Source organism: Pan paniscus, chromosome 10 (genome assembly GCF_029289425.2).
Source record: "Pan paniscus chromosome 10, NHGRI_mPanPan1-v2.0_pri, whole genome shotgun sequence".
Classification (NCBI taxonomy): domain Eukaryota; kingdom Metazoa; phylum Chordata; class Mammalia; order Primates; family Hominidae; genus Pan; species Pan paniscus.
Window position 1 is genome coordinate 28,868,840 of NC_073259.2, and position 244,133 is coordinate 29,112,972.

Below are 244,133 nucleotides of genomic sequence, written 5' to 3' on the forward strand. Positions count from 1 at the left end.
AAGGGAGGGGCAACAGAAGAAAAGGGGTGATGAGGAAGGAGAAAACAAGGATTCAAACAGATTAATAATGAAACCACAAAACACCTTTTTAAAATTAATTAATTAAATTGACAAATTATAATTGTATATATTTATGGGGTATAATGTGATGTTTTGATATATATAAAATTGTAGAAAGACTAAATCAAAACTATTGAACATATCTATCACCATGACACTTTATCATTTTCTTGTGGTGAGAACATTTAACATCTATTACCGATTTTGAAATATATAATTATTATAAACATGGTCACCATGCTGTACAGTAGATCTCTCTAAAACTTATTCTTCCTGTCTATCTGAAACTTTGTACCCTCTGACCAGCCTCTCCCCTTTTCCCATACCTCCTCAACCCAGAGCCTCTATGAACCACCATTCTACAGTCTGTCTCTGTGAGATCAACTCTTTTAAATTCTACATATAAGTGAAATCATACAGTATTTGTCTTTCTGTGCAGAGATTACTTCATTTAGCATAATGCCCTCCAGGTTCATCCATGTTGTAAATGGCAGGATTTCCTTCTTTTTAAAGGTTGTATAATATTCCATTGTGTATATATTCCACATTTTCTTCTTTTATTCATCCATTAATGAACACTCGGGTTGCTTCCATATCTTGGCTATTTTGAATAATGTTGAAATAAACACGGAAGTGCAGATATCTCTTCAACATATTGATTTCAATTCCTTTGGGTATGTACCCACACAAAGCACTTCATTTTAATCCATTTTCTTCTATTGTGAAGTTTTTCCTGTTGCCACTAAAACATCCTTTTACAAAGAAAGACCCATGATTTAGAGAGAAAAAAATGAGTAGTAATTTACAATTCAAGGATAATTGAAGGAACATTGATTTGATACCTGCCAGACAGCCATTCAATGCCACAGTGGCAAAAGATAAGACATCTGGTAAGACCCAAAGCTCTTCATTGGTTGCATGGACCCTAAGTGAAAGAGAGCTGTGGTCAGACCTGCCACTAACTTTTTGCAGGCCCTGAAGAAAGATAGAGGCACTTATACCTTATAAATAAATATTTTAAAGTTTTAAATCAAGCTCACAGACTCTTACATAAAATATTTTTTCTGTTTCACAAATTTATTTCCATAACATTTGACAAATATTGCTTCATAAGAACAAAATTTTAAAATATGGGTAAATATATTTTTTTATGATGAAAAGTCAGTACAATAGCAAAAGAGTAAATTTTTTTGTTATTGGTCAGGTATGGGTATTCTATTGGTGGCCAGTGATTTTAAGGTGCATAATAAAATGAAAACATACATAATTCATAATTTATTATGTATGAATTTCATAAAATTGATGGTCTTTACCTTTAAGTAAAATCTGTGTTCAATTGATAGTAATGATATGAAGGATTAAAATATAAGTAAAATCATGTTCAACATCTAGAAAATTTGGACTTTTTCATCAAAATGTATATTAAAGTAAATGTTAAATATAATTCAAATTATCTTTAATTTATAAATTCAAAAGTCACCATTAACATCCAATATTATCTCTTACATTTAAAAAGCAAAATATAAATTATAATTGATAATAAAGTTTTAAATCATACTTATTTGAGAAAAGCTGAGTTTTTATCTAACTTTTTGAAAATCTTTTTAAAAGCAATTTTCTTAAGCCAGGTGCAGTGGCACACACCTGTAATCCCAGCTACTTGTGAGACTGAGTCAGGAGGATCACATAAGCCCAGGAGTTGAGGGCTGCAGTACATTATGATTGTGCTTGTATACAGCCACTGCACTCCAGCCTGGGTAACATAGTGAGATTCCATCTCTAAAAAAAACAAAAATTAAAAAACAACCCACTTTATTGAGGTATAAATGATATACAAAACTGCACATATGTAATATATACAGTTGGATGAGCTCAGACATATGCACATGCCCAGGAAATCATCACCATAATCAAGGCAATAAACATATTCATCACCTTTAAAAGTTTCCTTGTGCCCTTTTATTCATTTTTTATTTTGCTTGTTTTTTGTTTTTGTGGTAAGAACACTTCATGTGAGGTCTACATTCTTAACATATTTTAAGAACACAGTACAGTATTGTTAACTGTGGGCACTATGCTTACAGCAGATCTTTAGAACTCATTTATCTTGTATAAAGGAAACTTTATACCCATTAAACAACTCCCCATTCCCCACCTCCACTCCCTACCCCTGGCAATCACCATTCTATTGTCTGCTTCTATGAACTTGATTGTTTTAGATACCTCATATAAGTGGGATCATGCAGTATTTGTCCTTTTGTGACTGGCTTATTTTACTTAGCATAATGCCCTCCAGTTCATGCATGTTGTTGCACATGGCAGGATTTCCCTTTGAATGATATTCTATTGTATGTATATACCACACTTTGTTTATCCATTCATTCACTGATAGAGATTTAGGCTGCTTCTATGTCTTTGCTACTGTGAATAATGCTGCATAAACATGGGAGTTCAGATCGTTATTTCAATTAGTTTAGATATATACCCAGAAGAGGGATTGCTGGACAATATGGTAGTTCTATGTTTAATTTTTTTAGAAACCCCCGTAGTGTTTTCCATAGGGGCTATATCATTTTACATTCCACCAACAGCGCACAAGGGTTCCAATTTCTCCACATCCTCTTCAACACTTGTTATCTGTTGTTTTGTCTTGTTTGATCATGGCCATGCTGAGAGGTGCGAGGTGATCTCTTATTGTGGTTTTGATTGGCAATTATCTGAGGGTGGGTGATGTTGAGTAACTTTTTGAAAATCTTAAACCTTATTCAACACTTTTCTAAAAGTAAAATTAATTTTATTAGTTTTATTAGCTAAAACCAATTTTAGCTAATATAGTGTCAATTAATTGCCAATGTAAATAATTAGAGTTTTGTTTTGTGCATTTCAAGTCAAGACATAATACATACAAATTCAACAGAAATATGCATTGTTTAATGGCATAAAATATTCCTCAGCCACCATGTGTAACTGTTGTGAATACACAAAAACTTATAAGCACTTGTGGAAACACCTTTTAGGACACAAAATGAGGCAAGTAAATGGACCCTCAGGGCTATGAAAATGACTTTTCATTAGTCGTAATCAATAGATTATAAATGCATAATCTATTGCACTCATGCCAAGAAAGAAGGATTTGAAAAGTTAGTGAAAATTGTGTTCTCCCTAACCTGGGTGCCACTGCCTCACTCCTTCCTTCATTCAGATGCAGTGTCACCTTCAATCTCAGAAGTAGAAGGAAACACAGACCTTCACAGCATTTGAACCATCAATCATTGGTCACAACGAAGGGCAAAAAATATAGAGAATCCATTTCCTGGGTCCTGAACAGATCATGAGAACAGAATTTGTTTGGGGTGGCAGGTCGTATTGTCAAATACTCAGCATCAGATTCCAAGAGACCAAAGTGCACAGTTATTTGTGATATGTTGGGGCTTCCAAAACCCAGAGCAGGACCATCTTGCCTGGGTATAAGGAAGGTATCAGTTGTGGTTCAACCTCAAGGCAAAACAAAGGAAATTTAGGTTGGATTGTAAAATTGCATATGCTCTATCTATTCTTTTATAGTTCTTTAGACTTCGTTTTTACCTATATATTTTTCCCTACATAATTCTTGCAGTGAATAGTTAATACATGAAATTATGACCACCCAGCATGGAACCTTGGGCCAGTCACTTTTTCTTCTGTTTTCCCATCTGTAAATGGAGACAGATGAACTAACTATATAATTTCTGTCTTAACATTACTAGCTTTTGAGTTGCTATCTTCTTGCTTAATAAGAAGGAAGTTTTAGTGGCGGAAAAGCAAGGGGCTGTAAAGTCAATGAGACCTCATTAGCTCTGTGATTTGCAGCAAGTTATCTCATCTTTCTGGACCTCAGATTTCATAAAATAGAGAAATTTATGACTGCCTTAGAGGATAGTGTTCAGGACTAAATGAAGTAATATGTACTAAGTGCCAAGCAGAGTGCTGTATGCACCAGCAATGTATAGCAAAGCTCACATTTGGAAGAGAAAGCAAGGAGAAATGTGTGCATGTGTTTATGTATGTGTGCACGGTATGCGCATGCCTGCACATACACATTTATTGGAAACACTGAGGACATACAGCATGGGATCTGGGGTGGGAGTGGTGGGGAGTGGGTTGGAACTCATGGAGCTAAATAAGAATTTGCTGATTTCAGAACCTCATTTTGTATTTGGAGAAAATCTCTCTAGAAATTATGGGAGGAGCATCTATGTTTCTGAGTAAACTTTTTTTATTGAAATGTAACATGCACGCAGAGAAGTTAACAATTCATAAGCATAAGCATGTAGTTCAAAACATTTTCACTGAGTGAGCACACCTGTCTCAGTTCATTTTGTGCTGCTATAAGAGAATACCACAGACTGGGTAATTCAGAATGAATAGAAATTTATTGGCTCACAGTTCTGGAGGCCAGGAAATCCAAGATTGAGGGGCAGCATCTGGTGAGGTCCTTCTTGCTACACCATCCAAACATGCAATGACAAAGAGGGTAGGGAGAGAGAAAGGGATTTAACTCACTTTTTTTTTTTTTAATTTGAGACACAGTCGCACTCTGTTGCCCAGGTTAGAGTGAAATGATGCAATGATGAATCACTGCAACCTCTGCCCCTGGGCTCAAGGGCTCCTTCTGCCTCAGCCTCCCAAGTATCTGGGACTACAGGTGCATGCCATGATGCCCAGATAATTTTTGTATTTTTTTGTAGAGATGGGGTTTTTTTATGTTGCCCAGAGCTCAAGCAATCCACCCACCTTGGCCTCCCAAAGTGCTGGGATTACAGGCATGAGCCATGGTGCAGAGCCACTCCTTTTAATAACAAAACATGCCCTAAACAACAGGATTAATTCATTCATGAGGGTGGAACCCTCGTGTCCTAAATCACTTTTCATTTGGCCACACCTTCCAACACTATTGCATTGTGGGTGACGTTTCTAATGAACACTTTTGGGGCAACATTTAAACCATAGCAACACCCATGCAACCAGCATCTAATAAAAAAAAGAACATTTTCAGCACTTACACAAGCTCCCCTTGTGACCCCTCCTACCTAGTCACCTACCACTGCAACAGCCCATGTCAAAGCTAACCTCTGATCTGATTTCTGTCTCAAAGATTAGCCTATTTTTGAACCTTATATAAGGGAATTGTATAGTATGCACTCTTTTGTGCTTGGCCTGTTTCTCTGAATATTATGTTTCTGAGGTTTATCCATGTTGTTGCGTACAGTTGTAGTTTTTTCATGCTCAGTGTTATATAGTATTTCAGTGTATGAATATCTCTCTATTATATTTATATATAATAATATATAATATACAAATATATAATATAGAGATATATAATAGAGAGATATTCACACACTGAAATATATATATCCCTATATCTCATTCCTCTCTTGTGACTAGAAACATTTTAGTATATATCTTTTGGTGAACGTGCTTGGGGTACACACCTAACAGTGTAGTTGAGTTATAGGGTATGCATGTATTCAACTACTACATATACTGCTGAACAGTTTTCCAAAGTGGCTACCAATTTACACTCCCACCAGCAGCATGGGGAAGTTCAAGGACCTAATTTTAAGATTCTAACTGAGAAAAGGACACCTTTGCTTCTTGTGCTGTTGGTTTTGGTGTTGAATTATAGGTGACTTTTCTTTCATTTCTCCATTTGGCTCTCTATGCCATGTGAAAACACACAAAGCCCTCCCTACAAACCTTCCCACATCCTCTGTTGCAGTGTTTGCCATTGAGTGTGTTTGTGGCAGTGGGCAGGGGAGAGGGGTCCCTCTCCACTTTCCTAAAGTTGAAAGTCCTCTTTGGTGACTGTATTAGTCCATTTTCATGCTGTATTAGTCTGGTGGCCTGTATTAGTCCATTTTCATGCTGCTGATAAAGACATACCTGAGAATGGGTAATTTATAAAGAAAAAGAGGTTTAATGGACTCACAGTTCCACACAGCTGGGAAGGCCTCACAGTCATGGCAGAAGGCAAAAGGAACATCTTTTTCAGATAAACAAACAAACAAACAGAGGATTTACCTTCAAAAGACATTGACCAAAGAAACTTCTAAAGAATGAATGAACTTCAGGCGTAAGAAAATGATCTCAAAAGAAAGACTGGAGAAACAGGAGAGAATTGTGAGCAAAGAAATTAGCAAACATGTAGGCAAGTTGTCATTATCTTTATGTGTAGTTAGTATAATAGTGTTTATTTTGTGAGGGGGAAAAAGTAACGGAACTAAAAGTGTATTACAAAAATATCCAACTTGGGAGGAGGATGCTCAATGCTAAAGTACACCAAGTTTGTTGAGTTGCTCCAGATATTGAAAAACCCAGATATTGTTAAGTTCATTACACGTAATAAATTCCAATGGCAACATTTTAAAAAGAGAGGTTATGGCTTTCTAACTAGTAGGACACAATAAGTGAAAAAGCAAAGAAAATCGATTTTTCCAAAAGCATAGCAAAAGCAGAAAAATATAAAGCACAAAGTAAGATAGTTTAAATGAATTTAAATATACCAATAGTCCTAATATTTATACATATATTAACTCAAAAGAGATTCTTAAAATTGATTTAAAAAAAGAACAGTCCCCCTACCTACTATTTAAAAGAGACTTACTAAAATATAAACTAATGGCAAGATTCAATGTAAAAGGTATGTTGAAAAAAAAATATGCCAACCTCTATCCATGTTCATGGGTTGGAAGAATTAATATTGTTAAAATGTCCATGCCACCCGATATCGTTTGGCTCTGTGTCCCCACCAAAATCTCACATTGAATTATGATCTTCAGTGTTGGAGGAGGGGTCTGCTGGGAGGTGATTGGAATATGGGGGTGGATATCCCCCTTGCTGTTGCATGATAGTGAGTGAGTTCTCATGAGGTCTGGTTGTTTAAAAGTGTAGTGCTTCCCCCCTTCACTCTCTCTCTCTCTCCTACTCTGCCATGTGAAGATGTGCCTGCTTCCCCTTCACCCTCTGCCATGATTATAAGTTCCCTGAGATCTTCCAGGCATGCCTCCTGTACAGCCTGCAGAACTGTGAGTCAATTAAACCTCTTTTCTTCATAAATTACCCAGTCTCAAGTAGTTCTTTATAACATTGTGAGAATGGACTAATACAGAAAATTGGTACCAGAGGTGGGGTATTGCTATAAAGATACCTGAAAATGTGGAAGCAGCTTTGCAACTGGGTAGTAGGTAGAAGTTAGAATGGTTTGGAGGGCTTAGAAGAAGACAGGAAGATGTGGGAAAGTTGAGAAATTCTTAGACACTTATTGAATGGTTTTGACCAAAATGCTGATAGTGATATGGACAATGAAGTCCAGGCTGAGGTGGTCTCAGATGGAGATGAGGAACTTATTGAGAACTAAAGGAAAGGTCACTTTTGGTTATGCTTTAGCAAAGAAACTGGTGGCATTGTGCCCTTGCTCTAGAGATCCCTGGAACTTTGAACTTGAGAGAGATTATTTATGGTATCTGGTGGGAGAAATTTCTAAGCAGAAAAGTGGTCACGATGGGCCTGGCTGCTTCTAAAAGCCTATGCTCATTTGCATAAGCAAAAAATTAAAAATGACCTGAAACTAGAACTTGTATTTTTTTTTTTTTTGAGACAGAGTCTTAATTTTTGCCTAGGCCAGAGTGCAGTGGCGTGATCTTGGCTCACTGCAAGCTCTGCCTTCTGTGTTCATGCCATTCTCCTGCCTCAGCCTCCTGAGTAGCTGGGATTACAGGCACCTGCCACTGCGCCCGGCTAATTTTTTGTATTTTTAGTAGAGACGAGGTTTCACCGTGTTAACCAGGAAGGTCTCGATCTCCTGACCTCGTGATCCACCCGCCTCAGCCTCCCAAAGTGCTGGGATTACAGGCGTTAGCCACCGCACCTGGCCTAGAACTTGTATTTAAAAGGTAAACAGAGCATAGAAGTTTGGAAAATTTGCAGCCCAACCATGCAATGGAAAAGGAAAACCCATTTTCTGGGGAGGAATTCAAGGCTGCAGAAATTTGCATAAGTAAAGAAGAGCTGAATGTTATTAGCCAAGACAATGGGGGAAACGCCTCTGTGGTATTTCCAAGATCTTCACGGCAGCCCCTCCCATCACAGGCCTGGAGGCCCAGGAGGGAAAAATGGTTTCCTGGGCCAGGTGCAGGACCCTGATGTTCTATGCAGCCTTGGGACATGGTGCCCTTTGTCCCAGCTGCTACAGCTCCAGCTGTAGTTAAAAGGGGCCAAAGTACAGCTCAGGTTGTTGCTTCAGAGGGTGCAAGCCCCAAGCCTTGGTGGCTTCCACATGGTGTTGGGTCTGTGAATGTGCAGAAGGCAAGAGTTGAGGCTTGGGAGCCTCCACCTAGATTTCAGAGGATGTATGGAAACATCTGGATGTCCAAGCAGAAGTCTGCTGCAGGGTTGGAGCCCTCATGGAAAACCTCTACTAGGGCACTGCACAGGGGAAATGTGGGGTTGAAACCCCAATGCAGAATCTCCATTGGGCCACTGTCTAGTGGGTCTGTGAGAAGAGAGCCACCATCCTGAGACCCCAGAATTGTAGATCCACTGACAGCTTGCACCATGCACCTGGAAAAGTCACAGGCACTCAATGCCAGCCTGTGAAAGCAGCTGTGAGGGCTGTAACCTGTAGAGCCACAGGGGCAGAGCTGCCCAAGGCCTTGGGAGCCCACCCTTGCATCAGTGTCTCCTGAATGTGAGACACTGAGTCAAAGGAGATTATTTTGGAGCATTAAGATTTAATGACTGCCCCACTGGGTTTTAGACTTGCATAGGGCCACTAGCCCCTTTGTTTTGGCCAATTCACCCCTTTTAGAATGAGAGCATTTACCCAATGCTTGTACCCCCATTGTATTTTGGAAGTAACTAACTTGTTTTTGATTTTACAGGCTCAGAGACAGAAGGGACTTGCCTTGTCTCAGATGAGACTTTGGACTTGGACTTTTGAGTTAATTCTGGAATGAGTTAAGACTTTGGGAAGGCATGATTGTGTTTTGAGATGTGAGAAGGACATGAGATTTGGGAGAAGCCAGGAGCACAATGATATGGTTTGGCTCTATATGTCCCCTCCCAAATCTCATGTTGAATTATGATCTTCAATGTTGGAGGAGGGGCCTGCTGGGAGGTGATTGGATCGTGGAGGCAGATTTCCCCCTTGTTATTCTCATGATAGTGAGTGAATTCTCATGAGATCTGGTTGTTCAAAAGTGTGTAGCACTTCCCCTTCACTCTCTGTCTCCTGCTCCACCATGTAAAGGTTGTGCCTGCTTCCTCTTCACCTTCTGCTATGATTATAATTTTTCTGAGGCCTCCCAGGCTGTATTAGTCCATTTTCACACTGCTATAAAGAAATACCTGAGACTGGGTAATTTATAAAGGCCAGTACCAGTCTGTGGCCTGGAAGGTGGGGACCCGTATACTAGAAGATATGTAAAAGAAAAGAAAGTTTTATATAAGGTTGTATGTTGCAACGAAAAAATGGAAACAATCCAAATGTCCATTGACAGAAAAATAAATTTAAAAATTGTGGTTGGTGGGGCACAGTAGCTCATGCCTGTAATGCTGGCATTTTGGAAGGCCAAGGTAGAAGGATTACTTCTTGAATGCCAGGCATTCAAGACCAACCTGGCAAACATAGTGAGACTCCATCTCTAAAAAGCAAATTGTGGCACAGTAGCCACACAAAGAAATAGCACACAGTAGTAAAATGAATGAAATATGGTTGGAAACAAGAAGATAAATGAAACAGAAAATATTGAGTGAAAAATAACAAGTCACAGACAACACAGCATGATACCATTTTTATAAAGCACAAAATTAAACAAAGCTACATAATATATTGCTTATGGTTACTTATATATGTGATACAACCATTTACTATTTTTAGAAAATAAAATAAGATGGCAAAAAATACAAAATTCAGACTTGGAGTTACCAGTTGGAGCAGGAAAATGAAGGCAGAGGAGAAGAGTCCATACATAAAATTCATAAGTATTAGTATTGCTGTAATTCTTAAATTGGGTGATGGGTTAAAATGCTCATCTTAATATTATGCTCCAAAACTTATGTATGTATTACATTATTTGTATTAAATATTACCTTATAAATTATACTAATCCTGTATAAAGAAAAGTGAGATTCCTGAGTCCTCCTCCCTGCCTGCTGTAATCGAGTGACTTGCCCACCTCCAGCCTCACCAATGTAGGTGAAAGCAGCAGTTGTACCAGGGAAACTCTAGACTCAGGGACAGCAAGAGATTGAAGAAAAACTACATCACCACAGAGGAAAACAATAACAAACTGTTTCCCAAAATAGTTGTACCAGTTTATACTCCTGTCAAAGTAAAAACAATCAAACATGTGGAGTCACACAAAAAAGAAAAAAAAAGGAGGAGGAAGAGAAAGAGAAGAGGAAGGAGGACCGCTTCTACCATGAAACCCATGGGTCAGCAAACTTCCATCAGACATAATTGACAGTTTGATGTTTCCCTGTTACTGGAACTGGACAGCCAAGGACCAGTAGGATCTTGGGGAAAATCTCCTCATAGAAGACGTGGGCCTATGCAAATTGAAAAGGCACTCAAAGAAACACAATGCAGAGTGGAGAAATAAAACATTTTTAAATTATCATGAATTTTCTTAGAAAAATGAGAAAATAACATTCATTTTCTTTTTTTTTTTTTTTATTTGACAGAGTCTCGCTCTGTCACCCAGGCTGGAGTGCATTGGTGTGATCTCGGCTCACTGCAACCTCCGCCTCCTGGGTTCAAGCGATTCTCCTGCCTCAGCCTCCTGAGTAGCTGGGACTACAGGCACATGCTACCATGCCTGGCTAATTTTTGTATTTTCTTGTAGAGACAGGGTTTCATCATGTTGGCCATCTACAAACCCTGTCTTGTAGAGACAGGGTTTCATCAGTTGGTCTTGAACTCCTGGCCTCAAGTAACCCATTTACCTCAGCGTCCCAAAGTGCTGGGATTACAGGCGTGAGCCAAACAAAAATATCATTTTCTTAATAAGAAAAGGATGTAAAAATGGAGCAATGAGGGAACAAGAGCTCTTGGAAATGAGGGGAGAATATATGAAAGATATATATATATTACATATGTATATGAATGATAGGTGTAAAAAATTTTAAGTAAAATGGTTGTAAAATAATGAGCGAGAATTTCCTAGAAAGGAAATAAAAAGAATGATGTGATGGAAATACAATGAAAATTAAAAAATTAAACCAATCCTGGAAATATAACATCTGACTAATAGAAATTACAACAATAAAGAACAGAGAAAACAAAGGATAATGACAAAAACATAATATGGGAACATTTCTCAGAATGGAAGGACACATATCTCTGATTGAAAATCCTACCAAGTGCTTGGCAAAATGAACGGGAAAAAGCCTTCACTGGTCATATCATCTTTTCCAAACTCTTACAAAGGATCAGACTCTCCAGTGGATATCTCAACAGTAACCCTGGAAAATACAAGTCAGTAGAGCAATGCCTCAAAATTTGAAGGGAAAAATGATTTCCATTTTGGAACTCTATACTCTGTGGAAATACTAATAAAGTGTGAGAGCAGGATAGACTTATTTTCAAACATACCAAATTACAAAACTTTTAACCCTGGATGTGCCTTTTCATAGGAAACCAGAGAGGATGTACTGCACTGAAAAGAAGGCATAAATGAAGGCATTTGGTAACAAAGGACCCAGCACAGGAGAAAGGTGAAAAGAATGCTTAGGACAATGGCAAAACAAGGATCCAGGGCATCAGCTATACAGAGGATCTAGGAAGCAACCAGTACAAACCAGAGCACAGAACTGTGAAGAGTGTGTGTGTGTGTGTGTTTGTGTGTGTGAGAGAGATCTCAGGATGGGTATTTCTTGGAATAAAATGTAACTAGTATATTTTCTGACATATCTGGGAAAGTAGAAAAGTGTTTTAGAAGTTATTTTACAAAGCTATCTGCTATGATTTGAATGCTCGCATTCCCTCCAAAAGTTATGTTGAAACTTAATCCCCAAGGCAACAGTGGTAAGAGCTAGGGCCTTAAGGAGGGTGATTAAGTCATGAGGGCTCTACCTTCATAGATAAGATTAGTGCCTTATAAAAGGGTTGGAGGGAACTAGGTAGGCCCCTTTTTGCCCTTCTGCTCTTCTACTATATACGAACACACTATTCAACCCAGCTAAAGGACACAGCAACAAGGCACCATCTTGGAAGCAACGATTGGGTCCTCAACACAAGTGAGAACTGCTGGTGCCTTGATCTTGTACTTCCAGCTTCTAGAACTGTGAGAAATAAATTTCTGTTCTTTATAACTTACCCAGTCTCAAGTATTTTGTTAAAGCAATACAAACAACTAAGACAATGTCAGAAGATGTAGAAAAGCTTAACTAGAGAATCAATGAAAGAAGTAGTTTCATTGTTTACCTATGAAGAGAGAGTGACATGGGAACCAAGGCTCAGTAGTGGGAGTAAGGATGTTATCCAACAGGCCTTGCCTAAATTCCCACAGTACTTGTGTATTTAGGGGCACTATTAAAATGCAAATTATATCTTGGAGATATTATGATCACCTCTGTTGTTAAGCTCAATAAGTTCATGTTAGAAGCCCAGAATAGCACAAATACACATGACATTGTATCGGGAGGTAGGGAAAACTTTAAAACTAATTATAATAACTTTTATCTAAAATAAGAAAAATTAAATAAAATATGCTTTGCCAGTATAGGTAGTCATCACTTTGCATGATTCCATTATGCACAAATTTTAGTTACAGCTTTATTAAATAACACTAGTCTACTAGAAACACAGCTCAAATTTCAATTACCACAGTAGATTAACTGTGAGCAACCTCGTAAGGTATTAACAAATAGGAAAATGCAGCAAAGAAATGAAAAGTAATAATGCTGGAAATGAAATAGAATCCAACATAAATGGCATTATAGAAGAAACAGGGGACCATGGATGTCCACACTGCCACCCTTTGAGACACTCTAGGTTTGCAGCCAGAGAATGTAGTGAAGGCAAACTTATTGACATAAATGAGGAAAGTGGAGGTGATGAAAAGGATAAAAATGCCTCAGAAGAAGTGACACTGGCAAAAGAAAATAAAAAGTCTCCTTAGAGCACCTCTTGGAGATACTTCACAACATTGAAAGGTAAAGTGTTGGAAGTGGACCAAAAGTAGAAAGGATATGACCATTCACCCAGGCATAGAAAAGATGGTCTCTCTGCAACTGCTTTTCCTGCCCCAGGGACAGTAACTACCATAATCTGAAAAGAAGACAGTGTCAATATCAAATAAAAATGGATGGATGCAATCCCAAGCAAAAGGTGTTATCTGTGAATATTCAAAGAATAGAATTGCAAGTCAGGGCACATTCAACAGACTGGGGTGGCCCCTGGTGGGTCCAAAGAACAAAGGAGAAGGTTGGGCTTTTGTCAGGAGAGAGAAAAACTACATAAATTGTCTTGAAAGAAAGTTTGTTAACACTTGTGGCTATGCCTGAGCTGGGGAGCTCTGGTTGGCCAGTGGTGGCAGTTACTACCACAGTAAAACTAGTCTTGGTCTGGTGTGGTGGCTCATGCCTGTAATCCCAGCACTTTGGGAGGCTGAGGTAGTAGAATCTCTTGAAGCCAGGAGTTCAAGACCAGCTTGGGCAGCACAGTGAGACACCGTCTCTTAAAAAAAAATTAAAGAATTAAAAAATTAGCTGGGAATGATGGCATGTGCCTGAAGTCCCAGCTACAGGTGAGGCTGAGGTGAGAGGATCACTTCAGCTTGGCAGGTTAAGGCTGCAGTGAGCAGTGATCATGCCACTGCACTTAGCCTGGGCAACAGAGAGAGTCCCTGTGAAAAAAAAAAAGAAGAAAAAGAAAGAAGAAAGAAAGAAGGAAAGAAAGAAAGAAAGAAGAAAGAAAGAAAGAAAGAAAAAGAAAGAAAGAAAGAAAGAAAGAAAGAAAGAAAGAAAGAAAGAAAGAGAAAGAAAAAACTAGTCTTGAAGTCACAACAGGTTGTTTCAATTGAAGTGGTCCCCTTGTAACCTGCATGTTTTTTTCAAGGCCTCTTGACTCTATTTTAGTTGGATGTGACAGTAATGCCTCCACTTTGTATAATAAATTTTCACAATGATCACAAACTAAAATGTATTTACTGAAAGTAAATGCAATTGGAAGATGCAGACACAGCATGGTGAAGATGTGAAGAAGCAAGTATTCCAACAAATTATATAGTGCAGAAATTTCCTTTACAGTTGCATTAAGAGTAGATGTTTCTAGCACATCTTGGCTTATGGTATTTGCTGCATTTGTTTCAATAATGCATAACTTTTTTGTGTGAGCCAATAAAGAAAAGATGGAAATAATCAATTTAATAAACATAATGCTTTATGGCAAACTCTGTTAGGTGTGGCCACCAGTGAGGGGGCTGCCTTGGCTGGAGTGTTGGGGAAAAGAATGTTCCATGAGATTCCAGATTCCACAAGATTCCAGAATCCATTCTTTCCAGATTCCATGAGAAGGTTCTGGAAAGGGTGCTGCATGTGAAAATCATCCAGTGCTTTATTTATTTGTAGACAAATGCTCAGCTGAGGGATTGAAGCCAGAAGTGCTACTGTGTATGGTTAATTTTAGAAATATAGGTCATGGAAATACAGTCAAATCTTTATAATACCTTGCAGTGAGATAAATAATAGCTATGAAAATATTTTATACTTTCCAGCTATTTCATGGAAGGGTTATCATTCATCAAGATGAGTTCTTTCTAAGAGTTCCAAGAAAATATTTTATACTTACTGGGCCTATTTCATGAAAGGGCTAACAATCATAAAAATGAGTTCCAAGTTAAAATTTAAAATTTAAATTTAAAAAGTTTAAAAGTTGCAAGTTTTCCAACATTTTCTGTGATGACAAGCATCTGCCAGTAGTGTGCTATTTAAAAATTATCTTTGAAAAATACATTCAATCCATTCCTTTCAGGTAAAAATGCCATCTCAACAATGAATAATTGCTGCTGCTTTTTTTTTTTTTTAAAGAAAATCAGATCTGGAGAAAATATTTTGAACATGAATGTTTGGAACTGTTTCCATTGTGTGATTTTTTATTGAAGAAAAAGATGTTTGTGTCTTACCTTAAAGAATCTCATGTTTGGGCCTTACCTTAAAGAATCTTATGTTTGCATCTTACCTTAAAGAATCTTTCATAGCTGCATGCTCAAAAAACTTGAGATCAGAATTTTAAAACCTGTTTTTAATGGTGTTCAATGGCATTTGAAAATTTTTCAAGTATTTAAAAAATACCTTTGAATAATTGTCAGTCATACTTATTGACATCTGAGAATATGAAGATCTGCTAGCCAAAATTCCACATACACCATTGTACGCCAGCATTTGAGATTAAAAAATGAATATCATGATCTGTAAGCAAGCCTGTCATGCACCTTTCCATGTGGGACATTGTTGTAGAATGCAGTTTTCAGTTATGTCAGCCACTTCAGCAAATATTAAGATAAATCAAATTTAGATTCAGACCTTTAAACACTGTTTCACAAATTCTTAAACCCAGGTTTTAAAAAATAATAATGTACTCAAATCACACTGCTGTCATTAAAGATATTATTAACATCTTTTTATTTTAGTAAAGGTAAACATCTTTATGCCATCTTAAATAACATTAAAATTACTTTAAAATTCATGTTTTAAAATTTTTTTCTCATCTTTTAAAATTGTTCACTTTTGCATGTATTTTAGAATTGAATACTATATTACTTTAGTGGTGAACATACATAATTTAAAAGTGAATGTACATATTAGCTGGACATGCTAACATTTTTTATTTATATAGAGGTGTAGGATCAAAAAGTTTGGAGACCTCCATTTAAGAGTATAGGCGTTATAGTCAAATGTCTTTGCCGGATGCTTTCTAGATACATAATTATGGTGAAGTTATTTGCTTCCCTGTGCCTCTATTTCCTCATCAGCAAAATAGGGATAATAATATTACCTACCACAGGGGTTACAAACCAAATGTCTACAGGAGATAGGTAGGTTTTTTTAAAAAAAGTTCTGTGGCCTTCATACTGTATATTTATTTTTCCATTTTGGTAGAAGCAGGGATACAAAATATTTGCATATTTTAAGAAACAATGAAACAGTGCAGATATAAAGACAAATGGGAGCCCATGGGAAATGGCAAGGCTTGTGGCAAAATGGAAATGTCATCCTCACCTCAAGTGTGCAGCTGCCACTTGGCACTACCTGGCAGCTGCCCGGAACTGCCAGATTCTCTCTGTATTCCAAATAATCAAAAAAGTGGGGTTTTGATGTGAGATCTCCTGGTTTTTAAATATTGGCAAAAAGATGTACTAACAGAAAGTCAAATATCACATGCTCTCACTTGTAAGTGGGAGCTAAACAATGTGTACACGTGAACATAGAGAATGGAGTAATAGATGCTGCAGACTCAGGCATGTGGGAGGGTGAGAGGCAGGTGAGGGATGAGAAATTACCTGTGGGGCACGATGGACACTATAGATGACGTTTACACTAAAAACCCAGACTTTGCCACTATGCAATATATCCAAGTAACAAAACTACCCTTGTACCCTTTAAATCTATTTTTAAACATATGTTTTTAAGAAGATTCAGGCAAAGAAAGCTTGCATTAAACCTCTGGTCTGTGACTTCTGTGTTGCCCAGAAGACTAAATGAGATCATGAATGTTAGTATGGGTTTAGCCTTTAATAAATGCTGGGGGTAGGTGGTAGCTATTTTCTAGCAGATTAAGCTTCTAGTTCTCTGCGCATTGCTCAGAGAACAGATCTACATGGGGTATTACAAGAAAGGATAGGATAAGGCAAAGAAAATGAGAGAAAAGAGGAGTGAAAATGAATTTCACCAGCTATTTTGCTTAGAATGGATTCTAATTACCTTTTGTTCCAGATATTGATTTATTCAAAGTGTTTTTCCTCAACAGGAGCTCCAAATCTGGTGAGGGAGACAATTATTCAAAGTGATGAACTCTAGAATTAAGACCTGAACAAGTGAGAGTGGGAATACAGTCACTTAATGATGATACATTCTGAGAAATGTGTTAGGTGATTTTGTTGTTGTGCAAACATGATAGAATATACTCAACAAACCTAGATGGTATAGCCTACTGCACACCTAGGCTATTTAGTATAACTCATTGCTCCTAGGCTACAAGCCTGTTCAGCATGTTACTGTACTGAATACTGCAGGCAATTGTGACACAGTGGTATTTTTGTATCACAACATACCTAAACAGAAAAGTAACGTGCTGTGCTATAACTACTACAACATCAATAGGCAATGGGAATTTTTCAGCTCCATTATAATCTTAAGGGACTATGGTCATATATGAGGTCCGTCATTGACTGAAATGTTATTGTGCATCACGTGACTGTACATTTATGCCAGAGGAGGAAAGGAAATTGGCAATATACGTCATGAAACAGATGCTATTGGAGTCTGGATTTGAGGGATCCTTGAAGCCTCAAAAAATCAAAAAAGGCAAAAGGACATTTCAGGCAGAAAGCATTATACAAAAGGATGTGCCGCCTTCTGTGCGTAGTAAGAGTCTTCAGTGAGGAAGAAGTGGTGAGAGAGGAGCCAGGACAGACAGGTTGTAGCCAGACTGTGAAGGGCCTCTGTAGACTCAACTACAGTTTGTCTGCACCACGTCCTACAGTGGATGCCAGATGCCCAGATTTATAATTTCAAAAGGTCACTGGCTTCATTGTGGAGGCTGGGAGGAGGGGAGAGAGCACAGAGACAGGAAGCCAGTTTGGCAATGCTGCAGAGGTCCAGATAAGCTCATGATAGTCTGCCCTGAGAAGAGGCAGTAGAACAGAGGTATAAGCAGGTACGAAGGACCTTACAGAGTCTGCTTTCTTCTTAGATGTGGGATGCAAAAATGCAAGAAATGGCACGGAAGCCTCTCCCTAAGCTCCTCCTCCTCCTCCTTTTCCTTTGGTTGTCTCTCTCTGTATATATACATACAAGGTATGCCTGTATGTATGTATGTATGTATGTGTGTGTATATATGTATAGGTGTCCATAGACAAACACACATACATATATATACACATACATGTATGTATACACACACATACATACATACAGGCATACCTTGAAGATATGCTATGTGTTCAGTTACAGATCATGGCAAGGAAGTAAATATTTCAGTAAAGCAAGTCACACAAATTTTTTGGCTTCCCAGTACATATAAAAGTTATTTTTATACTATTGTGTAGTCTAGTAAGCCTACAGTAGCATTATGTCTAAACATTGTACAAATCTTACTTAAAAATACTTTATTGCTAAAAAATGCTAATGATCATCTGAGCCTTCAATGAGTCATAACTTTTTTTGCTGGTGGAGGGTCTTACCTCAATGTTGATGGCTGCTGACTGACCGGGATGGTTGTAGCTAAAGGTGGGAGTAGCCATGGCAATTTCTGAAAATAAGACAGTGGTGAAGTTTGCTGCATTGATTGACTCCTCCTTTCATGAACAATTTCTCTGTAGCATGCGATGCTGTTTGATAGCATTTTACTCATAGTACAACTTCTTTCAAAATTGGAGTTAGTACTCTCAAATCCCACTGCTGCTTTATCAACTAAGTTTATATAATATTCTTTTGTTGTTGGTGTCATTTTAGTATTTTTAATTTTTGCTCTTTTTCCTATCTATGTAATTCCTTGTAAAAATTTATGTAATGTTCTAAATCCTATATTGTAATTTCAATAATGTTCACAGCCTCATCCCTGGGAGTAGATGCCATCTCAAGAAACCACTTTTCAGGCTGGATGCAGTAGATCAGGCCTGTAATCCCAGCCCTTTGGGAGGCAAGATGGGAGGGTAGCTTGAGCCCAGAAGTTTGAGACCAACCTAGGCAACATAGCAAGAGCCTGTCTCAAAAAACAAACAAACAAACAACAACAACAAAAAATCACTTTCTTTGCTCATTTGTAAGAAGCAACTCCTCCTCTGTTCAAGCTTTATCATGAGATTGTAGCAATTCAGTCACATCTTCAGACTTCACTTCTACTTCTAGTTCTCTTGCTATTTCCACCACCACCGTAATCTGCAGTTACTTCCTCCACTAAAGTCTTGAACCTCTTAAAATCATCCATGAAGGTTGAAATGAACTTCTTTCAAATTCTTGTTAATGTTGACATTTTAACTTTCTCTCATGAGTCATGAATATTCTTAATGGCATCTCAAATGGTGAATCCTTTCCAGAAGGTTTTCAATTTACTTTGCCCAGATCCACCAGAGGACTCACCGTCTATGTCAGCTATAGCCCTACAAAATGTATTTCTTAAATAAAAAGGCTTAAAAAATTACTCTTTGATCCACGGGCTTCAGAGTGGATGTTGTATTAGCAGGCATGAAAACAACATTCATCTCCTTGTATATCTCCATCAGAGCTCTTGGGTAACCAGGTACATTGTCAGTAAGCAGAACTATTTTGAAAGGATCATTTTTCTGAGTGGTAGATTTCAACTGCAGGCTTAAAATACTCCGTAAACCATGATGTAAAGAGATATGCTGTTATCCAGGCTTTGTTGTTTCATTTATGGAAAACAGGCAGAGTAGTTTCAGCATAATTCTTCAGGGTCCTAGGATTTTCAGAATGATAAATAAGCATTGGCTTCAACTTAAAGCCACCGGCTACAGTAGACCCTAACAAGAAAGTCAGCCTGTCCTTTGAAGCTTTGAAGCCAGGCATTCACTTCTCCTCTCTAGTGATGAAAGTCCTAGGTAGCATCATCTTCCAATAGAAGGCTGTTTCATTTACACTGAAATTCTTTTTTGGTGTAGCCACTTTCATTAATTCCCTTGGCTGGATCATCTGGATAACTTGCAGCTTCCCCATCAGCACTTGCAGCTTCACCTTGCATTTTTACATTATAGCACTATTATATTACACCTGGCACTCAAACCTTATAAACTACCCTTTGCTAGCTTCGAACTTTTCTTTTGTGGCTTCTTCACCTCTTTCAGCCTTAATATAATTGAAGAGAGTCAGGGTCTTGCTCTGGATTAGGCTTTGGCTTAAAGAAATGTTGTGGCTGGTTTGATCTTCTATCTAGATGACTCAAACTTTCTCTGTATCAGCAATAAAGCTGTTTTGCTTTCTTATCATTCATGCATTCCCTGGAGTAGCACTTTTAATTTCCTACAAGAACTTTTTCTTTGCATTCACAACTTGGTTAACTGTTTGGTGCAAGTGAACTAGCTTTAAGCCTGTCTTGGCTTTCGACCTGCCTTCCTCACTAAACTTAATCATTTCTAGCTTTTGATTTAAAGTGAGAGACATGTGACTCTTCCTTTCACTTGGACACCTAGAGGGCATTGTAGGGTTATTCATTGGCCTAATTTCAATATTGTTGTGTCTCAAGAAATAGGGAGGCACAAGGAGAGGGAGAGGGATAGAGAAATGACTTGTTATTGGAGCAGTCAGAAAACGTACAACATTTATTAAGTTTGCCATTTATATAGACTCAGTTGGTGGTGCCCCAAAACAATTATGAGAGTAAGATCAAAGATTACTAAATCACAGATTGCCATAACAGATGTAATAATAATCACTAAAAAGTTTGAAATATAGCAAGAATCACCAAAATGTGACACAGAGACACGAAGTGAGCACATGCTGCTGGAAAAATGGCACCAAAAACTTGCTTAATGCAGGGTGGCCGTAAACCTTTAATTTGTAAAAAATGCACTATATGTGGATCACAATAAAGTGAAGCACAGTAAGATGAAGTGTGCCTGGATATATATACATATATGTTTTAAGACATATATATATATGTCTTAAAAAGGAGAGGGGGGAAGCAAATGGAAAAAAGCATCTTATGAGATGATCTTAGACAACAACTACTTATCAAAATAATCAGAAATGTGTTTGAAAAAGTTACAGATCACACCCCAATTGTTTCTCTGAACCACCTTGTTTTCGTCTCTCCTATGTGAAAGACTACGTAGTTTTCAAGACCCAGCTGCACTTTCATCTCTAAGTGAAGTTCCTTGACTGCCACTCTCCCTGCTTCATCCCTTTTCTAGGGGAGGATAATTCATCCTTCTCCCAGTTGAGTTTTCATTACATTTTATTCACACTTCTGCATAACCCTATGCAACATGCCAGTATTATGCATAATTAGCTGCAGGTCTGTTTTTCCAGCTACTTGCATGACACAGGGAGTCTTATTCAGTTTGGGGTTTCCTGTGCCAAGCATGGTACCTGGTACCCTAGTACATGCTCAATAAATCATGCTGAATGGATGAACTCCATATACTAGAGGGATAGGCTGGAAACAGAGATGGTAGTTGGCTTTGTTTGTAATTTTTATTGTTGTTGTTCTTTGTTTTGTTTTGATGCTGTTGGTTAGTAAGGTAAAGTTTGTGATAGTACCTAGCAGGGTAAAGATTTAGCATTTGTAAAATTTTGACATGATCTGCAATCCATATTAGAATTCTGGGATTTGGTAGTGAGGAAAAAACACTGAGGAGATTTGAAGAGATCTCTGTTTCTTCCCTAAAGTTTCCCTGTCTTTTCCCTAAGGGCATAAATAGAAGCCTTGGGCATAAAGAATCAGGAACCCCACTGGCCATGTGTGGGGGAAAGGCCCCTCCTATGTAATTGGATGTAAAAAAAAGAAAATCTCTTTTAGACAGGCACAGGGTTTTGGCTGAAGTTCAGCGACATACCTATTCTAAGCTGAATTCGGGTATAGCCCTAATAATTACAGTTACTCTTTAGAGAAAGAGCCCAAGAGGTTTACCTGGAGATTTTTTCCAGATGTAAGCAGGTATGCGAGAAGCGCAGTAATAAAGATGTAAACCGGATGAGGCCATTTTGTGCCCCATAGTCTTTCCTCCAATCGTTCGAATGCTAGGAGATGTTCCCCAGCAATCATAAGGATGATGCAACGCAGCCGTCTAACAAACACCAGATGCCTGAGTAGCCTTATAAGCTCTGGTGTTAAAGAGAAGGGGGGTAAAACCTGAAGTTCGAATGCCTCTGCAGTTATCAATCTGTCATGAATTGTAATCAAACAGAAACAAACCTCTTTATTCCATCAGTTCCTGGGATAGGTCCATCATGTGTCCTGCAGACATGCTCTGAGTGTGGTGAGAGCCCTCACGAACCTGTCCTCCTTCTTCACCCTCCCATGGTAGACTCTGACTTAGTGACATTGGTAAAGGCACCCCACCCCCACCACCTGGGCTTTATATCTTTTTGGATGAGAAAGGATGAGCTGGATCAGCTATGCCAGAAACTGAATATTTTGGTTAAATGCATCTTTAGTATCACCTCTATTCTTTCTTTTTTCCATATGAATCCAGAATAGGACTTTTTTTGCTGTGGTAGTTAAAATTCTTAGGAGTGTTACTTGGGTGATGGATGCACTAAAATCTGAGAATTTGCCACCATAGAATTCATCCGTGTTAGCAAAAACCACTGGTACCCCAAAAGCTATTGAAGTAAAAAAATTGTTTTAATTAAAAAAAAAGAATTATTAGGAGTGTTAAAGTTAGCCCTTTGAAAAAAAATATGAAACTTTCTGTCACCAAAGTGTAAGAAAATCAAGACGTACGAAGGCTTAATTAGGCCTCTCTGAAATAACACAGTCACAATGCAGAATGTGTTTCGGAAGTGTGAATTGCAGTTAACTTGAAACAAATAAGAAATGCTATATACATTTTTCCCCCAGGTTCAAACCCACCACAGCTGAACACTATCCAAGTAGCCAGTGTCCTACATGGGAGGCAGCCCAGAGTGGAGCTAGGGGCTCAGTGTTTGAAGTCACAGGAACTTGGATTTCAATTTTAGCTTGGCCATGGACTAGCTATGTAATTTGTCTTAATGTTTTGAGCTATTAGCACTATCATCTGTAAAATGAGGATAAGACTACCTACCTTACAGTAGAAATAATGGATCAAGTGCCTGACTTATTGACAGAGGTTATTCAATCCACAGTATCATTAAGGTAAAAAGAAATCCTGTGGTGGGATTGAAGGCCATGGGAATAAAGTTCAGGCAACTGCAACGTAACAATTATGACTCTCTCCTGGGCTGTATTTATACATAAAACCTCTTTTACTTTGCTTTCTAGTTATTTACGCTTTATACCTTGCCCATGTCGGGGCTGTGCACTTATTAATTTCTGACTGACTTGCCCTTCTGCTTATTCCAGAAAATTTGTCTGGTTCCATGATAATAAGGGTGAGTGAGTATATGCTTACTGGGAATAGCAGGGTAGACACTGCAGGGAGGAGAGTTGAAAATCTTGAAATAAGAATGAGGCTCCTTGGCTGGGCATGGTGGCTCACACCTGTAATCTTAGCACTGTGGGAGGGTGAGGTGAATAGATTACATGAGGTCAGGGGTTCAAGACCAGCCTGGCCAAGATGGTGAAACCCCATCTCTACTAAAAATACAAAAATTAGCCAGGTATGGTGGTGCCCACCTGTAATCCCAGCTACTCAGGAGGCTGAGGTGGGAGGATCGCTTCAACCTGGGAGGCAGAGGTTGCAGTGAGCTGAGATCATGCCACTGCACTCCAGCCTGGGCAACAGAGCAGTGAGACTCCAAAAAAAAAAAAAAAAATAGAGAAAGAAAGAAAGAAACTAACTCCCTGGCATTCTTAATCTGACAAGTTGGTATGGTTTTGTAATCAACTAAAAATTAGGAAAATCTCATGTGGGCTAGGAATCTGATTTGGCTACCAAATTTCAGGTCACCATGGTTTTATTTCATGATGGTTCCATAAAAGCTCTTTACACCCACAGGACAGCCTTTCAGGTGTTTTGGGCAAGGGGTGTCAGAGCTGCCTCATTCAGAGCTTACAGTCATTTTTGGGCCAATTCCTCCTAGACTGGCCCACAAGACTGACCTCTTGGGAGTAAGTGTATGGGAAGCATTCTTGCCAGAATATTCTTCTATGGCAGAGGGCTTTTTCAGGTAAAAAAATCATCAAAATATGGTGAAATTTCAATCTGCTGTGTAAAGCACCATGAACTCTGGTTTGAAACCTGTATGGGGTGCTAGTAAGCTTGTCCCAAACATAGTTTTTAAATTCAACCTTTTTCGAATGTATCTTCCAAAAGTCGTTTTGTTGTTAAGATCTAGGTAACAGCAGTTTTCTGACAAAAAGAAAGAGTTGAAGATTTGGGTACATGGCACCTTTGAAGAAATATCTTAAATGGTTAAAAAAAATGATGATAATTTTGAAAGGAAGTATAAGAAAATAGAAGAGATGAGAAAGGTGATATGTAAATTTATACACTGAAGTCTGCTCTCTAATTCTTGGAATTACTGTGATGAACCCTGCCATGGACATCCTGTGGTCTAGAAAGGCACTGGGAAGCACCACTGGGCAGCCCAGGCTCAGTCCAGAAATGCTAATAGGAATTAAGGTGGTGCTAGTGAATGAGGACAGACTAGTCCTCCTGGACAAGACAAATGGGCAGTGAGGGACGAGAAGAGCTACAAGGCATGACATTTTGGAAAAACTATCCACCCACCCCTATAGAAAGAAAAGGACTGATGAAAAAAAAAGTCGTTTTCGAGGGTCAGATATAAATGCTTTTAAAATTAATACTAATTGAAGTTTTCTCACTAAAAGTTCCAAGGCAGTGGTTAAGCACAAGAATCACATGGAGGGCTTTCTAAAATGCAGATTGCTAAGGCCCCAGCCCAGAACTTTTGATTAACTTGTATTTCTGGCAAGTTCCCAGGTGATGCTGATACCTCAGTGTCTGAGGACTACACTATGAAAAGCAGTGCTCTAAGGTATACTACATAAAGTTGCTGGCCTGTTAATTTTAAGATACCAGGAGTATGACTTAAAGAATTGGCTGAAGAACAAAAGTCTTCATCACCCCACTTCTGCCTCCTAAAGTAAATAAATCAACAATACAAAACTCAACATTTCAACAACAAATAATACAATACCAAAACTTATCTGTAGAGATGGCTTTTATCAGTGAAATCATCTGTAAGCAGTGGAAAGCTCCTAATATACTTCCATAGAGAACAACCCTCAATGATAGTGTAAGTTTCCTGTCAAATTTTTTAACAGAAGCCAAGGCATCAGCGTGGTATCATTCCTGCATTTTTACCCACAGAGTTTTATGGTGGAACTCCCAAATCCATATTTTAAGCAAGAAGCATACACAAGCTGCTGAAGATTTTGCCGAGGTGAGGTGAAGGTTGAGTAATTCTGCAAATGTTTCCCTTTCCTCCAGTCTTTCAGATCCCTGGAGGCCTCTCCCAGGGCCTGTGGTATGGAGAGTTGGACTTGACCCTACTGTAAGAGACCCAACTTCCAAAGACTGCATCAGATGAAAGGCTCTCCATATAGACTACAGACTTGTCAGCTGGTTAAGGAGGCAAACAGAACAGTCTGCTACAAACTCCAGTCCATGTATCTGTGCTGAAAATAAAAGGAGTCTTCAGGAATCAAAGAAGAAAATATTTTTATAAAGAAATTTTATTGCATAATTCTTGTATACAATAAACATAGGAAAAGGGTTTTTAATGAAAATTCATGTCATTTTTCAAAAGTGTTGAACTGTCTGGAGAAAAATTATTACAAAGCTATCTAAGGCAAAAATAATATTTAACCATCTAAATGAAAGATAATCCCCTTTACCATTTGTTTTGTATTTAAAGCAAGACATTTTAAACACAAGTAATAAGGAGAAGTTTTCAAATTGCTACGTCATTTGCATTAAGAATTTAAATGTATCTAAGAAGTGAAGAGTTTAAACACATGGGAATGTTCTCTAGTAACAGATATTGCTGCTTTCTTCAGATCCATTCTGCTTGAATGTAAGGCTATACTTTTTGCACACCAACAGAATTCTGCATCTTCTAATGGTACAGTAAGAGCTGGAGTGCAGAGAGGGAAAGTCCCATGCACTTCCTATGTTAAATGGCATAACTCCCACAGATCACATACACCTTGCCATATTGACTCAGTTCATTGCACTCCATATCCTGCAAAAATAAATCTAGTGCTTGACAGCTGACATTATTGCTCACTGACGTTTTAGTAATATATTTCTTTCACATAAGACAGAAATATACTGAAATTTGATACCACTTAAACCCAAAAGCAATCTGGAATTAAACCACATGCATACACCCCACTTTTTTTCAATAGATGTTGCATTTTTCTTAAAGTCGATCCTGGAAAATGTGGTAGAAGAAAAACTGGCTTTCCTTGAAACAAAGACTAAGGATTAGAAAAAGAGGGGCTTTTTTTTGAGTGAAATGTTAAGCCCTACGATATAAATGAAGGAACAATGACAATCCAGTCTCTGTGGAGAGGGAAGAGGCCTCTGACTGATCCTCCTTGTCTACCTCAACACTGTGGCCCGCGTCCCACGGACCCCAGGGGAGGCTATCCCACAGAGCTGGAGCAGCCGAGAGGTGCTGTGTGTGCCTCTGAAGGATGGGCTGGAGGCTGTGGCAAAGCCCTGAGAGACCTATTTCTTTGGCCACCCCAACGTGGAATCCTGGGGTCACTGGAAATACTAGGGCTTTCTCTGTGAGATTGGGAAAGACTTCTAGGATGGTCTGGACGCTGATGGCTGAGGTCTGGTCTTAAATTTTACACGTCATTTCTAGAGAGACGTGAAGCCTACTAATTCCAGAGTGAACCCAGGGCCTGGGGTGAAATGTCTTGGAACCTGAGGGAACATCTGGATGCTCAGATAGAAACCTCTTATCTGAGCATCCAGATAAGACCAGAGCTCATCTGGAATCAAGTGTACATGACTATAAAGAGTCCACTGGGATGGCAGACTTCTTAGAGAGGTGCTTGTAGAGAGAGACATGTAGGAATGTGGACATGGCCACACTGACGCTGTTTGTCACAGATTTTCATTCTAATTTCTTGTTGTTTCTTTAAAATTGTCAAATGTCCCTCTTTCTTTTTTTCTCTTAGTGCTTACAAGGAAAGCTGTCAGTCTTCATAAACTTTCAAAGAGTTACAAAAATACGTATTTTTTAAACTACAATTCAAGATTAGCATCCAAACCTACAAACATGATGTACATTCATCACACACCATACAACCTTCACACCTGGCTACAGCAATGTTGACTTACATCACCATTGTTTATACTTGTGAAAACTTTATTGTGCACAGTGACATCCATTCCGCCAGACCTAATGTTATAAAGCAGCTGAGCAGAGCTTCTCAAAGTAAAACTAGCCGTGTTGCTACAAAGGGAAATTCTGGCTCTTGGCCCAACTGTTTCCATACCAATCAGCTAAGTCAGCCTCCTCTCTGCTTCTTTCCATTTCAAATGCCTGGGCTTTGGCCTTTGAGGCAATTAGAACCAGATCAGTTTAATTTTACAACACTGATCTCAATTGTATAGCAATATAGTGAATTTGCCCTGAGAGTATCAATACATTTTACAAATATTATGAGTCCCAGTTTATGCATGAAGAAATAGGCACAGAGAGGCTACATGGCTTGTCCTTTGTCACACAGAAGATTATGTTGAGTATGAAACTTGAGCTCCCGTTTTAGCTTTCCATGTGAATGCCCATGTCTCTCCAGAGGTCACTTGGAGCTCTGTGCACAAGGGCCACCCCACTTGGATTCTGTTTGTTACTTGTACTGCCCTGTCAGTTTTTCTGCCCAGCACTGAATTTTTCAGTACCCAAGACTTCATCCTTGATCTTCTCTGCTCTCTCTCATTCCTGCTGCCTTGATGAAGTGTGTTGCCCCTAATATTTTATTTTACACAGTGGAATTTATGCCCTTCCAGCTGCAGCTGCTTTTAGGTGTGGAGAGAAGGACTTATAAAAAGGCGATGGACAGGCATTCTTCTTTTTGAATTTTAGACCAAGTGGGGCTCAATATTTTACAGTTGTCTTACATTTGAATGCTGCTTTCTTTTTCTTTTCTTTTTTGACAGGATCTCACTCTGTTGCCCAGGCTGGAGTGCAGTGGTATGAGCTCAGCTCACTGCAACCTCCGCCTCCCAAGTTCAAGCGATTCTCCTGACTGAGCCTCAGGAGTAGCTGGGACTACATGCATGCGCCACCATGCCCAGCTAGTTTTTGTATTGTTATTATTATTATTTTTTGAGATGGAGTGTCACATTGTCATGTAGGCTGGAGTGCAGTGGCACGATCTCGGCTAACTGCAAGCTCCGCCTTCCGGGTTCACGCCATTCTCCTGCCTCAGCCTCCTGAGTAGCTGGGACTACAGGTGCCCACCACCACGCCTGGCTAATTTTTCGTATTTTTAGTAGAGACGGGGTTTCACCATGTTAGCCAGGATGGTCTCCATCTCCTGACCTCGTGATCCACCCGCCTTGGCCTCCCAAAGTGCTGGGATAACAGGCGTGAGCCATTGCACTGGGCCTCCAATGCTTTCTATGGAAAATAAAATAAAATAAAGGCCTAACAGTGTGGTAATGTTTACTTCTCTGCCACAACACTCAGTATGCCCCTTTGGATCTGGCAACAATTTAACATAAGGAAAGACTTTAGACCTTCACACCCTTTCAGTGAGAAAAAAAAAAAATGACCTTAGCTCAAACTTTCCACAAAGCTGAACAGTCTCATTAAAACATCACTCCATCCTTATCTTAGGTGGGTCTGTGCAAAGGCCTCAAGGCCATGTGTCTTGCAGGTCTCCATGCCCTGCACTGCCCAGCTCTGGTCTCTACACTGCAGAGGAGATCTCTATTTTCATGTTTGAAGACCATGAACCCTCTGCTTCTGAATCAAAGGGGGAAAAACTGCAAAAGAAGCCATGTGCTCAAAGAAAAGAATGCCAAAGGGTGTAAGTGGCTTGTGAAGAAGTTTCACAAAGCTGTCTCCATTTGCTAAAGCTATAAACAGTTCTTGATCTAGTCAATTGCAAAATACATGGATGGCCAGGGCTTCTGTTTAAGCAAAAGAAGAAAAAATATCAATAGCACAAAACTGCCCTTATAGTTTTTGAAAAAATATATCTATTAAGGTAACAATTTTGATTTTTTTAATAAGCTGTGCATTAAGTACACTTTGTTTCCATCACTCTCCATTACTCTAGAGCTCCGCTTTGTCTGCCTGGGCCGGGCTGGCGACCCCACTGCCTCCCTCGGCGGTGCCACTGCTATCCGCAGGTGTAAAAGACAAGGCAGCCGAATTTATGCAGTATCTTTTCCCAGTTGGACGAGGCCCATCATCAAAAATGTGCCCAAGGTGAGCACCACACTGAAAGAGAAGAACAAAACGTCAGGGAAAAGCATGTACAAAGCAGGCTTTGAGAGGAATTCACATTAAGCAGTTTAAATGGATGACCAGCCTGTAGAGAAATGAAGGAAACCATCGTGGATGATTTCTAATCCGCCTGTCAATAGCCGCAAAGATGGTTTCTGGCAGGCTTTGCGCCACATGCTGAGAACAAAAAACACTAGAATTGTGCATATCAGAAATCATTTAGGAGCCACGTATTTTTTGATCTGTGAAGTCTCTCAGCCAGCTGAAAAATGACCGCAGTAATTTTATGAATCAAGTTGACCCTTGATCTTCCCTTGTAAGAAACATGGCAGCATAAAATCTTTCCCCCGGCATTACTTTTGGCTTTGGATGGGTGGGTTTCAGATATGCAGAAGTCCACTGAAAAGATACTGTTTAACTGGCCATGACAGAGGTGATGTTTGCTTTCATGGGCAGTAAAACTTAACATCAGACAAGCATTGGATGTTCTTGGAACCCAGCGAAGCAATGGCAAGGCTCAATAGATTTATGTCACAGTCACCAGGGCTGCAAATGCAGCAAAAGGAAACATCTCTAGCACACACAATTGTTTTTTTCCTGGCTTCCAACAAGTAGTGTCATGCTGGCTTCTTTATCCAAATGAACTCTAATATAAAGAAAAGCAATAAGCTGTTTAGCTAAAATCAATTTTACTGACTATTCAAAAAGCTGGGGAAGAAGAGACCTAAGGTCTAGACAGAGGCAGAAGGAACATCATGTTGGTGTTTGAGAGAAATCCAGCCCAGAGAAAGTTTCTCCAAAAAGGCTGGCTCAGTGAACACCCCTACACTAACTGCGTTGATGCTGGGTACAGCTCCAGGAGATGAAGGTACATGTCACACTTAGATATCTACTGCCCTTTTCCATCAGGGATGGGGCAAACGAGATGGAGACACTGGTGCACCATATTCAAGCAGGCTGTGAAAATCCATCATTTATCATGGAACAAAGAAACCAAACCCTGGGGTAAATGACTTCCATTCATTCGTTTATTAATGGAGTGCCTGCTATATGCCAGGCACTGTTTTAGACTCTGGAGTACAGGCAACAATCCCTGGCCTCATAGAGCTTACATTCTAGTGGGAGAGACAGACACTTAAGAGAAAATGTCTTTATAGTTCACAAGAAAACAAGTGAACTATAAAGCATGGAAGGTAGAAAGCAATGCTAAGGGAGCAAAAAAGGAAGGTGATATGAAATGTTAGATAGGGTGGTCAGAAGAGGCCTACCTGGGGTGACTTTGGAATAAGGACCTGGAAGAAGTATATCTCTAGGGGAGGGCATTTCGAGGAGAGGGAAGAGTCAAGATTTAGGTAAGAGTATGAGAGAAAAAGCATATCAATGATTTGTTAATTCTCACTGTGCTGATTTGGTGTATAAAACACTTATAAGTTTCAAGGAAAGAGTATGAATTCACAAGGGACTGGGGCTGAGATACCAAATGGAGATGAAGAGAGAAAAATGAGAGAAAGTGCTCATTACAATGAAAAGCACTAGAATCTTAGTTTCCCTGTTGAACATGCTAAGCTCAATTCTCAAGTATTCCCTAGTTATTAATAAATAGCAGAAATAGCAACTTTGACTGTATGGCACTTCCATGTTAAAAGTGCATTCTCATTTCACTGCCAGCAAACTCTGTCAGTTTATTAAAGAGCTAAAAATGAACCCTGAACTGATTTGATCTATTGCCTAGAAAATATGAAACAGGCCTAAAAAACAAATCTTGTATTATTTTACCACATTCGATGCAGGTTTAGGTAATATCAAGGCTGACAGGTCAGATTGCTTTTCCTTTCTATAAACAATTGATGCCAAATTTTTAGGCATCCACAGCTAAGATGAACCAGTAAAAATACATATGCTTGCCCAACGGACACAGGAAACACCCATTTCTGCCTACCAAAATAGTCAAGGTGCTGTCCAACAGGAACCAGTGCTCTCGGTCACCAGTGTGTGTGCACAATTACTGATCTCAGATGCAGCTCCAGCCCTTGGATCACTTGGCATTTAAGAGATGAAGTTTTCATATACCTAAAAGCCTTAGGGGTGTGTGTGTGTGTGTTTAATGAGAGAATGCAGCTATCTGGGAAAAATAAATGATATTGCCTTTGCTAATAATCTCTTGAGCATCTTTAGAAAATATTTCTATTTATTCTACACCAAAAATAAAGCATAGTGAGGATATATTTGAAGGTGTTTAAGAATGAGTTATATGGTCTTAATTTCCCAAATCATATTTTAAAAATCCAAATTACAGTAATTGAATCTGTTGAACTGGGTGAGTTTTCAACCTGTAGTTTCATTTGCTAATCTGGTACTAGTATTCTGGTTAAATAGAAAGGAAAACACTGATTCTAGGTGTGTCCCTAATCCAAGGCAAAAAAAAAAAAAAGTGAGGAAGAGAAATTATAGTTAGAAAAAGACTATGAAAACTATTTGCTAACAAATATATGGGTTGAGGATGGGGGTAGAAAAATCCTCAGAAACGGTTTGAGTCCCCTGAAAATGATAGTTATGGCTTCATTATACTTGCCACAGGGTGTTCTGGAAGAGTCATAGCAGCCTTAGATTACTAAGGGAAGAGCATCATCTCAAAACATAGAAAGGTGTTCATCTGTATCTGTGGCACCACATACATCCCCGCCCCACTGCCGGCAAAGCCATTTGTCTGAGGGAAGCCTAACCACGCAGTGCCATTCGAGCCTCCTCCCAGGTAAACCTAGTCTCCCAGAAAGGACTGTTACCTGGTTTCTTTGAAAAGCGCACAAGCCTTGAAGGCTCCTCCCTGAGAGTATGCGCATGGAGCCCACTCTTTGCAGCTTCTAGCCTTGGGAAAGCTGGGAGGATAAATGGAAGTTGCCAGAGGAGCATTGTTTCTTTAGCTGCCTGCAAGCTCTGCCTCCCAGGCCCCAGCCAACTGGCAATGTGTTGGGGTTTCTCAGTACACCTGGTTGTAACTGAAACAAACTGGTTGCTCGATGAAGAAATCTCTGAGACCTGCTGTTAATGATTTATTTCAGGATAGAATCTTTAGTGTGCATTTTGAATGTTGTTTTTAATGGTTATGTGTTTCTTTATTTCACAGGTAAATGTACCTGAATATACTGGTCTTCATTCTGAAGAGCATCAGATGATTGTTCAAAAGAAAAAGTTTGAATTCTCACAAGAATCCTTTATTACCTAAGCCTCCCACTCAGAAAAGCTAGCAGCTAAAGAACCTGCAGAGAACCAAGGGAAAGGACCCCCTAAAATAAGTGTTTGGGCATCAAATTTAACATAATTCCTTAAAATCTGACTGCAGTTCTCAATTGTATACATAAGAAACACAAATAGTGTATTCAACACAGTTACATTTTTCTGCACTGATGTATTTCCCACTGTCTTAGAGGTTTTTCTCCTAGCTATTCCTAGGATGTTTGGGCTTTATTATTGTCATTTTCTCTTAAGTGTTTGATCTATGAAATGAAGCATTTTCAAAGCAGGGCTTTTACACTTGGACACATGGGGCAGGATGGGAAAAGTTTTAAGAAGAAAAGCAATTTACTTTGCCAGTAGTATTCTGTTTTCTCCCACTGTTATTGAAGACACTTGTGTGTAAGTGGGGGCTTTTTTTCCTCTGTGCTTGTGATATTAATCTTTTGCCAAGGAAATGACTGTGAAGTCACCAGTTTAGCATTATGATTTTACTGAAAGATCAAGAAAAAGAGAGATGGGCTGTGAGTCTGAAGCCCTATTGTAACACATGTGTATCTTTAATCATCAGCAATATGTGAGTTGTCATCTGTAGAAGATTAATAAGGTTTGGGGTTTTTACCAAAAACTGCTTAACTTTTGAAAAATACTTTCTATTGGTGCATATTTACCTTTCTGTTGATTTGGCTGACTTAGAACAAATTAATAATGATCTTAAACAAACTTAAGGGACTATACCATAGACTCAAGCAGTAATAGCAGCACTCATAAATAGACTCCAACGTGGGTAAATTCAGAGATCTGATGGTTTCCTTAAAAAATATTACAAAAAGTTAAGTGATTTATTAGTCTCCCATTTGCTCCAGCTGGAGGATTTTGATCTGAAGAAGGAAGAATTCCCCAAGTATTCTAGAAGGAACTTACTTCACTGAACTGCAGGTTAAACTGTGGAAATCTTACCTCTTTGCACTGAATTTAAACTCCTGACAAAGCGTTGCTTAACAGGCTGGGGTTGGAGGATTAGGGAGAGGCTGTCGAATAATTATTCATAGTAGTCAGTGAAACTGGAATAGAAGCAATGTATTTTATCACTAGTTGAAAATATAAATTAAATCAAGGAAAATTCTTTATAGCTGAAAATTGTTACAAGATGGCTGCAGCTGGAGGGAAAATACATGTGCCCACCAAAGCGAGTAAATTTAAGATGAAGATCCTCTTTGGAAGAGATAACTGAAATGTAATTCCTCAATTCAGTAGGTGGAATAGCAAAAGAGAACAAATAAAATTGCAACAGAAATCAGAATATAACAGGGTACCCATAAGCAACAATTATAATGAAGACAGTGAAGAATCTCTCCGACCCTTGCTTGTTTTCAGTGCTGTCAATGCAAAGATTAGGCAGTGTGCTGTTTCCTACACAACAATTCTTTTAGAAGAACCTCACTGCAAGACTTCTAGAAAAAGTGGTGATAGGACTGAACCAATCTGAACTCTCTCAGTAAATCTTTACTAAAAACATTATCTGAGAAGTCACTGGACACATGGACAAACCTCTTTACAATGTACTGTAAAGAGGTGGTAGGCTATTGGCTCCCAACGAGTCTACAATTCCTATGCAAATATGAGGCCTAATTCACTGCATGCATGGTGTCATCCCTACCACAATTTTTTTTAAAAAAGGATCCTAAGCACTGAAGTGAGAATTAGGTAGGAACCAAAAGAACAATGAAATATTGCCATATTGCCAAACTGCTGATCAGGCTGAGTTGATTCAGGTTTTGTCCATGAAGGCTCAGTTCATTTGTAGAAGTTGGCAGTTAAAGGTTCTTCGTATTTAGATATTCCATCTTTACCAAAAGGAAAGAAATACACCACATAACACATCCGACTGAAAATGTCTACAACACACTAAAAGCATCTAATAGATTTTTTATAACACAAACCATATTGAGGCAATTCAGTCCAGAGAAAAGACAAGCCACGTAAATTAAGAATACAACAAGAATTTTAGAAAGAGAGCAAACCAGAGTAGTTTCCCACATTATCTCACCAGCAAAATAATAATAATAATAATAAAATAAAACTCTTAAAAAATGGGAGAAGTTGGCTGCATAAATGTCTTCTTTTGAGAAGTGTCTGTTCATATCCTTCACCCACTTTTTGATGGGTTTGTTTTTTTTTTCTTGTAAATTTGTTTAATTTCTTTGTAGATTCTGGATATTAGCCATTTGTCAGATGGATAGATTGCAAAAATTTTCTCTCATTCTGTAGGTTGCCTGTTTAGTCTGATGATAGTTTCTTTTGTTGTGCAAAAGCTCTTTAGTTTAATTAGATTCCATTTGTCAATTACACCATGGAATACTATGCAGCCATAAAAAAGGATGAGTTCATGTCCTTTGCAGGGACATGGATGAAGCTGGAAACCATCATTCTCAGCAAACTAACACAGGAACAGAAAACCAAACACCACATTCTCACTCATAAGTGGGAGTTGAACAATGAGAACACATGGACACAGGGAGGGGAACATCACACACCAGGGCCTATCAGGGGATTGGGGGCTAGGGGAGGGATAGCATTAGGAGAAATACCTAATGCAGATGATGGGTTGATGGGTGCAGCAAACCACCATGGCACGTGTATACCTATGTAACAAACCTGCACGTTCTGCACATGTATCCCAGAACTTAAAGCATAATAAAAAATAATAAAATAAAATAAAATAAACGGGAGAAGTTCTGAGCAGAAGAAGAGACTACATGAACTGAAAAACTGTAAGGTAAAAGAAGATAAACAGATAATGAAAAAATAGTGCTAAAAATGAGAAACTAGGAAGTAAAATACAAGTGACTGCTCTAGCATGGGAACTACTAAATCTTTTATTTTATCAAGTCAAGGTAAAAAAAGATGCCTGAGAAAAAGGAAAATTTTAAAAAAAGAAAGAAAATTATAAAACAAAAGGAAAATAAATGTGAATGGAACACACAAATAAAAGACAGAGAAATTGAAATGAAAGATACCCAGTCCACTTGAATTCAGTACGCTGTTTTTGTGCTTAGGTGGCAGACACCCCCTCCTCCATCCACAAGGGCAAGGGTGTGGCACACATACCATTCGTTAGTGCTGGAACCTCATTCTCTCCTGCATAGAACTTACTTTACTCCAAAGCGTGTATTTTCATACATGCCTTAGCGGAACAAATTCCTCTCCCTCTTTTCTTTAAGTTTAAGAGTTCTATTTAAGAAAGAGTCAAACACTTTCTAAATATGAGAAGTGAAGGCTGTGGAAAAAGAAGCCAAAAGGGAGCAGGTCAGTGTTGGTTCATCACACAACTGTTAGGAAAGAACAGGAACAGTCACCTTGGGCTTTAACTGAGGGGCCAACAGCTATGCTTGGTTTAGCCTGACTTCTTTTAGGAATGTTGCCTAATTTTGGCATTGTTTGTGGGTTTCATTTCTCTTTGGTCACTGTAGGACATCTTCATAATGATCTTTCCTAGACTACTACTGATGTTATCTATGTGACTGGCACAGAGAAAGAAAGAAGCTTATTCCAACAGTGAATTATAAGAATTTGTCACAAAGAGGTTAGAAAGTAGGGCCATAAGGAAAGTTAATATCTTAAGGAATGTTAATATCTTATGCTTCACCTTTCTGTGCCTTTTAAATTTAGTTTTCATAAGATTCAATGTTTGAAAATGGGTTCTGAGTGAAAATGAGTTAAAACGATCATGTAACAGCATTTGTAGCTTGAAAAAGAAAATAAAAGAAACAACGATTAGTCTTAAAAGAGGTTTACTAAATACTGTGTACCTAAGTTACAAATTAATGTAAGCCATCCTACTTATAGTTTACCTTTTTGTGACAGTTATAAAATCATCAATCAAATTTAATTGAATTTAAAACTAAATTGCAGGCTGGGCACGGTGGCTCATGCCTGTAATCCCAGCACTTTAGGAGGCTGAGGCAGGTGGATCACTTGAGCTCGGGAGTTCAAGACCAGTGGGGCAACATGGTGAAACCCCATCTCTACCAAAAATACAAAAAATTATCTGGATGTGGTGGTGTGTACCTATGGTCCCAGCTACTTGGGAGGTTGAGGTGAGAGGATTGCTTGAGCTCGGCGGGTGGAGGTTGCCGTGAGCCAAGATCATGCCACCGCACTCCAGCCTTGGCGACAGAGTAAGAGCCCATTTCAAAAACAAAAAAAAACCCAAACTATATCGCATTAAGCCAACTGCTGGAAAATCATGAGATTTTTAAATTTTAATGACTCTTTTCAACCTGTCTATCTATCTGGGCACCATAAAGAGCTCTGGAGAGTACCCCAATTCAAGTCTCAGCTCTGCCACTTAAATCCACATAAGCTGACCCAAGTTTAATTGCTCTCTTTGTGCCTCAGTTTCCTCAACTGTAAAATAACAGAGAAAAAAAAGGACCTACCTCAGAAGGTTATTGTGAGCACTAACCAGAGGAGCTTTTAAAAATGCTGCTCCCCACACTAAACCTGTCCAATTACATTAGACCCTCTGTGGGTGAAACCCAGCACCAGAAAGTTCCACTATCACCATCAGAGACTCCACTCTGAGAAACAAGAGTGAGCTGAAAATGTGATTCAGATAAAATATGAAGTCTAATTTTCAAGAGAGAGAGTAGTCCTCACACTTGAAGGACAGGAGACTTGCCAGTCTTTTTTTTTTTTTTTTTTAATAAAAACAAAAATTCATCAGATGGTTAGGTTCAAACTAACCTCCCTCCCTACTTGGTAGTAAATATGCCACCTACTCCCTAAACATTTTGTGCCTGGTGGAGGGGGTTAAAGAAAAATGGATAAAGGGCAGGTAAAGAATGCTGAGGGAGGCCCACATGGCAATCACTTTGCTATTACAGCTGCCTGATCATGCTCCTGTACCTCTGATATGTCCAACAGATTCCCCAACAAAATACCCTGTGGTGTCAATAACTTTCAATGCCACAATATTGCAGACTTTACATTTCACTTATTTAAAGCAGGTTGAAAGAACAAGATTGCCTTCCATAGAATATGCAGCTGCTCTTATTCCATGTAGATGGAGATTCTATGTCTCTGTGTTTAAGCACAAAATACCCACAAGTTCAAGTCTCTCGATTGTGGGTGTCAGATTAACCATTTTTGCCTCCTCCTCAACACATGCTCATTTGCTTTCTTAGAGCCAGCATTAATTTGGTTAAAGCAGATGGACAGAACTAATTAGGAAATTCTTGGAAATGAGGATGTCTGTATATCAGGAGAAGCAGAAAAGGAATTACCTTATCTCATGTAGCCAACCTACCACTGAACTTTCACTTCCTACAGCCTCTCTTCAACCACCTTCCTCACACCCACCTAAGAAAAGCCATTTCTGAGGTCTTCCTTGATTGTGTTTGGATCACTGCCATTAGAGGCATTCTGACTGAACAGTGGGTACACAGAACTGCAAGGAGAGGGAGATTATCAAAATATCAGGTTATTCAAAGCCAAATAATGAAATCTTCATATGCCCCAAGAACAGCCCACTCTTCAATTTACTGAGCCAATTGAAGATGATATTTTTCCTACCAATGATTTTGTTTAATAGTGGTGAAGCCAATAACTGACATTTTATTTATTCATTTATTTATTTATTTATTTATTTATTTATTTATTTATTTATTTATGAGACAGGGTCTTGCTATGTCGCCCAGGCTAGAGTACAGTGGCATGATCACAGCTCACTGCAGCCTCGACCTCCTGGGCTCCAGTGATTCTCCTGCTTCAGCCCCCTGAGTAGCTAGAACTACAGGCATATGCTACCATGCCCTGCTAAGTTTTAAAATATTTTCTGTAGAGACAAGGTCTCACTAGGTTGCCCGGACTCGTCTTGAACTCCTGGCCTCAAGTGATCCTCCCCACTTGGCCCTCTTGAAGTATGGGATTACAGGCTTGAGCTATCATGCAGACCTTAACATTCCACTAGACTTGTTAAACACCTGAACATAGGCATCCATCGGACTTCATATAAACTTCGTCATGCTTGTCTGTCCTTCTTGTGACCAGTCGCTTGGCCTTAGTTGCTATATTTAGCACAACCAGGAGTCCTGAAAGCAATGTATTGGGTTTTCAGAAAGGATGAACTCACCTGAAAGCAGCTTGTTTCCACCCTGTGCATCCCGTAGGAAAAGTCATCTGTGAATGTGATTGCCTCAGAATTGATCACATCGTGGAATGAAGGCCAACCTGGGGCACAGCAGGCACAAGAATCAAAGCAGAGAGGAGAGATACACAGCCTTGGGTTAGAATGCATTTTAAAGAAATACTAAGCAAATAATGAAAATCCTTAGTGTATGTTTAACTTTTCAACCTGAAAAAAGAAAGGTCAAAAGCTGAAGGAAAATATATTTTGCAAGAGTACAGTTATTTTTTAACCCTTTCCTCATATTCAGATTACAGTTGCATTAGGGTTTGGTGCTTCATGAGACATTCTTAGACCATCCAATAGTTTTCTAGAGTATCCTTGAACTTAGAAGGCTCTCTCTCACCACTCTTTCTCTTGTCTTCAGAGTCACTCAGCATGGCCCTGAAGCACTATGAATCTTCCATTACGATGTTTTCCAAAACACAATCAATTGGTCTGGCTGCTAACTTTTCAACTATTCCATGCCTCCTTAGAAAGCAAGATTTTTCAGTACCTAGTTTGGATAGTTAAAATTTTGTTTAAAAAAACGACTATCCTGTTGTCACCATCCTCATCTAATTTCCTGGAAAAAGGGTTATCTGGAAATCATAGCATCTGTCTATTTTTATGGGCAAGAAGCTTGTTCACTTCATAGGAGACTCATAGAGCATCAGTCCTCAGACATCTCTGGGCAGCACCTTATCTCAAAGAGCATCTAGTTCCAATTTTTATTTATTCTAGTGATTTTAAAAATATATGCACAGTTTAAGAAACTTGATGGTAAATGGATCATAGGATTGTACAAATGTTTTGAGTGTACAGTCAGGTTTTATGTTCAGTACTTATGGGCATGTTTTTATGTTTCCCCAAAATATGTCTGGAGTTACTGAGCTGAAGCCTGAATCCCCAAAATGATGAAAGAGGGGCGATGTTGCTGAAGTGCTGGTGCAATTTTTTTTTCTTTTTCACAAGTCACATTTACTTCTGCAGAAAGGAAGAAGCCAGTTAAGAACCTGGTGCTTTGTGTTAATACACCTATTGAAAGAAAACAGAATGCAAACTTCAACAACATGATTTTTAGTTTCAAACAAAACAGATTAGGCCAAATCCCCCAAGCTCCCTCATCCTCCACAATGCAAGAGTATAGTATTGATAGTCAGTGCTAGATTTAACACCAAGAGTGTTAACACTTTCTAATTCCTTGATTTGAGCTCAAAATTGCTACAAAGCACCAGGAAAACCTTAAACTTCCAGACTATAACCTTTCACAAAAATTAATTATGCTGAGACATACTAGCATTCTTAAGAAAATGAATTTCTTCCCATTTTCTAAATTCTAAAGAGAATTTGAATATATTCTAGGCTATAATATTTGGTGTACAATGGTTACTTGACACATTTAGGGGTTCTTCTTTGTTAATAATAGAAGTGCCAATTGCTAGTGAAAACAGGTTTAATGGTGATATTTGAGGACATTGAAAAATAAAGTCATTTATCTATGAAAAGAAAGAAAACATTCTGTATTTTCCTTTTTAACCTTCAAGGGCATAACTCATTTAATTGCAATTTAAGGCAACTGATATTGTGGGAGGGACACACTTGATTTAGTAGTAAAAAGGTTTAGGAGTTTCGTTGTTGTATTAAATTTACCATAAAGCTACCTTACCCCAGCACCACATAGTCCTATTTCTAGAATTCAAAATAGGTATGGAGAAATAGATATACACATGTATATATTTTTCCTTTATGCTACATTGCATCTTATATTTATTTATCTTGTTCTAGGCATCACCCTGGATTTGTAATTTATTTTCATGCTTTCCTCCCTTACTAGTTAGTGAACACCTTGAAGGCAGAGTCTAAATTCATTGACCTGAGTATTCTCATTGCCTAACACAGTGTTCAGTACAAAGGCACAACTCAAATGTTTCTTAAACTGATTTCCAGTTAGCCTTAAATAAGCAAATGAGATAAACAATTACAGCACATCAGAGAGTTCCACAAGAAACAGAGAGAATAAAATCATACTCCTTACAGACTAATTTAGGAAATATCAATGCTAGTTTCTCACTGCACTGTCCAACATGGCTCAATCACTGTGATTACGCCTCTTTATGTGGGGGAAAGGTTTACTTCTTTGTATTTAGGAGAGGAGAAACATGAAGTTCATAGAGTTCACTCATTTTACAGGGTTTTGGGGGTGGGAGGGAACAGAAGGATAAGTTACTTGCCAAGGTTACACAGGCAGTAAGTAGCAAAGCCAAAACTAGGATATGAATATTCTGACTTTAGGACTCTCTTCTTATGTTCCACTTTCTTCCTCAATTTTTTTCTACCTGAATTAGATATGCACAGGATTTTCCAGAAAACTATATTGAAGAATAGACCAGGATGAGGGAGGTTGAAACAGAGTGCAGGTCTCAAAAGATTTCAGTGTTTCTGGGAAACTGTTGATGCTTGAATAGTTTGTTGTTTACCATGGCATTATTTAAACATTAGAAGAGACAGTCAAAAATAAAAATAAAAATAAATAAAGATATTTCAAAACTCACAATGTCCCTTTGCTCTGTAGAAGAGATGGCAGTTTTCAAAATGGAATATTCAATATGTCAACCCAAATCCTGATTAGTGGAGATGGACACGAAAAACCACGCTGGAGACTGTAACTCACTGTGGTGGAACGCATTTCAAAAGAGAATCATGGCTAACTTTGGCCAATAAGGTTAACAAAGGAGAATGCTGAGTTGCTTTGCTAGAATTCTCAGAAAAAGTGACATTCTATACAAAGAGTGCATCAGAAAGGTAAGTACTTAATGACAATCAAACTAAGAAGGACCTTCCCCCAGTAATAAACTGCCTTATGGCAGAGAAGCCACAGTGATGACAGCACTTTGAAAGCGGAATTCCCTCATCATGTGAAAGTATTTAAAGAAGGAACTCTTCACTGCTGTAAAAATCCTCAAAGGAAACCTTGCCCCAACTCCTAATAATAAGGAAAGTGCTTCAAAGGGTGATAGGCAGAGACTGAAGCAATCTGCGTCTTGTTGAGAAAATTATCTTGAGTAAAAGGGTGGGGGAAGGAGAGTGTGTTTATGTCAGTTTTGACATTAAAGAAAGATCATCCATCCTCCTTTCTCTAGGATTTTCCTTTTGGTCTTCTAACAAAACATTATTTGTTTTGGATGCATTCCATGCACTTTTTAAAAGAAAAGTCATGTGAAAACCTGTAAAAACAGAGTCGGTTCACCCCACTCCCAATACATCCCTTAGTTTCTATTTGATGAGATTGGATTAGGCCTATTATCATTTCATTTCAAAGAATATAAACTGTACTTTTTAGATATTAGCCTATTATTATCAAGGATGCCTTATTTTCAATAAATAGTTTCACCCTTCAAAGAATTCCCATCTCCAGATAGCAAATAAATATATGTAGTACAACTGAAGCAGGCAAGTTGAAATATGGCAGTTCTGCCTCAATTTTATTCACCCATCAGGCCACATTCATCTGCAGATATAACGTCATACTACTCATGTCATGTGAAGCAACTCCAGAATATGCTCATTTTCATCTCAAATATAAGAGAAAGTGATCCAGATTAGTTGTTGTAGCGTCTTTGGTGCTTGCTATATCATCTACACTAGAATGGATTTTTTTTTTAGATTGCAGCATAAATAATCATTCCCCCTCCAACCCATAATGTAGCTTAATAAATCTGTTTCAAGTCTACTTGAGCCCATAATTGAATAATGGCATAGCTCTCCACAAGTAGTATTCTGTTGACAAATTCTAAATGTTTCATGCCAACTGCCTCATACGTAAAACTTTCTTAGCTCTCCATCCCAATCAATTCCACCTTCTTTAAAAAAATCTGTGAAACATGTTGTTAAAGTTAGCAACAGAGTGTAAACAAGTTGAAGCCAATTATATCTGTACCATATCTAGAAAATGTGGCCCTCATTGTCCTATTCTTAATTTAACAAGAATTGCTATACAGCTTCCACTTCCCCTAATCCTTCCCCACCCTAGAATAAAAATTAGAAACCTTGCTAGTCAGCTACATGACTCATCAACAGAACCCAGCAGAAACTACTCATGAATGAGAACTTATTGAATTGAAAGGTAATTTCACGTTTTGTTATTTTCAAATGTAAAGTAAGTTTGAACGCAATGAATCCCACTGGGTTTGGGTGATGGGTCAATAATGATGATACATATTTTAGCACAGTTTTGGTGAGACAAGCTGGAGGTACAGGTCTTTATTTGTGTGTGTATCAGTCCTCACAGCTCTCTAATTCCAAGGCCATATTTCAAAATTTGTAGTATTCAGATTATTTGTAGCTGGAATCTGCTAACCTCACTGACCATAATTTACCTTATTACCTAATTCAAAATAAATAATCCAACTCTCTATGTAGTCCCCCTGCTAACAAGAATTGTTTGAAACTTAGAGTCCTGACTCTTGCCAAATTATTTAATATTCACTCTGGGGGGATGGATCATGAGGTCAGGAGATCAAGACCATCCTGGCTAATACAATGAAACCCCGCCTCTACAAAAAAAAAAAAATACAAAAAAATTAGCCAGGCGTGGTGGGGGCTGCCTGTAGTCCCAGCTACTCGGGAGGCTGAGGCAGGAGAATGGCATGAACCCAGGAAGTGGAGCTTGCAGTGAGCCGAGATCGCACCACTGCACTCCAGCCTGGGCGACAGAGCAAGACTCCGTCTCAAAAAATAAAATAAAATATTCACTTAACTGATGCTTCAGGTATAAAGTCTATCTCATTTAAAAAATGATTCTTTAATCCCCTTCAAAGACCCATTTGGTTGCAATATAGTCTTCCAAAAATTTAAGTGGCAATCAACCAAACATGGGCATGTGGTAGAAAATCAAACAAGATGGCTCATAATGAGACATTCCCTGTCAATTCTTCCATACCCACAGGAAACCATGATAAATAGATTTTCTGTTTCTTTAAAAATGTGCTTATGCTGCTGTCTCTTGATTATTTCATTTTAAACCTGTGCTGTCCAATACAGTAGTTATCAATCATGTCATTGTTTAAATTTGAATTAATTAAAATTAAATAAAATTACAGTTTCTCAGTCACACTAGCCACATTTCAAGTTCTCAGCAGTTACAAGTAGCTAATGGCGACCATATTAGACAGCACAGATATACATATAGAACATTTCCACCAAGATTTCCACAGACATAGAACATTTCCATCCTTGCACAGTGCTGTTTTAGACATTATAAATTCATTTCTTCTTATGAAAGATTAAGATTTAGTACTCATACCTACATAATCTCCCCTCCATTCCCCTTTCCAATCTTTTAATACTCAGGTTATTTTTAATTTCTTTAAAACCTCATTGGGTAATGTCTGCCTCTTGAACTAGAATGTAAGTAAAAATAAAAGCAGGGAGTTTGTTTCATTTACCACTGTACTGGCAACAAACTAAAAAAGTGCCTGCTACATAAAAGGTGTTCCAAAAAAACTATCTCATAAATGAAAAATCGAATGCATGAATATCTAGCTTAAGTAGATATTTAGTAGCTTAAGATAATACCATTCAGCTCCCCACTCTGTAAGACAGCCTTAGCACCCTCATCTTCCCTCCACCTATCCTTTGCCCCACTCCAATGACCAACCATAATTAAGTCTTCTGTGCTTTTCTATAGATTCTAAGAGCTGAAAACTAATAAACATTATTTGTGTTATTCTGCCAAATCCTTACTGCAACAAGTAATCCTAGGAGACCGAAAATCAAATTGATTTTCCATTTTTTATACAGCAACACTTGTTAAAAGGCATGCCACACTTCTTTTTATTTTTGTTTGGATTATGACTTTATTACACAACTGTACAAACTTCTGTATTCAAAATTTTACTTTTTGAGTTTTTAATGACAAACATTTCAAGCATATGCAAAAGTATACAAATAATGGACTAGGTATCCACAATTTAACAGATGTTCAGTGCCCAGGTTTCACAGATACTACCTTGTTTTCTATATTGGCTTCAGGTTTCTTTCTCCCCCTCTTTCTCTAACGATTACAGCAGATCTGCCTCTAACCTTGTTCCCTACTCTTACGCCTCCTAGTACTCCAAAGACAATTACTCACCTACCATTCCGACAGTTATTTTGATTAATCTTATACACATGTCTATATCCAGAAACAAAATATACCATTTTAAATGTTCAGAATTTTATATAAATGACATTGCATTGTAGGTATTTTTTTGGCAACTTATTTTTTCACATTATTCTTACCTCTGGCTTTCTTGGTAACAGTATCATCTTATTTTATAAACAAAGTATCTTTTCAAGTATTTCTGAAAATATTAACTAGAGAGTTGTTTTATTTTAGTTTTTCTATGATTCCCTAAAATATCTCTGCTCCTTCTGGGAAATTGTTCTCCTTATCTTGATTTTTAAATTTCAAGCTCTTAGTTTCCTTCATCTGTCTTTGGGGATCTTTGATCAACAGTTCCTATTTAAACATGGAGGCCAAGGTCAGTTATCCTACACATCTGATGGAGGTTTTCTCTGCCATTAGATGTAGTATGGGTTTGTATCCTTAGCAAGCCTTTCCTCTGAATATAAAAGCTGCCTGGGAACTCCAGGACTGCTGTCATCAGTTGCTGATGGACAAGGCTTCATCCTGGCGTTCCCTGAATACCTCAATGGGGGAATGGTTTACTCTGGAATATCAACACCTCAATAGCAACCCCAATTATCCCAGACAGGCTGTTTAATATCTTAAGAGAGCAGTCTTCCAGGCTTGTTTTCTTGTGGGTAACTAATGATCTGTCATTCTAAATATGAAGATAAGGAAAATGTAAAACTAGTCTAGTTGTTATTTAGACTTTCAGTTAAGCACCTCGTTGTCAGGTCCCCATTTTGCTCTTGTCAATTCTGAGTTCTGAGCCTTTTTGTAATTCTGCTGGGCATCGGCAACAACTCTTGTACATATTTTGGGCTGCAACTTTCTTTAATTGGTCACACCCATTAATGCATTTCCACCCATTTTTTTTTCTTGGGAAAACTTTGAGCTTCCTTTTCTAAAGGCTCCCTACCCCACTCCAATTCTCTTTGCAATGGATTTCTTCTACTTTTACTCCTCCTACTCTTCCTCTTCTTTTTCTTACTCTCATTTTAAAGATATCTCTTGGGAGAGAGGGGAAACAAACATGTATGCTCAGTTTATCATCTTGAATAAGAAGGCAAGATTTTTTTTTAATAAACTGCAGACTTTAGTCTCTTCATCTAATATTTCATTTGAAGAAGCAACAAATTTGACGCATCATAATTTTTCTACTAACTGCAATTACATTTTAAAAATCTTGATTAAAAATATCAAAATCAGTGTAAGTTTTAGCCGCTTTAACTGGCTCAGATTTAACTCTGTGGCTAAAAATGGATTATGGGTTAGCTGTATGAGATTAACACAAACTTTTATGACATCTGCAATGGCATCTGAGTTAGAATTGGTAGGTCAGAATGGTCTCTTCATTGCCTACTTAAGTGGAAAGGAATTTCTTAGACCACTTTTCAAGTTTATATTTGCTTTGTATTGTTTGAGAATTTCTGTATTTCTTCCCTCCTGCCATTGCAAATATAAGGATGTGTCCCCCATATGCTGATGACATGATTTCATTACTTCAAACCAACAATAGTCTCAAGAAGCAAACTAGTTCAGTCCAGACAAAGAGTAAACATGACAAAAAGAAAATCATTAGTTTTGGCAAACATTCTCCCATGCTTCATTCAGCTTTATTAAGAGGTACCTGAAATAAAAATGATATTTAAAATATTTATCTTGGCTGGGCATGGTGGCTCACACCTCTAATCCCAGCACTTTGGGAGGCTGAGGCGGGTGGATCACCTAAGGTCAGGAGTTCGAGACCAGCCTGGGCAACATGGTGAAACCCATCTTTACTAAAAATACAGAAATTAGCCGGGCATGGTGGTGCATGCCTCTAGTCCCAGCTACCCTGGAGGCTGAGGTGGGAGAATCACTTGAACCTTGGAGGTGGCAGTTGCAGTGAGCCAAGATTGTGTCACTGCATTCCAGCCTGGGCGACAGAGTGAGACTCTGTCTCAAAAAAAAAAAAAAATTATATATATGTGTCTTGAAAAGTAGGGAATTTACAATATACATGAAATTAGCATAAACCTATAGACTCTAAAAATTCATGCAGATAAAAATGCAAATAAAATTTAAATACAATATACTATTCAAAAATTAACTTTATTTTGGTTACCAGTTATCCTGCTTTCTCATCTAGCTGTCCAGGAACCCAGTAGTTGTAAATGGTGGTGGCACTGCTGCCAGGGGCATTCTAGATAAAATGATGATTGGGGGCCACCTGAAGGCTTTTAAGCAGCCTAGTAACATGATCAAATTTGTATTTTAGAAAAATGGTTCTGAAAGCAGACTGGAGGGATTCGGGATAAGAGGGAACATGGAAACGTATATATCAGATGAGAGACTGTACTGGAACAGAAATAATGAAGCTTTAATGGGACTGGGAAGCAGGGGAGAGTTTATAGAGCAATCAAGAGAGCAAAGTTTACTGATTTTGGTGACTGCGTTACATGCAGGGCAGTGAAGAAGGGCAGGATCACATTATTACTAGGTTTCCAGCTTGTGTGACTAGCCGAATCATGCTAGAGATACATTTTTACAGAGAAAATAACAAAATCAGTTTCTTGTGGATCTAGGAGACAAAGGAATATGTGGGCTCAGAAATGAGAGCCAAGCTCAAGATGCAGATTGGAAAGTCATCACAACATAAAAGACAGTAAGGTCCTGGATAAGGATATGTAGGAGGGATGAATATAAACGGAGAGGAGAACCAGGCAGGTATTTAAATGTTAAGCAAAAGAATAAGACTCAGTAGAGGAAAAGAAAAGAGCATTTCCAGAAATAGGAAGAGGACAAGGGAATCAGGACAGAGTCTGAAAAAGGAGAAAATTGCTTAAGGATGGAGGACAGACAGCAGTCACATAATCTACAGAAAGGACAAGTTAAGTAAGACCTGAGAGACACTGCAGATTTCAACAATGAGTATTAGATTGGAAAGCATAGTGAAGAAGACAGTGAACAGAGACTACTCTTTTACAGCCTGCAGGGAAGGAAGGCTACAGGAAGAACACAATGAGGTTTATTTTAAGATATTTGGAATCAAGGTCCCTATCACTCATCCCATCTTTCTCTGTTTTCTGAAGTGTTCAAATGTTACAATATTACTTTCCTAATGGAATTTTTGCAATAAAATTAGTGATATAAAAATATTTAGACATGTTAAAAAAACTTAAGCATTACTCAAATGCTCCAAAGGATACTGAACAGAAGCCATATTTGAAGAAAGACTACAAGAATCTTTTTGATTTTTATTTTATTTTTAATTTGTTTGTTGTTGTTCCTAATTATCTTGTGGTCCACCAAACTGAGAGTCAATGGCTGTAATGTCTTAAATGACCATTGTAATCTGTTTTGCTTTTTGACACAAAGTAGGTGCTCAATCAATATGGCTGGAGCTTTAATTCTAGGTCAGGTTCCCAGGTCAAACATGTTTGCAGCACCCAGTAGTACTTTCTTTCTAAGCCATGTATCATGGTTTGCAATTATTTATTTATATGGGTAATTTTTGATTAATGTTTGCTTCTTTCACTAAGTACTATGAGACCATGATTACTTTATTAACTACTACAACTTCAACACCAAGCTCATGGAAATATTTCTTAAATGAATTATAAAGAAAATATCACATATTTCATTATTTACATTATATTTACAATATATGACTGAATTAAAAGGTAATAACTTCCACTTAGAGCAGTCAAAATTACAGAGACAGAAAGTAGAATGATAGTTGCCAGGGGATGGTGGGAAGATGGAAAGGAGCATTATTATTTAGGGGTCCAGAGTTTCCTTTTTACAGGATGAAAAGAGTTCTGAAGTTGGATGGTGGTGATGGTTGCACAACAATGTGAATGTATTTCATACCACTGAACTGTACACTGAAAAACAGTTAACATGCTAATTTTCTTATGTGTATTTCACCACAATAAAAAATCAGAAAAAAAATGATGATGACTGCCTATAAGCCAGGATAGAGAACCCTCCCCAGGAACTGAATCAGTGAGCTCCTTGATCTTGGACTTCCCAGCCTCCAGAACTCAGTGAAGTAAATTTATTTTGTTTAAGCATGCACACACAAAAAGATAATCACTTAGCCTGAATATGGCTATCACTAGGTCAAGTGAAAAAACATTTTTAAAAATAGGCAAAGAATTTCTACTGTTTTGCTTTAGACATTTTTTTTACAAATATCAAATTTATCATGTTTACTTTTCCTGCCTATCAAAAATAGTGCATTTCTTCAAAAAATTATTAACAAGTTCAGATGTACAAACGGTGTAGCCTTATCACCCATAATCATTTCAGGCATTTGAATCTGTTTGAGGACAATATGACTAAGGCTGTCAAGAACACTGAGGTGTCCTTGGGCACTGTGAACATCTGGTATCTATTCTCTTTGGAGATTAATAATGTAGCTGTACTGCAGCAAGCTTTACTAATTCCTTTGAGCCCTGCACAACATTTTTAAATGGTTCCAAACACACAGGATCTCTAATTGGTATGGATTTCATCCACAGTTTTCTTGCAATCTCAAAATGTCTCGGCAACTCCTAAGCAGGAATTGACAGGGGCCAGCTTCCCTATTTCCCTTTGTGAAGGCAGCTATTAATAATATTTTTTCAGGTTCAATAAAATTACTGAACTCAAACCATTTCAACCAAAAACCTGGAGAGGGAGACTTTATTTTCCCTGGCCTGAACACTGTCTCTTGCTACTTTAAATCACAGTTAATGTTTTTAAAAATACATCTTACACAGAAGTCAGTTGTAGACCTTTAGCATCAAAGGACCTGAGCTACATCACATGTAACAGCCTGATCTTTAGCCATAATTTCTAAGTGCCATTAAAAAATGTCTCTCAAAATGGTTTTAAATTTAGTGTTGACCTAGTAACCTTGATCCAAAAACATTCAACTTTAGATGATTATTTTATTTTGCTTCCAAAAGCTCTTCAGTCCAGTGAGGCATCCATTAGGAAGCTTCACAAGGAGTTTGAAGTTTGCTTAGAATTTATTAGCTACATCAGACAGGAAGATGGTGATGTGGGTTGCTTGCTGAGCAAAGATTATTTACTGTGCTTAACTGACCTTAAAAATACCAAGTGAGATATAGGATGGGGAAATTCAAAGAAATACAGATTCTACTCCCAGCAACATGCAATTCAGACTAAAAATGAAATAATGATCCATTCAACTGCAGTTCTCAATTAGGGCTATTCACTACAAAGCATTATTTGGGACTCTAAGACAAACTATTACTTACATTTTTTGGTTGGGTACTTATCAAAAATGTCAGAGTAATTCCTCTCATAAATATATGTACCTGATGAAAATGTAAGATTACTTCTGAGGGGCAATTAAGTCTCAACATTCTTTCCCTTATCTAAATTTTCTCCTGACATTTTTCTCTAACTGAAACCTCTCCAACTTCTGAATAGGCTTTAGATCTTTATTCTATTATATATATTTTAAGTACTAAACCTAAATTTCCCTGTTTTCATAAATCTTCTATGATCATTCACTGATCTACAACACCTTTTTATGATATGTCAAAACTTAGTCCACCTACTAAAATTTAAATTCTGAAAACCATTCTTGAAAATACAGTTTTCAACTATCTTTAGAAACAGAACACATTGCTCAGAAAAGCTATTAAGAACAAACATTTTAGGACAAAATAATTACTTAGAATTGTTTATATGACAAATGGTGTTTTGCCTTTGTGGCAGGCAGATACATGGCAAAATTGAAGCAATTTAGCAAATACTGTACATTCCCTAATATATTAAATTTGTTTAATAGATTACATCGAAAAGGCATGAAGGAACCTTCATCGAACCAAAGCATACTCTATTACCACCCCTTCTTTTTAAAATCCTTTAGGGAAATCTTTGCCAACCCCCAATGCTCTATTTTGTCACATATGTATCACTTTCTAATATATCATAACTGTTTATTATGCTTTTTGTCTCCTGTCTTTATTTTCTCAGCTAGAATGTAAGCTCCAGGAAGGGAAAGATAATTGTTTTGTTCCCAGTGTATTCCAAACTCCTCAAATACATTTTGGTTGAATGAATTTTCTATATACGTTCCTGTTACTCTGGAAATCTGGAATTTAAAGACAATAGTAGCTTTGGTTTTAAAATACACAGATACAAGTCTTTGTAGCCGATTTAGTTATAGAGTCTCCAGGTAACTTATTAATATTTGTTGAAGAGTTTGGCACCCGATGACAGTCTTCTCTAAATCCCAAACAACTGCCTACATTCCAGGAAACTTCATTGAAGGTAACCTACTTACCACTCTTCATATTGACAGCTCTAGGAGCACCTCAGAGAACTACAACTAAGTTCATAGAGCCGGGGTCCTGCATCAAGACCTGTAGGTACAAGGAGCCCTTGCAATTTGATGGTTTCAATGGCTTTAAAACTGACCACTGACAAGCTTCAAATGCATTAAAATTAGATGTCATCACATGAAGAGTGTTGAATCTCAGACGGATAAATTTGGCAAAGACACTATGGTATTGTAGTCATATTTAATGTGTCCACCAGACCTCTGTTACCAAAAAAAAATGAAATTCAATAAAGGTCCAAGCATACCCATAATATAATCCATGACCTACACTTTGACATATTATTTTGTCAGTTGGGCAGTAATATTTAAGTCTTACTCCACTAAATGGTAAATGATTAACAGGCAAAAGATATAGCTCCTTAGTACTGAGTAGGCACTAAATAGATAACTTGTTAAATAAGTGAGCCAACCTGGGACTGAAGAAAATATTAACAAAAATTGTGAAAATGATATTACAATCAATCAATGTATATATCTCAGATATTTGTAATAAACATCACCTCTCAAGTATTTATTACTACTTATGTCACTAGACCAGAGTAATCCATAGGTTACTATTTCTTGGTAGTATACTGTGGGCACCTATGAAATCTCTGATCTTATCTAGTTGGGTGGCACAAAAGTTTGGAAGCCTTAGTCAGCATCCACAAACATAAAGCACTGTAGCACTATTATAGCATTATATAGTCTTTTGATATTTGGCTTCCTTTTAGTGTTTAAAAAATTACAAAAGTCTCAGGAAGGTATTATTAAACTTTTATGCATTGTTATTTGTAATGGCTGTTTCACACAATTAAGAAGAAATTGTTTTCTTCTTGATTTTCTTAATTGATAACAGTTTTCTTCTTAATTGATAACAGTTCTTTGTAAATTACAGATATTAATTACTAACATCTGCATTATAATTATTCTTCTATATCTATTGTTACTGTATTTGACTTTGCTTTTGATTATTTTATTCAAATATGCCTGTCCCTTTCTTTTGCGGTTTCTGGGCACCAGACTTAGTTAAAAAGAGTTCCTCCCCTTGAATTATACATACAGTATCCTATATTTTCATATAGGATGTTTGTTTTGCATTCAGATCTTAATCAGGAATTTCACTAAGTATATGCTATAGTATTATAATTTTATTTTCTTCTAAACAGAATACCAATCGGGCTACCAATAAGTTTTAAACTGTTCATTTTTAATTGAGTTGAAATACCATGTTTATAAACTGTCGTTTACACTGTTATCTACGAGTCTGCTCTACTAATCTATTTGTCTATCCCTATGCCAATGTAAGTTTATTATGGTGGCTTCACAGACTGGTCTTATATCAGGAAAGGCAAGTATCTACCACTGTATTTCTTTTTCGTAAATATCATAAATATTTCTGCTCTAGGTTTTTTTCTTTAACCAGGTTTATTATGAGTTAATCTATTTTTTTGATCTTTCAAAAAACCATCTTTGGATTCACTTATTCTTTCTACTCCTGTTTGATGTTTTCTGTTTCATTAGTTTTAGCTTTTATCTTTATTCCCATCTTCCTAGCATTTTTATTGTTCTTTTTATAAAGTTTCTTTATTTTTCATCTTTTTTCTATAATAATGAAGGTATTCAAGATTACAACATTTCCTTTAAGTTTAATGTTTATTGTACCCCATAGAGTTAGATATTTATCTCTAGTTTCATTGGATTATTATAAAAATATGGGCTATACGAAATCTCTACTTTCTAAAATTTAAGATTTTCCTTGTAGCCACATACATGATATATCATCTTCTAATGTTTCATGAGAATACAAAACTATATTTCTTATTTGAAAGATGTTTTTTATTTGAAAGATACTTCATCTATTAAAAAAAGTTGATTGTACTATTGGGTTATCCTCTATCCTTATTTAGTTTGACTACACATATGTCTCAATCTGAGAGAGAAATCAAAGTTATCCACTGTAACTATGTATTTTTAAATCAAGTTTTCTTTCATTTCTAAGATTCTTATTCATATATTTATTATTTATGTTAATTTATTCCTGTAGGTTTATGATTGCTTTGTACTCTTCGTGAATAGTACCTTTTTATTATCACATAATTCCCCTTTATCCTCTGTACTTTTTAGCTTAATTTTCACTCCGTCTGATATTAATATTGCCATTTCTGCTTTCTGTTTCGTTTGCCTTGGCCTAGTATGTTTTAACCATAAAGCTTTCTTTATACTTTGTTTGCTTCTTGTAAGTAGCAAATAACTAGAACTTAACTCAATCTCTGATAATCTGTCTTGTAATGGGAGAATTCAGTTCATTCATATTTGACTTAACAAGAGACATACCTATTTTCCTTTCATTTTTTCTTATATTTGTCCATTTTATGTTGTGCTTGTCCCCCTTTTTCTGCTATTCAGATGAAATTCCTATTCATTCCATTCTTGCCCATTATTACATGATTTTCCTTTGTGTGTGTGTGTGCTCACAAACAAAGAATTATCTACTGTTATTGGAAAATCAGATACCATTTCCTCCATAAAGACCCATTGTCTTCCATATCAAGATGCTATATCCTCCCTTTTCTGCTTCCCTTTCCTCCCACCCAAGTAAAATAAAGCCTTTGGAAAACTCTCATTTTCCTCCACTCTGCCTTCCTCTCCTGTAGATGTTATCTGTAGATGTTATCCTGCTGTCTTTCTATTTTCCAGGATTGCAGATGAGAAACTGAATGCTAACCTAACACTTCTATTGTAAATTTGGAAGCTTATAAGATTTTGTGTTTATCCTTAAAGTTCGGGAGTATCATCTTGCTAGGCTTTACCTTCCTCATTAATCCTATGTAGAATTTAGTGAGCCTATTCAGTCTGTAGACTTGAGTTGCTCTATAGGTCCCCCAAAAAGTTTGATTATTTGCATGTTAAGCCTCCTGGATCTATCTTCCAAGTCTCTTAATTTTTCTTTCAAGATTTATACCTCTTTGTGTTTTTGCTCTGTGCTTTGAGATATTCTTCCATTTGATCTTCTAGGCAACAAATTTTGGTCTCAGCAGTGGCTTCCTTCAACTCACCTACTGAATTGTTTAGGTGGGAAATCACGATCTTTTCAAATCTCCAAAACACTTTTTGGGGACTAGACATGAATTCCCTTAATTGTATCAGAAAGAATTTTTCAGCTGCAAGAAATAAATAACACAAATAAAAGTGCCTTACACAATAAAGGAATTATTGTTTCACATAACAAGGAATCTATATTTAAGTGGTTCCATGTTGGTCAAGTCAGTGGCATAATTATCTCATCAGGGACAATGTCTGCCCTCCTCACAATGTCAGTGATATCCCCCTCATGGTCACACAACGGCTACAGTAATTCCAGACACCACAGGCAGACAAAACAACATCTAGTGAAAAAGGGAGCACTTCAGCCAGTGTGTCTCATTTTGTTAGTTAGCAAAACTTCTAGCAAAAATCTCTCAGATCCAACTGATCAGGAATGGAGCATCTGTCCAACTGAAATCAACCACTGACAAGGGAAATGGAATTTTATGATTGGCTTAGATCAATTATTATTCACCTGGGGAATATTCACTTCTGCCCTGGCAAAAGGGATGAGTATAACTGGATTAGGCAAACAGTGTCATGACAGCTGGCTTTTTTTTTTCTTGGTTTAGTTGTCATCTGTCTACTGTAGGCATTCTGTTTTATCAGATATGTGTCTATTTGTTCAGACTGATCCTGTCTCACTGCAGGACTCCCTTAGATATGTTGTTATTTTTCTTTTTTGTCTCACTTGGGTTCAGGCCTGGTTATTAATATAATCCAAAAGCTGGTAGTCCTACAGGTAGTGAAAATCCAGACACAGATGAACTACCAGATCTTGCTGAGAGAATAAGAGGATAAAGAATAAGAAAAAGCCTCCTGTACCCAAAATTCCTGTCACGAACAGTGATGCAGCTCAGATGTTTAGCTGCTTCTTAGTCTCCGGGAGCAAGAAGCCACTTAGAAGTGGCTATGCCGATCTCTACTCTTGAAGTCCATAAATCTCCTTAAGTCAAACTCCTTCCTTGATCTGTCACATTCAAAATCCTGCCATCATGCTTTTTGACGCTGCTCTCTGGCCCCTTAGTCCACGGGGCAAAAACTTTACTCAAGTTGTCCATACCAAAATTACTGTCACTATTTAGCTCAAGAGGTTCAGAAAAACTGGAATAGAAAGTATAAGGCCACACACAGGACCATCTCCAATGAGTATTATTGTTATTATTTGTGATGTTATGCTAAGTGCTTTACATTTATTGTCGTATATATTGTGTACACATCCTATTTATTCCCATTTTACAGGTAAAGAAACTGGGGTTTAGAGATTATTATGTACCTTTCACAAGGCCACTTTACTGTGCACCGTTAAGTGAAGTTGGTATGTAAATCCAAGATTGTCTCCAAAATTCTTTCTTCTAAATCCTACACCAAACAATCTCTGTGGCAGCTCAGAGAGTTGACAAGTTGAGACAGTCTATTACAGAATATAACCAGTGATGAACAGAAATAAAATAGTAAGAAGCTAGAAACATTTCTGAAAGCTAGAAAAGTTCACATTCTACCAGATGATTAATGATTTTTGTAAATTTTCTTCTCAATAAACAACATTATGTAATGAAATCCTGAATTGCTTAATGTTCAGTGAATTAAAAAACTCTAGAAATGATGAAATGATGCTATAACACCCAAATCAGGGTTTCTTGAATTTTTATTGTTGTTCCAGACCCTTTGGAAGTCTGGCAAAGCCTACAGGAAAATGTTTCTAAATGCATGAGAACAAATATATGGGATTACAATGGAAAAATGATCTTTAAATACTGCTATCAAAATACTGAAAAAAAACAAATGCATTATATAGTAAAAATGTGCTTCTTTATTAACACATTACATAACAAGCTTTAATGGTGGATCTACTAATTATCATAATTTGGAAGTAGTAATTAGTGTAAATGTTATTTTGAGATATCTGTGATGACTGTATTATGATATGAAAACATCTGTGGTTTCTATTGGTGACAAACTTATAGGTACTTCTGTGGGTTATCTGTAACATATATCATAATTAAAGGAAATTGTGATTAGTGAAAATAAAATACGGATTTTTTTCCCATCGAAATTAATGGACCTTCTAAGTTTAATTCAAGGACCCCAGGTTAAGAACTCCTTATCTAAAGCCTATGCCTGAATATTCCAGGGACACTATATTGAAACTTCTCATTCCTACCTGGGCTGTACTATCATGACTTTTCCTAGAATATAATCATTTTTCACTATGTAACTTTTCTAAGTAGGATGTATTAAATGGAAAAAGCATGGAAGATAGAGTTTAATTGTATGCCACATCTATTATTGAAAAAATGGACAAAATATCTGGACTCTCCCTAGAAAAAATTAATCCAAATACATATACCAAGCTTCAGGGTTCACAGACCTTGGGTTACTAACTCCAGCCTTATCTTTTATTGCTACTTTGATAAATTCCTTTCTTATGAGAAACGAATGTCAAGACCTTTACCTTTCAGAGTAGAAGAAATGTTGCCTCCAAGTCTATCAAATCTTTCCTAGAAATCTCCACAAAATGTTATCAAAATCTTTCAAAGTGCTTTACAGAAAATATAACCCGAATCTGGGTCATCAGTGTAGTGTAACATTATACTGCTGTGAACAAACAGGTGTACAAATTTTAAGAAACCTGATGTACTACTCTTTGTTCAAAATCAATATTGCTCAGACTATAGCTCTGACAAAATATTATGACCAAATCTGAATTTAACATCAGAGAGATACGTGGAGAAGCTGGCAAAGATTCAGAAAACAATCACAAATATAATAAAAGCATTAAAAACATCCCTATAGAAATGGCTAAATAAACTAGCAACTAGGATTACATAGCCTGGCAGAGAAAATACTAAAGAGTAAACTCAAAACAGTCTTGAAACATATGAAAAACATTTTAAAATATAGATTTGATCTTGGCCAAAAGATGGAAAAGCAACAAAAAATTTTAAACAAGGTGCAATGAGTCAGAAAGAGATCTTTACCACCTCTTATACAACAAAAGAAATGGGCTTCAAATTACAAATCAGGGACTTGACTTACATATATTTTCCTGTCTCTTAATTATGGCATCACAACTCTTTTAGTTACCAATATTCAAAGCACACATGTGGTACTCCTATATCCACTTAGTCATTAAGTGCTATGGAGTCTACCTCTAATTTCCATCCCTTCCTCTCCATTCCACAGCCACCATCAAAACTTGGAGCCTCACCATTTTCTGTCTAGATAACATCTAACTGGTCTCCCAGACACAAGATTCTCACTGCCTAAATCGATCCCGGCTCTACTATGCATGAGCAATGAAATTTCTGGCAAGATACTTAGGATGTGATTTACTCTTCTGTGATTTTACAAAGCTGTTACAAAGACCAAATGATATAATTATATCAGTGCATTTAAAATAGCTAATCACTACACAAATGTAAGGAATTTACATGATAGTAACCTCCAGATGGAAACGATCTTCAAGAGCCTCCTATTTACTATCTCATTAATGGAAGGAAAATAGAGTATTTTGAGGAAATCTTCATTGTTGCATCAATATGCCAAGCTCCTTCCCACCTTCTTCCTTCATTCATGTTCCTTCACTGGACTGGAATTTTTACAACTCCAAGTCCCAACGTTTATTAATATCTTTTTCAAGTCCCATCTGTTCACTGAAGCTTTCCATAAATATTCTTCACTATTTCTGAATGGCTATGACACCTATCAACACCTATTATACAATAAAACTTACTTGCTGATAGTTCATATTATTGTCTGTTGTCTTACCATGTTGGACTTATCTTCTCAACTAGATATTAAACTGCCTGCACCCTGGGTGGACAAAGTGATCTAAAGGATATTCTAGAACAGAGGTAGAAGGGCAGATCTCAGCCAAATCCTATAGGAGACAGACACCAGAGTTGGGGCAGAAGGATCAAAGGAGGAATGCCAATTCCAAAGGAGCTGGACTGAAATTAGGGGGTTGAGTCAAGAGCTTGAAATGAAATGTAGACATAGATGTGTAGGTCTAGCTCCTAGGTGTGGATACAAAGCAGACAGTAAGATTCTACTTGTCTAATTTTCAAAAAAAGAAAAAATGGAGAAAGGACGGACCCCATACACTAAATGAGGAGCCCTTAAGCCAAAAGATTCCAGAAAAGACTGCTGCAAGGGTAATTTGTTCACACTTAGAAAAGTAAGCACCTCAAAGTGCAAAGACTCTCCACCACTGAGGATTTCAAAAGAATATGCCAAGATCTTTGAAAATAAAGGAAGCGATCAAGTACTCCCTGCAGATCAGGTGGTTCAGAAAACCTGAACTGCCACATCTAGTGAGGCACCAGAGATATACAAGTGGAATGGGTCATCTCTTATTGGGCTGCAGGATAGGAAGCTAAGAGAGAATCTTGGAGACATGCAAAATATAAACCCAAATAGCAACCCTGGGGAAGGGAGCAGTGTAGAGACTTAAAGATTTCCCTAAGCAGAAACTAAATGAAACAAAATGAATTTTTGAAAAGACAAATATTTTCTCAGTCCTGAAAGCTAGGAAAGCTGTCAATATCATACAACAACCTTGGAGAAAGGCCATCACAGTGAAGCAGGAGGGTGATGAAATTCAGAAAGGCCAGAGTGATAATTCCCAGGTCTGTGGGCCATGGTGTAAAGTATCTCCCTCACACCATTCTGTGCATGATGGTGTGAGGTACTGCAGAAGACTGAGACCAGAAGAACTACTGAAATTTGACATTAGAAAATTGTGGTTGCACTGAATACCATGGACAATTAAAAAAAATTTTTTTTTAATTCTAAGAGGAACTTGGAGAAAAAAGATGAAGTTTTTTTCTGGAAGTTTTATCCCAGAAAACAGAAAAGAAATCAAACCACAAATACTTCACACTCTAAAGAAAATTTTAACAGAATATGACTCCATAAGAAATTTTAAAGAAAGATAAATTTGTAACAGAAGAAACTAAAATGAAAAGAGTCAAGGAAAAAAATACCTTTTGGCTACTATGAATAATGCTGCTATAAACACTGGAGGAAAAATACTTGTTTGAGTCTCTGCTTTCAATTCTTTTGGATATATAACTACAAGTGGAATTGCTGGATTATATGGTAATTCTATGTTTAATTTTTTGAGGAACTGACATATTGTTTTCACATTGAGTGTACCATTTTACATTCCCACTAGTAATGTATAAGATTCCAATTTTTCTACATCCTCTCCAACACTTATTATTTTGTTGTTTTTTAATAATAGCTATCCTAAGAGACTCAGAATATATTTTTAATGAGTCACTGACAAATTCACAAATCCCTTTATCTCAGATTTACTCATAAAAGGATTAGAGGTACAATATTTGTCTGGAGAAAGACCTTTTCCACTGCATAAAAACGCTCACATTGGCTATCTAACATGTGGCCCTAGCATCATTAGCAACATACTCAAAGCAATTAAGCCAACAGGCTTGAACCACTGCTTCTCTGACTGGTACAGATCTGTCTCTAACTGCTTTAAGAACTAACTATTCTAACTGATGGAAAAAAACATCTGTAAAAAAAAAAAGCTACAAATGGGGATGGCGGGGGATGGGGAGACAGGCTGTAATGCCAGATATCTTTGTTCCTATCTTCATCTGCTAAAAAGGTGAGTCAATCCATTTACCTTAGTCAGGATTAGAAGAGCTAGGAGGGGATATAGATAAAGAAGGAAATTAATTGCTTTAATTGTCAGCTTGTGTTAACATATATATCTCTAAATCCCCATTTCAACTCTCTTATTTTTTGTGGAACCATCAAGCTTTTTCCCCCTTTTAAAATTTTGGAATCCATTCATCTTTCCTTGCCACAAAACAGTCCTGTGCCAGAATCTGGTTCTTTTCTCAAGGGTATAACATTTCAGCTTGTTATAAACAGCATATGGATATAGATTATGTAATGATAATGTGTGCTACATTCCAAGGACTTACATTTTCTGCATATATGTGAATAGCAAGTAATTTTGCATTGATTTTTTTCTACTCTCAAAATAATATACTAATCAACTAAAACATTAACTTGGTGTATTCCTTTGTGTTTTATAGACAGAATCCCTTCTTTTATTGATTTAAAAGTTTAAAAAAGTTATGTGTTGAAGGAGCCATAATACAAATAATATATAACTACCTAGTTTTGGGGTAAAATTTTAGATTTGTTCTTAAAGAAACCAAAGATACTGAAGTCTAGTGAAAGATTTCCTAATAACCAACTTCCGAATAATTTGTTAGTGTTAATATTCTACTAGCCTTACATTTTGTGTTTGTCCCATGCTGTTTGAATGTAGCCAAATAGCACATCCAGACTTAGACTTCAGTCTCTTCTGTGCATACTCAGCTACTGCCATTTATAAACAGAAGAGTTAGGCATTATCTTTTAAAACACACAAAGACTTGTGCATGCAGATGAAGCTCTGCACATAAGTGGAGTGTGTATTATAATAATCACTAAGAATTTCTGAAACTCGCATGTCAAAAAGTATCATGTTCACTTCCCAGGATTTTTCAAATAGGAACACACAATGGTTCTGGCTTTCCACTATAACCTGACTTTCACCTCCTTCAAAAAGAACTTTAAAAAAAGAAGAAGAAGAAAAAAGTAAAAGGATATCTGAAGACATTTCTCATCGATAGCTACATGGTCCAGTATATTTGTAATTCTATCCCCTTTTCCTTTATACCAAGCGAGTGATGAAAACCTGACAGGAAAGGCAAGAAACATACTAACATTAAATCGCTGGGATGTATTCACAGAAATAGACAGAAACGGGCCTAAGTAGGCACAAAAAAATTAATGCTGGAAACTGTATAGGCAGCAAGTGAAAACCTCTCTGTCATGACAGGAGGAGGTTAAAAAGTTTAAGAAAATTTCTGAATAAAATTACTAAGACTAAAGCAATGAAAGAGATTGATTTTTCAATTTTCTTGAAAAACAGGAGTCAACCTGTGACCCGGCTCCCCAGGTATTACATGCAGGCCTCAGGAATACAGTCATTTAGGAAGTAACTGCTTCAAAGAGTCCAGCTAAAACTACAAAGACGTGAAATTCCAATCAGACACCGGAAATTCTTTGGGGAATAAAAGAATTTTATGACTCATAAGATGAAAATCTCCTGAATACTCACTAAAGTAATCTAATGAAGTATTGTCACTAGGAAAGGAGTTTGATGAATTTATGTGTTATGTAGGCAAATTTTAAGCAAAACAAGAAATTGAGCAAACTTGAACTTGTATTCATTTCTAAGTTTTCCTCTCAGGGTAAAACTAACTTTAAGGGCACCAGACTTTCCTGTATGAAGTGGCATTCTGTAGGATGTCACATTTTTAACTTCTAGGATTCTAAGCAAAATTTCACATCCATTTTTAAAAACTGGAACAGGTCAGCTTAGGAGTAGGTCCAGGATTCAAATGTGAGTCATTTTGAAGGTTCTTAGTCTTCAAATTTAATACAATTTGAAAGAAGCTATAAGAATTGAAGGCAAAGGCTTAAGACAGATGCCAACGTAATAAGAAAGAAGGAGGTCAAGTTTTTCCTGAGGAAATTAACAAACAACAAAAACTAGAGACGCGATCATTTTCTTGACTTTCAGATAATGCTTAAGCATAGGAGAAAATCAACACCAAGGAGGCTACCCTGACCTTACTACTTTTTCCATTTATTTTTAACTTAATTCCAATTCAAAATTTTGCCTGTTCTATATGAAATTCTTTTCTAGTAACAGGCTGTAAAAATACAGCAAGCAATGAAAGCCCTCTGTTTAATCTTTCCCAGGGACAAACAGAGTATAATGTACAATATGTATTATAACTATGTGTTAGATTGCAAATTACTCTTATTTAATTTAGTCTAGTGCTTAGCTTCACCTCTGAAATATCAGTCTGCATCCTTCTATTTTGGTTTGATTCTATAGTCCACTTAAAACAGTAAATGTTTACATTAAAAGGACAAGAGAATGTGTGATGTATTTTAACTGTCAGAAGTGTTGTGAACAGCAGCAGCTGGAAGAAGAATGTGTCGTCCACTTCACTGTTACCCTGAAGCCTTTTAGATTCTTCAAACCAGCACTTACATCCTTCAGTGCTCAGGAAAGAAGGAAGGAAGGAACAAAGAAAGAAGGAAGGAAGGAAAGCAGGCAATTCAATTGTCATCTCTGAAAAAAAAAATGTAGTAAAATTTCTAGAATTTACATGTGATCTTTGCATTGGATTCTACACTAACTTTCTGCTAGTGCAGGGACTGAACTGGTCACTGGAAATGGAGCTCTTCTTTCATTATTTTAGGTTGCTGGATCATACTGAGATAAAAACCAGAAGCAAATGAAACAAGCTCTAAGCTTTACTTAGAGGTCTGTATGAACTGTGCATATCCAGTTCCTCTGCAATCATCATTCACATCATCCTGAATTCATTATGATATAGCTGTTGTTAAAGGCCTACTCATAAGACCAAACACTGAAAACAATTTCCTTCCTTTAATATTTCCAGATCTGGTAAAATCCCACTAATAAAACAGGAGAGAAATGTATGACACTCTTACTCTTATTGCAGTGGGCCCAGTGGGAACATGGCTGGACAGAAATGAAGCCTAAGGCTGTGCTGGAGGATAAGGACAAAATATGCAGAATTTGATTTCAGGCTTGACACATTCAGTTCAAGAAATATTTGAAGGTGGACAAAAACCTGCATGATCCAACTCCTGCCCACCTCTCCAAACACATCTCAAACCACTCTTCCCCTTGTGCTTCAACCACACTGGTCTTCTCTTGGTTCCCGTAACATATCAAATACTTGCTTTCTCTTCTGCTTTGAACACTCCCCCAAGCTCTTTGTGTGGTTGTATTCTCATACTTTCGACCTTGGCTCAGATATCACCTCCTCAGTAGGCTTTCCCTGAAATGCCTATTTAAATGAGCGTCTCCCTCCACCTACCACCATCATTCCCTATCATGGGATCAACGATATCAAAGGGTTAAATAGATCCTTTCTATTTCCTGCATAGCTCCTATCAAATATCATCCCATTTATTTGTTTCCTTGTTTAGTAACTCCTTAATAGCAGGAGCCCTGTCTGTTTGCCACTGTATCTCCTGTCCCTAAGGCAGTAGATATTGACTTAATGGATGTGTTTAAAACTATACTAGAGGCCAAGGGTAAAACAAGAGGCAACCATACAGTCCCACCCTCAAAAAAATTATAAAGAAAATAGAGACTGGTAAGTAATCATAAGACAGCTGTTTTACAAGGGGCATATAATTCTAGTAGAAAGAAACCCCATGTCTATCTTATGGGGAAAAAAAGGATATTCCAAGGGAGGACACCCCATATGTAGGGGCACGAAACAACAATAACAGCACAATGCATTCTGGGGAATTAGTTTAGCATTTTCTAAAATACCAATTGCTAAAGATGGGGGTGGGAAGTAGAGAAATTGAACATAGACAGAGAAAGGTCTAGGTCATGAAAGCCTTTGATTGCATGCAAAGGGAGTGATATTTCATCCCATAGTCAATTAGAAGCCCTTGGAAAAACTCTGGGCAGAGGGGTTACATGATTAGATTTGCTAGTGCCAATAATGTCATACTCCTGTTTGTAAACTTATTTTAAAAACTCACTTAATTAAGGAAGGGCCTGAGTCTATGCTGTACCATATATACTCAGTGCCCAGTCCATTAGAGCAAGTGTTGAATTGGTGTTTAAAAGAATAAATGAATAATAGGGATGTAACCACAATGGCAGAGTAGGAGATATCAGCTTTCTCCCTTTAGCACCCCCAAAATAAACATAGACAGCTATCTCCAAACAAAATAACCCCAGAGAGTCCCCAAGATCCTATTTAAGATTTTGCAACAATACAGTGGAGCAAAAAAAAAAATATACACACAGAAAATAAATAACTGGTAAGATCAGTATACCTGAGATGCCAGGATATTGCCCAGAACAAAGAAGAATAGCAGAGGCTGTCTGAATCAGCCATGTGGTGAAAACCACCATGGTCCTCAGCAGCCTGCTCTGCAGATGACAACAATATCTTTTGCCACTGAAATAACAAACCATTATTCTTCACAGGGAACCCCAGAGAGGAAGACACAGCTACACACACCTCACCAACCCAAGAAGTGGCCACTGTTGAGCTGCTTTGGGAAAGAAGCCACCAACTCTTCAAATCCCCTATGTGCCTCAACTCTGGACACCTCTTGAGTCCTCACACTCTAGACCTGGGTCCTGTGGCTGCACTGGGTTTGTCCACATTTCAGACACTGGAGCATTTCAGACACTGGAGCTTACTAGCAAGCTAATTTGTACTCCAGAACCTAGAGTTAAGCTCTTGCTGTGCATGGCTGCACTCCAGGCACCAGCTCAGCCACCACAGTGAGCTAGGCCCTGCTCTGACTCCAAAACCACTGTAACTACACACATTTGTGCTCTAGTTTTTGACTCCCCAGCTACTTTACAAGAATCTGAGCTTTACATACTGTTACCAGTGTGGCAGTGAGAGTGCCTGCACACTGGACACTAGTGCCATTACACCCCAGAGCCCAGAGCCATATTCCTTCCTTTTGTGCCTGTGCTTCAGGCCTCAGCTCCATGGCTGCTCCATGGGCACCACTCATCAGACACTAGTGCCACACCAAACTGCGAGTGGGCCTGCAAGCCAAATCCAGTGCCAATAGAAATCCCCTCAGCCACAACTTCCTCAGTGAAAGAAAAAGAAATCAGGAGGCCCTTAGCTGCCATTATCATAGAAAACTCAGAAACCCTCACTGCCACTGTGGACAATCCTCACTGCCACTGCCACTATGGACACAGAAAACCCAGAAAGCCTCACTGCCACTGTGGTATCAGCTGCTGAGTATCACCACAATCTCCATCAACAATGGCCTCAGCTGACAGAGCTGCAGAGACATACACAGCTGCACCTTCACTGGTGCTAGAATTGCTACATCCCCCACCCAGCAAGTTCCCTGGAAGCCCCCAATAAAAGAAGGACTTTCCACAGCAAAGCTAGCCCATAAAATCTAGAAGAGGTGACTGTTCCACCAAATGTGCAAAGATTAACATAAGGCAACAAGAAACATAAAAAATCAGGGAGACATACCACTACCAAGAGAACACAATAATTTCCCAGTAGGTGACCCTAAAGAAATGGAGATATGCAAACTGCCTGACAAAGAATTCAAAACAATTGTTTTAGGGAAGCTCAGCAAACTTCAATACAATATAGAGAAATAATTCCAAAAGATTAGGAAAACACTGTAAGACCAAAACAAGAACTTTAACAAAGATTAAAATTATATTTAAAAAAGAAATTAGGGAGCCAAAAAATACAAGGAATGAAATTTAAAACCCATAGAGAAGTAAAAAGAACTGATTAAGCAGAAGAAAGAATCTATGAACTCAAAGACAAGTTATCTTTAAAAATACAGTCAGAGAGAATAAAAGAAAAAGAATGAAAAGGAATAAAAGCTTAAGGTATTTATCAGATAGCATCAGAAGAGCAAATATTCATGCTATAGGATTTGGGGGAGAATAAAGAGACAAAGAGCCAGAAAGCTTATTTAAAGAAATAATAGCAGAAATCTTTCCAAATCTAGGGAAAGATACAAATATCCAGGTATAGGAAGGTAATAAATATCATCAATCAGATTCAATCCAAGTAAGACTACAGCAAGACATACTATAATCAAACTGTCAAAAATTAAAGACAGAGAGGATTCTGAAAACAGCCAGAGGAAAGAAGCAATCACATTTAAGGGAGTTCAAATAAGGCTAGCAGTATACTTCTCAGCAGGAACCTTACAGGCCAGGAAAGAGTGGGGTGATATAAGTGCAAGGGGAGGACGGGACTGCCAACCAAGAATGCCCAGGAAATCTGTCCATCAGAAGTAAAGAAGAGATAAACACTTTCCTAGATAAGCAAAAGCTAAGTGAGTTCAACATCACCAGACCCTCTTAAAAGAAATGTTAAAGGAAATACTTTAAACTTAAAAAACAGACAAAAAATAGTAACATAAAAACACTAGAGGCTGGGCGCAGTGGCTCACACCTGTAATCCCAACACTTTGGGAGGCTGAGGCGGGCGGGCAGATTGCTTGTGTTCAGGAGTTCAAGACCAGCTTGGCCAACATGGTGAAACCCCCTCTCTACTAAAAATAGAAAAAATTAGCCAGGCATGGTGGCACACGCCTGTGGTCCCAGCTACTCAGGAGGCTGAGGCAGAAGAATTGCTTGAACCTGGGAGGTGGAGGTTTCAGTGAGCCAAGATCACACCACTGCACTCCAGCCTGGGCAACAGAGCAAGACTCCATCTCAAAAAACTAAAACAAAAATTACAGTATGAAACTCACAGATAAAAGTAATTACATCCTCAAATTCAGGATACTTTTATAATGTAATGATGGTGTAGAAATCCTTTAAATTTTTAGTATGAAAGTTAAAAGACAAAACTATTAAAAATAATAGCTACAATAATTTGCTGAGGGATATACAAAAAAAAGATGTAAACTGTAACAGCAAAAGTATAAAATGTGAGAGAGATGGGTGAGGCAAAAGTGTAGGATTTTGTAATACAATCAAAGTTAACTTGTTATCAGCCTTAAAAAAGCCTATTATGACTATGTTTTATATAAGTCTCATAGTAGTCATAAAACAAAAAGCTACAGTAGATATACAAAAGATAGAGAGTGAGAAATCAAAAATACCACTAGAGAAAATGATCCACTTACAAAGGAAAGTCATAAAAGAGAAAGGAAAAAATGAATCTACAAAACAACCAGAAAATAATTTTTAATGCCACTAATGAGGCCAAACCTATCAATAATTACCTTGAATGTAAATGAACCAACTTCTCCAATCAAAAGACAGATTGGCTAAATGAATAAAAACACAAGACCCAACTATATTCTGCCTACAAGAGACTTACTTCACCTATAAGGACACATACAAATTAAGAATAAAAGGATGGAAAAAGATATTCCATGCAAATAGAAACCAAGAGAGTATGTGTAGCTATATTTATATCAGATAAAATGGATTAAAAGTCAAAAACTGTAAAATGAGACAAAGAAGGCCATTATATAACGATAAAGCAGTCAATTCTTCAAGAGCATATAACTACTGTAAATATATACAATATATATATAAAACCAAAACCAGAGGACCTAAATATATATATATATATATAACCAAAACCAGAGGACCTAAATAGATATATAATTATATATTTATATATTTATATTTATATAAATATATAATTATATATATATTTATATTTACATAAATATATAATTATATATATATTTATATATTTATATTTATATAAATATATATAATTTTATATATATTTATATATTTATATTTATATAAATATATATATAATATATATATTTACAGTAGTTATATGCTCTTGAAGAATTGACTGCTTTATCATTATATAATGGCCTTCTTTGTCTCATTTTACAGTTTTTGACTTTTAATCCATTTTATCTGATATAAATATAGCTAAATATATATATTTATATATATATTTATATATATATGACCAAAACCAGAGGACCTAAATATATATATATAGCAAATATTGAGATATATATATATATATATAAAGCAAATATTGATACAAATGAAGGGAGAGATAGACTATAATAGAATAATAACAAAGAGTTTCAATATTTTCACTTTCAATAGTGGACAGATAATCCAGACAGAAAGTCAATAAGGAAACACCGGACTTGAACTACACTTCATACCAAACAGACCTAACAGATATGTACAAAACATTCTATCCAACAGCAGCAGAATACATATTCTCTTCAAGCACAAGTGGAACATTCTCCAGGACAGATCATATGTTAGGCTACAAAACACAACTTAACAAATTTAAGAAAACTGAAATTGTATCAGGCATCTTTTCCAACCACTATAATATGAAACCAAAAATCAATAATAGGAGGAACTTCAGAAAATTCACACATGTGAAGAAGTTAAACACATGCTCTTAAACAACCAAAAGGTCAAAGAATAAATTAAGGAAAATTTAAAAATATCTCGAAATAGATGAAAATAGAAACGCAACATCCTGACACTTATCGGATGCAGCAAAATCACTTCTAAAAGGAAAGTTCTTAGCAATAACTGCCTCCATCAAAAAAGAAGAAAGATCTCAAATAAACAGCCTAACGTTACATCTCAAGGAACTAGAAAACAAACAAACTAGGCAAAAAGATAGCAGGAAGAAGAAAATAATAAAAATCAGAGCAGAAATAAATAGAGACTAGACAAAAAAGAAAAGTTCAATGAAACCAAGTTGGTTTTTTAAAAAGGTAAAACAAGATCAACAAACCCTTAGGTAGATCGGGGGGAAAAAAAAGACAACAAAATCAGAAATGAAAAAGGAGGTATTACACAAATAGCACTCAAATACAAATGATCATGAGTCTACTATGAACAGTTATATGCCAAAAAATTGGATGACCTAGAAGAAATGAATAAATTCCTAGACACATACATCATACTAAGACTCAGTCATGAGGTAAAAGAAAATGTGAAGAGACCAATCACAAGGAAGGACATTGAATAAGTAATAAAATGTCTCCCATCAAATAAAATCCCAGGATCTAATTGCTTCACTACTGAATTCTACCAAACTTTTAAAGAAGTACTAATACCAATCCTTCTCAAACTCTTCCAAAAAATTGAAAAGATGGGAATACATTTAAACATATTTATGAGGCCAGCATTACTCTGATACCAAAGCCAGACAAGACATTACAAGAAAAGAAACTATAGGCCAATATCCCTGATGAATATAGATATACAAATTCTAAACAAAATATTAGAAAACTAAATTCAACAACACATTAAAAGAATGATTCATCATGACCAAGTGAGATTTTGAGGTGCGAGGATGGTTCAGCATAACCAAAACAATAATATGATATACCACATTAACAGAATGAAGGACAAGAACCATATGATCATCTCAACAGAAGTAGAAAAGGCATGGAACAAAATTCAACATCCTTTCATGATAAAAGCTCTCAACAAATTAGGTATAGTAGGAATGTGCCTCAACACAATAAAGGCCGTATATGACAAGCTTACAGCTAAAATCAAACTCAAAAGTAAAAAGTTCTCTCTAAGATCTGAAACAAGACAAGGGTGCCTACTCTCACTACTTCTATTCAATATTGTACTAAAAGTCCCAGTCAGAGCAATTAGGCAAAAAGATGAAAAATAAAATACACCCAAATCGGAAAGGCAGAAGTTTAACTGTCCCTGTTTGCAGATGAAATAATCCTATATATAGAAGACCCACCAGGCACTGTGGCTCATGCCTGTAATCCCAGCACTTTGGGAGGCCGAGGCAGGCAGATCACCTGAGGTCAGGAGTTTGAGACAAGCCTGGTCAACATGGTGAAACCCCATCTCTACTAAAAATACAAAATTAGTCAGGCATGGTGGCACACACCTGTAATCCCAGCTACTCAGGAAGCCAAGGCAAGAGAATCACTTGAACCCAGGTGGCAGAGGTTGCAGTGAGCCAAGATTGCACCATTGCACTCCAGCCTGGGCAACAAGAGTGAGACTCTGTCTCAAAAAAAAAAAAAAAAAAAACCCTAAAGATGCCACCAAAAACCTGTTAGAACTAATAAATTCAGTAAAGTGGGTGGATACAAAATCAACATACGAAACTCAGTTACATTTCTATACACTAATAATGAACCACTCAAAAAAGAAAGCAAGAAAACTATTCCATTTACAATAACAAATAAAATAAAATACTTAGAAATAAATTTAACAATGGAGGTGAAAGATCTGTACCCTGAAAACTATAAAACATTGATTTAAAATATTGAAGAAACAAATAAACAGAAAGATATCCTATGTTCACGGATTAAAAGAATTAATATTGTTCAAATATTCATACTACCCACAGCCATCTACAGACAATGCAATCACCATCAAAATTTCAATAATAATTTAATTATACATTTAAAAATACCTAAAAGGGTATAATTGGATTGTTTCTAACACAAAGGATAAATGCATGAGGTGATGGATACCCCATTTACCCTGATGTGATTATCACACATTGTATGCCTATATAAAAATATCCCATATACCCCATAAATATACATATATATACTATGTACTCCCAAACATTAAAAATTAAACATTTTCAGGTCCTAAATATCTTTTTTAATTTTCTACCTCGATTATCTGTCTAATACTGGCAATGAAGTGCTGAAGTCTTACCCTACTATTGTGTGGGAGTCTAAGTCTCTTTGTAGGTCTCTAAGGACTTGCTTTATGAATCTGGGTGCTCCTGGGTTGGGTGCATATATATTTGGAATAGTTAGGTCTTATTGAATTGAGCCCTTTGCCATTATGTAATGCCCTTCTTTGTCTTTTTTGATCTTTGTTGGTTTAAAGTTTGTTTTGTCTAAAAATAGGATTGCAACCCCTGCTTTTTTCCGATTTCCATTTGCTTGGTAGGTTTTCCTCCATCCCTTTATTTTGAGCCTATGCATGTCGTTGCATGTGAGATGGGTCTCTTGAAGAAAGCATACCATTGGGTCTTGTTACTTTATCCAGCTTGCCATTCTGTGCCTTTTAAATGGGAAATTTAGCCTGTTTACATTCAAGGTTAGTGTTGACATGTGTGGATTTGATCCTGTCATTGTGTTGTTAACTGCTTATTATGCCAACTTGTTTGTGTGGTTGCCCTGTAGTGTCACTAGTCTGTGTACTTAAATGTGTTTTTGCATCAGCTGGTAATGGTCTTTCCTTTCCATATTTAGTGCTCCTTTCAGGATCTCTTATAAGGCAGGTCTGGAGGTAAAAAAACTCCCTCAGCATTTGCTTCTCTGAAAAAGATCTTATTTCTTCTTCACTGAAGAAGCTTAGTTTGGCTGGATATAAAATTAAGTGTAAAACCCAAAACTATAAAAACCCTGCAAGACAACGTAGGCAATACCATTCTGGACATAGAAACTGCCAAAAATTTCATGATGAAGATGCCAAATGCAATCACAACAAAAGCAAAAACTGACAAATGAGATCTAATTAAACTTAAGAGCTTCTGCACAGCAAAAGAAACTATCAACAGAGTAAACAGATAACCTACAGAGTGGGAGAAAATATTTGCAAACTATGCATCTGACAAAGGCCCAATAGCCAGCACCTGTAAGAAACTTAAACAAATGTACAAGAAAAAAACAAACAACCACATTAAAAAGTGGGCAAAGGATATGAACAGACGCTTTTCAAAAGAAGACATGTATGTGGTCAACAAGCATGAAAAAAAGGTCAATAGTGCTGATCATTAGAGAAATGCAAATCAAAACCACAATGAGATACCACCTCACATGAGTCAGAAAGGACATTATTTAAAAGTTAAAATATAACATGCTGGCAAGGTTGCAGAAAAAAAGGAATGCTTATACACTGTTGGTGAGAGTGTAAAAGAGTTTAACCATTGTGGAAAGCAGTGTGGCAATGCCTTAAAGAGCTAAAAGTGGAACTACCATTACACCCAGCAGTTTCACTACTGATATACCAAAGGAATACAAATCATTCCACCATAAAGACACATGCACACTAATGTTCACTGCAGCACTATTCACAATAGCAAAGACACTGAATCAGCCTAAATGCCCATCATTGGTAGATTGGATAAAGAAAATGTGGCACATATATTCCATGGAATACTATGAAGCCATAAGAAAACAAGACCATGTCATATGCAGAAACATGGATGGAGCTGGAGGCCATTATCCTTAGCACACAAGAACAGAAAACCAAATACTGCACGTTCTCACTTATAAGTGGGAGCTAAATGATGAGAACACAAGAACACAAAGAGAGAAACAACAGACACTGGGGCCTACTTGAGGGAGCAGGGCAGGAGGAGGGAAAGGATCAGGAAAAATCACTATTGGGCACTAGGCTTAGTACCTGGGTGACAAAATACTCTGTACAGCAAGCTCCTGTGACATGAGTTTACCTATATAACAAACCTTCACGTGTACCCCCAAACTTAAAATAAAAGTTTTTTTAATTAAAAATTTAAAAAAATAAAGATTTTTAACAATTCCAGTGACATATTAAACAGAAATAGAAAAAAAAATTCTTAAAACTTGCATGAAACCACAAGTGACTCCCATATAGCCAGACCAATCATAAGGAAAAAAAAAAAATAGCTGAAGGCATCACATTACCAGATTTTAAAATCTGCTACAAAGCAAGAGTAAACAAAACAGCATGGTACTGGCATAAAAACACACACATAGACCAATGGAATAAAATAGAGAGTCCAAGTTTATGCTCAATTTATTTTTGAAAAAGATGCCAAGAACTCACAATGAGGAAAGGATATTCTCTTCAGTGGTGCTGAGAAAACTAGATATCCACATTCAGAAGAATAAAATTAGAGCCTCATCTCACACCATACAAAACTCAAGGTTATCAGCAAAGCCTGAGTCCTCTCTTCCCGCTCTCTTCCCCAGACAGCATGAGCTTCACCACTCGCTCCACCTTGTCCACCAACTACCTACCCATCCCTGGGCTCCATCCAGGTGCCCAGCTATGGCACCTGGCCGGTCAGCAGCACAACCAACGTCTATGCAGGCACTGGGGGCTCTGGTTCCCGGATCTCCATGTCCTGCTCCACCAGCTTCTGGGGCTGCTTGGGGTCCAGGGACCTGGCCGGAGGGATGGCTAGGGGTCTGGCAGGAATGGGAGGCATCCAGAATGAGGAGGAGACCATGCAAAGCCTGAAGACCGCCTGGCCTCCTACCTGGACAGAGTGAGGAGCCCAGAGACCAAGAACTGGAAGGTGGAGAGTAAAATCTGGGAGCACCTGGAGAAGACAGGACCCCAGGTCAGAGACTGGGTCCATTATTTCAAGACCATCGAGGACCTGAGGGCTCATATCTTCACAAATACTGTGGACAATGTCCACATTGTTCTGCAGATCAACAATGCCCATCTTGCTGCTGATGCCTTTAGAGTCAAGTATGACACAGAGCTGGCCATGCGCCAGTCTGTGGAGAGCGACATCTATGGGCTCTGCAAGGTCATTGATGACACCAATGTCACTCGGCTGCAGCTGAAGACAGAGATCGAGACTCTCAAGGAGGAGCTGCTCTTAATGAAGAAGAACCATGAAGAGGAAGTAAAAGGCCTACAAGCCCAGATTGTCAGCTCTGGTTTGATCGTGGAGGTAGATGCCCCCAAATCTCAGGACCTTGCCAAGATCATGGCAGACATCTGGGCCCAATATGATGAGCTGGCTCAGAAGAACTGAGAAGGGCTGGACAAATACTGGTCTCAGCAGATTAAGGAGAGCACCACAGTGGTCACCATGCAGTTGGCCAAGGTTGGAGCTGTTGAGATGATGCTCTCAACAGATGAGCTGTAACACACAGTCCAGTCCTTGGAGACTGACCTGGACTCCATGAGAAATCTGAAGGAGAGCTTGGAGAACAGCCTGAGGGAGGTGGAGGACTGGTACACCCTGCAGATGGAGCAACTCAACGGGATCCTGCTGCACCTGGAGTTGGAGTTGACACAGACCCGGGCAGAGGGGCAGCACCAGGCCCAGGAGTAGGAGGCCCTGCTGAACATCAAGGTCAAGCTGGAGGCTGAGATTGCCATATATCACTGCCTGCCAGAAGACATCAAGGACTTCAGTCTTGGTGATGCCTTGGACAGCAGTAACTCCATGCAAACCATCCAAAAGACCACCACCCGCCAGACAGTGGATGGCAAAGTGGTGTCTGAGATCAATGACACCAAAGTTCTGAGTCATTAAGCCAGCAGAAGCAGGGTACTCTCTGGGGAGCTGGAGGCCAATAAAAAGTTCAGAGGTTAAAAAAAAAAACTCGAAATGGATTAGAGATGTAAAAATAAGATCTGAAACTGTAAAACTACGAGAACAAAACAGGGAAAAGCTCCATGACATTGATCTGGGCAATAATTTTTTTGGATATAACTCCAAAAACACAAGCAACAAAGGCAAAAATAGATAGCATTATATCAACTAAAAAGTTTCTGCACAGCAAAGGAAACAACAAAGAGACAACCTATAGGATAGAAGAAAATCTTTGCAAACCTCACATCTGATAAGAGTGTAACATACGAAACATAACATAAGGAACTCCAACAAGTCAATAATAAGAAAACAAATAACCCAATTTAAAAACGGGCAAAGGACTTGATAGATAACTTCCCAAAACCCTGTTTCTACTAAAAATACAAAAATTAGCTGGGTGTGGTGACTTGCTCCTGTAATCCCAGCTACTTGGGAGGCTGAGGGAGGAGAATCACTTGAACCTGGGAGGCAGAGGCTGCAGTGAGCCAGGATCGTGCCATTGCACTCCAGCCTGGGTGACAAGAGCAAAACTCCGTCCCAAGATCCACTGAAGACGTGGAGAAAAGGGAACCTTTGTACACTGTTGGTGAGAATGTAAATTAGCACAGCCATTATGATAAAAAATTGAAAACAGATCTACCATATGATCCAGCAACCCACTACTGAGTACATATCCAAAGGAAATGAAATCAGTCTGTTGAGATATCTGCACTCCCATGTTTATTGCAGCACTATTCACAATAACTAAGATGTGGGAATCAACCTAAATGTCCATCAGTAGATAAATGGATAGAGAATGTGGTATATAATCACACAAGGAAATGCTATTCATCCTTTATAAAGAAGAAAATCCTGTCATTTGAACAACCTAGAAGAACCTGAAGGATGTTATGTTAATTGAAACAAGCCAGGCACAGAAAGACAAATACCACATGATCTAACTTATATATGGAATCTAATAAATTTCAACTCATAAAAACAGTAGAATGGTGGTTACCAAGGGGAAGGGGAAGGAGTTTGGGGAGACGTTGGTCAAAGACACAAAATTTCAGTTAGGAGAAGTAAGTTCAAGAGACCTATTGTACATCATGGTGACTACAGTAAATAACAACCTATGGTATGCTTGAGAATTGCTAAGAGAGTAGATTTTAAGTATTTTCACCAAAAATAATAAATATGTGAGGTAATGCATATGTTAAAAATAGCTTGATTTAGCCATTCCACAACATATACCTATATCAGAACACCATGTTGTACACCATAATTATATACAATTTTTACTTGTCAGTTAAAAAAGGAAATTAACAAAATAAAATAAGCTATTTTAATCTATTATCTTCTTATTAACACAGTAAAGGTTAGAGATAGAGTTCTCAAGGACTATTCCTCATTTTCCTACCTGCTAATGTCATTAATTCCCTTAATGAGGGGCAAACACCAATTAGACTAAGTATTATAGGACAAATATCTGAGGCAGAGGTAAAATACTGATTACAATTCATAATAAAAATAAATAAACCATGATCTTATAGTTGAACAAATGTGTCTTGATTTGGAAAGTAGTAAAGAGGGTCTTCTAGAATCAGAAAGTAAACTAGAATCTATTAAAAAGGACACAGTACTTTTTCATTTTATTAAAGAAAGAGGTGCATTGTGTCTGTAGTGCTTGTGTTGTCTGAGCAGGGGATAAAATAGATCATATATGTGACTTCACCAATACAAACCAAGATGTACTGAAACCCAAGCAGGGCCAAAATAGAAAGAGAATCCAAGGCTACACACTATCGAGTTGGCAATAGAAGGGCAACTGTAGGCCTTCACGTTTCCCCACCAGTACATATTCCTATCATAATTGTCACAAAGGATTACATGCTAAGTAACAACAGTTAGGTCAACTATGGACTGCATATATGATGGTGGTACCATAATATTATAATGGATCTGAAAAATTCCTACACCTAGTGACATCTTAGCTATTGTAACGTCTTAGTGCAATGCATTACCTTGTCTATGTTTAGATCTGTTCAGATACATAAAGACTTACCAGTTACAACTGCCTACAGTGTTCAGTACGGTAACATGTTGTGGAGGTTAGTAGCCTAAAAGCAATAGGCTATACCACAGAGCCCAGGTGTGTAGTAGGCTATCCCATCTAGGTTTGTATATGCTCTCCAATGTTCACACAATGACAAAATCACCTAATGACAGACTTCTTCAGACGTACTCCCACCATTAAGCAACACATCTATACATTGTTACGTGGGGTCACAAAGATTCCTGCAGTACCTAATGGATAGGTGTTTTTCAAATTCCAGGACTCTGTTTAGAACGAGGAGATAGAATCACAACCAGGGTAAGTCTTCCTGTGTTCTGAGCAGTGGAGAAGAGATGTATGTACACAGGCAAGAATGATATGGAGCTAGCAATTAATGGGGAACGTTTCCCCAGGTGTTGATTTAGAAATGGGAAAAAACAAAGGCAAAGTTGTACCAAAGGATTGGCTTCCTTTAAGTTGTATCCAAGTTGACTAAGACAACAAGCAAACCATTTGTAAGATGCCTCTGGGCTGCTTCATGCCTTATCCTCTGTAACTGTTGACTCACTTTGTATATATAGTGAACTTTGTCCACCTCCCTGGAGATCCCACCTTACCCAAGCACACACACAAATAGTGCTAGATTTTGACTTGGCATTGCTCTCTGGACTTTGATCTGGTGGCCAGGGATGCAATCCTTAGGTGTTGGTCTTAGAGTTTGCAAACCACAACTTGGCACTATAAGCCTGCCAGGGGCAGAAGTGAGGGTTAAATCCATCAGTCTTTTAAGGTCATGCAGGGCAGTTGATCTAGGATGGGGCTGGTAAACCCTTCCAGGGACTATTCAGTCTACCTTTTTCTCAGTCTAATTTTTGGACCAGAAAACAGAAGAGAATCACACCCTTGACACAATGGTAGAAGCATATTGAGTATACAACCTTATATTTTACCAGTTCAACAAACGCTTATTCCAATTTCCCTAAATTCTCTTGTAAGACCAGCAGAAACTTCAATCTTGTGCCTCAGGACCTACACAGTCTGAAACAGTGTTGATCAGGACCCTAACCCAGGTGCTATCTATGGGATATATGAATCTGTCCCTCCTGTAGGTTGCTAGCTACAAACTTCAAGAGTCTATGGCCTTCTATCAAACATCTCTCAAAACTCCAGACAGCCATCTGAGGCTGCTGTCAGAACAGGTGGAGAGACTCTAAATCAGCTTTCTCATAGCTCATGGAAAGAAATTCCTCTCCTGAGAAACCAGGAAATTCAGTAAAATTGCAATGACCTCACTTGGAAGCAGAGGGGTTTGGTCAAATTATAAAGCATCCTAACGAGTATGAGCTTACCACTCTTGCTTGGAAGATACTGTTGTCTTCTTGAATTTCCTCCTATCTCACAGCTACTCCCTCCCTGTATCCTTTGCTGGTTCCTCCTCTTTCCCCAACTTCTAAATATTGCAATGCCCCCAGGCTGACTCTGATCCTGATCTCTAACAAAAGCCTTTCCCCAGTGGTTATCTTAGTCACTCTCAGGGCTTTATATATCACCTGTATATCTTATGACTCTCAAATTTTTATCTCTAATTTTCTCTTCTAAACTCCAACATTTATATAACATTTCCATGGGGATGACTCATAAGCACCTCTAAATTAATATGTTCAAAACTGAATTACTGATTTCCCTCACCACTCCCCCAGGCCCCATCTGAACTTATTCTACCTGAAATCTTCCTCATTTTAATTGCTGCAACTTCATATTTCTGGTTGCTGAGGCCAGAAACCTTGAGGTTTTCCTTGACTCCTTTCTCACACAACTCATTTCCTATTGGGAAATACTATTGGCTCCATGTTTAAATTACAGTCACATGTTGCTTACGGATGGGGATGTGTTCTGAGAAACGTGCTGTTAGCCTATTTTGTTGTTATATAAATGTCACAGAGTAAATTTACATAAACATAGACGGTATACCTGCTACACACCTCGACTACATGCCCATTGCTCCTAGGCTACAAACCTGCACAGCATGTTGCTGTACTGAATACGGTAGGTGATTGTAGCACAATCGTAAGTATTTGTGTATCTAAACATATCTAAACATAGAAAAAGTAAAGCAAAAATATGATATTATAATCTTATGGGACCACCATTGTTATATGTGGTCCAGTCATTGACTGAAATGTGATTATGAGATGCATGACTGTGTATCTGGAAATCTACCATACCTCATTCCTATAGCTGCTACCATCTGATGTGAGCCACCATTCTCCCCAGGCCGTATTACTGTAACAGCCTTCTAATTATTCTCTCTGCTTTCATATGTGGCTCTCTATAGCCTATTCTGTATATAACAGCCAAAGTGAGCTTTTAAAGATAGAAGTCATACCATGTCACTCCTCTATTCAAAACCATCTGGTGGTTTCCTGTTTTACTCAGAGTAAAATCCAATGTGTTCACAGTGGCCTAAAATGCCCTACAGGACCTGACCTTCATTTCCTCTATGACCTCCTGCTACCCTCCTCCACCTTCCTCAACTACAGCAATACTGGCCTGCTTCTCTGTTCTTCTTAAAAACCAGGTATGCATTTATCATAAGGCCTTTGTACCATTTTCCCCCAGGATATCTACATTGTCAGCTTCCCTTTCTTCTGCATATGTTTGCTTAGATGTCTTCTTCTCCCTGAGACCTACTCTGACCTATTGAAACTGTGACTGTACCCCTGTCTTCCCTAGCATTCCCAATCCCCCTTACTCTGCTGGGGTTTTTTAATAGCAGTTACCTCCTAATATGTTATAAAATGTAGATATTTAGTATGCATTTCTTTAATTGTCTGCCTGTCTCCTGCCCCCAACTAGAATTTAAGATCCACAAGTGAGGAGATTTTTGTCTGTTTTGTTTACTAACGTACATCAAGCACCAATAACAGTGATTGTCACATAGTAAAGCACTGAAAAAATATTTAGGATTACTGAATGAGGGATGAAATTAATCTATGAAGAAAGACTAGAGTTCATGGAGCAAAAGAAGAGAATAAGCTAAAACAGGAACGAGAACATCTCAGAGCCAAAGAACAGTACTAAAAAGTTATCCGAAGTTATACCCTTTACTGAGGGCTGTCAAGCAACAACTAATCAGGCATTTGTTTTTATCATAGGAGGCCAGGCAACCAAGCAAAGAAGGATGCTGACCTCAAGAGTATTTATGACAAAGCACCTACTATCTGCTAGATATTCATGGAGTTAGCATAAAGATGATGGAAGCAAATATCTTGGCCTTTCCACATGAGAGATATATGCCACTAAACACTGGTAGCTTAAGCCTGCCTTTTCTCTCAGTCAGGAGATGGGTTCATCTTAATACCTTATGTACATTCTGACCTTTTAGCAATTTGAAGAGACACTGTTGACATAGGGTAAGCACTAATTACCAAGAGGTGAGTGTAGGATTTCTTAAGAACAACTGATATGGTTTGGCTCTGTGTCTGCATCCAAATCTCATCGTGAATTGTAATCGCCATCGTCCCCACGTGTCAAGGGAGGGACCAGATGGAGTTAACTGAATCGTGGGGGCAGTTTCGCCCATGCTGTTCTCATGATAGCAAGTGAGTTCTCAGAGATCTGATGGTTTTATAAAGTGCTCTTCCCCCTCACTCGGCACTTCTCCTTCCTGCCACCTTGCAAAGAAAGTGCCTTGCTTCCCCTTTACCTTCCGCCATGATTGAAGGTTCCTGAGGCCTCCCCAGCCATGCTAAACTGTGAGCCAATTAAACCTCTTTCCTTTATAAATTACCCAGTTTTGGACAGTTCTTTATAGCAGCATGAGAATGGACTAATAGAACAACTTACCATAGAGACTGCCAAACCATACACCTCTCAAAGAGTGGGAAAGAAAATTACTAGGTTGGTGCTAAAGTAATTGCGTTTTTGCCATTCTTTCAATGGCAAAAACCACAACTACTTTTGCACCAACCTAATAGTATTATCCAGGGGGTACAATGACCAATGTAATTACACAGAGCTAGCTGTATTTTTAATATGTTGTTTAATAAGAAAGATGCAGCTATTAAAACATCATTTTCAATCTTAACTATTGAGCCCAACTTAATTATGATGGTCTTGAGTTCCTTTGAATACAGCACACAATTTGAAAGTCCACAACAGGCATGTGGCAGGACACCTCCTGAAGGGGATAGGTGAAGGAGAAATAAAGTAACTACTTATTCTTCTATTAGGGCCATAAGATGGGAATATACGTAACACTGCAAGTACCAGGGTGGTTGTTTTTGCACATTTTCAGTGAAAGCAACCTTAATTTTTTTAATAGCTTCAGTGTCTAATAAGATGGCTCTTGTTTAAAGGAAATCTGTCAAGTTATTGAATAGGAAAATCTTGAACTGGCTTAACCATGTAAAGAAATAACTGTGAAATTAAAAATAAAGTTAAAATAAAAAGGGCTTGAAATTGAGTGAAAACATGACTATAGTCATAGGAAGTGCGGTCTCATGAACACAGCCCTGGATTCTTCAATAGGTTCTCCCACATGAGATCTTGAGTAAGCTATATGCTGCCTGTCTAAGCTTATTATTTGTAAAATGAGAGTGTTGTACTATATGATCTTTTATGTTCCCTTTTCAAGCACTAGCATTCTGTTCCTGTAAAAACAAATAATGAAAAATCACATCCTATGTTTTTTATATACATATAAATCTATATATTAAATAAATCTATATAAAAAACATAAGTATATAGTATAAATTTATAGTCATATTACACATATTACATTTTAGTATATATTAAATATAAATATACTGTATATATTATAAATCTAGCTTAATTCTGCATTAATAGACTGAGTAGCAATACAACAGTGATTCTATCTTACTTCTATTTCATCAATAACCAATGTTTTTTTGCCTTCCATAAGGCATGAATGATTGAATGCCTGAAAACTACAAACAGCTTATAAAGAGAATTTCATGAGGATTTAACCGTTTGCTAATCTAACGATCATAAAGATATGGTGATTATTGCAAGTTTTTCAAAGGTAAAAGAGTACAAATTTTACATTCCTTTCTACATGTGAGGTTTTAAAAAGGAGATCTGAGTATAATGGGTAGCATATGTACAAAAGTTGCACTGGTGGTCATAGGAAGGACATATTTTATTCAACCACAGAATAGACAGATATGTAAAACATATAAAAAGTAACAACACAAGTAAGACTTCCCCATGGAAGGCTCACATTCCCATTCCTCTAAACTTTTGGAAGAGAAAAATGTCACTAATCAAAAAAATAAGTAAGGTCTTCATGGCATATTCAGAGCTGGAAACACCCGTTTATTCACTTGATGTATGTCCCACTTCAATAATTGCCACTGTTATATAAGTAGGAAAAGAAACTTAGTTAAAGTATACACTGAATCTGAAAACAGGCCTCTATTTACTGAGCTTTATTTACATATTTGAAAAGTATACCTAAATGAAAACCTACACAAAGAGTATTCAACACATTCCCAAGACATTAAACAAAATGAGAATAAGATTATATATCAAATATGCTACCCCATAAAAGGGTGGGGGTGGGGTAGTTTCACAGAGGGAAAGGTACATGTGAAAAGGCCAGAGAGGGCAGCAAATATAACTTATATATTCATTAATTTCACATCATTCCCTTTATTTCTGCTTTGGTCACTGTTTAAAAATATACAAACAGTAACAGCCAGAAATGATTGAGTGTTTACTAAATTATGACAGATATTATGCTAAACCTTTTAAGTAATCTCTCTCAACAACCCCATGAAGTTGGCACTATTGTTTTATATCAGTTTTAGCAAGAGCTAAAAGTTATTAAGCAATTTCCCAAGATTACACAATGAGCAAGTTGCTGAGCTGGGGTTTCTTTTTTGAGACAGAGTCTCACTCTGTCACCCAGGCTGGAGTGTAGTGGCGCGATTTTAGCTCACTGCAGCCTCAACCTCCTAGGCTCCAGCAAGCCTCCCACCTCAGCCCCCCAAGTAGCTGTGACTATAGGTGCATGCCATGACACTCAGCTAATTTTTTGTATTTTTTTGTAGAGACAGGGTTTCACTCTGTTGTCCAGGCTGGCCTCAAGTGATCCGCCTGCCTCGGCCTCCCAAAGTGCTGGAATTATAGGCATGAGCCACCACACCTGGCCTGTGCTAGAGTTTGAATACAAAGTCCATGCTCCTAACCATTTCCCTAACAAAATGCCAACAAGCATTGATCTGGTGCCAAACAGAAAACAACATAAATAAATCTAAAAACATATCAACCAGATAAAATAAGATGATCTAATATCCTTAATATATAAAGCAATCTTACAAAGCAATAAAGTACATAAATACCCCAATAGAAAAATACACAAATGACATAAACTGGCAATACATGAAATAAAAAAAGTTGAATAATTACATTATAAAATTTAAACTCAATAATTAAATAATGCAATTAAAACATAAATGACAAACTAGGTTTCAAATACAACACGCCAGATATCATAAAGAATGAAAATATTCAATATTGAAAAAAGAGGGAATGGAAAAATTGAAACACCCATAAAATCCAGATGGAAGTTAAATCAGCACAAATTTTCTGGAAAACAATTTGGCAACAATTACCAAAAGTGTTTATAACAAGACATGGAAGTACTCATTACCACTCCTGTTCTGATTCTAAGCATTCTGTTTCTTAAAAATCAGAATATAAAGCTCAAGTAGATGACTTACTAAGGAACAGCTATGATAAATAAAACTCATAAAAGTTATTTTATACTAAATCTAGATAACTCTTGATAATATGGCTTTGAAGTATAATGTAACACATAAAAAGGATTGTATAGATGGATGAGGTATTTTGTTAAGAAAAAAATTACTAATAATCTGGAAGCAAATTCTCAATTATTTTAAAGAACCTGAAAAGGCAAAAGAGAGGAAAAGGTAAAATTATACAGTCATAATGCCACATAATGACATTTCAGTCAACAACTGGAACCACATATACAACAGTGGTCCCCTAAGATTATAATGCTATATTTTGACTATACTTTATCTATCTAAGTGTATCTTGTGTATCTATATAAGTATAGATACACAAATACTTAACACTGTGCTACAATTGCCTACAGTATTCAATACAGTAATATGGTATACAGATTTGTAGCCTAGGAGCAATAGACTATATTACATAGCCTAGGTGTGTAGTAGGCTACACAATCTAGGTTTAAGTACACTCTACGATGTTTGCACAATGACAAAATTGCCTAACAACGTGTTTCTCAGAATGTATTCTGATGATTAAATTATTCATGACAGTGTGTATGCGTATGTGTGTGTGTGTATATACACACACAAACACACACACACGTATATAGATATATAGGTATAATATGTATTTTGTGTATATATATATATAATATATTACTGTAATTAACAGATTGCTGGGGGTTCAGTGTGAGCAAGTTTAAGAGTTTAAAACTCCAGAGAGGCCCATTTTTGGAAGGAAGGGACACACTTTCATATGTTTTACCTCTAGAAGCCCTACCAGGTTGTCACAGTGAAGATCACAGAAAAGTCCGCTTGTGATTCCAGCAGGGGGAAGGGGAAAGTAGCCATTTTTAAATACACCCAGATGATTGTGTTATTTTTAACAAGGCCTGCCCTCATGAGAAAGTATTTTACCAGAGCCTAATCAATTTGTCATTTATTAGAGCCTAATCAATCTCAGAGAAAGAAAATACCCAACTCCAGCCCACTCCAGCCTTCTCTGTTGGGGAAGGGAAATAACCAATTCTGGCCCTTTCTAGCTTTGTTGTCTCATCAAATGGGGAAGAGTGAGACTGAGAAGTCACAGCCCAAGGGCGCAGGCTCACTGAAAGTCGGAGACCTAATTATGGGTCTATAGAATGCACTCCCCGTCCCCATATCTTACCACAAGATCAGAAGGGCTCCTGTATAATAACAAAAGATTACAACCGAAAGAACTACACATCTCAAACCATATTTAAGAAGTCTCTAGCCACAGAAAATAGTAAATGCAGTCTACCTCCTAGTCAGATAAACATGAAACTTCACACTAAAGGCCTACTACCTCAGTTCCTTTTATCCAGTATATCAAATTCAGCTTTCAACAACAAAAAAGATAAGGCCGGTGGCTCACGCCTGTAATCCCAGCACTTTGGGAGGCTGAGGTGGGTGGATCACGAGGTCAGGAGTTCGAGACCAGCCTGGCCAATATGGTGAAATCCCATCTCGACTAAAAGTACAAAAATTAGCTGGGCATAGTGGCAGGCATCTGTAATCCCAGCTACTTGGGAGGCTGAGTCAGGAGAATTGCTTCAACTGGGGAGGTGGAGGTTGCAGTGAGCTGAGATCGCACCATTGCACTCCAGCCTGGGTGACAGAGTAAGACACCATCTTAAAAAAACAAAAAGCCAATTTCATCCATGTCCCTACAAAGGACATGAACTCATCATTTTTTATGGCTGCATAGTATTCCATGGTGTATATGTGCCATATTTTCTTAATCCAGTCTATCATTGTTGGACATTTGGGTTGGTTCCAAGTCTTTGCTATTGTGAATAATGCCGCAATAAACATACGTGTGCATGTGTCTTTATAGCAGCATGATTTATAGTCATTTGGGTATATACCCAGTAATGGGATGGCTGGGTCAAAAAACCAAACACCGCATATTCTCACTCATAGGTGGGAATTGAACAATGAGATCACATGGACACAGGAAGGGGAATATCACACTCTGGGGACTGTGGTGGGGAGTGGGGAGGGGGGAGGGATAGCATTGGGAGATATACCTAATGCTAGATGACGAGTTAGTGGGTGCAGCGCACCAGCATGGCACATGTATACATATGTAACTAACCTGCACAATGTGCACATGTACCCTAAAACTTAAAGTATAATTAAAAAAAAAAAGAAATTCAATATGTGAACTAAAAACAATCAAAAAAAAAAAAAAAGCCATACTAGAAGACAAAAGCACATTTTGAAGAGATAGAGCAAGCATCAGAACCAGACTCAGATAGGGCAGAGATTTTCTAATAATCAGACCAGGAATTTAAAACAACTATAGTTAACATGCTCTAATGGAAAAAAACAAGCAACGTTGCAAGAACAGATGATAATGTAAGCAAAGCAATGGAAACTCTAAGAAAGAATCAAAGAAAAATGCCAGAAGTCAAAAGCACTATGGCAAAAATGAAGAGTCCTTTTTATGCGCTCATCAACAGACTAGACACAACTGAGGAAAGAATCTGGGAGTTTAAAGAAAGGTCAATAGAAACCTCCAAAACAATAAATGCAAAGGGAAAAAAGTGAAAAAGACAGAACAGAATATCTAAGAACTGTGGGATAATTTTAAAGGGGTGTCACATTTATTTAATAGGAATAGCAGAAGGAGAAGACAAAAAGGAACAGAGAAAATGTTTAAAGTAATAATGGCTGAGGATTTTCCAAAATTAATGACAGACACCAAACCATATATCCAGGAAGCTCAGAGAATACCAAGAAGGATAAATACCAAAAAAATCTATGTCTGGCAATATCGTATTCACATTGCAGAAATCCAAGACAGAGAAATTTTTGAAAGAAGCTAGAAGGGAAAAAACACTTTACCTACAGCTGGAACAAGGATAAGAATTACGTCAGACTTCTCCTCAAAAACCATACAATGAAGAGAGCAGAGTGAAATATTTAAAGTGTTAAAAGAAAAAAAAAACATACCAGGACAGAATACTGTACCCTGAAAGATTTTAAATTGAGAAAAAATGTGAGAAAGTAATAAAGACTTTCTTGGACCAAAAAAAAAAAAAAAAAAAAATTGCGGTTTTTCAAAACCATTTATTGAAAAGACTGTCCTTTCCCATTGTGTGTTTTTGGCATCTATGTCAAAAGTCAATAGACTATAAGTGCACAGATTTAGTTCTGGACTCTCTACACTGCTCCATTGGCCTATGTGTCTGTTTTTATGCTAGTACTATGATGTTTTGATTAGTATAGTGTCTTAGCCCATTCCCACTGCTATAACAAAATATCTTAGACCAGATAATTTCATAAAGAACAGAAATTAATTTCTCACAGTTCTGGAGGCTGGGAAGTCCAAGATCAAGGCACTGGCAGATTCAATTTCTAATGACGGCTGGCTCTCTCTGCTTCCAAGATAGTGCCTCGGGTGCCAGGTCCTCACACAGTGTAACACAAAAAGGCAAAACGGGCCTAGCTAGTTCCCTCTAATTCTTGTATAAGGCATTAATCCTACACTTGAAGGCAGAGCTTCCTAAATGACCCCAGCTCTTAACATTATGGCATTGGAGATAAAGTTTCAACATAAATATTGGGGAGGACACAAACATTCAAACCATAGCATAGATTTGTAGTAAATTTTGAAACCAGGTGGTGTGATGCTGCAATCTTTGTTCCTTTTGCTCAAGATTGCTTTGGTTATTCAGGGTCTCTTGTGCTTCCATATAAATTTTAAGGTTATTTTTTCTATTTCTGTGAAAAATGTTATTTGGATTTTGAAAGACATTGCATTGACTCTGTAGATAGTTTTGGGTATACGGACATTTTAACAGTATTAATTCTTCCAACCCATGAACACAGGATATTTTTCTATCTAATTCTATCTTCAATTCCTTTCATGAACGTTTTATAGTTTTCAGTGCACAGACCTTTCACTTCTTTAGTTAAATTTATTCCTAAGTATTTTAGCTTTTTAGTTGCTATGGCAAATGGGATAGTTTTCTTGATTTCTTTTTGGATAGTTTGTTGTTAGATTATAGCCATGTGGCAGAATGAAACTGGACTCATCTCACACCATATGCAAAAACTAACTCAGACTGGATTAAAGACTTAAATGTAAAACTTGAAACTGTAAAACTACTTGAACAAAACACAGAGAGAAAGCTCGATGACACTTATCTGGACAGTGTGTTTTGGATATGACTCCAAAAACACAGGCAACAAAAGAAAAATAAACAAATGGGATCACATCAAACTAAAAAGCTCCTGCACAGAAAAGAAAGCAATCAACAGAGTGAAGAGACAACCTATAGAACAAGAGAAAATATTACAAATTTTATATCTGATAAGAAGTTAATATCCAAAATATATAAAAAACTCAAACAATAAGAAAATAAATAACCCAATTTAAAAATGAGCAAAAGACATGAATAGATATTTCTCAAATGTAGACATACAAATGGCCAACAAATATATGAAAAAAATGCTCAACATCACTAATCATCAGGAAAATGCAAACCCAAACCACAAAGAGATATCATCTCATACCTGCTAGGATGGCTATTATCAAGAAGGTGAAAGATAAAAGTGTTGGTAAGAATGTGGAGAGAAGGGAACACGGTACACTGTTGGTGGGAATTAGTATAGACCTTACAGAAAACAGTATTGAGGTTCCCCTAAAAATAAAAAACAACTACCATATGATCCAGAAATCCCACTACTGGGGTATGTATCCAAAAAACATGAAGTCAGTATGTTGAAGAGATAGTTGCACCTCTAGGTACACTACAGCATTACTCATAATAGCCAAGATATGGAATGGAATTATATTGTTCTCTTTCAATGAATGACTGGATAAGGAATATGTGATATATATATATATATATGATAGAATACTATTCGGCCTTAAAAAAGAAAGAAACTCTGTCATTAGGGACAACAACATAGACGAACCTAGAGGACATTAGGTAAACTTAAGCCAGGAACGGAAAGACAAATACTGCATGATCTCACTTATATGTGGAATCTTAAAAAGTTGAGTTTATAGAAGTTAAGTAAGCCAGGCATGGTGGCTCATGCCTGTAATCCCTGTACTTTGGGAGGCTGAGGCAGGCAGATCACTTGAGGTCATGAGTTCAAGACTAGCCTGGTCAACATGGTGAAACCCGTCTCTACGAAAAATACAAAAAAATTAGCCAGGCATGGTGGTGCACACCTGTAATCCCAGCGACTTGGGAGGCTGAAGCAGGAGAATTGCTTGAACCCAGGAGGCTTTCAGTGAGCCAAGACTGCACCACTGCACTCCAGCCTGGGCAACAGACTGAGACTCTGTCTAAAAAAAAAAAAAAAAAGTTGAGTAGAAGGTTAGTTATCAGGGGCTGGTAGTCAGGGGTTGGGAGGAATTGGGGAAATGTTGGGCAAAGTATACAAAATTTCAGTTATACAGAAATAACAAGTTCTAGAGCTCTATTGTGCAACATGAAGACAATAATTAATAACAATGTATTGTATACTTGAGAAAATTGCAAAGAGAGTAGATTTTAAGTGTTCTCACCACAAAGAAGTGGTATGTATATATTAATTAGCTTGACTTAGTCATTCCACAATGTATACATATTTCAAAACATCATGCTATACACCACATAGAAAAAAAATTTTTTAATTGAAGTAATTTGTTGCCAGTAACCTGACTTGCAAGAAATGTTAAAAGACATTCTTCAGAGAAAAGGAAAATGATATAAATCAGAAACTCAGATCTATGTAAACAAAGAGCATTAGGAGGAATAAATGTAGGTAAGAAATGTTTTTCTTTTCTTTATCTAATGGATAGCAGTTTGTTCATAATAATAATAGTAAATACAAGTAAATCACTTGCATTCAGTGTTTATAACTTACTGACGAGTGAAATGAATGACAGCAATGACAAAAGGGATGAGAGGAAATATTTGAGAATATTCTGCAATAAGGCATTTTGTTACCCACAAAGTGGTATGGTGTTATTTGAAAGTGGGTTTGGATTAGTTGTAAATGTGTATTGCAAACTCCAGGGCAACCACTAAAAAAGTTAACCAGAGCTGGGCACAGTGGCACACCTATAGTCCCAGCTATTTGAAAAGGTGAAGCAAGAAAATAACTTGAGCACAGGAATTTGAGATTGTAGTGCACTATGATTGTACTTGTGAATAGCACCTGCCCTCAGTCTGGGCAACATGGTGAAACTCTATCTCTAAAAAAGAAAAAGAGGTGGCTGGCAAGATGATCAAATAGGAACAGCTCTGGTCTGCAGCTTCCAGCGAGATCAATGCAGAAGGCAGGTGATTTCTGCATTTCCAACTGAGGTACCTGGCTCATCTCATTGGGACTGGTTAGACAGTGGGTGCAGCCCATGGAGGGGGAGCCGAAGCAGGGTGGGGTGTCACTTGACCCAGGAAGCAGAAGGGGTCAGGGAACTCCCTCCCCTAGCCAAGGGAAGCCATGAGGGACTGTGCCATGAGGAACACTGCACTCTGGTACAGATACTGCACGTTTTCCACAGTCTTCACAACCCACAGACCAGGAGATTCCCTCAGGTGCCTACACCACCAGAGCCCTGAGATTCAAGCACAAAACTGGGTGGCCATTTGGGCAGACACCAAGCTGCTGCAGGAGTTTTTTTTCATACCCCAGTGGCACCCAGAACACGAATGAGACAGAACTGTTCTGTCCCCTGGAAAGTGGGCTGAAGCCAGGAAGCCAAGTGGTCTAGCTCAGTGGATCTCACCCCAGTGGAGCCCAGCAAGTTAAGATCCACTGGCTCAAAATTCTCGCTGCCAGCACAGCAGTCCGAAGTTGAACTGGGAAGCTTGAGCTTGGTGGGGGGAGGGGCGTCCACCATTACTGAGGCTTGAGTAGGCAGTTTTCCCCTCACAGTGTAAACAAAGCCGCCAGAAATTTCAAACTTGGCAGAGCCCACCGCAACTTGGCAAAGCCACTGTAGCCAAGACTGCCTGTCTAGATTCCTCCTCTCTCGGTAGGGAATCTCTGAAAGAAAGGCAGCAGCCCCAGTCATGGGCTTACAGATAAAACTCCCATCTCCCTGGGACAGAGCACCTGGGGGAAGGAGCTGCTGTGGGCACAGCTTCAGCAGACTTAAACGTTCCTGCCTGCCAGCTCTGAAGAGAGCAGCAGATCTCCTGGAACAGTGCTTGAGCTCTGTAAGGGACAGACTGCCTCCTCAAGTGAGTCCCTGAACTCTGTGCCTCCTGACTGGGAGACACTTCTTAGCAGAGGTCGACAGACACCTCATACAGGAGAGCTCTGGCTGGCATCTGGCGAGTGCCCCTCTGGGATGAAGCTTCCAGAGGAACGAACAGGCAGCAATCTTTGCTGTTCTGCAGCCTCTGCTAGTGATACCCAAGCAAACAGGGTCTGGAGTGGACCTCCAGCAAACTCCAGCAGACTTGCAGCAGAGGAGCCTGAATGTTAGAAGAAAAACTAACAGGGAGGAATAGCATCAACATCAACAAAAAGGATGTCCACACCAAAACCCCATCCAAAGGTCACCAACATCAAAGACCAAAGGTAGATAAATCCACGAAGACGGGGAAAAACCAGCGCAAAAAGGCTGAAAATTCCAAAAACCAGAATGCCTCTTCTCCTCCAAAGGATCACAACTTTTTGCCAGCAAGAAAACAAACTGGATGGAGAATGAGTTTGATGAATTGACAGAAGTAGGCTTCAGAAGGTGGGTAATAATAAACTCCTCGAGCTAAAGAAGCATGTTCTAACTCAATGTAAGGAAGCTAAGAACCTTGAAAAAAGGTTACAGGAACTGCTAACTAGAATAACCAGTTTAGAGAAGAACATAAGTGACCCCGACGGACCTGAAAAACACAGCGCAAGAACTTCGTGAAGCATACAAAAGTGTCAATAGCCAAATCGATCAAGTAGAAGAAAAGATATCAGTGATTGAAGATCAACTTAATGAAATAAAGCATGAAGACAAGATTAGAGACAAAAGAGTGAAAAGGAATGATCAAAGCCTCCAAGAAATATGGGACTATATGAAAAGACCCAACCTACGTTTGACTGGTGTACCCGAAAGTGATGGGGAGAATGGAACTAAGTTGGAAAACACTCTTCAGGAAAATATCCAGGAGAACATCCCCAAACTAGCAAGCCAGGCCAACATTCAAATTCAGGAAATACAGAGAACACCACAACATACTCCTTGAGAAGAGCAACCCCAAGACACATAATCGCCAGATTCACCAAGGTTGAAATGAAGGAAAAAATGTTAAGGGCAGCCAGAGAGAAAGGTCAGGTTACTCACAAAGGGAAGCCCATCAGACTAACAGTTTCTGCAGAAACTCTACAAGCCAGAAGAGAGTGGGGGTCAATATTCAACATTCTTAAAGAAAAGAATTTTAAACTGAGAATTTCATATCCAGCCAAACTAAGCTTCATAAGCAAAAGAGAAATAAAATCCTCTACAGACAAGCAAATTCTGAGAGATTTTTGTCATCACCAGGCTTGCCTTATAAGAGCTCCTAAAGGAAGTACTAAATATGGAAAGGAACAACCAGTACCAGCCACTGCAAAAACATACCAAATTGTAAAGACCATCAACACTATTAAGAAACTGCATCAACTAATGGACAAAATAATCAGCTAGCATCATAATGACAGGATCAAATACACACATAACAATATTAACTTTACATGTAAATGGGTTAAATGCCCCAATTAAAAGACACAGACTAGCAAATTGGATAAAGAGTTAAGACCCATCAGTGTGCTGTATTCAGGATACCCATCTCACGTGCAAAGACACACATAAGCTCAAAATAAAAGGATGGAGGAAGATTTACCAAGCAAATGGAAAGCAAAAAAAGCTGGGGTTGTAATGCTAGTCTCTGATAAAACAGACTTTAAACCAACAAAGATCGAAAGATACATAGAAGGGCATTACATAATCGTAAAGGAATCAATGCAACAAGAAGAGCTAAGTATCCTAAATATATATGCACCCAATACAGGAGCACCCAGATTCATAAAGCAAGTTCTTAGAGACCTACAAAGAGATTTAGACTCCCATACAATAATAGTGGGAGACATTAACACCCCACTGCCAATATTAGACAGATCCACAAGACAGAAAATTGACAAGGATATTTGGGACTTGAACTCAGCTCTGGACCAAGTGGACCTAATAGACATCCACAGAACTCTCCACCCCAAATCAACAGAATATACATTCTTCTCAGCACCTCATCACACTTATTCTGAAACTGACCACATAATTGGAAGTAAAACACTCCTCAGCAAATGCAAAAGAACAGAAATCATAACAAACAGTCTCTCAGACCACAGTGTAATCCAATCAGAACTCAGGTTAAGAAACTCACTCACAACTGTACAACTACATGGAAACTGAACAACCTGCTCCTGAATGGCTACTGGGTAAATAATGACATTCAGGCAGAAATAAAGAAGTTCTTTGAAACCAATGAGAACAAAGACACAGTGTACCAGAATCTCTGGGACACAGCTAAAGCAGTGTTTAGATGGAAATTTATAGCACTAAATGCCCACAGGAGAAAGCAGGAAAGATCTAAAACTGACACCCTAACATCACAATTAAAAGAACCAGAGAAGCAAGAGCAAACAAATTCAAAAGCTAGCAGAAGACAAGAAATAACTAAGATCCAAGCAGAACTGAAGGCGATAAAGACACAAAAAACCCTTCAAAAAAATCAATGAATCCAGGAGCTGGTTTTTTGAAAAGAATAACAAAATAGATAGACCACTAGCCTGATTAATAAAGAAGAAAAGGGAGAAGAATCAAATAGACACAATAAAAAATGATAAAGGGGATATCACCACTGATCCCACAGAAATACAAACTACCATCAGAGAATACTACAAACACTGCTACAAAAATAAGCTAGAAAATCTAGAAGAAATGGATAAATTCCTGGACATATACACCCTCCCAAGACTAAACCAGGAAGAAGTTGAATCTCTGAATAGACCAATAACAGGTTCTGAAATTGGGGCAATAATTAATAGCCTACCAACCAAAAAAAAAAGCCCAGGACCAGATGGATTCACTGATGAATTCTACCAGAGGTACAAACAGGAGCTGGTACCATTCCTTCTGAAACTATTCCAAACAATAGAAAAAGAGGGACTCCTCCCTAACTCACTTTATGAGGCCAGCATCATCCTCATACCAAAACCTGGCAGAGACACAACAAAAAAAGAAAATTTCAGGCCAATATCCCTGATGAACATCAATGTGAAAATCCTCAATAATATACTGGCAAACCAAATCCAGCAATACATCAAAAAGCTTCCCCACCATGATCAAGTCGGCTTCATCCCTGGGATGCAAGGCTGGTTCGACATGTGCAAATCAATAAACATAATCCATCACATAGAGAGAACCAATGACAAAAAACACATGATTATCTCAATAGATGCAGAAAGGGCCTTTGATAAAATTCAACACCCCTTCATGCTAAAAACTCTCAATAAACTAGGTATTCACAGAATGTATCCCAAAATAATAAGAGCTATTTATGACAAACCCACAGTCAATATCATACTGAATGGGCAAAAGCTGGAAGCATTCCCTTTGACAACCAGCACAAGACAAGGATGCCCTCTCTCACCACTCCTATTCAACATAGTATTGGAAGTTCTGGCCTGGGCAATCAGGCAAGAGAAGGAAATAAAGGTATTCAAATAGGAAGACAGAAAGTCAAATTGTCTCTGTTTGCAGATGACATGATTGTATATTTAGAAAACCTCATCATCTCACCCCAAAATCTCCTTAAGCTGATAAGCAACTTCAGCAAAGTCTCAGGATACAAAATCAACGTGCAAAAATCACAAGCATTCCTATACAACAAAAATAGACAAACAGCCAAATCATGAGTGAACTCCCATTCACAATAGGTACAAAGAGAATAAAATACCTAGGAAAACAACTTACAATGGTTGTGAAGGACCCTGTCAAGGAGAACTACAAACCACTGCTCAAGGAAATAAGAGAGGACACAAACAAAGGGAAAAACATTCCATGCTCATGGATAGGAAGAATCAATATCATGAAAATGGCCATACGGCTCAAAGTAATTTATGGATTCAATGCTATCTCCATCAAGCTACCACTGACCTTCTTCACAAAATTAGAAACAACTACTTTAAATTTCATATGGAACCAAAAAACAGCCCTATAGCCAAGACAATCCTAAGCAAAAAGAACAAAGCTGGAGGCATCACACTACCTGACTTCAAACTATACTATAAGGCTACAGTAACCAAAACAGCATGGTACTGGTACCAAAATTGATATATAGACCAAGAGAACAGAACAGAGGCCTCAGAAATAATGCCACACACCTACAACCCTCTGATCTTTGACAAACCTGACAAAAACAAGCAATGGGGAACAGACTCCCTATTTAATAGATGGTGTTGGGAAAACTGGGTAGCCATATGGAGAAAACTGAAACTGAACCCTTCCTTACACCTTATACAAAAATTAACTCAAGATGAATTAGAGGCTTAAATGTAAGCACCTAAAACCATAAAAACACTAGAAGGAAATCTAGGCAATACCATTCAGACATACTCATGGGCAAAGACTTCATGACTAAAACACCAAAAGCAATGGCAACAAAAGCCAAAATTGACAAATGGGATCTAATTAAACTAAAGAGCTTGTGCACAGTAAAAGAAACCATCATCAGAGTGAACAGGCAACCTACAGAATGGGAGAAAATTTTTGCCATCTATCCATCTGACAAATGGCTAATATCCAGAATCCACAAGGAGCTTAAACAAATTTACAAGAAAAAAACAAACCCCATCAAAAAGTGGGCAAAGGATATGAACAGACATTTCACAAAAGAAGACATTTATGCGGCCAACAAACATATGAAAAAAAGCTCATCATCACTGATCATTAGAGAAATGCAAATCAAAACCACAATGAGATACCATCTCACACCAGTTAGAATGGTGATCATCAAAAAGTTAGGAAACAACAGATGCTGGAGAGGATGTAGAGAAATAGGAATGCTTTTACACTGTTGGTGGGAGTGTAAATTAGTTCAACCATTGTGGAAGACAGTGTGGCAATTCCTCAAGGATCTAGAACCAGAAATACCATTTGGCCCAGCAATCCCATTACTGGGTATATACTCAAAGGATTATAAATCATTCTACTATAAAGACATATGCACACGTATGTTTATTGCAGCACTGTTCACAATAGCAAAGACTTGGAACCCACCCAAATGCCCATCAATGATAGACTGAACGAAGAAAATGTGGCACATATACATCATGGAATACTATGTAGCCATAAAAAAGGATGAGTTTATGTCTTTTGCAGGGACATGGATGAATCTGGAAACCATCATTCTCAGCAAACTAACACAGGAACAGAAAACCAAACACTGCATGTTCTCACTCATAAGTGGGAGTTGAACAATGAGAACACATGGATATAGGGAGGGCAACATCACACACTGGGGCCTGTCAGGGTGTTGGGGGCTAGGGGAGAGATAGCATCAGGAGAAATACCTAATGTAGATAATGGGTTGATGCGTGCAGCAAACCACCATGGCACGTGTATACCTATGTAACAAACCTGCACGTTCTGCACATGTATCCCAGAACTTAGAGTATAATAATTAAAAAAAGAAAAAGAAGTATAATTGTACTTTGCCAAATGATTATGGTAAGAGTATAGAGAAAATGGAATCATACAAAATGCTCAATTGAAACCAAGATTGGCAGGAAAATAATGGAAAACAAAAGAAAAAACCAATGGCAATAAACAAAATACAATGACAGATGTAGTAGATATTAATCCAACTACAGTGGATTACAGGTAGCAATGCAAGTTTGCTATTACTAAAGTGATTATATCAATAATCACTTTAAATGTCAATGGTCTAAAGATGCCACTTAAAAAGCAGAGATTGTCAGAATGGTTCAAAAAACAAGACCCAAATATATGCTGTTTACAAGAAATCCACTTTTAATATAACAAGAGATACAGATAAAAATGAAAGGAATGAAGATACACATATCATGCTGACACCAATCAAAAGATAGCTGAAGTAGTTGTATTAATTTTTGACAGAGTGAACTTCAGCTCAAAGAAAATTATCAGGGATAAGAGGGGAACTATACAATCATAAAGGGGTCAATGCTCCAAGAGGACATAACAATCCTTAATGTGTGTGCACCTAACAACAGCGCATCAAAATACACGAGGCAAAAACTGATAGAACTTCAAAGAGAAACAGACAAATCCATTATTATAGTTAGAGACTTCAACACCCCTCTATTAGAAACGGACAGACCCAGCAGGTAGAAAATTAGTAAGGAAATAGTTGAACTTAACAACACCATCAATCAACTGGATATAATGAACATCTGTAGACTACTTTATCCAACGACAGCAGACTACACAGTCTTCTTAAGATGAAATATTTACCAAGATAGACCACATCTAGACCATAAAACATATCTTTGCTGGGTCTTTCTTTCTTTCTTTCTTTCTTTCTTTCTTTCTTTCTTTCTTTCTTTCTTTCTTTCTTTCTTTATTTTTTGAGATGGAGTTTCACTCTTGTCACCCAGGCTGGAGTGTAATGGCATGATCTCAGCTCACTGCAGCCTCTGCTTCCCGGGTTCAAGTGATTCTCCTGCCTCAGCCTCCTGAGTAGCTGGGATTACAGGCATGCACTGCCACACCCAGCAAATTTTTGTATTTTTAGTAAAGACAGGGTTTCACCATGTTGACCAGGCTGGTCTTGAACTCCTGACCTCAGGTGATTCACCCACCTCAGCCTCCCAAAGTGCTGGGATTATTGGCGTGAGCCACTGCGACCAGCCCATAAAACACATCTTAACTAATTTTTAAAAATAGAAATAATACAATGTCTGCTCTCAAGCAACAGCATAATTATAGAAATCAATAATGGAAAGATAGCTAGGATATCAGAAAATGCTTGGAGATTAAACAACATACTTCTAAATGGCACATGGATCAAAGAAGAAAATGCAAGAGAAGTTTAAAAATATTTTGAACTAAATGAGAATGAAAATACAACTTATCAAAATATGTGGGATGCAGTGTAAGCTGTGCTTATAGGAAAATTATAGCATTGAATACATTTATGAGAAAAGAAGAAAGGTCTATAATCAATCATTTAAGCTTCCATCTTAGGGAACTAAAGAAGGAACGGCAAACAATCTACAGTAAGCAAAAGAAAAGAAAAAAAATTAGAGCAGAAAGCAATGAAATTAGAAATAGGAAATCAATAGAGAAAATCAGTAAAACCAAAAGCGGGTTATTTGAAAAGATCAACAATATTGATAAGCCTCTTGCTAGGTTAACTAAGATAAAAAGTGAGAAGGAGAAATTAGTAAAACCAGAAATGAAAAAGAGGTCATCACTATTGATCCCATGGACATTAACAGGATAAGAGAATATTATGAACAATTCTATACCCACAAATTTGATAATCTAGATAAAATGAACAAACTCCTTAACAGATACAATCTATCCAACTCACACAAGAAGAAATAGATAATCAGAACAGGTTTATATCTATTAAAGAAACTGAATCAATAATTAGTAACCTTACAAAACAGAAAGCACTAGCCCTATATGGGTTCACTGGTGAATTTTACCACAAATTTAAGAAATTAATGATACATATTTTCTACAATCTCTTCCAGAAATACAATTGATTTTGTATATTGATCTTTTATTCTGCAACCCTGATGGACTTGTTATTATTTTTACTGGATTCCTTAGGATTTTTTTTTTTTTTAGATGGAGTCTCACTCTGTCACCCAGGCTGGAGTGCAGTGGTGCAATTTTGACTCACTGCAACCTCCGCCTCCCAGGTTCAAGTGATTCTTCTGCCTCGGCCTCCTGAGTAACTGGGATTACAGGTGCTCACCACTATGCCCGGCTAATTTTGTATTTTTAGTAGTGACAGGGTTTCACCATGTTGGTCAGGCTGGTCACAAACTCCTGACCTCAAGTAATCCATCCGCCTTAGCCTCTCAAAGTACAGGGATTACAGGTGTGAGCCACCATGCCCAGCCAGGATTTTCTATATACAAGATCATATCATCTGCAAATAGAGATAGTTTTACTCACTCCTTTCCAATCTGAGTTCCTTTTCTTTCTTTTATTTTTTTTCCATTTTCTGTTCTTTTCTTTTTTCTTTTTTGGCCTAATTGGCTAGAACCATCAGCATAATGCTGAACAGAAATGGTGAAAACTGACATCTTTGTTTTGGGGAAAGCATTCTGCCTTTTCACCATTAAATATGGCATTAGCTGTCGGTTTTCATGTGTCCTTTATTGAGTTAGGAAGTTTTCTTCTATTCCTAGTTTGTTGAGTGTGTTTATCGTGAAAGATTGTCAGGTTTTGTCAAATACTTTTTCTGTGTCTACTGATACAATCACCTTTATTCTTTTGGTGTAGCATATTATATTAATAGACTGTTCAATGTCAAACCAACCTTGCATTCCTAAGATAAATCACACTTGGTTATGTTTTATATGTTGCTGTATTTGGTTTGCTAGTATTTTGTTAAGGATTTTGTGTATGTATTCATAAAAGACATTGATCTACAGTTTTCTTTCCTTGTGATCATTGTCTGGATTTGCCATCAGGGTCATAGTGACCCTGTAGAATGAGTTGGGACATGTTTCCTCCTCTTCTATTTTTTGGAAGAGTTGTGAATAATTGGCATTAATTCTTCTTTAAATATTTCACAGAATTTATCAGTGAAGTGATACTGGCTGGGAGTTGTTTTGTGGGTAGTTTTTTAAGCACCAATTTAATCTCTTTACTTGTCTATTCAGTTACAAGTATATCCTATTTCTCAAGTCAATTTCAGTAGTTTCTGTCTTTCTAAGAATTTGTTCATTTTATCTAAGCTATCTAATGTGTTGGCATTTGCTTGAATATTTTAAATGAATGTGTTAGTTTTATTTTTTATTATGTAAGTAAAACATAATTATATCCTCTTGAAATTTTGCTTGAAGTTCTAAAATATCAAGCAAAAATGTTTTGAATAAAATAAAATTAAAATTCAAGCATAAAGAAGTCTTTGATAAATATACGCAAGCATATAGAAGCATCTAATTCATATATATGCATACATACAAACATGTTTTATATAAATGGTTTCATATTCCATATATAATTCAGTAACTAGATAATCTTTCCACCAGTCTACATATTCCTACTTAGAGTATAGAGTAATTTACCTTACTTATTTATAAATACCTTGTATTAAAATGTATTTTAAAACCATAAAGGGATATTATGGATAAATATTTAGTGGCATAAATATTTAGCAGGTTACAAAGCAATATACTCAAGATAAATTCATTTTTATTTAAAAAATTTTTTAAAGAATCTAGAAGTACCCACATCCATACCCACACATCAACAATAACACTGAGTCATAGGATTACAGGAGATTTTCTGTATTTTATAATATTTGTATTATATGTATATGTGTGTGTATGTATGTCCTTTGTAAACAGGTAAATACACACACACATATATATATACAAAACAAGAACAACAAACACAAACCATAAAATAAGATGGTAGGCATTTTTTTTTTTTTTTTTTTTTTTGAGACAGAGTCTCACTCTGTTGCCCAGGCTGGAGTGCAGTGGCGTGATCTCGGCTCACCACAAGCTCCGCCTCCCAGGTTCACGCCATTCTCGTGCCTCAGCCTCCCGTAGCTGGGATTACAGGCGCCCACCACCATGCCTGGCTAATTTTTTGTATTTTTAGTAGAGACGGGGTTTCACCGTGTTAGCCAGGATGGTCTTGATCCCCTGACCTCGTGATTCGCCCACCTCGGCCTCCCAAAGTGCTGGGATTACAGGCGTGAGCCACTGTACCCGGCCAGCATTTTTTAAAGTGTCTCCCTTATAATAAAACGAAAAGTTGAAATTCTTCAATTTGAAAATAAATATTCTCATAATGGATAAAAAATAAAAATCAAAATTCAGCTACATTATATTTCTAAGAGGCATGCATAAATTTAAGTGACAAATATGGTCAAATATAAGACAATAGCAAAGGTAAATGCATACAACATAAAGAAAGTAGGGATAATACTATCAAGCAAAAAAAATGAATTCCAACAACAGTGACAAAAATAAAAAGGAATATTTTTAATAGAAAGTAATAATTCACAAGACATAACACTAAAGAATTTTTATTTACTATAGAGCAGTAAATCATATAAAACAAAAACTATTAGAAATACTAAGAAACTTTGTAATCCTCAAATATTGTGGGAGCTGTTAAAGTACATCTTTCAATACAAAAAATAAAGGTAAAAAATGAGGAAGAAAATATAAATAATATAATTAACAAGCCTTACTGAATAATAGAACTCTTTCTGTGCATTTACAACTACAATTCGTTCCAGAGCAACAAGTCAACAAGAGGGAGCATGAAATGGAAGAAACAGAACACACTCTTGAGGAATCTTGGAGAAAGTAGTACTGAAGAAGTCAAAACGTCAGCCAAATTTACAGGCTCGCAACTACTTGGCTGAGATTCAGGGGCAACATTCTGGATCTTAGAAAGTGAGTCTGACGAGAGGATCGCATTTCTTGGCAGGTTCCTGACAACAATGACTGAGAAACAGTAACCAAACAAGAAGGACTGAATTGGGGTACCAAAGGTATTACTTGGGAATCAGACAAAAGACCAGTTGTACAAATTGAGACACAGTCAGTAAAGGACTAGCCATAAATTGTGCCCTAATGCTGAACTGTAATATATGGGATTAGAGCTAGTTAAATCCACTCATTCCTCAGTCCTTGATTCACTCTTTTATTCAAGCAAATATTCATTGAATTTCCATTAATAATCAAGAAGTATGCTAGATGGAGAGGTAAAATGGTAGAAAAAATAGACATCCACTATTTCTACCCCTGTGTAATTTATTACTACTTCTAAGGCTGACCAGCAGTTCACCCCTCCTTCTACATGTGCATTAGAATAATCTAGGGAGCTTTTAAAACAATGCCAGTGCCTGGGCTCCAACTGCAGAGACTTTGAGTTAATTGATCTAGGATGGGCCCAGGCACCTCTGTTTTCAAAAAATTCCTCACATAATTTTTATGTGTGGCTAAGATTCAGAAAAACTGTTCTAAATGCAATTTGACCTGATAACCAAAGTTAGGGTTTGGCTTAAAGTGAGTGTAAATACTAACAATTCCAGGTGCACGTAACAGTACTACTGTAGCAGGAAAATCAGGCAGGCCCTTGAGAGTTTTATCATTCAAGGAACTCCACTTTGGAAGTCTTCAATTATCCTCTTCTCCTCTCCATCTGTGGATTCCTGGGACACTCTCCCATTTTCTTTTAGCACTTGGCTCAAATTTTCTCTTTCTAATCCAACTTTTCATGATCCTCTATGACTTCAACAATTATATTGATAACTCTTCCAGCACTCTGGCTTCTTCTTTAAGTACATTATAAGTTAAAAATATTTAGTGAACTAGCCTTAAAATCTAATTTTTCTGTTATGTTGTTTCTATAGTAAAATGTACTCTAAGTTCAAAACAACCAACTTACAAATGAACTTTTGAAAAACAAGCTATTCACCTTTTTTGAGAACATTCTGTTTATCACTTACTGGCCATTATTTGTTATGACAGTATTACTTGTATGAATATAAATTACAAACAAAAAACAGAGCCAGGGGACCCACATAATAAGTTTCAGTCTACATCTGTAAAGTCAGAAATTAAAAGTCTACAACCAGAAGCACATATCCTGGATATCTCTATTTAACCAACAGCAGCAGCTTCTTGCCTCTGAAGAGAAATACTCTCCTGTCACTAATCACTTTCTCACATTTTCTGGGGAAGGAGCCAACTCATCTTTACTTTTAACTAAAGGCTGTTTGACTGTTAGTCTTATATTCAGTGAAAATATTATGAGACAATCTACCCATTATTGATGTGAACCTACCTCCTCTTAGCTTGAGATGATTGGTTCCCTTGTTTCAGGTTGGTTCTCTTCCTTCTCCTTTAATGCTTCCACCCATCATTCACTGAAGAGTTCCTCTTTTCCCTCCTCTAACACTTTGTGCAGGTCAACATGTTCCTATCGTTCAAATACTTGATGGAAAACCCTGTGCAAATCACATTCCCTGTCCTTTTCATCATGAACATCAATACTACATAAAAGAAAATTTAAAAACAACTGGAACATACTGAAAGCTTATGGACATACAAACACTGTTTCACAAAAATTCCTACTCCATTCTTTTGCCAAAGACAAAGACAGTGGGGGTAGAAGGATTAGGAATTAATATATATACCTTTTATATTTCTGAATACATGTTCTTGTAAATTAAACTAGAAAATTATAGAAAACTATAAGAAAGATAATAAATAAATTGCAATCTTACCACAATGAAATAACTACCATTAAAATCCAACAGGGATTTGGATTTTTTCCATGTAGAGAGTATGGTACCTTGCCTGCCTCTGTTATTGGACATTTAGGCTGTTAAGGGTTTTTTTGCCACAATAAATAATGTTCTATGAACATTCTTTCACTTTTATCTCTGAATATTTTCTTCATGAAGTCTCCCAAAGTGGAATTACTGGGTTAAACAATTACCAAATTGCTTTTCAGAAAGATTGCATCAATTTATATTCCCACTAGTAATATTCGAGAGTAAACATCTCCCTATACTCTTAAATCCTTAATTTTTGAGTAAATATTCTTATAGTTGATGCAATTTGCATTTCTATGAGTAATAGTGAGGCTAAACTTTTGCAAATGCTTATTGGCCTTTAGTAATTCTTCAGTTTTCCTTTGATTTTTTTTATTAGGTTATTCCTATGAATAAAAGAAAATACAAACAGCATAGTGTACTGAGAACCTTAATTCCAGTGGAAAGAGGAGATAAGAGTTAGAAGAGGACAAAGCTGAAGGAGTTGCGTTTGGGGTTTTGTTTGATTTTCTTTTTAAGACAGTATGACTTGAGTTTATCTTCAGGCTGTAGGGAAGAAGTAAGCAGAATTAAAGAGCTTCGGGAATTAGAGTAAATGACTGATGGAGTAACATCCCAAAGGAGAGAGTTGAGATGACTACTTTGAGCTAGAAAAGAGGACATCTCTTCCTCCAAGCATATAGAAAGGAGGTTCAGTGTAGATATAAACGTTTGTTAGTTTCAGGAAAGAAAAGCTCAAGCTTCATAGTGTTAAATTGCTCTATGAAATAGAAGGCAAGATGATTGTTCGAAAAGAAAATGGTGGTAGAAAAGGGGATTTGAGAAAAGTGATAAAGACACAGAAGGACTGCAGAATAGTGCCAAGGGGCAACCTGAAATTGAAGACCATAAATCTTTAGTGGCAATTATCCCATAATTATACTCTTTCCTCCAGCAGGGCCATGCAGCCTGTGTGAAGGAGCTACAACTGAAAGCAGATGGTTGAGGATTTTTCCGGGGAATTTAGCATAAGGAAAACAAATCCAGGACCCAGAGAGCACTGGCAAAGGTGAAAAATGGTCACCATAGAGTCTAGGATGGATGGGCAGGGAAGTAAAATGATGAAGTACATAACAGACTGGGAAGAAAGGGAAGGGATCGGGACATGGAGGTTGAAGACACTCAGTTGTTGATTGGACGGTCCACATGGTCACTGAAATCGCACGTGAGGATAGCAAGAATTAGAGTGGAAAACTAAAATCCTCAATAAATGAAGGGCATTACCAGGGAGCTAATAAATCACAGCAATGATGAAAGTTAATAAGTGGCTGTATAAGGAGTTCTTACATGAGAAAGGAAAAGTGAGGTTCTGAAGGAGGTAATGAAGAGTTATTGCTTCTACTCTTGCAGCTGCAAGAGGGACCTTGGGAGAGAAACAAGTCTCAATTTAAAAAAAAATGAAGAAAACATTTTGTGAAGAGATTTGAGGATAAAAAAGAATGTATTTACAATGGAATCACAGCTCCAAAGAGCACAGTAGAAATGACTGTGAGGATAGTAAGAAAGAATCATGCATAGGAAGCTATGGGGTAATATAAGGGCAGGAGAGAGGAACACCACAGGATGGTTATGTACAGTTGAAGGGTGAGACTTCTGCAGAGCACATTTTGCTGGATACTCCACACAATGCTGATCAATTTACCCATAACAATGAAGACATGAAAAAGGGCATGGCCCCAGATATGTCATTAACATCATTATTTACGAGGAGGAAGAAGCCATCCCTTAAGAGCTCATGGATTAATAAACAAGGTAGAAGAAGAGGGAGGCATATTTGTACCAGTGCTCTCTTGCTTTTTGCTCACAATATTCAAATTAAAAAGCTTTTCTTTTCTCTTCTCTTCTTTTCTTTTGACAGGGTCTCACTCTGTCACCCAGGCTAGAGTGCAACGAACGATCATGGCACACTGCCGCCTTGACCTCCCTGGGCTCAGGTGATCCTCCCACCTCAGCCTTCTGAGTAACTGGGACTACAGGCACCCACCACCATGTCTGGCTAATTTTTGTATGTTCTTGGAGAGACGGGGTCTCACTATGTTGCCCAGGCTGGTCTTGAACTCCTGGGCTCAAGCCATCCGCCACCTCAGGCCCCCAAAGTGCTAGGATTACAGGCATGAGCCACTGCGCTTGGCTTCTTTTCTTTTATAAAAGTACCTGGATAAAAAGCTGCTCAATTTAGTTGAATTACACAAGTGGATTTAGATAAAATAATCATTAATTTCTCAAACTATTTCAAGAACCATTTTGAGATAACACTGAAACACAGTCCCATCTGATAAAGTGGTGCACTCTGGGCAGTGCACAAGGAACCTGGTGGAAGGAACAAGTGGGAGCTGAACTCCGGCTCCTGTTCCCCTCACTGCCAGGGCTGTGTACCTGCCTTGACCCACAGGAGTCATTTAGCTGCAGTGTGGGCAGGGGTGTGGGGGTGGGAAGGAGAGGACCCTTTTTCTCATTCATTGGCCCAAACACAACGTCATTTTCTGGTGGACACAAAAGCACTGTAGAGAATAACAGAGACCCTTCCTAAATATACAAATAATCTAGGGGAATGTATTGTCAGTCTTAAAATATTTTTTTTAAACTTGTTAAATATGTGAACTAATGTTTCTGGATTTCTTCAACAACAGTGAATGCTAATATTTTCCTAAAGAAATAGAAAGATTACAAATTATTAGTTTCTTTCTTAGTCTGTGTAACTAAATTTGATGATTCCATTTAGAACTCAGTCACATTCAAAAACACTTTCATCATATTTTTATACTCTTTTTTGTGAAGAACAATTTTCTTAGTATAAACCCTAAGTAAATACCATAAAAGAAAGAAAAGACTGACATACACTAATTACAATTATTTTTTATTTTTGTAGGAAAAAAAAATCAAGCAACCAACTGGGAAAATATTTCCAGCTTTATGTCTTATCAGCAGCAGCATCATTAATGTATACCAAGCACTTTGCTAAGTGATTTCACTCTATGTTATTTTATTTAATTCTCATAACATTGAGGTAGGCATTATAATTATAAATATTGTTTTACAAATGAGGAAATTGAAGCTCAGAGAGTTTATATTATATGCCCCAAGTTACACAGTGCTTAAAAGACAGAGCCAGGATTCAAATGATGGTCTGTCTGACTCAAGCCCTGCTCTTATTTCCAGCCTCACCAAAGAAAAATAAGTTAATAAGCAATTCACAAAGGAATTATAAACAGTCAATGTACATAAGAATAAAAATATTCAACCTCCCTAGTCATCAAAAATGCAAGTTAAAATAATGAGATTCTACTTTTTACCTATCAGATAGGCAAAGAAAATACAGATAGAAATATTCAGAGCTGGAAAGAAAAAAGATAATAGTAACACTCAGCGACTGTCAGTGTGTCCAAGGGGGAAAAAAAAATACTACACACAGTGTGAAAGGAGAAATTGGCACAATTTTTCTGGAAGGCTATTTCACAGTAAAAGTTAAAAGTCATAAAAATGTGTAGACTCTTTAGCCATTATTTTCATTGATTTTATATTTATTTATTCATGTTGCTAATTTTTTAATTTCCCCTTGTTCATTGCCTTTCATTCTCAAACTATATTCTTTGCTGTGTCAAACTTACTCCCTGAGTGTTTTTAAAATGAGATACTGCTGTTGTACTGTAATCCTGTCACCCATTAACTCTACAATAGCCTTACATAAATAAACTCAGAATTGAAATAATGAGATAAGACCAAGAAATATCAGGATATATAGTCTATATTAAAGGTGCATGTATCTGTGTAACCAATAATTCTACTCTTTCACTTATGACAAAACTGACATGAAAGGTCTTTGCTACATTAGTCTTTGTAAACTACAAAAACAAAGTAAAATCCTGTGATCCTTTGAATTGCTCTAACATGTTGTTAACTAAGTATCCAAACATGGTAATAACATTTAAAAATTGATGCAATGTGTATTCTGATTTAATCAAAGATGATACTATTTCTTTAAAATTTAATTTGTATTATTTAATTTAAAAATACTACTCTTAAAGAAAAAAAAAGAACCAGCAAGCTCAAATTTAAGCTACAACATGAAAAGATGCATATCTTAATACGCTAAACCAGGTATCTATTTAATATGTTCCTTCTCAATACTGGATATTTATTGCATGGAAAAGATGCCTATGAAGTATTTGTTTAAGTGTATTTTTAACCATATGATACCTAACAAATTCCTTCTTTTCTCCAAGAGAAAAATTTTAGAAAATGAGTTATAAACTAAATTTAAAGCATACCTATAAAAAAGTTTATCATTCAAAAGAAAAAAGAGTCCACCCTTAATGGAAGCAACATAAAGATCCCAGAATCATGTAAGTTCTCTTTACCAATAACTACTCTTAAAGAATACATGTGTAATGGTGTGTCTTCTGCCTCTAATCCTTTCTGATATCATGAGAGTTGTAAATAAACAATCTGCATATAAAATAACCCAGATATTTGCTATCTAGAACCATTTCTGAAAGAATAGCCAAAGAAGAACTACAGCACAATGAAAAATAAGTCTAAAAAAGGTAAAGACAGGATACAAGAAACAGTAATGAGTAAATAAATAGGTAAAATTAAATAGTTAAGTTTAAACAGGAGTTAACAATGATGCTGCAATGCTTAATAGAATTCTTAAAAAATGATTTTTAAGTAAGTAGAGGCATAATGGGAAACATGCAGGGGTCAGAGACAAAAGTGTACTAAAGTTCTCATGCTGAAATGAAGGAAGTTATAGATATTAATTAATTCCCAATATTAACAGAAAAAATATAAGGTCAAATATGTTTGTTAGAATTAGATGGTAGACAGAATAAACAGAAATAGTATATTTAACATACAACTAGAAGTTTTCTTAAAAGGGCAAAACTTTAATCCAACTAAAGGAAAGAAAAAGACCACAAGGAGGCATAATAAAGAGGAAACAAGATGGTAGAAGTAACACCAAATATATTAGTTTTCACAATAAATATAAGTAAGCAAATGTAAGCAATTAAAAATTAATTCATTTTAATTTTTTTAGTGCTGGGGATAAAAGTAACAGATAAATTTAACGGGCCTCTGTCCCAAAAGAATTCACAGCGTAGCAAATTAAAGGAAGCTATTTTATTTAATTTTGTGGGAGTTTAAATTTAGAAATAATGAAAATTAAAAGCAGATATAATTAAGAGAAGGCAATACATTCTTTTTCCCATACTGGAATTATAAATTCATATATATGGCTTTCCAGAAAATGGTGCTATAAGATATCTAATTAAAGATTAGCTTCAGATTTCTGTCAGAAATCAATACAAGTTTTCCTAACTATGAAAATAGGAATGAATAAATATGCAAATAATAATTAAAATTAAGAGGTGCTGTAACAATGTCGGGTGGCATTGAAGTGATTCCCCTAAGCAGAAACAATCAGAAAAATGTAACCAATTTTTAAAGGGATTTAATACCAGTTCATATAATTTGCCACATATTTTTGCTTTGGTCTTATCCATCCTCCTCCTTCTCCCACCAAATAAAACCCATATCACTATCCTTTCGGAGACAGGCTGATGTATTTGTTTAAGATGAATGGTATCTTTAGACAAAACAGACTTCCTTCCATTTGCTGTTTTATGTAGTATTTACACATAACCTCAGTGAAGGAGAAAAATGAGGGATTAAAAAGACTTCCTCTAGGTAAATATGACAGAGATTGAATACACATCATTATCTTTGGATAAAAAAGACAGAGCCACTAGAATCAATGGGCAAAACTCCAACATTAATACTTATACATGCCACCTATTTATGCACTTAGAAAACATTTAGAGTTAAACTTTCTAAAATGGCCTCTTTCCAAATGATGAAGATCTGCCTAGCTGTAAGAATAAATTTTAAAAAATTACACACTGACTGAAGTGTTACCCTAATTGAAAACATAATCTTAGATCTTTTATGTTAAACCTAGTAAATATTAACACTTTAATGAATGTATTTAAGAATATCACAAAAGCTATATTTCAGTTAAAATTTGTTTTACATTTATGCTATTTTTGGCTAAAAAGAAGGCACAATTTGATAAGGTAAAACATGACTTCAAGAGGATTATGAATGATATATTTTTCCTATAATATTTTACTAGTTGTAAATTTTAGGGTAGAAACTTAAGATAGAGGTCATTAAAAACAGAATGTGAAAATATTTTAATCTTCTTCAGTCATTAATCATGTCATTTTTACCAGATTGCCCTGCTAAGTTATTTGAAACAGATTAAAACATTTTCTAAACCACAGCTTTCCTGTTTCTGATCATCCTATATAAAGCCATCCTGTTGACTCTTAGTAACAAATGTAGATAACAGATAAATATAGAAGCTTTCATCTTTTTGTTACATAGACTCATTACTTGTATGGTGACACATAATAGATATCAAAATTCATATGAATTGGGAAATATCTTTCAAAAAAATCATGCCAAAAGAGGAAAATTATTAAATCTACCAGTAAGAAGAATAAAATAGAAAAGGAAGTTCCTACCAATCTTTTTATAAAAGATATAATGTCCTTTGAATTTCTACAAAATAAATTAAAGTACTTTGAAAATGCATAAAATATTATTTCTTTAAAACTGGTTACAAAATAGGGATTACATTTAATCACATTTAAGAATTTAATCTGTCTTTAAACATTTCCCTCAAAATATACAGCCATGTATAGTAAATAATAAAGCTGATTGTTATCGAGCAGCATATCTCTACATTTAAAATAATTCAGCCGGGGGCAGTGGCTCACGCCTGTAATCCCAACACTTTGGGAGGCCGAGGCGGGTGGGTCACCTGAGTTCAGGAGTTCGAGACCAGCCTGGCCAACATGGCGAAACCCCGTCTCTACAAAAATACAAAAATTAGCCGGGTGTGGGGGCACATGCCTATAATCCCAGCTACTTGGGAGCTGAGGCAGGAGAATCACTTGAACCAGGGAGGCGGAGGTTGGAGTGAGCCGAGATCATGCCACTGCACTCTAGCCCAGGTGACAGAGTGAGACTCCATCTCAAAAAAAAAAAATTCTACTAACAATGCATCTCTTTGTTCATTTATGTGATTTCCTACTTTAGATAAAAACATCCATTTATTGTTACCCATACCACCAAGAAATTTACAAATACTAAAATACTGTGAACAGTAAATAGCTGTTGAATCAACACTTAAATTAATGGCATAATTAAAGTGACACTGGGATCTGTGATTACTTTTTCCTTAGGTATGTGTAGGCACGCAAGCAAAAAATAATCAAAAGTCTCCCCTGGCCTTGTTAACTACAAAATAAACAGGCTTCAGAAAGAGGCAATCTTCTTTCATACTTATCACAATCATGAAAGACTACCCTACCATTAGTATATTTCTACGCCAAGAATTATTTCTGCTAGGCACTAAACTATTTTACAGATTTTACAGCTAGCTTGTTCAAGGCAATGCACAAAGCTCAATCAGAGTGTGTGATCAACAAACATTTGTGAAATTGAGCACGGGTAAATTAAAATTACAAATTGATGAAATCACATTCATTTTGACGTTAAAATTTCCTTTTTGATTTGTACATTTGGTCATAAAAATTTATATCATTTTAATAAAAAATCATAATGTACATATAGTTCTATGAAGTTGCTTCCATATTTGACATAACTATATTTGCTAGTTATAAAATTCTTAAATTGCATAAAATGCATACTAATTTTGCAAAGAAAACTTTTGGAAAAAAATCATATTTCATCATAAATAAATTTAACCTGATTTTAAAACGTTTGGGAGGAAATTTTTATTCACATATATATCCATATATACACACATATATGCATGTATATATATACACGTGTGTGATGGGGGTGTGTGTATAACATATATGCTGGAAACTATAGGCAATTCTAAGTTCTAGATATGTAGTATTCTTCTACAACCCTGAAAAAATAAAACCATATAGCTAGAAAAAATAAATATATTAGTACATTACTTAAAACAACAAAAAAAGCCCCAACAAATCTAATAAATCAGTAAAAGCCACATATCATCACAATATTTCAAGGGATACTGCTAACTAAACAGGTGGTCGTGATGAAATAAAATTGAATAAATTCCTAAGTAGTATAATTGAAATAGCAAATATGTAGATAAAAAGTGATATCAAACAAGCCACAAAATACAAGAAATTTAAACAAATTCCTAAAAAGATAATTCTACTGTATAAATTTAAATGAATTTTAATGCCACTTTCATTCACACTGTAAAAATGTATTTTACTATTAGTATATAACAACACAGGGGAAAATAATTTTAATAGACTATTCTAACATAGAAATAAATTTAAATCTAAGTTAGAATAAAACTCCAAAGTCTATTTTTGATTGACTGGGGAGGACCTGAGGGTTACTATTTTTGGTAGAAAAACCACTGTTAGGCCATAAAACTTGAATCTTTACATTGTTGTTTTGTGTTCCTATGTTCTGCCACAAAATAGTTTTGTTGTCATTAAATTTTCTTGTCTCTTTTATCTCTCACCATCTACATATAGCCTTCCATCCACAATGTGAATCATTTAGATGCAAGGTAATATGGTAATATATAGACACATTTTGTGAAGAAAAGGATGATATTTGTTAGCGTCAAATATTTCACATTGGTTGGAAATGGCAAAACATTATTCTATATGTCATTCATTCACTTATGACTTATTCAATAAACATTATTACATGCTATTGTGTGAAAATATAATGTCAATTATACATCTTAAATGTATATCAATTAAGTATGTCTTTAATATTAACAAAAACAAAAGTACAAGTAGAATAGAAGTTTACTAATTTGCAACATCGAATACAATATAGGCCATATGGCTATTTAAGTTCTTAATTAAGGAATAATACTTGAATATCTAAAACATAGATATTCAAAATTCACTAAGACTAGCAATCATTAAGCAAAAATTTACTTTAAATGTGTTAATTTTTTACTCCTATCCTGGGAAATTAATGAAAAATCAAAAGAACCTCTTATAAAATGTTCTTAGAATAGTTCTATAACACAAAAGACTCGAAGAAAAATTTATCAAGACATAAGAACTAAAAAGTCATTATCATTTTAAAGGATTTTTACTAGAATATTTTGATACTATAAGCAAATAACTGATAGTTTTGCTACATTTGTACACGTTCCTTAATAAATAAAATACTTTCATACTGGAGCAAGATGTTAAAAATCTTAAGCCTGCAACCAAGTAATGTGCTATAGCAAAATTTTCTACACATTGCAGTTGAATGTAGCTTATTTCTGCCCAGGAATGAGCAAGATATCTCAATTATAATGAATAGCCAAACAATCCTTGTTCTGCTGCCCAAAGAAGGTGGCCATGATCATCGATTCATTCCAATTTATAAATATCTATCAATACAAGGTAAGTACTTTCACCTCCTGTCAAAACCATAGTAAACTGTATTAATTGTATTATGTTAATTTTGATCTATGTTAAAAATAAAGCCTTAGTCTAAAACAAATTATTATAAATTCTCTAGAACCAGTTAACTCTTCCTTATCATTTCTTTGCAACAAATCCTTCATGAATATCTTTCTCAGCAGGAAATTTAATGCTGGGGGAATAAATGCATGTTATTTTAATTAAAATTCTTACAGTACCTTCAAAATCCATTTCTCAACAGACTACTGAATCCGAGTAACTATTTGGAGGGGGAGAAAATTTCTGCAACTACATGTGACTGTGTGAGCAAGTATGTCATGTGGGAATAGGGTGTATGACTAAAAAAGCATAAAACATTGTTTTCATCCCATCAACTCATATTATAGGTTTTTATACTGCATATTGGTTAAGACTCTCGAATTGGACTACTTAGGATCAAATCCCAGTTCTGTCACTTACTAGCTATGTGACCTTGGGCAAATATCTAAACTTCCTGTGCTTTGGTCTATTTATTTATAAGATGGGAATAATAATGTATGGTCTATGCAAATTAGATGAGTTAATAAATATTAAACACTTAGTACAGAGCATATTACATATTAGGCAGAAAATCAATTTTGTAATTGTTTTGCTGTCATTGTCGTTATTATTATTGGCCACAGAGTTAAGTACCAATTCTTTTTCTTTTTGAGACAAGGTCTCACTCTGTCACCTAGGCTGGAGTACAGTGGTGCGACCTTGGCTCACTGCAGCCTCCACCTCCCGGGTTCAAGCAATTCTCCACCTCAGCTTCCCAAGTAGCTGGGATTACAGGGGTGCACCACCACACCTGGTTAATTTTTGCATTTTTAGTAGAGATGGGTTTTCACCATGTTGGCCAGGCTGTTTCGAACTCCTGTACCTCAAGTGATCCACCTGCCTTGGCCAAGCCTGTGGTTTCTAATAGACTCCCAACTATATCAGGACCCCCCAACAAAAATACTCCAGTTCTGGCAAGTTGGTTTACTTACTGTTCCTCAAATACATTTAGCAATTACGTCTCTGTGCCTGACCTTAAGGGGCCCTCTATTTAAAATTATCTTCCTCTTTATTTATATCTATCCATATTCTACCCTTGATTATTTCAGTTCTGCCTCCACCGTGCAACTGCCCCAATCAATCACCATACTCTAAAGTAATTCATGTCTTCTAAATTCTTTTAGGAGTCCATTGCTGAAACCATTCAAATTACCCTGAACCTACAGATATCTTCATATGTATATATCTCATCTCTTTAATTAGATTATAAGCTCCACAAATGTAGAAACTGTCTCATACTCATATGTCCTTCGCCATGTCTTAAATAGAGTAAGTGCTCTACATGCACATGCAAATTGACTGACTGATCATGACTGATCACTGAGTCAAAGTAAAAATGCCTACACGCTGGTTCAATATATTAATAGCAGTCTTCTGGGCCTGAGAATATTAGAAACCAAGACTGCTCAGTAAACACAACTGCATCAATGGTAGCCAAACTTGGAGCAAAATATACTTCCCAATTTATACTACTCAGCTATAACTATTGATAACGTACAAATAACATGAATAAATCTCAAAAACATGATATGGAGCAAAAGCCACCATATAAAAAAGAGTATATACCATATAATTATATTTTATATGAAATTCAAGAACAGGGAACTTTAATCTGTGGTGACTGAAGTCAGAAGAGTGGTTACCTCTGATGAGCGGGGACTGACTGAAGAAAGTTACAAGGGAACGTAATAGGTGGAAATGTTCTATATTTTGATCTATATACTGACCTTGTTCTACACGTTAATTTAAGTATACTGACATGATTTGTTAAACCACTAAAATTTTAATATTTATTTCAATAAGGTAGGAAACATTTAAACTGTAAATTGTCAGCTCTACAATCGCTTCCAAGGTCTGCTCTGTGAATTTGGAAACAAGGTCTTAGGCAATGAATTTGCAGTATATTGTCCAGGTCCAACAGCAAGGCTATCTTTTATATAGATGGATGGGTAGATGGTGGATGGGTAGATGGATGGATGGATGGATGGATGGAAGGATGGTTGAATGAAGTTGTGGCCAATTAAATTTAAGTCATAAGAGGTCTCACTAGCCAGGACCATCCCTATTTGGAGATAGATAATTGTTAACTTGAACTCATAAAACTAAACATTCAATTTGTTTTCTTTGTTCTTAGTCTGTACTCAACAGCAATCCTCCATTTTGATTCAACTTCTCAAAGATATCTAGCTTTAGGCTGATATATGTTACAGTAAGGAAATTTCAGTCATTAATGATTTATGTTGGTAAACTGATCAAGTGAATTTTTCTTGTGATTTTGTGTCTCATATAGCTGGATTACTTACAAAAAAAGAAGACACTGATCATGCAGATGTAAGTATTCTCACTCATGTGAAAATTACATTTCTCATTATAAAGAATACATAGCATTCTGGCTTCATCCATCAGTCTTCTGGGTTTGTCCATGTGAGCCCATCCCTGAGAGATAGTGAAACATCTAGGTTTCTGAGCCTGAAAGTTAATAGCCAGATACTAGACACAAAAAATTCACCAAGGCCATTAATGGTACTTTTTGTGTGTGGCCAGCAACCTTTTTAATGGCCTACTAATGGCCACATCGCAACCATATACAAACCTGTACTACATTTTATATTTTCAAGGTGTTTTATAATCATATCATTATGTGCTTGCATAGTTGGGCTTGCCCTCTTATCTTCTACCATCATTGACAAGTGTGGAATAGACCTGGACCCAACCTGCAACTAGCATGTGCCAGCCAACACCCAACCAACCCATAGACATGTAAGCATGAATAAATGATTATTGTTTCAAATCACCACTTTTTGAGGTGACCTATTATACTGCATTATTGTGATAATATGTAGCTGATAGGCTTGATGACTATATAGAACATAGTATTCTATTTTTGTATGATCCTTGGTTTAAAGGATCATCTTCAGATTAGATAATGTAATTCCTGGCCACTCATTCAATCATTTATCCAAAAACTATCCAGGGATATTTGCCACTAGATAATAATTACAGGCAAATAACTTTTTGCCAAGGACTAGTCTAAGCACTGGGCTAGTCAACGTAAGTAACACTAGCTGCTATAATAAGTGATAGAAAAATCTTAGTGGCTTATCATAAAAAAATTATTTCATAATATATGAAGTCCAATGAAGATATTCTAGGATGAATGGCTCTCCTGCGTGGATCTCCTCCAAGTATGATGTATGGATCCAAACTCCTTCCACACTGTGATGGCATCATGTTCAACATGTAACTATGAGTTAACCTCAGAAGAGGAAAAGTGATATAAGGAAAGCATATTGGCTACTTAATCCCCTTAACCTAAAAATGACATACATTCTACTGCAAAAATTAGTTACATGTCTCCACATAGATGCAAAGGGCCTGGAAATTGTCAACTCTGGCCCTGTAGCCACTTACCAGCAGCAACTCAACGCTATAAAAGGGGAGAATAAATCTTCCATCATTAGTTATGTATTTCTATTACTATTAAAGAACAAAAATTTCCAACTTCATGGAACTTTTATTTATTGAGTAATTATCTCATGTAAGACATCAAGACTATAGACCAGGCGCTGTGGCTTATGCCTGTAATCCCAGCACTTTGGGAGGCCGAGGCGGATGGATACCTTGAGATAAAGAGTTTGAGACCAGCCTGGCCAAAATGGTGAAACCCCATCTCTACTGAAAATACAAAAATTAGCCAGGCATGGTTGCAGAAGGGCGGGGGATGGAGGAGGGGGCAGGGCACCTGTAATCCCAGCTATTGGGGAGGCTGAGGCAGGAGAATCGCTTGATCCCAGGAGGCAGGGAGCCAAGATTGTGCCACTGTACTCCAGCCTGGGCAACAGAGCAAGACTCTGTCTCAAAAAAATAAAAAATGATATCAAGGCTATAAAGGAAAATGAGACATGGTTCTTGCCTTTAAGAAATTCACAGACTTGGAGAGAGAGAAAAGATCCACACAAATAACTACTGCAGATGATAAGTGCTACAAGAGCCAGCGTTTGCACAAAGAAACAGATGGCTGACTGCTGGGAAGGTGTCAAGGAAGGCTACATTTAATTGATATAGTAATGTTTGAGGTGAGCATTAAAAGGTAAATAGAACCTTGCCAACCAGACGGAGTAGTCGGGGGAAGATCTTAAGTGGAGAAAACAAACATTTGAATCATATAAAGTCTCAGAGCCTCTTTCCTTATAAAGCTATGAGATATGAGGGAGGAGGAGAGCACTTGTATTTACAGGCGGTAATTGCAGCAACTTCTTGCTTCACATATGAGTTTGGAATAACATGTTTCCTCTTTACAGCAGCCTTCATTTCTTTCTTTCTTTTATATATACTTTAAGTTCTTGGATAAATGTGCAGAACATGCAGGTTTGTTACATAGGTATACACGTGCTATGGTGATTTGCTGCACCTATCAACCCGTCATCTACATTAGGTATTTCTCCTAATGCTATCCCTCCCCTATCCCCCCACCCCCTGACGGGCCCCTGTGTGTGATGTTCCCCTCCCTGTGTCCATGTGTTCTCATTGTTCACCTCCCACTTATGAGTGAGAACATGCAGTGTTTGGTTTTCTGTTCCTGTGTTAGTTTAGCAGCCTTCATTTCTATGAGCATTGCTTTGCAGTAATGTTCTCTACAAGGAGACAAGTGTAACGCATGTCCCAAGTAAATTGGCTGCCACCAGACTTATGGAGTATGTGGAGCTGACAACACAGGGATGGTGATATCTAAAGAAGCAGAATTCAGGTAAAATAAAAAATGACAATCCCAGCACTTTGGGAGGCCGAGGCGGGCGGATCACGAGGTCAGGAGATAGAGGCCATCCTGGCTAACACAGTGAAACCCCGTCTCTACTAAAAATACAAAAAATTAGCCGGGCGCAGTGGTGGGCACCTGTAGTCCCAGCTACTCGGGAGGCTGAGGCAGGAGAATGGCGTGAACCCGGGAGGCGGAGCTTGCAGTGAGCCGAGACAGCGCCACTGCACTCTGGCCTGGGCGAAAGAGCAAGACTCCGTCTCAAAAAAAAAAAAAAAAAAAAAGATTACAAACTCATTCCTTTAACTGTCCTTGTCAGATAAAATAAAAACCAAATAAATAATGATACAAAGGATTAATTATCATGAATCAGGTTGTCTAATAAATGTCCACTGAAGCCTTTACATTGCAGAGAATATAGTTTTCCAACAAAAAAGCCACAAAAATTAAATACATGGGAGGCCAAAAAAAAAAAAAAACTTTAATAAGTACTGAATAATAGACTTTCTAAAAAGTAGTAAGGCCAAATTCTTTGACTACCAAACAATAAAACTGAAAAACATTAATAAAAGTAGAAGGTAGAAAATTTGGAAATTAAAAAAAAAAAGCTTCCTAAGTAACTATCATGTCCAAAAGAAAATCAAAACTGCATTTATTTAAAATACAATATTGGGCTGGGCACAGTGGCTCATGCCTAATTCTAGTGCTGTGGAAGACTGAGGCAGGAGGATTGCTTGAAGCCAGGAGTTTGAGACTAGCCTGGGCAACATGGCAAGATCCAGTCTCTACAAAAATGTTTTTTAAATTGACCCGGCATGGTGGTGTGCACCTGTATTCCCTGCTATTTGGGAGACTGAGGCAGGAGGTCACTTGAGCCCAGGAGTTCAAGGTTATGGTGAGCTATGATCGTGCCACAGCACTCCAGCCTGGGCAATAGAGACCCTGCCTCTAAAAAAATAATAAAAATAAATAAAATATTAAAACTCTAGGACTCAACTAAAGCTCCAATGAAGGAAATTCATAGCTTTTAAATGCTCCAGTTCTAAGAAAAAATACAAAATGTAAGTATGTGACATAAGGGTACATATGAAATCTGAGAAAATCAATAGAAAATTATTAGAAAGAGAGACTTACATCTATCTGACCCAAACCTCAGCACTTAGCCACTATGCCTTGCTGTTTCCTGGTCAAGTTAGTTTAGAAAACGGGATGAAGAGCCATGTCCCCTCTATTTGATTCTATTCAATCAAGAAAGATTGATATAGGCCGGGCGCGGTGGCTCACGCCTGTAATCCCAGCACTTTGGGAGGCCGAGGCGGGCTGATCACGAGGTCAGGAGATCTGACTAACACGGTGAAACCCCGTCTCTACTAAAAATACAAAAAAAAAAAAAAAAAAAAAAAAAAAGCCAGGCGTGGTGGCGGGTGCCTGTAGTCCCGGCTACTCGAGAGGCTGAAGCAGGAGAATGGCGTAAACCCGGGAGGCGGAGCTTGCAGTGAGCCGAGATCGCGCCACTGCACTCCAGCCTGGGCGACAGAGCAAGACTCCGTCTCAAAAAAGAAAAAAAGAAAGATTGCTATAGAGAAGGTTGCCTGATTTTTCAGGCTAATCTTGAATAGGATCCTGTAAAAGAAATAAACAAAAACAAAGAATAGAACGGTATTCACAAATATTTGTCAGTGTGTTCTCATCTAAGTCGATTTTTTAAAGATGATAATCAAATGGAAAATGTCACTCCTTATTGAAAACGCTAGAAAAATTACACCCTAACCATTAGCATTATTAGGCTGTTCTCTTAAAAGTCTGTGGAAAACAGCATGATATCGCTTGAATACAGTAAAGAAAGGTGAATTTGTCTAAATCTAAAATAAATTGGCTTATGTTTAAATATCAAGAGGTCTTTGACTCACCATTTAGATTTAAGTTTTAGTCTTGTTAGGCCTCCTCAGTTAAGTATGCAGGTAAGTTCATGTGAATTTGTATAATGGACCATGGACCAACCAACCAGCATTAAGATTCCATGACAGAAGGAATTGTATCCACCCTGTTCACAGCTATAACCTCAACATCTGGCATATGGTATGCCCAGTAAATATACGATGAATGAATGAATAGATGAATAGTCAATATTTTTCTTATTTCTGCTGATAAATGATGCCCAAATGCAGATTTCAATATTCTTATATAAATATTTATATTTTATTTCCTTGTTCTTCAATGTTATGAGTTTAAAATAAGAAATTTAAAATGAAGAAATTAAACTGTACGGCTAAAAAGTATTGTCAACATATTCTCATGCTAACAAGAACTGAAAATATTTTCCTTATTAATAGTTCTTGAGGAAAGTTTACTATGTTAGGCAAATTCTCTCATTTGTTAATAAGCTTTCAAAACTCTATTTCTACTACATTCAAATTCCTCATTTCCCTTCATCTTAGTGACTACCTTAACAGCCCCACTCTATTTTTCCCTGCCCTTATGTTTTTGCCTCAAGCTTTAACTGATTGTGTTCTTTGATTTCCTTACCCTGGTGTAGATTCCTTTTTAACTACAGATCCTAAAAGCGACACTAGCTGCTTTTTGTTCCTTGGATTCCGCCCTCCCTCCTTCAGCATAATTATATTCTGTTGTGCCTTTTATAATCATGTCTTTTAGGATCTCCTAACCTTCTACACTCTCGGCTTTATTTAATAGTGAGCTCCCTCCTCAACTCCACACACTAAACCATGCTCATTAGGTTTCTTAATCCTCCATAATTCGCTTTCATGAAATCTTATACCTTTGAGTTGCTGTGTTCTATGAGCCCATTTCCTTAGTATAGCTATTCCAAGCAGCCCAGAATCAACAAGCACTAAACATAAGCTTATTCACTTTCTCAGCCAACATGACTCTATAGAAAAAAAAAAATCTTTGTTTTGAATGTTTACGGACCATGAATCTATACCATTTAACTTGGTACTTCATTTTCTCACCCAAACATTGCCTGATAAGGTTGGGACCACAGAATTATGGTACAAGCTGTCCTTAACATCCAGTTATTAACTTATAAATAAGTTAATAAGTTAAGGTTAACTTATAAATAAGATTCTTCTTGGTCAGAAAGCTATTCTACTTTATTGGAACAGAAATAACAATATCCTGATGTTATATTAGTGACTAGTAAATTCCACCTATATCCTTATACCCAGAATTCAGAAGAGAAAAACATCTTTTTTCAGTTATTTTGCAAGAGCTCTGCTTTTCCAAATGGCTTGTGTTTGAGAGACGTGCATGTTCTTGAAATTTGGCGACAGAGCCAACTCTTGGTCTTTTCACCCTCATCCTTCACTTTTTCTTCCATCCTACTCATTACTAGTCCATTACTCTTTGCCAATGGGTATGTACAGAGGGCCAAGAGAACAAATATTTTGGATTTTTTAAAAACTTCCCAGGGACTTTGGTTTTTGAAAGTATATGTTAGCAGTGGATTGAAAGAGTTAATGAAATTTCCAAAGGTGCCTAGCTTATTTAAGCAAAGTTTACACTTCAATCCTGTGCATGTTAACTTGTGATCCTCCCCATCCAGATGATAGAAAGCAAAGCCAGTAAGTTCTTTTATTTAATTGGTTTGCATCCACACACTGACCTCCAGGGCTCTGTTTATATAGCCTATCATGCAATATGCTCCACAGTTCTCTGCCTCTTTCAAAAGCATGTTTCTCCTGAGATTTGATATATGGCTTTCATGTTTAATCACTACATTAAACTCAATGCTCTGCTTCCTCCAGCATCAACTAACTTCCCTTCTTGGGAGGTGGGGAGAAGAGTATAGCTGCTTGCTACTTCTGAACATAAAAGGAAGTCTGTTTTACTCTATTAGTAAAATCACCAACTCCACACAATCCTAGGCAAGCCAACATTAGTACATCAACTAGGAAAAGGTATAAAATGGAAACCTTAAAACTCCTTTTAAAAAGAAGGTAAGCTGACTGTTCTCAATTGGCAAAGCCAAAAACTTTAGGTGATTGAGTTATAAATCAACAGAAAAGGTTTTTAGTCAGTATATTACTCAGTACACAGAGACCACAGCTTGGCAGCTGACATTTTAACTAATTTTGAGAATAGAAAATTTATGGAGTTCTCAGGTCAGAATTAATTCAGGGCCTCTGCCTTCTGGTTGAAGGTTTTCTTAACTATACAATTCACCACAAATAGGACTTTCAAAGAGTTTTCAACTGGATGTGGACATGAAAATGCCACGATCCTTTACACAATAATGTGTATGTCACTCAAATTTCTAAATAGATGAAAACCTCAAAACTTTAACGCCTTTTAATAAGTCAAGACCATCTATAATTTCTGGATTGTAAAAATCACATGAAATGTATGTATTTTGCTTTAAAATATTTCAAGCAAAAAAAGGTAAAACAAATTCGGCAAATAATTAACAAAAGTAACATTTAGAGGATGACTATATGGGTGCTAATCACACTATACTTTCTACTTTTATACATGGTTGAAATTTTTTGATTATAAAAAATTGTTAATTTAAAAAGCACAGGAGGTTGAGGATTTGCTTTTGTAAAAAAAAAAAGAAAGATGCAATTCTGATCAGAAAAAATTTAAATCAATTTCTAGGATAATCATTTGGTACACATTCAACAAATGAAACTTTTTACCATGCGCTGGCAATGAAAACTTTCCTTCCTTTCTCATGAATCTCACTCCACAGCCTAAAACTCATTTACATAAACTAAAAATGTTGTGTGGTAAGCTCTGCATAAAGTTGGGTACTTTCTTTGATATACTTTGTGTGTGTGTGGTGGGGGTGTGGGTGTGTGAGTACACACACACACACACACACACACACACACATAAAATTTAACTTTGAAATCCTTTCCGTTATGGCTGGTCACCGACCATAGTATTTATTTTTTATCGTTTTTTTTTTTTCCTAGTAAGATTGGCATATTCCTTCATTTAAAAATCTTGCTTTGTCACAGCTGTATACAACATTAGACAGACCTAGTTTACTTTCTGTATTTGATGCACAATAGAGAATCTGAACCTATTTAATTGTTCCAATATGCTACCTTATTTCCTTTTTTTTTTTTTTTTTTTTTTGAGATGGAGTCTCGCTCTTGTCGCCCAGGCTGGAGTGCAGTGGCAGGATTTCGGCTCACTGCAACCTCTGCCTCCTGGATTCAAGTGATTCTCCTGCCTCAGCCTCCTGAGTAGTTGGGACTACAGGCACGTGCCACCACGCCCAGCTAATTATTTTGTATTTTTAGTAGAGATGGGGTTTCACCATGTTAGTCAGGATGGTCTCGATCTCCTGACCTTGCGATCTGCCTGCCTCTGCCTCCCAAAGTGCTGGGATTACAGGCATGGGCCACTGTGCCCGGCCCTATGCTACCTTATTTCTAACCAAAATTTTCATGATATAGGATGCCAAAGAATACATTTCTAGCTTCCTTTGTCATGATTCTTTCAGTCATAAGCTAAAAGGAGCTTATAAGAAAAAATAATTCCCTGTTTCTTAATTTGAAAACATCTGAATTCTTTCCACAACATATTTAAGTTTAATATTAAAAGAACAAATAAACTTTTAATCAGCATTCCCCTTTAAGACTTTTCAGAGTACAGAACTTTGTAGTTTTCAAAGACATGCAGATGTTGTCCATGACAGATTTTTTTTAAATAAGAACTTGAAAAAAAATAAGTCATGCATAAAATCTTTGGTCACAAGAGTGAAAGATGTGTGCCTGTACAGCTGTTATAACTATTTTCATGATAAATACTTACCTTCAGTACAGGAATTTAGCAGCACACTTTAATTTGGATTTGAAAAGTTAACATAAATTGTCTGACTTTGACAATAGCTGCCTAATATTTCAGTTTTGTAAACTACTTCCAGGTTCTACCTTCAATTCTACCTTCAAGATGAACCTAGTGGACGTATTCATTTTTAAAAGCTATATTCCAGACCCTGTACCCTAAAACCAGTTTCTGACTTGATGTTTAGGGAATTACATCAGATCATAATGAAGTGGGCTCTTAATAAATATTTGGTGACTGGCAGGGAAAAAAGAGACATGTAATTTTTAGGTAAAATTACACTCTCCATCAACTTTATTCATTTATTTTTAAATTATACTTAAAGATTTTAACTTAAAAAATGAAAAAGATTTTTCGTCTTATTTTGAGCCATTTGTGAATCGAGGAGTCAAACAGTTGACACAATGCCATCCCACCTTTAGTCTCTATATAGTCAGCGTTTTCAACCAAAAATGTTTATCTTATACTACCATTCATACATCTGATTCAGAGGCTGCAGAAGACACAGGATACAAAGATTTCTGGAGTTATCAAACTAGGTAAATTTGTTAACTCAAATGTACAGACTTCATAGTTAATGAGTCTCACCAAATTCACAAAACCATACAATAAAAGAAAGAAAAGTCTTATAAAGAAGAAAAAGTGTGTTGTCTCCTTAACAATACTATCAAAAGGAATATATAGCACTTGTTCCTTTGTGAATATAATAAGTAAAAACATTTTTAAAGTTACAATATAGTGAAACTTGAACCAGAGTAAAAATGTTACTTGTAAATTCAACAAGTTATATATTTTTCTGTAAATAATTTTCTCCTGGAATTCAAAAATTAATGTTTATTTATCTGTTAACAGTCTACCAAAGGGCATACGTAATTCCTTTGTATGAAATATGAGGCAATTTTTGTGCTTTAATTATAAATGCCATCAGAAACTTTGAAGCACATAAATCTCAGCAAGTGACATAATGACATATTCAAACCTGAGAATTATATAGCTACATTTCATGCTTAATGAAAAGAAAATGTCTAAAGAGGCTGATATGCCACTGCTTGTGAGAATGTAAATTTTGTCTTAATAGATTCAAAATAATGGCTTAAGGTGACCTTCATTTTCTATCACCCATCTAGCAATAAAACTTTTTTTAAGAGAAAACAAGCTAATAAACCATAGACAAATTTCTATTTCTATTGGCTTGAACTCTCTATAGTTTGCTGAATTAAATGCATCCATCTCCCACATTTGGTGACAACCTAAAGAGAATTTTCAAATCACTCAGGATGCTTTGTCCACTGAGAAAATAATAATCTACTTTGAGCAATTAGTATGTATAACCCCCACTTCTGCTTTTAAAATGAAACTGCAGATATAGGTCATGTAATGCTTATTATAGAGCTATGAAGACTCCAAAGTGAACACCTCAAATTATGATTTGATGCAGTCAATAGCCCTGCTTTGAGGTGGGACTCACGTTTTGGAAAGAGACCGCCTAGTCTGTTTAAAATCAAAATGGTTCTTGATCTGATGAATTACTCCTCAGAGAATAATGTAAATAAAATATATTCAGAAGAGCATTATTAATGTAAACATACCTGAACCGGAGTCAAATTTGGTTTCTGACCTGCAAAGAGAAAGAAAGTTTTTACAATATAAAAACTGTTTGTAAAAGAACAATTATTTCATGGCGGGGGTGGGGTGTGGTTGGGAGGGGAGGTAATAGTTACATTTTTCAGTGTATATTTCTAAAATGTTAATATATATGTATTGTAATCATTTTATATGCATGCATTACCCTAGGCCCTCTAAATATGCAAATATCAATACAGATAGCACAATATGGAAAAGACATTAACTTTTTAAATTTGTTTTTGGGTGAAACAGGATACAATACGGTTTTTTAAAAGGCACCTGATCTTTACAGATTAACTTGTTTCAGTAAGATAATAAAGCAATACAAAACCAAATTCATAATTATTCTCTTTATTATTCAAGGTTTGAAATTATTCAACACGAAGTAACTTTTCACTAAGTTCTTAGCACACAGCAAATGAACCTAGTAACCCCATACATTTAATAAGAAGGAGAAAAAATTCTGAGCTCTTGTGGGAACATTATGTTTCAGATATTGGTTAATACTGGTTGTAAATTCAGAAGCCTTTGAAGTTCTCAGTTCGGCTGTGGGAAAACTTCTGTTAGGTAATTACTCTCAAGATGCTGCTGATGTGCTGTCAAGCAGAATTAACCCTATGACTAGGCCTATCTACACAAGCTACTATAAAACAGCATTGTCTATATCTAGCTCTCAAACCAATTAGTGGGCATGCTCTAGTCGGATTTATATCACACATTAACAATCAATAGTATATATGTTCACAGCTGCCACAGCAAGATACAAGAACCAACCAGCGGGAGTCCTGTTAAAGGATGTTACATTGACAGACAAGACTTTTTTTTCCTGGAGAAATGTAGTTAACTAAGTGGGAAAGGAGATTTCTTTGAAATTATGCCAGGGTACCAAAGCACTTTTGGAAGCGGTGGCTTTCTGTACCTAAATTAGCCTCAAGAAAAGTCATCAAAGGAGGAAAGGGAAGGATAAGCAAGAAGCTTCCTTGGTCATAAACATTCATTTTCTGAAGTCCTCCCAAACAAAGTTTCAGCTGATGCTTATAATTGTATGATTGTGTGTATGTGTGTGTGTGTGTATATGTATATGTAAAATATATACACATATATGTGTAATATGTAATACACACATATACATGTACACGTAAAATTGCATCCATGGTTACCAATCACCACTGCCGTAATCCTGGTGCACATTTTCCCTAAGTCCTGGCCCTACCATAGTCCTCATCTCAACCTTTGTCTTCCATGTCCCTGCCTTCTATTTCAGGTACAAACCCATTTTCACATTTTGCCCTCTCTCCAATTCTGCAAAGCCTTGTCTCATGCCCTCCCCTGTGTTTCCACCATCTCTTAGCACAACTCTAACAACACTTGCCACATGTTATCTTGCTGGTTTCCTTGTCTATCTCCCCCACTGAACTATAGCCATGCCTTATTAACCTCTGTAGCCACAACACCTAAATTGTGACTAGAGTTTGTGTTCAAATGTCTGTTAAGAGAATTTTTTGCATCTATGCATGCCCTTTCTCCTTCTTAACTGTATAGAAGCCAGAGGTGTTCTTCCTTCTGCTTAAGCTTCCCTCCTCCTGGGTCCTAAAATGCATCTCTCATCTCCCTTGAAACAAGGCTATATCAATTACTCCTTTTCTCTGCCATATATTCAGTATCTGGTTCTCCACAGGTTCCTCTTCCCTTCATCATATAAGTGCTCCAGAATTGTTTTTAAAGGCCTCCTTCAAATCTGTGCCTTGCTTTGTTATCCCTCTTTCATCTGGCTTTACAATCAAATTATAATGTAAAAAAGATGTATAGACTATATCCTATATCATCTATCTCCCTTTCCTAATCTCCCAACATATTCGGTCCTTGAATCAGTGCAATCTGCCTTTGCTAAGGTTTATCAGAAGCTTCCCAATGTTAAATGCACAAGCCGTGTCACCGTCCTTACTTTACTAAACCTCTCTCTTTCATTGGACATACTGCCCACTTCTTTCCAGTGTCTGTCTGTCACTTCCCCTCCTCCTCCTGTCCCTTAAGTATTGGTGAGCACCAGAGTTCAGCCCTCAGGCCACCTGAAACACTGTTCCCACTCTCTAGGGTACCCATGTGTCTCAAAATCACCGCAGGAGTTTGCTCACCTGCAGACTCCCAGGACTTCTCCTGGTGATTCTGATTCAGTAAGTGGGGCCTAGAAATTCTCATCTTAACAAACTATCCAAATGAAAACACTTCTTTGACCATATCTTGACCCATATTTCCAAATAATAAACAAAATACTACCTGAATGTCACACTGTGGCCTTAAATGGCACTCATCAAAAATGATGGCATTATTCTAGATTTCTTCTGCACCCCCAATATCTAATTAGTCATCAAGACCTGCGGATTCTACATCCCTCCCCTCCTCTCTATCTTCACTTTCACCATCTTTAGGCCTTTCCTTGGCTGAATAACCTCATAACCAATGTTCTCCTTCCCTTCAGATCCACCAATGATGAGCAAGAAGCTTTTGCTCTGGCCTTCCTCTGCCTGTGCTGTTTTCCACCAGCCAGGAAGTTCTCTTTTCCACCTGAATCTCTGACTACCAGCGTCACCATCATTCTCTACCCAAATGGCTTTAAGTTGCTACTCTGACCTACATGGGCCCCTTCTTCAGGTCAGGTAGTACTACTAGCATGTGTGTACCTCCAGTCCAAGGAGTGGCCAAAAGTTGTCAGCTGAATGAAAGAGCCTGGACCTGAGGGCTGGAGGGACCCCTTGGCCCTAAAAGATGGGAAAAAGGTGTGGCATAGAAAGCAGGGGCCCCCTGTCTCAATACTTCTTCACATTCCTGCTCAGAGAACTCTTAATGCAAACCCTCCTGTGAGGGTGAGTGGCTGAGAGCACCTGGGGGCCAGAGGTTGCCCTTGGACTGGATTGTCATGGACTAGATCACTTTGGAACTCGATGCCTGGCTGTTGGGTATAGAAGGAGCAATGGGTGGGGGCCCAGAGCCTCTGGCAGAAATGAAAGCACCCCTCCCCCAAAAAAGAGCAAGAGAAAGGAGGTATTTATCTACAGATTCCATGGCCATTGGAAGAGAAGGCTGAGTGAGCCTTTCCCTCCTCTCCTCCAGCTTGGCCCAGTTACCACTGTCCTGGCATTTCCTCAGGGTAAATTCATAGTCTTTTGGTGGAAGACAAAATTAATTTTAAATTTGCATTACTCTCAGTTATTTGGTATCATTTTTCATTATAAGGTGTATGTGTCAAGATAGGTTGGTATATCCTTTTCTAACAGTTTTTTGCCTTGAGTTTTAATTATTTAGCTATACTGTATGTATCTATGCTACCATTTGTCCTCTTGCCCAGGCCCTGCAAATGTTAGGTCCAGGCCTAGTAATAAGTCACCATGTAAAAACATATGCATTACTATGGGTTGTGGACAAAAAGGTTTGAAAGCCACTGACCTGGCGACATTAAGTGCCCACTCCTCTGCATGGCGTATAAAGGGTCCTCCATGATCCAGCTCTCCAATCCATCTCTAACTCACACTTTGTATGTATCACTCCCATCAAATGGAACTATTGCCACATTATTTCTCAACAATCAAGGCTCACGTGAATCATGTCAGCATCCCGCCTGCCCCCATTGCCTCACAAGCTCCTTTCTTCCCCCTCAGTTACCCCACAGTAGGGGCCTGGCACAACACTCCCCACATGGTGTGGCATTGACACGAAGCTGAGTGAGGTGCACACTGGGTCTCATGCATCCTCATGCTCCCAACACTGAATGCAGCACCTGAGACTTAAGAATTATTAAAAAGGTGTAGTATAAATTAACACACGAACAAATGAATCTGTATATTAACAGAAGGCCAAAAACAAGATAAATGATCAAAATGTCTATAGAATACCTAATTCTGAGATACAAAAAAAAAATCATGTCAGAACACTTTTATTCCCCAGATTATCTTATCTTCTCCAGGGATAGCTGATCAATACATAAAATATACACGTAAGGTGCAGAGAAAACATCTTCACAAACCAATTAATGGCCTTGGGTATCAATTTAAAAAAATCTGCAGAATTCTCAGACACAGTACTGAACACTCAAAAGAATACAGCTACTCTATTGATAATTAAAACCTGATAATAGAAGTTAAAACTGTCAATTTGGGGATAGGGAAAACTGGTCCTTTGTTGTTTTAAGTTAATTCAGATTCCTATTAGATTTTACATACAGACTTAAACACACAGAGATACAAGGTACTCCTCTAACATACTACGAACTATGATCACCTCAACTCTTAAATCCCCTTTGAGAAGGGAAGTGAAATATGGATAAGGATGAATATACGGCAAATGTAAAAAAAGAATACATATCTAATAAGGATTGCACAAGAAAAGAAAAGAAGGATGGTCATTCATTCCAAACATATTTTTACGTGTTTATTTTTAGTAGTATACTATGCTAGATGGTAGGGATACAAAATTGCATAAAATAGGGTATAATATGCATAAATATAATTGTGTCTCCACAGACACCCATTTTACCCCAAATTATATACTCACATCTAAGTTCAAAACTATTCAACCGCTTCTTTTGGCAACTGCCAGAAGATGGTGATTATAGCACAGAATGTTACTGCCTTCCAATATTCATCCTCCCCCTTTTAATTTTAGAAAATCTCTGAGTTTTAAGTGGGCACACAGACATATTTCCACATTATTTCCCAACTGCCTTGTTGCTAGTTGTACCCATATGACTAAGTTCTTGCCAAAAGGATACAAGCAAAAGTGAGGTGATAACATCTGAGTTATTCCCTTATAGGGAAGGAATGTACCCTTCCCTTCTTTCTGTTTCTTGCCACTGGCTGGAATGTGAATGTAATTCCAGGAGCTGAAGTAGCCATTCCTAGATCATGAGGGGAAAACTGATATTAGAATAGTAAATCAATAAGATAGAAGGCACCTATGCAACTGCCATATGAATCTCCAACTGTTATTTTGTTTTTTGTGTTTGTTTGTGTGTGTGTTTTTAAGACAGAATCTCACTCTGTTGCCCAGGAACACGTTATGAGCTCAATGCAACCTCCACCTCCCGGGTTCAAGCAATTCTCCTGCCTCAGCCTCCCAAGTAGCTGGGATTACAGACATGTGCCATCACACCCAGCTAATTTTTCTATTTTTAGTAGAGACGGGGTTTCACCATGTTGGCCAGGCTGGTCTTGAACTCCTGACCTCAAGTGATCCGCCTGTCTCATCCTCCCAAAGTGCTAGGATTACAGGCGTGAGCCACCACGCCCGGCCCCAAGCTGTTATTTTTTTTTAAGCCACTATTATTTTGGAGTCTTGTCAGAACAGTTGAGCCTGTATCCTATCCACCATAGCAACATTGCCACATTTTACAAGATTTAAATAAAAACTTCCAAATTTTTAAACATGAAAATGAAATTTTCATGAATTGTAAGCCACAAAGGGTAGACACTAGGAGAATTCGAGTATCATGAATACTTTTTAAATAATTAAATTATGTAATATATGCATTCTTTTGATAATAGAGTTGCAAATTTTCAAAAGAGGTCACTTTTAGTCATTGGTTACAGCTGTATACTCCTGGACAAATTTATAAAACTACCATTTTATCCTTGCAGAGAATAGCCCAGTGTCCACAAAAATTCTATGTGTATTGGAGCCAAAAGATATTTTATTTTATTGTCTCTCTGGGGAAACCCACAAAATCTCAGAGAACATTGTTTTTCATTTAATGTTCAACTGTATCAAAAATTTTTAAATGGGAATCATGTAAGTATCAAGTACAGAAATTAGCATTGCAGAAGGTGTCAGAGAAGTGAGGGTGCTGTTCTTAATGTTTTTAACTGATATCAACTAAAGATTCTAGCTGCAGGCAACTGTTAGAAGGAGCAGGGGTGACGGCCTGATTTTTGTCTGTAAGCGCATTATATATGGCAACTCTACAGCAAGAATTTTGTAAAACAATCCAAGTCAAATAATCTGCTCTGTTGTCCCTTCAACACATGGAAATTTTTCAGAAATTCCAGTATTTCAGCGTCCTACTTGTAGACCTACAAGGTCTACCAATTTCTTCTACCCCTAGAAGTAACTCAAAGGCCTTCACCGACCAGTGACTAGTGAGAACAGCAGTGAATATTTATGTGCCCTTTCAATTTACATAAACACAATATGCTTCCTCTGCGTGGAATGCTTCCTCCTCCCTCCCCCACTCTACTATACCTTAACCCCTTTGCCTACCTAACTTCTGAAACTTTCTCCACATCTTAGCCTAATTATCAGTTATTTGAAGAAGAGTGGGCAGGCTCGATTAAATCCCTTTCATTTCATAGCACCAGTCATTCCTTTGCACTCATCAGAGTTGTAATTGTACATTTGTGCATAATAGCTATTTGATCATACTAAAGGAGTTCAGTAATAGTGGCAGACACTATTAATTGCCTACCTAACAGCCTGTCTTAAAAACAGAATTCCCATTTTGAAGAGTGCTAAAAAAATGTGCACTCCCCAGGGATGAATCACGATTGGACTAAGCCAATCATGGCAACCCTATTTGTTGTCAGTGACTGGCATAAGGAGAAGCACTTAATCCAGTCCTGAGCAGTGAGAGGAAAGGTAAAGTCTGCTGGTGATGCTTCTCAGAAAGGATTTTTCTGCATGAAAATGAGAGAGATGATTTAGGGAGAAGGCCCTTTTTCTATCTTTCCCTCTTTCCTGCCTTTGAAAATACCACATAGGTATATGCCACTTAGAACTGCTATAGCAATTTTGCAGCCCTGAGAGGGACACCAAGAGAATCACAGAAATCCCAGCCCACAACTCTGATATCATTTCTATTCCAAATCTGCCTTTCTCTAGAGTCCTCACTGAGTTAGATAGTAGGGTCTGGCATTGCCAGTCCACTTTTACTTGGGTATTTCTATCCTTTTAACCCAACATATTAACTAAGCAGCAGTAGGTTATGAGTTAGCTACTCACTGTGTTTAAAACTTAGGCCTCTATGTTACATTTCGATAATAATGATTTAAATAAAAGGTGCCCATTAATTTTATGGTTAATTTTTTAAAAAACTGAAAAAAATAGAATTTTAAAACCCAGAAATTTAGAAATCAGGATAATCATGAGCAAAAGAACAGCAAGAATTCAGTCAAGCCACTTTGAAAACATGATACAATTACAACTATTATGACAAATCATGTGGTTTAACAAAATATAGTATTATACGTCTTTTAACTTTAATGTGAAAATGAGATTTATGGTTGTTTGGTTAAGATATATCACTAAATTAAATCACGCCAAAGTCTTAAGATTTGCCAATATCAAGAAGGAATAAATTATGTTCCAAGAAGAAGTCTAAATTCATTACAAAACATTATTATCTGGGAGAACAAATTGAGACATAAAAATGACTCAAAGAAACTAAAAGAGCAAAAGGTATATAAAAATATATTTAGAAGCTGTGAGCCACATTCATTTTCCCACAAATTGACCTCTGAGGAAGCAGGCTCTGTGTAGGCATCAGAGGTACACATCGTAAGCAAATAGGTCTATTTCTTGTCCATATTCATGTAACAGTTGTGGGAAAGGAGCCAACAGAGACAAACAGAACAAGCTAAGTCCCAGCTCTCCCACTTTCCACCCTATGCAACTTTAGAGAAGTCAATGACCATTTTGAGTCTTACCATCTATAAAACAGGTAACATATTCACCTTTAAAAACGTTTGTGTAGATTAAACGAGATGATACCATAAAGTACCTAGGTGGTCCTGACACATTAGAAGTTGAGTAAAAGGTAGCTTTCATCGAAACAATGATGCTAAGTGAAGTTTACCTATGGCCACAAGTACAATTAGTAATATCATACTTGTGGTACAAGTACTAGTAAAGCTAAGTTTAAAAAAAATAGCACTACATTATAAAAGAAAGAATTATTACTTTGGTTAAGATCTTATGTGAGGCAAAACTTTAATATGGATGCCAAAATTATGTAGGAAAAAAATAAGAGAATAGTAATAAAAATAGCTGAAGAAATTGGAAATGTTTAAGAGGGAAGGCTAATGGAAAATAATACAAATGACCTAATTATGCAATATGGAAAAGCAATCTTATTTGTTCTTAAAACACAAATAAAACATTCTCCCACTAAAATAGTGGCACAATGCACTTGAGTGCATAGTGCAGTAAGAATCAGAAGACCTGGATTCTAGGTCAGAAACCTGGACAAATCATTTAACTTGTGAACCCCATTCTTCTCATTAGTGAAATTAAGTTACTGAAGTGAGGCAATGTTGCCCCACACAAGCTATCCCATTAAAAAGGTAAATTACCTACTTTTTTTCCCTGCATTCCCAGGAATAAAGAAAGAGGAAAACAGAGAGAAGGGAACAGAGGAAAAAGTAAGTGTGAGGGGACGAAAAGGGGCATCTGTAGAACTCAAACCTACAGATAGAGAATGCTGAAAAAATAAATAATTTGTAAGGCCATTTTTGGCTCCCAGCTTCTACAATTCTTCCCTAGGCCTTGTTGATATTCACCTTCTCTGAATTCCTGTCTATGTGATTTATGTTTCCTCTAAAATAATGTAATTGTTTCTTGTGTATATTTATATCTCCACAGAGAATGAGGCTTTTTAAAGTCAAGGCCTTTTATCTACTGAGAATAAATTCACAATGCTAAGAAAATAACACTAAAGAGAACAGAGTATACCTTCATGTTATTGGATGAATTATGTTCCCCCAAAATTCGTATGTTGATGTTTTAACCCCTAATATCTCAGAATGTGACTGTATTTGGAAAAAACATTTTTAAAGAGTTAATCAAGTTAAAATGTCATTCAGGGGGACCCTAATCCAATGTGACTAGTGACCTTATAAAAAGAGGAAATTAAGACAGACACACACAGAGACAAGGCCAGGGGAAGACACAGGGAGAAGATAAACATCTACAAGCCAACGAGAGACCTCAGAAGACATCAGACCTGGTGACATCTTGATCTTGGACTTCAACCCTCCAAAACTGTGAGACAATAAAATTCTGTCAAGTCTCCCAGTGTGTGATACTTTGTTATGGCAGTCCTGGCAAACTCATACATTTCACTTCTTCTACAGTCAGCCACTTAGCAACCCCAAACCTCCAATAAAAGCCAAAAACCTAGAAGTTAGCCAAATCAAACAAAACGTATACAGTTCTTCCACACTTTAACTCATTTTACAAAATGTGTTTTACTTCCCTACTCCTCATCACTATTTTCAAACATATTCTGCCAAAGTGCTTAACCTGAATTTTGGCCATTGGGCAGCTGCTTCTGCAAATTACTGGAGACCACCAGTAGCATATCAGAAGATTCTAATCAATGGGATCTTTGTCTCTTCATATCACTTTGTGACAATTTCCAATGCATTTATTTGCTTATGCGTTTGTTTCTTGGTCTTGTCTTTCAAGATTGGTGTTGTGTACACACTTGCCATGTGTTCTCTGGGGGATGAAGTAGATTAGGGGTTAGTAAAATTTACTCTACCAGTTTTATACATAATATTTATTTTCTTATATTCCCTGGAAATTTTCATTTCTGCCTTAGGTTGTAATCAGGAATAGAATAATAGAAGTTATGGCTAGCGGGCTAGTTCTAGACACAATTACTGACAGACTCTAAAAGTTTAGAGCTGTAAAAATCTCAGACAAGAGCAATACAGAGTTGACTAGCACTTTGGACACTTCAATAGCCTCTGAGGACATAAATGTGGATGAGAAGATAAAGGAGGAGCATGCTTTTCACTTTACAGAACTCTCTAGAATTATTTAGAAGGCAAAGAGAGTCCTATGTAGCTCATTAGGGCCTAAATGCACCATTGTTATATAACTTATTATATATAATGGTAACTATAAGTTATAAAATTGATCATTACATTATTCCTTTTAGTAAGGAAGGTAATACTATTTAGACAATACTACATTAAAAATCATTAGTTAATAATTTGGGGGTTAAAATTAGGAAGAGGGGAGGGGGGAAGAAGAAAGAAAAAAGGCAGGGTGACGGGAGGCCAATGCATCCAGGAAGGAATGAATGAGACAGAGAATGGTAAGAGATAAAATCATAGAAGCAGGTAAGGGTAGACCACAACTTTAAACACCATTGTAAGGAGTTGTGATTTTGAAAGATATAAGGATAACCCATCACAGGTTGCAATATAATTTAAATGTACTTAAATCTTCACCCTGTTATGTGGAGAATGAACTACAGGGGAAAAAGTCAAAGCAGAGAGGCCACCTACCATTCAGATTTTGGTTTCCAACACTACTCTCTAATAAAGAAAACCAGGACTCCTTGAAGAAATGGCTGATTCTAGGACTAGGGCAGGAAATATACAAGATAAACCTGGATCATCAAGAAGTGCCAAAAAGTAAGAGGCACTCAAAAACACAACAAAAAAAATACACCCCACATTGATGGGAATACATCAAAGGGACAAAGGAACCAACTGAAAAAGCTCTCAATGGCCAAACCTGGAACAATATGAGCAACAAAAATAAATAAAGTAGTATTGATTATAATTCAAAGTATAAAATTAATATCCATGAGTCTATACTGATATAAATAAGTGATTGATTAAATAAAGAAAAGACTTGAGCCCAGGAGTTCAAGACCAGCCTGGGCAACATAGCGAGACCCCCTTCTCTATTAAAAAAAATAAAAAATTAGCTGGGCATGGTGCTGCACACTTGTAGTTCCAGGTACTCGGGGGGTTGAGGTGGAAGGATCACTATAGCCCATGAGTTTGAGGCTGCAGTGAGCTATGATCATGCCATTGTACTCTAGTCTGAGTGACAGAGTAATACCCTGCCTCTAAAAAATGAAAAATAATAATAATAAATAAAAATAAAAGAGAAAAAGAGACTTCTCTCGCTTGTAGAGGAATTCCAAATAATTTATGTAGAGATACTCTGCCCTCAAGGATGGGGAACATAAATCCCTACTCTTTTTTAAGTGTAGGCTGTGTGTAGTGACTTTCTTCCCAAGAATACACTAGGAAAAGAAGGGGGAAAAAGTACGTTTACAGTGAAGAAACCTAACAAACACTACCTCAGCCATGTGGTCAAGGTCAATATCAAAAGTGATGACATGTTGTTCGCATATACCTTTAATATGATGTGATGAAAATGGTACTTAACCTCTGTGATCTTCCTCCAAAAAAACCATAACCCCAATCTAGTTATGAGAAAAATACCAGACAAATTCCGGCAGAGGAGCATCCTGCAAAATGCCTGATCATGACTCCTCAAACCTGCCAAGGTCATCAAAAATAAGAAACGTCTGAGAAACTATCACAGCCAAGAGAAGACTAAGGAGACAGAAGGACTAAATGTGTGGTATCCTGGATAGAATCCTGGAACAGAAAAGGGACATTAGGTAAAAACTAAGAAAGTATGAAAAAAATGGACTTTAGTTAATAATTATGTACCAATATTCATTTATAATTATAACAAATATTCCACACTAATGTAAGATGTTAATAGGAGAAACTGGGTGAGAGGGTATATGTGAACTCTCTGAACTATCTCAATTTTTCTGTAAATAACTGTTCTAAAAAATGAAGTCGATTTTTTAAAAAGCCAAAGAAGACAAGCTTATAATAGTTCGGGTCAAAGCAGATAAAGATGATGGTGGCTTAGACTAGAGCAGGAGCAATGGATATGAAGAGGAGTCAGACTCAGGATATATTTTGAAGGTGCGTGGAGGTGGAGCAAAATGCATTGGTAGACTAGATATGGGAGGTGAGGGAAAGAATAATTAAAGATGACTGCTAGGCTTTTTGCTCCGGTAACTGGGTGGATAATGAGTAGTACCTTCATTTAGTATATGGGGAAGAAATGAAGGAAGAGTAAGTTTTGTTCCTTTGGAGTCATTTGCCATCTCAATTTCTTCCTTATTCCTGGTTTATTCTCGTGAGCTACTAGGATCAAAGAAAACGTCAAGCTGCATGGTCCGACACAGGATATTAGATTCATATAATTTTCTTGTTTTAAAAAAATCATAAGGATACTAAAAGCCTACTTTATAATAGAATAGTATATAACTGCCTTGAAAAGAGATAGTATAAAATGTTTCTTGACCTAACTTGGGGACAGAAAATCTGTACTAAACCACTTGTTCCCTGGGCCCAAATCAATAATTCAAGAACATGTATTATTATCTGAATTACATTAACCTTTTGAAAAGCACAATTGAAGAATTTGGAAATCTATACTTTTAAGTTCTCTAGCTAATCCTGAGAACGACTAACCTGAATGTTCTTTTAAAGCTAAGAAAATCTCACCTATTTAAAATAGAGCATTCTATCTTTCTAATTACTCCAATTTGTTTATATTAGTAATTTCCAAAGTAACTTTTTGCCTAATGAGGAAGTAAAATATGTCCCCTCACCAAAATCCCACAAATCACCACTAAAGAACTTACTCATGTAACCAAATACCACCAGTTCCTCAATAACCTATGGGAATAAATTTTTTTTAAAAAAAGTCCCCTCACATTGTATAAACTTTCACATTGAAAAGTTTTTAAGCAGCACTGTTATAAAGTTGTCTTTGTGAGAAGCAATGAACTAAGAACCACACAAGTGAAAAATCCATCAGAAAAAGACCCAGCCCCAAGGCAAAAAATAATACATTTGCTACTTTCTTGGTGAACTTATTAAAACTATTATTTTATTTTACAGCTATTGTCTCTGAACACATGAATCAAATTATAAAACCTTAGATTCCATTGATTACTCAGGCAGGGCCAACAGACCACCTAAAATAATTCATCACTAAAAAGATAAATTTTCTGTGGTCAGTAAAATTACACTATAGTAAGCCCCCAAGCAAAACTAATAAGAAAGACAAATATTCAATATCAAGAACCCTTCCTTCAAATCTGGAAAGCATGAAAAGAAGTTCACTGGAAGGTCTAAACATTCATTAAGTCATAGTCAGTCAAGAGCATTTATGGAGTGCTCACTATGTGCAAAGCACTCTATTTGAAGGAAGAGGTCTTGCTTAAAGTATCCATAATTCAGCCCATAAAGCCCTTTATAGTTTAAGATCCACAGTTTGAACCTCAATCAAGAGCAAATGGATAGCTCGTTCATACTGAAAGATGCAGGTATATTTGGTCAGTCACTGCTGCTGGGTTTTCTTAAGTTCAATGGGTCTTTGCAGTCTGTGTAAATTCAGACTTCTGGGTGGTCTTCCAGAGCAATCTCAAAGGGGCATACCACAGAGGTACTGGAGTTAATTTATGCTTATGCAGACTATGAGTCATGCGACTGCCATTAACACTATGTACTTAAGTGAGTACATAGAAGTAAAATGTGCAAATCTCCAGCGGCATAAAGCAAGTTTCCTTAGAATAAAAAAAATTGCAACTAGAATGACCACTGAAAAACAAATCAAGACATGAATGAACAAAAGTATAGGTTGTTTCAAGTACAATGCAAGATAATGAAGATGAAATATAAACAGCAGAAGGAATCATGGCCAGCCAACTTATGATTATGAAATGCAGTACTGATAAACCAAATAGAGTTAGTTATCTGGTTTGACCTTAATGGACTCTCTTTTGTCTACTCACTGGTGGTGGTAAGAAGCAGTAACATGTTCAAATAGAGAAAATAACAGCACCACTAATGAGAACAGCCATGTATTGAACTCCTACTCTAGGCAAGCATACTTGACACTAATACACAAGCAAAGAAACTAGCTAATCCAAAAAACAGAATACTGAAAACTAATCTCATAGATTGACAATTATTAATCTAAAAAAATCTAACACAATTATTCATCTAAAAAATTTCCTATCCCCCAGAAGGAGAAAAATTAATCTCCTTTTCTAAAGTTTATCCTACATGTTCTTTAACCTCTTTCCCTCATTTCTAGCACCTTATATGCATCTCTCTTTACACCTTTTTTCAGTTTATCCAAAAAATTAAAATCTTTCCATGAATCTACTTCCCCTCCTATTATAAGGAGTTAGCTTTACCACTCCTACTTTAACTATAGTAGCATAACTATAATGACAGTGTTTTCTGGGATAATTCCAATTTTAAATATTTTAACACATTGTCTCCATTTCAGCTTGTGGTTTGAAAACATGAGATTGTATCCTAACATCTTCAAAATCTTACTTTCACTACTACTTCTACTAAAATTGCCTTTTCTAAATTTTCCAATATTGCCAACTAAAATGACTGGTTCTTATTCTTGTGAGTCTCTGCAGCATTTCACTGCCTTATTCATTCCTTCCATGAAACCTATACATCTACCTTTGGCCTTTGTAGTAAACTTAAAGATCTTCCTTAAAAAAAAATTAAACGAATGGCTAAATAGAATAACCAATGCAGAGAAGTCCTTAAAGGACCTGATGGAGCTGAAAACCATGGCAAGAGAACTACGTGACGAATGCACAAGCCTCAGTAGCCGATTCGATCAACTGGAAGAAAGGGTTATCAGTGATGGAAGATCAAATGAATGAAATGAAGCAAGAAGAGAAGTTTAGAGAAAAAAGAATTAAAAGAAACGAACAAAGCCTCCAAGAAATAAGGGACTGTGAAAAGACCAAATCTACGTCTGATTGGTGTACCTGAAAGTGACGGGAAGAATGGAACCAAGTTGGAAAACACTCTGCAGGATATTATCCAGGAGAACTTCCCCAATCTAGCAGGGCACACCAACATTCAGATTCAGGAAATACAGAGAATGCCACAAAGATACTCTTCGAGAAGAGCAACTCCAAGACACATAATTGTCAGATTCACCAAAGTTGAAATGAAGGAAAAAATGTCAAGGGCAGCCAGAGAGAAAGGTCAGGTTACCCACAAAGGGAAGCCCATCAGACTAACAGCTGATCTCTCGGCAGAAACTCTACAAGCCAGAAGAGAGTGGGGGCCAATATTCGACATTCCTAAAGAAAAGAATTTTCAACCCAGAATTTCATATCCAGCCAAACTAAGCTTCATAAGTGAAGGAGAAATAAAATCCTTTACAGACAAGCAAATGCTGAGAGATTTTGTCACCACCAGGCCTGCCCTAAAAGAGCTCCTGAAGGAAGCACTAAACATGAGAAGGAACAACCAGTACCAGCCGCTGCAAAAACATGCCAAATTGTGAAGACCATCGAGGCTAAGAAGAAACTGCATCAACTAACGAGCAAAATCACCAGCTAACATCATAATGACAGGATCAAATTCACACATAACAACATTAACTTTAAATGTAAATGGACTACATGCTCCAATTAAAAGACACAGACTGGCAAATTGGATAAAGAGTCAAGACCCATCAGTGTGCTCTATTCAGGAAACCCATCTCACATGCAGAGACACACATAGGCTCAAAATAAAGGGATGGAGGAAGATCTACCAAGCAAATGGAAAACAAAAAAAGGCAGGGGTTGCAATCGTAGTCTCTGATAAAAACAGACTTTAAACCAACAAATATCAAAAGGGACAAAGAAGGCCATTACATAATGGTAAAGGGATCAATTCAACAAGAAGAGCTAACTATCCTAAATATATATGCACCCAATAAAGGAGCACCCAGATTCATAAAGCAAGTCCTTAGAGACCTACAAAGAGACTTAGACTCCCACACAATAATAATGGGAGACTTTAACACCCCACTGTCAACATTAGACAGATCAACGAGATAGAAAGTTAACAAGGATATCCAGGAACTGAACTCAGCTCTGCAACAGGTGGACCTAATGGACATCTGCAGAGCTTTCCACCCCAAATCAACAGAATATACATTCCTTTCAGCACCACACCACGCCTATTCCAAAACTGACCACATAGTTGGAAGCAAAGCACTCCTCAGCAAATGTAAAAGAATAGAAATTATAACAAACTGTCTCTCAGACCACAGTGCGATCAAACCAGAACTCAGGATTAAGAAACTCACTAAAGCTTTGTTCTTTTGGCTTAGGATTGCCTTCGTGATGCGGGCTTTTTTTTTTTTTTGGTTCCATATGAACTTTAAAGTAGTTTTTTCCAATTCTGTGAAGAAAGTCATTGGTAGCTTTATGGGGATGGCATTGAATCTATAAATTACCTTGGGCAGTATGGCCATTTTCACGATATTGATTCTTCCTACCCATGAGCATGGAATGTTCTTCCATTTGTTTGTATCCTCTTTTATTTCCTTGAGCAGTGGTTTGTAGTTCTCCTTGAAGAGGTCCTTCACATCCCTTGTAAGTTGGATTCCTAGGTATTTTATTCTCTTTGAAGCAATTGTGAATGGGAGTTCACTCATGATTTGACTCTCTGTTTGTCTGTTATTGGTGTATAAGAATGCTTGTGATTTTTGTACATTGATTTTGCATCCTGAGACTTTGCTGAAGTTGCCTATCAGCTTAAGGAGATTTTGGGCTGAGACAATGGGGTTTTCTAGATATACAATCATGTTGTCTGCAAACAGGGACAATTTGACTTCTTCTTTTCCTAATTGAATACCCTTTATTTCCTTCTCCTGCCTAATTGCCCTGGCCAGAACTTCCAACACTATGTTGAATAGGAGTGGTGAGAGAGGGCATCCCTGTCTTGTGCCAGTTTTCAAAGGGAATGCTTCCAGTTTTTGCCCATTCAGTATGATATTGGCTGTGGGTTTGTCATAGATAGCTCTTATTATTTTGAAATACGTCCCATCAATACCTAATTTATTGAGAGTTTTTAGCATGAAGGGTTGTTGAATTTTGTCAAAGGCCTTTTCTGCATCTATTGAGATAATTATGTGGTTTTTGTCATTGGCTCTGTTTATATGCTGGATTACATTTATTGATTTGCGTATATTGAACCAGCCTTGCATCTCAGGGATGAAGCCCACTTGATCATGGTGGATAAGCTTTTTGATGTGCTGCTGGATTCGTTTTGCCAGTATTTTATTGAGGATTTTTGCATCAATGTTCATCAAGGATATTGGTCTAAAATACTCTTTTTTGGTTGTGTCTCTGTCCGGCTTTGGTATCAGAATGATGCTGGCCTCATAAAATGAGTTAGGGACGATTCCCTCTTTTCCTGTTGATTGGAATAGTCTCAGAAGGAATGGTACCAGTTCCTCCTTGTACCTCTGATAGAATTCGGCTGTGAATCCATCTGGTCCTGGACTCTTTTTGGTTGGTAAACTATTGATTATTGCCACAATTTCAGCTCCTGTTATTGGTCTATTCAGAGATTCAACTTCTTCCTGGTTTAGTCTTGGGAGAGTGTATGTGTCGAGGAATTTATCCATTTCTTCTAGATTTTGTAGTTTATTTGCGTAGAGGTGTTTGTAGTATTCTCTGATGGTAGTTTGTATTTCTGTGGGATCGGTGGTGATATCCCCTTTATCATTTTTTATTGTGTCTATTTGATTCTTCTCTCTTTTTTTCTTTATTAGTCTTGCTAGCAGTCTATCAATTTTGTTGATCCCTTCAAAAAACCAGCTCCTGGATTCATTAATTTTTTGAAGGGTTTTTTGTGTCTCTATTTCCTTCAGTTCTGCTCTGATTTTAGTTATTTCTTGCCTTCTGCTAGCTTTTGAATGTGTTTGCTCTTGCTTCTCTAGTTCTTTTAATTGTGATGTTAGGGTGTCAATTTTGGATCTTTCCTGCTTTCTCTTGTGGGCATTTAGTGCTATAAATTTCCCTCTACACACTGCTTTGAATGCGTCCCAGAGATTCTGGTATGTTGTGTCTTTGTTCTCGTTGGTTTCAAAGAACATCTTTATTTCTGCCTTCATTTCGTTATGTATCCAGTAGTCATTCAGGAGCAGGTTGTTCAGTTTCCATGTAGTTGAGCGGTTTTGAGTGAGTTTCTTAATCCTGAGTTCTAGTTTGATCGCACTGTGGTCTGAGAGATAGTTTGTTATAATTTCTGTTCTTTTACATTTGCTGAGGAGAGCTTTACTTCCAACTATGTGGTCAATTTTGGAATAGGTGTGGTGTGGTGCTGAAAAAAATGTATATTCTGTTGATTTGGGGTGGAGAGTTCTGTAGATGTCTATTAGGTCTGCTTGGTGCAGAGCTGAGTTCAATTCCTGGGTATCCTTGTTGACTTTCTGTCTCGTTGATCTGTCTAATGTTGACAGTGGGGTGTTAAAGTGTCCCACTATTAATGTGTGGGAGTCTAAGTCTCTTTGTAGGTCATTCAGGACTTGCTTTATGAATCTGGGTGCTCCTGTATTGGGTGCATATATATTTAGGATAGTTAGCTCTTCTTGTTGAATTGATCCCTTTACCATTATGTAATGGCCTTCTTTGTCTCTTTTGATCTTTGTTGGTTTAAAGTCTGTTTTATCAGAGACTAGGATTGCAACCCCTGCCTTTTTTTGTTTTCCATTTGCTTGGTAGATCTTCCTCCATCCTTTAATTTTGAGCCTATGTGTGTCTCTGCACGTGATATGGGTTTCCTGAATAGAGCACACTGATGGGTCTTGACTCTTTATCCAATTTGCCAGTCTGTGTCTTTTAATTGGAGCATTCAGTCCATTTACATTTAAAGTTAATATTGTTATGTGTGAATTTGATCCTGTCATTATGATGTTAGCTGGTGATTTTGCTCGTTAGTTGATGCAGTTTCTTCCTAGTCTCGATGGTCTTTACATTTTGGCAAAGCTGGAGGCATCACACTACCTGACTTCAAACTATACTGCAAGGCTACAGTAACCAAAACAGCATGGTACTGGTACCAAAATAGACATATAGATCAATGGAACAGAACAGAGCCCTCAGAAATAACGCCGCATATCTACAACTATCTGATCTTTGACAAACCTGAGAAAAACAAGAAATGGGGAAAGGATTCCCTATTTAATAAATGGTGCTGGGAAAACTGGCTAGCCATATGTAGAAAGCTGAAACTGGATCCCTTCCTTACACCTTATACAAAAATCAATTCAAGATGGATTAAAGACTTAAACGTTAGACCTAAAACCATAAAAACCCTAGAAGAAAACCTAGGCATCACCATTCAGGACATAGGCATGGGCAAGGACTTCATGTCCAAAACACCAAAAGCAATGGCAACAAAAGACAAAATTGACAAATGGGATCTAATTAAACTAAAGAGCTTCTGCACAGCAAAAGAAACTACCATCAGAGTGAACAGGCAACCTACAAAATGGGAAAAAATTTTTGCAACCTACTTATCTGACAAAGGGCTAATATCCAGAATCTACAATGAACTCAAACAAATTTACAAGAAAAAAACAAACAACCTCATTAAAAAGTGGGCAAAGGACATGAACAGACACTTCTCAAAAGAAGACATTTATGCAGCCAAAAAACACATGAAAAAATGCTCACCATCACTGGCCATCAGGGAAATGCAAATCAAAACCACAATGAGATACCATCTCACACCAGTTACAATGGCAATCATTAAAAAGTCAGGAAACAACAGGTGCCGGAGAGGATGTGGAGAAATAGGAACACTTTTACACTGTTGGTGGGACTGTAAACTAGTTCATCCATTGTGGAAGTCAGTGTGGCGATTCCTCAGGGATCTAGAACTAGAAATACCATTTGACCCAGTCATCCCATTACTGGGTATATACCCAAAGGACTATAAATCTTGCTGCTGTAAAGACACATGCACACGTATGTTTATTGCGGCATTATTCACAATAGCAAAGACTTGGAACCAACCCAAATGTCCAACAATGATAGAATGGATTAAGAAAATGTGGCACATATACACCATGGAATACTATGCAGGCATAAAAAATGATGAGTTCATGTCCTTTGTAGGGGCATGGATGAAACTGGAAATCATCATTCTCAGTAAACTATCACAAGAACAAAAAACCAAATACCGCATATTCTCACTCATAGGTGGGAATTGAACAATGAGATCACATGGACACAGGAAGGGGAATATCACACTCTGGGGACTGTGGTGGGGTGGGGAGAAGGGGGAGGGATAGCACTGGGAGATATACCTAATGCTAGATGACGAGTTAGTGGGTGCAGCGCACCAGCATGTCACATGTATACATATGTAACTAACCTGCACATTGTGCACATGTACCCTAAAACTTAAAGTATAATAATAAAAAAAAAAAAGAAACTCACTCAAAACCGCACAACCACATGGAAACTGAACAACCTGCTCCTGAATGACTACTGGGTACATAACGAAATGAAGGCAGAAATAAAGATGTTCTTTGAAACCAAGAATAACAAAGACACAACATACCAGAATCTCTGGGACACATCCAAAGCCGTGTGTAGGGGGAAATTTATAGCACTAAATGCCCACAAGAGAAAGCAGGAGGGATTTAAAATTGACACCCTAACGTCACAATTAAAAGAACTAGAGAAGCAAGAGCAAACACATTCAAAAGCTAGCAGAAGGCAAGAAATAACTAAGATCAGAGCAGAACTGAAGGAAATAGAGACACAAAAAACCCTTCAAAAAATCAATGAATCCAGGAGCTGGTTTTTTGAAAAGATCAACAAAATTGATAGACTGCTAGCAAGACTAATAAAGAAGAAAAGAGAGAAGAATCAAATACATGCAATAAAAAAATGATAAAGGGGATATCACCACCGATCCCACAGAAATACAAACTACCATCAGAGAATACTATAAACACCTCTATGCAAATAAACTACAAAATCTGGAAGAAATGGATAAATTCCTCAACACATACAACCTCCCAAGACTAAACCAGGAAGAAGTTGAATCTCCAAATAGACCAATAACAGGCTCTGAAATTGAGGCAATAATTAATAGCTTACCAACCAAAAAATGTCCAGGACCAGAGGGATTCACAGTCGAATTCTACCAGAGGTACAAGGAGGAAGTGGTACCATTTCTTCTGAAACTATTCCAATCAACAGGAAAAGAGGGAATCGTCCCTAACTCATTTTATGAGGCCAGCATCATTCTGATACCAAAGCCTGGCAGAGACACAACAAAAAAAGAGAATTTTAGACCAATATCCCTAATGAACATCGATGCAAAAATCCTCAGTAAAATACTGGCAAATCGAATCCAGCAGCACATCAAAAAGCTTATCCACCGTGATCAAGTGGGCTTCATCTCTGAGATGCAAGGCTGGTTCAACATACGCAAATCAATAAACGTAACCCAGCATATAAACAGAACCAACGACAAAAACCACATGATTATCTCAATAGATGCAGAAAAGGCCTTTGAGAAAATTCAACAACCTTCATGCTAAAAACTCTCAATAAATTAGGTACTGATGAGACATATCTGCAAATAATAAGAGCTATCTATGACAAACCCACAGGCAATGTCATACTAAATGGGCAAAAACTGGAAGCATTCCCTTTGAAAACTGGCACAAGACAGGGATGCCCTCTCTCACCACTCCTATTCAACATAGTGTTGGAAGTTCTGGCCAGGGCAATCAGGCAGGAGAAGGAAATAGAGGGTATTCAGCTAGGAAAAGAGGAAGTCAAATTGTCCCTGTTTGCAGATGACATGATTGTATATCTAGAAAACCCCATCGTCTAAGCCCAAAATCTCCTTAAGCTGATAGGCAACTTCAGCAAAGTCTCAGGATACAAAATCAGTGTGCAAAAATCAAAAGCATTCTAATACACCAATAACAGACAAACAGAGAGTCAAATCATGAGTGAACTCCCATTCACAATTGCTTCAAAGAGAACAAAATACCTAGGAATCCAACTTACAAGGGACATGAAGGATCTCTTCAAGGAGAACTACAAACCACTGCTCAATGAAATAAAAGAGGATACAAACAAATGGAAGAACATTCCATGCTCATGGGTAGGAAGAATCAATATCGTGAAAATGGCCATACTGCCCAAGGTAATTTACAGATTCAATGCCAGCCCCATAAAGCTACCAATGACTTTCTTCACAGAATTGGAAAAAACTACTTTAAAGTTCATATGGAACCAAAAAAGAGCCCGCATCGCCAAGTCAATCCTAAGCCAAAAGAACAAAGCTGAAGGCATCATGCTATCTGACTTCAAACTATACTGCAAGGCTACAGTAACAAAACAGCATGGTACTGGTACCAAAATAGACATATAGATCAATGGAACAGAACAGAGCCCTCAGAAATAATGCTGCATATCTACAGCTATCTGATCTTTGACAAACCTGACAAAAACAAGAAATGGGGAAAGGATTCCCTATTTAATAAATGGTGCTGGGAAAACTGGCTAGCCATATGTAGAAAGCTGAAACTGGATCCCTTCCTTACACCTTATACAAAAATTAATTCAAGATGGATTGAAGACTTAAATGTTAGACCTAAAATCATAAAAACCCTAGAAGAAAATCTAGGCAATACCATTCAGGACATAGGCATGGGCAAGGACTTCGTGTCTAAAACACCAAAAGCAATGGCAACAAAAGCCAAAATAGACCAATGGGATCTAATTAAACTAAAGAGCTTCTGCACAGCAAAAGAAACTACCATCAGAGTGAACAGTCAACCTACAGAATGGGAGAAAATTTTTGCAATCTACTCATCTGACAAAGGGCTAATATCCAGAATCTACAATGAACTCAAACAAATTTACAAGAAAAAAACAAACAACCCCATCAAAAAGTGGGTGAAGGATATGAACAGACACTTCTCAAAAGGAGACATTTATGCAGCCAAAAAACACATGAAAAAATGCTCACCATCACTGGCCATCAGGGAAATGCAAATCAAAACCACAATGAGATACCATCTCACACCAGTTAGAATGGCAATCATTAAAAAGTCAGGAAACAACAGGTGCCGGAGAGGATGCGGAGAAATAGGAACACTTTTACACTGTTGGTGGGACTGTAAACTAGTTCAACCATTGTGGAAGTCAGTGTGGCAATTCCTCAGGGATCTAGAACTAGAAATACCATTTGACCCAGCCATCCCATTACAGGGTATATACCCAAAGGATTATAAAACATGCTGCTATAAAGACACATGCACACATATGTTTATTGTGGCACTGTTCACAATAGCAAAGACTTGGAACCAACCCAAATGTCCAACAATGATAGACTGGATTAACAAGATGTGGCACATATACACCATGGAATACTATGCAGCCATAAAAAATGATGAGTTCACGTCCTTTGTAGGGACGTGGATGAAGCTGGAAACCATCATTCTCAGCGAACTATCACAAGGACAAAAAAACCAAACACCGCATGTTCTCACTCATAGGTGGGAATTGAACAATGAGAACACATGGACACAGGAAGGGGAACATCACACACTGTGGCATGTTGTGGGGTGGGGAGGGATAGCATTAGGAGATATACCTAATGTTAAATGACGAGTTACTGGGTGCAGCACACCAACATGGCACATGTATACATATGTAACAAACCTGCACGTTGTGCACACGTACCCTAAAACTTAAAGCATAATAATAAAAAAAAAAGATCTTCCTTATCTACTTTAGCATTTCCTACGTGTGTTATCAGGAACATTAGCTTCACAACATTTTGTCAATTATAAAAATTTTCTGTGGTGAAAAAATTCTGAAAGTGCTACATATGTATTACTCCTGGAGCTCTACAATGAACATTAGTGTGTTGTAGGCTCCATGAGTTTTATGATAAAGCAACCATTTGACTTATTTTAATTCGGTGTTTCCCAATGAGCCATCTTTTATTTTCCTAGTCCAATGACACTCATTTTTTTCACAGAACACAATATTAACATGTCCTGGGACTAGCATTATGTAGATGTAATGGTCTGATGAAACAAATATTCAGTGGAACACACTTTGGGGAAGACTGATATACCTGAAATTTTATGTTAAAATCTCAAATCTATCAGGCTTCCAAAACTGAATTCATCATCTTCCTTTCCAAACCAGGTTTTAAACATCAAATTAATCTTTAGGAATAGCTTTTCACCAATCTCGCATTCAGGCAATTGATAAATCTTTTCAGCTCTCCATGCCTATTGTTTGTAGTGTTTGTTGCATGACTACTGACATCACCCTAAGGCAGGGCTTCCTTAACCTTCGCCTGGACTCATGGGAACCAAGCATAAGAATTATGGGAGAGTTTTAAAAAGAAAATTCTAGAATCCACTATAATCTTGCTACATCAGAACTTTGAGGAGAGACTTGGAATGTATGGTTCTAATGGACAGTGAGGTTTGCAAACTACTGAAGTAGACCCTGACAGCTCTACGACTTTTCCCCTTGAGCTAAGCCTTTTCAGTTCTCTTCCATTGTCTTTTCAAAATGACATAGTTTTGAGTCTCCTAACCATCAGCTGCTCTTCCCTGAATGTAGCTTTTTGCCCAATGGGGAAGTAAAAAAATGTCTCTTCACACCGTATAAACTTCCACATTGAAAAACCATCACTGTTACAAAGCTGTCTTGGTGGGAAGCACTGACCTAAGCACCAAACAGGTGAAAATCTAGAAAAAGACCCAGTTCTGGGCAAAAAATAATACACATACCACTTTATGTCTATAAACCTTTTAAAGTGAGGGTCTCATATTGAACCACACAGTGCTCTGGATGTAGGCTGGCCATTTGGTAAGCTATTAAAACTATCAATTAGCCATTGTCTCCTGAGTTTCTCTAGATCTCTTTTTACTCTAAATAAGCAAAATTGCTCTTTTCCCCACCCACCCCTGCAGCAAATTATTGCCAGTTATCATCAACACCAATCGGCAATAACCAGAACTGACCCAGAATATGACCAATAACAGAATATGATGCAGTAAACAAACAAACCTTCCCAGAATTTTAAAGGAGTACTTACCTAATAGATCTCCAGTCTCTATTCCAACAAGCAGCATGCCTCCCTTTCACTGATGAACCTTTGTTCTGAAAACTACTGTGTATACCAATCCTTATACTGTTCAGTATCAATGCTTCACATTTACAGTGTTTTTTCCACTTACAAAACATTTCAACATTATTTACTTAATCCTCTCAAAAGTTCTTGTGACAAGGGTATTATCCTCATGTTACAAACGAGGAAATTAAGGCTCATAGAGGTTAAGTAGCTTATTCAAAGTCACACACAGTAAAGTGGGGAAAGTTGTGACTTTAAACCTCATATGTATTACACCTTAATCATAGCTTTTTCCACTTTAAAATCCAAGTATAGTCATTGGCCATCATCAGAAAATTAGCACCAATTAACACCAGAGTGTGATAGCTACCAGATGGTGAATTACTCAGCAAAAAGAAGAATCAGTCAGAATACAGGGAAGCATTATAACATAATATTGAGCTAGGGAAGGGTGCCTTAGGGGCCAGACAGACATGAATCTATGTCCTAGCTCCATCTCTTACTACCCGTGTTACCTTGAGCATATTACATACCCTTTGTGAGCTTTGATTTTCTATTTAAGTTGTAAAAAATAAAGGAGACAGTTTTCTTTAAAGTGCTTAGCAAAATGCATGGTAATTTCTCAACCAATGGTGGCTTTAAAATATTCCCAATTTTAAAATATTCAAACATGATAAACAGTTTAAAAAAATCAATCCATTTGAAAATAAATGCAAATCTAACTTTGGTGTCCCGCCCTTCATTGATTGCCTCTAGGCTTCTGGGAATAGGACAGTGTAAGTGCTACAGGAAGATGGAAGGTAGTCATGAGGAGGGAGAAAATTTGAAACCAGAAGGTTTAAGCAGTTTAAGCTTCCGGTGGCTACCTTTCATTAGGAAGTCATCACCATTACCAGTCACTTAGGGATAAAAAAGGAAAGAAGCAGCAACAACTTAGAAGAGATGGCAGTGGGCAAAGTATCTACCACGAATGTGAGTAGATGGGCAATATGGATTTTGGCCTTTAAAAATAAATGTGGAACTACATTCTAATTCATTCTTTCAAATTATTATTGGGAAAAGATAAATTTTGTCATAGAGAGATGATGTGTTTAAAGTCAGTTTTTAAAATAAATTGTTCAGTGTTTGTAACACATTGAGCAAAGGTAATATTAAAATAATATTAGTGTTTTTCTGATACCCTATAAATACTTGCTAATTTTAGAAAAACTTAAAAGTACAGATTTTAAAAATCACCTATAATTGCACCATCCAGAGATAACTACTGTTAACATTTGGTACAAAACCTTTTAAACTATTTCCTATGCATATATTTATAGGTATGCATATTTCATAGATATGGGATCATATGTTAATACTCTTTTAGACTTATAAATGTATTTTAAATCTCTTTCCAGATAATTAAATGTTCTTTTGCACTATTATCTGAAATGTCAGATATATTTTCACCATATAGCTCATTTACATAGACTCCTATTTTGGACATTGAAATTATTTCTTGCTATCATAAGAAGAATGATTAAGAACATTCTTGTAGCTATATCTTTATGCATAAAAATGATTTTTGGAATAAGTTCCTAGAAGTGTAATTGCTAGACCTATGGCATGCGGAATTCTAAGACTTTTAATAATTTATTACACTGCTATCCAGAAAGGTACTACCAATTCACACTCTACCCTGTAGTATTTGAAAGTGCTAATTTCCTATACTCTGACCAATACTTAATTTGACAATATTGGAAATCTTCACTAATTTGGTAAGTAAAAAATTATTCATCTTTTTACCTCATTTTTTATTATTAATAGGTGAAAGATTTTTTCCTAAGTTTGTGGATCATATGTATTTCTTATTCTGAAAAGTATCTGTTTATATTTTCTGCCCATTTTTCTGAGGTTTGTCTTTCTCAATTGATTTTGATATGAATCTTTTGTCCATCAAATGGGTTGCATATATTTTTCCCAGTTTGCTTTTTTGCCACTGCTGTTGGTTTTTTTTTTAATAATATACTCCATGGTGTTTTTGAGCTATAGAAAAGTAAAATATTTAGTAGTCCAATCCAATGTCTTTTATCTTTTTATTTCTGCTTTGGGAATCTTGTTTAGAAAGGCCTACATCACCCCAGTGTTATACAAGTTCCCACTTCTACTTTCCCCTAGAACTTGTATTGTAGTAGTGTTGAGTGGTGAGAGACAACAGAAAAAAACACTTTGGTTTTTCTTCTATACCCTTACAAATGACTTCTTAGATTTAATGAAACATAGTATTAATTTATACTAAGAGGTTTTTAAATTAAAGAATACATTTTGAATGTGTATAAAATCTCTTCTGAGTACATATTAAAATGATTATATTTTTCCTAAGATGTCCCAGTATTGAACCATTTGTACATCCCTGAAATAAACCTTACCTTGTCATCACATGTTACTTATTCAACATATTGCTATATTCCTTTTACTAATATTTTAGTTAAGATTCTTACATCTATTTTCTTTTTTATTTTTAATTTTTGTGGATATATAGTAGGTATATACTTATGGGTTACCTAAGATATTTTGATACCAGCATGCAATGCATAATTACCACATCGGGGTCATTACTGCAAGCATTTATCCTTTGTTTCAAACAACCCAATTATACTCTTTTAGTTTTTTTTTTTAATGTACAATTATTTTTTTACTACAGTCTCCCTGCTGTGCTAGCAAATTCTAGGTCTCATTTAGTTTTTCAATTTTTTGTTCTTCATAACCATTTTTTGTACCCGTTAACCATCCTCCCTTCCCCCCAACTGTTCCAGCCTCTGGTAACCATCCTTCTACTCTCTCTCTCCATGAGTTCAACTGTTTTAATTTTTAGCACCCACAGAAAATTGAGAACATGTGATGTTTGTCTTTCTGTGTCTGGCTTATTTTACTTCACATAATGAACTCCAGTTCCATCCATGTTGTTGCAAATAACTGAATCTCATATTTTATGGCTGAATACTACTCCACTGTGTATATGTATCACATTTTCTTTATCTATTCGTCTGTGATGGACACTTAGGTTGCTCCCAAATCTTGGCTATTGTGAACAGTGCTGCAATAAAATGTGAGTGCATTTTATTTTCATAAATCAGATAGGTCTATAGTTTTTCTTTGATTGAATATCTTTTTATCAGATCTTGATTTTAGGAGTACTTTACATTTGTCAATAAGTTGATAAGATTTATTCTATTTTCTTTAATTGATACAGTTTATAATAGCATAGGAATAATTTATTTTTGTGATAACTCAATTTCTTCTGAGGTTGCTGGTCTATTCAGGTCTTGTAACTCTTCCTGAGTCAAATTTTGTATTTTATTTTATTTTTAGAAAAGTACCCACCTCACTGAGATTTTTAATTTATTAGAATTGGGTTATACATAGTATTCTCTTACATTAAAATAGTTTTTTTCCATCTCTGTGGTTTTATCTTATTCTCATTTCTAGTATTTTAAACATTATACTTTTCCTCCCTTCTTTCTTGACTACACTTGACAGAAATGGTCAACTTTATTGGTCTTTTCAGAGATCAACCTCTAGAATTTATTTAACAGTTCTACATTTTTTATTTTTCATGTTAATTTATCTGGATGTTTTTAAGATTTTCTCCTTGCCTTTGATTTTTAGCAGTGTGATATAATAAGATATGGTTATTCATCCTGTTTCAGATTTCAAGCACTTTCTCAATCTGTAGCTTGAAGTTTTTTTCTAAGTTTGTGAGTTTGAGAAAATTCTTGGCAATTATCTCTTCAAATATTGCTTTCCCATCTTCTTTTCCCTCCCTTTCTGTGGCTCTAATTATATACATGTTATAACTGAAACATATTTCTTATCTATATTTTTTTCTTGCCCTCCTAGCTTCAGTCTGGATATTTTCTACTAACCTGTTTTTTGCTGTTGCTGTCTGCCAGTCCTACTTTCTTGTGTGTCTAATATGCTGTTAAATTCATCTATTGTGTTTATACTTTCAGTTATTGCATTTTTCAGCCCTAAAACTACTTAACTCTTTACAATAGATTCCAGCTGTCTGGTGAAATTCTCCATCTTGTCATCTATTTTCTTGGATATATTAATCACAGTTATTTTAAAGCCTAACTTAAATATCTGTATATCTGGGCTGTGTATAAACCTGTTTGTTTTGTCAATTTATTTCCCTTGATCCTGTACTTTGGTATGCCTGGTAATTTTTTATGAATGCCAGGCTTTGTGCATGAAAAATTGCACTCCAGATAATTTAATCTTCTTCCAGAGAGGGTTCATTCTATCCTCTGATAGCCAGCTAGACTGGGGAAAGGAGGTGAAAGATCACCTTAATCAATTTGGGGACTGAGCTGACTTGAGGCTGGATTGCAGTTTTTGTTAAGTTTGGTCTACCTTTTGTTTGCCCCCATTACAGTGGTGTGCTGAAGCTTGGGAGAATCTATTGTTATCATTTAAGGAACCTGTTGAGCTAGCTGCTAAACATAGCCATTATTAAAAATAAATTATGTAAATTTATAATTAAATGAATTATATTAAAAACAAAGAAAATAAATATTCAAAATTCATCTCTTCCCAATTATTTAACTACACTTAACTACATTATTTACAACTGTCGTATCTGTATTACAGAAATACTGTGTAATGGTGTTACCAAACATCTCTTCCCAACCCCACATTTAGTGATGTCATATCTGTACTTGAAATAGCCCACAGTGGAAGTATCTGCACCACAGAAATCAGAAAATACTAAAAGTCAGTGTTTGATTTATTATTTGTTGATTTAGAGCTAGATTTACCATTCTGTTGGTTGTCTAGATCAGCTGTTCTCAACAAGAGACAATTTTGCCCCAGGGAATATTTGAGAATGTCTGGAGGAATTTTTGTCACAACTGCAGAAGAAGTGGGAACAATGCTACTGGCATCTAGTGGAAGGTCAGAGATGCTACTAAACATCCTACAATGTATAGGGCAGCTCCCCACAACAAAGAATTGTCCATCCCAAAATGTAAATAGAGCTGAGGCTGAGAAACACCTTTCTGTTAGTATGTCTGCTTCTTAGCAGTATGTCTCTGTCTGGAATGTCTGGAATCTTTTTATTATTATTTTTATTTTTATTTTTTTGAGACAGAATCTTGCTCTGTCACCCAGGCTGGAATCCAGTGTCACAATCTTGGCTCACTGCAACCTCCGCCTCCCGGGTTCAAGCAATTCTCCTGCTTCAGCCTCCCAAGTAGCTGGGACTACTGGTGCATGCCGCCACACCTGGCTAATTTCTTTTGTGTTTTAGTAGAGACAGGGTTTCACCATGTTGCCTAGGCTGGTCTCGAACTCCTGAATTCAGGCAATCTGCCTACCTCAGCCTTCCAAAGTGCTAGAATTACAGGCATGAGCCACCGCGCCCAGCCTGGAATCTTTACCTCTCTTCTCATGCCTAGAATTGGCAAATGCCTGGAGGAAAAACGTGGACATTTTATCCCAATTTCTTTTATTGATTTTGTTGTTATTTTTCTAGCACTTTGAGATGAAGATTTAGTTTCATTATTTTTAATCGTTCTTATATTTGATAATAAAAAGGCTCGACTATGAATTTTTCTTCTAATGTAGCTTTGGGTGGTTGATCCTATTTTTTGTGACTTTTTGCTCTATTTACTGTTTTGTTGTTAAAGGTCCTAGCCATAGACGTCATCATCACTCCCTTAGGTGAGACAGGTACAACTTTACAGTTGCAAGCAATGCTATTGTTGTAACAAGCATCTACCAAAAGTAAGTTCCAGGAGTAGTATATTAAAAACAAAGATAATAAATATTCAAAATTCACCACTTCCCAATTATTTAACTACATTTGACTACATTATTTACAACTGTCATATCTGTATTACAGAATACTGTGTAATGGTGCTACCAAACGTCCCTTCCCAACCCGACATTTAGTGATGTCATATCTGTACTTGAAATAGCCCACAGCAGAAGCATTTGCACCACAGAAATCAGAAAATACAAAAAAAAAATTCTTCAGAAAACATGGCAGGGAATTAATAATTATGGGAATCCAGTACCAAGTATCTATTTACATTTCCGCCATCTTAGTGTCAACTTGAATCATTTTCAGGCAGGTTATTGCTGTTATTCTTATCAGGATTAAACTGTATTTATTTAACAAATAGTCAAGTACCTAGGATTTGCAAAATCCAATGCCCGTGTAATGGAGTAGAGGTGGGGGCTACAAAAGCCCTACATCATAATCTATTATCTCAAAAAGTTCATAGTTTTGTTGGGGAGAGAGATTTGCAAATGACAAATGTATTAAAACTCTGAGTTACTCATGTAAGTTATATAATTTGGAGAATTTAAAATCCACACTAAAATATTTTTAAATTATTCAACAGAAACCAGAAATATTTTGGATGAGATGGATCACTGTGTCAAATAATATATTATAAAATATGCAATAATGTTGACATCAAAAGCCAGTTATACCGACTTAGTTTTGAGAACTTCAGATTTGCATGCTGTTTATGGCTTACTGTGTACATTTATTTAAAGTGGCAGTTTTCACAAATCTTACTTTATACTTCCAACTTTATATCTTTTCTAGCATGTTTCTGTGATCCTTTCCTTCGATACGGTAGGGTTATGAATTAGAAACAGTTGATGTTATTCTCACTATTAACAGCTGAAAAAAATGAGATAGAAAGTTAAAATAACTTGCCTATGGTTATGCAACAAATTTGTGCTGAAACTTTTTTTTTTTTTTTTTGAGATGTAGTCTCACTCTGTCACCAGGCTGGAGTGCAGTGGTGTGATCTCGGCTCGCTGCCATCTCTATCTCCCGGGTTCAAGTGATTCTCCTGCCTCAGCCTCCCAAGTAGCTGGGACTACAGGCATGCATCACCATGCCCAGCTGATTTTTGTATTTTTAGTAGAGATGAGGTTTCACCATGTTGGCCAGGATGGTCTTGATCTCTTGACCTCGTGATCCGCCCGCCTCAGCCTCCCAAAGTGCTGAGATTACAGGCGTGAGCCACCGCGCCCAGCCTCTGCTAAAACTTTTAAGACACGATGTTTCCAACTGGTGAGCTGGATGGCTTCTGTATCTTTGTTTGACAATGTTATGTGATGGGTTCTTTATCCACGTGTAAAACACACTGAAGATATCTATCTGATTAAAATTTGTGCAATTCTTAATAACTATTTTTCAATAAAAGAATTATTCATTTACAAAAAAAGCTTTGTGAATTACCTCTGAAGTACTTGCTAAAACTTGCACATTATTTTTTATAAACTGCCTTTAAGTAATTTCAAAGTTTGTAAACTGGAATAATATTAATTTTCTGATTCATGTTTATTCAAACAAGATAAATGAACATGAATTACAGTTAAAAGTTTTCCCTATTATGTTTCCCAGTTTATTCTAACTATCCATTCTAATTCATTGTGAAAAATGTAATCCATTTGGAAAATTAACTGAAGAACTAAGATTGTTATTTAGGTAATACGAGGCAAGGCAAGATTGTTCTTCCCTCACTTTCCTTTCCCCAAATAATACAGATACACACATCTTCACACACCTAGGTATTTTTGTATCTATTGCTTCAGTTCTTTTCCGTGTGTATATAACTTTTTAAAAAGAAAAATGCAGTTATAATTATCTTTGTATATTGTTATACTTTGAATCATGCCTTGCGATAGTTTTCTAGTTTCTCAAATGGAGTTGTTCTTTCCTTTTCTTATGCCAAGCTTTTATGTTCTTTTCTTTCTTCTAAAGTCATGCTTTGGCTGTGTTTTTACTCCCTGTCTCAAGCAAGTCCTTTTCTTCCAATCCAGCTGTGGTCTTTCTCTGAGTTTTCAGTTGAGTTGAAGATAGAAAAGCAACTGTCTGTATTACAAATACTTTTCCTATAAATCATTGTATGGGGACAAGACAGGAAGGGTCAGTGGGCTGAGAGAAGTCAATTTTATATTCTCTTCAAAATAATATATTACTTACTCAGCTATAACACAACTTTAAGTAAGCCACCACTCAGAACTCTAGTTTATTTCAGAACAGTTTCTTTATACTGGAAAGCTTTCTTTGTTAAAGGATTTTGAATAAGGTGAGAGGCAATTCAAATCTTTTAAAATTCAAGTTAAATGTACTTCGTTAGAGGTTAAGAAACATTTTCTGGAATTATGAGCAATTTCCAGCTAGAGTTCCACAAAAGAAAGCTTAAGTTAAATTCATGTTACTCTCCATAACAGAATTCCACAGTGACTGAAATGGTTGTTAAATATCGTAAGGAGAGTTTTAAAAGGGTTGAGGAGACGGGATTTGAGTAGAGAGGAAAACGGGAAAACTCTTATCTTCTCACTGTGCTCTTACATCCTCCCCCGCCACACACACACACAAAATTGCATCACAGAGGGAAAAGTTCATGTTGAAAGTCTCTTTTAGTGGTGAACAGAATAGCATGCATGGAGTAGCACAGTTGAGTGAACTGTGTGTGGCACTGGACTGGAATTTTCTCAGTGAAAGGGCTTATGTTCTTAAAGAGCTGAAAAATGGCTTAAATTTTCTGGTAGCCTAGAATAAAATTGCACAGGAGGCTCATGTGTAATGTAGCATGTGTGAACAGTCTTGCAGCAGAGTTCCATTTGAAATGTAGCAACACAGCTGGAGCTGTGACTCATCACACTAATATCCACTGTTAACAGACAGACTCTGTCTAATAAAGCCTGTACTTTCTCACATTGTAAGGATTTTTTAGGCTGCTGTGATAGTATGATATGTTCCCAAAACTTGGACAGGCCACTTGTATTTAACATTTGTTGAATACCTGGCATATTCGAGGCATTTTTCTGCATTTAGTTTTTACACCTGTTTGGTGTTATTTACCCCATTTTACAGGTGATGAATCTGAGATCACACATCTGGCCTGATATTCAGCAGGCGCCACTAGCTGCTGTTAGTCAGTGCCTGTTCTGATTGTTTGATGAAGATGAAGGGACACAAAAATTTCCAGTAGTAAGATAGACATTTACAATAGTTCGTGTCAGTTGGCATCAATCTTCTCAAAAAATGTAGAGAGAGGATTTTTTTAAAGAAAAGATTAGTGAAAATTTGGAATGCAGCTATTTGAGAAAATGTGACAGGGAGTCAATAAGTGAAAATAAAATGACCTCCCAGTTTCAATTACTAAAATCCTGCCCACAAATCCAGCTGCTGCCCTAGCTCCCAGATGTTGAATGGCCTGATGACTTCCTGAACATTGGCTCCATTTTCTTGTCAGGATTCCAAGGGACTTCCCCAAGGACAGATAATAACCTGCCTGAAACTGAGTCCTTCTTGATGACCTGCCATGATGGATCTCATTACTTTTGGGCTAGCCCTTCCCACATTGAGACACTTTTCAACTTTCAACTTAAGTACTTAAGTACTGTGACAAACAGATTTTTCAAACAATTGAGAGATGTGTGTGTGTGTGTGTATGCATGTTTCTGTGTGTTCCATTTGTTCCAACGATGCTAAGTGAAATAACCAGAGTGACTAAAATAAAATATTAAAATTTCATTCTACTATAATTCTTTAACTTTCTTCTTTTTTAAATGTTTGAGTGCTACTATTCTAAATCCATTTGTATACTGGCTGTGTGATCTTCACAAGTTACTTATCCTCTCTCAGTTTCCTCATCTATAAAATGTGTTGCTGTGAAGATTAAATGAGTTCACATATATGAAGCACTAAGAACCATGCCTGACATACGGTAAGTGCTGTAGTAAGTGTTAGCTATTGTTTTAGCATTATTATCATTATCATTAGTGAACCTATAGAAAATGAGCTATTCAGTGGAAGGCCTGCTGAATAAGTGTATACAAAATATTAAAATGTCCTATGTGGTTCCTCAAGGTCTCAAACAAAATTATCAGAAGCTGATTGCACATGCATAGTGTTGAGGTTTATCAGCTAACAAGGAAAAAAAAGAGTTCCCACTGAGGCTGTTAATTAACATCCCTATTTCCTTCTTTTTCCAATCCCAGAATCTATCTTGTGCACTGTTATGGCTTACATCTCATTTTCATCATGCTATTACCTCACTATCTATCTCACAAAGTTCAGATATGCATGTGATCAACAACTATTTGGTGATTATTATGTGCCGGGGCTATAAATATAAATATGACTAAGGTATGGCTTTGCCATTGTGAAATTCACTCCAAGAGGGTAGACAAGCACATAGGCAGATAATTATAAAACAAAGTAGAAATTGCAATGATGGAAGCGCATTCAAAGTGCTATGGAGCAGAGATGAGGGACACCCACGTTCACACTAGAAGGATCAGATAGGGCTTTATGGAGGAAAAGATTCCACAGCTTAAAAGATTTCCAGTAGGAATTTAGATGCCTTCTCTGGCATCCAAGGACTTCCTTAATTGGTCCCCTGTAACTCCCCAGCCATATTTCCCATTACTCCCAACATAACCCACCTTCCCACTCCTATTGGACTAGTGTTCCATATCCTTGAAAAATCCACTTTTGATTCTATCTCTGATTCCTCTTCTCATATGGTATTCTCTACTAGGCAACCTCCACCTGGGAAAAACTGAACCCCTCTCTTGGCCTGGTAAAGTGTGTTCTCATCTCCTCCAAGAAGTCTTGCCTGAGTTTGATGTAGTCATATTCCTTCCTATTACATACAAAAGCATTTCAAACAGGCACATTCAGAGAGACACTAGCATTATTTTGTCATATTTTATAATGGTTTGTTGTGTTTTTCTTACTATGCCAAAAAAGTAAGTACGTTGAGGAAAAAAATATTTCATAAATTTATTTTATTTATTCCACAATACCTAGGAAAGTGTCAACCAAAGCAAAATATAAATGGTCAAAAATACTTTCTGATTTATTTTCCCAGTGTTTTCTTTGGTTTATCTGATGTGCAATAAATTCACTTTATGAAGTTTTAAAAGTTCAAATAACCAGAAGAGAAAACATTCTTACTTCTGTCAGTTAATTTACTAACTGAAAGTCAGTAGTACTATATGAGAAATAAACTAGCTTGGTAAAATTTGTAAATGTGAAGAAAATGTGAACCATGGAATAAATTATACATTAGGTTTATAAGAAGGCTGTGAATGAGGTTCTTGTACTTGGTAAGCAGTAAGAAAGCAGTATATTGTTCAGAGAGGGAATGTATTTAGAGTACAAGTTTGAAAATGAAATGAGAATAATTGAATAGCCTTTTTTGTGAGGAAGTAAAATACACACAGCAGTCAAGTAAATGATGAGGATTATGCTCATATATGCATGCACACACACATATACTTTAAGTGTGAATAAAATAACAGAAATAGCAGTGGGGGAAATGATCTTTTCTTTTTTTTATTATACTTTAAGTTCTGGGGTACATGTGCACAACGTGCAGGTTTGTTACATATGTATACATGTGCCATGTTGGTGTGCTGCACCCATTAACTTGTCATTTACATTAGGTATATCTCCTAATGCTTTCCCTCCCCACTCACCCCACCCCACAACAGGCCCCGGTGTGATTAGATACTTGAAATTCAGCACTCTTCTTATTTCTTCTGTCTTATCTATTTCCCTCCCACTATTATTTCTCATACGGTTCCTCTAGTTAATCTGTTCTGTCTAGTTTTCTACCCTCACTCCTTTCTAACAAACGGAAACTCCACACACTTTTCATACACACACACACACACACACACACACACCTCAATTGTTTCCTACACTTTTGTTCAAAGCATAAAACCAATTACCTACAGGGCCCCTGATAGTGACATTAATTTACTAGACTAGTGAGTGGTTTTGAAACTTTTGCTCCTGAACCCCTAAAAGAATTTTGATATTAAAAAATAGACTTCGTGCTCAAATAAAGTTAGAGCCTCTCGCCTCTAAATCCATCTTCTTTGCCTGCTCTGCTAAAATGGGGCTGGGCCCTTTAAATACTTCTTTCTTTGTCAGCCAGCATGAGGTCTAACTTTGCCAGCTGAGGGCACAGGAGACAGACTCCAGGAGCAAAAGCCCTTTCCTTTCTGGTTTCAGGATGCTTGCTTAACAAGCTCCTCTAGTGCTTGCAGCATATTTCACATCCAGATCCCACAGCCCATGCAGTTTCTCTGCTTCCAGGCTTTTGCAATGTGGGCAGCTTCTCTAGTGCCAGGCTCCTGTTATGTGACTGGACTCTCCTGCACCCATCTCCTCCCGTGTACGCAGCTTTTCCAGCAACCAACTCCTGCAGAGCACACAGCTCCTTCTGCACCCAGCTTAGGTAGCATACTCTACTTTCCAGCTACACGAGTGGCTTCTTCAGTGCCAGGTGCTGCTTTCTGTGCACAGCGATGAGCGGCACCCAGCGGCTACAGCTTCCCCTGGCGCTCCGCTCACATGGTTTGGTAGTGGAGCGCCTCCACTGAGATGCCCTGCAAACAGCTTTCCCCAGCATCCCAGAGGGTAAATTTCCAGCAAATTTCAGATTTCAGGAAAGCTCCAGCAAGTTGCACCATCATGGCACCATAACAACTTCTCTGCTGTTTAGTGGCTACAGCCATGCCCTCTCCAACAAGGTCTAGCCCTCAGCCCTGTGTGTACGGAGGGGTGCAGAGGATTCCTAGGGCTGTCTATCTCAGTTCCTAGGAGTCATGATTGTTTCTTATGTCTGCTATTCCTGTATTCTTTAGAATTTCTTTTCATTTCTTACCACCCAATCCCTTATTACCACAATCCTCTCTTACAGTTCATAATTCTGTAAACCTTACTGTTCAAAATACTGTGTATTCTGTGTCCTGACTGGGTGCTGACTGATACATGCTTCCTCATATATTTAAATTAAGTTAAAATGTCTTATCAGAAATTTTTTTAATTGCAGAAGATTAATTTTCTGGTGTTTTGTGTACTTTACACATACGTAAAATGTAGATTTGACAAAACCTTAGAGATACATATTTAGATCACTGAGCAGATGAAGTCCACCATATAATTTACAAAGCCAGTCCTCACTGTCAAATTAATCAACCAAATCGGATGTATTCTGTGTCCGAAAAAAAGACTTCCAATTATTTCGTTTTTGTTCATTTGAATAAAGATATGAATACATGTTCTCATGGCAGCCTTCTCACTTAAGTAGGCTAGTAGAAAATGAATGGACAGTCAGCAGATGGAGAGACAGACAAGCAGGCAGACAGGGAGGTGGACTGTGCTGTGCCAGGAGCCTTGCCAAGGTGAAATACGATTTCACTATTTTTTACCAACACTTTTTTAACCTTGCTTTCGAGTCTCTTTAAAGTTGCCGAACTGTCATTTTGTTTGATGCCCTGGAGATTGTACCCCAGGGCAATACATAGTAAGATTTGGGCTGGGTGAAAGGTATGTCATCTTTTGTGAGGTGGGAGAAGGGTGGTCATGATAGAGGAGATGGGAGGAAGACGCAGCCAACCACAGACTCTCAGACATATCAGTTTCAGGAAAGTACACATACAGAAGTTGGCACTAGACCAATGAGCTACTCGACTACATTCTCCAGTGAAGGATACAGCAAGGAATTTTTCCCAAAATAGACAAGAAAACAAGTAAAAAAGAAGCAAACAATTAAAAGAAGAAAAAAGTAGAATGAAAGTATTAAATCACATTCCTTATAAATGTGGAAAATAACAGCTCTCCTTGTAAGCACAGAAGTAGATGAAATAGAGGCAATATCACATCAAATGTGAAACCTGACTCCCACTAGCATCTATGTTTGGATAAGGGTCTTGCTTTTAGGATTTGTGACTCAAAAATCTCACAAGGGTTAAATCCTTCATTTACAGTGGTTCTGTTTCTTATTTAAAACAGTAAGTTTTCTTTAGATCCCATACTTTAGTGAATCACATGATAGGGAAGGGGATGGAGAATCTGAATCAAAAAGTAAAGGGGATGTGGCCAATTTTTACCATTTGGGATATTAACAAGTTTAACATGGCTCAGCAACTATCTTAAGTGTTATATCAACTATTATGACATAAGCTAAAGGTGTTGAAACATTATATAAGGAGTGTGTTTTCTGAGAGGAAATGGGTGACAATTTGAAGGGTCGGTTTTTTAACAGAAGGAATACGTAAGAATTCAGAACAGATTCTCAACCAATGGTAATGTTCAATAAGGTTTGTGCAATGTAAGAAACATTTTTTTAATTTCAAGGAAACCACTGTTTCCTGTTATTTCTGGAAAATCAGTAAATGCTGGTTTTTTAAAAGAGAAACATTTATGGAGAGATATTAAGTGTGTTTTAGCTACAAGTATCAGATCCTTGTTTATTTATTTCCCCTAAGAAACTCTGTAATTCTATTTTAAATAAATGACATTTACTTTTTTTTTTTTTTTTTTTTTTTGAGACAGAATCTTACTCTGTCGCCCAGGCTTGAGTGCAGTGGCACACTTGGCTGACTGCAACCTCCGCCTCCTGGGTTCAAGTGATTCTCCTGCCTCAGCCTCCCCAGTAGCTGGGACTACAGGCGCACACCACCACGCCTATCTAATTTTTGTATTTTTAGTAGAGATGGGGTTTCACCATGTTGGCCAGGCTAATCTTGAACTCCTGACCTCAAGTGATGCACCCGTCTTGGTCTCCCAAAGTGCTGTGATTGCAGGCCTGGGCCACCACACCCAGCCAATGACATTTACTCCCAATTAAGGTTTCTGCCTTTTTATTCCCCCAAGTCAGCAACCCATGGGAAGCATAGGGCTTCTAGAATTTTCTCCACCTAGATAAATAAGTTTTTGGTAAAGATTTCCCTTTCTTGAATAACATCCATAATCTCCAGAATACACTATCTGAATGAACTATTTTAGTCAGAAAGTCCAGTGTGCTGCCTGTTTTATGGTAAACTGTTGGGATCTTTAAAATAAAGATTTTGAATCTATGCAAAAACTGTTAACCTCATATTACATAATTTGCTTACCTATGTAAAGGTATGTTCCCATGTTACATTCAATACAGGTATTTCCCTTCATTGCAAAAGTATAATCTACTTGGTGGATTTTATTCAATGTGAAGTATATACATGAAGAACTTTTCATTATGTTCCAATAAATATTTAAGGCCATCATTTGAAGATTTAAAAAATCAGTAAATGCATAAACATTTCTATGCTTGCCAAAATCTCTTTCATAGCTCTGCTAAGCACCATGGTTACTGACATGAACAAGTTAATGTCGGGTATTTTAAAGATCCAAGTAGTGCAAAATCAGCCAGTCTGTCACACTGGTAATTTACCATGAAATCAATAATTACTTTTGTTTTGTTGGGGGTAAATGGAAATAGAAAAACAAACAGAAGAAAATTCAGCAATGGAAAGATTCTAAGATGAAAAAGCAATAACTAGTTTGCTGCCATCTATGATACAGCCATACCTATAGGTTTTCAACATACTTACTTAAACAATGGAGTTCCACAAACAACACATTTATATATTCCAGGATCTTTGTGATGTGTGTATTCTCCTTCAAAGGCACTGATAAATAAACAGATCATTTAAAAAATTAAAGTTAGCATTATTTCTTACAGAATGTATTTGCTTAAAATATATTTCTCTAATAAATCTTTCAAGGGCTTTTTGTCCTAGAATGAAAACAAACCAAACATATGGAAATCTGAACTTTACTAATATATTTCAAATCTATATAATAAAATGTGCATATAACTACTCCAAACTAGTGCAAGTTACATAAAAAAATCAAGCCATCTAGTTATGTAATGCTTAGAAAAAGATTTTTTTCTATTAAAAAAAAAAGCCTGTAGTTTAGATTCACAGAAAGAACATTACATAAGATTTTGCTACTTTACAGTGTACAAGAGTATATACCAGAAAATGCAGAAGGGTCCAAGACTTCAAGTGGAAGGAGTCTTATTTTTTGGTTTGAAAAGGAATATTGCAGCTTTAAGGGAATATTTTTCTAAGTTAACAATCTTAAAGGCTAGGAGGTCATTCAGCTAATACAAATCAGCTGTGCTAGCCCAACAAAAAGTCTATGTGCTCTGCAGCTTGTTTTTATTATCCTTTCACCCTCTTTATGAGGTCCAAATTTTTTATAAACAGAATTTTTAAGAATGACCTAATCTCTGGTTGTTTGTGTGCATTAAATCATTTTGCTAGTCATGTACACAACAGAACGGATAGAAATCCTCGCAAGCTGAGACTGAAGTCCACTGCTAGCTCATTGTATGCTAAGGTTGGACTTCGTCAGAGATTCAACATTTGGTAAATTCAGTAAACAGTAGATACTGTGACAGGAAGAGAGTGTTGCCTGTTAACAGGGATCCCATGTGTAGTAGAGAGCTCTTTCAGTTCATGAATGAAAACAAGAAGTTACATCATTAATAAATTTGGATCAGAGGTAAGCTACGGTCTTACGCCAAGCTCCATGGTATAAATTAGACAACAAAGTCGTCGGACCTTGGCAAGTTACCTTTGAGCTGGAATCAGCTGAGAGAGGCTTTATTCACTAAAAACAGTCTTGGAAGTGAACAAACTCTTTTTTCAGGACTTAGGGCGAACTTCCAAGGACCAAAGCCATGTGAGGGCAGTTATTGAAAATTTTTGACATTCCAACCACAAATGAGCCAATAAATACTTTCTCCACATGTGCTTCAAAAAGAAATTGGAGTTGGGTAGAAAAGAACTAAATTATGCTACCTTCTTTTTGCAGCCAAAACGTCTATACTTACAATGGCCACCTTCAAAATTTCAGCATCCTGGCATAGTGCCAAGTCCCTCATGGTTTTGCTTACTGTGATGTCTTCCCAAAAAATGTACCTAAATCGCTGTTACTTCCACACATTTTGTAGTAAACTAAAAACACGCCCTTAACAAAAGCTCTGTGACTTTATATCAGATATGCAGTATTCATTAAATGGAGAAAAGAACAAATAAAACTTAGTCTTAACCTAAACAACACCATTTTAACCTTTTCAAGGATACTAATTCATAGACTTTAGCAAGTAAGTATAGAATGCTTTAAATTAATTGGCAAGGAAGAGCACTGCAGAGGGCAGGGGGAGAAGAAATCTAGCTCTTAATGACTTTTTATTAAAGCTCACCTTACCTTTCGGTCCCTTTCTCCTGAGTGACATGGTACTGCAGGGGTGTTAGCCGCTTCCTCAGTTCCTGCTGGGAAAAGACCACCTTACAGTTCTTTTTATCCCTACACGACCCTGAAAAGAGAGAGGATATGGGAGAAGAAGCCTTTTTAGCTTGAATCCTAAATAATTGCTTTGGCTGACCGCCACAGCACAGCTTCTGCAGTCACTTGTCAATGACCAGACCAGTCTCTAATGCACTGGAAATGCTTACCTGAACTGCAGCTGATTATTTCTCTACGTTTAAAATGAATGTTTCTTAAGATTCAGATGATTCCACTGGAGCAGTGACAATATGCTACAGCCAGTCTCTAGCATGTGATACTAAAAACTCACTGATCATTCACAAGGTGCATGCTTTATAACTCCCAGTATCCTGAAACCCTTTTTTTTCCAAATAAATTCAAAAGCATAAGTCTATTTACAAACATTTATACTGTATATATAAAATGATGGGCATATTATGTTAAACCGTAAGTCTGCAATAATTTTGCAACTTAGTAGAATAGCCTGAAACCATCAAAATTCCATTTCCATTGTGGATGATTTAACTACCATCCTATTTTTGAGCCCTAAAAATATATTTTTCTATGACCAGGAATTACTGTTCTCCATGATTCCATCAGAAACTTCACTAGATTCTGTATACTCCTTCAAAGTATAAAGATTCTGTATATCTCTTCAAAGACCGTATCTTACCATGTTAAATGGGCAGCAAGAAACTTTCAATAAACTACAGGAGAAGGCATTTTCACTAATGCAGATTCAAGAAGTTCCAAAGAAAGAGTGGGAAAAACAGAAAGGGAGAAAGACAAAGAAAAAAGGAAATGTGAATATTTTTAGAAACCTACATTTTCTTTTTGCAAAGTATATCTAGGAAGACTTTACTGATTAACTGTATTTGAATGGTGAAATAATTCTAATGTGATTCTAATAACAATGGCAGCTTTTATTTCAACCTATACAGCCTGCAGTAAAATGTTCAGACAACACCTGTTTATATGTAGTATTTTATTTTACATGAGCAAATGACTGAAAAGAAATATAACTCCAGGACAGGGTAGCCATTACTCACTGCAGTAAAATTGCTTTTCTTTGCCATCCATCACAGTGGGAAAGAAGCCTGCAGATGGTCCTAAATGTAGAGAGTTCTTGCCATGTTTTGAAGTTACTAGAAGAAAGCTTGCTTAGTTTCCTAAATACTAAATGCAACTTCTTTTGAAATATAAAGAAATATGATTAGGAGTGGAAATGCTTCCCGTTTATTTTACGTTCAAGGTACCTAATGTCATAGTATGAGATCGCTGACCTTAAACTAGGAAAATATTGTCTAGCCGGTTACCCTGACTGTGGTGTTGAAGAAGGATATCAGCTTGCAGAATCCGGGCCACCAAGATAGAGCGGTTGATTCTCCACAAGAGAAAATGGAGGCAGCAAAAGAGCAAGCCACAGCCAAAGAGCAAGATACACCTTGGAGTGGGCCTGCAGGTTGTCAGACAGCACCTCTGCTGACCTTCCACAAATACTTCAGCCCTTCCCTGGCCTGGAAAGATCCACAGGCACAGCAGGCATGTCACTAACGGCATGTTGATCTCTCATCTCACTGGACCCCGTCTTATCCTAGGCTTTATCCAAATACCTACTACTTGTATTTTTGCTGTTATCAACGGTTAGGTAGAAATGTTTCCCTGAGAAATGTCTGTCCTATCAGAACAAGCCTCTCAATAGCTTGAAGGCAAAGTGGCTCTTTCTTAAATAATCAGTCAACAGTGATAGGTGAGTTTCTGCTTAATTCAGTACAGACTTCTTAAAAATTATTTTATTCTCATGTGTTTGTTGGAAGGGTTGTATCTTAGTTAATACTGTCACAAAATCACTAAATGCAAACTTAACATGACAAAATGACTTGGTTAAAATTATTCTTTTCAATGGCATAATTAAAATATGTACAATTAAAATCAAAAAATTCTATCCAAAATATTTTTGTTAATATACGTTCATTCATACAAAAAGACCAATTGTGTTCCCAAAGTTGAGAGAACTAAGCTACCCATCTGTATGTCATTTAGTACAAGAGAAGCAACTGCAGGTTTAAATTACATGGTATTGGATTGCAATTTCCTAACATTGGATGCTTTTCTGCTTTTTTACCTTGAGTCATTTACTAAGGAGTGTTCATAAAAAGTAGCTTAAAGCACAGATGCTTGCAAATCATTTAGGCAAAGATGTTTCTCTCTTTTTCATTCTCCCTCTCTCATGAATCTCTCTTTTCCGAAGAGAATAAAACTGTTGGTCAGTATTGATGAACCATGTCAAGTATTTGTACAAGAAAAAAAGGTAAAATTGAAAACATCTGATTGAAGTAAATAATACAAACATAAAAGCTTTACTAGTGAATGAAGGGTATTGAAGAGACTTTATTTCATAGATTAGAAATTACTTTTGATCTAAACATTCTTAAAAACAGATTGTTTTCCACTATGAAACATCTCATTAACTGTGCTACAGAGACCTCGTTTTAATGGCAAGCCTTGAAAGAGTGCTGCTGTACTCCTTTGTTAGTCTCCATCTTATTTGGGAGGGGAATAAAGATTTCATTCCAGCTTTCTTTGTTTGTCTTTCAAGAACCACTAAAGCAGTATTCACACAAATTTTGTAGGAATGTGCCCTATGTCATAGCCTACAAATTATTTGGTTTTGGTGCACTTAAAGGTCATCTTCCAAATTAGCAAAATTTTTTTACATCCTGGCTTTTCAACCTTAAGTATAAATATTGTTTCCTAACTGTAAGTGAGGTTTGTCCTTTAAGAAATACTAGTGATTATTTGAAGTTGTCAAACTTTGTACATTTTCATTCTTTGGTTATACTATATTCTCAAAATAATTAGGTTTTCAAAGTATATCTAATACCAAAAGGAAATATATGTAGACTAGAAACAACTATTGTGATTTTACATTAAACAATTCAATGAGAAGTTGGTCAGATTTTAATAAATATCTTGCCACACCATTTAATAATAATAATATACTTCCTGGACAATTTAAAGCTATACTATTACATTAGCCCTTCTATCATCAGAACCAAATATTGGTATATATAAACACAGAAAAGCTTCACTTTTGTCTCTTATTTCCCTTCTCCCTATCAGACTCACTTTTCTAAAGTCATATGGTGCCACTGTTAATCTTGAAAAAATCATTTCATTTTGAAATTCTGGAGTAATTCATTGGATGGTTTCCCTTTACTATCTTCACTTAGGTACTGTAATTTTCTTATTACACAGGGTAATTTAACATTAGTATTATATGACATCTGTTCAATGACCTCTAAATTGGCTTAGAAGTATGTTTGGGAAAGATTTTTCCCTTTATTTAAATGTTTAATAGTGTCTTTTGAAGGCACAAGTGAGTGTGTGTGTACACACATGTAACACAATTACATATTTGAGGAGATAATATTGCCATTTTGGTATCTAATCATAACACCGTTCCTTACAGAGTAACTTTGGGATAGATCAGTTCCATCTTGAACCTAGTCCAAGGATATTTTATTTATTGAAATATGTCCAAAGTCTCTTTTTATAGCGAAGCTTGTCCTGTGTTGTTGCCTCAAGGCCAGTATTGTTTCGAAGCCCCAGTATGAAGCTCTTGCTATTAGTACAAATAAACGTACAGCAACAGTTTGCTTTGTGGCTCTGCCTGCTTCCCAGCTACGTGACCTGAAGCAAGTCACCTTTGCTATGTGTTGCCACCCTCAAAGATCTGCTATAAGGATCACAGCCATTAGCACTTACTTCATTTTGATTACAGTGAATTCTGAGGTTAAAATTGTATTTTAAAAGATAGCCAGGTCCAGTATTTAGTGTGCAGCAATCTTTTATTGGTAATTCTTTTTCTATAATAATTCCCTGGGAACAGTATTTTCCTCACACCTTATCTTGTTTTTATGATTAAAGTGGGAAATGAAGGAAGAAAATAAAACTAAAATTTGAGTCCTCCTACATGCCAGGCACATGTCTAGGCACTTTCACATAAATACATTTAATCCTCTCAATAATTCTAGAACGTGGCTGTCATGCCCATTTTACAGATACAGAAACTGAGGCGTGGATAGGTTATAACATACCTTATTAAGGACAAACAGCAAGTAGACTTATCAACTCAAACCCAGGGCTGTCTGACTGCAAAACTCATAGTTGTTATATTTTCTTTCTTCTTCTTTTTTTTTTTTTTTTTTTTTGAGATGGAGTCTCGCTCTGTCACCCAGGCTGGAGTCCAGTGGTGTTGAGTTCAGCTCACTGCAACCTCTGCATTTCGGATTCAAGTGATTCTCCTGCCTCAGCCTCAGCCTCCAGAGTGGTTGGGATTACAGACGCCCACCACCACACCCGGGTAATTTTTGTATTTTTGGTAGAGATGGGGTTTCGACATGATAGCCAGGTCTCGAACTCCTGACCTCAGGTGATCTGCCCGCCTCAGCCTCCCAAAGTGCTGGGATTACAGGTGTGAGCCACCACACCCAGCCAGTCATCATATTTTGTCAGGAAAAATTATGTAACAACTTTTCTTCTTTCTTCTCTAACTATACAATAACTTTCAGCTTAAAAACTAACAAAATAATAAGGGGGAAAAAGTAATAATCACCTCAGTACATCAGAAAAGTTACATACATTTATCTATTAGCCAATGTCTCTTTTCCCTGTATTTACTCCTTCAACATAGGGTCAGTGACAAGTTTCATACAGGATTCTCACAAAGTCTATGAAACGTTGAAAGGCTTTTTAACTTCCTATTAAGAAGTAAATTAGATCTGTTACCTAAACCTTAGAGTACTTTTAAGTCATAAATTTTATATTTCGGTGTGAAAAATCAAAACAAAACAAAACCTAAGGATCCCATAACTTTAATTTTGGTTCTAGAATCAGAAAAAATGAAACTATTAAATATTTTCCCAAGATAATAAATGAATAAGAGATAAGAATGTCTTGTTTTGCTTTGAGTTTAGTAGGTTAAAACAGTAAAGTTCATGTTGAAATACCTTGCTGCTATATTTAAAGGTGGTATACTTTTATTTTTCACTGTAAATTTGGCCGGTTATTAGTTTGTCACTGGAAAACTAAGCAAATTTTTACTTCAGGCATAGTATAGTGTTAGAATTTCTAAATAATTGGCCATTTGGAAAAGCCAAATTTAGTCCATTTTTTAGAATAAAATATAAAATATATACCATAACTATCATTTTTTGTTTGTTTGCGTTCTAGTAATTCAATAAAGGCTTTAAGATAAGACAAACCTACAAAGCATGGGGGAAGAAAAGCTCCTATATTTGTAGAACCATACCTAATTCTGATTTTTCTCTCAAAGTAGACATATATAGGAAAAACATTCCTGAGATTAACATACAATCTAAGATGTCAGGACACTTTTGCTTCAGTCCTCTGGTTTCCACAAAACTAGAGCTGCAGGGTTTACTCTGAGGACCACTGATCCAAGATTTTTGCTTAAATTGTTTAAGTCATCAAAAATGTTGAGTGTTTACAAAGTGTCAGACACTATGCTAAGTAAGATAAATACATTAGTTCAATAATTATTTATTGAGTACCTATTATCTGCTGGCACTATTCTAAGTACTTAGGATACTTTCCTGGAGTACTAAATAGATCTAAGTACTTAGATCTACTTTCCTGGAGCTCCCATTCCAGCAGGAGTAAGGGAAGACAGACAAACTACAATGAAAATAAGTAAGTAAATTATATAGTCTCTTAGAAGGTGGTAAGTATTCAGGAAGGAAAAAGGAAAACTGGAGGACTGGGAGTGAAAGGAATAAGGATTATAATCTTAAATAGAGTGGCCAAAGAAGTCTCACTGAGGTGATATTTGAGCAAAGCCCTGAAGGAGGAGAGGAAGGTGTCTGTGCTGATCTCTGAAGGAAGAGCTTTCGGAACACATGGCAGGAATGACCAATGCAAGAGATGAAAACACTAACAAGTTCATATTCCAGTGGCAGAGACAGAGACAGGTAACCTCGGTGAAAGTGCTAAAACCTGAATATGAATAGATAAGCAACAATTTAAATATATAAGACATATGCTTTTAAACCAGGAAATTTACAACTACGTATCTTAATACAGGCATTGTTTAGCATTACCTCTTTTACTTCCAAGAGAAAGTTTAGTGAATATCCATTTAGCAAAGTGCTACCCTCAAAATAGCTCTCAGAAAGTATTTTTCTGGCTGAACTTTCAACGTATGATCAGAGTGCACGTTCTGCTAATTTGCTTTGTCCACTTAAAGTCATCCTTTTTAGACTATAGATCGTCATTCTCAACTTGGAGTTATATCTGAGAGGATACTCAATGGCTGTTTCTGGTGATGAATTTTGGATGAGCCTAGAGAACAAAAAACCCTTTGGCCAAACAATGCTGTTGCCCTTCTGAAACACTCCAGTAACTCTCCCCTTCAGAGTAATCTTCTGGCCATGGCAGGAAACATCCATAACCAAAGAAAGTATAAAATTAGTACCTGTTCTATTTTTAAAAAACATTCTTAATTTTTACATTTTGTTTCAGTTTTATTTCATCTGTTCTCCAAGCCCTAAACATAACACACACAAAAACAAATCTATGAGTTCTAGGACTCAGAAAAAAGATAATTGTTTCTTCTTAAGGTAAAGATTTGTTCTTTTCTATATGTAAGAAAAATCATATCTTTATATGTCACAATAATAATCACATTTAATGCCTTCTTGCTGTTTTACTTCACATAAGACAATTCCACGAGATCAGTTTCAATTATATTCTATAGATGTATGCACAGAGTTCTAATTAACATCAATGGATATTATAAGCATGCCAAGGCAACATACCATTGTAAACTTCTTGAATTAAACAAGACCATATGTTTTAGTGCTGCATAGTTGAATGATAAAAATGGCCTTCAGTGTGGTTCTCATACTGAAGGTTTGAATAAATACACTCAGAAGACGTTGTCAAGCAAGTTTTCCTTCCAAGGCTACACATCCTGATAAGTTCACCGCTATCAGCACTTTTAGTATTAGTGTATTTACTCTGCAAGGTACTACTTAAATGGGCAAATACAGTATTATGCAATTATTCTCAAACATCTTCATTCATTTCTGCTTTATTTTCCCAAATACATTGTAAATTCTTTGAAGATAAAAACTGTTGAGCCTAATATTAATTTATACTTTCTACAACTATTTATTAAACATCTACAGTGAATCAAGAACTGTGATGAGCACTGGAAAGTTAAAAATAAATAAGGTAGTGTTCCTGCTCTAGGAGAACACATATTTTAGCAGGAAAGATAAGAAAAACAATCTATACAATGTGCAGTCTTACAGTAAAGGTATGTGCAAAGTTTTGTGTAAAGAGAGTTAACAAAAAGGATGTTAACACTTTAAAATTTTTCCCACCTAGATTTAATCATATCTGCTTATAAATGAAATATAGAAAACTCAAATAATACCAACAGCATTCACAGGGTGCCAGAAAAGATCCAAACAGAAAACTACATCTAGACATCCCAATAGATATAGTATGATCAAATGTGCACAAGTCAAGGTGGTCATTACCCTATCCTGATGAAAAGTATGCAGTCTTTCATGTAAGAGTAGCAGCTAATTTAACAAACCAAAAAAGAAACCAGGATAAAATGTAGGTTCAGATTTGAAAAGGGAGAAATTGGGGAACTGAGAAGTAAGGCAGTTTTAAAATTAAGGGGAAAAATGTGCAAACATTTTCTTACTGTAAGTCAAGGGGAGTAAATGTATTTTTCACAGTACTGAAAGGTTATTAACGTCATTTAAAGTTCTAACCTTAATAGTAAAATCTCATTCATGAAGCTACATTATTTTCTTGTTGGGAAACAATAGAAGTTTAGCACTACATTCATCCTGATGAAACATTCATTAATAATTCACCCGAATGACTGTACGATAGAAGCCACATTTTACTTTTCTATCTTTCATTTGTGTTATAAATTTTTAATTGTTGAATTCATGTGTAGTAGTCATTTTATTAGCATTCTTTAAGCACCATAAAAAAACTAAAGAGTATCTTATCAACTCTTCAAAATTTAATGCAAATACTGAGAGCAACAATTTTTGTGTTAATGTGGACCATAAAGCCTAGAGTTTAGGGAAATATTTTTAAAATGTCTTGATCCAAAGAGCATTTTCTTGCTTGCAAGGCATATAAATAAGAAGAGAATTTTTAAAGGCACTGCCATCATCAAGTGACAACAGTGGAAGAGAAAGTCACTTTACTTCAATTCTATCTGATTGCATGTGAAATGTCTGACAAACTTGGAGTTCCCTGTTTTTAATTTTTTTTTCCAGTATGGGTCTTCACTAGAACATCATAGCCCATAAAAAAAATTAAAAACAGACAGGCTCATTTCCATTCTATATTTCACATGCAATCAAAAAGATCTGCAAAAAATAGCTCGGTCTCTCATCCTCCTCCCCTTTGGGAGCACCGACTGCTAGGGAGATGAGCGGTAACCACCCACAAAAAGGAAGGAAAGGAGCCCTCTCTTAGATTATCATGCAAATTTTATTTAAATGTAACATTGAGTATACTTCACCAGAAACAAAATAAAATATATATTGTCAAAAACTCAGCTTTGCAAATTTCCAAAATTACATTACCACCCAAATCAAATTTCAAATATAAATTAATTAAGCAAAAGGCATAGAAAACAAGTCTTCAGTTGCCACTCAACAAACAGCTAAATCTGAATCTATATATTCCAGAAAAATCTGAGGAGTTCTGGAGAAAAAAAAAATCCACTTTACTTTTTCACTCAAATTTATCAAGAAAAGCCATGTCTTGCCCTGACACGGGAAGACATTATTCAATGTCTTCTTGAGAGACAGTGCTCACACATATTTTAGTCATCTTTGCATCCCCAGCACCTAGTAATGTGGCTAAGAAAAAGGAAGGACTAAACGGGTATATGTTGTATTTAAATACTTACTCAATTCTCCACTTTAATTATTGCTATTTAAATCTTCTTTCTAAAAGATGTTTTCTAAATAATGATCTTGGCTATGTTTCTTAGAAATTAGTTTAAAAACAGCAACAATAACATTTGCTTAATAAATCAGTGAAATTTTAAACATAAATAATGATAGAGTAAAAACATTAATTCAGTAATTCAGATTGCTACTCTGAATCCTATGTTACCTCTCTAGGGTTTCACACTCAACTCTTTTATTATAACTAATATTTGATTAATTCTCTGGATTTAAGACTATAAGATTACCTGATCCAGCATTCCCCAAAATGCATTCTCTAAAACACTGGCTCTGAAAAAAATGCTAACATGTTATTCCTCTTGCAGAGTGAGAAGGGAAAGGTTCCACTGTCAAATCAGATTAGGCAAATCTAGGTGACATGGGTTTCTTGAAGACCTTCTCAGAGATTTTCTTATGCTGATGTGCACTATTAAATATGTGGTCATTTGATACCCCATTATTTTATGCTCCACTAAAAAGGCGGGGAGAAAGTGGCCAAACTATAATACATTCTTGTCACAATGATTTTTAAGCTGCATCCAGATTACCAAGATGGTAAAATGGTAAAAGCAGTGCATCTTAGAATTTATGCAATAGGGTAGTATGTAGGGTTTCTCAATTTCATGATGAGATCCATTTTACAAGGGAAAGTTAGTAGAATTAGTGTCCCTCAGATTATAATTTGGGAAATGACGAATTTCTAGTCCAAAGCCCTCAAAAGGAAATCAGGGCCCAAAAAAGTTACTACTCATGGTTGCATACCTGGTTAATGACAGCCAGGTTCTCTTGTCTGCAGCCTTCCTCCTTTAGTTTATTTGTCCATTCTGTTTCTCTCTTGAACCCATGCTTGGTTGCACTCTACCATACCTATCTATTGCTAACCCATGTGCCCACAGTCCACCCCTACCCCCATCTTCTCATCCTCCACTCCTACCACCTCCCACTAATTACATCTACACATTCCTTCAATATCCTTCAGAAGAACTGTCATTGCTTGAAATCCTATTCCGAGAATCCAGTCTGACATTCTGGGAGGAAAGAAGCACAATGCTTCTCACTTCCTCTACTCCCTGCCTCAACGGTAAAACAAAAGAGAAAGTGTTCATATAGAATCGTCAAACCTTCAAGTATATAACTCCTTTCATCCTATAGATAATAAAATTTGAACCTGAGGTGGCCATCTTTCTCACCAGAATGTAGATCCCTTAAGAGCAGAGATCACATTACTTGTAATGTCACATTATTTTGATATATAAGATGATGTTACTTATTCACAAGCATTCATTCATCCAACAAATATTTATTGAACACCTATTATGTGACAGACACAACTGTAGTTGCTGAATTGTAACAGTGAACTAAACAGACAAAAATTTCTACCTTTCTGGAGCTTACTTTGCAGGAACCAAGGACTTTCCATAACTGAAATAGATTTTGCCTGATCAAACCCATGACATTTCCCAGACTTTTTGGTGTCCTCCCTTCCACCCCCATCTTTTTTTCCCCAATTTCTTCTCCCTTACAACAAGGCACTTAAATTGCACAGAACAAACTTTTGGAAAATGTCAGCTAATATGTAATATAATATAATACAATAACCCTCACCTGAAGGTCATATCTTTTATAAAAGATTTGACAAGAATGTTACAAAATTCTCAGTTTACAGATGCAGAATAGGAATAAAAGGTACAAAACAAAGATTCCTGGGGCCAGAAAGCAAGTTGATGGTAGAAACAAACTAGTAAATACAGATCAGTGTCTAATCTCTTTCTGCATCAATACCAATAATATGATGAGAAGCTCTGAAATTTGCTGTGAGATTATCTAAAATTTGCAGAAGGAAGATTAAAACATTAATCAAGTGGAATATAATATAAACAGTTTTATCTTTCTGCGCTAACATGTATTTCTGCAACAAAACAAAATCCTACAAAGCTATAGTTATAGGATTCTGAATTTTCTTTGCTTGCCTCAAATTCAAATACTCTAGTGATAAAAATTAACATTCCATTCCTTCCTTGCAATTATGTGGCTCAATATAATAAATACATCTAGTACTGAAAGAAATGCTTATCATAAAAGTTAATACATAAATTTAAACTCTATAAAAGTATATCTCTTATTAACCATCTAAATAACTGATATCTTTTGTCATTTCATGGGTTTTTTGTTTTTTTTTTGAGATGGAGACAGAGTCTCACCCTGTAGCCCAGGCTGGAGTGCAATCATACGATCCCAGCTCACTGCAACCTCTGCCTCCCGGGCTCAAGCGATTCTCCTGCTTCAGCCTCCTGGGTAGCTGGGATTACAGGCGCACCACCAGGCCCGGCTAATTATTGTATTTTTAGTAGAGACAGGGTTTCACTATGTTGGCCAGGCTGGTCTCAAACTCCTGGCCTCAAGTGATCTGCCCACCTCGGCCTCCCAAAGTGCGTGGATTACAGGTACGACCACCGCGCCAGGCCTCATGGTGTATTTTTTATAACACGCATTTTTAAATTACTAATACAAGCGTAAATATACTAAATGTTTTAAAAAATAAAAATATATAGGAAATTGAAATAAATGAAATAAGGATTTAAAATTTTCAAGTAAATCTTTGATTTCAAATGCAAAGGCACAAAAGGTAATTTCAGATAATTTATCGTTGCATCTTAATACAATCTATTTTAAAGAATGTTAAATTACAGTATACCTAGCAGAAGCAGTTATGAGAAATTCAATCTCTAAATAAAATGTTTAGGATGAAATTGTAAACTAGGAAAGGATGATAGTAAAAATTCATCAAATATCTACCCACAATATTACTGAATCTGTGAGCTGTCATTCATGGCTCATTCCTTCATTACTTCTGTTTGTTGAGAGCAAGAGTTAGCTCATTTTAATAAATCCTTCTACAATCTGTCACATGACATTATTGTGAATATGTTTAGATAAATAAGCATCTAATTGCCTATATGATTCCTCCAAAGTCCATATTGTCTAGATATTCTAACCCTGTAGAATTATCATGTTTTCAGAATTTATGTTTTACACACTGTACAGTCATTGTTAACTAATGAATTTCTCAAACAAAACTAAGATTTAATTGTTTTTTTCATGCCTATTTAAACTCTCTTGTTACTAGGTGTTATGTATTTTATAATTCTTAAGGTACATAAAGAATTTATTCCATATTTACCAGAAAATCAAGAGAATCCACACTTAACAAACCATATGCCCAACATCTTATTCATACAGTCTTATTGTTGTATAACAATTTAGCCTTAACTAATATCCATTGTCACAGATAATTAAAAGTTCATCTGGTAATTAGATGCTGCACAGCAACTTTTCAACATTAACTAAAACTTTATTATATTATAGGGCTACTAAAACAGTTTGTTTTAGAAAAATATAGCTGCATCAGAGTACTCATTAATCAACATTTTAAATATAATTTTTCTTAGTTTTCTAAAATATTTTCATTCATGCAAAAATCGATTCATGCTTAACAGTCAACATGCTAAACTAATAACATTTTCAAGATTCTATAAAAATTCAAAACACAGCAAAACAAAATGTGAAATTTTCTTTAATTCTTGGGTGGTCTGCTGAAGAAAATTTAGCTGCATATAAAACTATAAATGACTGTTAAATCAGCTATTTGGACACAAGATAAGTTAATTTATGAAAACTTGTTTCAATTTATAGAAAGTCTACACATGAAAGACAATTTCAATGAGATGGCCAAGCATAAGGGAGTCAGAATCTTATTGAAAATGGAAAAAGGTTTTGTGCTCTACAAATATTGTTTGAACATAATATAAGCAGAAAAATTTGTGGATTATAAATCCATATGTTCTTAACTGGCTATTCCTTATATACTTTTGTTTAAGTTTTCACAATGCACCTATGTGCTAATATCAATAATCATTCATGCTATGAAAGAATGTAAACCTAGTGCCATCTACTGGAAGAAGTGGATACCATTTAATCAACTAATTGCAAATTATTTTGTGAATTACGGGTTGAAATTTGTATGTCCTTTTTTCTTTCTATTTCTTTTTTAAAAATCCTCTCCACGGCATTTTAATATAATCAAAGAAATGAGGTAAGATAAAGTTAGGTCAGATGTTGGGTAAGAATGGTGAAATTGGAGAACTGAGGGCATTAATCTGAACACAAGGGAGAGAATTCCTTTAGGGACACCAATACAGAAATCAGAAACACTGTGTTCTGATCCGAGTTTTATATTGGGTTCATGTGCATCTTTTAGAACAGAGGTCCTGAATATGTGGTCAAAGAGCCCCCCTTGAAGAGTTTCAGAAGACCTAACAAAAAATTTCTTGAAATTATATGAAAACATGTGTAGATGCATATATGTCTTTTCTGGAAAAGAAGGTCATAACTTTTATCAAAGCACTATGTAGGTTGTCCATATTTTTCATGACCCAAAAAAGATTCTGAAGAACTAATATAGAAAGTCAATGCATTCAGTAAGTGAACAGCACACTGACGATTCTGATTATCTTTTAAGTACATCAGTTCTATTAATGAACTATTGCCAGCTCAAATTGAATAAGTACTTGTTACTGATGGATGTGGCTTTAATGTGTATCTGTAGTATTTCCTCTTTACAAATGGAGACTTTAAAGCACAACAAACAATAATTTGCTGCAAAGAAGTGATCAAAAGGGCCAGAGTTCTTAAGTCTTATGCTAAGTATACTACGTACTTATTCACTGCCTCAAACAGTTTACTACCAAAACTCAAAACTGTTTGCAAGAAAAGGTAAAAGCAATTCTGGATAACATGCATTGAATCTGTTGCCACTTTTGTTTTTTGTTTAGCTACAATGCGATTTATACCTATGACATCCCCTATATTGTATTAACGCAATAAAGTGAGAAAAAATTGTCAGACAATAAATTCAAAAGTAAACCAAACTATGAACTTCACTTTTAATCTTCCCATATAAAGGAGTTTCAAATAAATTTGTACTCTCTTACAGCTATGACTTCACCTACACATAAACATTCCAAATGTTTACTGATTCGTTTAACATATATTTATTAAGTGCCAGGCACTGTGTTAAGCTCTGGAGCCATAAGCCGCTGATTCATGGAGTTCTAGTTATACAGATGATAATCAATGACTTTCTAACACCATTTGCAAAATATCTCTAAGACTTCTAATTGCTACATTAGAAAACTATGATATATTTATAAGCTACAGCCATGTGACTCTTCAATTCATGGAAACTATTAAATATGCCAATAATGTCAAATAAGAATCACAATCACAAATTATATGTATGAGGGTAGAAAAAAAGTATAATTTATCACTCTAATTAGTACTATTTAGACAAATTTTATTTATTTCACCCTCACTTGGCTGAAAGCTATCATGATATCTAGTCTAAGCTACAATTACACTTAATTTTTATCTAGCATTAAAACTATGTATAAAATTGGGCTTCCTGATTCCTCCTCAGATAATGCTTCAGTCTTGATTAAGAGGCAAGGAATTCTAATGTTCAAACATGGAAACTGTGTCCTCCCACCACAACTCAGCAGACTTCTCTGTATAAGTTCCCAGCATTAGTTAGTACTGAGTTTTAAGATCTGATTAACCTAAAGTCAAAAGTAAAAACAAGTGACAGTTAATAAAATCACAGAATTTAAGAACTAAATATACTATCTAATTTTAATTCCTCATAAAGATGAAGAGACTGTGATCAGGAGAAGTTTATTGATTTGTTCAAGGTCACGCAAGTTAAGGACAGAGCTTTGGTTAGAGTTTTCTAACTCCTAATCCAGTGTTCTTTTAATACGTTAAAGAAACTGTTGTAAGAAATTAAGAAGAAATTCTGCGAGAGAAAAATTACCTTTAATTGCAAACACAAGTGAACCATAACTCAGATGCACTTAAAAAGCTCCAAATTAAAATTATACTTTATTAAAAAAATAAGAAGTAAAAAAAGTCAAAGCTGAAAAATAATAGATCACTCTTCTGGGATATAGCCTTCATGCAGGTCAATCCAGTTATAATCAACTTTAAGAGCTTGCTCCAATTATATTTCAGTTCTGGAATTATTTCATATTGAATAATACTCAAAATTAGTAGGGTACTGGTCAGGGAACAGACATCTTTTTGATTTACAGAGATTTCTGTTGTAATGGGTTTTGACCAGCAACATTATATTAAAGCAAGACTTCAAACTTTCACCTTCACTTCCTGTATTTCCAGTTTTGGCCTCTTCTCTTCCCTACCTGTACAAACTAATAGGGACTAGAATTCCCATTTCAATTTCATCTTTATTTTTCAAAATTTAAGCAGTCTGTTTCATTACTGTTGAAGTTAATTTCTTCAACATTTCTATATATCTAAGAGCAAAATCCTGTTAGAGAAATTGATGATGATACAGATTTTGCTAAATCCAAATTATAAAATATGTAGACACCCGAAGACTGACTTTCATAACACTTTAAAAACTAGTGGTGCTTGAATGGTCGAGAAATTATGGAATACTATTCTAGTCAACTCACTTTTCAGATTAAAATGGGTGTACAAGCCCTAGATAAGAAAGATGAGAGTTTCTTTGGGCTTTTACCAGTACTGGGTAGTAAGAATAAAAGAAATCTCTTGTATATTTATAGGACTTGAATTCTGGTTCAGCAGGGTGCATAAGTAAAATAAAGAGATCAGAACAACAGATCAAGATGGTTATTCCTCAAACATAAAGTGTATTTGTGAGTCCCATGAAAGTAAAAAATAGTTAAATGAAACATAGGACATGTTTAAAAGTTTGAAAAGTCTGTTGTATTGGAAAAACATAAATCTATATTAATACAGATACATGAATTTCCATATTGAACATAGTGAAGACATATATGGTGTTTACTAAATGCCAGCCACAGGTTTAAGCACTTTTCACATCCCAATCTATTTAATTCTCACAGCAACCCTTTCAGGTTGGTACTATTATTATCTCCATGTTACAAACAAGGAAGCTAAGGCACACAGCTAGTCAGTGGCAAAGTCAGATTTTAAACTCAGTCTGACCTCATACAGAATTTGTGTGCTTAAGCACTGTACCATAATGGTTAACTTTTTAAAAACTATCAGCTTTGCTGAATCTATCTTTGAATCATTTTATCAAAATTTAAAGATATTTATATTTCAGTTAAACAATCTCATTATGAAACCCTTTAATCCATGACTGTCATATCTTGAAGAATACACTGTTAATTAATGTGGTTTCTATAAACATTTAGCCTCCCCTGTATTTGGCAAACCAATGTTACAAGAACTATGCTGGGTACTTTTACACATTGGAGCTTTTTCCAGAGGAAAACATCATTATGTATAATCTAAATAACCTCCATAGTCCACCTGTGATATGTACGGTATAGCATTGAAAAGGTTCTGCAAAGCACAAGAACTCGTGGTTGAGGTTCTCCCTCAAGGTCGTATACAATTCAACAGACAAACCTTGTCAGTTCTACAGCCTGAATCTCTCCCAATTACAATCTTTCTTTTCAACTCCACTGTAATGGCCACAGTCAAGTCTTCAGCACTTCACATGTCCTTCCAGCCTCACACTCCTCCAGTACCCTTTATGGCGGCAGTGCAGGGGGATGTGGGGCTAGGGGGCATACTGAGAAGAGTGGTTGGGGCCTCTATACATTAAGCTTCATTAGCCCCTCATGTCACCATAAACAGACATAAAATCTACTTTTAAAAAAAGTGTATTTGCTATTTAAATATAGCTTCAAGACAAATACCTTACTCCTTCTAATTAGGTTGCCATCCCAGCCTCTCTCACAGAAACATCTGAAAAACCAGCACTGACCTCCTACCATACTAAATCAATAATCTTTGTAAAATGCAAATGAAGACATGTGATTCCTGTTCATCTCCCCAAGACTTAAATTCCTTAAAACATCATATAAAGTGCTTCATGATTTGGCTACCTTTCCTTCCTTACCTCTTCTATTTGCCCTTGCACATCCAAACCAGCCATATGAATAACTGTATTTCTCTGAACATGCCTTGCTCTTCCAGGCCTTCATGTTTTCCCATGCTACTCCTTTTGTTAAAAACGGCCTCCCCACCACCCTGCTTAGAAACCAGGCTAACTGTGCTACCAGTCTGAGATTCAGCTCAAGCACCATATCCTCCATAATGCCCTCCTTAAACTTCAGAGATCTTCCCTTCCTTCCAACATTTCTTCTCCTAAAGAAAAGATCTAGGACCAACCTCCTCTGAATTACCATAACACACCAAGTATAAATACCTCTAGTCTAGTCAGGTCAACATATGATTTAATGGTCCTCACACAGTTCCATTTCCACCTTGTACTTGTTGAAAAAAATCAGCTTTACCTTATTTATCACTGTATCCTCACTGCTTAACACAATGCCTGGCACGCATAGTTAACATCTAATGAGTTGGAATTAAATTCTCTATACAATGTAGTGATAGATATGTACACTAATGGAAAAATGTAAATAATATTGATAATCACGCTCACAGAAGTAAAATATTTAGCCATTGTGGTTTTCATAATAAAATTAAAATATTAAGCTTATGATACAGGCGCATATAAAATTTTGGACTTTCATGCCTCACTTATTTAAATTCTTAAAATCACATTTTTAAAAAGTACAGTGGTTCTAATTTAAGAACCCACTGATGCATGCTATATTAGTTCTGTTTATTTAGCCATTGTTAAGTAGAACTTTCTTTCTTTTTAACTACAATAAATTGGTAACTTAATTATGCTAACGTTGTTCATTTTCATTTTTTCCTAAAGGAATGACCACATGTGGAATGAAAAGCATTTTCATTATCCTTTAACAAGATGAATGTCCTGTTTTGTGTGATTTGGGGCAGTTTCTTACTCAGACTGCCAGCCTCTTATGAACGTTATGATTTGCAGATGTGTAGTGTGCATTAAAGAACAAGAAGATATGAAATATTAGTGACAATTATACACTGGGCAAGGAAACTGGACAATGTTCCAAGGGTTGTAAGGATTGTGGAAATGAATGTTACTCAAAGTAGAGTGGTGATTTATAACCAATTTCCGTCTTCAAATTAGGGCCCAAGTAAAAGAAAATGAAATTTAGCAAAGCATGATGGTGTATCATTTCCTGCAGCAGAAACACCCAGTTGGCCCTGTGCCTTCACTATGTACAGTACAACAAGCAGCAACCTGAGGGAAGCCCACAGGCTCGAAGGGCTACTGGCTGGCTCTTTGTCACCAAATGCAGCAGGTTGAATGCAGACATCACTGTGATATCTTCACCAACAAAACGAGAAGCAAAGAACAGGGGCAAGAGCTGAGTAGGAGAAAAAACAAAAACAAAAATCAAATTAAAACATCACAAATATTAAACACATTCAATGCACAACTGATGGTTACAGTTTTATCTGGAACTGAACACATGCACATACTGCTAATAAATTTCAAACGCCTATTTTTCAGCCCGTGAGCTTACTTTCAATCTAGCTTTATTTGTACCTTAGAGGTAAAATACACACTACATGATAGCAGTGCAATCTGTGAACACAGTTTACAAGAGGTTGAGAAAAGAGAGGAAGTTTAAAAACAGTTGAAAGGAATTCACATTTACTGAGTTCATACCATGTGACAGGAACTGTCTGGAGCCTAATATACACGTTGTATCATTTAATTCTTACAATAAACCAAGGAGGTAGGTTTTATGCCCCAATACATATGTGAAGAAACTGTGACTCAAAAGTCCAAGGGCACAAAGCAAATAACCAGTGGAAAAAGGACTAGAAAACCCTGTTATACTGACGGCAAAGCCATGTTCTTTCCTTATACCATGCTGCCTTCTTCCAGCAATTATTGGCAAATCTCCCTCCCTGGAGAAGACTATAAAATAATAGGATTAAGAGACATATTTTGTTAGAATTTCATTTTATAAAATAGAGACCCAGAAAACCTAAGGACAATTAAGGGACTTCACTTTCAAAACAGCGTTAAGTTCGAATAAAGCATGGCAAATATGAATTTTCATTTAATTATATGATTTATAATTTCTAGGTCAATCCTGTGAATAATATTCATGATTTAGTAATTTAAAAAGTGTAAAAATGTTTTTTAATGTCTTTGGAAATGAATTATGTGGAAGAATCTAAAAATTGTGTAGATATTAAACTTTAGAGAAAAGTTCAATTCTTAGGATTTTCTTAAAAGTTTTGTACAATATTTCAATTGGTAAAGATTAACTTTAAATGCAAATGGAAAATACTAGATTAATAAACTTCATATATGTTGTTTCAAATTAGCATTTTAAGTGACTTTAACCATTAAATGTCCAAAAATTATTATAAAATTAATGTCTTGTTCATTTCCTGACCACTTCCCCTGCTTCCCGCCCCAAAAAAAGTCTGTTCCGGACTCTTCTGACCTCCTTGAAGAACAAACATATAATAAACAGTAATATATTTTACTAAATCACTCTGGAGTATATCTGACAGAAATCTGCTTGTATTAACATGCCTGAACTCTGACTTCCCCAAACTAAACTCACTACAAGACTAAAACATTTTTGTGTTACTAACTGCAGACAAAGAGGAGGGAAAAGGAAGGTAAGTATCACAATGCACAGCCTGAAAGAACCATTAAACATAAATAAACATGTCATTTTCACGAGTGACTGCAGAGCAGGGAAAAGAGAGCATTCCTTTGGAGCAGACTACTGACTAATAAAAGATCAAAGGTCTATACCTCACAACACTATAAATAAAAATGTATTTTTTCCCTGTGACCCTTCTCTGTGAGGAATAAAGCACACACAGTAAATGTAATTACTTAGCAAAGCTGCAGTCTCACTGTGCTTCCACAGCTGACCATAAAACGTCTTCCTATTCTGTTTCATCAACTCCTGTACCAGGCAGCCTGGGCGCCTACCAACCACGGTGGCCATCTGGCTTATGTCAAAGCCAGCGCACAGGAAGAGAGGCAGTGATGTCACTCTGCAGGTCAGGGAAAGAACAAAGATGCATTCTACAATTAAAAGCTGAGGGCCACAAATACCGGGAGCCCTCCAGCATGATATGACTGTGTGATTTAATATTCTGTTGCCTGTATTTCTACCCAAATAGCCAGGGCTCCATCTAGTGGCAAATTAGTTTTGCCCAGCTTTTTGAAAATAGAAGACCCAGAAAGTACATACAACATTAGCACCAACAAAGTGGGGCAACTAAAATGACTACTTTTAGAGCAGTCTAGTCTCTCTATACTGAAGAATGCAAAAAGCACAATTTGTCACACTGTTCTCCATTTTCTAATCCTGAAAGAATGCGTTTCATAGGTTAGGATTTGATATTATCCGAATTATTTTAATGCCTGCATGGATAATAGAAAAGGATTGAAGTTTGCAAAATGCATGCAAAGTAGCATTACTCATAAACCACTCTGAAAATATGTAGCTGAGACATAAAGTGAAAAACAGTTCTAAAGAATGGATGTATGCATCTGGATGCCTTGGTTACACCAAACTAATACTCATACTTCCACAGAACAAAAGAATCATAGTTAATATGGATGGCTCTAACATGTATTTTTATACTGAAATGGTTTAACAAAATTATTTTAGCTCATGTTTTCCACCTAATTAATGTTTGCAGTAAATAAAATAAAACACTTTAACAAACAGATCTAAAATACATATATTTGCATGAAAGATGGGATATCACAATAGATGTGTGTGATCCGTGAACACAGACTGTCTGGGTTTGAATGCTGGTCATGCCCATAGCCAATTCTGTGACCTTGGACAACTTGCTTACCCTCTCGGGGCCTCAGTTTCCTCACTTATAAGATAATGATTAAATAAGTTAATTGGTTAAAAGTGCTTGGTACAACTCCTGGGACATAGTATATGCTCAGGAAATGTTAGCTATTATTATTTAAATATGCCAAATATTTGCTAGTTTTAAATGCATTAATTAGAAAATTGTAACAGTACATTTATATCCACTCCTTCTTAGAGTTAACAAGCTATTCTCCAAAGAATCCTATTTAGGCCAGAAAACCACTACTTGATAGGTTTCCACAGTAAATTATTCTAATGAAAACAAACAACAGAGAAATCCTAAAGATAACAGTTGACTGTGCACACAGCATGTGCCATGCACTGCTCTAAGCATTTCACATTAGCCCTTTTAATCCCCACAACCTCATGAGGTATATACTATCATTTTCCCCTTTTTAGACACAGAGACTGAGGCATAGGGAGGTTAAGTAAATGGCCTAAGGTCTTACACTTAGTAAGGGGCAGGGACCTTAAGTAATTGGGTAATCTGATTGATACATGTGAACTCAGGACATTCACCTCCAAAGCCAGTGCTCTTGACCACTACACAACTGGCAATGAAAAGCCTTATGATGCACCAACCAACTCTAAATACTCTGATTCCATGTTTCCCCACTAGGTAGTATGACGAACATGTAATAAGGAAACTTAATTCAAGAAGATTACTTGATGGCCAGACGAGGTGGCTCACACTGTAATCCCAGCATTCTGGGAGGCTGAGGTGGGCAGATTACTTGAGGTCAGGAGTTCCAGACCAACCTGACCAACACGGCGAAACTAAAAGTACAAAAACTAACCAGGCATGGTGGTGGGCGCCTGCAATCCCAGCTACTCAGGAGGCTGAGGCAGGAGAATCGCTTGAACCTGGGAGGCAGAGATTACAGTGACCTGAGATTGCGTACTGCACTCCAGCCTGGGCAACAGAGAAAGACCCTGTCTCAAAAAAAAAAAAAAAAGAAAAGAAAAATAACAAAAAAGAAGAAGAAGATTACTTGAAGATTCTCTCCCTTGACATTCTCAGATTTCTAGACTTGATATTTCTAGTTCCACCACATGCAACTTCAACTGCTTTCACCTTCAACTTTTTCTTTAAATTCTTTGGAAATACCTTCACAATCTGTAAAGCTAACTCTACGTTAATCTACCAAAACTTCAAAATGTTGACAATGTACTTTTGAGGACCAAACAAACTAACAGCTACTTCCACTCTCAGATCACCTAAATTGAAGTTTCAATTTGGCAGCTTTCACCCGTTTGTATTCCCTGAACTGTCTGAGTGAAGGCCATTGCCAGAAACAATCCTAGTCCTGAAAGCAAAAGCTTAGCATTAAACACCCTGTAGAAATCAGCATTGAGCAAGGATCACCAGAAAATCCATAATTCTCCAAGTTTATTCTCAACTTCCTCACTTTCGCATTGCCTTTTATTCAATTAACTACATGGATGAATGACATTTACAGATAATCCATCCACCTCGGCCTCCCAAAGTGCTAGGATTACAGGCGTGAGCCACCATACCCAACCTAATCAACATGTTATTTTTTAAAAGCCAGACAAGATGTCTCATGAATCTTCCTAATCTCCCAAAATATCTGGTAGATAATTTTGAAAATAGTGGGCATTTAAAAATACTGACTGCACAATACCTAATGAGCAGTATCACATTATGTGTTAAGAACAGAATTAGATTCCATAATTGTCTATAATTTCCTACTTAAAACATTTTGATGATTCCCCCTTGTATATCAAAGGGTTCTCCAAACCATGTTCTGAGAAACATAATATAGCTGCTCCTTCCACAAGTTTAGCAGTCAAATAGTCATGGAAATGCTAACCAATATAAAGGGTCTGAGAAGTCTTCAATAGATATGGCTGCTTAACTTCGTCTCAATTGGTGCCTCTGAAATGTTTCTCATCATACAAAACCCCTTTCTGTCCTATCACCCAGCCCCCAGAACACATTCTGACAAATCCTTCTGATAAAGCCCAAATTCCTAAACAAAGCATCTAAAGTATCTAAAGTTCTACACTCAGCTGCTGCTGAACTCTTCAGCCTTTTCCCTTGCCATACCTCTACAACCCACCGCACCCCACACTCCTGCCATACTAACATGGTGGTAATTTTTGTAATAGGTCAGCTGTTTCCTATTTTCACCTCCATGTCTTCGTTCCAGATCCTTACTATCTTTGCCACCACTTCCAACCTCCACCATTCCTAACGCCTCCAATTCTAGTCCCCAGTATAGCACCAAATATGCTATCACATCCCCTATAACAATTTTCAGGGCACTGATTTGCTTAGATCTCTCCCTCTTCTAGATTATAAACCCCTTAACGACAGTGACAGTGTCTTTCATCCCTGCATCCCAGTACCCGGCATTTATTTATTGAGTCATTCATTTATTGAGTGAAAGACTATGAAAATGACCGATTATATGTTCAGGATATGACTATATTGTTCAGGATCATCATTTCCAATGCTTCTATCTCTGCCATCTCAACTGCTAATAATGCTTAAAGGTAATAATTTGAATTAAAATATATTATAAAATTATTAGTTCCTATGAAGAGGTGGGAAGTTGCAAATGTAACCTGACTTGAAATCCAAAAATAATTCAAATGCCCTATTTTGGTCAAAAATCTCTACTTCTTCATCTCCCCCGTGAATTCTAACATCCAAAAATTTGATTAAAGTTAATCTGCTAGGGTTTTGTTTTATCTTTTTTCCCTTTTACTTTTTTCCCTGTAGTTGGACACTAATCTTCCAAAAAGAGATGGCATAAAAAGGAATCTAGAGAACTCACAAAGCTGATAATTAGCTCCAGAATAAATGAGCTGATTGTACTAGTAGTTTTAAAGTGTCAAACCTAAAGGTCGAATCCCAATAAATGCCAAAGGAATGTCTACATCAGTGGTTTTTCACAAGCTAGTAAAATGCTCCCCTCCACCACACCCAGAACTGTTGGAGCCAACAGTTTTGAGTTTTGTCAAATAATGACCAAAAAAAAGGCTCAAAGCCCTAATCTCACCATAATATCCGAAAAGAAAGATTATGTTGACACCAAGAACTAAGAAAGCGATCTCAAGATAAAAAACATTCTTTTAAGTAGAATATATGTAGTTTTGTGGGGGAGAAGTTTCATTGTCGCTATTTTTTCATCTTATTATGAACAGAAGAAACTTCATCATGAGAACCACTAATCTAAGTGTCTACTATAAAGTTCTATAAAAAAATCTTTGTTCTTATCAACCCAGTGCCTAGCAGTTTATGCTCAACTGGCGTTTGTTGAGTGAATTGATCAACCATTTAGCTACTGCTTGAAATCCATAGCTCATTGGCTGGAATTTGGCATTCCTTTTGTTAAACAGAGATCCTTTTGTGATTGTATTTGTTTTAAGAAACAGAATCCTGGCTATTCAGAATGCTTACTCGATCTTTCAAGTGATTTTAAGAGGTAATTTTTTTTAACTTACTCAATTCACCTATATAAATTCCTACTACATGGAAAACAATGTATCAGGTGCTGATGAACATGAAAAGATGTAAGACATAGTCTGTGCTGTTAAAAAACATTAGCTTAAGTGGGAACATTAAGTGGGACATAAGCTAAATGAGTTAACAGGGGTAGAAATCAAGAATTACAGAATTTCACAGGAAAGAGAATTGCTTCCAGCTTTAGGAGAGGGAGTGGCAGGGACATATGGGAGTTTGGAACCAAAGAGAAGCTGTATGAAGGAAGACTTTTTATTTGTATTCTTTCATCTCTATATCTTTACGGTTACCCATTCTCAAACTTTTGGATCTCAGGATTCCTTACACTCCCCAAAATTATCAAGGGCTCCAAATACCTTTTGTTTACATGATTATAAATATCAATATTTACTTATTAAAAATTACAGCTAAGAAACTTTTTAGATATTTGTTTACTCCATTAAAAATAAATAAAAAATAATTTACAAAATGACTATTCTTAAAATAGTAAAACTTTATTTTAACCTGAAAGCTTAAATAAATACATTTATAAAAATGACATTTATAGTGAAAATTAACTATATTACCCAAAATAAAAATATATGTATAATGGAAAGAGTTCTATATTTTTGCAAATCTCTTTTTATTATCTAGCTTAATAGAAAACAACTGAATCCTCATCTCTGCTCTTGCAATCAATGTGTTGTGATACGTTGTTTTGGTTGAAGTACATACGTGAAGAAAATCTAGACTCACACAAATAAGTAGCTGGAAAGGGGAGGAGTATTTTAATAACCTTTTCAGATAACTGTATGTTTTATTCTTTTGTTATCACGCCGAAGATCAACAAATGGTAGTCTGAAACCATATCAACGAAATTCTCATACTGTTACATTAAAACCCATTGGTCTATCTTGCGTTTTGAATGGACCTTCTAACCTTCCATGATTTTGTAACATCCTGCACTGTTCCTTTGGAAAACATTGGTTCACCGAGTTATACAGATCTTTCTTATGTTGAAACATTTCGTAACATGGTATCGAAAAACCATACTCATTAATATCATCACTGATTTCATCAGAAAAGTTTTTAAATATTGAGAAGCTGTCAAGCTCACAGTAGGAAATGCAAGTTTTCCAAAATTTCCATGTAGATTTTACCTATTCTTACAACTTCAACCATCATTTCTTGATAGATGAATACAAAGGTCTAGCACCAACTTTGATCCAAGCTCTAATGCTTTATCTTCTAACATCTACTAGATATCAACTTGCATTTGCACAGTATGTTATTATTTACAAGGCATTTTCGTATATGTTATGATAGTCTTATAACCTTATAATAAAGCCTTTAGTCTCCATATATATTATTTAATATTTGCATGTATACATCTATAATGAGATTAACGATAATCATTTTTGAGCACCTGTACTGTGTGTATGTGTATGTGTATGTGTGTGTCTGTGTGTGTGTATATATGTGTGTAACCTCATTTAATCCTCACATCAACCCTGAGCTAGGTACTCCTATAGGTAGTAGTCATTATTACTCTGTACACAGTATTTCTGGCTCTCCATTTTCCAGGCACGTGGTAGGAATGCACTTCCTGGCCCCCTTGTGGTTGGGTAGGAACATGTGGCTGGCTAGCTCTGGGCAATAAATTGTGAGCAGAAATGATTATGTGTATTGCTTCCAAGCCAGAGTACTTAACTGTTGGCGTGAGACCCTCCAGAGTTTTCTCTCCCTCTGCAGCAGGGACCAGCAGTGTTCTATAATTAGATGGTGGCTGCTCCATTAATCACAATTCTGGGATAAGGAGATACGGGGCAGAGCTCCCATCTGAACCACAGTGAACAAACAGTACAAAGAAGAACTAAACCTTCAGCATTTTAAGCCATTGGGATTTGGGGGCTATTTGTTCCAATTGAAACTGAAGCTTAGAGAATTACCTGCTTGAGGTTAAATGGCCAGTAAATTATGGAGCCAGAATTTGAACTAAACTTTATTTTAATCTCTTCTACTACATTCCAAACTCCTCAAGGGCAGGGGCCCTTGTGCCCCCAGATTGATGTCCTTGTTTTAGAAAACAACAGAGTCTGGAAGGATGAGAAGTCTAATGCCAAGGACAGTGAGACCACTTCCAAAAGTCTATAGTTTCTCTCTCATTAGTCATCCCTTCTATCCTAAATATCCCAAAGAGATTCTTAATTTAGTCAGAAGATACGGCTGCCCTCTCATATTCCAACATTAAAGGCCAGGAGACAGCTACTTGACTTTGATCACTCAGAGCTCATAAACTTGTCTCAACACCAAAAACTAAAGATTTTCCTCAGCTGCAAAAGTGACTGAGTAGCTTCTGGTCACAATAAAATGACGATGTGAAGATCTTATTTCCTGAAGCAATTGAAAGTTTATTGGACACTAAGCACATTCACTGTAGAAAGCTAGTGATCTAGCAAGTCAATGCCTAAATCCAGACCTTACAGATACAACGTTTGATTTTAAATCAATCAACAAATACAAGGAAAATCAATCCATTTGCCATGATGATAGAAAAATGTCTGTTTCTTTCAACAGCTGAGATCATGACCCTGGAACTAATGAGAAGGAACCACATTAATAGCTCACATTGTGACCTGGAAGTAATCGATGTGCACATAGTCATAACAATATAAGCTTTTAGAGACAACCTATGGACAAATATTTGACTGTGATTTCAGAACAGACTGTAAGCATTAGCAACTTCACACTGTGAAACAAAAACTATATAGCAACAAAATGTAAAGAAGCCTGGAAAGAAAGGTGGAGGAAAGACTCAGGGTATCAGTGTCCTCCTCTTATAAAGTAGAGGGTTAGAAGACACCAACTAGACTGGAAAACGCTAACTGACCCCTAGAATCCATACTCCCTTCTTCTTATTAGTAATAGAACCCCCTGAAATTTTAACTGAACATACAGCCTCATTTCTCACCTTCCCTTGCAGCTAGATGTGAACATGATACTAAGTTGTGGAAAATGGAATGTAACTCAATGTCATGTATGATCTTTCAGGTCATCTCCTTTAAAGACAAAGTCACTTGCTTTGGATTTCCTCTTCCCTCCTGAGAAATGGCAGCAACTGCATCAGCACACTTGAACCCTGAGAAGGAAGGCACTTGATGAGGAAGACAAACCTAACAGGTCATGAGGCAGAGCTATTCACCAGCCCAACCTTGGACTAGTATATGAAAGGGAAACTTCTACTTTCTGTAAGTTGCTCCACTTGTAATCTCTTTGTCAGAGCAGCTTAGCCTGTTGTCTATTAAAGTCTAACAATGGTAAACAGAAAGGTGAAGAGACAGCAGATAAATACTTATATTCTGTAACTGGTTATTATCTGAAACTGATGCATCAATAAATAGCACTATGACTATATTAACCAAAATTATGAAAGTAACTACTAGAATAATGATTTTAAAACATGACTTCAGAGGAGTGAGACAGAAATAGAAAGAGGTGGAGTTGCAGGTAGTTTTTTTCACCTTAGTTCCCCTGTACCAAGAGCCATGTGCAGGTTTTTTATAAAAGTAAAGCTTATACATAAAAAAAGATCCAGTGCCTCAATGGGCCATTTTATCTAAAGAAAAAACCTGGTAATGCAAGCTGACTAAATCCTATGCCTGGGACTATAAACTACAGTATCTATATCGCTAAAAGACTATTTTTAGTGAGCTAAATATAAGCCTTAAAAATATATATCCTTAAATCATATTTCATATATTTTAAGTCAGAACTTTGCCACCCATTCATGGAATAAAAAGTTTTAGCACTGGAAATTACAAGTAAATATCTGCTCTTGTATCTGAATTTTTGTATCCCTCCCCATAGAAAATAGAAAATTATTAAATAAAATTATAATGATGGCTTGCATCTGATATAGCAGATAAAAGAGAAGTTTTATGAAAATGGACTCCTTATATTCCACTAAAAGGTATATTTAATGACCTCTATCAACTATCCTTTGACATCATGTTGGGCTTAGGAGAGAGGAAAAGTCCTGAATGAGATCATAAAGTAGAAGAAATAAAATATTTTGCAAAATTTCTACTTTGTCCTATACTGTTTTTCTTCATGAATTTTAGGTGATTAAAAGATGTTTTTCAAAGAATCTGAGCATTCCATATCTACTTCAAACTGCTTATTATATCCCAAACTCAATTCATTTATTACTTTCTTTCTTCACTAATTATTCTGTCTGTATTTCTTTGTTAGAAAGTAGTCCCATCAGCAGGGTGTGGTGGCTCATGCCCATAATCCCAGCACTCTGGTAGGCCAAGGCAGGAGGATCGCTTGAGCTCAGGAGTTTGAGACCACTCTGGGCAACATGGTGAAACCCTGTTTCTACCAAAAATACAAAAATTAGCCAGTCGTGGTGGCATGCACCTGTGGTTCCAGCTACTCAGAACGCTGAGGCGGGAGGATTGCTTGAACCCAGGAGATCAAGGCTGCAGTGAGCCAAGATCGGGCCACTGCACTTCAGCCTGGGTGACAAAGTGAGGCCCTGACTCAAAAGAAAAAAAAAAAAAAAGTAGACCCATTTATCCAGGCACTAAAATCTCAAACCTTGGAGTCACCACCAATTCCTTTCTACTGTAACCATTCATATCCAAACAATACTAAGTGCTGTCAATTTTATTTCCAAGATACTGCTCAAATACATCCCTTTCATCTCCCATCTACAATAAGTAATGGCCTCTTATTGGTCTTTCTGCCTCCAATCTAACTCCCCTCACATTCACCTTCCACACTACTGCAAAAGTGCTGTGTACTAGTTCTGACCATGCCATAAGCCTGCATAACACGCTTCTATGGCTCATTAGAACCTACAGGACAGGGGAAAGAAATCTAACCAATGTATCCTGGTATTCAAGACCCATCAGGTTCGTTTCTTTTCCTAAGTATAGAACCTCAATCCTCAACGCTCTCTGGTACACTATATGCTTCATGAACTTACTTGTCCCTTACTTTATTTCTACTACCTAACACGATGCCTAACCTTAGCAGGCATTCAGTAAATATTTGTCAAATAAATATAATGTTCTGATGATAGCCAACAATGTATAGTTTCCCATACAGTCTTGTCTACCCTCACCATATGACCCATATCCTCCATCTCATATGCAGAATGGACTCTATTTTAATTTTTATTTTTATTTTAAGTTCCGGGGCACATGTGCAGGATGTGCAGGTTTATTACACAGGTAAACATGTGCCATGGTGGTTTGCTGCACCTATCAATCCATCACCTAGGTATTAAGCCCAGCATGCATTAGCTGTTTTTCCTAATGCTCTCCCTCCCCTCACCCCACCCTCCAACAGGCCCCATTGTGTGTTGCCTCCCTCCCTGTGTCCATGTGTTCTCATTGTTCAGCCCCCACTTATAAGTGAGAACATGTGGTGTTTGGTTTTCTGTTCCTGCATTAGTTTGCTGAGGATAATGGCTTCCAGCTCCATCCATGTCCCTGCAAAGGACATAATCTTGTTCCTTTTTATGGCTGCATAGTATTCCATTATTTTTTAACCTTCAAACACAGTTTAGGTATTATCTCTTCTGGGCAGAATATTATTTACAAATCATTTATATTTATGATACATTTAGATATCATTTCTTTCACAGTTGTCCCCCACTTCCTTCTCCCTATCACTTCCATGAGAAAATTAATCAATTCTTCCTCCACACTACTTCCTACTTCAGGATCTCTATTATTGCAGTTTGAAGTTTAGGTTCATAAATCTGTTTCTCTTTTAAACTCCTTGAGAGTAGTCAGTGGTCTTTCACTTCTGTAAAATAAAGGCTCAATAAATGTTTTAGTATCACTGAACAAATGGCACTTCCTGTTTTCCTTCATCTTTGTGCGTAGTGTCCTAGTTCCCAGGGACTAGAGTATCCTGTATTGCTGTCTAGGCAGTGCAGTATACAGGAAAGAGTCCAAACTGGGTTCAAATCCTGACTCTATCACCTAACCAGCTGATATATTTTAAGCAATTTAGTTACTCTCTAAGATCCTCAGCTTCCTGTGGATCTCTATAGATCCTGTTTCCTCACTCGTATAATGTAGATCATAACATGTACTTCATTAAGTTTTGGAAGAGTTAAATGAGAGAATGTTTTTGAAAGCATCTAGCAGCATGCTCAGTGAGTTTTACTTCCCTTATGGAGATTGAAAAGTAAGAGGAAGTTTAAAAGAGAGAAAGAGAATGTATGTGTGGCTGTGGTGCATGCATGCATGCGTGTGAGTGTTGGAGGGTTTAATTAATTTATTTTTGCACAGGGAAAGAATGAGGTGATTGCCTAACAGACAACTCAACTAAGATTAATTTTTCCATTTCAACAATTATGTTTTAGCAACTGTCAGAGAAATCATTATATTTGACAAAAAAGAAATTTCAAATTTTGTGACCAACTATTTCAATGAATCATATAGAGTGATGTAACTTTGTGTATGCATGAAGAAAATACACTAATAAAATGAGTATTTGACAAAACAAACTGCTGGTCAACTCCAATGTGAATAGCACAATAGAAATTATAAAACATTTATTGCAATTCAACTAAAACTGCCAATATTGCTTACTCTCATTCAAAAATAAATCTGTTCTAGGGCTTATAACTAATTGTGCATTGTGACCCTGAGAATTATCTATGACATTACAGGTCTTGAATTCCTAGCAATAACCTTGTGACTGATATAATTTATCACCTGAATTTGTAGTAAATTCCTTTTTTCCTAGGTTCTTATTCTTATAGAATGTTAGCAACATTTTATATTCCATAATTAAAATATTATTTGCTTTTAGGTTATTCTATATAGGAATTTTACAGCCTCCCAATTATGCTTCTTTGTAATCCTCCTATCAATTAAATGTTGTTTTGCAAGGGAGAGTTAACATGTTATATAATAGTCTTTAATTTCCTCAGATAACAGAAGGGTTCAGGAAATAAACAGGCATACATCTTTCCCTACCAAAAAAAAAAGGGAGACATCAACTCAAAAATATACTTTAGCCAAATGATGTATGAATCAAATATCCTTAAGGATAGTTAAATTAACATTAAAAGTTGTGGTGGTAGTCACTGAATGCAGTAAATGTTGTATGATTTAATGAAAAAGATAAAAATAATCCTTAAAAGGGAGAACGTATAATACAAAATCATATAGAATGTCAACTATTCGACAATAGTCATGTGGATCTACAGGACCCACTCTAGCTAACAAAGGCAAGGCAGAGAAAAAGACAAGAATCCTAAGTTTCTCCTGTAGAAAAGAGTCAAATGCTACTGCATTTTTTACTTTTTCAATTTAATACTTAGGTAAGGCTCAATGATGTTTTTAGATACTTTTTCAAGGTCATAGAACCTAAAATAATCCCTATGAAAGAAAAAAGTGAATAAAACAAGGAAGGTCAGGCACAGTGGCTCACGCCTGTAATCTCAGCACTTTGGCAGTTGCGGCAGGAGGATCACTTAAGGCCAGGAGTGCGAGACCAGTCTGGGCAACATAGTGCCATCTCTTCTGCACATAATTTTTTAAAAAAGGTAACCAGATGTGGTAGGCATGCCTATAGTCCCAGGTATTTAATACTTGGGAGACTGTGGTGGGAGGATCACTTGAGCCCAGGAGTTCGAGGCCACAGGGAGCCGTGATCACACCACTGCATCCCTGCCTGGGCAACAGAGACCTTGTCTCAAAACAAAACAAAACAAAAAAACCCACAGAAACCACATGGCAAAAGATTGAAAACCAAGGTGGAAAAAATCACAAAAAGAACATAAAACTATAGTACAAAGAGTGTCATCAAATATGTCCATAACATAAAATACAAATGACTTAAATGTGCCTATTAAAAATAATGTCTCATATAAAGTTACAATACAAAAAAATGGCCTAGAAGGATTTTTTTAAAGCAAAGAGGAAAACAAATTGCTCACACATGCATGTGCACACATGCACAAGGACAAAGGCGGCAATAAAATAAGTACCTTTCAAAAGAGAGCTCACCCATGTTCTTCCTCAGTCAGATTCCCACCAGTTCCCATCAAAATGATAAGTATAAAAATAGGGGAAAACCTACATCAGCACTGGAAACTAAAAGAATAAACCCACTTTGAAAAACTGCTGCTATCGTGCAGAGAGGCTATATTGAAGAAAAGGCCAACTCCTAACTCATCTCATGCACAAATATTGTTACTGCAAGTTAGTGAGATTCAGCAGATTCCCAGTGGGATTCTAAATAGGAGGAAAGGCCAGAGGGCAGGTAGGCCATGAGGTATGGAGCTTAAAACTCACAGGGTCTATCTGGATCCAACAGGAGACACTAATAAGCACTTCTGACGTTGGAAGCCATATGAAACAAGGGTTCTGTGGCAATGCTCATGCCTAGATTTCAAAGGATTTGGGAAGCACTGCCATGCTGCCTCTTGAAAAAGACAGCCAACCTAAGAAATACTGGGGGCACTGCCTGGAATTCCTGGATAGCACTCCAATCAGAAAAAAGAAACTTCAACCCCAGAACACTATCTCCTCACTAGAGCTGCCTTCGAATGATGCTGCTTCCCTCCCCTCTACCTGGAGGCCACAGGAGAGCTCTGAAAGTAAACCTACAGAAAACTGAAACTTTTCTGTTCTCCTCTTTTGTCACACTGAAAGATTAAGACAAACACACACCAACCCAGCCAGAAGGCCTCTCATTCCCCAAAATGGGCATGCCCATGCTGCATTTATTCCTCACTCTATTTAACAAACAGATGCTGGGGAGAAAGTGAGAAACAAGATGCCATGGTCCCTGCCACCATGAAGCTTACGTCTTAGTGAAGCAAAAGACATTATGAACAAGTGCAGTAAGGATGACACAGAAGCAGAGTGGGGAAGATCCTATACAACAGAGGGATGTACTGTAGCTTGTGGGGCATGAGAAAGCCTTCCTGGAGGAAGTAACATTTAAACTAAGAATAAAGGCTAAGACTGTTGCCCAGATTAAGAATAAGGAAAGAAGTATTCCAGACAGGGGAAAAGATGAGCAGTAGCCCTGAGGTAAGAGTGTAGCTTATTGAAGGCTGGGAAAGAAGAGCAGTGTGGTGGAGGTGTCAGTGAGGAGCAGGGGAGGAAATGATAAGGCTGACAGGTGCAAACCTTAGAAGCCAGTATAAGAATTTGGAACTTCATCCCAAAAAGAAAGGGAAGTAAGTGAAGGAGAACATAATCAAATCTGCAAACTAAAAAGAGAAACATGACTAAAAGGTGGAAAATGGATGGGAGCGGTGTAAGAACAAAGGTGGTGAGACACTTTAGGAAGCCATTGCAGAAATCTAGGCAAAGAAATGACACAGGACATGAGATCAATAAAAAATTTAAGAGGACTTCAATTCTGGCTCAAGTAACTGGGCAAATAGCAGTACCATTTATTAAGCTAGGTAACAAGGTGGGGAGGCTTAAGTTCAGGCAAAAAATGTTCAGCTTGTGATGTGTTTATGGTATCTAAGACACAGCCATTTAAATGGAGATAATATAGAGGCAAATGAATACATGGAATTCTGCTTTTACTTTTTACTTTTCTCATTTAGTACACGTTCTTAGACAATCTTATTTATTCCATGGCTTTAGTTCTGTCTGTATATTGAAGTTTCTTTTTTCTGATTGGAATGCCATCCAGGATTTCCAGGCAATGCCCCCAGTATTTCTCAGGTTGGCTGTCTTTTTCAAGAGGCAGCATGGCAGTGCTTCCCAAATCCTTTAAAATCTAGAAGAGCACCACACTACTCTTCTTTCCCAATCTTCAATGAGCTACACTCTTACCTCAGGGCTGCTGCCCATCTTTTCCTCTTTCTGCTCAGGATTGAGAACTGGGCTGAGCGGTAGATGTGGACAGTTGATTATATACAGACAGAACTAAAGCCATGGAATAAATAAGATTGTCTAAGAAAGTGTACTAAATGAGAAAAGTAAATGTCAGAGCCCTGAGAACTTCAACATTCAGAAGTGAGTTGAAGGAGAAAGAACTAGCAAAGAAGATCAAGAAGGAGCAGAGGCCAAAAAAAGGAGAGGTCAAGGAAAGTGTTGTCCCAGAATGATGATGATGATGATGATGACGATGACAATGACAACGCTAGTTAACTTACTGGGAATTAACTCTGTGAATTACTGTGCTAAGTAATTCACATATATCCTCCCATTTAATGATTACAATAACCTATGTGGTAGATACAATATTATCTCCATTCTATAAGTGACAAAACTGAGGCACAGATAACTAATTTGCCTAAAATCATGTATCTAACAATAACAGAAACCAAGAGAAAAGACAATTTCTAGAAGGAATGGGTGGTCAGTGTATCAAATGCTCTGAAGTCAGGAAGACAGGGACCAAATTGAGCTCACTGGGCTCAATGATATGAACACCATTAGTGGCTTCAACCAAAACTGTTTCAGTGGAATAGTATAGATGATTCTTCTCTTTTCCTTAGACTTTATATCCAATCAGCAAGGTCTCAGTTCTGCCACCACCACTGTGGTCCAAACCATTATCAATTCCTATCTGAACCACTGAAGTAGGCCTAAATGGTTTACCGCCTCCACTCTTGGCCCCTACAATCCGTTCAACACAAAGCAGCTGGAGTTATTATTTTAAAATGCAGATCAGATCTTGCCACTGCCTACCTAAAATCCTCTAATGGCTTCTATCACACAGAACACTATCTAAACTCCTCATAATGATCTAAAAGCCCCATATAATCTGGTCTTCTTCTTTGCCCTAAACTCTAACCATGCTCTCTCTTGCTCCTACCACAAAATAGTCTACTTACTCTTTCTACAACATGCCATGCTGGTTCCAAACTGAGAACGAAAGACCCTGAGAATGAGGTCCTGTGTTTCTCTGGTCCATACTGTAACCTCAGATTAGATAAGTTAGTGCCTGACATGTAACAGGGCTCAATACATATTTTTGGATGGATGGCAGATAAACAGAAACAGCAAGGATGTAAGCAACTTGTAAAATAGATTGATCGTTGGGTGGGGGCAGGTTTGAGCAGGATTTTTTTTTTAAGATGAGAGATATTTAAACATGTTTAAATAAGGGATATTAGAAAATTACCCAAGAGCTTGGAAAAACTTTAAGACATCAAAAAAGCCACAGAAGCTGGCTGTGGAAACCAAGAGAAAAGACCTGTAATCCCAGCACTTTGGGGGACCGAGGTGGGCAGATCACCTGAGGTCAGGAGTTCAGGACCACCCTGCCCAACATGGAGAAACCCCATCTCTTCTAAAAATACAAAGATTACCCAGACATGGTGGCAGGCGCCTGTAATCCCAGCTACTCAGGAGGCTGAGGTAGGAGAATCACCTGAACCTGGGAGGCAAAGATTGCAGTGAGCCGAGATCGTGCCACTGCACTCCAGCCTGGGTGACAAGAGTGAGACTCCATCGCAAAAAGAAAAAAAAAGAAAGCCACAGAATACAGGAAAAAAGATAATTAGCTAGCTACCTTAGGAAAAAATTAAAGCTGTAAAAGAAAGTTGTGTTACAAAGTTGTGGTACATCTCTGCCAATGTTTCTTCTGTAATTTGAGGGGTTTGGGTAAAATCAGTAGTTTCCAATCACTATCAAAAACTTTATTTCCCCTCATGAACTCCCTTGGTTATTTCATACTGAAAAGGAGTTCTGATTAGCAATTATATATGTCTGATTTTAAAATATTCATTACTTAACAGATGCAACTTACTTGAAAAAGTCAAAGCTCAGGAAGATTAAGTGATTCATCTAAGGTCATATCAATATTTTTCAAAAGAGGAGGGCATTGTCCAAATATGAAGAAACTAGTCCGAACACACAAAGGAAATCAAGGGAATCAATTCCAAACCACAGACCAAAAGTTAAAAACTGAAATATTTTAGAAGGATAACAAATAAGGCATACTTTTCCCCCCAGTTAGGAAAAAGAAAAGCAATAGTGAATCCCAGAGAATTTTTAAAAGACCTGTAGAACAAAATCATGGAAAATTACATTGTGTCATGGCTTTGAGCAACCAGTGTTGTACAGTAGAACCCATTTGAACATCACACTAGGGCCATTCTCTTTTGAATGTCAGAGAAATGTTTAAATATCTTAAAAAGTTAAATGGGAAAAGGCATAATTAAAAGAAAAGACTACATAGGAGTCAAAGTAGTGTAATGATTACAAACACAGACTCTGGAGTCAGACTGCCAGATTAAATCACAGTCATACAAATTACTGAACACTCTTGCCTCAGTCCTTAATCTTAATATATGATTTATCATGATGATATTGTACTTCCTTGATAAAACTGTAATAAATAAATAAATATTTAGAATAGTGCCTGACATATAGCACATATCTGTAAGTGGTTGGTATTATTATCACTATTATCATCACTATTATTATTGTTTTTAAATATATAGATAATGAAGCTTGAAAGTAATAGGAGAAAATACAGATTTGACTCCACAGGAAAACACAAGAATCCTAATGGATAAATGTCCAAGGAGCATAAATAAATTAAAAAGTAGAAAAACATATGGATAATAAATGCTAAGTTTTAGAAAGATGAGTTATATACACCAATATAGATAACATAAACATAATTTTGTGGGGGATAAAGAAAACATGGTACACATACATCATGGAATACTACATAGCTATAAAAAATGTGATCATGGCCTTTGAAGCAACATGAATGGAACTGGAGACCATAATCCTAAACAAATTAATGCAGGAAAAGAAAACCAGATGCCACATGCTCTAAGTGGGAGCTAAACATCTAGTACACATGGATATAAAGAAAGGAACAATCGACACTGGGGCCTATCTGAGGGTGGAAGAGGGGTGAGGATTGAAAAATTACCTATACCATACTGATTACAAAATTATCTGTACACCAAACTCCCATGACATGTACTTCACCCATGTAACAAACCTGCACATGTATCCCTTGCACCTAAAATACAATTTAAAAAGATAAAAAATGCAGGTCACAGAGGATACACAGCAGATGATAACTTTTATTTATTTATTTATTTTTAGATAGAATCTCACTCTGTCACCCAGGCTGGAGTGCAATGGCACAATCTTGGCTCACTGCAACCTCTGCCTCCCGGTTCAAGCAATTCTCCTGCCTCAGCCTCCTGAGTAGCTGGGACTACAGGCACGTGCCACCATGCCGGCTAACTTTTGTATTTTTAGTAGAGACAGGGTTTTGCCTTGTTAGCCAGGCTAGCCTCGAACTCCTGACCTCAGGTGATCCGCCCACCTCGGCCTCCCAAAGTGCTGGGAATACAGGCGTGAGCCACCACGCCCGGCCAATAACATTTATATAATGTTCTAACATATGCAAAACTGAACAATATGATATAGAGACATACATCTATGATAAAACTATAAAGAAAGCAAGGTTTATCAGTTATTTGTGTTCAATGATAATCACAAAATATAGGACTATGGGTACTTCTGAGTACAGGAAATGTGTGTCTCACAGTCTTTCACATTTCATTTCTGAAGCTGGATGAGGGTACCCAGATTTTTAAAAAATATTCTTTATACCTTATATAGACACTATATATTCTTTTTGGTGTATAAAATATTCTCTCATAAAAAGGACAAATCTTATAAGTGAATTTTACAGGCAAGAGAAGATACTTTTTAAAATCATCAAATTAGCCAAGTTTTCTTTAAAACTCACGGTGAAGTTTTTTTTAACAATAAGACCAGATTAACCAACCTTAAGAGTTAAATATATTTAATAGGGTAATCAGAGGCAAATTCCAATGGTAATATATCCTGCTAAATGAGGACTTTTCTCATCTGAAATCTACTGTCAAGCATAAATAAGCAATTCCCAGCTGTACATTTAGAAAGACATAATTTCTAGTCCTTAATACCATTACTTCAGATGGGATATTTAATATGATGCTTCTGATACATTGTAATCTATTCTTTAAATACTAAATCTTTAAAAGGGTTATGTAACTTTGCCAGTAGCTCAAATTACTGGGCACACTAGGCTACGAAGTTCAAACATAAGATCTTAGATGCAGTGTAACACTTATAGTGAATCGCACAAGATAGTCAACTTGAACAAAATATTTTAAAAAAAGACATAATTTTGCATACTGTATTAACTATATTTTTCCATTAAAAATTACAGAAAGTTGGAGACTTTAAAATAATCCTTAAATTACAGAATCTTTTTTTTTTTTTTTTTTGCGGGGGGGATGGGGTCTCGCTCTCTTGCCAGGCTGGAGTGCCGTGGCATGATCTTGGCTCACTGGAACCTCCGCCTCCCGGGTTCAAGTGATTCTCCTGCCTCAGCCTCCTGAGTAGCTGGGACTACAGGCGCACACCACCACGCCCAGCTAATTTTGGTATTTTTAGTAGAGATGGGGTTTCACCATGCTGGTCAGGATGGTCTCAATCTCTTGACCTCGTGATCCGCCCGACTCGGCCTCCCAAAGTGCTGAGATTACAGGCAAGAGCCACCATGCCCAGCCTACAGAATCTTAAAGCAACACCAGGTATTACCCAGTCCAATTCATTCATTTTGCAGATACGAAAACTGAGGCACAAGAAGCTTAAACGACTCAGGCAAAAACAGGACTAGAAAAACCTAGTTTTCCAATTCACTGTCAAATGTTCTTTTCATAATACTACACTGACTCCCCTGCAACACAAACACATACACAAGGATGCAAATATGTAAATAAGCCTATAATTTTTCAAGTGGCTCTGCACGCAGGTAAACATGCTCTGCCCTCAACCCTCCTCTTCCTGGCCCCCTAAGGCGATCTGACTAGAAGGCATATTCACACCCCACAAAATCAGAAACAAGGGGGACTACAGTGCACTTTTTCCTTTTTGCTCTCAATTACTGTGAGACCAGAGTTGCAAAACAACTTGTGGCTTTTCACCCATTTCCCTATCTAATCTGGACTGTTACAGGAAGATATGACCTTACCTTTCCTTAGCTACACACCACTAATCTAAGATAAAATAAGTATTCACCTATAACAGGCCCTATAGTTCTCTCTCAACCCCAACCAAACTCAGGTTCTCTGACAATCAAACGCAATAAAAACAAAAGAAATGTACTGGGCGTGGAGGCTCATGCCTATAATCCCAGCACTTTGAGAGGCCAAGGTGGGAGGACTGCTTAAGCCCAGGAGTTCAAGACCTACCTGGGCAACATAGGGAGACCCTATCTCTACATAAATTTTTTTTAAAAAATTAGCCATGCATGATGACACAAGCCTGTAGTCCTAGCTACTCAGGAGGCTGAGGTGGGAGGATCACTTGAGCCCAGGAGGTCAAGGCTACAGTGTGCAGTGTGCTATGATCCTGCCATGGCACTCCAGCCTGGGCGGCAGCCAAAAAAAAAAAAAAGAGAGAGAGAAATGAAAGAACAAACATAAAATTTAGGGCTATCTAATTTATACAAAGACTGTCCTGAGTTGTTTTTCGGTTTTTGGTTTTGCTTTTTTTTTTTTTTTTCTTGAGAAAGGGTCTCGCTCTGTCACCCAGAAGGGAGTACAGTGGTGCAATCATAGCTCACTGTAGCCTCGAACTCCTGGGCTCAAGCGATTCTCCCACCTCAGCCTCCAGAGGAGGTGGGACCACAGGTGCATGCCAGCACACCTTGCTAATTTCTTTTTTTAATTTTTAGTAGAGGCTAGGTCTTCCTATGTTGCTCAGGCTGGTCTCGACCTCCTGGCCTCAAGTGATCCTCCTTCCTTGCCTCCCAAAGTGGTGGGATTACAGGCATGGACTACTGTGCCTTGCCTGAGTGTTTTTTTTTTTTTAATAGATTCTACCATGTGGCACAGGCTTATTTTCAATAATGCCTTAAGTCTTACATATGTACTGAAAGATGTTTTTGTCTTTAAATAAAATAAGTGACCCAAGAAACTATAAGGATTTGTTATGTAATTTATAGTAACAGAAGACATGTCACGGCTATAACAGAGACCTGTAGGTGTATACTCACATGCAAATCAACTTAATTTCACTTTAAAATAGCACTGTAGTCCCAACAACAATGCTCATATACCTAAAAATATAATTTTTAAAAAGTATTTATTTATTGTATCTGACTTCTAATCCATGAGACTATTTAAAAGTCCAGTCTTAGTGTAAAGTACATTGTCTGGCATAACATACATAAATTTAATTGTAAGAGGATTCTGAGAAGGTGTTTCCCTGTCATTCCAAAATTTCCACTATGGCTCAAATTTTCAAGTTTTCCCCCATACCCCACATTCTAAAGTAAGAGGACAATGAGATACTCAAAGTTGAGACCAGAACTTCCTGAGAGTATCCATAAAGCAAGAAATCAAGTGTCCATAGACTCTATAAGTCATAATTTCCACATGTATACTTTCCAAATATATGAGAATTTTTTTTATATTTACAAGAACTTATTTCAAAGTTTTATAGTAGCTGTTGCTGTTACGTATTTTCTCAGTCAACAGATACTAAAAACATAATTACTACTACATGAAAGGGTCTCCATTATTTTTAAAGAGTTGGAAATTACTCAATACTATATACTGTATGTAAATGTGTCACTTTAGACAAATGTTATGAATAATATACTATTTTTATAAACCTAGAATCAGGATATACCATTCGCCTGGGAACTAGACCCTAAGAAAACACTTCCTGGTTTTTTGGGGATTTTTGTTTGTTTTCTGAGATAGGGTCTCACTCTATTGCCCAGTCTGGAGTGCAGTGGCACGATCTTGGCTCACTGCAACCTCTGCTTCCTGGGCTCAAGCGATCCTCTCACCTCAGCCTCCTGAGTAGCCAGGACTACAGGCATGCAACACAATGCCCAGCTAATTTTTGTAGTTTTTGTAGAGATGGGTCTCACTACGCCGCCCAGGCTGGACTCAAGTGATCCACCCGCCTCAGTCTCCCAAAGTGCTGGGATTATGGGTATGAGCCACCAAACCCAGCCGAAAACACCTCCTATACCAGCATTCTTTCTCTGTTTCACCTATATTCACCTCCACATTTTATAAACCTCTTTAATCGTGTAAATAAAGCCCTCTCATAAAATAAATTCCCTCAACTTTCCTTTAGGAAACCAAGTATCAATAAATAGCCCTGAGGTTTCCACATCAGCACAGCTGGGTAACCCAATCACAGCAATGCCCAGTAACAATGCTGCTCCAGGCTACCACGGCCAAGTGTCAGAGATCAGGGTATAGTGACCGGAGTGGCCAACTCAAGTAAGTGTACAGGAACCTTGCAGTCAGCACTTGAAGAGATAAGGCAAGCAAGGAATTCTGTAAAAATGAGGGAAGTATGTGATTTATCATTATTTTTCATTTTACATTAGGAAGTTATCAATAATTATTTTATGGATAAGAACCTGACCATGGCCACAAAAAGTGATCATAAAGGACCCCAAAAAAGTATAAAGACTACTCCATCTGGTGGAAATCATATCTTCTTCACATTCTGTCCAGTCTTGGGGAAGAAGAGTGAGGAACAAGGAGGAGTGTGAGACACAATGTGTGTTCAAATTGGTGATGATGAAGACATTTAGGAGTCAGTCCTTTATCTGAAGAAAGATAAGCCACTGAGGGAGGGTTAAGCAGGAAAGAGGGGAAATGATTTCGTAGTTTAGAAAGGCCATTCTGGATGCAGTATCCTTTGACCAACACTTCCCATGTATTAGCTCTCAAGTTAGTAAATGTGATGTCCCCTCAACAAGGAAAGCTCGTGAACAGAATGCCATATACCGACTCGGCATCTTTCAAAGTCAGATCAAATTCTCTCTTCTCTATGATGCTTTTCCTGTACCCTTCCTTTTACTCCAGCTAACAAATGCTCTCTTCTTCTCTTTATTTTTAACTCTCCTTACTCATACATGTTTTATTTCCAGCCTTGATCTCTCCCTCCAAGTTCCAGTTTCACACTTTGGATTCTACTACACATCTCCACAGGAATATCCTACCAGCACCTCAAAAGCAAGAGATCTAGAACAAAACTTATTTTTACCTCCACCCACAAACCTGCTGAGATCACATTCTCTCCATCACCCAGGCTTAACATCTTATGTCACCTTTTATTCATCCCTTTCTTTCCCAATATCCAATTGCTTATTTCTGTCCAATGTACTTTAGCAACACTTCTACTGCGGTGCCGCTATTCTCGTTAGGTCTTCATTCCTTAAGAGAAACTCTCAAAACACTTCTTTATTGGTCCTATGACTTATTTCCCAATTTAATTAATTCTCTAAACTATTGGATTATATAACCTATCATTCACCTCTGATTATGACATTTCAAGGATCAAAAATGTCAGTCTCATAACTTACTAACCCAATCCAAGTTCCCTAACAGCATTAAAAGCCTTCCACTTAATTTTCCATATTTGTACTTTATTGTCCCACTATTCCACTTTATACATGCTCGTTTTCTTCTACACCTGTCCTCTCTATCTGATCTGGTAAATTCTGGGTGCTCAACAAAAGCTGATTTCCTTCTGTATGAGTTGCTGTCCTCTCCTTCCCCCTGCCATCTCAGTTACAGGAAAGCATCCTATCATTTGTATATTCCCTCTTCATACAGGAAATTAGAGTGTTCATGGAAAAGCATGTAAAATCTAGGAAACAGACAAGTATTAAGAAAGAAAAGCAGAGTGATTGAACTCCAATTTCAAAAGAAGACAGCAGCAAGCAGGATACCATAAAAGCGTCAGAGTATCTGAAAAAGTCAGAATTGTTATACCTGGAACAATGGATGCTGAGAGCCTATCAGAATTTTTCTAGCTGAGTGCAGTGGCTCATGCCTGTAATCCTAGCACTTTGGGAGGCCGAGGCTGGCAGATCACTTGAGGTCAGGAGTTTAAGACCAGCCTGGCCAACATGGTGAAACCCCATCTCTACAAAAAAATACTACAATTAGCTGGGCATGGTGGCAGGTGCCTGTAGGCCCAGCTACTCAGAAGGCTGGAGGGGGAGAATCACCTGATTCTAGGGAGCTCGAGGCTGCAGTGAGCCATGAGTGTGCCACTTCACTCCAGTCTGGGTGACAGAGTGAGATCCTATCTCAAAAAAAAAAAATTCTAGGTGATTCACTGACATATGGAATTTATAGTTTAGTGAAGTTGAATATATATGGACTTAACTACAACACAAGACAATATAGTAAAACTTGTACTCCAACCACGGTCCAAAACACCTTAGAAGCACAAGGAAATTACAAATTCTGTGGTATGAGGAAAATGTCACAAACTACCATCTGACAGAGGCCTTAAAGACTTCAACCTGTTGTGATAGAGAAGAGGTCCAGGCAGTAGGAACAGCCTAAAGGAAAGGTAGAGACAGAAAATGTTAGATACGTGTGAGAAATAGGAAAACAACTGATAAATTCTCAGTCCCTAAGCTATTACTGTTTCAAATATCTCTACCACTTATAGTTTTAATGAACTTATCCTAAAGAGCCACTGGAGGTCAGCATTTTATTCAGTGAATTCCTGAAAATATGCAGATGATTATTTGCAGAGTGAATTAGTTGTTATCAGAGAAAATGTTCACAATTCATTTTAAGGACTATAACCTCATAACATAAAATGGAAAAATGCAAAATCAAACCATCTACATGGCTGTACTACGTACATCAGATACTCTAGAATTAGAAGAGACTTTAGGGAAAATCTAGGTCAACCATGTGACCTAAACTGTGTCTATCAGGTTCTACCTCCCAGGAATTTAGGATCAAGGCTCAATAATATAGTCCCTCCTTATGAAGGGACACATAAATACTCAGGAGCTGCTGAGCAGCCACATCTAACCATGAAGAGAAAAAAAAAAAAAAACACCAGCAAAGAAAAAACAGTGAAGCAAACTAGAGACAGGGAATGTTCTAGATTTTTCCAGTCCCTTATCTCAGGCCCTAAATGAGGTCTGCCTGCATTTGACTTCCAATGGTTTTCCAACAAATTCCTTTCTTCCTTTTTGCTAAAACTAGTTCATTTCTGTTACTTGCAATAGAAGCTTAAATGAGGCAATAACCAAAATCTTTCATAAAGTCGATTGTTGGATGCGTTTGTTTGATCTTTTCTATACTTTCCTTTTTTGTACTTCCCTTAAAGCCATAAACATGACTTCAGCATACTATACAGACAAATATATGAACAGGGATGAGGGACTGTGCTGAGCAATTTTTTTTTTTTTTTTGAGATAGAGTTTTGCTCTTGTCGCCCAGGCTGGAGTGCAGTGGCATGATCTTGGCTCACTGCAACATCCGCTTCCCTGGTTCAAGTTATTTTCCTGCCTCAGCCTCCTGAGTAGTTGGGATTACAGGTGCCCACCACCATGCCCGGCTAATTTTTGTATTTTTCATAGAGACAGGGTTTCACCGTGTTGGCCAGGCTGGTCTCAAACTCCTGACCTCAGGTGATCTGCCTGCCTCGGCCTCCTAAAGTGCTGGGATTACAGGCGTGAGCCACCACACCCAGCCTGTGCTGAGTATTTTAAAAGGAAAACCCATCATGGGCAGGAAAGAGAAAATACAGAATATTCAAAGTAAATCCTTGAGATACAGCAATAAGAATGCTAACTAACAACTGGCAAATTAAATAGCTGATTACCCTTCCATCCAAATCCAGTTTAATTCTGCTAAATCAGATAGGTAGATCCAATTCAATCTTCTCTGAGGTAAGATCAAAAGGTGATAACCCATTATAGGCTATTTCATCTGGAATGCTCACAGATAACTAGCCTTCCCAACCACAGGAATGTTTGGATGCTCTCTGGCGGTATCCCTAACCCAGACCTAAATAACAAAACTGAATATCAAACTGTCTTAAGGCCTGGGCTTAACTATCCCCAAAAACCAGTTAGGCATTTACCCTATGACATAATCAGCACTTTCTGCTATTAGATGAGGAAGAAAAAGTGATAGAAGCTTAACATGGAATCTGTCCAGGTATGTATGTATCTTTGTGCATGTTCCAGGTATTAACACAATCCTGAGACAGATCCGGACTCTCCAACGCGGGACCACACCCATCACATCTGGCTATGGTAGGCCAGTTTGATATGTATAGCAAGTCACAGGCTGACAATCAGAAGTTTGAACCACATGTAGTAGGTGGCTCTGAAGAGTTACATAAACAAAAACAACATTATAGGATCTTGGAGTTAGAAGAGACATGGAAACTGTCCAACTTAATAATTTTACCGAGAAGCTAAACATGGGAATCAAATTCATTAACCAAATCCATAACTATGATAAATTAATTATACAGGTGCAGATAAATTAGAGGGATTGTGACCAGATTATGACAGAATCAAAAATGCAGTGGTGTGATCATGGCTTACCACAGCCTCGATCTCCCTGGCCCAAGCAATCCTCCCACTTTGGCTTCCCAAATAGCTGAGACCACAGGAGTGAGCCACTATGCCCAGCTAATTTTTTTTTAATTTTTGTAGAGACAGGGTATCCCTATGTTGACCAGGCCGGTCTCGAACTCCTGGGTTCAAGCAATCCTCCCACACTGGCCTCCCAAAGTGTTGCATTACAGGCATGAGCCACCACACGTGGCCTTAAAATCTATTTTTAATTATTAAATGGCATATGTATTAGAAAAACTGATGAACCTTACTGTTGGGATAGTCTTTGGATATTCTTTTGAGTTGAGCAAAATAGTAAGGATTTCTGACTTAATGGATTAACATCTTAGTTAAAATATTAGAACAAGCACTTTTAAAAACAAAAAGCAATGTGTTGATTCAAAATCTAAATTACATTGTATGCTGCAACCTTGCCATACAAGCAGTTTAAGCACTGTGACAAAATTCTAGATGGCAAAGAGCTACTTATCTTAATATAAAAATTTCCAGATATTCATATAGGGCCCTAATAAAAGTCATCAGAAATTAGACTGATACATCAGCTGGGACCGGAATTAAAAGAATATATGTTTAAATGGTCCAAATATAAACTTGATGTTCAAAATTACTGGCAAGGGGCCAGTACAGTGGATTCCGGTCTTCGAAGGCCGTTTCACCACAAGTATTAGGTAAGTCAACACATCACTGAGGAAAAAGAAAGCATACATATGTTTCCTGGCAATAAAATCCACTCTTCACTATCCAGCACAGTATTTTTTAGAAATCCATTGAAAAATGTGAAATTAGAACCTGTTGTATTTTCCAAGAAGTGCTATTAAAGTTACTTCCAAAATATGAATCTATAAAAAACAGGGTTTTTTTGAAAAACAATACTATGCAGAAAGAAACATGAAACTGATATCACTGCTCAAGTTACTATTTACAAATTGCAAATTGAATAAAGTTAAATATTGTAAATATCTGCCATTAATCTGAACTGACAATTTTATAAGTTATATGAACCCTGAAGTTTTTTTATAGACAAAATTGTTTTTGAAAATCGATCTTGCCACCAGCGCTGCAAATGAAAATATGAAGAGATAAACCAGAGAGTACTGAATATAATCTATGCTTCACAGAGTCATGTTTCAACTAATTTATGAGTCCTAGTTTGCCATATCTTATTGGACAATTTAGTCTATTGGTAGAAAAAACAAAAGCAAACTAAAATCTCCTAAGAAATCTCAGCTCTAAGGAATTATAATTTATATTCTTCCATTCCAGATAAAATTAAGAAGCAAGAAGCTTTGACGACTACTCATCACAAATGTAAAAGTCCATGCAATTTCACATTTACCTTTATCCCTACCTTTGTACTTTAAAATAACTGCTTTTTAAAATAATAATCTGATATTAAATTCCCCCCAACAGTTCCCACATGATTCAAGAACATTATCTTATAAAGTCTTACTGTAACGACTTCAGAACTGCCACTTCCGATAGCTATTAGCCCTAAACCAAACAAGGCAGGAACAGCACTTTTCATTCATATAGTTTGACTCGAAATAGCCCAGTGTAAAACTTCAAAAATAGACTTGGATTCCTTTTTCTGCTTAAAAACAAAGCAAAACTGATACCTGGCAGACTCGGGGTTCTGTTCGACTTTGGCCTGTGAAATGCCAGCCGGGCCCGCGGGAGTCTGGCCCAGCAGGGGGGCAGCAGCGCAGGGAGGGCGGGCGGCGGGTGCGCTCCCGGGTGCGCCCCTCCCTGCCGCCTGCCCGCCGCCCCGCGCCCCCGTCCTCTCCGAGGCGCGCGGCGAAAAGCGCAGGCCTGGCGGGCCGGTTCCCACGCCTCGGGCCCGTTATCTGAGCGGCAACCCCGGCAGGCTCGACGCACAGAGCAGAGGGCTCCGGGATGGACCCCTCCCCTGCCTCCCGCGGGCTTCCCCGCCAGATCCCTCTCTCCGGGGCCCGCGCGGGGCGACAGGCTCCCGCGGGTTCAGGTTCGCTCCCGGGACAGGATAAGGTGTCAGTGAGGCTGCCAGACGCCTCCCGTCGGCGGGTGGGGGGAAACCAGCCCTGACCTCCTTCCGTTCGGCCCCTCACCGCTGGCGCGGGGCGCAACCCTTCTGCTCCCCTTCTCGGCTGAGGCAGGGGCTGTCCCCGCAGGCGGCCGAGGGGGCGCAGCAGGCGCAGAATGGAATCCCGGCTCGGGGTCACACCCTAACGTGGCAGGGTCGGGGTGGGAGGGGTGAGGCGAGGAGGAGAGGGGAGGGGAGCCCGAACTTACCGGACTGCGCACTTCCCAGAGCCGCGGCCAGGCAGAGGCAGAGGCAGAGGCAGAGGGAGAGGCAGAGCGAGAGGGGGCGCGGGAGGGTCCGCCGCGGGCTCATGGAAAGGCCAGGCAGCCGCCGCCGGTGTCCGAACCTCGCTCCCTCCCTCCCCGGCTCCGGGCGACGGACGGGGCGGCGGGAGGCATGACGGGAAATTCCTGGGCACGGGCAGCCGAGTCCAAATATGAGCATAGGAGACGAGCGAGGGAGGACCACGGAGCGCGCCGGCCGCGGACGGGGCCCGCTGCCCGGGGCTCGGCGGCCGCCAACTCCCTCCTCCTCTGCCCTGTCCTCTTCCTCCTCCTCCTCCTCCTCTGCACCGTCCTCCTCCTCCTCCTTCTCTGCCCTGCCCTCCTGCTCCTCTCCTCCCCCTCGTCCTCCTCTGCCCCAGGGCTGCCGGCCGCCTTCTGCCTGGGGGCATTCCTTTCCAACTCGGGACCCCAGAACACAGCCAAACGCCCACCTGGCGTGTTCCACCTGAGACCGCTGAAGGAGTGGGAAACGGACAAACCAACACGAAGAGACCGGACAGCGAGCCAGGGACCTGTGGGAAGACGTGTCAGGGGTTGAGAGCGTTGGTGGTGAGGGGATAAAAAGTTGTGGGAGAGTGAGGCAGGAGCAGGGCTGCCAGTTAGTTACTTGGTCATCCTATACATACAGAACGAGCACTCACTGTGATACGGAGAACCAGCCGCCTGCGTTCCAGGTGAGCGGGCCCTCTCTAGCAGAGGAGGGTGAGTGTGTGTGTGTTCTTGGCCAAAATTGCAAAGGTGCTCGTCCCAAACTTATATTTGAACACCATATATGGAGCCCAGGCAGGCTGGCTGAACAATAGTTTTTCACAACAAAATGCTTAAGTTTACACCGGTCTTTCTCTCCACCTCCAATCTCTATTCATGTCCACCCCCCAACCCCCTCCACACACTTGTTTTGTATTTACCGTAGCTTGTCTAAAATGAAATGGTGTAATTCATTCAGAAGGTGCCACCTCTGATGAACAAAATGTCAGTCCTAGATGTTTAATTACAGGCCCAAGCCTGTAGTTGCCTAATTTTCCTTGGCACTGATAACTCCTTGGGTAATCAAGTCCAAATGACCCTTAGCTTTTCAAGACAACATAATTATGTCTTAATTACTATAATATATTTTTTCCCTCAAACTAATGGGACAGGACCTGGATATGTAGGGTATTAAGTAGTTACTTACGAACATTTTAAGATGCTAGATGATACAGAAATGATTTATTGATCCAAAATACTTAAGGGGTAAATGTCAAACAGATTTAGAGTGTGGATTATTTCAACGTGAACTAAAGTGATGTTAATTTGTACATCACACTATTTGTTTGAAAATGCTATATTTGAAAATCAAGAACCTTGTTTCAAATCAAACTCAGTTCTGGCAAACTATTAAAACACATACACCAAAAAACAGTCCATTGCAAGTGGCTCCCCTCAAAACATCTGGTACTGAAAAACACCACATCCTGTGAATTACATATAGCAAATGGGCAAATGTCACCCTTAATGCATTGGCAATTATAATGGGACTAAGGGTAGATGACCCAGATAAAGTAATGGTGAATAAATTGTAATGCAATGAATAAAGGACTTAAATGACACATAACATGACTATTTAATTAGGTACCTAGAGCCTAGGTAGTTGGAAATACTGAAGAAGCTCTTCAGTATTCCCTCCGTTTCCTCTTTTTTTATAGCCTTGTGTTACATAAGTGTCTGTTTTTCTACTTCCCCCACAACACTTTGCAAAGTTCTTTGCCCATAGTCCAAATGTTTGTTTAAAAACAAAAATAAAATGGGCACAGCCATTTGTAGAAAGAAATATAGAAGCTCCCTAAGTGTAAAGCATGTTTCAAAGGATTGCAATAATTATGCCTATATTTAAAATATTTTAGTGAAGAACCTTACATACAAAAATATAGAATTATAAAAAATGCAATATCATTACAACCTAATTCATGTTAGTAAAAATAGAGAGTTCATTGTATCAACATAGCTGACATCACTGTCAGCAATGCCAACCACTATTCTAAAGGCTTGAATAAATATGCTAAGAGTGGCAGAAAAGAACTAAAGTTACTAAGTGCATGATAAGTGCCAGACACTGTGCTAGATGTTTTTTATACCTGATATCTCATTTAATTCTTACAAATATCTCTGAGATTATTTTTATCCCTATTTTACAGCTAAGGAGACTGAGGCATAGGTAAGTAATATGCTACCAGGAAGAAGTGAAGTAGTATTAGAATTAAATCCTCATTCTAAAGTGCATATATACTTTTACCATACTAATCTGTCTTATTTTCTCTACATTAAAAAAAAGTGGCATTCAAAAACTGTATTCATTGGGCTCTTTTGGTTTTAAGTAACTGGTATGCACTCAGGTTACCTCAAGTAACCAAGGTAAAGAATACATGTGGAAATAAGACCAGAGGCTTACCTGGCTTGTCAGATCATCCTTTGTGGGCATGGTGGGCGGGGCCTGTGCCTTTGAAAGCTAGGGGAATGGGAAAGGTACTACCCCCTTGACCACATTCCTATAAGTTTTGTAGTTTAACCATTGATATTTTAATCATGTATTTTACAATGCTTTTTAAATGTCTTCTTTATTATAGCCTTAATAACAATCATGTTACCATATTCCATTCAACATTGATTTTAAGGCTAAAGACCCAGAGGAGGTAGCTGCTTCTGCCTGCTTCCTACACCATCCCTCCCCCAACCCAGTGGTGTGCTGGTAAACATGTAACAACCAGATCTGGATGAAAGGGTTAGGGGCCCTGATCTACAGTATTAACCAATTCACATGGTACAAATACTCCCACCAACCAGATGTCTCTGAAGGCAGGGTTGGGAAGGGATCCACACAACCAGTTTTTGGGGCCGTAGAGCCAGCTCTGGCATACCACAGCTGCAACTCATGAAATGTCTTCAGAACACACAATAATTCAAGTTGTGTAACCACAGCTCTTTGTCTCTCTGCCTGTATTTCCACTTCTGTTCCCACAACCAGGTGCCAACTCTCTCCATATATCTCATAACCAAATGCCCAAGGGGGGAGAATCTGATTCTATCACCATTCTTATATTGAGTCTGTCTCTCAAGCCACTGAGCAGCCTATAGAATGGCCGCCCCCGATCCAGGTGCTAGTTCTTCAGTTGTGGCTAAGATGGGAAGGTCACATGCCAACAGAACATGGCCACCCATCCTAAATAAACAGACTGTGTGGCTGTCTTTTTATAGGGCTGTGCTTGGGGCAGCCTCTTTCAAAAAGAATAGGTAAACATGAAAGGCATCTAAGCTGTAACCTCCCCAAGGTGCTATTCTCAGCTCTTTAATAAGATCTCCTCAGACACTGCACAAAGCCTTGGGACAGCCCCCACTTCACATATACCAAGAAACATCTTAGGTGGATGCCAACAACTGCAAAACAAGTGCCACTGTTCTAAACCAATTAATACTCAATTGGAGAGTGAGAGTAATACCTCTTAGGGGGATGTAATTCTTCAAACTACACTCAATACAAACTCCCCAAATTCTGCTTTCCTATAGTGGGAAGTGGGCGGTCAATACTCTCACCTCTGAGAACACTGCCTTATACTGATAGAAGCATACCTCTTGCCTCAATGTGCTACAGTGGGAATAGGGTTGAGAACTGTCCTCAACAATGTGGGGGGCACACCGTGAATACTGACTGGCTAAGGGAGACATCTGAATTTTTCTCTCAGATTCTGAAAAATGATCTCCATTGCCATGACATCATCCAGCCCCCAGTCACCAAGTGTGTTAAAATAATAAGCACTCACTACCAGGAAATCAGGTGGGATTCCTAAGCAGAGAGAGAAGACCAAATTAAAGTAACCATTTTCCTTCTTTTCACAGTAAAGTGATTTGCCTGCATCTCCGATGATGGTATTTTCTGTTTGACACAGTCGAAGCTATCCCTTTTGTTGATTAATTCTGGAGGAAGTTGAAGCCTATACTCCCGTGATTGACATGCTGCCTGACTCTGCCAGATTTTGCTTTGGATATGCTGCAGTAAGTAATAAATATTTAACAAGATTTTCCATATTATGGAGAATTAAGTAATTGTCTCTAGACCAGCAAAGCTGTGTGGCTTTTGGCGAGGTTTTATAACATAAAGTGGAATAGGCAAAAATCAACCACACACACACAGAACAGGGCAAGGAGAAGAATTAACTTTTTAAGTGGTACAGAAGCATTCTGATAGGAGACTTGATTCTGCTCTTTATTCACTCAGTCTCTGTTCCTAAGTGCTTCTTGTATTGCCAGCATCTCACCTTATGGGTATGTATGTCCAATTCTAAAAGTGTATATTTTTCAAACAACTTGGCCTTAACTGCAGATCAGTTCTTTTATCTGTTGTTCAGCCAAAATGGCTACAATCTGGTCCAGTGGTAGAGGAAACTCTAGCTGTGTTAGGTTTCCGGGAAAATGGCATGTTGTTCTCCAAAATGGTGCCTCAAGGGATTTTCACCCTGCAAGCTGCTGTTATAGCCCAATGGCCACATAAGAGTCAGGACCACTCAGGAGTCAGGGACTTGGGCTTTGGTATCAGACACATCTATCCAAGAGTGGCTTCTACCATGAAAACTTTGGGACAGTGGGTAAGTAACTTCTCTAAAGCCTTGATACTTGTGTCTATAAAATGGAAAAGTGAAGGTACCTACCACACATGGTGCTTAGCACTTAACTCCATGCAAGCATATGGTACATCCTTAATACATATCAATATGGTACTAATACTAATTTTTATTATTGCCTCCCAACTTTCAATCACTGCAAAGTCATTCTTTGCCTTTAAAGCCTTATCTGATATGATTTTCTCTGTCTTAAATGACTCATGACTCAGTTTCTCTTCACAGCTCAGAGTCCTACATTTGTATTCATAATTACCTCTTAAGGACATCTGTTCAGATTTAGTAATCTCTTCAACACATTTTTCTTCAAAATTACTTTTTATATTTATACCTAAAGTTACTAACAGTAATTATTTTTATAATTTAAAAAATTTTTTAACTCACTCAAAGCAATAATGTTAGAAGACTACACACACATTTAATGATTATTCAAACTATTTTGTGAAAACCACTTTTAGAATTGCCATCAAAATATATGATGCAATTTTAAAAATATCTTCAACAAGGGAAATCATCTTTGCAGTCATTCATTCATTCACTCAAATATCTACCAAATGTTTGCTATGTGCTAGATAGACAATAAACAAGATAAATCAGTAAAATATTTAGTAAGTTAAAGAGTAGTAACTACTGATAAGATAAATAAGGCAGAAAACATTGCTAAAAGTGTTGGGGAAGTGAGAGTAATGACGTGAAAGAAGAAAGCAAGCCATTCAAATACCTGGGAGAGGAGGGAACAGCAAGCAAAAGGCTGCGCCCAAGGTGAAAGCATGCCTGCTCCGTAGGAGGCCCATCCCGGAGGCCAGGTTAGGGAGTAGATGGTAAAAAGGGCAGTGAGGAGATGGGGAGAACATTAGGAGCTGTGGCCTGGGAGGCAATCTTACAGGATCTTATGGGTCATTATAAAGACTTGGGCTTTTATGGGAGATGGGAGGCTATCATAGCGTTTTCAGTGGAGCGGTGACATTACTTGACTCACATTTTAAGAATAACTCTGGCTATTCTGATAAGGCATGTACAGACTTTGTTAGGAGGTCTTGAAATAACCCAGGTGAGACAGGAGGTGATTGGAGTAGAGAATACGCAGTGGCGGTGGTGGAAAGTGATTAAATTGCAGATATATTTGGAAGGAGAGGCCCACTGGATTTGCTGACAGACCAAATGTGGAATGTGAAAGAAGAAGGAAAACTTAAAAGTTTACATTAAAATGCTTAAAATGTGGTATATAAGTACACACTGACTGGAAGTCACTTTGGAAAGCAATAGGGGTCATCATAATTTATTGGGTGGAAGAGAACTTAATGAAAGTAGCTTCTAGCCAGGTGTGGTGGCTCATGCCTATAATCCCAGCACCCTGAGAGGCCAAGGAACGAGGATCACTTGAGTAGTTTGAGAACAGCCTGGTCAACACAGGGAGACCCCATCTGTATAAAAAAATAATTTTTTTTAATTAGCCAGATGTGGTGTAGTGTCTGAAGTCCCAGCTACTAGGGAGGCTAAAGTGGGAGGACCACTTGAGCTTGGGATGTCAAGGCTGCTGTGAGCCATGATTGCACCACTGAACTCCAGCCCAGGCGACAGAAAGACTCTGTCAAAAGAAAAAAAAGAAAGAAAAAAGGAAGAAAGAGAGAGAAAGAGAGAGAAAGAAGGAAGGAAGGAAGAGAAAGAAAGAGAGAGAGAGAGAAAGAAAGAGAGAGAGAAAGAGAAAGAAAGAAAGAAAGAAAGGAAGGAAGAAAGAAAGAAAGAGGGAAGGAGGGAGGAAGGAAGGAGAGAGAGAAAGAGAAAAGGAAAGAAAACAGTTCTGAAAAATGGGTGGTGGAGAAGATTGGAAGAAGAGTAGTGTTGGGAAGCTCACCCAGGTGAGTATTGCAGATACCCAGACTTGAGATGATGAGGACCCCTAGACTAAATGGTAGCAGTGAGACTCAAGATGAACAAGGAGATATGGTAGGAAAAAAGTTGCCGGATAAAATGCAGAGTACCCAGATACATTTGAATTTTAGATAAAAATCAAAAACATTTTTTAGTATAAGTATATCCTAAGTATTGCATGGGGCAAACTTACACTAAAACATTATTCATGGTTTACCAGAAATTCAAGTTTAACTGGGCATTCCACATTTTTATTCGCTAAACCTGGCAGCCCTAGAGAGAAACTGGTAAACTCACTCACACCCCATAAGTCCCCATATTTCAGTCAGAGGCAAATTCTGAAACAAACAAAAAACTTGTGTAATGTGACCAGTGTGAAATGGAGACAAATTCACTGTTAGTCCAGCTCTCTTGAAAATCTTGAAGAGATCAGTAAAGATGTCAGTTTTCTTTACAGATCTATTTATTTTCCAGCCAGGGCATGAGCTTTATTAATATTGTGGCTACATTCTGTTCTCAATACAGGTTTGATACTATGCTGTATAATCTTTATGAATGTGTATAAGTGTGTGCATGTGCATGTTTAATGTATGGGTTGGTTAGCAAAGGAACCCTAGGGTCAGAGTTCCTGCTGGAGGGAATATTGAATAGGAAACATGGATTGGAGGACCCACAGTCAGTTCACCAATCATCCCCCGACCTACACACATGAGCGCGTGCACGCACACACACACACACACACACACACACACAGAAAGAGGCAGGGATATTTTTCCCAGTGTGGTCCTCGCAGCCCAAACCTGTGGCCTTAATTGATTGGACAGTGTATGGTATGGGTGGGAAGGAAGAAGGGCTCAGACTATAAGGCTCCTTTCAGTGGAGGAGTAGGGACAGTTGAAAGATTCAAAGAAGGGGATCCATTTGGAGTAATAACTTGAATCTACAGCAGGTCAAGCAGAAGCATTCAGAAAGGTGACTCTCTGTCTGAAACCATAAGACCCTTGGGTGATACAAGGGGAAATTCGAAGTAGAGCTGCAAAACTTTAACCCTTGTCTCTCCTACTTTGTAATTCTGTTCTGGAATCACCTTACCAGGCCCTGGTGTCTAATTTTGTGGAGACTGAAAGGTCAAAGCAGCAAGAAGAAGAGGTATGGTTTCCACCCACTTGCAGATACAGGGAAAGACTGTTATTCACAATTGATGATTGACAGTACCCAAGAACAGCCCACAGTAAAGCTAGAGGCCACAAAAGGCCTGCAGTCCACATCCCTGAGGAGTATTATTTCTTTTTTTTCCTGTTTTTCTTTCTTTCTTTCTTTCTTTTTCTTTTTCTTTTTTTTTTTTTTTTTTTTTTTTTTTTTTTTGAGGCAGGGTCTGGCTCTGTTACCCAGGCTGGAGTGCAGTGGCATGATCACGGCTCACAGCAACCTCCATCTCCCGGACTCAAGGGATCCTCCCACCTCAGCCTTCCAAGTAGCTGGGACCTCAGGCCCATGCCACCATGCCTGGCAAAATTTTTTTTTTTTTAGATGGAGTTTTACCGTGTTGCCCAGGCTGGTCTCAAACTTCTGGTCTCAAGCGATCCTCCTGCTTCGGCCTCCCAAAGTGCTGGGATTACACCAAGTGTGAGCCACTGTCCCTGGCCTGTTGAGGGTATTTTGGAGAAGACAAGTGGAAGAGAAAGTAAGGCCAACCTTCGTGGCCAGCTTGTGGCCTAACGAAAGCTGCTCCTGAGCAAAAGTGAGCCATGCTCACTTTTGGATATGTGGATAGTAGAGATATAGGGAAAAACTTGGCAGGACTTGGATACTGACTGAAATCTCAATAGTAATAAAGAGATTTGCAAAGGAAGTGAGAGTCTGCCTCCTTTCGTGACTCCTCAAAGGGTAAAGAATACTTAATACATGCTGTTGACTGACACTTTATAGTGGTGGGGGGAATGAGTAAAGTGTAATTTATATGTTTCAACTCTCGTAGGGAAAACAAATAGACCAAATAAACCATCAACCACTTATTTTTTCATGGTAACATAAAATGAAATAAAAATAAGAGTTCCTCGTAGAAACCATTTATACTCTGTTCCCAGTGATAACAGTTACAAGAACAAGTAAAATTTGCTCATGTTAATGAAGATATGTAACTGTATCACAACCAAAGCTCTGAAAAATTCAAAACATTTAGTGGAAAGAGACCCGGAAGAGACATTTACTACAGTATCTGAAGTAAAAGCAAGGCTTTAAAGCAATCAAACCATCTTCCAAATGAATCAAATGGGAGTCAGCAAATTTCATGTTACTTCATATCAATAAGGAAAAATATATTGGAAACTCCATATATTAAGTAAGCATCGATATTAGCAACATGAATGAAATAGCTCTAAACTGTTTCCAACTTTGCCTCTAAAATTCCTTTGGCCTGATGGCATAACATATTATTTCCTGTTCTTCTACTCTGTGGGAAGTAACACACCCATTTCAATCTTTGTCACTCTTTTTCCTATATCAACATTCATGGGAAGAATTATTTGGAGCTGCTCTGATGATCCTCTCTAGGTTGATACCTCAAATCATATCCAGAAACTGTATGGCAGTGGGTCTCAAACTTAAAAATCAGAATTACTTTGATAGTTCGTTAATATCCTGGGGTCTTTCCCAGACACAGCAATTCAGCAAGTCTGGTGAACGGTTCAGGAATCTGCATATCTAACAAATACTCAAGGTAATTCTAAGACAGGTTGTCCACAGATCATTCTTTGAAACACTCTGGTTTAGAGTAACTGGAATAATTTTCATGTCTGCTTCCCAATGGGGATGAGGGCATAAGTTTTAATCTCTCTTTTCTGTAATGCCCATAACAGGGGTAAGAAAGATTAATAGGAAAATACGTGAGTGTATATATGACACAGCTTTCATGACCTTTCCGAAATACATGGCTTATTCATAATCCACCTAATCAGAAAAATCAAATAACTAGAATTTTCAGTTTTATCCTACAATAAGTGAGGTTCATTATGAAATGAGGCACTGTAAGTTTCTGAATTGTTTACTAACTCATCAAAGATTAAATTAAGCTGCTTATAGTTTTAGTGCTGTGAAGTTTTTGAAATTATCTTTTAATTCAGTTATAACTCTTAGGTAACTGTAATATTAAATTTACCAGGACACATTTTTAATAATTATTCCAGGTAAATAGGAATTCACTGTACCAATCTAATACTAGAATATATTTTATTATACCAAAATATAGTTATAGTACAAACTTTTTCTGAACACAATGAAAATAGTATGGCTTCTCTAAACATTTTAATTACACAGAGAATATTTCTTCAACCAATATCTATATATGAAAAGGTTCTGTTTTATAGCTAAGTTGTGTTTTAAATACATTGTGCTGTCCTTGGGGAACACCAAGAAAAGCAATTTTGATTTTTCCATGTTATTAAAGCAGAGTAGAACACGAAAATGATAAATTTTTATACAATTAGAGTTTTATTTAGATATAATAAATGTAAATAAATGTTATTAAAGCAGAGTAGAACACGAAAATGATAAATTTTTATACAGTTAGAGTTTTGTTTAGATATAATAAATGTAATTTTTGAAAATGTGCTTTTATTTCAATGTTATGTATTAAAATGTGGCTAATATTAAATGAAACAATGTAGAATTCATAATAATAAATAAATAACAGAGTAAGTGGCCAATGAACAAGGCTCATGGCTAGTTCTTTGAGTCTGCAAACAGGATTCAACAACCCACATGGCGGCTTATACAAATAATCGCTCTTGCTGTCTACTTCTCTCTTGTTTATATTGCTCCCTATTATTTTCTAGGGATGTCCGCCGTACAACCGAGCCATATTGTTACAAGATGTAATCACATGAATTAATTTTTAAGACTCCTATGGTTAAACAAAGATTATACTAGCTTATATGTTTAGAGGGACGTTAAGAAACATTTTAATAACACAGGACTGATTGTAGACAGTCAGTTTCAAGATTTAATGTCTTCTATTGGAATGCACAAACTGGTCCATTGCAGTCAGATTGACACCTCTGTAATGAGTGACACTACCCTAGTTCCAGTGATAATAATTCTTCAACACTGCCATACACGGTATCGGATCTCAATGTTACTCACATTGAGAAAAAAGTTACATTTTGATTTTTGCCTTTTTGAAGCAGAAGCACCGAGCATAAAAGAAAGACATTATGAACACAATAGTTGAGGAAAACAATAAGATGAATCATTTAGCAAAGATGAAAGGCAAGGTATACTATTTCAAAGCAAATGAAAAGGATACAGTAGTTTCAAAAGAGCAAAAACAGTTAATGAAAAGCAACAAGTTTCAGAAATAAAGGAAAACATCAAAACTTCTGGGCATTCAAAACTGCACTCAAAAGGGATATACCAGAAAATTCACCATTAATGTGATGTTTGCTGTGGGTTTTTGGTAAATATCTTTTATCAGATTTAGGAAGTTCCCTTCTACTACCAGTTTGCTAAGAATTACTTTTTACAAAAGGATGTACGAATGTTGAATTTTATCAGATGCTTTTACTATATCTATTTGAGATGATCATATGATTTATTTCATTTGTTAATGTGACAAATTATACTGTTTCTTTTTTTCTTTCTTTTTCTTTTTCTTTTTTTTTTTGAGATGGAGTCTTGCTCTGTCACCCAGGTTGCATGATCTCAGCTCACTGCAACCTTCACCTCTTGGTTTCAAGAGATTCTCTTGCCTCAGCCTCCCGAGTAGCTGGGATTACAGGCACTCACCACCACGCCTAGCTAATTTTTTTGTATTTTTAGCAGAGATGGGGTTTCACCATGTTGGCCAGGCTGGCCTCGAACTCCTGACCTCAGGTGATCCGTCTGCCTTGGCTTCCCAAAGTGCTAGGATTACAAGTGTGAGCCACTGCGCCCAGCCTGATTTTCTAATGTCAAACTGCATTCCTGGAATAAATCCAACTTGGCCATGATGTGTAATTCTCACTCTATGTTGCTGAATTTGGTTTGCTGACCAATTTGGTTTGTTTGGGATTTTTGCTATTTTCTCTATTCAGTGACATTGGCCTGTGCATTTTCCCTTTTTGTCTTGTATTTGCATCAAGATTATGCTAGTCAGGAGTGTACTCCTTTTTTCTATTTGCTGGAATAGGGAATATGTCATTTCAAAAGGAAGCACTGAAGAGATAAAACATTTTCACAAGTCTTATGTGTGAGCATCATTAAGGGGGATCACAATGAAGAACAGCAAAGAGATGTTAAAAATAAGTCATATTATCAAGTTGTTGCTCTCACAGACCAGTTAAGAAATAGTAACAGTGATATTACATGGCAGTCATTTTACATTATTTCATTGAGTTCTCTTGATAACACAATTATTACTGTTTTAAAAATGAAGAAACAAGCTATTTAAATAACTTGCCTAAGTCCACACTACCATCAGTATGTGTCAAAGCTGAAATCTAAGCATGGTTCTGATTCCAGAGACAATGCTCCTAACCACTTATCCCTATTTTCCCTTCCCCGCCTGCCACCCTGTCTCTCAATGGAAGGATTGGGTGTGTTTCAGAAGTCCTTTCTATACCTGCTAACAATAACAACTCATGCCAGGCAAAATAAACATAGCCCTTTTCCGAAGTGCTGAAGTTATAAAAATTCTCATTGTCTGAGATTTATTGCCAAAGGTTGGCAGTAATTCGAAATATATTAGCACAGGAGATTAAATTTTATAAACAGAATGAAGACAATTATGAGAATCTCAATTAAGGTAAACATTTAAATATGTGTAATAAATATTCATGGTGAATTTTGTAAAATAGGTATGTAATCCAACAGACTGGTCTCCATTGCTAAATTTTTGAGCATTTCCTTCCAATTGTGTGTAGAGAATACACTCAAATTATTTTAAACATACAATTTTTCACCTTTTAACAACTAATATAGAAATAATACATTTCAGAATCAATGATATCTTAAAATTGTTGTCAAAATTACAAATAAGAAAATTGCTGCCTACCTGCATTAAGGTTCATTTCTGCCAGGGGGATGGATGTTTTCTTCTTCCTGGAGGGAACTACGAACTGTGAGCACTTTATTTTTTTTTTAAGTTTTTTTACAGCAGGAGTGAAAGTTTATTAAAAAGCTTTAGAACAGTAAGGAAATGATAGAAATGAAGGAAGGGAAGTACATTTGGAAGAAGGCCAAGCAGGCAACTTGAGATACCAAGTACACAGCTTGACTTCTTGACTCGGGGTTTTAAATGTTGGCATACTTCCAGAATCTTGTGTTACTTCTCCTCACTCCTGAGATCTTGGTGGGAAGCTGCTGATTGCTGATCAGTTTCAGGTGTTTTGCTTTTTGCTTTTTTTTTTTTTTTTTTTTTTTTTTTTTTTTAGACGGAGTCTCATTTTGTTTTCCAGGCTGGAGAGCAGTGGTACTATCTCAGCTCACTGCAACCTCCACCTCCCGGATTCAAGTGATTCTCCTGCCTCAGCCTCCCAAGTAGCTGAGATTAAAGATGTGTGCCATCATGCCCAGCTAATTTTTTATTTCTTAGTGGAGATGGGGTTTCACCATATTGGCCAGGCTGGTCTCAAACTCCTGACCTCAGGTGATCCGCCCACCTTGGCTTCTCAAAGTGCTGGGATTATAGGTGTGAGCCACCGCGCCTAGCCTCAGGTGTTTTCTATCTATTGCGCCCGGCCTCAGGTGTTTTCTATTAGAAAACTGCCTTTCTCTGGCAGTCATTACTTATTACTTTAGCAATTATTCCTTTGAGAAATAGTTAACAACCACCTGACCATCATCTAATGGTCACCCAACACTCCTGGTGTATGTGGCGGGGAGAACCCTCTCCTGTCCTGCTCATACCTACTAACTACCTACTGAAACCATCTTTCCTGATGCCTCAGAAGTTTTCAACACCATTGAACGCTATTTCCCTCTGAAAACGTTTCTTTATCCTTCTACCTCATTAGCTCCTTCAACTTAGTCTCATTTGCTGGCTCCTGCTCCTTCCTCCATCTTGAAATGTTGAAATACCCAATACTCTCTTCTGCCTTGTCTGCGCTCATTTCATTGGTTCATCTCATCCAGTTATGTGGCTTTAAGTTCCATCTGTATACAGTGATTCCCAAGTGTATAACTCTATCCTTGTCTCATCCCTTGAGCAACGACTTTCTGCTCTACATCTCCTCTTGGATGTCTAACAGATATCTCAAACTTAATATACCCAAAACCTACTCTTTTTTTTTTTTTGAGACAAGTTCTCTCTCTGTCACCCAGGCTGGAGTGCAGTGGATGGTGCAACCACAGCTTGCTCCTGTGAGCACTTTAAATTTTCTTTTTGCTTAAGCTTTTTAGATGATGCTGGTAGTAGGAGTTGAAACCACAATCTGAACAAGGACTGATTGGTTTCTTTACAGTTCCCTTCTAGAGACAGGTCTACTTCTCATTACCCTGACCCTAACTTTATGCTAGGGTCTTCTATTACAATCTACACCTTGAATGTCATTTTTGTTGTTGTTTTCTTTCTTAAGGTCCAGAGAAAATAGTGGTGCCTCTTACAATTGACGGTGTCTTATATGAAATATATTTGAGGCTAGGTGCAGTGGCTTACACCTGAAATCTCAATGCTTTGGGAGGCTGAGGTGGGAGGGTAGCTTGAGGCCAGGAATTCAGACCATCCTAAGCAATACGGCAAGACCCTGTGTCTACAAAAAAAAATATTAATTAGCTTGGCATGGTGGGCATGCCTGTAGTCCTAGCTACTTGGGAGGCTGTTTGAGCTCTGGAATTTGAGGCTACAGTGAGCTACGATGGAGCCACTGTACTCCAGCCTGGGTGACCAAATGAGACCTTGTCTCTATTTAAAAAAAAAAAAAAATATATATATATATATATATGAATGATATAATGTATATGTAACTTAAGCAGTTCATAGACAGTATTTTCCGCATCTTAATCCTCAAAGGCACTATTTTGATGATTTTCCAGAATTCCATATGATAATCTGTTATTTACTTATTACCACATCTGTAGATTTAGTTGCTTTTAATTTTTAGTCACAATATAAATAAAGTTGTGATGAACATCATTTTCATTTATCTTCATGTTATCTCTGGTAATTTCTTCAGAATAGACTCCTAAAAATTAAAACATAAGGTCAAAGGGTATGAACGTTAAAATATTTTTGTGTTACATGTTGCCAAATTGACCTTCAGAAATGCTCATCACGTTACGCAACAACCAACCGTTATGTAAAGGTCCTATTTTCCCTAAACTGAAGTCAAATTTATCCAGTTTCCTTCTCAATTGCTCATTAATTTGCCTTTATTTCTGTGGCTGAATATTTCATGTATTTATTGGCCATTTGCAGTTGTTCATTTGTGGATCATCTCCTGATGTCATTTGACTACTTTTCTGTTGAGATATTGGTCTATGTTAAAATATTTTTAAAGAATATTTTTGCAATTGGCTGGGCGCGGTAGCTCAAGCCTGTAATCCCAGCACTTTGGGAGGCCAAGGTGGGTAGATCATGAAGTCAGGAGATCGAGACTATCCTGGCTAACATGGTGAAACCCCGTCTCTACTAAAAACACAAAAAATTAGTCGGGGGTGGTGGTGGGCGCCAGTAGTCCCAGCTACTTGGAAGGCTGAGGCAGAAGAACGGCGTGAACCCGGGAGGCGGAGCTTGCAGTGAGCCGAGATTGTGCCACTGCACTTCAGCATGGGCCACGGAACGAGACTCCGTCTCAAAAAAATAATAAAATAAAATAAAATTTCAATCATTATTCAGCATTAGGTAAAAATATTGTTGACAAACCTGACAAAAACAAGCAATGGAGAAAGGATTCTCTATTTAATAAATGGTGCTGGGGAAATTGGCTAGCCATATGCGGAAAATTGAAACTGTATCTATTCCTTATGCCTTATACAAAAATTAAGTCAAGATGGATTAAAGACTTAAATGTAAAACCCAAAACTATAAAAACCCTAGAAGAAAATCTAGGCAATGTCATTCAGGACACAGGCAAGAGCAAAGATTTCATGACGAAAATGTCAAAAGCAATTGCAACAAAAGCGGAAATTGACAAGTGGGATCTAATTAAACTAAGAGCTTCTGAACAGCAAAAGAAACTATTGTCAGCATGAACAGACAACCTGCAGAATGGGAGACAACTTTTAATACAACCAAACATGTAACATTTTTCTTTATCATTTCTTGATCTCTGTGCTTAGACCTATATCAAATGTTTTCCTCTAATTTTTCTTTTGCTTATTTTATGACTATTTCTCAAGTCTTTATTCCTCCTGGAACTTATCTGGGTATATGTAGAGGAGTATTAACAAGTAAAAGTTGCAGAAGTTTGATACTAATATACATATCATATTAATGATATAAAGTCTAATATGAAAATAGAATTGAAGTGATTTAGAGTCAGAAAAAAATCTAATCCGCTTCCTCATTCATTCTCTGCTGAAATCTGTGATACTCTTCCCTAAACCAAATGACTGTGTTTACCTAGTAATATTATTCATGTTCTCCTTGTTTCCAGCTAATTGCTTAGAACAGTGCTTCCCCACCTTGTTTCAAACTTTAATGGCACTCAAAGAAAAGGATAGTAATTGGCTGGGCGCGGTGGCTCAAGCCTGTAATCCCAGCACTTTGGGAGGCCGAGGCGGGTGGATCACGAGGTCAGGAGATCGAGACCATCCCGGCTAACACGGTGAAACCTCGTCTCTACTGAAAATACAAAAAATTAGCCGGGCGCGGTGGCGGGCGCCTGTAGTCCCAGCTACTCAGAAGGCTGAGGCAAGAGAATGGCGTGAACCCGGGAAGCGGAGTTTGCAGTGAGCCGAGATCGCGCCACTGCACTCCAGCCTGGGTGATAGAGCGAGACTCCGTCTCAAAAGAAAAAAAAAAAAAAGAAAAGGATAATAATTGTACCGTGCATTGGTTCAATAAGGAAGCTGCTTACAACCTGCTGGAGGCAACTAGGCCTTGAGCTCCACTATCCCAAGTTCTGCCACCACTCTAAAGCTAATATTTGGGCAAATCTAACGCATTCATGGCACATCAGTTGGGAAGCTGTGTTCCAGAATAGTTCTGCTACTTACATGTTCCTCTAATAGGATCCCTGTTTCACTGATATGTTACTAGGGTTCTGTTAATCAAATGCTGGTAGTGGTGTAGAAGAGCCCAATGGTGATTGTCAAACAAAATGAGAATCCTGAATAAAATAAGCATCAGGAAACCATCGTCCTTTTGTCCTTTTGTCCTGTAAGGACAGAAGCCTGGTAAGGAGAAGAGCCTGAATTTCAAGAACACAACTAAACGTTTGTTATATTATTGGGACATAGGAAATCTTTGTGAAGGATATCCTCTGTCAGTCAAGTTTGTATGAGGAAATTGAGTGACTGTCCATGTGGAAGTTTCAATTCATTAAGATCTTCTAAGTTATTACAAGCCAAAGAGCCTGTGCCTCTTCTAAGGAAACACAGTTGCCGAAGCCATAGGCCCTGGCACTAGTAACATTAGGGCTCTAACTTTCCTCTTAATTTTTTTTTCACTTTTATTGAATGATTCACTTTTCTCACTAATTTTAAAAGCCACCTTTATCATATACTAAATTCTTACATACTAGAGTATCTTCATAATTCAAGTGTTTATCAACTATATAACCTCATGTGGAGGTTATATGGTTATTTGTGGAATTACAACATAAAGTATTCTCTTACAAAAGTGCTCTTTAAAAAGTCAGTACCTCCTTGAATATCCTTCTCTGCTTGACAGTACCATCTATTTCTGCCCATTATGTTAATGTCTGTGTCAGTGTCTTGCAGATTGTCATTAAAAACACAATATAAGTTCAATGAAACTCCACTACAAAGTGAACTAGCAAACTTCTCAAAATTGGAGGATTTCACAAGGTCAATAAAAATGACAGAAAACTGCTCAAATCACAAGCATTACCAGAAATGTGTCAGGGTCTGTCCAGTTAGCAATTAAAAAAAAAGTTGGAAAGGATAAAAAACAATGACAAGGAAGCCAGGCGCAGTGGCTCAGGCCTGTAATCCCAGCAATTTGAGAAACTGTGGTGGGTGGATCATTTAAGCCCAGGAGTCCGAGACAAGCCTGGGCAACATGGAGAGACCTCATCTCTAAAAAAATACAAAAACTTAGCCATGCTTGATGGCACACATTTGTGGTCCCAGCTACTTGGGAGGCTGAGGTGAGAGGATTGCTTTAGCCCGGGAGACAGAGGTTGCAGTGAGCCAAGATCACACCACTGCACTCAAGACCCTGTCTTAAAAACAAACAAACAAACAAACAACAACAACAAAAACGACCACAAGAAGAGCAGAAAGGAATTATATGATCAGAGACAGACCCTTTTAAAAATGAAGCCTGGGATATTTTGCAAAATGATTCTTTGATTATAGAGCAGAAATCAAACATAAAGTGAAAATTATCATTTCATGCTTTCAAATAATTTGTCAAAATGCCAGCTGGCTTTTTTGCAATAATTGAAGCATATCCCACCAAAATTATTAGGAAATTGAAGGATCCAGAATAGTCAACATGATCTTGACAAAGAAAAACAAAGTTGAAGGACTCACACTTCTTGATTTAAAAACTTGCTAGAAAGCTACAGTAATCAAGACAGTGTGGTATTAGCATAAGGATGGACATATAAATCAATAAAATATAATTGAGATTCCAAAAATAAACCTTCACATTTACAATCAGTAGATTTTTGACAAGGGTGACAAGACAATTCAATTGGGTAAGGAACAGTCTTTTCAACAGATAGCTCAGTGCTGGGATATCTCATGGGATGTTGCAAATGGATACCCACATACAGAAAAATGAAGTTGGACTACTACCTCACACAACGTTAAAAAATTAACTCAAAGTGGATCAAAGTCCTAAATGTAAAAGGAAAAGCAATAGAACTTTTAGAAGAAAACATAGGTGTAAATCATTATAACCTTGTATTAGGCAATGGTTTCTTAAATACTCAAACCATAAGCAAAAACAAAAAATAAATTGGACTTTATCAAAATTTAAAACATCTGTCCTATAAAAGACATCATCAAGAGAGTAAAGAGCCCACAAATAGGAGAAAATATTTGCACATCGAAATCTGATAAGGGACTTGTGATCTGCAACATTTAAAGAACTCTTACAACACAGTAATAAAGACTATACCCCAATTAAAAATGGACAAATGATCTGAATAGGCATTTCTCCAAAGAAGATATATAAATGCCAATATGCACATAAAAGATGCCCAACATCACAATCCAGCAGGGAAAATGCAAATCAAACCAACACTAAGATACCATTTCATACCCACTAGGATGGCTTTAAAAAAGATAATAACAATATTGAAGAGGGTGAGAAGAAACTGGAACCTTCATACACTGCTGGTGAGAATGTAAAATGGTACAGCTACTTTGGAAAACAGCCTGACAGTTCCTCAAAATGTTAATCATTGAGTTACCATATGACTTGTGGGTTGCCACAACCTTCACTTCCACTCCTACTTATACCCAAGATAAATGAAAACCTATATCTATTTGAGAACTAGTATATGAATGGTCATACCACCATTCTTCATAATAAGCAAAAAAGTGGCAATAACCCAAATGTTCATCAATTAATAACACATAAATAACATATAGTATATCTATACATATTATTCAGCTATAAAAAGCAATAAAGTACTGATACATGCTACAACATGGATGAACCCTGACAACATTACTCTAAGTGAAAGAAGTTGGCCACAAGGGACCACATATTGTATGATTACATTTATATGAAATGTTCAGAATAGGAAAATATGAGGACACAGAAAGATTAGTTGTTGCCTAGGAATGTGAGGGTTAAGAGGATTGGGAGTGATGGTTAAGAGGTGTAAAGTTTCTTCTTGGGGTGATGATAATATTCTAAAACTGATTGTGGTGCTGTTTACACAACTCTATGAATACAGTAAAAATTACTAAATTATACACTTTAAATAGATGAACTGTATGATATGTGACTTATACCTCAATAAAGTTGAGATAAATACACCTAATATATCTCATAAAAACAAATTTTTAAAATCCTATTTTTGAGTTGATTAAACCCAGCTGAACATAAAATTAGTGTACTCAAAAATGGATGTGAAGAAGTTTCTCAGCATGTAGTACAGAAAGACAAAGAGATGGAAAATATGAAGGAGGGACTAAAAAAATGGAGTGATGATGGAGTAAGGAAGTCTAATAACTAACTCCCCTTATTAACTCTGTAGAGCAGCTTGTAGGAAGGAGCAGTGCGTCCCCAGAACCATCTCTCTGTATTTCATTATCACCCTTTAATCAACCTTTGGGCCCATATGCATACTGAGGTGTTTTTTTTAAACTATCATCCAACCTTGTGATCAAAAAACCAAGTGTTGCAAGAATCTTTTCCACAAATCTGTATCGAAATTTCAAGCTAATGTCCACAACTCTCTTTTTTTTTTTTTTTTTTTTGGAGACAGAGTCTTGCTCTGTCACCCAGGCTGTAGTGCAGTTGCACAATCATAGCTTACTGCACCCTCTATCTCCTGTGCTCAAGTGATCCTCCTGCCTCAGCCTCCTGAATAGCTGAGACTACAGGCAGGCACCACCAGGCCTGGTTAATTTTTTTTTTTTTTTTAAGTAGACAAGGTCTCACTATGTTCCCCAAGCTGGTCTTGAACTCCTGAGCTCAAGTGATTCTCCTGCCTCAGCCTCCCAAAGTGTTCAGATTATAGGCATGAGCCACTCTACCCAGCCAGTCCACAACTCTTAGGAGGAAGACTAATTTTGCATTCAGAAAGAGACTAATTTCACATACAGAAATTAGTCTTCCTCCTGAGGAAAAGAAATTAGGCTAATTTCCTTTCTTGAGTCTTTTCCCTAATACTCTGAGCCAATAAAATGAAAACCATCATTCTCAATATATTTCACCACTTGTACTCTCCTTGCATTTCTCCCTCTATAATCTTATTAATTGCTGGAATTACTCTTCTCTGAGTGTGTCTCAGTGCTCCTCTTGCTTATTACTTGCTGGTGGCTTGAGAATTGTCATCTTTCAAAGTAATTAGAATGAGAAGAAATGGCAATGAGAGGAGAGGCTGGAGGAAACCATCTTAAAAGTAATTTCCAAATTGCCATCAGGATAGTTATCCAGTTTTTAAAGTTTGTTTAAGTAAGAGATATGCTGGTAAATGTTTTCCCCCCAGTGATTTTCAATAATACAATACAGGCATACTTCATTCACAGATAATGCATTTTTTTACAGATTGAAGGTTGTGGCAACCCTGAGTCAAGCAAGTCTATTGATGCCATTTTTCCAACAGCATGCGTTTACTTCATGTCTCTGTGTCACATTTTGGTAATTTTTACAATATTTCAAACTTTTTCATTATTATTATATCTATTATGGTAATGTGTGAACAGTGATCTCTGCTGTTACTATTGTAATTGTTTTGGGATGCCACAAACTGCACCCACATACATGGCAAACTTAATTGATAAATGTTGTATGTGTTCTGGCTGCTCCACTGACAGCTGTTTCCCCATCTTTCTCCCTCTCCTCGGGTCTCCATATTCCTGAGAAACAATAATATTAAAATTAGGCCAATTAGGCTGGGCCCGGTGGCTCACGCCTGTAATCCAGCACTTTAGGAGGCTGAGGCGGGCGGATCACTTGAGGTCAGGAGTTCAAGACCAGCTTGGCCAACATGGGGAAAACCCATCTCTACTAAAAATGCAAACATTAGGCAGGGGTGGTGGCAGGTGCCTGTAATTCCAGCTACTCAGGAGGCTAAGGCAGGAGAATCGTTGAGCCTGGGAGGCAGAGGTTGCAGTGAGCTGAAATCGCACCATTGCACTCCAGCCTGGGCGAAAGAGTGAGGCTCCATCTCAAAAAAAAGAAAAAGGCCAATGGATAACCTTACAATGGCCTCTAAACATTCAAGTGAAAGGAAGAGTTGCACATCTCTCACTTTAAATCAAAAGCTAGAAATGATTAAGCTTAGAGAGGAAGGCATGTAAAAAGCCAAGAGAGGCCAAAAGCTAGGCCTCTTGAACTAAACAGATAGCCAAACTGTGAATGAAAGGAAAAAGTTCTTGAAGGAAATTAAAAATTCTTCTCCAGGAGACACATGAATGATAAGAAAGTGATACAGCCTTGTTGCTGATATGAAGAAAGTTTGAGTAATACGGATAGAGGATCAAACCTGCCACAACATTCCCTTAAACCAAAGCCTAATTCACAGCAAGGTCAAGAAAAAAATAAAGTTCAGGCTGGGTGCGGTGGTTCATGCCTGTAATCCCAGCACTTTGGGAGGCTGAGGCGGGTGGATCACCTGAGACCAGGAGTTCGATACCAGCCTGGCCAATGTGGCAAAATCCTGTCTCTATTAAAAATACAAAAAGAATTAGCCGGGCATGGGGGCAGGTGACTGTAATCCCAGCTACTCTGGAGGCTGAGGCAGGAGAATCCCTTGAACCCAGTAGGCAGAGTCTGCAGTGAGCCGAGATCACACCATTGCACTTCAGCCTGGGTGACAGAGCAAGACTCTGTCTCAAAAAAAAAAAAAAAAAAAAAAAAAAGAAAAGAAAAGAAAAAAGTAAAAAGAAAGAAAATAAGAAAACAAAGTTCAGGACCTAATAGCTTCACTGCTGAATTCTACCAAATATTTGAAGAAGTAATACTAATCCTTCTCACACTCTTCCAAAAAATTGAAGAGAAGGGGAAACCTCCAAACTCATTTTACGAGGCCAGCATTACCCTGATACCAAAGCCAGACAAGGACACTACAAGAAAAGAAAACTACAGGCCAGTATCCCTGATGAACACAGATGAAGAAATCCTCAATAAAACACTAGCAAATTGAATTCAATAGCACATTAAAAGGATCATTCATCGTGACCAAGTGGGAATTATCTCAGGGATACAAAGATAGTTCAACATACACAAAACTATACATGTGATACACTACATTAACAGAATGAAGGACAAAAACCACATGATTACCTCAACAGATGCAGAAAAAGCATGTGATAAATTCAACATCCTTTCATGATAAAAACTGTCAACAAATTAGACATGGAAGGAGTGTAACCCAACACGATAAAGGCTATATATGACAAACCCACACCTATCATCATACTCAGCGCAGTAAATGTTTAACGGTGTTTAACAACTCAGGAAAAAGTTTGTTGAGTCTGATTCCCAAGGTGTAAATACTCCCAACATGGTCAATTGCAAAATCAAAATGACATTTGTGTTTAACAACTAGCTGGCAAAAATTTATTTAAAATTTTATAGTTATCTCTCACAAAATGGTACGAAAACCAGATCTAGCAAACCACTGGTCTGGACTCACATCTTTGAGGGAGAAGGCATTTTAGGAAGAACTGGATATCTCAAACCTGATTTCTTAGACCATCAGGACTGATTTTCTTCAAGTGATAAAGAGTGTGTGTCTACGCACACTACATATATTCTAATTTATGCTCCACATATTCTATATTAAGTCCTGCAGGCAATTCTTCCCTACTTGAATCAATAGGTTGGTTATCAGCCTTAGTTTCAGGCATTAAAACTTTTCATCTTTTTCCGATTTTCTATCGTATTTTAGAAAGATGTTGGGAGGCACTAATTGTTAGTTGCTAATCAGACACAATCTTGCCCTGCAAGTATCAAAATGATTCTTATATAATTTTTAAAAGCCCTCATAAGACTACGGATACTTCCTCTTTTTTTAATTTTTTTTTTATTTTCTAGACAGGGTATTGCTCTGTCACCCAGGCTGGAGTGCAGTGGTGTGATCATAGTTCACTGCAGCCTTGAACTTCTGAGCTCAAGCGATACTCCTGCCTTAGCCTCCTGAGTAGCTAGGACCATAGGTATGCGACACCATGCTCGCCCTATTTTTATTTTTAGAGAAAGGGTCTTGCTATGTTGCCTTGGCTGGTAGTGAACTCCTGGGCTCAAGCAGTCCTCCAGCCTCAGCCTTCCAAGTAGCTGGGATTACAGGTGTGAGCTCTTCCTCTTTAATTTATGTTATCCCATAGGTGTAGAGAGTCAGTTAGTAAATATGTTAATATGAAGAAAACAAGGTTCTATCCTTTTCCAAAATGATTGTAGACTTCTACTTTATGCCAAGATGAAGTAACAGGGATTTACCCTCTTGTCTGGAAAAAAAACTGGATAAAATATATGAAACAGTGGTTTTTAAGACACAGGACATAAGACAAAGGACAGTGATCCTTGAGAAACAGGAAGCAGACAAGGTGAGACCGATGGTTGTCCCAGCATAGTACCTTGAGAGTTTCCAAGCTACGAAGCAGCAAGGAAAAATGCCAGGTAGACACCAATGGCTCCCCGAATTGAGGAAACAGAGTCAAGAGTCTGGGAAGACCAAGGTAGCTAGAGTTCACAGGACAGAATACCAGAGATGACAAAGCAGCAGAGAAAATTCTAGAGATCTATGGAGGGTTCCTCTCAAGTTTGCTACAAGGTGCTGATCAATACATGTGTGAAGAAACTACCAATTGAAAGAACCAATAGAAAGGACTAGAGGTAAGAGTGACTAATGGTTACGTTCCAGGAATAGTGCCTGTTTTCAACAGCTGAAAGAATTCATCTCCAGCATACCTTCTCTACAAGAAAAGTTAAGTTCCGTAGGCTTATGGAAAATGCTACCAGGTGGAGTATGATCCTACACAAAGGAATGAAGAGCACTGAAAATAGTAACTAAATGTTACTATTTTTTATTTTTCTCGTTGAAATCTTTTGAAAAGATAATTGTATAAACCAAAATTAAACAATGTGTTGTGAACAATATATATATATAATGATATCGATGAAACAAGATTAGGAAGGGAAAAATGTTAAGTATATTATTGTAAAGGTTCTTACACTATACATGAAGTGGTAAAATATCATTTAAAGGTAGGTTGTGACAAGTTAGAGATGTATATTATAAACCCTAATGAAACCATTAAAATCAAAACAAAGAGCCACAAAGGAGATAAGATGAAACCATAAAAATACTCGGTCCAAAAGAGTCAGGAAAAAAGGAAAAGGAAACAACAGATGAGACAAATAAAAAATAAACAGCAAAATGAGACTTAAACTTAACCAAATGAATAATCACATTAAATGTTAAATGTAAATGTCGTATATACCCCAATTAAAAGGCAGAGATTGAGTGATCAGACCAGATCTTTTAAAAAGATCTAATTAAATACTGCCTACAAGAAACATAGTTTAAATATGAAGATATGAATAAGTTAAAAATAAATGAAAAAAAGATGTACCCTTCTACCACTTATCAAAAGAAAGCTAGAGTGGCTATCTTAATATCAAAGTAGATTTCAGAGCAAAGAATATTATCAGGGATAAAGATCACTTCCATGATAATAAAGGAGTCAAAACACAGAGAATATAATAACCCTAATTATTTATATACGTAATAACAGAGCTTTAAAATACATGAAGCAAAACCTGTCAGAACTGCAAGAGATAGGCAAATCCCCAATTATAGTTAGAGATTTCAATAACCCTTCTCAATAATTACCAGGTAGATGGAAAATTAGTAAGAATACAGAAGACTTGAATAATACTATCAAACAACTTCATCAAGTTTACATTTATAAAACAGCCCACCAAATAACAGCAGAAAACACTCTTTTTCAAGTACACATAGAATTTTTACGGAAAGTTTGTGTTGTGGACCATAAAGTAAGTCTCAACCTTAAAAGGATTCAAATCATTCAATGGATGCTAAAGGAATAAAATTAGAAATCAAAAGTGTAAGTAAAGTTACCTGGAAAATCCTCAAGTATCAGGAAACTAAATAACACATTCCTAAATAACCCAGGGGGCAAAGAAGAACTCAAAAGGGAAATTAGAATGTATTCTGGACTGAATACAAATGAAAATACAACACATTAAAATCTGTGGGATTCTGCTAAAGCACTACTTAAGAAGAAATTAGGTCCCTGAAAGTTATATTGAACTCCCTAGAATCAAAACACAAATTTAATTTTAGATGCAGAGTAACAGAATAAAGTGTATGGGTTGATTCAAAAAATATATACTGAGCACCTAATTTAAGCCAGACACTATTTAGGGACCTAAAAATCAAGTAAACAACACAAAAATAAGACTCCCTATTCTTATGGGGATTGATATTGTAGCAAGGGATATAGGCAATAAATATGTAAGATACTTTCAGATATTAATAAGAAAATAAAACAGCAATTTAAAAGAGAAAGGCCAGAGAAGATCTCTGTGAAGAGATGTGAGCTGAAACCTGAATAAGGAGAAGCAGGTCATTCAAAGATCTGGTCCCAGGGAAATAATGTTACAGGCAGAGATCAGCAAGTGTGAAGGCCCTATAGGTAGGAAGTATATAGGAGAAATAGAAGACCAGTGTGGCTGGAGAAGGTTAAGTGAAGGAGGCATAATAGGAGAGTTATCAGTAAAAGCAGAATCAAGTAAAAGTTAGGTATATAGAAGACAGGCAAGCAGTTCAGTTCAGCTGGAGCACAGGTAGATGGGTGAGGACTGGGATTTGGCTAGAAAGGTACAGGTTGGTTTAGACTTGTACTCATGGTAGCCACTGTCTATATGTGGCTATTGGCTACATGTGGGTAGTACAACTGAAGGACTGAAGTTTTGATTAATTCTAATTAATTTAAATTTGAATTTAAATTTTAAAACTTTTAAGTATTTGGGAAGAACTTGGGTATGTGAATCTACTGTTTCAACTGTAGGTTTTATATCTCAATATAGATCAAGTATTTCCAATTAAAATGTCAAATCTGATTAAGATAGGCTGTAAATAAGGTGCCCACTGTATAGCTTTTAGCACTTAAGTCATATATCCCAGGGTCACCTTAGCTATAATATATACTCCAGATTTTGAAGTATGTAAAATAACATTTTTATGACAGGTTCAGATAATCTGAATATGTAAGGTTAAACATCCAAAAAATAATTTTACCCATTTTATACATTTTTTAGTGTGGCCATTAGAATTCTAACTATTAATTACGCAACTGACATATTTCTCTGAAACAGCACCTGTCTAGATAAAGGCAGGCCTTGAAATCCAACTTGAATTTCACTATTATTTAGTAGAAAATAGTCACTGAAATTTTAAAATTCCACATTAGTAACTTTTTTGTTTGTTTGTGTAAAAAGTATTGCAACATTTGGAACTATAAAAATAGGACTGCCCTTTAAAAGTTGTATTTTTAAATCACTTCAACAAAATGAAGTCACCAAAAAAAAAAAAAAAAAAGAAGGAAAAGAAAAAGAAAAAGCCTTTCAGGCCAAATGACTTGACTACAGTTACACAGGCTGTCTAACATAAAGCCTAAAACAAGTTTCTAGTTTTGAGTGTAAAACAAACCATTTAAGAAGAGTTCAAAAGTTGACAAAAGTCAACTTTAGCATGTATTCCTTCTTTTGACAGCCGCAGGTTTCTAGATCTATACAAAATCTCAGTTTTCTACAAACTAGGAGAATTTCTAATCAATATCAAAGAATCACAGACAATGGCAGAACATTTTATAAGTTAATTCTGTTTTGTGGAGAGGAGAGATCCTCAAAGACAGCCCCCTCTTGCCCTTCCTCCAACAATGTTCTGCAATAGACAAAGAGAAGTCAGAAGGATTATTTTGCTTTATTTTGTCAATTATAGGACATCTTATCTAGCACCGTAACTGGCTTCTTGCTCCCCTCCTCTAGTGCAGTCAGCCCTGTGTATCCACAAGCTCTAAATCTGTGGATTAAACAAACTGCAGATAGAAAATATTCAAAAAAAATTTAAAATAATAAAAACACAGTATAACAACTATTTAGATGGCAATAACATGGTATTAGGTAATAAAAATAATCTAGAGATGATTTACAGTATATGGAAGGGTATGAGTAGACTGTATGCAATGCAAATACTATGCCATTTTATATATATGGGATTTGAGCACCTGTGGATTTTAGTGTCCATAGGGGTCCTGGAACCAATCCCCTGCAGATACCATGGAACAATTGTAATCTATAATTTGGGGAATGTCATCACCAGCCAACCAGCTACCCAAACCAGAAATGTGATAGTCATATTAGATTACACTTTAACTTACTTCATTCAAAGACCTTCTCAAATTCTACCTTCTTAATTTAGTTCAAATTTTCCTTTCTACTTCACCCCATCCCCAATCCCCATCTAAGGGCCACACAGGTAAGTAAGGCAGAAATGGGATTAACCATTTGGACTCTCTGGGTCATCTAACCCACAGTCATGGTTCTAACTCCCAAATTGTACCTCCCTCAGACAGTTCTCAAAATATCTCAGAAATGTAGATCCCCCTTCACTTGCTAGAAACATCCACCTAAATGTTTTGTAGGCATGTCAAACTTAACATAGCCAAAACCCCAATTTATCATTTTTCCTATCCAATCTGTTCCTTACCATCTATTCCCCAAATGTTGGGATTTTAGATTTCCCATGCTAAATAATTAGATATCAGTTTCTCTGTCAATAATCAAATCTTTCCCATTTTATCTTATTCTTCAAATCTTTTCTCTATTTTTCATGCCAACAAATCCTTATCATCCATTTCTCACCTAAACTCCCTTTAATAGCCAACATCCAATCTTCATGTGACCTACAAAGATGCGACCATTGCCTACCTTTCTTATCTATTGATGTCCTTAGTGATTCAGTCATAAGAAACTGCTTATGGTTTGTTGTTTTTTTGTTTCGAGACAGAGTCTTGCTCACCAAGGCTGGAGTGAAGTAGTGCAATCTTGGCCCACTGCAACCTCCACCTCCCACATTCAAGCAATTCTCATGCCTGAACCTCCTGAGTAGCTGGGACTACAGGTGCATGCCACCATGCCTGGCTAATTTTTTTTGTATTTTTAGTAGAGACGGGGTTTTGCCATGTTGGCCAACTGATTTTTTATTTAGATATGGAGTCTCATTCTGTCACTCAAGCTGGAGCTCAGTGGCATGATGATAGCTTACTGCAGCATTGAACTTGTGGGCTCAAGCAATCCTCCCACCTCAGCCTCCCAAGTAGATGGGGACTCCAAGTGTGTGCCACCTCGCCCAGCTACCTCTTTTTCTCATTTAGAGATGGGTCTAAATGTTGCCCAAGGCTGGTCTTAAACTCCAGGCCTCAAGCGATCCTCCCGTCTCAGCCTCTTAACTAAACTAGTTGGGATTACACGCGTGAGCCACCACACCCAGTTCTGCTTTTAGTTTATGCATAAACTGGGTTGTTTCTCATCAATCTTTGTTCATGTGCTCTCTATACCTATATTGCCCTCTTTCCAGTTTCAGGAGCATTCTCAGGTCTCCAATGTCTACACATGAAAGAAAAAGTAAATCTGAGTTACACAGGCTCTACTGGTTTTAAAATCTAAGAATCAATAAAATGCATATATCTTGTTGCCCCTAGTAGAGGTTCTCAGGCATAGAAAACCACCATGAGAATGCATTTCTAGCCATAACGTTTAACCAATGGGATTTAAAGGTCAAGAGCATTCTGGACACTCAGTTTATTCTTAAAGGTCAAGAGCATTCTGGACATTCAGCACAACCTCTGGTTCCTAATCATCTCAGTTCTTAAGTGTCTGTTCTTCAGCATCCTTCCTAAAAGAGTGATTGCCAAAATTCTGATTGATTTAGCACCCTGTGTGAGTCATCTGGAAAAAGTGACTTGACAAGGTAAGTCTAGGAAAAAAAAAAAAAAGGCAAAAAAGCCATGTAGGGGACTTACAATAATGTGATGTCAACAGGAGCAGGGAGGAAGAACTGCAAGGTAAATCTTATTAAGGGAAATGTTCTGGGCACATGACACATCAAACCACAGTTCACTTGGAAATCGTAATTTGCCATTCAAACTGTGAATACAAGGAAAATATAACAAAACCCAACATCAGCCTTCAATATTCACAAGATATTCATGAATCTACATACCAATGAGTATTCATTTTGTAATTACACAGATCACACACATTCATTTTCATGAGCTCATCACAGTAATAGAAGCTCTCCTGAGAGCTCAAGGGAAAGGGAAATTTTATCATTGTATCTATACTAATTAAGAGGTAGTAAGTGTTCAACTGAATTAAAATAGGGCTCAGCTGTTGCCTCACCTGCCCTGAGGTCTTCTCTCTATATTAAGATGCATAAGGTGCCT

General features: G+C 37.2%; 1 protein-coding gene and 1 long non-coding RNA gene across 4 annotated transcripts; one reads left to right on the forward strand and one right to left on the reverse strand.

Annotated features, from left to right (window-relative positions):
* Nucleotides 1-25,603: 25,603 nt before the first annotated feature.
* Nucleotides 25,604-214,705, reverse strand: MSRB3 (methionine sulfoxide reductase B3). 3 transcript variants are annotated; one of them, XM_003824792.4, is made up of 7 exons: nucleotides 214,276-214,291; nucleotides 184,490-184,616; nucleotides 166,214-166,322; nucleotides 164,545-164,622; nucleotides 124,318-124,346; nucleotides 38,732-38,829; nucleotides 25,604-29,358 (listed from the first exon to the last, which is right to left on the reverse strand). In XM_003824792.4, the coding sequence occupies exons 2-7, from the start codon at nucleotides 184,563-184,565 to the stop codon at nucleotides 29,191-29,193; spliced, it is 558 nt and encodes a 185-aa protein (XP_003824840.1). In that variant the 5' UTR covers nucleotides 184,566-184,616; nucleotides 214,276-214,291; the 3' UTR covers nucleotides 25,604-29,190. The 3 variants fall into 3 exon arrangements, with proteins under 3 accessions (XP_003824840.1, XP_034791397.1, XP_057155391.1); XM_034935506.3 differs by lacking the exon at nucleotides 214,276-214,291 and adding an exon at nucleotides 213,624-214,171; XM_057299408.2 differs by lacking the exon at nucleotides 184,490-184,616 and having other exon boundaries at nucleotides 214,276-214,705.
* Nucleotides 214,706-214,886: 181 nt separating this feature from the next.
* LOC117975398 (uncharacterized) lies at nucleotides 214,887-224,409 on the forward strand. Its single transcript, XR_004665641.3, has 3 exons — nucleotides 214,887-215,024; nucleotides 218,221-218,376; nucleotides 222,402-224,409. It is a non-coding gene; the product is annotated as an uncharacterized LOC117975398 (long non-coding RNA).
* The last annotated feature ends 19,724 nt before the right edge of the window (nucleotides 224,410-244,133 follow it).

Excerpts from the sequence above, each read along its gene's own strand:
- MSRB3 (XM_057299408.2), bottom strand. The coding sequence starts at position 214,510 with ATGCTCATATTTGGACTCGGCTGCCCGTGCCCAGGAATTTCCCGTCAT. Across the intron at positions 164,623-166,213 it reads CAGGAGAAAGGGACCGAAAG|TGCCTTTGAAGGAGAATACA; the intron begins GTAAGGTGAGCT and ends TTTATTTATCAG. Across the intron at positions 29,359-38,731 it reads TGGAAACAAGCTGCTTTCAG|TGTGGTGCTCACCTTGGGCA; the intron begins GTGAGTTCATCC and ends CTTCTCTTTCAG.